The sequence below is a fragment of the Leuciscus leuciscus genome (assembly GCF_965113295.1).
Source record: "Leuciscus leuciscus genome assembly, chromosome: 23".
Lineage (NCBI taxonomy): Eukaryota > Metazoa > Chordata > Actinopteri > Cypriniformes > Leuciscidae > Leuciscus > Leuciscus leuciscus.
The window spans coordinates 19,841,271-20,129,628 of record NC_138747.1 but is presented as its reverse complement, the minus strand read 5'-3'; the positions used below and the strand labels follow the sequence as shown (position 1 = coordinate 20,129,628).

The following is a 288,358-nucleotide window of genomic DNA, read 5'->3' as shown; positions in this document are numbered from 1 at the left end:
GCAACCTGTTTTATTCCCTGACCGAGGGCATGCTCGGCACGGATGCACTGGCGCACAACTGGCTGCGGGGCCTACGCAAGTATGCGTTTCCCCCAGTGAGCCTTCTTGTACAGACCCTGTACAAGATCAGGGAGGACAAGGAGTAGGTCATTTTGGTTGCGCCACACTGGCCCACCCGGACCTGGTTCTCCGAACTTGTACTCATTGCGACAGCACCTCCCTGGCTAATTCCCCTGAGGAAGGGCCTTCTTTCTAAGGGGGACGGGGAACCCTATGGCACCCTCATCCCGATCTTTGGAACCTCCACGTGTGGCTCCTGGACGGGACGAGGCAGGTTTGAGGTACCATCACTTGAGGTAGTCAAGTGATGACTACCATCACTTCCGCTAGAGCATCGTCCACGAGACATGCCTATGCGTTAAAGTGGAACCTCTTCGTCAACTGGTGTTCTTCTCACCGAGAAGACCCCCGGAGATGCCCGATCAGTGTCATGCTTTCCTTCCTGCAAGATGGGTTGGAGCGAAGGCTGTCTCCCTCCACCCTGAATGTGTATGTTTCCACTATCGCCGCACATCACGATGCAGTTGAAAGTAAGTCTCTAGGAAAGCACGACCTGATCATCAGGTTCCTGAGAGGAGCGAGGAGACTGAATCCTCCTCTCCCTCCTCTTGTTCCCTCTTGGGACCTCTCAGTGGTGTTAACTACCCTGCAGAGTGCTCCCTTTTAGCCTCTGCAATCAGTGGAGCTTAACCCCCTGAGGTCTACGGTATCGCCGGCGATACCAGCTCGCTTTTTTTTTATTAGTGTAAAAGAAACTCATAAATACTCTGTTGACTTTGATTTTCCATAGGAGTTTCATACATCAATCGATTCTGTTAAATGTGTATTATTTTTGTGTATACTCACAATAAAAACAAAGTGTTGTGCTTTTTGCCAAATAAAGAAAAATAAACACGAAGCGAGTTCTGCCTTCTCTCTGCCAGTGTAGTCCATTCTGAAACGCGTCCGAAAATTAACAATAACTCAGCGAATACTCAGTCAAACAGACATACAGACACACAGGCATGAAGATTGAATTCTCTTCTTTTAAATGAAGTAATTTATATAAAAAAAACTATTATTCTCATCTTGTGAAATCTGTATTAAAAGAGAGCGATTCCAGTCGAGCTCATCTCATCTCATTACGTTATAATCGGCCCCGCCCACGGAGAGCGCGCGCTATTCAAACGCAAATGGCTGAGGCAATCCTGTGAATGCCCCCATCAGCTAGAGAAAACACACAAGTTTATTTAGATCATTGTTTACACCGTCTTGCAGCGCTGTGAGGAATAATACTAATGGAAAATGTCCCTCAGAAGTGCGGGTATATCGAGGAGCGAGCTGAGGAATACAAGTAAGTTTTTTCCTTCTCACGTGAATTTCTTCACGTGGGTTTCTGTTTATGAATGAATAAACGGCATGAATGCGCGCTGTTTACCACAGCTGGCAAAGACACGTGTGTGAATGAATGATGATGTTTTAGCAAACTGTATTGCTATACTGAGATAAGTAAACATCGACTGAATGTTGAAATAAAATGTAGGCTATTTGTATAAGCAACGTATTAAACTGCAAATTAACAATATGCCCTAATATTTCATGAAAACAACGTTACAGTCAGACGAAATATGAAAGACAACATTTTGTTGACCAGATTTGGGTACAGTTTTTACTGTAGAATATACTGCCACATCAAATAAGCTTTTGTTTAGCCATTTCTATATATAAAATACTATTTTTGTCAAAAATAAAGTCATCAACTAAGATGTTAGCTGTTCCAATGTTGGTTATATTCAAACTAATGAATACATAGATAAAATGTAGGGCCTATAATCTTTTTTTTTTACAAAGAAAGAGTACACTTGAAATATTGTTGAAATTGTAATTATTGTTGTAATTGTAACCGTTTTAATAAAATAGCAAAACATATTTACAAGATAGATGTAAGCAAAATCTTAAATGGTCAATATAAGTCTTCTTCTAAATATATCTTTTGTCCTTGCATTGTGGCTCAGTCAGTGTCACACCTGAGTGAATGGCTAATTATGCAGAGTGGGTGTATTCTAAGGTGTAAACCACTCCTCGTTCACGCCCCCTCGCATATTGGCTTTCCAAGCAAAACCTGTTTTACATCAATTTAAATCAATGTATGGTTTTATGTGAACGATAAAGCAAGACTATTTTCACATAATTTTGAAGAAAAAACTATAGGCGACGACATCCATAAGTCAAAAGTCTTATTGCCACATATTTAGTATGTGTTTTGTGGCCTTATTTCAAACATTTTAATTTTTAGTTTTTTCGATAACCACGCATAAACATTATTCTCTCAAAAATGAAAACATGTACATACATGTGGCTCACATATTATTGTAGTCCTGTTTGTGCTATATAGAGTGAATTTACACCTTTGCCATTAATATGTTTATAAGCAACTGAAAAAAGCACAAATGTCAGAGCATGTCAGAACACCCCCAGGGCCCAAAAAAACGCTCAGACTCCAGAGGGTTAAGTTCCTGTCAATGAAGACAGCGCTCCTGGTTGCACTGGCCTCCATTAAGAGGGTAGGGGACCTGCAGGCATTCTCCGTTGACGAAGCGTGCCTGGAATTCGGGCCAACTAATTCTCACGTGATCCTGAGACCCCGGCCTGGATATGTGCCCAAGGTTCCCACCACACCCTTTCGAGAACAGGTGGTGAACTTGCAAGCGCTGCCCTCGGAGGAGGCAGACCCAGCCTCGGCACTGCTCTGTCCAGTACGCTCCCTCCGTGCTTACGTAGTCAGAACACAGTGTTTCAGGACCTCAGACCAGCTCTTTGTCTGTTATGGTGGGAAGCTGAAGGGAAAGGCTCTCTCCAAGCAAAGGTAGTCTCACTGGATAGTGGATGCCATTGCTTTGGCATACCAGCAGCAAGGTCGATCGTGCCCCCTTGGTGTGATGGCCCGCTCCACCCGGAGTGTGGCCTCCTCTTGGGCTCTAGCGCATGGCGCCTCGCTAACAGACATCTGCAGAGATGCAGGCTGGGTGACACCCAACACATTCGCGAGATTCTGCAATCTCCGAGTGGAGCCAGTTTCTTCTCATGTACTCGCTTCAACCAGCCGGAACTAGATTCTGCTCAGGTGTCTTCGCTTGCTCGCCATTCCTCACCACGGACGGGATACATGCAATATTTTCCTCAAGTGAGCCTAATAAGCCCTGAGTTTCCTCCAGCGCTATTGACATCAACGCCAGAATTATGTCACTGGCAGCTTTCGCATTGGCCAGGTGCCTCCATGTGCATGGTTCCCCCTCTGGGCGACCCCCACATGTGTATTTCCACTGTAAGCCTCTCTTAGCATGTGTCTTTCCCTCGGCAAGCCACCTTGCCAACCCTGGGGTTGAAATATTCCACCTGCGGCTGGACACCCCTGTGATTCTCCATATGCAGCCCCCTCCGGGTCATATGTGTATTCTATGTCATATGTATTGAGCCTTCGGGCTGGCACTGATTGCATATTTCCACTGAGATATGCTTCCAAGTGTACCTTCGTATTCCTGTGATAAGTAGGAGTCCTTCGTCCGTGCCAGTCTCACGACAGGGAGCTCAGACTACCGCAGGGCACTGGAAGACAGCCGAGAGGTGGCGTGATTAGACTGGAACCCCCATTTCGTCGTCACTGACGCAACTCGTCAGTGACGACTACAGCTTTCCTGTAGCTCAGTGGTAAGAGCATTGCGTTAACAACGCAAGGTTGTGGGTTCGATCCCAGGGGATTGCACATACCTATGTATAAATGTATAGGATAATGCATTGTAAGTCGCTTTGGATAAAAACGTCTGCCAAATGCATAAATGTAAATGTAAATGTAAAACTCGTAGTGACCACGAAAGGGAACGTCTCGGTTACGTATGTAACCCTTGTTCCCTGAGTAGGGAACGGAGGTTACAGTCGTAAACGAGGCGTTCCCTTTCAAGGGAACCCGTGCTGCGTCCAGATTGACGCTATGTGAACGTCTTCACCAGGGCTATTCAACTAGCTTCATTCGAGGGCCTAATTATCAAATCGAAAAGTTGAGGTTTGGGGGTTTAGCTTATTTATTGAAACATTATTTATTGAAACATAACAGTTTAAACAAGCTAAAATAAACCTAAAAAAATATTGTATTTACTTAGAGATGTTGTACCCAACAGTATGCAGATATATAAGACCATAATTAATAAAACCTTGATAATTTACAGCTGTGTACAACTATTTTCCTTGGAACAAATAAATTAATTACACAAGCTCATAGCTATTGATAAGAAATAATAATTATTTTATTTATAATTGTTATGCTTAAATGAAAATATTCTGACAACGGCCATGAGACTTGAGACTTGACAACCACATGCTACTCACTCCCACTGTCTAAAAAATGCCTAAACACAGGTTAGAAACTATACCCACCTTCACAAAGAAACTGACATAATTTCATAACAAAAATGAATTTTAGCCTATATTCCTCTACCCACCTAATAAATCTAATGCAATATAAATGACTATAACAAAGTATTCAATATAAATATTCCACATTTCTGCTCAAACCATGGTAAATTACTACAGTACATTCATGTTAAATGTTTGTAAGGTAATTAGAGATTTAAAGTCTTCTAATTTCGTTCATGGCACAATGTTTATCCTGCTTTCCTCATCAGTCTTGTTGGGAATTTTTAGGCTATACTATAGTTAAATAATCATTTAAATCAATACAAGTTAAATCATCGAGTGATTTGTAACAGAGAGGTGTCTGTAGAATTGAAACGCTTCCCACTGGTTGTCGCAACGCTGTTTAATAATAGTGTCTGGGACTGCGAGTAAACACAACTCTGTACTGGGCCGTGCTGAAACAATTAGTTAAACAACAGAAAACAGCGTGATTTGTTCTCTATTTGTTGTTACTGACCGAGAAACTGCTTCAGATAATTCAGTGACAGAGCAGTCCGAACGAATCCGAATAGTTTCAGACCGTTATGCAAGCACCTTTAGAAAGAATCAAACCAAAAGAATGATTAATTCACAAATGATTGGTATAGCTGGTTCAGTTGACAGAAACACACATAATAACTGCTGAAATAGCAATTCGCAGTCGGAGCGCGTATCACACTAAATTAGCCACACTGCCAGGAAAAGAGGAGGAGGGAGGTTGGGGTGCCCTCGGGCCAAATGGAGATGATTGGCGGGCCGGATTTGGCCTGCGGGCCGCCAGTTGAATAGCTCTGGTCCATACCAACAATGCCATAGTGACCAGTGCCTGTCTTGTGTGAAATCAGGCGTGCACAACAAAAGCCCTATTCGGACGGGACTAGTTCAACATGGAGAGGTGGGGTAAAGTAATTATTACCAGAGCTTCTCAGTGATTTAGATTTTAGTCCTGTCCGAATGTGCCATCTCAGTAATCATTGTGGACAATGTCAGTAAAGATTACAGTGACTTTCACCTTCTGTAAAAAGGTCCGGAAAAATTACCTCAGGTAATACTAATCCTGTGCGAATAGACCCTCTGTAAATATGTGCGTAAATATTCCATCATTTCCTGTTTAAAAATGTTTTTTCAAGTATGGAGGCAGATTCAGTTGCATTCTAGACGCTGGGACAAGTCTGTGGCAAAACTCAAGTGTTTTACACATACCATTCAGATCAAAAAGAAGATCGAACGCACTTGTTAGAGGCACGAAACATCTTTTAGCATTAGGTACGTGCCTATTACCAACATAATCAAATCTGAAGTTAATTAATACATCGTTCGACCGGACATAACTGTTTTATAAATATAAATACATAGACACTGACTGGCCTAGCTTTATCTTGCTCACGGCTGTGAGGATCGAACCGATAAGAGCAGGAGATAGACGTACCTGCATTGTCGTCGAATCCCACACCACACCTTAAAAAGTGGTCCTCTGTAATGGAGAAAGCACACTTTTCTTTGTGTTCATACTTTCATGTAGGGAGGAAGACATCTCAATGCCGAGCCGCCGTCTGCTCCACATTGAGCTAAAGTACGGGGTGACAAGACTAGGCCGAAAGGAAGAACCCAATACTGGTATGCTTTGCCCCCAAAAGCAACCTGAGGAATTTCCTGAGTTGAGGAAAGATGGAATATGGCGGTATGTGTCCTAAAGATCTACAGTGACAAACCAGTCCTCGGAACTGATTGTGTCACGATTCACCTCAGCACACATTTCTAGAATTGGACGCAACCCTGCATCCTTCTTAGGAACGAGAAAATACCAGCTATAAACCCGATCTTTCTGTTGGGGTAAGGAACACCCCCTCCCCTGGAAAAGCCTTTACCACTTTTTCCACAACCAGAGCCTGCTCGGGGCCTACCACTGTGGACAAGTTCCCCCCTGTGCGCAGGACCCATTGAGATATATTTAGCAGTAGTTTCACGCTGCTAAAAATCTACTAAGGGAACCAGTCCAAGAGAGAGTCTTTAATGTTACTAGAGCGACCAATTCGGTACCCTGAAGTGGATAACCGTCAGAGAACAGCCGAATTGATTGCTCTCTGACCAATCAGTTGAGGGGGGCGAGCATCCAAGTGCCGCTACATTTCTGGGTGGACACTGAGATATGGGCTTGCCGGAGACCGCTGCGCCCCGAAGCACACGAGGTGGTGGGGTTGGCAGAACGGTCCCCTGAGGGCACTGAAGGGAAATGGGCATGTATAGTGAGGTGTTAACTACTTTCCCCGGGTGGGGATTGCCCTTAGAGGCCTGACGTCACTGGTGTCCAAGCCTTCTTGGAGATAATGACGGTCCTCAGATCAGTCTTACCTCGGAAAGACTTCGGCTGAGAGCGCCACCCCCGACCCCCAGTTTTTTTGTGGGGGCTCAGGAGCTGATGCTTTGCTTCTCTTGAGAGATGTTTGGCAGAACATCTGAAAGATATTTGGCAGAAGTTCTCACGCTGCCAAAAAATCTACTAAGGGAACCAGTCTCTCCCAGGGAAATAGGCAACATATAGTGAGGTGTTAACCACTTTCCCCCGGAGGCTAAGAGAACCAGTCTCTCGAGACTGGTCTCTGGTATTACTCAGAAACCTCTTACGTCAGAACCTCTTCGTCGAAGCCTTTTTTCGAGATAATGACGGTCCTCAGATCTGTCTTACCGCAAGACGACTTCAGCTGAGACTGCTAAAGGAACCAGCCTCTCGAGACTGGTATCTAGCCTAGCCCGAGAAGCCAATCCGGTGCCCTGAAACGGATGACCGGCAGGAAACAACCGAACTGACCCCTCTAATTGCATTGCAATATTTATCAGTTTTCACAAGTAGTTAACATTGAGAGCAGTGATAGTAAAAACGTGCTAAAAGTTTACAAGAGACTTCCACATGTAATACTAGCTATTTCAAATGCAAAGCTGTTAGCCAATCGCAGCAGTGGGAGTTTACACTGAAGTCTCTCAGCAGACACGCCCCTTCAAACAGAGCGTTCAGATCAGAGGGCTTAAATCAGGCTAGGAAAAATACCTTTAATTTCTAAATAATTACCTTTTTTTAAGTAAAAATCATACTATCATTATAAGTGCACCCCAGGAAACATTATGAAACAATAAAACAATGCAGTTCATGACCCCTTCAAGTTACCCTTCTCATGAGTACTTTGCTCAGTGTTTTATGTGCCTTGACAACATACATTGTGTTTTTTTTTTATTTGCTTTTAATTTTTTTAATTTTTTTTGAGTTGCTCACAGATCTTCTTTATTAACTTTTTTTTTTATGCCTTTTGGATTGGCATTTGTTGTGTCCTATCAATAACTGTTAGTGAACACTGAGGGCGCTAGAGTGCACCGTGAGGAGGGGTGGACGTGATGTGTAGGTTGAAGAAGTGAGAATAAAGTTGGAAGTAGTGCAATACATGTCTCTCGGCTTGTACTTAATACATCCTTTACAAAACACCACATTTTGGCGACGAGGATGGCTATTAATGTGCCTTTACCTACACAGTTCATGCCTTGCCCAGGCGAACCTGCTGTTCCCTTCCCTACATGGCTAAAAATGTTCGAGAACTATATGTTAGTAATCGATGCCAACGGGGAGAAGTGGCCCGAGGCAAGAAAGTGTGCTGTTCTTCTCCATGCACTTGGCACCGAGGGACAAAGATTGTTCTACGCACTACCAGATACAGGTACTACATATGCTATTGCAGTGGATGGACTTAGAAATCACTTCGTTCCTAAAGTAAATGTGATTGCGGAACGTCACAAATTTCGCCAGAGGGCACAGCGACCAGATGAGTCGATAAATCAGTCTCTAGCCTCATTGCGAGAATTGGCTGCACTGTGTGAGTTTGGTGATATGGAGGAGCAAATGCTTCGAGATCAACTGATAGAGCATGTTGCCAATACACGCGTACGAGACAGACTTTTGTTAGAAGCGGATCTGACGCTGGCTAAAGCTACTTCGCTGGCTCTGCAGATTGAGGCGGGGCTACGGAATGCGGGCGTTCTCTCCGACAGTGCTGCGAATGCCGCCTCAACGGCGACTACCACCGCGGCTGCGTCGGTGAGGGCCATACATAAACAGCAAAGGAAGGCCCGCCAAAAAGAACAAAAGACACCTCCTTCATCAATGGCGCCAGCGCATACAACTAGTCACCGCTCATGCTACCGTTGTGGATCTACCAGCCACCTAGCAAATAAACCTTCATTCCCTGCTGCTAAAGTGACGTGCAACTCATGTGGAAAAGTGGGACATTTTTCCAAAATGTGTCGATCCGGACAAAAGGAGGTGCGTGAAATCGTGATAAACGAACTGACTGTGCTTTATATGACTGATACTGTGCAAGATAAAATTCTATGTACTGTGCAAGTGAATGCAAATGGTCATTGTCATGACGTTGAGCTAATAGTAGACACAGGTTCATCAGTCTCTATTATTCCAGAGAGCACTTATCAGACCCTTTTTCCTACATGTGAACTTTCTGAGCCTACAGTGAACCTGTTTACATATTCAAGAGAGAAAATACCTGTTAAAGGGTGTATGAAGGCCACAGTTAATCATGATGGGCATTCTACTACAGGCTCATTCATAGTGGTAAAGTCAGGCACTGCTCTATTAGGGCTAGATCTAGTTGTGGCATTGCACATGTGTATTGAGGGCACAAAAGTTGTTACAGCTGACAGCTCGGATGGTCCTATTGCATTGAGGGCACCTAATGTACCAAGCACAGTACCACAGATTGCACCTGAGGCCCAGGTACATGAGATTGGCTGTGCAAAGGGATTTGTGCACAAAATTCAACCCAAACCAGAGGCTGTGCCAATACAACAAAAACTCAGAAGACTTCCCTTCTCGGTGAGGCAGGCCGTGAGTGATGAGCTCAAAGACCTACAGGAAAAGGGCGTCATATAATGCATTGATGCATCTCCATGGGTCTCTCCGATAGTGGTGACACAGAGAAAAGATGGGGGAAAACTGCGCGTGTGTGTTGACCTCAGGGAACCTAATAAAGCCATTGTCAGTGACTGTTACCTGTTCCCACACATGGACGAGCTATTCTCTGAACTGAGAGGAGCCACAGTCTTTTCTACCATTGACCTGGCTTCTGCTTACCACCAAATGTTACTGCATCCAGACAGCCGTGATTTGACTGCATTTATCACACATGATGGTCTTTTCCGTTTCTGCCGGGTCCCATTTGGCCTTGCTTCAGCTCCATCAGCCTTTCAGAAGATGATGACGACCATACTAGCAGGCATACCAGGAGTACAGGCATACCTGGATGATGTGATTTGCTACGGAACCACTCAACAGCAGCATGATGCCAACCTACAGAGGGTGCTGCATGCCTTGAACGAGGCAGGACTTAAGCTAAACATGCAGAAGTGCAAACTCAACCAGACTTCTTTGCAGTTCCTAGGCCACACCATATCCAAAGAAGGGCTTCACCCAGATCAAGATCAGATCAAAGCTGTGGCCAATGCACCTGCTCCACATGACGCATCCTCCCTGCGATCCTTCTTGGGTCTGGCATCATGGTACAGTACATTTATTCCTGATTTTTCTACTGTTGTTGAACCGCTACGTCAAACACTCAGGGAGTCTACAGAACGGCAGTTTAACTGGACTGCTGAGGCTGAGCATAGTTTTACGGACATTAACCCTCTGAGGTCGAGAAACGCGCCCCCGCGTTTTGCTGGATTTCTTTCACATAGCAGCAACATAAACTTAAATTACTCCGTCATTTATGGTTATACAGAAAAAATAAATATAAAAAAATAATCTGTGATATTTCTACTTTTGTATGTGTCCACTTACAATCAAATCAAAACATTGTGCTTTTGTAAAATAAAGAAAATAAACAGGGTGTGCGTTCTGCCTCTCCGTCGCGGTGAACTTTTTTTTCTTGAGCACGTCTATAAACTGAAACAAAACTCAACGAATACTTCTCACACATTTATGAGCCATTTACCTTTATAAACATTTAAGTGTGTACTTTTAAATGATCGGATTCAAACTGAAAACAAATATTCTCTGTTTAAGTAATTTGTATAAAACCAACAGGATGTCCAGTATCTCAAACGCTTGCTAATTACTTTTTAATTCGACGCGCCCACTCGCGCAAAAGAGATTCACATGCAAATCTCCACATGGGACGCGAACGCCCTCGTTACCTCAAACACAAAACACCAAAACACTTCACAAGTCTCTGCTTTTCGTCGAGTTTGGAAGACACGTCTGAGCTTACATTGGATTTACCCCCAGAAGAAGAAGAACGCGATTTGAAGACAAGAAAGATGTAAGGTAAGAAATTCTTACTTATTAGTTTATGGTATTGTTGCATAAACTTCACATTGCAGTTTAACTGTTGCTAGATACTGTATATGGTGAATAGTATACTATTTAGACCCGTGTTTCCTGATAAATACTGTTTGTGGATATCTGCTCAAACATAGATATGTATAACCATAATGTTTAATATTTTGGAGCGCGATGGCGTTTGAATGTATCATATTTTGGAGCGCGCTGTGGGTTTTAATGTATCATATTTTGGAGCGCGATTGCATTTGAAAGGAAAAATGCACCAAACATTAGGCTTTATGTTTTTACTATTATCTCATTTCATATCATCATAACGAATGGAAACATTTGAAGTAACATATGATAATCAATATATTTTTCTCTAGCGTAGTTGTTCTTGAAATCTTTTGGAAGATTTAATTTATTGTTATTATTATTTTATGCAGCACTGCGTAGCCTATGCCTACAAGGCACAACAAACCTGGTGTTCATTATATGTTGTTGGAAACGTGTGTGTGTGTGTGTATTCTGTGAATTTTAAAAATAAATTTTAACCAGAAAAATCTAAAATCTATTCCCAAAATCGTGCAGCCCTATAGTTTCTCTTGATATCATTATGTTCACAGTTTTTTCTTTTTTTTTTTCTTTCAGGGACCAGATGCAACTGAGTCCTGCTGACTTCAACATTCACATGAGTCTCTGTACATGAACATGGTAAAGTGAAAATCAAACACCTTGGAAATTAAAGGTATGTACAATGTTTTTAGGAATGGCACAAAGGTCTCTGTCTTTGGATCATTGTTTTCAATGTGCTCTTTTGTCATTTGTATTTTTGGATTGTGTTGTGCTGTAAATACATCCAAACAATCTAAAAGCCATTCTTTTTTAAATCTCCTCATTCTTTGTGCAAGGTTGCTCTGAATGACAGGGCCTGATCGCTCCTAATAGGGCAGTTAGGGTAGTGTCTTTGTCTTTCTCAGGTGTTAAAAGCTTACATATTCATGAGATGATCACGCCTCTTCGCATATGGCTTTGTCACACAAAACACGTCTTAGAAATTTTAAATCAATATATTGTCTTATCTGAATGAGCAGTCAGGGTGATTTTCACATAGTTTTGGAGCAAATATTCTAGGCTATGTCATACAATTTTCAAAAGTCTTGTGAAGAAATAATCAGTATGGGTTTCATGGCCTTATTTCAGTGAGAATTTTTTTTTGTATTTTCACAAATCACGCATAAATGTCATTATCTCAAAACTACAAACTTTTACATACATGCTGCTGATATATTATTGTAGCAGAGTTTGTGCTGAATACAGTGTAATCAGACTTTAGCCATGAAAATGTCACTAGTAACAGAAAAAAACACAAATGTCAGAGCATGTCAGAACACCTCCATGGCCCAGAAAACAGCTCAGACCTCAGAGGGTTAAGAGACTGATCGTTGGTAGCCCTGCCCTAGCACTATACGACCCTGAACTGCCTATATATGTTACTACAGACGCCTCTGATTATGGGCTAGGGGGTGTACTTAGCCAAATTCAGTCAGATAACACAGAGAGAGTCGTGGCGTTTGCATCCAGAACATTTTCTCCGGCTGAAAGGAAAAATTCCACTGTGGAACATGAAGCACTGGCATGCGTTTGGGCAGTAGAAAGGTGGAGAACATATCTATGGGGACATCATTTTGTGTTACGCAGAGATCATCAAGCACTTACTACCCTGCTCACATCCAGGGGTACTGGCCGTGCTGGACTGCGGATTGCGAGGTGGTCTGCAAGACTACTTTGTTTTACATATGATGTTGCTTACCGCCCTGGGAAACTGAATGTGACAGCCGACTACCTGTCCAGGCTTCCACTGCCTACCACAGGAGAAGCGGAGGTGGAACCGGACATAGTAGCAACCGTTTTCATGGAGTCTTTACATGCCATATCCTTGTCGGAGTTCACCGCCGCATGTGACACGTGTCCCGAATTGACTCAATTGCGACAGCAAATACAGAAAGGCTGGCCAAAATGCAGAAAGAATGTAACAAACGAGCTGGCTTCATACTTCAATGTATGAGACGAACTGGCTGTAGACAAAGCACTTGTCATGAGAGGTACTGACCGTTTGATCGTGCCTAAATCACTGAGATCCAAAGTGGTAGACCTGGCACATGAGGGGCACCAGGGAGTGGTGCGCACTAAACAGAGACTGTGAGAACTGTATTGGTGGCCACAAATGGACAAATATGTACAGAGTAAGATAGCTTCATGTGTGTCATGCCAATACAATGACAAAACAGTGAAGATTGCACCTGCACCACTTACATCCGTCGAACTGCCAGATGGACCGTGGGAAAAGGTGGCCATTGACATAACCGGTCCTTTCGAGCGTGCTACATGGGACTGTCATTATACCATCACTCTCACAGACTACTACAGCAAATGGCCAGAAGTAGCATTCGCCTCTACAGTCACAACAGAGGTGATTACCCATTTTATAGCTACAGTGTTCAGTCGTGAAGGAAATCCGACCTATCTGGTCTCTGACAATGGATGTCAATTTACTTCCCATGAATTTGCAACCTTTCTGAGAGAGAGAGAGATAAAGCATCTGTGCTCCAGCGTCTACTACCCAAGAGCCAATGGAGCGATTGAGAGATTTAATCGGGTATTAAAAGAGTGTCTCCAGACGGCAGAAAGAGCACACAAGCCGTGGAAACAAGCAGTGACAGTGTTCTTACAGATTTACCGTGCTACACCGCACGCTACTACAGGAGCTACTCCATTTGAGTTGTTGAGAAATAGGAAGATGCGCACAAAACTGAACATCATTCCTGTTTCACACAAAATTACATCACACAAGCAAGACAAAGAAACTGTGGGAAAAAAATCAACAAAACAGCAAGAAGTACACAGACAGAAAGCGAGGAGCAAAAGTGCCCACCTTCCAAGTGAACGATGCTGTGCGAGTCCGGAGACCGGAACATGTCTACAAGGGGTCATCCAAATACACAGAACCTCTGACAGTCGTAAAGAAGGTTGGACCAAGTACTTACCTACTCAGCGATGGTCGGAAATGGAATGCTTCAAAGCTGGCGCGTTTCTCAAAGGAGGCTCTAGCTTGCATCAGTGAGAACAATGAGACTACACTGGATGGTCTCACTGTGACCGAGAATGTGCATGTTGGGCAAGAACCAGGCCCTAGACGCACCCCCAGAGTCCGAAACCCACCTCAGTGGTTAAAAGACTTTGAGAGATGAATACCAACGTGTGAACTGTAAAAAAAAAAAAAAAAAAATGAAAATAAAAAACTCATACTGTTCTATTATGTGAGAAACTGTCATACTGTTTTGAGGTCTTAGTTCATAATAGCTAAGAAAAGAATAACCTAATTTCATGTTAAATTTAAATTTAGGTTTCCAGGTACTATCCTTAACCCCCTGAGGTCGGCTGTCGCGCCGGCGCGATAGGCTAGTTTTTTGCCTTATCAGTGCAACAGAGACGAAAAATACTCTGTTGATTTTGATCTTACATACTTGTGTTTTACATCACTCGATCCTGTTAAGTGTGTATTATTTTTGTGTATACTCACAATAAAAACAAAGTGTTGTGCTTTTTGCCAAATAAAGAAAAATAAACATGACTGTAACTCAGCGAATTCTCAGTCAAACAGGCATACAGACACACAGGCATGAAGCTTGAATTCTCTTCTTTTAAATGAAGTAATTTTTATATAAAAAAAATATTCTCAGTTTATGTAATATGTATGAAAAGAGAGAGATGTCAGTCGTTCTCATCTCAGCTCCTTAAGTTTTAATGTGACTCCGCCCACGAGCGCGCGCTATTCAAACGCAAATAATCTGAGGTGATCCAGGCAAACCCGTGAACGCCCACATCAGCTGGATGACACACACAGCGAGTTCACTTTCAGACTCATGTACTTTACGACGCTGTGAGGAATAATACTATCTTGATAATAATCCTGGAAAATTTACCTCAGAAGTGCTGGAAGTTTCATTTCGAGGAGCAAAGGGATCCGGCTGAGGAATAGGTCAGTTCTATATCTGCTTTGTTCTAATCGCAAGTGTCTGTACACGCTGAATGAATGAACGCATAGATGCGTGCTGTTATGTAGCTACAGCTGGCAAAAAGACTGTTTAAATATGAATCGTGTTTCTATGTATGAATGAATGAACGCACAGATGCGCGCTGTTATGTAGCTACAGCTGGCAAAAATACTGTTTAAAAATGAATCGCGTTTCTGTGTGTGAATGAATGAACAGCTTTTACCAAACTCTATTGCTATACTGAGATGACTAAAAATCGGATAGATTATAAAGTTTTTACTGTAAAATACTGCCACAACAAATAAGCTTATAATGTTGCCAATTTCTGCTCATATGAATTGAATTACGTATGATAAAATGTATACTTTAGTTTTTACAATGAAAGATTACACTGGAAATATTGTTACAATTTTAATTGTTGTTGTAATTGAATAGAATAGAATGAATAGAATGAGGCATTTATATAGCGCTTTCCTATGTACTACTGTACACCCAAAGCGCTTTACAATCATATCAGGGGATCTCTCCTCAACCACCACCAGTGTGCAGCATCCACTTGGATGATGTGACGGCAGCCACAGTACAACGGCGCCAGTGCGCTCACCACACACCAGCTATAGGTGGAGAGAGGAGAGAGAGTGATAGAGCCATTTCAATGTAAGGGGATTATTAGGAGGCCATGATTTGTAAGGGCCAACGGGTGGAATGTGGCCAGGACACCAGGGTTACACCCCTAATTACACAGGTAATTGTGTAACCTTTTTAATAAAATAGCACAAAAAAAAAAAATATATATATATATATATGTATATATATAATATAGTATATATATATATATATATATATATATATATATATATATATATAATATATATATATATATATATATATATATATATATATATATATATATATGTATATATATATATATATACATACAAGGATAGATGCAAACAAAATCTTAAAAGGTCAATATAAGCCTTCTCTTTAAATAATTTTATTATGCTTTATTAGTGACACATTTGGGTAGAGAATATATTCCAAATCTGAAAATACAGTATGAGAATTAACTGCACAATTACTAGAAATGTTTACCTTGGATATTATACAATTTGCAAGCACAATTTGTGGAAAAAACAACAACAACTGTGAACCAATTATATATATATATATTGTCCTTGCATTCTTTCTTGTGGCTCAGTCACACACCTGAATGAAAGGCTCATTACGTATGCAGCCTCATTATGCGGGGGCCCATTGTCTCCTCAGGTGTGAATCACGCCCACCCGCATATTGGCTTTCCAAACAAAAAGTGTCTTACAAAATTTAAATCAATGTATTGTTTTATGTGAATGATTAGGCAGGATGATTTTCACATCATTTTGAAGAAAAAACTCTAGGCGACAAAATGCATTATTCAGAAGTCTTATGGACACATATTTAGTATGTGTTTTGTGGCCTTATTTCAGAAACTTTCATTTTTAGTTTTTTCAATAACCATGCATAAACATTATTCTATCAAAAATACAAACATGTACATACATGTTGCTCACATATTATGGTAGCCCTGTTTTTGCTAAATAGAGTGTAATTACACCTTTGCCATTAATATGTTTATAAGCAACTGAAAAAAGCACAAATGTAAGAGCATGTCAGAACATCTCAAGGACCCCAAAAACACCTTAGACCCCAGAGGGTTAATGTAAGGGTTATTTTACAGCGGTTGCGGATACCATGTTTAAGTAACTAATTCCTTAAGAAAAGGGGAAATGTTGTGTCCTATTAATAACTGTTAGTGAACACTGAGGACGCTAGAGTGCACCGTGAGGAGGGGTGGACGTGATGTGTAGGTTGAAGAAGTGAGAATAAAGTTGGAAGTAGTGCAACACATGTCTCTCGGCTTGTACTTAATATATCCTTTACAAAACACCACAGCATTGTGAACTTTTGAGATCTGCCTGCTGGAACTATTCCTCTTCATTTTTGTGTTGACTCTTGAGAAACATTTTTTTTATACGTTCTGGATTTACTTTGTGGACTTTTGGGATTAAATTTTTTGGAACTGTTGTCAAACTTTTTGGAGTTGATCTTTTTCCTTTTGGACTTTGGACTTGAAATCAAATTAGTTAATCAAATTAAAGATCTGAAATCTTTTCCCCAGAACTGTCTTCTGGTTTATCTGCATTTGGGTTCAGCTTTTTGACTGTTCAAGTTTTCACTCTAGTCCTATCCCTGTGTTTCTGACAGAAACACTGAGCCAGACATGGACCCAGCAGATTCGTCCCATGCACAGGATCTCCGTGGGGCAGTTGCTCGTTACGAGGCTGCCTTAGTCCAACATGAGACCTTGATGACAAGACACGATAGCCTGCTGTCTGACATTCTCACATCTCTTCAAGAGATTTTTCTGCCAGCTGATCCTGCCATGACTCCAGCCCAGTACCTGGAGTCGGGTTACCTCCTAACCCAAGCCTCTTATCTGAACCCCGGCTCCCTCCATCTCAACGATTTGCAAGAGACCCTAGTGTCTGCAACTGCTTCCTGACACAGTGTGAAAGCCTAACCCTAACCCTTTTGAGTTACAACCATCATCCTTTCCTTCAGAAAGGGCTAAGATAGCCTATATTATCACCCTTCTCTCTGGAAGAGCCCTGTCTTGGCCCACAGTCCCATCTCTACCAGTTAGTCTCCTGTCCCGAGCTTTCGGGAAAAGGTTTGTCCTGTGCAGACAGGGAAGAGCTATGATGGGAGTTACCCAAATCTCTCCCCTAACCGACACTGGCCTGCTCCTTCCGTTTATACTCTCCTGGGGCAATGAAATACATTCTCTGCAGGTTTGAGTGGATTTTGGTGCGACTGGAAATTTTATGGATATTTCCTTAGACAAGAAGCTAAGCCTTCCCTCTGAGTCCCTTTTGGCTCCACTGGTTGTTACTGCTCTGGATGGGCGACCTCTGGCCCATGGAGAAATCATTCATTAAACACTCACACTACGTCTCTCCATTCTGCAATGTCAAGAGGAGATATCTATCCATCTCATCCAGTCTTCTGCTTTCCCTGTAATCCTGGGCTACCCCTGGCTTCTTTGGCACAACCCCCATATCGACTGGTCCACCAACTCTATCCTTGGGTGCATGCATCTTCTCGAGTTCCCCAGATGCTTCTCCACAGTCCCAAGAACCCCTTGACCTCTCTTGAGTGCCGCCCGTATATCATCCTAATGAGGAGGTCTTCAGCAAACGCAGAGCCACCGTGTTACCCCCTCATCGGCCCTATGATTGTGCCATCGATCTGCTTCCAGGCACTATGCCCCCAAGAGGCCGTATTTTTTCACTATCTCCTTCCGAGCGGGCAGCTCTTGACAACGGTGAGTATGTCTTCCGTGTACCACCCAGAGTCTAATGGATAAACTAAGAGACTGAACCAGGACCTAGAGACCACACTGAGGTGCATGGCAACAAACAACCTAACATCCTGAGCATCTTTTTAAATTTGGGCAGAGTATGCCTATAACCAGGGGTGCACATATTCAATAATATTGTAATCAGTAATTGAATAATCAAACGTAAAATAAGACTATAATCTTCTCTGTATAAATTAAATATAATTAATGTAATTAATAAAATGTATCTGTGTTAAAGCTATAAAAGTGATTTTCTCTTTCTCTTTTGTTGTTTAATTAACATTGGGTCAACAAACAGCTGCGGGTATATTAGGCTGCTATCATTTTAAGACAAGGGATCTTACGCATAGCGGAAGCTCTGTGTGTGCGCACAAAACAGCGTGAGAGTTCCAGTCTTGTTATTGCGACTTAAAAACACATACAAATGATAAACGTTCACTCCATGATGGGTAAACTTTGCAATTAATCCGCAAATCGCATGTGTTCCGAACCGAAACCGATCAACTAAGATCCCTATACGTGCATTGCATCGCACATCCTGTGATGTGACTATTTTGCAGATACGCACATCGCAATATCAATGCTAAAACGTTATATCGTACTGCCCTAATCATGATTGCTATATTAACAGAGATAGAGAAAATTCCTACTCCTTTAAGTAAACGTGTCCGTGTCCCCAAAAATGTTGGTACTCAAAAGCGCTTCCCTTCACGTTTTCTGGTGCGCATTGTTCATTTTTACCACGCATGTGCAACCCCTGCTTATAACACTCAGCGTTCCTCAGCAACCGGCATGTCTCCTTTTGAGTGCCAGTTCGGGTTTACTGTCAGGGTTATAGACTTATTTTTGGCCACTAGAGGTCGCCATTGTTGGTTTTCAGTCTCTGTCATTATGTCATATTGATGTCACCTGTGCCTTGTTTCCTGTTTGTGTATTTCAGACACCCTTCTCATGATTACTTTGCTCAGTGTTTCACGTGCCATGACCATGTCTAGGTCATTCTAGATCTTCTCTGTGAACTTTTTTTTTTGAATGCCTTTTGGATTGGCATTGTGGAATTTTGAGATCTGCCTGCTAGAACTTTTCCTCTTTATTTTTTCTGTTGACTTTCAAGAACATTTTTGTATACCTTTTTGGATTTTCTTTTTGGAACTGTTGTCAAACTTTTTGGAAGTTTTTGGAGTTGACTTTTTGGATTTTTCTTGTGAAAGTTTGGACTTGTCTTTCATCAAATTAAAGATCTGAAATCTTTTCCCCAGAACTGTCATCTGGTTTATCTGCATTTGGGTTCAGCTTTTTGACTGTTCAAGGTGGGCAAGGAAGTGGCGAAGGGATGGCAAGAGGAGCAGGTGAATGGACAGGTACAGAAGGCAGCGTAGGAATGGTGACAAACGGACGAAGACAAAAGCCCCAGCGGCGATGATGGATGATGCCCACTGACACTGATCCAGAGCACACAGCCTCCCTCCAGTCTAGTCCAGAGGTGTCTGGAAGGTCAACAGGATGGTGATAGTTTGCTCTGATACAGAACAATGACTTCAGGGTTTCATCATTGTAGGGGCAGGTAATGGTGATAAGGCAAAACCTCTCCACGAAATCAAGTAAATTGTGGCTAATCTGAGCCACAGCAGCAAACTTTGTTGCATATTCCATTTTAGGTCAGTTGTTCTGTCACGATGACTGACGACTGTATATAAAAATTTCAACAAGGTTTATTAAACACAAAGGGCAATAAGGTGTAACAACGTGCATGAGCCACAACACCTGACAATGAACTCAAAAGACAGCAGAACTTAAATACAAACTCAAACAAGATAATCAGTCAAACAAAGTTGATAACAAAGAACTAATAATGACTGTAACCATGGTAACTAAAGAGTGGTGGGAAATTCCAATAAAGGAACACATGTGACTAATGAAAACAAACTAAGTCCATGAAAACTAAAACCAATTGAACATAAGCGTGAGAGTTAAAGTGTTAGTATTTTTGGAAATTTATTTCCGTTACATTGTTGCATTTTTAATGGAAAGTTAAGTTATTTTGTGTCACATATTATTTTTTTAAAGAAAGTTTACTTGAATTACTTTTGCATTACATGATAAATTTTTTATAAAGAAAGTTAAGTTATTTTTATGTTCCATTGTTCATTTCTATGAAAAGGTTATTTACTGTTGGTTTTCTCACAGACATTACTTATCAAATTGACTATTTAATAAAGTGATTCACAATTCTTTATTTGAACATTATCGGATTATGTAACATGCATTACTTGCAATACTTTAGCCCCAACACTTTCATAGAGAAGTGAAGATATGTGTCTATGATTTAAACAAGATATATTCAATCTAAATTGTTGATTAGTACTCTCTCTTCCATTAAAGGAGCAGGCACATACCACTTCTTGTTGCACTGTAGATTCATGCAATTGAAAATTAAACTCCTTTCCATTTGCCTTCATAGTTTTTATTGTTCTTGTTTTCTCATTCTTTACAAGATATGCTTTAAAGAACATAAACTTAATTTCATAAACAACATTTTCACTGGCCTGTTTCTATCTCCTCTCCATCAGGACTTAAGCCCCAGCAGTAAGCTGTTACATCGCATCCTGTTTGCCACATTAATTTCCTGCGCTTAACAATATTTTTGCATAATTAACAGGAGTGAGCCAATCTGCTGCTCATTGATTCCTCTTCTTTCTCTCTTCCTCTCAGAAACACACACACTCAAAAGAGGGTGAAAGTCTGGCTTGCTTTATTAATGAGGACCATCTGTGCAGAGGCACAGTAAAGGAGCAAAAGAGAGAGGGAAAAGAAAGTGGAGAGGGAGAGAAGAGGAAAGGAGAGAGTGTTGAGAGGGAGGCGAAAGAGCTCGAAAGAGTTGCGGGTCTAAATTGAATATGATCAAGATCCTGGGTGAGTGTGAGGATTCAAAAGATTGCGCGAAAACAAGGAAAACTTTTTCCCATGAAAATTACTAATGTGCGCTAAAGAAGTAAATAGGGTTTTAATCATGCATACTAATAAGAATAAATATTTTCTGCACTTTTAGGTCAGTAATGAAATGAGAAATGAGCTTCAAGCTGGAGAACATGATCATTAGGTTTAATACAAATTTGTGCAGTTCAAACAGCTTAAGTGCTGTCACCCTCGGTTTTACCAACAAAGCTTAAGCCTAGCCCTAGACTAGGATGTGTTTTAGCATTTTTAACTGAAAGTAACTTGAATATACTTAAAATAAACTGCCATTGTTTTGTCAGTGCCAGTAATGTTTTTTCTTTCTTTTTTTTTTTTCTCTCAGGCATGTGTATAAAAGCTACTTAAATGTCCTAATTGAACTAAGGCCTAATCCTGGCTTAATCTAAGCCCTGTCTGTGGAACCGGGCCTATACTTTTTCCTAATTGAGTAAACAAGATTAACTTTTTACCCACATTTTTATGCTGATACAATCTTTTTTTTTTTATATATTTTTTATTCAAAAAAAGGTCCCTACTGTATCTTCTTATAGCATAGTGCTCAGATCATCAATTTCATTCAGATAGTTAGAAATGTCATGAAGCTTGATTTATATTTTTTATACATTCATATTTTAATGTAAATGAACTGCTAAATCTTTTAATCATTAAGGTAATGCATTATTGATTAAATATATTATAAAGTGTTACCCAATTATCTTTTCTTCTTTAATTTGTGTATTTATTAGTGCTGCTCTGCTTCTTTCTCTCTGAGGTTTTCAATTGGAAACAGTTAGCTGATAACAAATTCATTCGTCATTCACCTATACAATCAATGTTCAGCAGCTAGAGGAATTAATCATTGTTCATGAAACCAAGGAAAGTTAATTAGACAACCTACTGCAGGTTTGACCCAAACAAATCCATAGTGGTTTTATATAATCAACATGGAGACATCTGTTTGCTAATGCACGACTATGATTCTTTTGAACTGAACGGAGTTATGTTTACATAGTCCCTCTCTTACTAACGGCACATCCAGCAGTCTGAATAATCATTTCCTCTCTGCAAATATATTCAATAATGACTGGCCCCATTTAAAACTTTTTACACATTCTCTGATCTATTTTATTGTATAGAGCACCAAATAAAATACTCTTAAAAAATATATTACAATACTGTATGTGTAATGTTTCACAATCACTGTAAGAACTTACTTCTACTTGAAATTTTGTTACATTCTCTGATTTTTTTGAGTGTGTAATATATATATATATATATATATATACAATATAATATATATATATATATATATATATATATATATATATATATATACATACATACATATATATAGCGCAGCAAATTAATGCATTATGTCACTGGGCCATTGTAAAAGCATGTTTAGATGAGATATTTCAGCAAATCTGGTGTAAAAAAATAAAATTATAAATCCATCATAACAATCAAGCCCAAGTTAAAGTCCTACTAACTGTCACCACAGTAATTTACAAAAACCTGAAGATATAAGTGGGCCGGGGAATTCCAGTCTAATGGACGGTCTCGGAGGGACCACAACTCTAAGCATGGAGGTTTCTCGTTGGCTTAGCCTACTGGTTAATGAGCTCAGTTTAGAGATGCACGAAAAACATTATGAGCTTCCACAGGGAAATACCCCACAACCCGATATCAGTTTCAGGATTTTTAAAAAGAATAGCTCTTTTTACGTGACACATAATGTTTATATGTAATACAAAAATACCTCAGAAATGAACTGAAATGCGAACGAACTGAAAAACACACATGCAAAAAACATGCAAATAAAACATCCTTTGTACACCCATGAATGCTCTGTGAACACAAAACGCTGAAGATCACGACCCTTAAATCACAAAGCACAGAATGGGGTGAAAAACATGAAATGTCCTCCAGAGATGCTGTAATTGCCTGTTCCTCTTTTGCAATAATCCAATTACCTTTTATATCTGATTATATTTGGAAAGTATTATGTTATGTTTTTTGAAAAGGGCAAACTGGCCATGCTATCAAAGTCACAGGACACGTAATTATATCATACCACTGGGTCACCATTGTAGGCTGCGGGTGGCTCGGACAGGAGAGGAGGAAGATTTTGTGTCCCTGAAAGCCAAACCACAGGCCCCATCCACACATTTTAAGAGCTGTAATTAACCAAGGTCACCTCTGCAACGATGGAAGTTTATCAGCCTCTGCTAATACAAAGGTCGAAAACCAATTTTGTGATAATTATGCTTTCTTTCCCAAAACTGCTGGTCTACTGGTGTGAGTAAAGCAAATAATCTGCATAGTGATCTTTCGTTTCTTTTGTAGCGTCCCAGTACCCAAACACTGTGGGATTGGTGGGTGGGTTATGGAGATGCTCTTTTTTAAATTATTATAATTATTTAATACACATCTAGATATGGTATTTTACAAGAAAGGACACAACATACTGAGATCCAACAAGACGACAATCTAACTAATAGTCCAACTTTACATTAGGTGTATTTTAATTATGCACTATGTATAAAACTGAAAACACAAAAAAGTGCAATTGCTGTCTTAACCAATAGGTTATGATAAATAATGAAGATATGTAATATAATAAATAATCAATTATAACGATTATGAAGTTAAATAATGTAATTTTCCCTCACTCTGAGGCTGCAGGCGGAGCTATGGGCTCATCATATGGAGGAGGAATTGGCTCCCAGCAGGTTCACGGTGTAGCCAAGCCACTGAGAGGAGGCTGAGGTGGTAATGAGGGGCTGATGGGAGACAGTGACAACTGGGTGGCAGGATTGGTTGAGGACTGAAGAACAGACTGCAGGGACAAACAGATTCTCAGGATAAATAAATCATGAGAGGTGGTGGGAGAGGGAGGCTGGGCGGAGCCATTATAGACGGAACAAAAATCAAGCATTGCGTTAGTTCAGGCGGGCCACGTTAGCCAAGCTCGCATCAGCTGATATCCAGCTGTTCCTAACGTGTACCAATCCAGTGTCGACATCAATCACAGCGGCACATATAAACTCCCATTCCTTCATAATTTCCTTCATAACATCACTGCTCGCATTCAAACTCCCTCCTCCAACCCCAACTCCACCAACCGAACCTTTAATCCTTAAACCTTAAACCAGAAAGAAGCAGTCAAGCAACAGGGGTAACTGTAAGTGTTTTGTATCCTTTTCTCATTTGATTTAACCCCCTGAGGTCGGCTATCACGCCGGCGCGATAGGCTCGCTTTTTTTCTTATCAGTGCAAGAGAGACTCAAAATACTCTGTTGACTTTGATCTTACAAACAAGTTTCATACATCAATCGATCCTGTTAAGTGTGCATTTTTTTGTGTATACTCACAATAAAAACAAAGTGTTGTGCTTTTTGCCAAATAAAGAAAAACTCTGTCAGTGTAGTCCATTCTGAAACGCGTCCGAAAATGAACTGTAACTCAGCGAATACTCAGTCAAAAAGGCATACAGACATACAGGCATGAAGCTTGCATTCTCTTCTTTTAAATGAAGTAATTTTTATAAAAAACAAATATTCTCAGTTTATGTAATATGTATGAAAAGAGAGAGATGTCAGTCGTTCTCATCTCATCTCATTAAGTTTCATTGTGACCCCGCCCATGGAGAGCGCGTGCTATTCAAACGCAAATGGTCTGAGGCGATACAAACAGGGCTTGACATTAACACCCGCCAACCCGCCAAATGCGGGTGGATTTTGCTCGTGGCGGGTAACATAGTCACTCCAACTAGCCACTTTGGCGGGTTGAATAATTGTAGTGTTTTCAAAAGGCATCTGAAATAAGTGTGACACACTACAACTCCCATGAGTATTAGGGCTGTCAACGAATATTCTAAATTCGAATATATATTCAAATAGTTTTAAAAACAGAATTTCGAAGGTGAAAATGAATATTCGAATGTGGAAAAATGCCCGCGGTAGCAGAGGCGCGGCTGTCTGCTTTGCGAGTGGGCGCGCTGCCTGAGGGGTCAGACAGGGACAGGTAATTTTATTTAATGTTAAACAGAAACATTACTAAAGTGTAGGCTACTGTACTGACTGAATAGATATTGCATGAATAAGGTAGGTTAGATACAGCAGTTTCATGCACTACAGGCTTCCACTGGTTTGATTATTTACCGTTTCATGTCAAGGAAAAGTTCCATGTTTACCACAGCACAGCTCGCTCGGAGCGTTCAATGTCGGGTCTATATACTGTAAAACTTCAATTAATGTTAATAATATTTGTTTCAATCACTGAATGAAGCCTGCTATATAAGAGTCGCGACCTTAAATTGTTTGCACAAAACTCTTGATCAGCACTCAACATTTGCTTATTGTTGTTGTTCATTCAGAGAGCGTGACGCCTCATTCGCGCCGCAAGACCTCCAGACGCGCGTAAACGCGTCTTTACATTGACTTAACATTGAAATCACTCGCGCCAGACGCTCTATTCGCGTTTGGTGTGAACGCAGGATGAGGGTGAGAGAGAGAAAGAGTGCCTGGGAGTGAGCGAGCGAGCGAGAGTGAGGTCTGCGGTCTTGGCCATTAGTTGATTTACTTGTTTTTGTGTAGGTAATACGTTGTCAAATATGTTTAAACTTAAATAAACTACCTATACAAGTAGTTATGTCTCTTTTTTGTATTAATTTGTCCTGTTATTGACGTAATGCGCGTAATTGACAAAATGCGCAACCAGATGTTCGAATAGCTCGAATATAGGCTATGCCTGCGTCCCAATGTGCATACTATCCATCCTAAATAGTATGTGACATTAGTAATTGTCAATACTATTTAGGGCAGATAGGGTGGATAGTAAGCACATTGGGACGCAGGGTTTTATGGTTTTTTTTTTTTTTTTTTTTTGAGTGAATGTTCGAACGTCATTTTTGAGCAATTTTGACAGCCCTACTGAGTACTGCATGCACACAGTGTTGCCTTGCGCTTGCGCGCTAGTGACCGACAACACAGAAACGAAGAGACAGCTAGCTGCCCTGCTGGAGTTACGCCGTATGCCGGTGGAGCTATGTGGCGACATATAATACATAATACATGGTTTTATTATTTTTTTAAAAGGAGCTTTACACACAACCTTATCAGAGCTAATGATAATTACCTGTATTGTTATATATTTATGTAGTCTTGATTTGGGTGTGTACAGTGGTTCTCTTACGAGAGGTCTCTCGTACTTGCGTAAGAATATCTTACGCTAGGGGAAAACCTCTTTTCCTCGAGATATTGAAGCCAAAAATTATCCTTAATTTTGCAATAATGTAAAACGCATTGCAGCAGCATGCAGACATGGGCGAGACAGCTCGCGCGCCCATTGGCTGCTCTGCGGCAACTGCACCAGCCTATCGATAGAGGCTCCTCATGACGTCAGAACCAATGAGGGCGCTTCGCGCCCAATACGTCATGTCCGGCCGAAATCGGGTGGGGCCAGGGCTATAAATACGGCCCAGAGAGGCTGGTTTGGTCAGTTTTTTATCTCTTCAGCGGGCTCACGCATCGCTGGATCCTGAGAGGAAGCCGCGCCGTCTGATTACAAGCACCCAGCGGGATTACTCTGCATCTGAAGCTGCCGGTCGACAACTCGCCGCCTTCAGTCGCCGTTCCTGCTGACGCTTTCCGGCGTACATATCCTTTTCTCTGTTACTGTGTTTTGTGTATGTGTGTGTGTTCGCCGCCGCAACACACACTCTCATTGCACTAAAAGAGCCGGACGTCTTTTTCAAGACGCCCCTTTTCCCCCCAACCCGCAAAGCTCGCCGGTGCGCCCGCTTGCCTTGCCTGCTTGGAGGATGATACCTGCTCTCCCTCTGTTCGAGCCGCGCAAACCGCGCCGTTCACAGGGGATGTCAGGAGCGGACGGTCACGGGGCTAGCTTTCTCTCTCCCTCTGTTCGAGCGGCGCAAAATGCGCCGTTCACAGGGGAGGCTGGAAGCGGACGGTCGGGGTTAGTTTTTCTTTACGTACAAGAAAGCTACCCTGCCTCTGCGCCCCATTCACGCGTCAATCATGACGCTCTTATATGCTCGTGCATCTGAAAGCCTTTGTGTTCCCCCCTGTGGCTCAGTGGCGAAATTTTTGGTTTTTCACACGAGAGACCGGGGTTCGAATCTCAGTCTGACGGCAGATTAATTATGCCTCCAATGCTTCGCTCTGTCAGTTCCCTGAAAGGCGACTGCAGATGTGCATTTTGCAGCCAACGAGCGCCTTGTACAACCCGCTCGCCTGCACCCAAACACCGTTTCTATGGTTCCCGTGCGTCACTGGCGAAAGGAGAAAAGAGCGTTAAAATGTCCCGCCGCGGCTGGGCCGAATTCTATTTCTCATACATTTCTCATTCCCCTCTGAAGTTCAGGCGACTGGAAATGTCATACTGCAGTGAGCGAGCCTGTTGTAATGCACGCACGCCTGCAGACAAACGCCAGCATGTTGACGCTCTCTGTTTCTATGGCAACTTCTCGCTCGTTCAGTTCCAGTAAATGCGACTGTTCCCGTGTTTGATCCCGGGTCTACCGGCAAAAAAAAAAAAAAAAAAAATGTATGCCGTCAATGCTCGCTCTGTCAGTTCCCTGAAAAGGCGACTGCAGATGTGTATTTTTGCAGCCAACGAGCGCGTTGTACAACCCGCTCGCCTGCACCCAAGCACCGTTTCTATGGTTTCCGTGCCACTACCTCCATTCTCACACATTTCTCTGGAAATGTCAATATTGCAGTGGACGAGCCTACTGTAATACACGCACACCTGCAAACAAACGCCAGCATGTTGACGCTCTCTGTTTCTATGGCAACTTCTCGCTCGTTCAGTTCCAGTAAATGCGACTGTTCCAGTGTATTCTGCAGTAAACAAGTCGGCGACACAGCCCGCTTGCCTGCTCACAAACGCCGCTTTACGGCTACCCAGATAAATCCCATAGAGTGTATTTCCTGGTGTTCCAAGTCTGGTTTCCAGTCCTGATGCAGCTGACGAGTACCGCCCCGTGGCCGATACCGGTGAGGAGGGATCTCCTCTCGCAGGCGAACGGCTCGATCTGGCATCCTCGCCCGGAGCTTTGGTCCCTACATGTGTGGGCCATCAACGGGTACCTGTTAACCTCCCAGCGGGAGTGTTAAACACGATCACGCAGGCTAGAGCTCCATCTACGAGGCGGCTCTATTCCTCAAAATGGTCTGTGTTCACTAGCTGGTGTACAGCGAGTGGCACTTCACCCTCACGCTGTGGGGTGCCGGAGGTTCTCTCCTTTTTACAAGAGCTTCTGGATAAGGGCAGAACCCCATCCACGCTCAAAGTTTATGTGGCAGCCATAGCAGCGTTCGCTGAACCACCGCTTGGCCAGTCATTAGGAAGGAACGATCTGGTCATTCGCTTCCTTAGAGGAGCTAAGAGGCTGAACCCTCCCAGACCACCCTCAGTTCCCGTTTGGGACCTTTCCACGGTTCTGGAAGCCATGAAAGGTGCCCCATTCGAGCCAATACGATCAATAGACCTGAAACTCTTGTCTTTCAAAACAGTGTTTCTTCTGGCTCTCGCTTCAGTGAAGCGCATAGGGGATTTGCAAGCGCTCTCAGTGAGCGCGACGTGTATGGAGTTTGGGCCGAATGACTCGAGAGTCATACTCAAACCAAAGCACGGATATGTTCCTAAATCCCTCAACACACCGTTTAGGGCACAGGTTATCTCCCTGTCGGCCCTGCCGGTATCTGAAGAGGAAGGGGATGCAGGCTTCCTTTGCCCGGTCAGGGCGTTAAGAGCCTATGTGTCTCGCTCATCTGTTTTCAGACAGACGGAGCAGCTCTTTGTTTTGTTCAGCGGACGTTCTAAGGGACTAGCTGCATCAAAACAGAGTCTATCCAGATGGATAGTTGATGCTATAGCGCTAGCTTACACATCCAAGGGCCTGCAATGCCCGATAGATGTCAAAGCGCACTCCACAAGAGGCATGGCCTCGTCGTGGGCTTGGTCCAGTGGGATTGCCTTGCAAGATATCTGTATGGCGGCAGGCTGGGCCTCCCCGTCTACATTTATAAGGTTTTATAACCTCGAGGTTCCCGCTTTGCAAGCTAGGTTGCTCTCGGTTTAATTTTTCAGTATTGCCCGCCCGATGCTATCGGCTCGGGATGCTGAAACTGCTAGAGCGTCGATCACTGATCGCCTATATACTTCTGTGGGCAATACGTTAGTCCCCCATATTTACCAGTCCAGGCTGAGTTCGCCCTGGCTGTGTGGAACACTTGATATAATATGCTCTTCCCGGATTCTCTGTGAGTCCCTTGTGATTAAGCACTGTATGAGCCCCGGGCACCTGCCCTTGGGACGTTAGTGTTATGTCTCAAGCACGCACGGCGTTTTACATTGTGTTCCCCTAGCGTAAGATATTCTTACGCAAGTACGAGAGACCTCTCGTAAGAGAACGTACTCGGTTACTAACGTAACCTCGGTTCTCTCTAGAAGAGGGAACGAGTACTTGCGTATCTTGCCGTGCATGCGTCATGTTCTGATTCGCTTCAGCGATGAAAAAAACTGACCAAACCAGCCTCTCTGGGCCGTATTTATAGCCCTGGCCCCACCCGATTTCGGCCGGACATGACGTATTGGGCGCGAAGCGCCCTCATTGGTTCTGACGTCATGAGGAGCCTCTATCGATAGGCTGGTGCAGTTGCCGCAGAGCAGCCAATGGGCGCGCGAGCTGTCTCGCCCATGTCTGCATGCTGCTGCAATGCGTTTTACATTATTGCAAAATTAAGGATAATTTTTGGCTTCAATATCTCGAGGAAAAGAGGTTTTCCCCTAGCGTAAGATATTCTTACGCAAGTACTCGTTCCCTCTTCTAGAGAGAACCGAGGTTACGTTAGTAACCGAGTACGTTTTACATTTAAAAGGGTTGTAAATCTAGTTCAAGTCAATTTTAGCACGCCATAGTCAACTTTTATCAGGTAATTTCACAACAACAAAATGTGGCTAGTAAAAATGCTGTGTGGCTAGTAACTTTGGAAAACCACTAGCCACATTGGCTAGTGAGCAAAAAAGTTAATGTCAAGCCCTGGATACAAACCTGTGAAACGCCCACATCAGCTGGATAACACACACCGCGAGTTCACTTTCAGACTCATGTACTTTACGACGCTGTGAGGAATAATACTATCTTAATAATAATCCTGGAAAATTTACCTCAGAAGTGCTGGAAGTTTCATTTCGAGGAGCGACGGATCCAGCTGAGGAATAGGTCAGTACAATATTTGCTTTGTTCTAATCGCAAGTGTCTGTACACACAAAAAGACTGTTTAAATATGAATCGCGTTTCTGTATGTGAATGAATGAACGCACAGATGCGCGCTATTGTGTAGCTACAGCTGGCAAAAATACTATTTAAATATGAATCGCGTTTTTGTGTGTGAATGAATGAACAGCTTTTACCAAACTCTATTGCTATACAGAGATGTACGTATGATAAAATGTATACTTTAGTTTTTACAAAGAAAGATTACACTGGAAATATTGTTAACATTTTAATTGTTGTTGTAATTGATTTTTTATAAATTGCTTTTTAATAAAATAGCAAATATATATATATATATATATATATATATATATATATATATATATATATATATACACAAGGATAGATGTAAATAAAATCTTAAAAGGTCAATAAAAGCCTTCTCTTTAAATTATTTTTATTGTGCTTTATTAGTGACACATTTGGGTAGATAATATATTCCAAAACTTTCTGAAAATACAGTGAGAACAATTAACTGCACTATTACTAGAAATGTTTACCCTGGATATTATACAATTTACGAGCACAATTTGTAAAAAACAAACAAAACAACAACTGTGTTTCCAACTGTGAACCAATTTTATATATATATTTATATTTATTTATTTATTTTGTCCTTGCATTCTTTCTTGTGGCTCAGTGACACACCTGAATGAAAGGCTAATTATGGGTGTGAACTTCTCAGGTGTGAACCACTCAATATTCATGATGGTGTTGGATCGTTTACGCCCACCCGCATATTGCCTTTCCAAACAAAAAGTGTCTTACAAAATTTAAATCAATGTATTGTTTTATGTGAATGATTAGGCAGGATGATTTTCACATCATTTTGAAGAAAAAACTCTAGGCAACAAAATGCATTATTCAGAAGTCATATGGACACATATTTAGTATGTGTTTTGTGGCCTTATTTCAGAAACTTTCATTTTTAGTTTTTTCAATAACCATGCATAAACATTGTTCTATCAAAAATACAAACATGTACATACATGTTGCTCACATATTATGGTATCCCTGTTTGTGCCAATTAGAGTGTAATTACACCTTTGCCATTAATATGTTTATAAGCAACTGAAAAAAGCACAAATGTCAGGGCATGTCAGAACATCTCAAGGACCCCAAAAACACCTTAGACCCCAGAGGGTTAACCCCCTGGGGTCGGCTGTATCGCCGGTGATACCAGCTCGCTTTTTTTTTTATCAGTTCAAAAGAGATTAATTTTGCTCTGTTGACTTTGATATTACAAACAAGTTTCATACATCAATCGATTCTGTTAAATGTGTATTATTTTTGTGTATACTCACAATAAAAACAAAGTGTTGTGCTTTTCGCCAAATAAAGAAAAATAAACACGAAGCGAGTTCTGCCTTCTCTCTGTCAGTGTAGTCCATTCTGAAACGCGTCCGAAAATGAACAATAACTCAGCGAATACTCAGTCAAACAGGCATACAGACACACAGGCATGAAGCTTGAATTCTCTTCTTTTAAATGAAGTAATTTATATATAAAAAAAAAAATATTCTCTGTTTATGTCATCTTTATGAAAAGAGAGAGATGTCAGTCGTTCTCATCTCAGCTCATTACGTTTTAATCTACCCCGCCCACGGAGAGCGCGCGCTATTCAAACGCAAATGACTGAGACGATCCCATACAAACTGTGAACGCCCACATATCAGCTCGAGAAAACACATCAAGTTTATTCAGATCATTGTACTTGTTTACACTGTCGCAGCGCTACGCAGCGCTGTGAGGAATAATAATAATGGAAAATGTAGGCCTACCTCAGAAGTGCTGGTATTTCGAGGAGCAACGGATGAAATACTGTAGTAAGTTTTTTTTCATTCTCAAGTAAATCGCGTTTCTGTGTGAATGAATGAACGGCAGAGATGCGCTGTTTACCACAACTCGCAAAAAGGCGGTTTAAATTTGAAATGCGTTTCTGTGTGTGAATGAATTATCTGCTTTTAGCAAACTATTTTGCTATACTGAGTAAAAATCGACTGAAATATGTTGAAATAAAATGTATTTGTATAAGCAACGTATTAAACTGCAAATTAACATTTATATTCATTATAATAAAAACGAAAGACCTATGTTACAGACAAATGAAAGACAACATTTCGTTGATTAGTTTTGGATAGATTACACATTTTTACTGTAAAATATCTGCCACCTCAAATAAGCTTTTGTTTGCCAATTTTTGCTAATATGTTAAATATAGTATGTTTTGTCAATGTAGGCTATATTCGAAGTAATGAATCCTTAACTTTGAAATATGTATGATAAAATGTATACTTTAGTTTTTACAAAGAAAGATTACACTTCAATTGTTGTTGTAATTGTAACCTTTTTAATAAAAAAAATATATTTACAAGGTAGATGTAAACAAATTTTAAAAGGTAAATATAAGCCTTTTCTTTAAATAATTTTTATTGTGTTTTATTATTGACAAATTTGGGGAGAGGATACATATTCCAAAACTGAAAATACAGTATGAAAATTAACTGCACAATTACTAGACATGTTTTCCTTGGATATTATACAATTTGCAAGCAAAAAAAAAAAAAAAAAAAAAAAAAAAATTGAAATGCTTCCAACTGTGAACCAATTTGGTAGAATATATATATATATATATATATATATATATATATATATATATATATATATATATATATATATAGCTCTTGCATTCTTTCTTGTGGCTATAGGTGACACACCTGAATGAATGGCTCATTAAGTATGCGGGCCCCATTGTCTCCTCAGGTGTGAATCACTAAATATGCATGATGGTGTTGAATTGTTGACGCCCCTTGCGCATATTGCCTTTACAAACAAAAAGTGTTTTACAAGATTTAAATCAATGTATTGTGTTATGTGAATGATAAGGGGCAGGATGATTTTCACAAGAAAAAACTCTAGGCAACGACATCCATTAGTCAAAAGTCTTATTGTCACATATTTAGTATGTGTTTTGTGGCCTTATTTCAGAAACTTTAGTTTTTAGTTTTTTCAATAACCATGCATAAACATTATTCTCTCAAAAATACAAACATGTACATGCATGTTGCTCACATATTATGGTAGCCCTGTTTGTGCTAAATAGAGTGTAATTATACCTTTGCCATTAATATGTTTATAAGCAACTGAAAAAAGCACAAATGTCAGGGCATGTCAGAACATCTCAAGGACCCCAAAAACCCTTCACACCCCAGAGGGTTAACGATACCGGTCCGTGTATCTTTTGATCATTTGATTTCCTGTTTGGAATGGAATAACGAGAAATGAAAACCAGCTCGTTTATTAGTTTTTTACTTTATAAATGCACTTTAATAAATGAATGTCTGAAACCACCACTCACTGTTAACTACGCACAATATTTGAAGCAGAAATATGTTGCTTGTCACGTAATTCGTGCTGCTGCGACTTGCAAGTGACCCCAATAATGTGAGCCACAGTACATGACAGATTATTTTAGCATGTATTTCCCGTTGATAAATACAGTGCAAATAGATACGTCTCTTTGGATAAAAGGGATAGAAATAAAGGGAAGAAATAAAAATCAACAATAGGCTGAACTGTACCATGATAATTTGTCCGTAACATGTACCACTCTCGTCTTTTATTTACATCAAAAGGCAGGTAGGCGTGTGTGACATATGTACACATATGTGTGTGACATATGCCAGACTGTAGGCTATAAATAATTTTGAAAATTGAATAGAAATAAAGTTTATATTTATAAATGTAAGCATGTGTAGCCTACTCAGTTCAAATGAAAAGAAAGAGACAAAAAAGAGAGAAGCTAGAATCAGTGAACGTACATTAATACTGACAAAATTACCAGGTTTGGGATTAATAAAATCATGTCGGTTGAAGACCACGGCATACCTTTAAAATGTTATTAGTTTTATTATAAAACTAATAACATTTTATTACATACTGAATTGGTCGATGTTTCTCTGAGTTTTCTTTATTATGTTGGCTTAAGAAAGCCAGCCTTTTTGAACATTATTATTATTATTTATTATTATTATTATTATGAGAAATTGACTCCGCCTAGAACAGGGGTGTCAAACTCATTTTCACTGAGGGCCACTTCAGCATTATGGCTGCCCTCAAAGGGCCGGTTGTAACTGTAAGACTTTTAAAATGTTAATATATTGTCTCTTTATTTGATTATTACTTATTTAAGTTACAAATATTGTATATGCATTTGCAGGGGTGTTTCTAGGTTTTAAAAACATCAGGGGATGAGCCCGAAACATCAGGAGCTGGGTAATAATGATTTGATACAGATAATATTGTATTATTGTATATATGCAGGGGCAAACTGGCTCAAAATTCAGCCCTGGCACTGTACTAGCCACACCAGCACACATTACCACACAGTCATGCGTATTCAAATGTGAGGTAGTTAGGGGGGGTTCGGGGGCATGCTTCCCTGATCAAATTTGGATTTCTCTGACCTACATATGTGCATTTTAAGGTGTTTAAAGGCCACATTTTTTTGGGATAACAATAGCTTTAAAAGCATGTCAGTGGGCAGTAGCATAAATTATTTGTCAAGATAACAGATTCTTAAAAATGAGAATGAGGATAAATGTTGCAATGAATGATCCACACTACAAAATGGAAATGCAGAATGTTTCTGCTTATTGTTGACAATACACATATTCCAAACGGGAATGGCCTTAAATGAGAAATCTTTCAAGGATTATTTTGCATAGATGTTACATTTCAATCAAAAACCAGTGCAATCTTTTTAAAACTAATCAGTTTAAAGTTCATTTGTTCACTCCTAAAGACAGTCACTTGTCGCCACCTACTGGCTTAATGATGCAAGTGGTGCAAACACAGACAAGAGGGGTGATACAAATGGTGAAAAGGCTAATACTGGTAGGCCTACCTATTTTAAAATAATATACAATATCAATATATTATTCTTTAATCAGTTCTATGCAGCAGAATCAGATTTAACAGAATTTTTTTTTACCAATTGTCGAAATAAAGTAGGCCTATAGTACTACAAAGCTATTTTTGTCAGAGCAGGAGCAGATCAGGGAGAGGACCAGTGAACGAGAGGATCGTGATTCGTGTAATTTTACCAGTGTTGCCCAGCACGGCTATACACCATGTTACAGCAGAGTAGTAGGCCTACTATTGCAAAAAGAAACAAGTCCAGAGAAATTTCATGTCGGCACGTTTTTTAAGCGGACTTTGCCTTTCCAATGAGCGTGAGCAGAACTCGCAACACTCACACACACACACGGAGGTTGCTTGCGGAACATTGAGCAGAACGCGCTGTGGACACGGAGCGGAGAGCACAGCGCAGTGAGCGCACACACACAGCGGAACCGAGGGGAACGGAACGAAGTTATGCATCTTCGGAAGCGGACTCGCACGCAAAGTCAAACACGCTGAGCCAGAGTCAAACCATCGCCGAACACGGAGGGGCGCGGCGGCTTTTTAGTATATTTCGGCCAAAAAACGAAAATGTTATTTTCGGCCGAAAATTTTCGGCAGCCTAAATTTTATTGCATTCCTAATTTTAAGACACCCATATGCTCTCGCGGGCCACATCAAATAATGTGGCGGGCCGGATTTGGCCCGCGGGCCTTGAGTTTGACACATGTGGCCTAGAACTTTAATGCTTCACCAAACTCAGCTCAGACCTTAAGACTGGCCTGACTCGCTTATATCTTTTCTAACTGTTCAGACTTACTTTCCCAAAAAAATCCATTGACTTGCGTTATCTGAGCAATGAAGGCCGTAATACTTAATGCTGTCCACTAGGGGGCGACAGGATACTAAGTATTTTCTACTCTCTTTCCCTGTTTGCATCAGTTTAAATGACAAATAAATGCATGAATTTCATCCATAAATAGGCCATATCTGTGTATCCACTCTCTAGTTTATTTTAACATATTGTTATTCACACTGGTTTTTGCATTTAATGTTTGTCCATCTGAAACTTTTATTTGTCATGAGCTCTATATTTTAAGATGTAGCCTACTAGAAAAAATTAATAATTATTCAACAACACAAACTCTGTTTTTACTCAGAAAATTTGTTTTCCTTTCAAGTAGGCTATAGCCTACAAGTTATCCTGCTTTTTGCCATGGCTTGCCATACTGCCCAGAATAAACAATATTTTCTCCACACGAGATGTTTAAAAACCCTGCATGTAGTTTTTGTGAAGACGAGCGCATATCTTACAAAGGTTCTAGTTCTGTTTAGTTTAGTTTGTAATGCTTGTTATGTTCCTAAATTTATATACTGTAGGCCTAACACATTTAAACTTCTATCTATTTATCTATCTATCTATCTATCTATCTATCTATCTATCTATCTATCTATCTATCTATCTATCTATCTATCTATCTATCTATCTATCTATCTATCTATCTATCTATCTATCTATCTATCTATCTATCTGACTGACTGACTGACTGACTGAGCTTCCTTTGAGAAAAATAGCAGACCACCTTTTTTAAACTGTTATTTAAAACGGTGGTCTGCTATATTTCACAAAGGAAGCCCAGGTCGTTGGCGTTATATGAGAAGGACATTTTGAATATGAGCCTACTGTAAAATTAGCTGGCTTAAAAATGCGGATTGATCAGTGCAGAGTTATTCCAGACGCATCCCGGTGCTATTCGTATTGGAATTGGGTAATCACAGATTATGAACAGATGTTTTCAGAGGTGGACAAAGTACACAACTTCCTTACTTGAGTGAAAGTACAGATACTACTGGTCAAATATTACTCCGTTACAAGTAAAAGTTGTAGACCGATTTTTACTTAAGTAAAAGTACAGAAGTACTCGTTTTTAAAAGTACTTAAGTATCAAAAGTAAATGTCAATGCATTGTTTTATTATTGTTGCATGTAATACTTACAGTACCTTATGCCTCTGAATCTATGCCTGCCTTCCTACCCTCATATCAATATCAAATTTATTTCTAGAACACAGTTCCAGTAGTGGGATTGAATGTGAGATTGAATAAGTGCACTCAATAACGCCCACAATGGTTTCGGACACCCAAATGGCTGTTCCCTCAAATAGTGCCCTATTTAAAGTTTTTGGCCTTTTAGTATGAATATGTTAGCCTTACTGTTATCTATAAGCTAGTGTGCACCAAAACAATGACAAAATGCGCATTTAGAAGCCCAAACCCAACGTTGAAAATGAAAATCAGTTTCAAGTACAGTAAAATCAAGTAAAGTACAGATACTCAAAAAGTGTACACTGTTAGACTTTTCAAGGGTTTTTTACAGTAACTTACTGGCAACACTGTTGCCAGTAAGTTACTGTAATTAGGATTTACAGTACATTACCGTATTTCATTACATTACCATAATACAGTGCATTACTGTAAAAACGAAGCTAATCAGTACACTACTGTAATTATTTTTTTCTTTGTACTAAATTAGATTTCATAATTTTGATATATAATTCATTTTATTTTTATCTTACATAAATACTACTAACATACAAACCAATTAGACAAAGTTATTACAAAATACAATTTTTTTATTTAAAAAATCTCATATATATCACAAAATAAACAGTCTGCCAATGCTGGAAATATGTGTGAAACGTTTACACATTAATGGGTGAGTTTAGGGACAACGTTTTTGTGTTAATTTTAACATTTAACATTTAAATTCATTGTGTTAATGATTTTAACAAAGTAAATATGTCAGAAAGGTTAGCACAAAGATGTGTAAATGTGTTAAATTAACACATTATGTGCTGTCCTTCACTGCACACATTGTTAAAATCATACATAAAATCATAAACAAAACGTTAGCATTTGACTAAATGAATGTAGAGTCATTGGTTGTTTAGCTTATACAAGTATTATAATTAAATATCAACCATTACATTCATAAAACTGCAGAATATAAATACATTTCTAAGCAGTCAAAAAGGAAATATCCAACACAGGACAAAACACAGTTCTTTTCACAATACATGACACATAACCCCACCTTAAAAATAATTTCACTAATTTACAAAAATGTGTTGGATTCATGTACACTGGTGGCCAAAATAAGTATTTAAGTGTCTTAATGTTTTTGAAAGGAGTCTCTTTGATGCTCAAGAAACATTTCTCATTATAATCAATGTCTGACTGTCTACCCCTCAGTCTACTTCTACTTCTACGAGTAAAGATCATCATCAGAATAATCTTTAAAAAGTCAACACAATGTTTTTGTCCACCTTTGCGAATAAATGAACTTCTCCAAAGATTGGTTCCTGTTCAGAACTTGACTGACAACATCAGAATGTTCCCTGGTCTGCATGCGTGTCCACAAACACTAATGTACTCAGTCCTTCAGAGGAGATCCTGGTTCCAACACTATATATGAGAGAGAGAGAGAGAGAGAGAGAGAGAGAGAGAGAGAGAGAGAATATTAGTGTCAAAATATTTTTAACCTCCTTTTTTTACATTTTTATTATTATTTTTACAATAACTAAAGAATATATATTTGTAAACAGCTTTTTAGCATATGTAAATAGCATATTCAAACATTTCAACTGAACTAAATTAAATTATTCCAGATTAAATTTTAATACTTACAAATCCTAAATTCTGTCCAAAAATTCTGAGATCCATAGCTCTCTATGACTGTGACTGAAATCGATGTTTTAGCCCATTTCAGCTCGTCTGCAGTGAAGGAGTTCCTGTTTGAGACAAATACACAGTAAGACACATGCAAGAACTCACTGTGTGATGATCGTTCTCCTTCCTACAGTAGTTAACCCACCTGTGCACTGATATTAGGACCTTCCTGGTCAGGTGGGACTGCAATGGTAGAGAGTCTTCTGCCTAATAAAATATCAAAATAATGCAAAAAATATAAACTTAAGTTGTTTAGAATTCTAGATTTGGTATGGATGAATTAGTGAGAGTTTTACTGCAGTGCTAACCTGGATACATTTAATCTGGTGAGACTGAACAAAGACAATGGTCCATCTTCTGATTGGTTAATTTGCTGTGTAATAAATATAAAGTTAGACATGATACAAATATCACTTATTTGATATAAAGTTAGCCAATTTTATAGAGATTTTATAAGACATTGTATGCTACCTAGTCTGCACCAGTGGCTCCAAAGCACTTATCACATATTGCTAATCATTTCAGCAAACTTATTTCAAAATATATCACAAATGGCCTAACGTTAACTTACCTCCGGAATCTTGCTAGTCACTGGCGCGAATTGGCGCTTTGTTGCAGTTGCCTTTAGTTTAAACACATACAAAAATGGAAGTAAATATTAAATTCCATAAAAAAAAACTATAATAGCCTATGTTATAGTTTGCAAACTAATACTAAACCTAGAAAGGTGGCAGCTAGCCAAATAAAACGTACATACAATGTTATTTTCTCATCAGTAGGCCAACATTATCTACAACCAAAACAGAATTTCACATTAGTTAATTTATTGTTAATGTAAACTAACGTTAAGCGTTGCTCGTTGGCGTATTTTAACTCGACAACAAAGTCTGTCAAATGAAACGTTAGCGCAGTTTACCGTGGTAAAGTTCGTTACCGCCATGTAGGCTATAACAGGTTAAACTGGGCACATTCCTGTCAACACACACAGAATGTTTTTTACCTTGCTTGCTGGTCTCTCTCTCGGTGAAGTGAATTCCGTCTCTTCCCCGGGCCAGACTCGAACGGCGCGGTCCAACAAAAGACAGTCAGAACCCAGTGATATTACACTGGATGCTCCGGCACGACACGACACGACAAGACAAATGATGCGCCGTTATATTTCTGACGTACAGTACTCCGAGTCAAGCGCTCGCGCTATTTCTGACAAGGGACAAACAGGTTCGCATTTTGCATTAATGGTCCGGTCCGGTCGCTTCAATGTGTCCAATATAGACAGCCTCTGACTGTTATAGCGTTGTAGACACGCAGTGTAAGGCAAAAATTAGGAAATAAAAAGCACGATGGAATGGTGCCAGCCAGAGAGACCGTTACGTCAAATACAGTAGTATACAGCAAATTTTAAAAATACAGTAAGTCACTGTATGTGGTGTTAGACGTCACAGGAAATTCCCATGATGCAATGGGAATCACAGTTATTTACTGTAAAGAGAAATAGCAGTATAATACTGGGGGATTTAAAGTAAATAACTGTAGAAATTACAGAAAAGTCTAACAGTGTACTTAAGTAGGCTACAGTACTCAAGTAAATGTTCTTTGTTACTGTCCAACTCTGGATGTTTTACACAACAAGGATATATTCCCATTGGGTTGTTGGGTTTTCATGTTTAATGGGAACTTTAGACATAATGATTTTTATACTGTACAAACTGTGTTATCCCTATAATGTAACAGTTATGGGTAGGTCATCTACGGACATCTAATGTTACGGACATATTATCATGGTACAGTTCAGCCTATTATTGATTTTTATTTCCACTTCCCTTTTATCCAAAGAGATATTTGAACTATTTGCACTGTATTTATCAACGGGAAATACATCATGCTAAAATAATCTGTCATATACTGTGGCTCACATTATTGGGGTCGCTTGCAAGTCGCAGCAGCACGAATTACGTGACCAGCAACATATTTCTGCTTCAAATATTGTGCGTAGTTAACAGTGAGTGGTGGTTTCAGACATTATTTTATTAAAGTGCATTTGTCAGTGCCGCACTCATACTGACTCTTATTCTGCCTGACAGAAAGAAAAGCTCGTAGCTTACTGAAGGCGGAGCATTTTGACCAATCAGATGAAAGGGGCGTTTCAGCGCCGCCCACGTGTGCAAATGAAATATCTAACCCATAAACCGATTTGTAAACCACTAACGAAAAATGAAAAATCGAGCCAAAATCAAATTTTTCGTTCTTTAAACTAAACTAAAAAACGAATAAACGAGCTGGTTTTCATTTCTCGTTATTCCATTCCAAACAGGAAATCAAATGACCAAAAGATACACGGACCGATACCCATCCCTAGTGAGATCACAGCAGCATGAAACCAATAATTTTATGAAATTATAAAATCATTTAATTAAGACACTACAACATTTATTTTTATATTTAAATGTATTTAACAAATGGATTTGCATCATGCAAAATCAGGGGCGGACTTTACCATTAGGCAAAGGTCGGCAATTGCCTTGGGCCCCGAGCTACCTAGGGGCCCCCAAAATGCCCTATTAACTTAGTTTTTTTATATATATTTTTTTATATATATTTATAAAACTCCATTTGCGAAAAATGGTATCAAATCATTAGTGTCGCAGACAGGAGGGGGCCTCACTACATTGGACTATTCCATTATCTCACTTACTGCGCATCTGCGAAAGTGACAAGGCTGTGCCAAAAAACTGCCGGAGAAAAAGAAGTGATTGACAGACAGAGTGTACAGAGTGACAGACAGAGTGTACAGAGTAGTAGACAGTAAAAATGAAGCGAAGCTAGCTACCCAAGCGGTGCTGAAAAAAGGAGGAAGCGGGATGAAAGCAAAAGGTCCGTAAAGGTGCGCGGCGCGAAAGTTAAACAACACGCAGTAACAGGAGGACTGGGAAATACACAAACAGAGCAAGACGAGTCTAAACGCGAAAATTTTAAGTTTCGAAGTTACCCAAGCGGCTCAAATAAAAGAAAAAAAGTGAAAAGACGCTGATAAGTATTTGGGAACGCTGCCAAAGATGACAAACTTTTTTACGGCTACTGTTGGGGATAACTTACAGATCAGGAACAACAACGTCCAACGCACAGAAAAATCGTGAGGTAAAGAGGACACGGAGATCGACAGACAAAACTGAGCAGTTTACTTATGAATCATGATATTTAAAAAAATCTCAGCTCTCAGATTCTGTCAATTCTAATACGAAATTCAAACAATAAATACCGTTTTGCCGTTTTAATGTGACGTGACAGATTCCTATAGCGGCACGTGAACTGATCATCTCTAGCTAATAGTAAATAAACACGAATTAACAATGTTGAAAGATACAGTAGCCTATAACATACCGAAATGTATATTCCTCATTCATAATATCGATCAATAAGTGTTTTTCAACCGCGGAAAGAGGTAAAACAGCTGGAGAACAATCGTCACATAACATTTACCTCAGGAAAGCCATTTAATTGGCTAGAAAAAAAAAGAGCTATAGAGAGTATTTGGCTAAGTATGTGTAGGCCTACTATATTACTTATTTTAACCTTAAATTATACCAGCTGATAGGGCTTTTTTTTCTTGAGAAAAAGTAACGCCTATCTTGTGAAACGTTACCTAATATTTATCCAAATGAGTCAGAATTTAATCGAAATGGTGAAATTTGTCAAGCAAAAAAAAAACAAACAAAAAAAACCTTGCTTACCAGAAATTGTACCAACATTGTAACTTGTTTCTGTTTAGGAGTAAAGAAGTGTATGCAGGGTTTAAAGGGGACGTTTTTTTCTTCTCTCTAACCTTTTCTTCCCCGTATATTAGCTTTACCTGCCTATCCACCATTCAGTCGGTACATATTTTTTTTGTTCTCTTTTAAAGATTGGATGGGGAGGGGCCCATACCTACCTTCGCCTTGGGCCCCCGATTTGCTAAATCCGCCACTGTGCAAAATTATTACAAATTAGTGTTGATGCTACGGAATCCTTTTCAATTGATATATGTGTCATCATTTACAGTTGGGGCAATGATGCAAACATGAGTTCCATCAACGGCTCCAACAACTCCAGGGAAGCCCGAAATCCTCATAAAAGTGGCTTGCTTTTGCTGCACGGTTTGAAGATCAGTTGGAAAGTCAATGAACTGCCACATAGTAGTGGCCAAAAGTGTTGACCAGCCTAGAAAAATGATTTTCTATATAGGCCTATAGAAAAATAAATAAATAAAGTTTTATATATAATATATTAATATATTTGACCTTTAAAGTAACAAAATGTAGGTCTATTGTCACAATATTAACAAATTGTTTCTAACTACAGCTGCGTCCCATTTCAAAGGGCGCATCTGAAGCGCTCGGACCGGTCTAGCCTACGGAGGATTGTTCTTGTCGCCTGGCAACTGTGACAGCTGCCGATGACGAGCGCGAGAAATACTGGACTTTTTTATATTCAATTGGGTTTTATATTCAAACAGGGCTAAACCGAAAATACATGACCTGGCAGCGCCGGGGCTGAAACATCCTCACCATGTCCTCCAGTAAAATATAAAACATAAAAATGACAATAGCCAATTCTGACTCCATAGCTGTTTACTCAATTATATCAAATGAATTATCAGGATGGCAGCTGTCCTCTCGCACCGTTGCTTGGCGCCAGGAGCGGTGATCAGAAACACCTGGTTGCGCAATTAGGAAATCCTACGAAGGCTACATGGTGCGTCCTTCGAAGGACGCATTGGCTGCATCCTTTAAGTCTGCGTCCTTCGAAGGATGCTGCCTTCACATTGGGACACAGCTAATGCCAGATAGGTTGCTGCGATTTCTTTCTTCAAGGTAAATCAAACCCTCATTGGTTATGTTTGATGTATTTGTTTTTAATGTGATATTTTGTATAATCATGTGTATTAAAATATTTTGTGCAAACTGTAAGGGTTTGTGCCTACTGTAGATTGCAAAACAGTTGTTGTAAGCTGTTGCAAGGTACGACAACGCCAGATAGGTGGCAGCGATTTTCTTTCTTTGAGGTTGTAATGATGGTTTGTGCCTGGTTTGGGAAACGCTTGTTTTAAGATGTTGCCAGGTATGTGATATATGGTTTAAGTGTATGTTTGTTTTAATTTATGTGTTATTTGAGGAAAGTTTTTATTTTATTTTATTTTTTATGTTTTGTTTGTGAATGTTATAGCACAAATAATAAGGGTGTTTTTCTGGCTCTGTTCTAGGAGCTGGTCTTTGTCACTGTTTTGAATTATTATTTGAGTCAAATTATTGAACGTCTGCACTGATAAGTGTATGAACCCTTTTAACTTGCTATCAATTTGCTACCATCTAAGCCTATTCATGTGATTATTTTGGTGTTTTTCAAAAGTTGTCAGTAGTTGATACCCTATACCACCTGTCAAAAAATTATTGATTGACCGGTGCCCCGCCCCTTCCGGTGACAGGTGTCCCGCCCCTTTTGGCATAGGATCAAAGGGATCAAAGAAGATCAAAGGGCTTTTGACAGCTAGTTTTGACTTTTGATTGACAGGTTGACAGTTAGTATGACTTTTGATCATGTGGTTATTGACAGCTAGTTTCGGGTTTTGATGCCTTTTGATTGACAGGTTGTCCCTCCTAGCCCTTGATCATGTGGTTATTGACAGTTCGTTTCGGGTTTTGATGCCTTTTGATATTGACAAAGTGTTATAACAATATGTCATGGTATCTGACAGAAAGTCTGATTGTTTGAAGCCTATTTGAAGCCTTTTGAAGACGCTGTTATAATTATAATAATAATAATACGTCATGACAGCTAGTTTCGGGTTTTGATGCCTATTGAAACCTTTTGATATTGACAGTTAGTGTGTGTGCGTGTTTTGAAGTTGGTGTCACAGGATTCTCCTCCCTTCATATTCCTGAGCTTATCTGGGCTGTACTGTGAAACTGATAAGGGAAAAACTGTGGAAGTGTATCTTACACACAAATGTTGAAAAGCCATTCAGTTCTTTTAAAAGAATATAAATGAAATGTTTATAAAGATCTTACTAAAACCTCACTCAAAAAGTTTAAATAAAATGGAGTCATAAAAAATTGCAATCAGTTAAATGTTTATAGAGTAAAAAAAACAAAACAAAAAAACATACAGGTTATGAAACAATCAGTTAAATGTTTAGAGAGTTGAAGAAAAAACATACAGCTTATGAAACAACGCAATAAATGAAACGGGTTCACGAAAATAAAAAATAAAACATCATCTCACATGTTTAGATAACTAAAGCGCCTCTCCAGCACAGCCCCGGCCTGAGTGGTGCGCGCGCCCTCCGCATTCTGACATCCCCCTCCTTCTGCTCCTCCACATTCCAGAGCACAGTGATAGTGAGAAACAGAGATTTTATAAAATAATGTATATTTCACACAAATAATATAATATACAATAATATAAAATAGCATCTTACTGAAACCAATTCTTTCAGTTTTAGATAAACAAAAGAATAAAAAATCATCTTACATAAAACATTCTGTTCTTTAAAAGAATATAAATGATTATAAATAAATAATATAAAATAAAATGTGTGTGTGTGTGTGTGTGTGTGTGTGTGTGTGTGTGTGTGTGTGTGTGTGTGTGTGTGTGTGTGTGTGTGTGTGTGTCTGTGAGAGAGTCACACAAATTCAGCGCTCAGGATATCAGGTGCTGAATTTATTTCAAAGTATAATCTTAAAAGTTTAAATGATATCTTTTAAAAATAAAAGATTGTTTAAATGAAATATTTAAAGTTTGAATAAATACACATCTTCTATTTATCTTTTAGAAGATTACTGTAATGATTTTGTTTAACGGTTATTAAACAATGTCTGTTCAAAAACTGTACTTAGTCGCCTTAAATCTCATTTATATGAAAAGATTCAATCAGCATTTTTTGTCCATGCGGAGTTTACATTTTTATGGCTTTCCATAGCCATAATGATTTTTGTACTGTAACTGCATATTCTATCCCTTACACCTAAACACGCTGATCTTTCTGAATTTATTTCAAAGCATAATCATAAAAGTTTAAATATGATCTTTTAAAAATGAAAGGTTGTTTTAGTTTGAAGTTTAAAGTTCTTAACTTTCTTTCTTAAAAAAATATTTAAAGTTTGAATACATTCATATATTCTATTTATCTTTTAGAAGATTACTGAAATGATTTTGTTTAACGGTGACCCTAAAGTATAATTGTTATAATGTGAGACAATGTCTGTTCAAAAACTTTCGATGGTTGAAAAACTGCACTTAGTCGTCTTATATCTCATTTATATGAAAAGATTCAATCATAATTTTTTGTCCATGCGGAGTTTCAATTTTTATGGCTTTCCATAGCCATAATGATTTTTGTACCGTAACTGCATATTCTATCCCTTACACCTAAACACGACCATCACAGAAAACTACATTTGTACATTTTCAAAAATTTAATAAATAAATAATTTAATACAATTAAGCTAAATAAATATATAAATAAAAACACCTTACATTTCCAGAGGTGAAGTAGTTCGTTATGCAACAATCCAAAAAGCAAATAGTTTAGGTTGTCAAACAAAACAGCCCCAGATCCTTCAGAGATAAACTACAGTGTGAAATAAATCATTTAAAAGCATAACCTTAAAAGTTTCAATAAGATATTTTAAAATTAAAAGACTGTTTAAATCAAATCTTTAAAGTTTTATTAAAATCATATCTTCTTATAGAAGACTTATGTATGATGTAAATGATTTTGCTTAAATTTAACCTAAGGTATAATTGTTACTAAACAGCATCTGTTCAAAAACTTTAGATGGTTGAAAAACTGTGCTTAGGCATCTTAGATCTTAAATACAAAAATATTTCAAACAGTATTTTTGTCCATACAACATGTTGTTTTGTTTTAAGAAATCCGAGGACTCTACATTGCTCTTATTTAAATTAAGTTGTATCTTTTAGAAAATCACCACACATTTTTCAGAGATGCTGGTGGTCCGTGGCGCCACTGGCGTGGCATAGGTAAAGTTTGTCTTGAGCGAATATTTAATTTTACCCGTCTTAATTCAAATCATGACCTTACTTGTAGCTATGATCTTTTACACGTATACGATCATTTTTACTTGTATCTCCCGAACTATCCTTAATCAGTGTGGAAACACACAGGGTGAAACCCTTTACTGAGAATATACTATCGGTTCTCTTACGAGAGATCTCTCGTACTGCGTAAGATATCTTACGCTAGGGGAAAATCCTTTTTCCGCGAGATATTGAAGCCAAAAATTATCCTTAATTTTGTAATAATGCAAAACGCGTTGCGGCAGCATGCAGACATAGGCGAGGCAGCTCGCGCGCCTATTGGCTGCTCTGCGGCAACTGCACCAGCCTATCGAGCGAGGCCTGGCGTGACGCCAGACCCAATCAGGGCACTTCGCGCCCGCTGCGTCACGTCCCGCCGAAATGGGCGTGGTCTAGGCCTATAAATACCGCTCGCAGGCAGCTATTATCTGGTTTTTCATCATCGAAGCAACCAGAGCGTGTGCATGCACGGCAAGATACGCAGTACTCGTTCCCTCTTCTAGAGAGAACCGAGGTTACGTTAGTAACCGAGTACGTTCTCTTACGAGAGGTCTCTCGTACTGCGTAAGATATCTTACGCTAGGGGACCCAATGCAAAACGCCGTGCATGCTGAGATCTGACACCAAAGACCCAAGGGCGAAAGCCCGGGGTACACATAGTGCACAATCACTCAGGGAACTCACAGGGAGTCCGGGAAGAGGGAGGGGCGAAGCCGCACACTTCCACATATGGCAGCGTCGCTGAGACGCGAATTTCATCATACAGACAGGGCGGGGTACGGCCTGAACTGATGGGGGAATGTGGGTCTTACACAGTTTGCCCAGGCACATCTCGTGCTGCTACTTTTCACTGTCGAACATTGAGCTGTGCTCAGTAGACGCAGCATTCTGAGCTGATAGCATCAGGTCAGATAATACTGGTAAACTTAGACCAGTGTTTCTCAACCTCTCCTGCAGGGACCCCCTGACAGGCCATGTTTCTGTTTTAACCCTGAAATGGCACACCTGATTCAATTAATGAGTATTTATTAGAGTAGGAAGAGTAGGAATTAGTCAATTAATCAATTAGTCAACTACTCATTAAGCCTTTAATTAATTGAATCAGGTGTGCCATTTCAGGGTTAAAACAGAAACATGGCCTGTCAGGGGGTCCCTGCAGGAGAGGTTGAGAACCACTGACTTAGACCGACAGCAGCCTGGCCTGACCTCTAGGTTATAGAACCTTATAAATGTAGACGGGGAGGCCCAGCCTGCCGCCATACAAATATCTTGCAAGGCAATCCCACTTGACCAGGCCTACGAAGAGGCCATGCCTCTCGTGGAGTGCGCTCTGACACCCAACGGGCACTGCATGCCCTTGGAGGCGTATGCCAGCGCTATAGCATCAACTATCCATCTGGATAGGCTCTGTTTCGACGCGGCTAGTCCCTTAGAACGTCCGCTAAATGAAACAAAGAGCTGCTCCGTCTGTCTGAAAACTTAGGTTTGAGTATAACTTTTGAGTCATTAGGCCCAAACTCCATGCACGCCGCGCTCACAGAGAGCGCGTGTAGATCCCCTATGCGCTTCACTGAAGCGAGAGCCAGCAGAAACACAGTCTTGAAAGACAGGTGTTTCAAATCAATTGACTGTAAAGGCTCAAATGGCGCACCTTTCATGGCTTCCAGAACCGTAGAAAGGTCCCATACGGGGACTGAGGGAGGTCTGGGAGGATTCAGTCTCTTAGCCCCTCTAAGGAAGCGGATGACTAAATCGTTCCTTCCTATTGACTGACCAAGCGTTGTTCCTGAGAACGCTGCTATAGCCGCCACATAAACTTTGAGCGTGGAGGGGGCCCTGCCCTCATCCAACAGCTCTTGTAGGAAGGAAAGCACCTCCGTCACACCACAGTCTGTGGGTGACACACCACGGGCTGTGCACCAGCCCGAAAACACTGACCATTTCGAGGAGTAGAGCCGTCTCGTAGACGGAGCTCTAGCCTGCGTGATCGTGTTTAATACTCCTTTAGGGAGTCCAACATGTACCCGTTGATGGCCCAGACATGAAGGGACCATAGTTCCGGGTGAGGATGCCAGATCGAGCCGTGGGCCTGTGAGAGGAGGTCTCTCCTCACTGGTACTGGCCACGGGGCAGTACTTGCTAACTGCATCACGACTGGGTTCCCAGAACGGTGCCACCAGCAATACTGAGCATCCTTCTTCCCTGATCCGCTCTATCACCTGAGGCAGGAGAGAGACGGGGGGAAAAGCATAGAGCGGGCGGCGGGGCCACACATGGGCCAGCGCGTCCCTGCTCTTGGAGAAAAATTCCGGACAGAGAGCGTTTTCTTGAGACGCGAACAGGTCTACTTCCGCTCTGCCGAATTTCTTCCACAGCAGTTGGACTGTCTGTGGGTGTAGAGACCATTCGCCTGCCGGAACATTGTTCCTGGACAGTCTGTCTGGTCCTATATTCAGGAGCCCTGGCACGTGCGCTGCTCTGAGCGAGCGCAGGTTGCACTGAGCCCATACCAGGAGGCGTTCTGCCAGCCTGTACAGGTTCCTGGACCTGAGGCCGCCCTGGCGATTTATGTAGGACACCACAGACATGTTGTCCGAACGGACCAAGACGTGGCGTCCTTTTATTTGGGGACAAAAACGCGTCAGCGCGTTGTCTACTGCCAGCATTTCGAGGCAGTTTATGTGCAGGAGCTTTTCCCGTTCCGACCACTGGCCGAAGAACGGTCTGCCCTCGAGCAGCGCTCCCCATCCCGAGGTGGACGCGTCCGTGGACACCACTTTCACCCTCGAGGAAGTCCCCAGGCTTACACCTGATTGGTACCAGTCGTTCGCTCTCCAAGGTTTCAGAGCTGTGACGCACTTCTGATTGACCCTGATCCCTGATCGAGTAAAATGGTCGTGTGTTCTATGAGCACTGAACGAGATTGCGCTAGAATCAGCCAATAGTCCAAATAGTTCAGTACTCGCATGCCTCTCATTCTGAGGGGTGCGAGTGCCGCATCCATGCACTTCGTAAATGTACGGGGTGCCAGGGACAAACCGAACGGCAGGACTGTGTACTGATATGCCTGGCCCTCGAAGGCGAATCTCAAATATCGCCTGTGACGTGACGCTATCTGTATTTGAAAATACGCGTCTTTCAGATCTATTGACACAAACCAATCTCCTTGGCGAATCTGCACAAGGATTTGTCTGGTCGTGAGCATCCTGAACTGTCGCTTCACAAGCACTTTGTTCAGTTGCCTTAGATCTAGTATGGGTCTGAGACCCCTGTCTTTTTTCGGTACCAGGAAGTATCTGCTGTATAGCCCTCCTTCGCTCTGAACTTGAGAGAGAGGCTCTATGGCCCCTTTGCTCAATAGTTTCGCCACTTCGGCTCGAAGTAAATGTGCTACTTCTGTTTTTACCGTGGTCTCGACGCGCGCCGCATAGTGGTGAGGGCGTCGGCGAAACTGTAGCGAATAGCCTCTTTTTATAATGTTCAGCACCCACTTCGAAACCCCGGGCAGCTTTGCCCATGCGTCTGCATGGATAGCTAGGGGTTGAATACGAAGCGCGCTCCGCTCGCTCAGCGATGGAAAAGCTTCGCCGTGCTGCAACACAAGCGTCGCGCTCGTGACATTTGAGGCATGGGGCGCGCTGATAACAGCGGGCAGATTGCCCGCGCTCGACTCCTCTGCGGTGGTCAACCGCGAGGGGGAGGGCTGGGCGGTTCCCGTGGGAACTGTCATGTCTATGTGTGGATGTGGGCGCGGGACAGCGGGCACATTTATCACACCGAAAGCATCGTTCGCTTGCGTGAAGCGAGTGCACGTTGGTTTCGTTTTTACAGAAACCGTGAGACATGCATAACGTGGTGTTAGTGGGCACTGGGTAGTGGGCACATTCACCATGTTTGAAGCGCAACCGATCTGAGTCGGTTTTATGTGCGCGAGCCCTGTGTGACAGGCTGTGCTTGTGTGTAGAGATGGGCACTGGGCAGTGGGCATTCTTACTACACATGAGACACCATCGGCCGTGGCTGGGACACCAGAAAATACACTCTTTTGGGGATTTATCTGGGTAGCCGTGAAAACGGCATTTGTGTGCAGGCAAGCGGGTGACAGAACCGGCTTGTTGGCTGCAGAAAACACTGGAACAGTCACATTTTCTGGAACTGGACGAGCGAATAGCTTTGGTGTGAGTCCGGCCGCAGCGGGACTTGAACACCGTCGTTTTCCTAGACGTGCTAGGACGACTTCGGGGCCTCGGGCTTCACCGTAATCCTAGGTCGCGGGCCACGCACGGCGGGGCGGCGACCGGATGAGCGGGAGCGCGGTCTCGCGCTTCGGGCCTTGCGGCGCTGCGAAGTGGAGGCAGTGGACGGTGGCGGTGGCTGTGGCTGTGAGCTCTGAGCAGACGGTTTCGCACGGCCTGCTGCAGAGCTGGAGCGCTTCGGGAGGAAGTGCTTCTGCACCTCTGCGAATCTCTCCGCAAAATCTTTGACGGAGGATCCAAAGAGGCCTGTGGCGGAAATCGGGGCGTCGAGGAACGCGGTGCGCTCGGACTCGGCCATTTCCGAGAGCGTCAGCCAAAGATGTCTCTCGGTCACAGTGAGAGAGGCCATATTCCGTCCAATGGCCTGCGCTGCAGACTTAGTAGCACGGAGAGCGAGGTCCGTGGCACTTCCGGCACGCAGATCGCGTCAGGTCCTTCCTCATCCAGCTTACGGAGGAGATCGGCCTGGAAGATCTGAAGCGTAGCCATGGTGTGCAGCGCTGACGCAGCTTGCCCGGCGGAGAAAGCGCGGCGGAGCAGGCTTGACGTCGTGCGGCAAGCTTTAGAGGGTAGGGCCAACTTAGCGCGCCGTCCAGCGGAGGGCGGACATAAGTGGGCCGCTATCGCCTCTTCGACCGGCGGCAGCGAAAGGTATCCTTTGTTCTTGGCATCGTCAACTGCGGAGAATGCCAAAGAAACAGCAGGACGCACTCTAGCTGAATAGGGGGCGTTCCAGGACTTAGCGACTTCTTCGTGTAACTCAGGAAGAAAAGGCGCTGGTCTGGACGCAGGCGAAGCGCGCTCCCCAGGCAGGAAAACTCCATCCAGCCGGTTGTGAGCGGGCTGCTCGGGCGAAGACCACTCGAGGCCGAGGCTCGCCGCGGCCTGTGCGAGTACTCGCATGAGCTCCGTCTCGATGGACGCTCTCTTGCCTGACGATGTGCGGGCAGGGGGCGCGGGATCCTCAGAACCCGCCCAATCCTCACTGCCTGACGCCAGGATAGGGCTTCCTCTCCCAGCAGGGCTTCCTCATCAGCGATGTCGACGGAAGCGGCGGCAGACGGCGGCCGCTGTCCGTCAGGAAGAGAGGCTGACGAAGCCGGGGAAGCAAGCGGGCGAACCGGCGAGCTTTGGCGGCTGGGGGAAGGTTCCGGGACCCGCTGGGCACGGCGCTTTTTACGGCGTGACACCGCGGCGGGCGGGGGAGCAGTCTCAGCGAAGAAGGCCAGGCGAGTCCTCAGAGTCGCCATAGTCATCAGCTCGCAGTGAGGGCAGCCGCCGTCAGCGAGCGCGAGAACTGCATGTTCCTCACCCAGGCAGGAAACGCAAACCACGTGGCGGTCCCCGTCGCTGAGTGTGGCTCTGCACGAGCCGCAGGAAGGCATCTTGAAAAAGACGCTAGATCTTTTAGAAAGTGTGTCGCAGCGGCGACACACACACACAAACAGAGTACAGAGTAATGGAAAGGATATGAGCGCCGGAAAGCGCAGCAGGAAGGCAGGAAGGCGGCGTGGCCAGCGACTTCAGTGACTCGTCCCGCTGAAGGTGCTCTCTCTCAGATGGCGCGGCTTCTTCTCCAGCTCCAGCGATGCGTGTGCTTCGCTTGAAGGATGAAAAATCAGATAATAGCTGCCTGCGAGCGGTATTTATAGGCCTAGACCACGCCCATTTCGGCGGGACGTGACGCAGCGGGCGCGAAGTGCCCTGATTGGGTCTGGCGTCACGCCAGGCCTCGCTCGATAGGCTGCTGCAGTTGCCGCAGAGCAGCCAATAGGCGCGCGAGCTGCCTCGCCTATGTCTGCATGCTGCCGCAACGCGTTTTGCATTATTACAAAATTAAGGATAATTTTTGGCTTCAATATCTCGCGGAAAAAGGATTTTCCCCTAGCGTAAGATATCTTACGCAGTACGAGAGACCTCTCGTAAGAGAACCGATAGTATATTCTCAGTAAAGGGTTTCACCCTGTGTGTTTCCACACTGATTAAGGATAGTTCGGGAGATACAAGTAAAAATGATCGTATACGTGTAAAAGATCATAGTTACAAGTAAGGTCATGATTTGAATTAAGACGGGTAAAATTAAATATTCGCTCAAGACAAACTTTACCTATGCCACGCCAGTGGCGCCACGGACCACCAGCATCTCTGAAAAATGTGTGGTGATTTTCTAAAAGATACAACTTAATTTAAATAAGAGCAATGTAGAGTCCTCGGATTTCTTAAAACAAAACAACATGTTGTATGGACAAAAATACTGTTTGAAATATTTTTGTATTTAAGATCTAAGATGCCTAAGCACAGTTTTTCAACCATCTAAAGTTTTTGAACAGACGCTGTTTAGTAACAATTATACCTTAGGTTAAATTTAAGCAAAATCATTTACATCATACATAAGTCTTCTATAAGAAGATATGATTTTAATAAAACTTTAAAGATTTGATTTAAATAGTCTTTTAATTTTAAAATATCTTATTGAAACTTTTAAGGTTATGCTTTTAAATGATTTATTTCACACTGTAGTTTATCTCTGAAGGATCTGGGGCTGTTTTGTGTGACAACCTAAACTATTTGCTTTTTGGATTGTTGCATAACGAACTACTTCACCTCTCTGGAAATGTAAGGTGTTTTTATTTATATATTTATTTAGCTTAATTGTATTAAATTATTTATTTATTTAATTTTTGAAAATGTACAAATGTAGTTTTCTGTGATGGTCGTGTTTAGGTGTAAGGGATAGAATATGCAGTTACGGTACAAAAATCATTATGGCTATGGAAAGCCATAAAAATTGAAACTCCGCATGGACAAAAAATTATGATTGAATCTTTTCATATAAATGAGATATAAGACGACTAAGTGCAGTTTTTCAACCATCGAAAGTTTTTGAACAGACATTGTCTCACATTATAACAATTATACTTTAGGGTCACCATTAAACAAAATCATTTCAGTAATCTTCTAAAAGATAAATAGAATATATGAATGTATTCAAACTTTAAATATTTTTTTAAGAAAGAAAGTTAAGAACTTTAAACTTCAAACTAAAACAACCTTTCATTTTTAAAAGATCATATTTAAACTTTTACAATTATGCTTTGAAATAAATTCAGAAAGATCAGTGTGTTTAGGTGTAAGGGATAGAATATGCAGTTACAGTACAAAAATCATTATTTCTATTTAAATCATATATATGATACCATAGTCACATGTTTGCCGGGAGCCAGAGCGCCTGACATCAAAGCAAATTTAAAAGTGCTGGCTAATGCTAATCGTAAATTCTCTAAGATCATTATTCATGTCGGCACTAATGATGTTCGACTCCGCCAGTCGGAGATCACCAAAATTAATATTAAAGAGGTGTGTGAACTTGCAAGTACGATGTCAAGGACTGTAATTTGCTCTGGCCCCCTTCCTGTTCGCAGGAGTGATGAGATAGTTAGTAGATTATGTTCGCTTAACGGTTGGCTGTCGAAGTGGTGTCCGCTTAATAATATAGAATTCATAGACAATTGGAAAAGTTTTTGGGGCAAACCTGACCTGTTGAAAAGAGATGGTATTCATCCCTCCTGGGATGGTGCTGCTCTTCTCTCTAGTAATATGGCTCATAGTCTTAGAGCTCAAACATGACAATCTGGGGCTCAGGCCAGGAAGCAGACAGACTGGCTAAACCGACTGTCTACTAGCGGCCTCGCGTCACCCAGGTCAGATAAATCCCATCACATAGAACCTCTTTCACCTTGCTATCATCATATAGAGACTGTGTCTGTTCCCCGAATTTGGAAATCCAAAAAACGTTTAAACCCAACTAAGGTTAAAAATTTAATTGATGTTCAACAAATAAAAAACAGCTATAATACAGATGAGCAAATGCTAAAGCTTGGGTTGCTGAATATTCGATCGCTTACTTCAAAAGCACTCGTTGTTAACGATATGATTTCAGATAATAACCTAGATGTGCTGTGTTTGACAGAAACCTGGCTAAAACCAAATGATTACATTACTTTAAATGAATCAACCCCGCAAGATTACTGTTATAAACATGAGCCTCGTCTGAAACGCAAAGGGGGTGGTGTTGCTGTAATTTATAGTAATAGTTTCAAAACCACTAAGAAATCAAGTTTTAAATATAATTCTTTTGAAGCATTGGTGCTTAATGTAAAAATATATAGTGTAAACGATAAATCACGTTTGAGATTCGTGCTGGCTACTGTATACAGGCCACCAGGGCACCATACAGACTTTATCAAAGAATTTGCGGACTTTCTATCAGAATTAATATTGACTGCAGATAAAGTACTAATTGTTGGTGATTTGAATATACACATCGATAATGAAAAAGATGCATTGGGATTGGCATTTAAAGACATTGTAAATTCAATTGGAGTTAGACAACACGTGTCAGGACCTACTCATCGTCGTAATCATACTCTAGATCTAATTTTATCACACGGAATAGATGTGGATGCCGTTGAAATTCTGCAGCAGAGCGATGACATCTCAGATCATTACCTAGTCTCGTGTAATTTGCATTTAGCCAAGGCTGCAAAGCCGACTCCGTGTTACAAATATGTGAGACCTATCACTTCTGCTACTAAAGATTGCTTTATTAATAATCTTCCTAATCAGTTTCATCATCTCAGCATCTCAGATAGCTTAGAAGAACTAGATATTACAACAGAAACGTTTAACTCTCTCTTTTCCAGCACTTTAGACACAGTTGCTCCGTTGCGCTTAAAGAAGATTAAAGAAAATAGTCCAACGCCGTGGTACAACGAGCACACTCGGGCCCTTAAGAGAGCAGCCAGAAAAATGGAGCGCAACTGGAAGAAAACCAAACTAGAGGTATTTCGCATTTCATGGAAAGAGAGCTCAATTACTTACAGAGAGGCTTTAAAACCTGCTAGATCTGCTTATTTTTCAACCCTATTAGAAGAAAATAAACATAATCCTAGGTATTTATTTGAAACGGTGGCTAAACTAACGAAAAATAAAGCTTCAAGCACCGAAGTTTCCAAGCAACACAGCAGTAATGACTTTATGAACTTCTTCACTTATAAGATTGATAATATCAGGGACAAAATTATAACTATGCAACCGTCTACTACAGTATCACATCAGGCAGTGCATTGTAGTCTCCCTGAGGAAAAATTTGATTCATTCGTTGCTATAGGTGAGGAAGAATTTACTAAACTCATTAAATCATCTAAATCTACAACATGTATGTTAGACCCTATACCGACTAAGCTACTGAAAGAAATACTTCCAGAGGTCATAGATCCTCTTCTTAATATCATTAATTCGTCTTTGTCTCTAGGATACGTACCAAAAAACTTTAAGCTGGCTATGATTAAACCGCTTGTTAAAAAAATGCAACTTGATCCTTCAGAATTAGTCAATTACAGGCCGATCTCGAATCTACCTTTTCTGTCAAAGATATTAGAAAAGGCAGTATCCTCACAACTGTGTTCCTTTCTTGAAAGAAATGATATCTGCGAGGATTTCCAGTCAGGATTTAGACCGTACCATAGTACCGAAACAGCTCTCGTTAGAGTCACAAATGATTTGCTCTTATCATCCGATCGTGGTTGTATCTCTCTATTAGTGTTACTCGATCTTAGTGCTGCATTTGACACCATCGACCACAACGTTCTTTTAAATAGATTAGAACATTATGTTGGCATTACGGGAAATGCACTAGCATGGTTTAAATCATACTTATCTGACCGTTATCAGTTTGTAGCAGTAAATGATGAGATGTCTCATCGATCACAAGTTCAGTATGGCGTACCACAAGGCTCAGTACTAGGACCGCTGCTGTTCACTCTGTACATGCTACCCTTAGGAGATATCATTAGGAAACATGGCATTAGCTTTCACTGTTATGCCGATGATACTCAGCTCTATATTTCTTCAAAACCTAACGAAACTTATCAATTCACAAAATTAACGGAATGCATAGATGATATAAAAAATTGGATGACTTGTAATTTCCTACTTCTAAATTCTGAAAAAACAGAGTTTCTAATTATTGGACAAAAAACTTCCTCACGTAATAATCTAGAATACTGTCTAACACTTGATGGCTGCTCTGTTAAGTCTTCGTCGTCGGTTAGGAACCTGGGTGTGCTCTTTGATACCAATCTTTCATTTGAAAGTCACGTGTCTAGTGTCTGTAAAACTGCATTTTTCCATCTTAAAAATATATCTAAATTACGCCATATGCTCTCATTGACAAATGTGGAACAATTAGTTCATGCGTTCATGACCTCAAGGCTAGATTATTGTAATGCTCTACTGGGTGGTTGCCCTGCACGCTTAATAAACAAACTACAGCTGGTTCAAAACGCAGCAGCTCGAGTTCTTACCAGAACCAGGAAGTATGACCATATTAGCCCGGTTCTGTCAAAACTGCATTGGCTCCCTATTAAACATCGCATCAATTTTAAAATATTGCTGATTACTTACAAAGCACTGAATGGTTTAGCTCCGCAGTACTTGAGCGAGCTCTTAACGCATTATAGTTCGTCACGTCTATTACGATCTCAAAATTCCGGCCAGTTACTAATACCTAGAATATCAAAATCGACTGCTGGCGGTAGATCCTTTTCCTATTTAGCACCAAAACTCTGGAACAGTCTTCCTACCATTGTCCGGGAAGCAGACACACTCTGTCAGTTCAAAGCCAGATTAAAGACACATCTCTTTGACCTAGCTTTCACATAATACATTATAGACTTCTATAATTTAATGTTAGGCTGCATATAGTAGGTCAGCCGGAACCGGGAACACTTCCCAAAAATCCTGATGTACTCGTTACATCATGAGAAGAATGGCATCTACGCTAATTTTAGTGTCTGTGTTTATCCCGAGGTTTTTCCTGCAGCCTGCCGGATCCAGGCCGTATCCAGATCTGACGAAGGACCTTCGCCTGGACCGATGACAACGCAGTGCTGAAGTGCCAACTAGTCTCTCCCTATGGAGGATCCCACTACCACTCTACAGATAAGGCGTTGTCGGGAAAATTCGTCTCGCGGTCCTACCCCAAAGCAACAAATAAAATAAAATTCCTTATCAAAATTTATAAGGAAAGACAAGTATTTTGTTTAGGCTTGGCTTGTTGGGAATTCCAAACCTGCGTATATTCAAACGCACATAACTATAGAACCCATTCTAAATGCGCATGTGAACGCCATCAGCGTTTCTCACAGGTTCGTGTTTAAAGTCTGTGTAGAGGGAATGGTGTCGTCTTAGCGGCCCCTAATTTAATAACAAATGATCGTTGCGACGGAAGCAAATCAATTAAAACTAACTTTAGATGGAAATAACTTAACTCTGCTGTAAAGCCGAAACAATCTCTGTTACCTTAAATTATACGCTTATCTCTGTAAAGCTGCTTTGAGACAATCTACATTGTTAAAAGCGCTATATAAATGAAGATGACTTGACTTGACTTGACTAATACTTGAATTGAATTAAATGTTTTGGATACCAGCTTTAAATTATTGTTTTTATTATAATATTACTGACTCGAAGTTGGCACTGTGCATGTAAAATACCCCAAGTAGCAGGTTTTATTTATGGGAGAAAAAGGGTCTGTCTACTGGCGCCAGTAAGTTAAGCCTATTTTTGCATAACTCTGTCTGTTTTTTAGACAATAACGAGTGAAAATAGTTAGGTTAGATACATTTGAGTAGGCTTGTTTTGTTAAAAATCGATAGCTGTAATGCTTCGGTGCAGAAGGAAGCCCGTGAGCCACGGAGGTAAGTTTGCGTGCAGATTAGGCAAATTTCCACCTATTAGACAACGTTAGTCAGCTCATCATTTTTTGTTCTGCTTCACTTATAGCTCTTAAACCTTTAAAATGGAGTTTAGGAAGATGTATGTAACCACAATCATTAGATTTGAATAGCTCTTAAAGCCTTATCTCTTATCAAAAGGCTGAACGCGACCGCAGACTTTGATAAACACTGCTGGCAGCAGCGACGTCTGTGTCCGTTCCATTCTAATCAATGACAGCGTAACCTCGTATCTCCCTGCTCCCAAGTCATAAATCTTGTATCTCCGATTAAACATAATTTTAGGGAAATGTTGTGTTAATGTTGGTATACAACAGTATATGATAGCAATATAAGGTATAATACCAACTTTAACGATACAATGTTTAATAACTCAAAAAATATGCAGTTTTTTTAATTTCCTGAAAAATAATGGTTTTGGAGATACGAGGATTCCGCCCGACAGCGACGATAAGCTGTATGTTTTTTCTTCAACTCTCTAAACATTTAACTGATTGTTTCATAACCTGTATGTTTTTTTTTTTGTTTTTTTTTTTACTCTATAAACATTTAACTGATTGCAATTTTTTATGACTCCATTTTATTTAAACTTTTTGAGTGAGGTTTTAGTAAAATCTTTATAAACATTTCATTTATATTCTTTTAAAAGAACTGAATGGCTTTTCAACATTTGTGTGTAAGATACACTTCCACAGTTTTTCCCTTATCAGTTTCACAGTACAGCCCAGATAAGCTCAGGAATATGAAGGGAGGAGAATCCTGTGACACCAACTTCAAAACACACACACTAACTGTCAATATCAATCAAAACCCGAAATTAGCTGTCATGTCGTATTATTATTATTATAACAGCGTCTTCAAAAGGCTTCAATAGGCTTCAAACAATCAGACTTTCTGTCAGATACCATGACATATTGTTATAACACTTTCTGTCAATATCAAAAGGCATCAAAACCCGAAACGAACTGTCAATAACCACATGATCAAAAGTCATACTAACTGTCAACCTGTCAATCAAAAGTCAAAACTAGCTGTCAAAAGCCCTTTGATCTTCTTTGATCCCTTTGATCCTATGCCAAAACGGGCGGGACACCTGTCACCGGAAGGGGCGGGACACCGGAAGGGCGGGACCTGTCACCGGAAGGGGCGGGGCACCTGTCAATCAATAATTTTTTGACAGGTGGTATAGGGTATCAACTACTGTTGTCAATAAATTGAATTGAAAAGACAACTGGTTTGGAAAATCTTAATGTGCACCATTGATAGGCTTTACTGTATGGCCAAAAATGACGGAGTTGTTTAAGCTGTCATGAGGAAAAAATCGAGCAGAATACGCCGACACGTTCTTCGGGCTCAGAGGGTTAAAATTTAACTGGTTCTCTCTTGTTTTTGTATGTGCTCATAATTACTTAGCATGATTTTGCAAGCTTTATAAAGCTTGGAAGAGCCAGGACATATTTTAATATAACTCCGATTGTATTCGTCTGAAAGAAGAATGTCATATACACTAGGGAATGAACCGACTAGTCGATTAGTCGACCTTAATGCAATGCCGTGACGCTTTAAGCTTGACGTCGACTAGTCGCGTTGATCATGTGACACTATGATTGTTTGTCACCATCAAGTGTGTGGAAATACTTCACTAAAGATGAAGCTTGTAAAAATGTCACTTGGAAAGTAAGTCTGTCCTGAAGTACAACAAAAGTACAAGTGCAATGCACACTCATCTGAAAAGGCATCCGCTAATGTTAAGTGAGGAATGCAAATCATCTCGACAGCAGTAAATTTACCCTTCGCAGGGAGTTTGATTGACAGGCGATCTGACCAATCATAATCCGCAGAATCCGCCATTTCTGTCCGACAAAGCAGTCAGGAGAGTTAGTAGATTAACGTTGGATGATTTGAACTTGAATAACGGCGTGTACTGACGTCTTTCTGCAGTTAAAACAACATTCCTTCTTATGTAGCAGTATATTCATGTTTATTTGATGCTATAAATTAACTAGAAGGAAGAGATGATCGGTTCACGAACAGCTTTAAGAGGCTCTACAGCGATCTGTCACGACACATTAAAGAGCCACAAAACGGTATTTATTGTTTAAATTTCTTTATAAAATGACCAAATATGAAAGTTGAGACTTTGTTTACATATTAAAAGTAACCTGCTCTGTCCTGTCTTGTCAGCACGTTGTCAGTGTGTCCTCTCTGCTCCGCGATGTATATTTCACTGTGTCGGACATAGCAACAGTAACTAAAGGGGGAGGGTCTTTGCGAACGGCCAATTAGAAACTTCACTAAACATGCAAACCATGATCGAAAAGTAAAAACTGTGAATGAGCAGGACTGTGACAGTGAGTAGGCTTACAGCCCATCTTGCATAAATGGCATTGTTATGCCAACATAATGCATCACTAAAAAATGTTTGCACTAAAACGGGAGTTATTGTTGCATTACCGTTAAGTTGCAACATATTATGAACTGTCTGTCAGCATCTGTATCATTTTCTGCTAATAAATTGCAAATTGGGGCATGTTGCAAAGCAGTCCCATCTCTTGTGTTTTTATGAATGACGTGAGTGACTAGTCAACGTCGACTCGACTTTGATGTCATAACAGTCGACTTCAAAAAATCTGAAGTCGTTCAACCCCTAATATACACCTAGGATGACTTCAGGGTGAGTAAATCATGAGGTAATTTTCATTTTTGGGTGAACTATCCCTTTAAGAGCATTTCTGAGAAGTTTTATACATATGGGCCCAGGTTTCTGGCAAAACATAGCAAATCTAGCTTGTGATCTGTGATCATATCATTAACAATAAGTCCTTTAGTAGAAGGGGATCTAATATTCAGCAAGATAAGCTTTATAAATTGTTTATCTGCACTATATTTGTTTTTTATTTGTTTAACATTTATTAAATTACCCTTGAATAGGTTTGGGAGTTTTTAGTATTTACTAGTTTGAGGGACAGACACAGTCTTTATATTATGATATCAAGGAGTCTCTATGTGGTGAGATTTTTTTATTTTTGTGACATGTGGGGGCTAGATGGTCGGTTAAGCCTGTAACTGTCAGAGAAGTCAGTTAATATTTCATGTTTATTTAATTATTTTGTGAAAGACTTTTAATTTGAAACTGCTTTGTAAAGAGCTGTTTGAGTGGATACTTTTATTATGAAAAGCACAGAGTGACTCAGGAAGAAAGTTGTCTACACCGCATGGCAAGTTGAAGCTGTATTCCACATTTCTAAAGAGTATTTAAGTTTATTTACTCATCTGAAGTTACATAAGATATCACAAGATGCAAGATTAAGTTCTCCTTTGGTAATAAGCAGCCAATGAAGTAAGTTTGTCATTTATATTGTATGTGATTAATGTGGATTGTGTTGCTGTGTGGAAAATAGTGATATCTATACAAAGACTATAGTTTGCTGTTAAAGTGAATTTAACTCTGTTCGGAAAGTATACAAAGACAACATTTATTTATTTTATTTATTTATATCCTTTTATATTCTTTATTGTAACTTTATTTTTGTATGTTTAGTTCTCACGGCATCTTGAGTTGGGTGATTATCCTTATGGTGAACCAGTCAATAAATTGCCTGTCATCAGAGAATCCTTGTGCTCGTGAAATTACTGGGGGGAGCTACAGTGAGAATTCATCTGCTCTTCACAGGTAGGAGAAGGAACGTTTCCAAACAGCAGTCAAGTGAGCGTCAAGCTAACTCCAAGTTCCATCATTCTGGATTCTACAAGCATTGTATACACTGGTAACCAAGAAGCTAGTGACATGCACATGCACAGAGTTTAAATGCATTGTCAAGTTAAGGCAGACAAGAAGATAAGCACAACCAAGTTCAAGTTAAGGTGCTTTAAGTGGACTTATTCTTGCCATTTGCTAAAAAAGGACTCTTTAAGTGTTCAGTACAGTGTTTAACCCCCTGAGGTCGGCTATCGCGCTGGCGCGATTGGCACGTTTTTTTCCTTATCAGTGCAAATTTTTTTATTTTTTTTGTATACTCATAATAAAAACAAAGTGTTGTGCTTTTCGCCAAATAAAGAAAAATAAACATGATGCGAGTTCTGCCTCCTCTCTGTCAGTGAAGTCAATTCTGAAACGCGTCCGAAAATGAACTGTAACTCAGCGAATACTCAGTCAAACAGGCATACAGACACACAGGCATGAAGCTTGAATTCTCTTCTTTTAAATGGAGTAATTTTTATAAAAAACTAATATTCTCAGTTTATGTAATCTGTATGAAAAGAGAGAGATGTCAGTCGTTCTCTTCTCAGCTAATTATTTTTAATGTGACTCCGGCCACGGAGAGTGCGCACTATTCAAATGCAAATGACTGAGACGATCCCATACAAACTGTGAACGCCCCCATATCAGCTCGAGAAAACACATCAAGTTTATTCAGATCATTGTACTTGTTTACACTGTCGCAGCGCTACGCAGCGCTGTGAGGAATAATAATAATGGAAAATGTACCTCAGAAGTGCTGGTATTTCGAGGAGCAACGGATCCTGAGAATACTGTAGTAAGTTTTTTTCATTCTCAAGTGAATCGTGTTTCTGTGTGTGAATGAATGAATGGCAGAGATGCGCGCTCGCAAAAAGACTGTTTAAATTTTAATCGCGTTTCTGTGTGTGAATGAATGATCCGCTTTTAGCAAACTATACTGAGATGAGTAAAAATCGACTGAAATATGTTGAAATAAAATGTATTTGTATAAGCAACGTATTAAACTGCAAATTAACATTTATATTTCTTATATAAACGAAAGACCTATGTTACAGACATATGAAAGACAACATTTCGTTGACTAGTTTTGGATAGATTATACATTTTTACTGTAAAATATTTGTCACCTCAAATAAGCTTTGGTTTGCCAATTTTTGCTCATATGTTAAATATAGTATGTTTTGTCAAAAATAAAGTAATCAAATAATATGTTATTATGTGTTTGTTCCAATGTAGCCTAGGCTATATTCAAAGTAATGAATCCTTAACCCTCTGAGGTCGAGAAACGCGCTGACGCGTTTTGCTGGATTTTTTTCACATAGCAGCAACATAAACTTAAAAAAATCCATCATTTATGGTCATATAAATAAAATAAATACATGATTATAAACTATAGAGGGTCTTCTTTTTTTTGTGTACACTCACATTAACATCAAAACCTTGTTTTTATTTTTAAATAAATAAAATAAACAGGGTGCGCTTTCAGCTCACTCTGTCTCCGCAAAAATCTTTCTGAAACAAGTCTGGAAAATTAACTGCAACTCAGCGAATACTTATCACACAACCATGAAACATGCGTCTAAAGAAAGCTTTAAATTTCTACTTTTAAATAAAACAGTTCACATTCAAAACAAATATTCTCCTGCAATGTAATCTTTATGAAACTAAAGAGAAGTACAGTTTCTCCCGTCTCATCTAATTAGCTGTAATTAGTTCACGCCCTCTCGCAGAGCGCGCTATTCATAAGATAATGTGCTGAGGTGATCTATGCAAAATAAGGTAAACGCCCCCTGAAATGAGTTCACACCCACTCGCAGAGCGCGCTATTCATAAGATAATGTGCTGAGGTGATCTATGCAAAATAAGGTAAAAAGCCCCCTGAAATGCTTTAAAACCAGCAAGTTTCATTCATTCACTTTCCTGCGCCGTTGGAAGATGACACACAGCCCTTCAGCTAGTCCTGGATAGCGATGAAGAGTTCACTTTTTCCTCCGAAGAAGAACAGGACTCTGACAACGAACGTTTGTATTTTTGAAGAGCGACTTGATCCAGGCGTGGATAATATTTCGGATGAGTAAGTCTTTTTAAATTTACTTGCATTAGTTGACAAGCTATTTTGTATAAACGTAGGCTACATATTTTACTGGTTGGACCATTTCCATACTTGTCATTCAGAGTAATTATATTTAAATGGTCTAGGCTATGCTTTATAAAGTAGGAGGGAGGCTTCATGCAGTCTGTTTTCTTTCGTTTTTAATAGTTTTGTTTAAAATAACACATTTCGAGCTTTCCATATATTTCTCTGGTATTTTAGGCAAAGCTTATGAGTTTGGCTTCATTTATGAGGCCTCCAGTTCCTGCTATTTTTAATTCTTATGTATTAAATACAGGCAATTGGTTGATGAAACAACTATTAAAATTAAGATACAATTAATACAAAACGAAATTCACTTTAAAGAAAGGCTTTATACAAAAAATAAACTTAATGAAATAGTCAAAATCTTGTCTGCCCACTCCATTTGTCTCGCGATTGCGCATGATCTTACTCATGCTTTTCACTTTTCATATAATCAACATAAATAAAAAATAAATAAAAAAAATGATTTGATTTAAACCTAAATATGAACTAAATTGTTTTATTTAATGACTAGGCTACAACACGTAGGCCAATTAACCTACAGTACAGAGAAATTAGTTGACAAGCTATTTTAAATAAACGTAGGCTACAGATTTTACTGGTTGGACCATTTCCATACTTTCCATTCAGAGTAATTTATATTTAAATGGTCTAGGCTATGCTGTATAAAGTAGGAGAGAGGCTTCATGCATAAATAAACTTATTTGCACAAACGCGTTTCGGCGCGTGCCTTCAGAAGACTTTATACAGCATAGCCTAGACATGCTGTATATATGTACAACGTTTAGATTATAGGCCTGTATGAAAGTTAGAATTTTGAAATTAATTTAGAAAATATTATGTATGTTTAGATTATATTTTGACTAGTGTTCATGCTGCCTCATTATCATCAACGAAGAGTGCTTGCAAATATCTATTGCAAATGTGTGTATGTGCTGAAATGTGTAAATATGCCCAGCTGATGAATTGCAAATGTGTTAATGTTTGCGTTGTGCTATCTCCGGTAATGGTCCATTACATGCAATAAATGCCTACAGCACGTGTCTACAATTATTTGCATCAGTTATTCATATAGACTACTGATAGGCTACTATACTTTGAAATATTTATGTTATAATAGTTTTCAACTTTTTTTAAAACAGGAATGTAGCTGCATCTCCTTCATCTGCAACTCGGAGGGCGCGCAGCAACACAGTTGAACATCAGAAAGAGTAAGTACATATATTTACCCATGTTTGTTCAATTTTGTTTATATACTTATTAGGCTACAATATGAGCATGTATGAGTTTATTTATTTTTGGAGGTTGGTTGATAATGTTACATATTTTTTTCTTTGTGCTATCTTATCAGCATGCTAATGCCCATCAGTTGTGCATGTGCTGGAATAGTACTCTATATGATAATAATAGTTTTCAACTTTTTTTGAAAGGAATGATGTAGGTTGCTCACTCTCACCTCTCACTGCAACTTGCACTAAGAGGGCACGCAGCAACACAGACAGAAATCAGGAGGAGTAAGTACATATTTACCCACTATTTTACAGATGTTAGACCAATTTTGTTTATATACTTAGTGATGCTACAAATGTACATGTGCCTGTGTGGATTGCCAGACACAATTGCAAAACACAATTACCAGACACAATTGCAAAAATTGTGGTGTTATGTATGCACAATATTACAATTAGTGATTGGTAATGTTAGTATAAAAGAGCTTATTTTTGTTGTTTTACCAAAATGCTGACTGTCCATCAGTTATGCATGTGCTGGCATAGTACTTTGTTCAACCTTTGTTAATATTAATATTGTTATTTTTATAGGAATGTGGTAGCATCACTCTCAACCTCACCTGCAACTCGCACTGGGAGGGCACGCGACAGGTGTCGTTCAGTTTTGAGAACAACTGAAAAGTAAGTACACTTATTCCCTTTCTTTCAGATATTAGTATAATTCTGTTTACATATTCTGGTTTTACATAGTCCATACAAACATTATGTTTCTGTATGGCTTTGCATCTGGCCAATGTTACCTATAATGATTGAAATGCAGTTGTTATATTTTGTGTACTAAACATGCTCACAGATGTTTGTTTTACAGCTATAAAGGTGATGGTGATCATCAGACACCTGTTGCAAAGAGGGCCAAGACAAACATTCAGACAAGCAACAAGCAGTCTACTCTGTCATGGAAAACAGAGACTGACATTGATATGGTTCCACAGACTCTGAGATTCCTGCCTGCACGGGAACCTGGACCACAGCTGAGTTTAAAACATTGCAAATTTAAAACATTTAGTTCCTCCTCAGAGGAATTACAATAAAACAGTGAAAAACAAAACCTTTGAATCTCCTCTACTTTGTTCAGGCTGCCTCTCTTGATGGCCCATTAGTCATTGGGGGAGTGTCTATGTCACACCCCTGGTCTGAATCTCATTAATATTGATGAGCGATTACCCCTCCCACGCATAAACCTCTTCTGACAAAAAAAACTGTTTTACAATGTTTAAATCAATGTATTGTTTTAAGAGAACGATCAGGCAGGATGAATTTCACATCATTTTGAAGCCAGAACTAGAAACGACAACATACATTAGTCAAGAGTCTTGTGGGCACATATTTAGAATGTGTTTTGTGTTCTTATTTCAGCAACTTTCTTTTTTTTTTTTTTTTATAACCACCATAAACATTATTCTCTTAAAAATACAAAGATTTACAAGCATGTTGATCAGATATTATGCTAGCCCTGTTTGTGTTATATAGAGTGAATTTACACTTTTGCCATTAACATGTTTATAAATAACAACAACAACAAAAAAATGTCAGAGCATGTCAGAACACCTCCAGGGCCCAGAAAACCGCTCAGACCCCAGAGGGTTAACTTTGAAATATGTATGATATAAAATGTATACTTTAGTTTTTACAAAGAAAGATTGCACTTGAATTGTTGTTGTAATTGTAACCTTTTTAATAAAAAAAAGGTTACATATGTAACCTTCGTTCCCTGAGAGAGGGAACGGAGACGTCTCGTCGTGACCTACGATTTTGGGATCTCGCTCAGAGGACCGATCTACTTCGAGTGTAATTAAACGAGCCAATTTCACATTGGCATGCAATCATTGCATTCAGCTGCTCTGCCTCGTCAGCGCGGGTATAATTGAGCAGCTGGTGCATGATGCAATCAGTTTTTCGCTGAGGAGTTGAGCCGAGTTGGCGACCCAGGCCCCAGCGACGGTACAGCGCCCGTGGCGACGGGACGAGACGTCTCCGTTCCCTCTCTCAGGGAACGAGGGTTACATATGTAACCGAGACGTTCCCTTATCATTCGGTCACTCTCGACGTCTCGTCGTGACCGACGATTTTGGGATCCCTACCAAAGCGCCACGGGCGCTGCCCGCTTCCAGCGCCCTGGGCAAGCCTCTTAAACCCTCTTACCCTTCTTGGCGATGAGACAGGGCTTACCCAGAGAGTGTCCCTCACTACTGTTCCGAATAACCCCTTTATAGTGACAAATATTGGATAACGCTGGGAAAGTGTGCCCCCCCTTCTTTTACAAAGGAGGGAACACTGCGGAATCCACATCCTACTAGAGGTCTAGTGGAAGATACCGTATGGACTAACCTTTTGAGGGCTGTGCAATACGGAGTCCCTGAGTGGCTCTCACCATCGAAGGATAACAACACTGGCAGGGACGGCAGGGCGGACTCTGCCAGGGGAGACACGGGCTTCATTAAAAGATTGCCGTGGAACACACATATGGAACCTGCTGAAGGTCACACATATGGGCATCCAGGTCTAGAGCTGGTTCTCGAGGATACATCAGTCGTAGGCCTGGCACCGGACGCTCCGCAACGTCCGGACGCCATAGGGATGATCGGAGGACTCACAGGGTCTACTAAGAGGACTCTCTGGAGAATTCTAGCGCACTTGTGGGCTCAGCAAGCCGACACTAACCCGGGGCCCCCTCGTGTCTCTGACCATTTGAGGCGAGAACGCGGGAAGCGACCGGGTCCACACGAAGGCTATAAAACCTAGTGAACGTGTTGGGTGTCGCCAAGCCAGCAGCTCTACAGATGTCTGTCAGCGAGGCGTCCTGTGCCAGAGCCCAGGAGGATGCAACACTTCTGGTAGAGTGAGCTCGCAACCTGAGAGGACAGGGCACACCTTGTGCTTGATAAGCCAAGGTGATGGCATCCACTATCCAGTGGGCCATCCTCTGCTTGGAGACAGCCTTCCCCTTCTGCTGACCTCCGGAACAGACAAAGAGCTGGTCTGAGGTCCTGAAGCTTTGTGTCCGGTCTATGTACACTCTGAGTGCTCGGACGGGACAAAGCAAAGCTTGGGCTGGGTCTGCCTCCTCCGGGGGCAGCGCTTGCAGGTTCACCACCTGGTCCCTGAAAGGAGTGGTGGGAACCTTGGGCACGTATCCAGGCCGGGGTCTCAATACCATGTTGGTGTCACCCGGCCCGAACTCCAGGCACGATTCGTCGACCGAAAATGCTTGCAGGTCCCCTACCCTCTTGATGGAGGCCAATGACAGCAAAAGCAAAGTCTTCATAGTTAGAAGCTTTAAGTCAACTGACTGCAAAGTCTCAAATGGGATGAGCTGAAGTGCTCTTAGTACCAGCGTAAGGTCCCAAGAGGGTATGGAGGGAGGACGAGGAGGATTTAACCTTCTCGCCCCCCTAAGGAACCTGACGGCTCAAGGCAAGACGTACTGCTAGCAACTCTAGGCAGTTGACATGCCAATGCAGATGGGGTCCCGTCCAGACCCTGAGACTGCTGGCCTGTTGTACGTGGCACCCCAGCCGGTGGCAGAGGCATCTGTGAACACCACTGCATGTCGGGACACTTGTTTCAGGGGGACTCCTGCCCGCAGAAACAACGGGTCCGACCACGGGCTGAAGTGTTTGCGACACTCCGGGGTAACTTGGACCCGGTAGGTGCCGCGTTGCCACGCCCACCTCGGAACTCGGCCACTCGTACTAGAGCCAGTGCTGAAGCGGTCTCATATGGAGAAGACCGAGCGGTACTACTGAGCGGCCATATGCCCCAGGAGCCTCTGAAAATGTTTCAGTGGAACCGCGGTTCTGCCCTTGAAAGTGTTCAGGCAGGCCAGCACCGACTGGACACGCTCGTCTGTGAGACGTGCTGTCTGTTCGACCGAATTCAACTCCATACCAAGAAAAGAGATCCTCTGCACTGGCAAGAGTTTGCTCTTTTCCCAGTTGACCCGAAGACCCAGCTGGCTGAGGTGACTGAGCACCAGGTCCCTGTGTTCGCACAACTGAGCTCGGGACTGTGCTAGTATGAGCCAGTCGTCGAGGTAGTTGAGGATGCGAACGCCCTGCTCTCTCAGAGGAACAAGGGCCGCCTCCGTGACCTTGGTGAAGACACGAGGCGACAGGGACAGCCCGAAGGGTAGGACCTTGTACTGGTATGCATGACCCTCGAATGCGAAACGCAGCAATATTCTGTGTCGCGGGAGGATGGAGACATGGAAGTACGCGTCCTTCAGGTCTATCGCTGCAAACCAATCTTGGGGACGGATGCATTCGAAAATGCGTTTCTGCGTCAGCATTTTGAACAGTAGCTTGTGTAAAGCCCGATTCAAAACTCGCAGGTCCAAGATCAGCCGTAACCCACCACCTTTCTTGGGTACAATGAAGTAAGGGCTGTAGAACCCTGTCTTCATATCGGCTGGAGGAACCGGTTCTAACGCATCCTTCGCCAGTAGGACCACGATTTCCGCTCTCAGGACAGGGGCATTGTCTGAGGTTACTGATGTGAACCAAATACCCCTGAACCTGGGGGGACGCCGGGCGAATTGAATCGCATAGCCGAGCCTGATGGTTCGAATGAGCCAGCGAGACGGCCTGGGAGCGCTAGCCAGGCTCGCAGAGACTGTACAAGCGGGACCAAAGGAATCAAAGGCATACCCGGGGTGGGGCAGCGAAGTGGAACACAGGGACCCAGCCCGTGGGGCTCTCTTTCTGTCGAGGCGGCCGAAGGCGGGGTCTGAGCGTGTTGTGAGTCGCTTACCTGGTTCCGTGGTAGGGCAGATGGGACGTGAGGATGCTTGAATGTGTCCTGAACCTGTCCGATACTGCCCTCTGGCAGGTCCCTCAGGGCTTTGGCCTGATGGACTGTGCAGTAACGCCATGGCGTGTAAAGCAGAGGCAGCCTCTCCACAAGCTCTGTAAGCCTTGTCGGTTAACCCCGACGAATACTTACAGGCCCGGGATGGGAGACACGATTCCCCCCTTAGTGTGGAGTTAGGGGAAAGTTGCATGGCAACTGCCCGTTCCACAGGGGGGGGTACGCGCATAACCCTTGGCTGCCCCGCCATCGAGGGTAGTGAGGGGGGAGGGGACCCTAGGACCACTTCTGGCAGTAAAAGGTGCCGTCCATGACCTAGTGATCTCCTCATGCACCTCGGGAAAGAATGGCACCGGGGCAGGACGCTGAGAACCAGCGCGGGCTGCCCCGAGAAACCAATCATCCAACCGAGAGGGTTCGGGACACGGTGGAGGGTTCCACACGAGCCCGACACTCTCGGCGGCCCAAGATAGCATAGCCATTATCTCTGGGTCCGACTCGGGCAACACTGCCACACCCGAAGGGGGCAGCGCAGCCGAGTCATCATCCCCGGAGAGAGAGGGCTCGCCCTCCGATGCTGCGATCGACATCTGATCGTCAGGCGGGGCGCCGAAGGATACGACTGGTGCAGACCTCAAAGGTGGCCCAGCCCGTTCCTCCGGCCCAACTGGTTGCGGAACAGGGGAGTGAGGGGGTCCCGGGGGTGGTGGCCCCGCGGAACCGGACCTCACTGTCACCCTGAGATCTCCCAAGCAACGGCCCGAAGCAGCCCCCCGAGGAGGGTTAGATCTGGGCAGAGGCGAGGGGGCTCCCATACCTTTGAGGAGTGAGAGCCGCGATCGGAGCTCCGCGATGGTCATGTTCCCACAGTGAGAACATGACTCATCCAGGAAAGCTGACATTGCATGCCGAATGCCCAAACATACAATGCAGCGTCCGTGACCATCACCTGTCGTCAGGGAATGACCGCATCCAGAAACACATGGTGTGTTTGGCATTTTTGTACAAACGCACGCACACACCGTGAAGCTCTTTTAGAGAACTGCTCTCTCGTTTGTGCTGAAGCACGCAGGGGAAACGCCCACTCGCGTCACCAACGGGTAAGGGGAATCCTGCGGTGCGCTACCGTTACCAGCTGTTAGAACAGCTATTGTTTTTAAATCTTCGCTGGAACGGTGAGGGAAGTCGCTGCCGCACCATATCGCCAACACTTTCAAGAAGAGCAGGTAACTCGTTCTCTTACAGCTTGTTGTAGACCTTCTTTGTTGACCAAAGCTCAACTCCGAAGCGAAAGACTGATTGCATCATGCACCAGCTGCTCATTTATACCCGCGCTGACGAGGCAGAGCAGCTGAATGCAATGATTGCATGCCAATGTGAAATTGGCTCGTTTAATTACACTCGAAGTAGATTGGTCCTCTGAGCGAGATCCCCAAAATCGTCGAGAGTGACCGAACGATAAGGGAACTAAGAGATACAGAAAATGGCAGAAGGTGGTCAGTCTGCTAAGAGTGGCAAAGAAAATATAATAGATACTGTGCAATCACAGCAGCAGCTAGAATCCCAAGAATGTGTAGACACACAAGCATTAGTGGCTGTTGATGACACAACAGAGCAAGATCCACGAAGAAGTCAAAGAGCACGCAAATTTACTGAAAAAGGTAAAGAGTTACATGATGAAAGGCTGACTAAACTTAAAAATTGCTTTCAACGCTCTTATGAGAAATTGAAGACTCTTGCTAGAGATGCTAGACAAAGACTAATGGGGCGTCTCTCCAATGACATGTTGAACAGCCTCATAGATGCAATCAGTGGTTCTTCAAAGGATGTAAATGTTGCTTATGAAGAGTTGCGACAAAATGTGAGTCCAGACAGTGATACTCGCCGCAGAGTAGACACTTGTGGAGCAGTCACAAAAATGATAGTTGAATCTGCATGGAGTCGTCTAGGTGAGGGAGTTGAGAGTCAAGATCCTCTTAGACCAGAAGCATGCTGTATTGATACAGGTTCGGTGTTCTCATCCATAGCCTCCAAATCAAGTTATGGACATTCCAGTTCTTCTCAGTCTATGAACAATTCAAGTTTGAGGTCCAGAGGTTCAAGTTTTTCCTCTGCTAAGAAACTGCTGCAGAAATTGCTGCAACTGAAGCAACATTAGAAATATTACAGCAACAAGAGGATGAACTGGAAGAACTACAAAGACTTGAGGGTGAAGATAAAAGGAGAATAGCAGAACAAGAAGCTGAAGAATTGAAGCGGCGACTAGAAAGAGAAGAAGAAGAAGCTAGGCTTCGTGTTAAGATTGAAGCTGAAAATGCTGCTGGACGGATGGCATTAGAAGACAAGCGCAGAGAGCTTGAGCTCTTGGAGACACTAAAAAGGTTGAATGCTGCAAAAGCACGAATGCAAGTCTACGAGCAGAACGGAGACTCAAAGGAAGAAACAAGAGAGCTACTTCGTGACTGCACATCTGTAAAAAAGATGCATGTACCAAAGTTAAGCAGCTCCGTGTTACAGAGCATACCTCCACAGGAAAATCATATCAAGAAGCCAGCACTGCAGACCTTGTTAAGGTGTTAGCAAAATCTATCAGCTCAAGTCGTCTTCCTATACCTGAACCTGCAACATTCTATGGAGACTCTCTCAGATTTAGCGATTGGAAAATCTCATTTCAAACTCTGATTGACAGAAAAAAAACATACCAGTGAATGAGAAGCTTTACTACTTGCACAAATATGTGGAAGGACCAGCTAAGAAGGCCATTGAAAGTTACTTCCTGCTAGGCACAGAGTCGGCATATCAAGCAGCATGGGACGTACTAGAAGAAAGGTATGGAAACCCATTCGTCATAGCTAAAGCCTTTCGGGACAAGCTTAATTCATGGCCAAAGATTGGTTCCAAGGACAGTGTTGAGCTGAGATAATTTACTGACTTCCTCAGAGGCTGTGAAGCAGCTATGTCTCAGATTAAGGGTCTTGAAGTCCTCAGTGATTGTAATGAGAACCATAAAATCCTTTCCAAGCTTCCTGATTGGTTGGCCTCAATGTGGAATCGTCAGGTCATAGAAATTGAAGAAGAAACTAAGAAATTTCCTACCTTCAGTCGGTTTGTAAAGTTTCTAACACGAGAAGCTAAGATAGCTTGTAATCCAGTGACATCACTTCATGCACTGAAGTCTAATGAGATCGGAAAGGGAAAGGTATCAAGAAATAAAGACACTAGAGCAAAGGTGTTAACAGTACAGTCCAGAGAAAAAGCAGATGCTGCAAAATGTACCTTCTGTGAGAGATCAGGACATGGTATTCACAAATGTCGTAAGTTTATGGAGAAGAATGTTGCAGAGCGAGTCAAGTTTGTCCAAATGAATAAGTTATGCTTTGGATGTTTGAAGCCTGGTCATCACTCAAAGAACTGTGAAGACGGGAGTGTCTGTGAGAAGTGTCAGAAGAAGCACCCATCATGTTTACAAAGAGGACTCCACAGTCAGGTCAGTCAAAAGAGAAGTTAAAGGAAAGAAACCCAGAGTTGGTACAGAATAAAGATACTGCAAGTGAAGCAACATCTAATCGAGTAATACAGGATGCAAATAATACTCACACCTCAACAATTGTTCCAGTATGGGTATCAGCTACCAATGAACCAAATAATGAAGTTCTGGTATATGCACTTCTTGACACCCAGAGTGATACTACCATCATCCTGGAAGAGATAGCTCAAGCTCTTGACACAAAGAAGGAATCTGTGCAGCTGAAGCTCTCAACGATGGTATCCAAGAGTACAGTTGTTCCATGCCAGAAGATAATTGGTTTAAAGGTGAGAGAATTTTATTCAGATAAGATATCTTTGCCAGTAACCTATTCTAGAGAGTTCATTCCTGCAAACAGAACTCACATTCCTACACCCAAAACTGCAAGAGTGTGGCCTCATCTAATGCATATAGCTGAGAAAATTGCTCCTAAACAAGTTTGTGATATTGGCCTCCTGATTGGCTACAACTGCCCTCAAGCTCTTCTTTAATGCAATTATCTAATCAACCAATCACATGGCAGTTGCTTCAATGCATTTAGGGGTGTGGTCCTGGTCAAGACAATCTCATGAAATCCAAACTGAATGTCAGAATGGGAAAGAAAGGTGATTTAAGCAATATTGAGCGTGGCATGGTTGTTGGTGCCAGACGGGCCGGTCTGAGTATTTCACAATCTGCTCAGTTACTGGGATTTTCACGCACAACCATTTCTAGGGTTTACAAAGAATGATGTGAAAAGGGAAAAACATCCAGTATGTGGCAGTCCTGTGGGCGAAAATGCCTTGTTGATGCTAGAGGTCAGAGGAGAATGGGCCGACTGATTCAAGCTGATAGAAGAGCAACTTTGACTGAAATAACCACTCGTTACAACCGAGGTATGCAGCAAAGCATTTGTGAAGCCACAACACGCACAATCTTGAGGCGGATGGGCTACAACAGCAGAAGACCCCACCGGGTACCACTCATCTCCACTACAAATAGGAAAAAGAGGCTACAATTTGCACGAGCTCACCAAAATTGGACAGTTGAAGACTGGAAAAATGTTGCCTGGTCTGATGATTCTCGATTTCTGTTGAGACATTCAGATGGTAGAGTCAGAATTTGGCGTAAACAGAATGAGAACATGGATCCATCATGCCTTGTTACCAGTGTGCAGGCTGGTGGTGGTGGTGTAATGGTGTGGGGGATGTTTTCTTGGCACACTTTAGGCCCCTTAGTGCCAATTGAGCATCGTTTAAATGCCACGGCCTACCCGAGCATTGTTTCTGACCATGTCCATCCCTTTATGACCACCATGTACCCATCCTCTGATGGCTACTTCCAGCAGGATAATGCACCATGTCACAAAGCTCGAATCATTTCAAATTGGTTTCTTGAACATGACAATGAGTTCACTGTACTAAAATGGCCCCCACAGTCACCAGATCTCAACCCAATAGAGCATATTTGGGATGTGGTGGAACGGGAGCTTCGTGCCCTGGATGTGCATCCCACAAATCTCCATCAACTGCAAGATGCTATCCTATCAATATGGGCCAAAATTTCTAAAGAATGCTTTCAGCACCTTGTTGAATCAATGCCACGTAGAATTAAGGCAGTTCTGAAGGCGAAAGGGGGTCAAACACAGTATTAGTATGGTGTTCCTAATAATCCTTTAGGTGAGTGTATGTAGAACACAGATCAAGGAAGTAATCACTCCACCAAATGTCATCAAAGCTCTTGAGTCTGACTTCAATGAGAAAGCAGCAGAGGATAGTTGTGTTTCTCAAGAAGATCTACGTTTTCTGTCAAAAATGGAAACAGGCATCAGACACAAAGAAGATGGTCATTATGAAATGCCTTTGCCTTTCAAAGAAGACAGACCAAACTTGCCCAATAATAAAGGATGTGCTATTCATCGCCTCAAAAGCTTAGAAAAAAGGCTTAAAAGAGATGAGAAATACTATAGAGACTATGTAGACTTTATGAATGAGACAATTGTTCGAGGAGATGCTGAGAAGGTTCCAGCTGAAGAAACAGACAAGAACCCTGCTTGGTACATTCCCCATCATGGGGTTTATCATCCTCAAAAACCTGGAAAGATCCGTGCAGTCTTTGATTGCTCAGCAAAGTTCCAAGGTTCATCCCTCAATGACCATTTGATAACTGGTCCAGAGTTAACAAACACCCTTGTAGGTATTCTCTGTCGCTTCCGCAAGGGTCCAGTGGCAATCATGTGTGACATAGAGCGCATGTTTCACCAATTGCATGTAAAGGAAGAAGATCAAGACTACTTACGGTTCCTCTGGTGGGAGAAAGGAGATCTAGAATCCAAGCCACAGGTCTATAGGATGAAAGTACACCTTTTCGGTGCAGCCTCATCACCCGGGTGTGCCAATTACGGCCTCAGGCATATTGCTGCTAAAGGTTGTGGTTGCTTCAGTGAAACCTCCATTCGATTCATAGAAAGGAATTTCTATGTCGATGATGGGTTGACAAGTGTCTCAACTGTAGATGAAGCTATCAAACTGATAAAGGAAGCAAGAGAACTTTGTAGCACAGGAAAGCTTCGCTTGCATAAAATTGTGTTAAGCAGTGAAGAAGTAAAAGCATCAATTCCTCAGGAAGAATGTGCTGAAAGTGTTGTGGAACATGACTTGGCTTTGGGTGAGCTTCACATGGAAAGGGCACTTGGTGTGAAATGGTGCATCAGATCTGACAGCTTCCAGTTCAGAGTATTCGTTAAGGAACAACCACTCACTAGAAGAGGAATCTTGTCCACAGTGGCTTCTGTATATGACCCATTTGGCTTTGCAGCACCCTTCATTCTTGTTGGTAAGCAAATACTGCAGCGGATGTGTCAAGATAAGGTGGGCTGGGATGAACCACTTAACCCTCTGGGGTCTGAGCTGTTTTCTGGCCCTGGAGGTGTTCTGACATGCTCTGACATTTGTGCTTATTTCTGTTACTTGTGACATTTTCATGGCTTAAGTCTGATTACACTGCATTTAGCACAAACTCTGCTACAATAATATGTCAGCAGCATGTATGTAAAAGTTTGTAGTTTTGAGATAATGACATTTATGCGTGGTTTGTGAAAATACAAAAAAAACCCATGAATAATGAAACCCATACTGACTATTTCTTCACAAGACTTTTGAAAATTGTATCACGTAGCCTAGAATATTTGCTCCAAAACTATGTGAAAATCACCCTGACTGCTCATTCAGATAAGACAATATATTGATTTAAAATTTGTAAGACGTGTTTTGTGTAAGAAAGCTTTATGCGAGTAGGTGTGATCACGTCATTAATATGTATGGTTTTCACACCTGAGAAAGACAAAGACCCTCCCCTAATGCCCTATTAGGAGCGATCAGGCCCTATCATTCTGAGGAGATTTAAAAAAGAATGGCTTTTAGATTGTTTGGATTTATTTACAACACAACATAATCCAAAAATACACAACAAATGACAAAAAAAGCACATTATTGAAAACAATGATCCAAAGACAGACCTTTGTGCCATTCCTAAAAACATTGTACATACCTTTCATTTCCAAGGTGTTTGATTTTCACTTTACCATGTTCATGTACAGAGACTCATGTGGATGTTGAAGTCAGCAGGACTCAGTTGCATCTGGGCCCTGTAAAAAACAAAAAAACAAAAACAAACTGTGAACATACTGATATCAAGAGAAACTATAGGGCTGCACGATTTTAGGAATAGATTTTAGATTTTTCTGGTTAAAATTTATTTTTAAAATTCACAGAATACACACACACACACACACAAATGTTTCCAACAATATATAATGAGCAGGTTTGTTGTGCCTTGTAGGCATAGGCTACGCGCACTGCTGCATAAAATAATAATAACAATAACCTATAGCAGCCTATACATCTTCCAACAGATTTCAGTAACAACTACGCTTGAGAAAAATATATTGATTACAATATAAAAACATGAAGCCTATTGTTTGGTGCATTTTGCTTTTCAAACGCACAGCGCGCTCCAAAATATGAAACATTCAAACGCAGAGCGTGCTCCAAAATATGATACATTATGGTTACCATATTATACATATCTACTGTAACAATAACGACTCGGGGTAAATGTGAATTAGCTCAAGAATATAGGGAATTTTAGAAATATTAATAATTATGACTCATGGTCATAATTCATAAGTCGCATGTACATTTATTTTATCAATTATCGAGATTCCCTTGTTCTGTAACTGTCTGATCATTACAGTTAAGAAGGGGGTATCCCTTTTCAAACTCCAAGACAGTTTTATATTCTGGCCACGAATATCAAACTTACTGAGTTTCTGAATTAAGAACTACTAAATGTAGTTTATATCGAGCTTGTAGCTTAGATCTTTTAGTTTCAGGGACTTTTATAAGGTGGGTTTTCAAACACAGAGACAATTAAAAGTATAAATGGGTTTATTAATAAAATGGCACACACTAGAGATTATATAAACTACAAACATAAACGTACGTAAAAATGCAAACAAACAAACAAACAAACATTTAACCGAACAAAAACATAAACATAGCGTGATCAGAGTGAAAATGAAATGAAAGAAAGAAAGATATAGAGGGAAGATAGAGGGTAACTTAGTTCACAGACCTAAGACCTGGACACCTGAAATCAGCGTTTAGAGAGAGTTACGTTACGTGCAAGATTCTGTGCTCTTTCAGTGTGGTGCTGAAGAGGGGGCGCACGTGCGCTTGTCCGGCTGGTTTGCGTCTAGCTTCGTCTTCTGGGTCGTTTAGCAAGACGATGTAAAGGCTCACTTGAATTTAACGTTACCGAGAAAGTTCAGATTCGTCTCCCGGGATGGGAGAGGCTGGAAATCTTAGTTGCAAGGGACGCAGCTACGACTCGAACATGTGCTCGCTCGATGGAGAAGGCCAGGGCCTCCTCCAGATGTTCCTTTGGAGAAGCGCTGCGCCGAGGAAGAGGGTCAAGAGAAGTTGGATGAGAGCTGGAAGAGAGATAAGAGAACCAGGAAACTGAAGGTTTGGACTTTTATCAGTGTCCCATGTGCCGTCCCCTCCTTTGTGTAGGACGAATCAGCTGTCGAGAATTTTCGAGCGGGAAGATTCCTTTGTCCGGTTAGACACGCCCACTCGAATGAGTCATGATTGACTTTAACTTGAGAGGATTTTCTCCAGACATATGAACTTATAAAACAATGCACATCACTGAATTCTGCTATCGGAATTCAACTCCGTTAGCTGGAGAGGATTACAGAGATATCAAAAATAGAATATAGGCGTTGTAGCAATGCAGAGATACATTATTATGCATTTGTATAGGCATTTGCAGTTCTATTAATGTTACAAATAGGACATATGCTTTCCTATGGTTTACACACACCTCTTAACACACAAATATATATATTTAGTACATTTAAGAGTGACTTTATGGGTAAAAGTCCTTTTCTGTAGGGGGTTTCTGTTTCAAAGTCCAGAGTGTGTTTGTGTGTTTGGGACGTGACTGCTGGGAATGTCTGCTTTCCTGGGTCGTAAAGTTTTATGGTCTGAGGTAGGGTTACAAAACCACTATTGAGGAACCTTCTTTAAAAATACCTTTCAGAGCCAAACACTCGAAGATCATAACTATATGATCAAAACAACATTAATCACACATGCATACAGGAAGTTCAGATGCAACTCTGAGTTGCATACCTTAAAGGATGTTAAGTTACACAAAGGATGTTTGTGTGTGTGTGTGTGTGTGTGTGTGTGTGTATGTGTATCTGGAATGTCACGAGTCTATAAAAGTCACAGGGAGTCCATGCTGAAGTGGGGGTTTTAGAGGGGATTCTCCAAAACAGGGTTTCCTTATGTGACTCAAATGTCCCTCGGGGGAGCCACAAAGATGCAATTTTGACCGTTCAAGCAGACTTGGAGGCGCCATGATGTGTTTGGAGATCAGGATCTACTAATTTGGACAGCATGTGACCGCATGTCATAGTCATTGTCGTTACACTACGTTTGAGCAGATATCCACAAACACAGTAACGGTTCAACTGCAATGTGAAGTTTATGCAACAATAACATAAACTAATAATTAAGAATTTCTTACCATACATCTTTCTTGTCTTCAAATCGCGTTCTTCTTCTTCTGAGGTAAATCCAATGTAAGCTCACGGCGTGTCTTCCAAACTCGACGAAAAGCAGAGACTTAGGAAGTTTGGTGCTTTGTTTTTGAGGTAACGAGCACGTTCGTGTGAGGCTTGGGCGATTTGCATGTGAATCTCTTTTGCGCGTGTGGGCGTGGTCGAGTTAAAAATAATGAGCAAGCGCTTGAGAAACTGGACATCTTGTTGGTTTTATACAAATTACTTAAGCAGAGAATATTTGTTTTCAGTTTGAATCCAATCATTTAAAAGTACACATTTAAATGATTATAAAGATATATGGCTCATAAATGTGTGACAAGTATCCGCTGAGTTTTGTTTCAGTTTATAGACATGCTCAAGAAAAAAAAGTTCAGCGAGACAGAGAGGCAGAAAGCACACCCTGTTTATTTTCTTTATTTTACAAAAGCACAATGTTTTGATTTGATTGTAAGTGGACACATACAAAAGTAGACATCTCACAGATTCTTTTTTTATATTTCTTTTTTCTGTATGACCATAAATGACGGAGTAATTTAAGTTTATTGTGCTACTATGTGAAGAAAATCCAGCAAAATGCGGGGGCGCGTTTGCCGACCCCAGAGGGTTAACCCTCTGGAGTCTGAGCGTTTTTTTGGGCCCTGGGGGTGTTCTGACATGCTCTGACATTTGTGCTTTTTTCAGTTGCTTATAAACATATTAATGGCAAAGGTGTAAATTCACTCTATATAGCACAAACAGGACTACAATAATATGTGAGCCACATGTATGTACATGTTTTCATTTTTGAGAGAATAATGTTTATGCGTGGTTATCGAAAAAACTAAAAATTTAAGTTTTTGAAATAAGGCCACAAAACACATACTAAATATGTGGCAATAAGACTTTTGACTAATGTATGTCGTCGCCTATAGTTTTTTCTTCAAAATTATGTGAAAATAGTCTTGCTTTATCGTTCACATAAAACCATACATTGATTTAAATTGATGTAAAACAGGTTTTGCTTGGAAAGCCAATATGCGAGGGGGGCGTGAACGAGGAGTGGTTTACACCTTAGAATACAATGTCCCACCCACTCTGCATAATGATGAGCCATTCACTCAGGTGTGACACTGACTGAGCCACAATGCAAGGACAAAAGATATATTTAGAAGAAGACTTATATTGACCATTTAAGATATTGCTTACATCTATCTTGTAAATATGTTTTGCTATTTTATTAAAACGGTTACAATTACAACAATAATTACAATTTCAACAATATTTCAAGTGTACTCATTCTTTGTAAAAAAAAATGATTATAGGCCTACATTTTATCTAGGCTATGTATTCATTAGTTTGAATATAGCCAACATTGGAACAGCTAACATCTTAGTTGATGACTTTATTTTTGACAAAAATAGTATTTTATATATAGAAATTGCTAAACAAAAGCTTATTTGATGTGGCAGTATATTCTACAGTAAAAACTGTGAAGTTTTATTTTAACATACAGTGAAGTTATTGATCAGTGGTTCGACACTGGATAAAAAGGGCAAATGTGTTACTAAACCGACTTACCTCGAAAGGCCCATCCAGAAAATAGTTACCCTGATTGAAGCAGATTAAAAGCGTACCTTGTGTCTACCATTCCTTGGGTTAGTCCATAATATTTTTGATTAAAAGTTATGTCACTAAGTTACAAAAATCACAAGAAAGTGCTTCGGTGGGAGTGTAACTGTCAGAGAAGTCAGTTAATATTTCGTGTTTATTTAATTATTTTGTGAAAGACTTTTAATTTGAAACTGCTTTGTAAAGAGCTGTTTGAGTGGAGACTTTTATTATGAAAAGCACAGAGTGACTCAGGAAGAAAGTTGTCTACACCGCATGGCAAGTTGAAGCTGTATTCCACATTTCTAAAGAGTATTTGTAAAAAAGCACATGTTCAGTTTGTGTTCATTTATTATAAGGGCTGTGCAGCTATTATGTTGGTCATTGATTTGAATGTGAGGAGGCGTGGCTTAAGATGAGCGCGCGTGCGCGCGAGAGCAGATCATTGTTTCGGTTTGGATCCTGAGGGAAAGTTGAAGTCCTGCAATCTTACCTGAAAGGCAGTAAAATAAGATCGATTAAAATCTCTTTCTGCAGCGCCTTCACTTTGTGAACTGCAGGAAAGAATATTTGTGGTCTTCATTGGCAGCGGATGGTATAGAGCTCGGGCGTAGATGTTATGGAATGGTGCATTGTGGATAACGGCGGCCATTTTAGAGGCACCGCAAAAGCCTGTTAATAAGATATTAGCGTAGCCGGCCGGTATCCAGAAAAGAGTTATGGACCGTGACACAAAAAAGTTGGCTATACCATATACGGACAAACTTCATAATGAAGACAAACAACGCTACTTTAAAAAAAAAGTTGATTATAGGCGGAATCGATCCCTATGAACAAAGCCTGGAGTAATATGAAAACTTGGTCAAGCCTCAGTTTCCCTGGTATTTTCTCCTATCCAGGGCCGGATTAACAATTTCATGTGCCCTCGGCAACAACATTCTCACACACACACACACACACACACACACACACACACACACACACACACACACACACACACACACACACACACACACACATTTTAATTGTTTATTAATAAACAAGTGGGGTTTTTTTTTTGTCAGTCTGCTGCAAAGATGAGGTTGACGACTGGCGATCGTCGCTGTAGTGAACGCGCCAGAGAGAAATGCACATTGCATACGGATTAACGTACATTAGCAGAGAGCTGTCTGTTTTCTTTCGTTTTGAATTGTTTGTTTAAAAGTAGACATTTCTATATAGATATATTTATTAAAATACAAATTAATGCAAAACGAAATTAACTTTAAAGAAAGGCTTTGTGCTTTCTGTTTGAAGTCTCTGCTCCGATCAATTTAAAAACTTGTCACTGGAGGCTCACTTGCATTTCACAAATGAATGAGTGCAAGATCTGCAGATCTACAAAGTAAACGCGGAGAAAACAATCGTTTGCACCGTTAACCAAGCATCAGTGGTGACACACACACACTTGTCAGATTCTGTGAGCTACGAAGCTTGTCTATGCGGGTTTGTTACACTTCAGGAGTAATTTATCATACGTGCAATAATCCACTGTTTTCGTCCGGTAGCTGCTAGTATATTGACGACCAGCGGCGACCCAAGCCATCCGACGAAAATAGGGAAAACTAATATGATTTATGAGGCGTTTGCCCTGTCGATCATGAGACCGATTACAGCAGTTCACAATACAGCAATACTGAACCATTTTCCAAAAAATAACCAAAATTAATGACCAAATGATCAACGTTACCTACTGCCTACTATACAGTACATCTACTTCCGTACCGTGATTCCCACAATGCATTGCGGCGTGACGCAACGATCCCGAGCTCTATTAAACTTCGTGCTGAAGTTTCCATGGTGACGATTCTTGAATGTGCGATTAACCACATTTGAGAGTCATACATCGAGTGATACACATCCTAGGTCTACTTGCATTTATTGTCGCAGAGGATTCATCATTCATCGGAGGGTCTGAGACGACAGCTTCACCTCACTGATAGGTTGCATTTCGAAGAGACTCTTGTAATCATTGTTTCACTGCCGAATCACAGACCAGCTGTATCCTTGAAATTCAACTATGTTGAAATAATTCATTGTTTATTTGTTTATTATTTTGCGTAGGCCTATGCTCTTCATATGTACATTTTATTTACATTTATGCGATCCTTTGACTGTGCATATGTACACATTGTATTTGATTTATTATTCAACATTCTTAAAGTAAAATAGTGCAACATAGTAAGTCTACCTGCTCTTCATTACTCTCGTGGTCATTGGACATCAAGATGTGGTAATCGACCCTCTGAAACGGTTGGCATCGTATTAGTAATTAGTGCAATACAGTTCCTTTTCTACAGTATTTAAGTTTATTTACTCATCTGAAGTTACAGAAGATATCACAAGATGCAAGATTAAGTTCTCCTTTGGTAATAAGCAGCCAATGAAGTAAGTTTGTCATTTATATTGTATGTGATTAATGTGGATTGTGTTGCTGTGTGGAAAATAGTGATATCTATACAAAGACTATAGTTTGCTGTTAAAGTGAATTTAACTCTGTTCGGAAAGTTTACAAAGACAACATTTATTTATTTTATTTATTTATGTCCTTTTATATTCTTTATTGTAACTTTATTTTTGTATGTTTAGTTCTCACGGCATCTTGAGTTGGATGGTTATCCTTATGGTGAACCAGTCAATAAATCGCCTGTCATCAGAGAATCCTTGTGCTCGTGAAATTGAGGAGCTACAAAGCCTGCTTCCTGACCTGGGCCCCAGTTGGTCAAGTATTAACACCAAGACCATGTCCCAGATTACTAGACAGAAGAGTGTCACCACCCCAGGAAGTATGGAGACCATCTCTTTTCAACAGGTCAGGTCTGCCCAAAAACTTTTTTTGATGTGTAATACATTATTGTTACATTTAAAAGTAACATTCCCTAACAATGCTATAATTTATCAAATGTTTTTCTCATGTATATTTCAGACTTTTAAATAATTTCCTGAATCAGGGAAATATAATTCATTCATGAAAAAAAGGGAAAAGAACACATGGCATGTACAGATGGTGGACAACCAGAATGCCTATTACCGCCGCGCCAGCTGCTGCGGCGAAGGCGAAAATAAACCAGCCGCATTTCAAAGTCGTTCCCGAAATGACCGCCAGGTGGCGCAAAGGGACATTGTGCAAAACAGCAGCAAATGCCTTATTTTAAAATGTAAGTGGGTTAAATATAAAACCCTAAGCCTAATAGGCATATTTTTCATATATATAAATAGGCCTATTAGGCTACAACAGAATAGAACCAAAGATAGAATCAATTTTAGAACTGAAAAAATAGAATCAAAAGTTAAAAATAGAGACGATATTAGGAGCAATGACGCTGAATATTTTTACTATTCTATTGAGGAATTAGATAAATGAAGAGCTCTCGTGAGCGATACAATTGCATAGTAATTTATAGTGATTTCAAAAGCAGTCCTTAAAAAAAATAATAATACATGGAGTAGTGTGGCATAATTTTTGAGAGATTACGCGGAACGCGTTTTAGTTAAGATCCTGGTTGCAATGCCCTTAATGTATATAGGCTAGGCAGGGGCGTAGCAACCGGGGGGGACGGGGGGGACACGTCCCCCGCACTTTTAGAAACACGGGATTCTGTCCCCCGCATTTATTTTGACCCAGCGTCAATATTTCCGCCCGTGTTCTCTGATTTGTTACTTAGACTTGAGTGAACTAACATTCAGCCAATCACAGCGCGAATCATCTCTTGGGTGTGTCTGCATGAGCTTCAAATCTCTTGTTGCTCTTGCGAATTTTCGTTCGTTTAGTCCCTTTGCTGTTTGGCCGTCTGGAGTAAAATGCACCCCAGAAAAAAAGCAGAGGACGATTACATCCTTTTTACAAACACATTATGTTAACAATAATTTATTTGCACACAAAAAAAGCATCATGATCAGTTTTTTGGCTGTCTGATGATGACAATGAGATCGTGAGGTGCTTGAAAGCAGCTTTTGACGCGTTCGACCCGAGTTCGAATCCGCCTTTTGCCGAACTCGCTCTTCTCCATTTTCCCAACACATTTGAGATGTCAAATTTATAGCCTAACATAAAGGTCTCTAGCGTTATATTTTGCCAACAAACTAAAATTGAAACCGTGATATGGCTTTGTTGTTTGTTCCTTTCTAAAACAGAACAAGACTTTAACTAATTAGCCAGTCTGTTTGTGCTGCGTGATATAAAGAAAAGTGCGCACTTTGCTCACCGATCAGCTGGTGATCTGGCGTTAAAAAACACTCAAGGGTTTATTTCTTGCAAGTGAAGAAATTAGGACAAAAGTATTGTAATTTCCCTATACTATAGTGTAATATAAAATATACTTTTGAAATATTCATTTTCATTTATAAAGTATAGACATTTATAGGCTATGATTGTACGTCATATAATAATATAATAATGATTTGTATAATTATTCCTAATAACTGTTTGGCATTCTAAAACACCAGTGATAATGTAATGTAGACTGATAGTATAGGCTATCATAACTAAAAAGATGTTTGAGCCCTCTTTAGGTACAAGTCAATGCTTTTTCTTTGTTCAATGTGCATAGTTCATGGGTTGAATCCGGTTAAAGCTCTTAATTTTGAGCTCTCAAAGTGCAGCAGATTGATGCATTTAACCTTAAAATGCAAAAAAAAAATCTTCCGGGGGAGCATGCCCCCGAACCCCCCTAGAAGGACAGAGGTCCACCCAACATAGGGGGTATCATCACCATACAGCCTTTGTCCCCCCCACTTTTATAAAGGCTGCTACGCCCCTGAGGCTAGGCTACTGCTTTTAAAAAATGTCACAATACGTTCTGAGATTGTTTTGAATTAAACATTGAAGTTTAAAATGTAGTGTTTTGGCACACCAGGCCGAGTGGCGTTAAGCATTGTTCAAAAATCAGGTTTTATTCTGGCATGTTGAATTGGCGTTAGAATTTTTTTTTTTGATTTAGATTTCGTTAGATTTATTTTTCTCATAACAGCTAAAATAACTTAATATATGCCTTGTCTTAATATGACCTACTTAATATAGGCAATAGGCATATAATAGCCCATATAATAAATTAGCAAAACTTGGCCACTAAATATTTAATTTTCAATTCTTTTAATTATCACAATTAAAGTTTTAATTTTATTAAATTGAACAAGCGCAACAATCAGCATTTAATCAAATATTCTAAAAGATGTTTATTTCAACATAATATTTCGTTTTTTCGACATAATATGTGTGCGTGCAACAAGCAAGATGTGTAGGCCCTATTTGTAAATCCGGTGATGCGTGCATTGATTTTTATCAATAAACTAGTGTTTTCTGACAGTGTCGACTGCAAAGATGAAGTTGACGATCGCCATATTTGTAGTGAACGCACCTAGAGAGAAATGCACATGAAGACATAATCAGAGAGTAGCCTTTTTCTTTTCGTTTTGAATTATTTCGTTTGAAGACGTTTCAAGCTTTGTGTATTTGATGTATTTATCATGTCTGTGTGAGGCATACGCTGAGTTTCGTTAAGTTAGGAGGATGAGATGCGCTCCAGCTGACGTGCATTGCAAGTGACCGCGCGGGCGCCTCCATGATTAGTGTCTGTTATATTTGCTTCTCTTACTTATTCAATCCAGGCAATTGGTTAATGAAAAATTGATTAAAATTAAGATACAATTTATAGAAAACGAAATTCACTTTAAAGAAAGGTTTTCTACTAAACAAAACTTAATGAAGTGGTCAAAATCATGTCTGACCCACTCCATATCCATCTCTCGATATAATGCATCCTATCTTACTCGTGCTGTTCACTTTTCATATTCAACATAGATGGAAAAAAATTACATTATAATATTTTAACAAATATGATACTAAATGGCTACAACAGTATAGTAGGCCTATAGACTCTATTTGTACAAATGGCTGCACATTAATTTAATTAAATGAAACCTTGTAACGAATTCACACTGTAGGGTAGACTGTGTACAGTTGAGACACCTTAAATAACTTGTGTTCGCAGCAAGCACAAGTTGTGATTTTTGCTGTGCACTTGCATATTAGTGTCAGCTGGGAAGGAAATATAGAGACCAGACCTCTTGGAACTTTAATTGAATACATAGCGTTGGTAAAGCATACTGAAATTACATCCCTACAAATTTATTAGGCCCTACTGAAAATAAATGTATCGAATTTAAGCAAAGTAGCCTAAATGTTAAGACACTAAGCCCTTTGCTTTTTTACGTAGCCTATAAATGACTCTTAGCCGACTTTGTGTTAATTTAATTTGTAGAGGATTTTTTAACTCAAACATTAACACTGAAAGAAATTAAACTAAATTATTGTAAATTAATTCAAACATTGACTTGCTATTAGCTAACATATGCCAGTAAGCAGCATTTGGATTTTGCGTTATGTATGATATTTAAGAATGAAATACAGTAGTCTTTCAAACCTTGTTGTGGTCAGCATAGGTTTCTTTAATGAATGAAATATAAAAATACAAAACATTTCAATAGAAAAATATTGAAAACAATTCAATAGGCCTATTTTACATTTCTACATTCCAGTAGAACCCCCGTTGCGCTGTACCATCGCCGGCAAAACCTTCTGAAGGTGATCGATGTAGTTATTGCACGCTGTTTTTGTCAGGCGATCTCTCCAGAAAGTCACTATGGCCTGAAGAAGCTCGTCTTTGTTCCATGGCTTAGCCTCACGTCTGACGAACTCTTTTAGTGCGTGCCAAACCAGTTCGATCGGGTTGAGATCTGGTGATCTGCGGGCAAGGTACGCCATTTTACACGTTGGAATGTCACACAATAGGAAAGAAGACTTTGGAAATATGTACGTTAATATTAATGTTAATATTAACATTATCTCAGGAGCTGGCTTGAGTTGGCTTAAAGTGGGGGAGTGCGCATACTTTGCATTTGAATGTTGTGTGACGCCGGTTTTGCCGGCGATGGCCAGCAGCCATATCACCCTGTAGCCAAAGACTGGTTGCCCACTGAAGCTAAGCAGGGCTGAGCCTGGTTAGTACCTGGATGGGAGACCTCCTGAGAAAAACCAGGTTGCTGCTGGAAGAGGTGTTAGTGAGGCCAGCAGGGGGTGCTCACCCTGTGGTCTGTGTGGGTCCTAACGCCCCAGTGTAGTGACGGGGACACTATACTGTCAGAGAGCACCGTCTTTCGGATGAGACGTAAAACCGAGGTCCTGACTCTCTGTGGTCATTAAAAATCTCTTGGCATTTCTCGTAAAGAGTAGGGGTGTAACCCCGGTGTCCTGGCCACATTCCACCCATTGGCCCTTACCAATCATGGCCTCCTAATAATCCCCTTACATTGAATTGGCTCTATCACTCTCTCTCCTCTCTCCACCTATAGCTAGTGTGTGGTGAGCGCACTGGCGCCGTTGTACTGTGGCTGCCGTCGCATCATCCAAGTGGATGCTGCACACTGGTGGTGGTTGAGGAGAGATCCCCTGATATGATTGTAAAGCGCTTTGGGTGTACAGTAGTACATATGAAAGCGCTATATAAATGTCTCATTCATTCAAATGTCTCATTCATTCATTCTAAAACATTTCACTAATGACGCACACAAACACAACTGAGAAACATTTTTCATTTTATCTTATAATAAACATTGGCTAGTTTATGTTTATATATATATAAACTAGTCAATGTTTATGATAAGATAAAAATATTTCTCAGTTGTGTTTGTGTGCGTCACGCGTTAAATGTTTTAGAATGTCACATATCATTCAGATGCAAAATAAGCGCCCTCCCCCACTTTAAGCCAACTCAAGCCAGCTCCTGAGATGAGGCAGGCTAAACAGTAGTCGGGGTTCCGACTCACAACCGACCCTACTAACATTAATATTAACGTACATATTTCCAAAGTCTTCTTTCCTATTGTGTGACATTCAATGGCGTAAAATGTGTGTTCTAAGTGTGTGTGATTGCACGCATTGTGTTTATCGTGTAGTAAAGAGTGGGCATCCACAACAAACTGGGATGGTTCGAGAGGCAAACGTGGACTGCCTGTGAACGTAAGGCACTTTATAACTAATTCAGTTGCCCAGAGATTCCCCCGCATGGCTAGCTGTGACGGCAAGCGGATCAAGGACAGGGTGAACGAATTTCTACGCTCCCCGAGGAATACTATTGCTCACCGACGTCTACAATATTAGATATGGTAGTCATCTCCATTTTAAAGTTAGAATTCTTTAAAAAAAAAAAAAAAAAATGTTTTTTTATGTTTAAAAAAAAAATTGTACATATTTACATTTTGCTTGTGTCAAAATTAACAAATTATATTGTAGCTACTATTTTTGTAGCTAACGAAACTATGTGTCGAAAAAATAAAAAAGTGTTTTTACAAGACCTTGTGCTGTTATTTGTTTATTTATTTATTATTATTATTATTATGCAGATGTAAATTCAGCCATTCTGTTGGATAAAAATTGTCCCTAATGTAAAATGGAAATGAATGGTAATTTTATTTTATAAATATAAAATATTTAATATAGGCTATAGGAGTTCTAAAATATTGCTACACCATTTTTGTTTGAAATGTATTTTTACATATTTTGCTTTCGTTAATGTTAACCAATTCTGTTGTAGCATAATAGGCCTATATTTTTTCCCTAAAAGTTTGTTTTATTCTCTGCTTTGTTTGTTTATATTTTTACATATTCAATCAGTCTTATTTTTGTTCAAATAATGAAAAAAGTTTTTTTTTTTTTTTTTTTACAAGATCTTGCGCCATGTTTTTTTTTTTTTTTTTTTAAATAAACAGATAGGAAACTTACCTTTTAAAATGCCGCAGTTGCTGCTGTTTTGCCCTGTCACTTGCGCCACGGTATAACCTAGTCATTTCGCGAACGACTTTGAAATTCGACTGGTTTATTTTTTCTGCGGCAGTAATTGGCATTGTGGTTGATTATTTATTAAAGAATTCAATTGATAATCATAACAACATGTAAGCCTATTTAATTCTGAATATAACAAAGAATGCTAAACCGACTAACATCGGTTAGTAACTGCAAGTCCTGAAAATGTTTTAATTTTACGGTAAATTATTTTAATTTATTTCACTGTTATGTTTCAGTTAATAAATCTACAAACACATTAAAATAACACGAAGTAAATGACAAGTAACCTATTGACATAGCCTTTCTAAATTATAGAAAAACTGGGCACACAATGTTAACGTGTGTCTACGTTGTTTAAATTTAATGAATTTGAATTCGTTTAACCACAATATTTATCTTGAATTAATCTGTGACCTCAGCTCAGATTACTGCCGCGGCAGATTACGTCATAAAGAGAATAAACTGACACTTTTCAAAGTCTGTGATTACAGCGCCACTCAGCGGTAAAAGGCAGCAATTACACATCCCAATTTTGCCGCCGCGGGAACGGCGGCGGTAAAAGTCTTATTCTGGTTGTCCACCATCTGTAGTAGTCTGACCTCTGGATTCCTTGACATTTTCAACATTAGGAATTCTCCAGGATTTCTGAGTCTGGATGAAATTCTTTTGACATCATGTAGGAGGCCAAATAGTTTCTGCTGAGGCTGTTATATGGTCAGACAGATCAAGGCGGAGGGACTTTAACTAGTTTTGTTTCTCGTATTATTTGTGAGTGCAAGTCCATGCAGGGTAGACACGCAGCAGGATTACTGTGTTGGCCATGAAATTGCTGGGCTTGATTTGTTAGGAGTAATACATCTTAGTTGCCCCTTCTTTATCTTGTTAGGAGATACCTAGGGTGCAATCTACCAGCACTATCCTGAACCAGGCATGGGCATCTCACACTGAGAGTTTGATAGGACATCGACTGTTGGGCTTTTGATTGCTAAAAGGTCAGGCTGAGCTGTGTTATCGCACAAGAGGACAGTGGAGTGGCGGCACACAGAAACGCGACAGGAACACAGTCACCGTTCACAGCAAATTTACTGGAGATGATAGATATTGGTGGACTCCAGAATACCAATCAGTTCATCTTGCTAAAGAATTTCAAGAGGTACAGCACTCAATATGCTAATTAGCAAAGAGTGCTTTCATTTATTGTTTTTTCTAGCAGATTCCTCACTCTGTCAATGTTTCACATGAGTTGGTTAGAGGTTTGTAAAAGGGCTGCTGTATATAATGTGCATTCCTCATTTGGTCACTGTGTGTGCTTGAATACTTTGACTTTATCAAATCATTTAATCTTATAGGTGGAATACCTCTGGTTACAGCATAACTGCAGTATGCACCATATACGGTTTACATTTTTAATAGTATGTAAATAGTATTTGTTATGCAACAATAAATACTTTAAACTGTAGTTACACTGTTATTGCATGACCTCCTTACTGTATATTGGTATTTGTAGGAATTTTTATGTAAAGTATTTAATTTTTTTTCTTTTTTTTTTTACAATTGGAGTGATACAAACAAAATCAATGTACTGACAGCTTCAAAAACCTAAAGTCTTTTATGTACTTGCCAGATCCTTAGTGATGACCGTCACAGATGACCGAGTTCAATACTCACACCCAATCCAAGAGCTCTTGCTTATCATTTTGTGATGGAGAAAGAACTTTTAACTTGTGTGGATGGATTTAATTAATAATTACTGCACTACAGAAAAATTGTCTCTCTAGCGGTTAAAACTGCAAGTTGCTGGAGGAGGAACATTGATTTGGTAAATATGTGAGTTTGGCTCAACTCACCAGTGCAGATGAATATGATGGTTGTGGTATACTTGTGGCTACAGGATGACATTCTACCAGAGCAGATGTCACTCATATTGCCCGTAAAAAAACGTAACCGATGTTAGGCAAAGCTGACATTCTACCTAAAGATTGCTAAAAGCACATAGCACACACTGGAACTGTTATTAAAATTGGTTAACTGTGCTAAATAAATGTGATGCTGTTATCTCCCTTTATTTGTTTAACATTTATCTATTTTTTGGAGAGGCAAGCAATAGCATCACGGGAGATGGCATTAATCCTCTAGGGTCTGAGGTGTTTTCTGGGCCCTGGGTGTGTTTTGACATGCACTGACATTTGTGCTTATTTCTGTTTATAACATTTCCATTGCTGAAGTCTAATTACACTGTATACATCACAAACTCTGCTACAATAAAATGTAAACAGCATGTATGTAAACGTTTGTAGTTTTGAGAAAATTACGTTTATGTGTGGTTTGTGAAAAAATAAATAAAAAATAAGTCACTGAAATAAGGCCATAAAACCCATTCTGAATATTTGTTCACAATACTTTTGAAAACTGGATCGCGTAGGTTAGACATAAAATTATATATTGATTTAAAATTTGTAAGACACGTTTTGTGTCAGAAAGCTGTATGCGGAGAGGGCGTGAATCATCATGAATATTGATGTCTTTCACACTTGGGAAGACAAAAACCCTCCCCTAATGGCCCTATCAGCTGAATGGGACTAGACAAAGAATGTGAGCAGATTAAAAGAATGGCTTTTTGATTGTTTGGATTTTATTTACAACACAACATAATCCAAATATAAATATCAAAGGACAAAGGGTACATTATTGAGAACACTGATCTAAACAGAGAGACTTGAACATTTGTACACATTTGTGCCATTCTTCAAACAGCTCCTGTTAAACATACCTGACATTTCCAAGGTGTTTGCTTTTTCATTTTTCCATGTTCATGCTTGCTGATGTTGGTATAGCGCTCTCAAAAAAAAACCAAAAAAAAAACAACCTTGTGTTAAAGTTTGAGTCAGCAGGAGGTACTACTCAACCATTTGGTAGACCACACTTTCAGTCACTATATTTCATTGAAAAATGCATCAAGCTTAACTCAACCTGAATGAGCCATCTCTATCGTTTGGTGTAGTTGTGCAATGCAAAAAAAAATCCACTAGATGGCACTGTGTCTGTGAGCAGCATGCTTTTTAAGTGGTCCTTCAAACAGCACGTGACACAGCGAAAATTTACTCATCCTTTGATGACGCATATCGGCGGGACTTTTAAAGGTAATACTATTTTGTTGACATATTATCGTTTCAGAGGAGTTGTTAAACAGAATCATGTAACTTAATTAAACAAAAATAAGTCTTATAAGGGTCAAATAATTTTTTCAAAACATGCTCTACCAAACGGTTGAGTTGTCATTTTATGGTAGAGAAGCTAGCTAATGTTGGTAAAATTAGCTAATGTTGGTAAAATTAGCTAATGTTGGTAAAATTAGCTAATGTTGGTAAAATTAGCTATTTACAATGAACAAAAGGGTTAGTGTTGTTAAAATGATTAATTTAATATTATTCAATTACATATTTGATTAAAAATGTTTGATCAATATAATTTTTTCACCATTTCTGGGAGAGCGGGGCACAAAGTAACACTTTTTGACTTTCTCAGTTTGTGTAAATCTACTTATGGTTCAGAGTATTTATTTTTTCCCACATTAATTTCCCACATGTCTAGTACAATTATGTGGTTTTGTTTTATTAATAAAGTATATACTTTTTTCTTGATATACCCCGAATGAATGGAAGTGAAATGTGACAAACATGTCCCATAGGTGGGGTACATTGTAACATGTGAGGGGCACATTGTAACATGACCATAAAACAGCTTAAAATGTTATCTGATCTAATAAAAAAAAAATACAAGACAAACTAAAATATTTTCTAAATAAAATACAATTATTAAATTTTCATATAAAATAATGGCATTTTTTACGGAGCCCCCCTAGTCCGTGGGCTCAAGATACTATCTCATGTTCTCAAGATAGTAACTCGTGGCCTCAAGATACTAAGAGGCCACGAGTTACTATCTTGAGGCCATGAGATAGTATCTTGAGGCCACGAGTTACTATCTTGAGGCCACGAGTTACCATCTTGAGGCCACGAGTTACTATCATGAGGCCATGAGTTACTATCATGAGGCCACGAGTTAGTATCTTGAGGCCACGAGTTAGTATCTTGAGGCCACGAGTTAGTATCTTGAGGCCACGAGTTAGTATCTTTAGGCCACGAGTTAGTATCTTGAGGCCACGAGTTACTATCTTGAGGCCACGAGTTACTATCATGAGGCCACGAGATACTATCTTGAGGCCACGAGATAGTATCATGAGGCCACGAGTTACTATCTTGAGGCCACGAGTTACTATGTTGAGGCCACGAGTTACTATCATGAGGCCGCGAGATAGTATCATGAGGCCGCGAGTTACTATCTTGAGGCCACGAGTTACTATCTTGAGGCCACGAGTTACTATCTTGAGGCCACGAGTTACTATCATGAGGCCACGAGTTACTATCTTGAGGCCACGAGTTACTATCTTGAGGCCACGAGTTACTATTATGAGGCCACGAGTTACTATCATGAGGCCACGAGTTACTATCATGAGGCCACGAGATACTATCTTGAGGCCACGAGTTACTATCTTGAGGCCACGAGTTACTATCTTGAGGCCACGAGTTACTATCATGAGGCCACGAGATACTATCTTGAGGCCACGAGATACTATCTTGAGGCCACGAGATAGTATCATGAGGCCACGAGTTACTATCTTGAGGCCACGAGTTACTATGTTGAGGCCGCGAGTTACTATCATGAGGCCGCGAGATAGTATCATGAGGCCACGAGTTACTATCATGAGGCCACGAGTTACTATCTTGAGGCCACGAGTTACTATCATGAGGCCACGAGTTACTATCATGAGGCCACAAGTTACTATCATGAGGCCACGAGATAGTATCATGAGGCCACGAGTTACTATCTTGAGGCCACGAGTTACTATCATGAGGCCACGAGATAGTATCATGAGGCCACGAGTTACTATCTTGAGGCCACGAGTTACTATGTTGAGGCCACGAGTTACTATCATGAGGCCACGGGATACTATCTTGAGGCCACGAGATAGTATCATGAGGCCACGAGTTACTATCTTGAGGCCACGAGTTACTATGTTGAGGCCACGAGTTACTATCTTGAGGCCACGAGTTACTATCATGAGGCCACGAGATAGTATCATGAGGCCACGAGTTACTATCTTGAGGCCACGAGTTACTATCATGAGGCCACGAGTTACTATCATGAGGCCACGAGTTACTATCTTGAGGCCACGAGTTACTATCTTGAGGCCACTAGTTACTATCTTGAGGCCACGAAGTTACTATCATGAGGCCACGAGTTACTATCATGAGGCCACGAGTTACTATCATGAGGCCACGAGTTACTATCTTGAGGCCACGAGTTACTATCTTGAGGCCACGAGTTACTATCATGAGGCCACGAGTTACTATCATGAGGCCACAAGATACTATCTTGAGGCCACGAGATACTATCATGAGGCGACGAGTTACTATCTTGAGGCCACGAGTTACTATGTTGAGGCCGCGAGTTACTATCATGAGGCCGCGAGATAGTATCTTGAGGCCACGAGTTACTATCTTGAGGCCACGAGTTACTATCATGAGGCCACGAGTTACTATCATGAGGCCACGAGTTACTATCATGAGGCCACGAGATAGTATCATGAGGCCACGAGTTACTATCTTGAGGCCACGAGTTACTATCTTGAGGCCACGAGTTACTATCATGAGGCCACGAGATAGTATCATGAGGCCACGAGTTACTATCATGAGGCCACGAGTTACTATCTTGAGGCCACGAGTTACTATCTTGAGGCCACGAGATAGTTATAATTATTATTTTTTGACAAATTGGGACTATTGGGACTCCGTACTAATCAAATCTTGGGTGAAGTTTTGCACCAGCACGCACACACACACACACACACACACACACACACACACACACACACACACACACACACACTTGATGTGTTTGGAGCCATCAATAGCAGCCATCAGATTTTTTATTGGTCAAGGAATTGCACTTAATATGACTTGTTCTGAATGTTGTTCTTTTATTATGAGCAGACGTCTCAACCGTTTGGTTGAGGACTGTATCTAAAATACTGTAGGGTCTAATTTAAAAAAAAAAAAAAAATTGTTGTTATTGTTACCATAATTGAATAAAAAATGCAAAGAAATGATTTTTCCTTTGCTTTTTTCATGTTGCGTATCTCAAAGGGTTAATCAGTGGCATTTGGTTACTGTAAAAAAATAAAAAAAAAATAAAAAAATCATTGTGATTTGTCTGGTTAAAATTGTGATTTTAAATTTACAAACAAAAAATATAAAGAACACCAATTTTGTTGTGCCTATATGTAGGGCTGCATATAATAATAATAATAATAACAATAATAATAATCTTACTTTACAGAAAACGTTCATTTTGGGGGGGAAATGCAGATGGCCTATAACTATAAATAATTGGAAAGGATCACTTCAGTACACTACACTAGAGAAAAATATATGGATTATCATATGTTACTTCAAATGTTTTATACATTATGACGTTATGAAGTGACTTTAGAAATATGCACAGCGCAAGTGACTCAAACTCTGTGTTTACAGAGACCATTTACTGAAACGATCGAGCCGCTTCTCAAGTATTGCGTTTACATGAGGTAAACTTTAATCGCAGTATTGCTTAAATACCATTATAATCACATCATGAGGGTGCATGTAAATGCACTCACTATTAAACATTCTTGTTACTGTTTCATGTTTTAAACGTCTACATTTGAGCAGATATCCACAAACACATTATTTCACAGTAAACACTGGTCTGAACATTCTAATATTCATCATCTTTCAGTGTAAACACTCATACTACTTTTATATCGTACTGTTTATTATAGAGCATGAAAACATCCTTGTGTCGTCCATGTATATTTATTTTGCATTCACAGCAAAATCCCCAGAGCTAAATTAACTCTACTCAGAGTACATATGGTCCCACTATACAGAGAGTTAAAGGATAATTCCGGTATTTAACACCTTGAGTCTATTTTGTAGTTTGTTATGGATGAACTAGAGTGGTGGACACAGAAATTTTGACGATGGGTCCTGTCTCGACTTTTTGACTCTTTTAGAATCGCCTTTGACTGCTTCAGTCCTTAAAACAACCCTTAACGTTCGTTTTCAAAACTGTGCAACTCACCGAGTGGTTAGTGGTGTTCGTTGATGATTAAAAACAAATATATCGGCGCAATGTATGATTTCAATCCGTGTTATTTGCTATAGTGGAACTATTTTTTCAGATACCTCACAACCGCGTATAAGCTTCCGCTCGATATTTTAGTCTGAAGCGTTAGCACACTCCCGACCACTTGATGGCGACAACCACTTTGCCGTACAAGGACGCTGTACGGAACTCTGTGTCTAGTGCATAGAGCACAGTTGCTCTGCTCACGCTAGCCTTCTGAGAGACGAAGAACTGAGCAAAAAGACTACAACCAAATGTAAACAGCCCCCTTTTCCGTTTCCGGTAGCGCAGTAATATCAACGAGCAATGAGTCCTACAACAGAAATCAATGAGGCCAGCCGGGAGACGTAAGCTGTGTCCCAATGTGAAGGCTGCATCCTTCGAAGGACTGAAGACTTCAAGGATGCAGCCTATGCGTCCTCCGAAGGACGCACCATGTAGCCTTCATATGATTTCCTAACAGGTGTTTCTGATCACCGCTCCTCAATGGTGCGAGAGGACAGCTGCCATCCTGATCATTCATTTGATATAGCCTAATTGAGTAAACAGCTATGGAGCCAGAATTGGCTATTGTCATTTTTATGTTTTATATTTTACTGGAGGACATGGTGAGAATGTTTCAGCCCCGGCGCTGCCGGATCATGTATTTTCGGTTTAGCCCTGTTTGAATATAAAACCCAATTGAATATAAAAAAAGTCCAGTATTTCTCCCGCTCGTCATCGGCAGCTGTCACAGTTGCCAGGCGACAAGAACACTCCTCCGTAGGCTAGACCGGTCCGAGCGCTTCAGATGCGCCCTTTGATATGGGACACAGGCTACAGCTGTAGTTAGCAACAATTTGTTAATATAGTGACAACCTACATTTTGATACTTTAATTTTCGGAACTGCATATTTCATTAAATATTCACGTACAAATGTGAAGTAGCCTAACCTACTGAAGTACCTTTTTTCCCTCACATATGATTTTACATTAAACTACACAAAAGTATATAATGTAACAACCTTGAAAATATTCATAAGTAAAATGCAGGAGTAGCATAATATAAATACAAACTATAATAAAAACCCTGACAAGGAGTTTTTTCCCCTGCAGAATACATACCTCTAGTTTTACTCTTGATACTAAAAACTTATCTCAACTTTTTTTTTATCAAAACTTTTTTCAGAAATTACTCTTTTTGAAAGTCTAATTATTATTCTAATAATAGTCTACATCATTTTTTTTCTTATTTTATGTACTGTAAATGTTTGTTGATTTTGATGTTTAACGTATGTTGTTAATAGTTGGAAAAAGTAATTTAATGTAGCCCATGGAACAAATGATTTTCATTTACCAATTTTATTTGAAAAAAAAGGTATACAAGAGTTTGTTTCATGTAGAAATTATGACTGTTAAAAAAATAAACAATGTCCAGAACAATTCATTCTCTTTTATTTACACATTTAAAGTTACATAAAAAGAATGTACAGATTTTCTTTCCTTTTAAAAAATAGTGAAAAAAGTTAAAGAATATGTAGAAAAAATATATATTTTTCAATCATTTTCTCAAGAAGAGAAAACAGCCTGTCCATCCTCTCCCTGCTCTCTTCGCCTCTGCCTTGGTGCTGGTGCTGGCTCCTCCTCACCGTGGGCCCTGAGGACAAACCAGGGCCAAGTTTCAGCAGTGGGTTTCCCACTCACACCCTCACCTGTCCCAGGACACTTGCAATCCTAAGGGCAGAGCAAATTAACCATGGCTTGTTAACAACAACAGCACAATACATTGCAGACATACTTTGTATTTTTTTTTCTCCTGAATTGCTCTAAAAAAGCTTAACACAGGGGTGCAATCTTAAGTGCATTCTTAACACTGCAAAATATGACACATCAAGACATGCATACAAAATACTTCAGAAATCATATTTCTATATACTCAAATTTGGTTAAAACCACATAGCTTGCATGACAGCACTACAAAAACACATAAAAGTGAAACCCCATTGCCTTATCAACTGCTTTTCTTATTGTTGTGGGCTTACTTCTTTAGCATATTTCTTTTAGCCTAATACACAAGTGAGATAGACTAGTGCAAATATTACAAATAGGTCGTTAAACTAATATTAGCACACGTTTTGCCTCAAACTACCTGATAAATGAAGCCACGCAATGGTGACGAAGGAGTTAAGATGAAGTTTATAATAAACTTTAACTCGGTTTCGCTAGCCATTTAAATAAATGAAAACATAATACTTACATTTAAATGTGAATTTGCTGTCCACCACCGATCTCTAGTTTCGGCCGCCTTTAAAAATAAATAAATAAATGCTGTCGTCAACGGCGCGCAATGATTTATGGGGTAGAATAGGCCGCTAAGTGTTCATTTATGTATCCTTCCTTTCACGGGGAAACGAAGGACGCATTTGGCGTCGCTTTTGAATCAGGTTAGCCTTCGTCGCGTCGCGATGACGCAACCGGCCTTCAAATACGGACTTAGGAGGATGCAGAACTGAATTGGGACAGTCTTCATCGCGCCGCGGTGACGCAATCGGCCTTCAAATGCGACCTTCCAAGGATGCAGCCTTTGAATTGGGACGTCCTTCGTCGCGCCGCTGTGACGCAATCGGCCTTCAAATGCGGCCAATCGTCCTTCAAATACGGCCTTCGGAGGATGCAGCCTTCACATTGGGACACAGCTAATTTCTCTCCAGCATGTCCTAGGTTCCCAGGCCAGCCGGGAGACATAGTCTCTCCAGCGTGTCCTAGGTCTTCCCCAGGGGTCTCCTCCCAGTGGGACGCGCCCGGAACACCTTCCCGGGAAGGCGTCCAGGAGGCATCCGGAACAGATGCCCGAGCCACCTCAGCTGACCCCTCTCGATGTGGAGGAGCAGCGGCTCTACTCTGAGCTCCTCCCGAGTGACCGAGCTTCTCACCCTATCTCTAAGGGATCGCCCAGACACCCTGCGGAGAAAGCTCATTTCGGCCGCCTGTATCCGGGATCTTGTCCTTTCGGTCATGACCCAAAGCTCATGACCATAGGTGAGAGTAGGAACGTAGATTGACCGGTAAATCGAGAGCTTCGCCTTGCGGCTCAGCTCTTTCTTAACCACGACAGACCGGTACATCGGCCGCATTACTGCAGAAGCTGCACCGATCCGTCTGTCAATCTCCCGTTCCATCCTTCCCTCACTCGTGAACAAAACCCCAAGATACTTAAACTCCTCCACTTGAGGCAGGAACTCTCCACCAACCTGAAGTGGGCAAGCCACCCTTTTCCGACTGAGGACCATGGCCTCGGATTTGGAGGTGCTGATTCTCATCCCAGCCGCTTCACACTCGGCTGCAAACCGTCCCAGTGCATGCTGAAGGTCCTGGTCTGATGAGGCCAACACGACAACATCATCCGCAAAGAGCAGAGATGAAATCGCGTCGTCACCAAACCTGACACCCTCCGGCCCCTGGCTGCGCCTAGAAATTCTGTCCATAAAAATTATGAACAGAACCGGCGACAAAGGGCAGCCCTGCCGAAGTCCAACATGCACCGGGAACAAGTCTGACTTACTGCCGGCAATGCGAACCAAGCTCCTGCTTCGGTCGTACAGGGACCGGACAGCCCTTAGCAAAGGACCCCGGACCCCATACTCCCGGAGCACCCTCCACAGGTCGCCGCGAGGGACACAGTCGAATGCCTTCTCCAAATCCACAGAGTACATGTGAATTGGTTGGGCAAACTCCCATGAACCCAGTGTTCCACGGCCCGGACGAAAACCACACTGTTCCTCCTGAATCCGAGGTTCTACTATCGGCCGTATTCTCCTCTCCAGTACCCTGGCATAGACTTTCCCAGGGAGGCTGAGAAACAAGAAATCATGTTCATTTCAAATACTGATATCACTGACAACAGTAGTACGGCCAGGATATTGTCATTTAAAAAGTGAAGTTGCAGCCCTCAACTGATGTTGATGTTGTCATCTTGTGTTTTGGCCTGAAGCCCCACCCTCCACCTATCTACCAATCACGAAGTCAGTAGTGTTTCGGCATCGGGGTTGCCAGCTCTGCTCTAGTTACCACAGCTACGTAGCAGCCTACGTTTCTGCTGGATCCTGCAGCCTATCTGGCAACCTGGAGTCAGGGGGGAGGGGGAGGGGATACACCGCTCTACAGTAATTTGAAAGTGATTGCAGTACCAGTTTTGGCCACAATCTTACATACGGCTCCTTTAAGGGTTGTTTTAAGGACATGTTTGTGCATGTCAATAGACAGCCACTCTGAAGCGGTCAAAGGCAATTCTAAAAGAGTCAAAAAGTCGAGACAGGACCCATCGTCAAAATTTCTGTGTCCACCACTCTAGTTCATCCAAAACAAACTACAAAATAGACTCAAGGTGTTAAGTACCGGAATTATCCTTTAAAGTAACTCTGAATCAGTGTTAAAGTTAATGAGATAATTAAGTGATTAATTAAGTGATGATTGAGCATTAGTGACGAACACCTGCTGGTAACAAGCAGAATCACCGAAGGAAAGAGAAACAACAAGAACCACAATTGAAATCAACTGCAAATAAAAGATGATATTAAATCTCTCAAGATCTCAGCAGAGGAGGATTAAACAACTCCACAAACATCATTACCAGCTTCACTTACTAACCTGGCGTATATTCTAGAAAACAAGGTTATCTTATCATCAAATATACCCTGATATCTCGGTGGATCAAGGTATGCTGGTTCCAAAAACTTGTCCGGGAGTAAGTTCATCCAACTCAGAGTATACTCATGGTTAACACACCAGACATTCTCAACGGAGCGACGAATCGACAAGTCACCATGGAAGCGGACACTAAGAAAAAGCGTGCAATACTACTTCTTTCTTCTTCTTTTCTTCTTCTTTTGTTTAATGCTGATTTACATACTTAGTGCATATTTGGTGGTTGTGCATTTATGTTACGTCCCTAAAGTGCCTAAGAACACAACATAAAATAAATTAGTTAATTCCCGGATCGTTTAGCCCTGGTAACGTGATTAAGGCGCTGGTGCAAAAGAACACAAGAACAAAGGGAGTTCAAATTGAGAATGGAATATATTTATTCACAACAAAGTGCTCAAAAGAGAGAGACTAAAAATAAACACAAATACCATACACAGGGAGTAGGAACCTGAGCGGGGCTTAATCAAAAAAAGAAATAAAACAAAACCCGCATTCTAACTACATCCCCTTCCCTATAAACTACTAATACAACAAAAAAAAAAAGAAAAAAGATACAACCCTAACCCTAACAAAATAAAGTCTTCGGCATTCAACACACCCTACCTAGTCTATACTACTTAAGAAAACTCAAAACATACAATAGTGGCACTTGCTCCTTACCTAGTGTCTTAACAACAGAAATGGATGTAGATGTTTCGCAACATCTTCCCTAGATGTTGCGAAATGGAAGTCATGTGACACACTTTCCTGGTCACTACTCCCTGGAAGACAATATGAAAAAAAAAAACATAAAGATTCAAAGTTTCAACTCAATACAAAAACAACAAACCACCAGGAGAAAACACACTGTTAACTCAAAAATTTAAGCAATTAAATTCAAAAACAAAACAAGACACGCCAACAACCCAGCGTGCCAAAACAAAAGAATCAGCTCCCTCCTTCTCTCTCTCTTCCTTCCGGTCTGCGTCAGACTTTTATAGCAGGGACGCCCATTCAGGTGTAAACGTTGCAATGATGATTGCCTTAACAGCCAACAGCTGAGAGGTGATAGCGGAGAAAGTGAAAGTAAAACAACAACAATAGAACACCATATCCTCTGAGCACGTAACAGCAATTTTTCAATCTTTCCTTAATAAGAACTATATTGTTTGTTTGATGCTAATTATATAATAAAAAAGAAAGACTGATTAAACTAAATACGGTCTGTGCTTGCAAAGATAACATGGCTGTATAAGTTATTTTGGTTCCACATTGCTTGAAAGGTAAGACATAAATAATTTCATATCATATCATATCATACATGTCTTTTATTATAGAAATACATTATAGCATATAAATTGTCCCGTTGAAAAAAAAAAAAAGCTCTATATTATAATAAAATGAACATTACCTTGTTTTAATAGCTCTTTATATATAGATATAACTATAAATATAATATTGTGCACAATCTGTCACCTCCACTAGAGCATCATCATTAGGGCATGCATTCGCTGAACACCTCTGAAGTAAACTAACCCTGGAACTAACTCCGGAGCAGGTTCTGTTCAGAGTTGGTTGCTATGGCTACTTACATACCATGAAAGTTACTTCCGTTTTTGGAACTGAAACTTGAGGTTATCCACTTACTTACCCTTAAACATACCCGGGTATGTCACATAACCTGCTTTCTGGAATACCCCCCAGATTGACTTTCTTTTTCTTTTCTATTGACGTTCTTTTTGAGAATTAACAGAGGTTCAGATGTTGACGTTTTATTGAAAATGTTTGGTTACCATTATGGAAGTTTGCCTACCTGTCTATATTTCATATTTCAAAATGTTTCTGTCGATTTTACACATTTTAGTCTGGCAATTCAACTAGTACAATGTGAAGTTTATGCAACAATTACACGTTAATTAATGTAAGTAAATTCCTTACCTCTGTTGGATCCATCGAGTTCTTCTTCTGAAGTAAATCCTAAGCTTATTCCTCAGCGCGTCTTCCAAACTCGATGAAGGGAATGATGAAGCTTGATGCTTTGTTTACTGAGGTAATGGGGGCATGTCAACAGTACATGTGGACTATTTGCGTGTCAAAGGCTGCGCAGCGAGTGGGTGTGGTCACATTAGACTACATAAGCTGCTTTGATACAATCTGTATTGTGAAAAGCGCTATACAAATAAACTTGACTTGACTTGACATTAGAGATAATGAGCATGGCTTGAGAAACTGAACCTCACATTGGTTTCATAAGGATTACATAAACAGAGAATGTTTGTTTTTGAACTCCATTTAAAAGTAGACACTTCAAACATTCTAAAGACATATCTCTTATGTCTGTGTGGAAAGTATTCACTAAGTTACAGTTCATTTTCAGACACTTTTCAGACTTCACTGAGTGAGAGATCATGTTTTTATTTCTTTATTTTGCGAAAAGCTCATAATTTTGTTTTTATTGTGAGTATACACAAATAAAAATAGACACTTAACAGTTTCGAATGATGTGTAACACTTATCTGTATGGAAAAAATCGACGAGTTATTTGAGTCTCTTTCGCACTAATGAGAAAAAAAAGAGAGGTGGCAAACTACCTCATGTCTCAAAGCACATAACAATTTCACTAATAATGAACACAAACAACTTAAAGAGAACTGACCTGTACCACCTGACTGCTGCAGATTCATTTCGGCATTGATAGTGTCATGAACTGGTTTGAGTATAACATCACAGGTTTCAAATCTCTTTCAAATTACAGTGGTTATTGCCAGGGTGGGAATTATGTAATTTTAGGGGCAAGGCCATTTGGCCTCCACCTTTTCTTTTTTTGGGGGGGGGGGGGGGGCACCAAGGCCATATGACAGGGCACAAAGGCCATTGAGTACAATTCGATGGTTTTCCCATTCAGATTGATACCATAACATCCTAATTTGGAATAAGACATGGATTATGACTTTTTAAAATAAAAATTTTTTTTTTTTAATGAGAGAGATAGAGAGAGAGCGCCATTACATCCAGAAGGTATACACCCTCACACAACAATAGAAACAACATAAATGCCAATAAAAGCATTCAGAAACACCACAAATGCCAGTAAAAGCATTCAGAAACAACACAAATGCCAATAAAAGCATTCAAAATATTCATTCAGTCCTCTATATCATGTGAGAATGTGAGTTATTAATTATGATTATCAAAGTTTACATTCAATATAGGCTATAAATACATTTTGTGTAAACATGTTATAATTTGCCTATATATATACATACATACATACATATACATATATATACATATATATATATATATATATATATATATATATATATATATATATATATATATATATATAACATAAATTGTAAGAATATGACTAATAGTAAAGACTAGTACTAATAAATAAACATTAGGCTTATGCTAAAGTTATTAAATAGCAGTCCCAAACTAGTTTTTGTTAATACAATGTTGGTATGAGCCACTACAGTCATTTAAAAATATAAAAAATAACACAAAGAAAAAATAGTGGCATTCTGGGGTTAATATGGAAAGGACAGTTACCATGGTGAATACACAATATTAACAATAACTGTTAATGAAACATGGAAACTGCTCCTGGTGAATAGAATAGAATGAAAATCATACCTGCATTACTTTTATTTCGTGTAATTTACAACGTAACGGCGTTGCATGCTTGTAGTTTCTTTTGCACTTGATCAGTGAGGCGATACAGCGCGCGCGCCGTCGCATTTGCGCGTGCAATTGAAGAGTGTGCGCTACGAGTACAGGATAACGGCTGACAGGACAAGAAAGTCAGTTTTTCTGAGGTGAAAAACTTTATCTCAGCGTACACTTATGTCACTGCCTGGTAGTTCCTATTGTGCTGGGTTTTCTGAAGTAGTCATGATTCGCCTCTCATAACATAACATGCTCTAAACACGCACACAGAGTGGAAAAGGAGGCGCGGGGAGCAAGGATCACAGCGCAAATTTTTTTTATATCGATATATCGCCCAGCCCTACACTGCACCTGCGCGAATCCACGAACTAATTGAAGTTCAGAGACTACTTGGGTGGCTCGCTGTAATTCAAAGCAAGCCCACTATGCCGCACTGGCGCTTTATACATGGAACTTGGACAGGGCCAGGGCACACAGGCCACTGTGGCCGTACGATGGGGTTTTTTTCACGGGGCATGAAGGCCAAAGTGTAGGGCAACGGCGGCCATGGCCGCGTGGCCGCGGTATAATTCCCACCCTGAACTCAGCATAAGCTTGTTGTTTTGCTGGAGGAGAAACTGGTGGCTGGAGAAACGCAGTTATGACGTGTGATGTCTGTGCGAGCAGGATGCGCAGAGGTATGAAAACACATACGTTGACAGGCCGAATGCAATGATTGGACAAAGATTTTATGGTCTTACACCTTCCACAGACGATATATATATATATATATATATATATATATATATATATATATATATATATATATATATATATATATATATCAGTGGCGATTTCTTTAAGACTGCAAGGGAAGCTCGGCTTCCCCTATAATGTCAAAAAATGAATGGTCAAATATGTACTATTGTATTAACATTTTATTGACTAAAAATGCGTTAGAAAACGTTCATCTCAAAGACGAGTTCGTTCAGAATCAGTTACATATATAGCAGGTCGGCTGACTCGATTTCCTTCTCATACATTCCCGTAGCCTCACAGTACAGTGCATTTCCCTGTTGAAGCCCAGCTTCCATTGACTTCAATGGGGCTGCTTCGAACGGTTTTTTTCAGCGCTTCGAAACTAGACAGTCATTGGATAAATGCTGCGATTATGTCCCGCCCATGGAAGCTCAGCTTCTCTGGGGGTGAACGGGGAGTGGGCTGGCCTGGACTCCGGGCTTCCGCGTGATGATTGGAGGGTCTGTTGAAAGGCTGCGTCTCCTTTTGATTGACAGCGATTTCATACAATAAAAAGTCGCTGATGTTGAAGCTGTTCGGCTCAGTCCCATCGCGGATTTTTCATAGACAAACTGCTGCAACCTATTTCTTGGTATTTGCTTGTCAAAATTGCTAGCCAATTTTCATAATACATTTCACACTTATACATTTATACCTTTATTATATTATTACTTATTATATTTTTTATATTATTATTAGTAGTAATAATTCAAAAATAATTATTAAAATAATTTTTAAAATATCTTATTATTAGTAGCATTATTATTATACTTTATTATATTATTATTTATACCTTTATTATATTATTACATTCATTTTTCACAGAGCATTTTCTTGAAAAGGAACGTATAATTTACGTATAAATAAATTAATAATTTTTATGATGTAGGCCGAAAATGAGCTTCCCCTCTTTGAAAGACCAGCAGCCGCCACTGATATATATTTATTTATTTATTTATATTTTTGTGTCAACTAGACTCTCCCCTGTGAAGGCCTCATCGACACGATAGCCATCCACAACAAATCCGTCTCCATACCGGTGTGATTCGTTCATTGGCCAGTGGAGGACTGGTCCCCCGACTGGTTTTTTCTCCATTCTGCCTCCTGATGGAGTTTTGGTTCCTTGCCACTGTCGCCTTTTTCCACCTTTTTCCACCTTTTTTGCCATTAGCTTGGCTTGCTTAGCTGGGGACATTCAATTTAACATTTAATTTAATATTCAACAATAATATTGATCTGCCTGCATTGACACTATTAAACAAGAACTGAACTGAGCTGGACGATGACATCACGGTTTACTCCAGAGCGGCTATATATATATAATTTAACAAAATTAATAACTTTTTTAAAACAAAAATGAAACATCACTGAACTTACTTAAGCTGGGTATATCATAATAAAAAAAAATTATGAACCCAATATACAATTAACTTTGAAGGATTCACAACATTTTTGTTTTCGTTGATAGTGATACGTTTTAGATACTGTCAATGTTGAACTTGTACATTTGCATATCCATCCAAACATGGAAAAATGTATGCATTACAACACTTTAAGTACAAATACCTAAGAGCTCAATGCTAATGACCTCATGTTGCCATGTTTAATTCAGTGAGTGCTGACCATCTTGTAAATATTTTTTTCTTTTTCAATTCCAGTTTGCTGTAAAAATAAATAAATAAATAAAAGAATAAACTTTTTGCAGTCTGAAAAAACAAAGACAACAAATTTGTCATTAAATGGAAGGTCATGTCGAGATCATTGCAATGCTAGATACAATATTCCACAGAGTGCTCTCTAGTTTTTTACTAATGTAGATATTTCATGCATAAATATACTCTGTGCATAGTATATACTTAATGCAGTGCTAGGAAGTATGCTATTCCAAACCAATCCCACATTGGTTCACCCCAGTTTAACATTTGAACTCTTGCAAATGAAGCGGATAATTGAATTAAACCTTTATTATTTTAAATGAACTTCATCACCTGTGGTGCGAAATGTAAAATTGTTCCCTTTTCTAGTAGTTTACTATGTTTGTTTGAAAGATTATGAATGTAGGTCCCACACAAATGAAACAAATTGCATGTTATGAGGTTTTCTTGGCGATGAATGCCTTGTCATATTTTACAAAAACATCAGTGTCAAACCCTTTTACTTGATGTTAATGACATTTGTCTGACACAAAATGTTTTCCACATGGTGAATTATAAGCCATACATACATACCATATTTAGTAATGTATAAATACTTCCTATTCCATAATGTGATGCATTATGGATGATATGATATGTAATTTCCATGAGGCCCTAGAGTCACGGAAAGGGGTATTTTCTAGAATCTTCCATCATTTTCTGTTTCAGCTGTCTGGTAGGAAACAGATAATACCAAATTGGGGGGAAATTGTCCAAATCTGTGCACAATTACCCCCATCTCTCCTCAGCATCTCTCCTCAGTAAGACTCCCATCACACTTTGGTTTCCATCGCTGCATGAGACCAAGCTCAGCACTCAGTCCTGTCAGCCTCCATTTTCTGACCCTCTTACAAACATTACTGCAAACTACAGCCGTTCAGGTGCATTTACTGCCATCCCTTCTCAAACAGTAAAGCCTTTGGACACAAGGTGTCCGTGTGTGTCAGTGAGAGACAAACAGAGCAAGAGCAAGAGACATTTAGAAATGGAAAATGTGTTGTCAGTGCAAAGTGAAGTTTTCAGAGTCCTGGAGGGTTACAAGGCCAGCAGGGATTAAGTTATTGAATTACACTGCTAAATTGATGGATAATCTTTCTTCCCCTCCCCCTACCCCCTCCCCGCAAGTTGGAAACATAAAAATCAAAGGAAGATCTTTCATGTTGTCTGGTTGATTGATATATTACCATATCTTTGAGGATGTCTCTGGAGCTCATTTGGCCTGGTCTGAGATCCTTTGCTTTTATCAAAAAACAAGTTACACTGTTTGATCAACATTTTTTTTTATTTTTTTTTTTTATGATAGAATAAGATGTTTTTCATCAGATTAGACTTTCTCTAAATTTGGGTTTTGGGATACTGCAAAGTCCAAACCAAGTGAGCTGCCTACAGAGGGAGCATTTCAACAAGACATAAAAATCTGTTCTGAAATCATTTGAGAAGGCAATCCCAGAATCCACTACAAGAAAGCCGGTGACAATAATCTAAAATGACGTAAAAGACACATATATATTTAACGTTATATAATCTTAAACTTTCATTTCATTCAATACTGAAAAATAGTAAACAATGTTTCAGTGTATACAACATGCTAAGTTTGCAGCCTAGGTAAAATGTTATGAGAGGTTCCATTAGGATGCTACTTTACAAGGCGGGAAGTAGGGTTGGAAAGTTTTTTTTATTTATTTTTTTTAAGAAGTGACATGCTCACTAAGGCTGCATTTATTTGGTCAAAAATACAGTAAAACTAATATTGTGAAATTTTACAAGTTAAGTGAACTTTTTATTTTAATTTATTTAAAAAATTAATTTATTCTTGTGATGGCTAAGCTTAATTTTCAGCATAATTACTCTAGTCTTCAGTGTCACATGATCCTACATAAATAAGATCTACATGATCAAGAAACATTTCTTATTATTGTCATTGCTGAAACAGTTGTGCTGTTTTTGTAGAAACCGTGTTGCATTCCCCCCCCCCCAGAATTCAGTGAAGAATGGAAAGTTCAGAAGAACAGCTTTTTTTTTAAATAGAAAATTATGATAAATATTAGTAATTTAATGAATCCTTGCTTACTGAAAGTATTAATGTCTTTCAAAAAATATCCAAAACTTTTGAATACGCACTAAATAAAATAAAATAATAAATAAATAAATAAATAAATAAATAAAATCATGCATTCAATTCCACAGAGATTTATACAAACTCACATTTCACAATTTGTTAAGAAAAGAAAATTTTTTAAACAAAAAAAGCTTTATTTCAGTTTTTTCCTTTTTTTTTCCCTTGTAGTTGTCCTTTGCCAGAGCATTTGAACATTTTATAGAAACTCAAAATATGTTTTATCCACATGATTAACAAATAAAAATAATCTCATAGTAGCACTTGGAGAAAAAAACAAAAAACAAATTCAGGACTACATGTACCAGAATGCATCGTGATACAAGCAGGAAACAACAACAACAACAACAGCAACATCTGACTTGTCTAGACTCATTTAACTGCAGAACTGGTACCATCGTTGCTCTAATAATTCAAGGGTCTACATTATAATTTCATATCACATATGAATAATTTCTGTTGCTCTTTTGCAAAGTTAAAAATAACACAGGAATAAGTAAAATATAAAAGTTCCAACAGACATAAAAAAAAAAGAAAAGTTTTTCATTCTCTTAGACAATCCATGCCGACTTGCCTTGAAATCTTCATGACATATATTATTACAGTCACAAAACAATTCCAAAGCACAAATATTCCCACATCTTTATAGTTTCTCCTTTCTGTTCATTTCTTTTTTTTTTTTTTTCATGAAATTGTCACAAAACAGAAGTGCTATGTCATGTTATGTAGCATTTCTATTTGCAGTGCAAGGCCTCGGTCCGTCAGTCTTTACGCCAAAGCCTGTGATGTCATAATGATGTCACAGTTACCTGGCGCTCAGGGTCCTGAGGCCTCTTATTCAGCGGTCCTTCTCAGCACGGATAAAGGGAGCAAGTGCAAGTGTGGGAGATCTATGCGTGACGGAGCGGCACATAGAAAAGACCACATTCATAAATGACAGAGAGAGAGAGAGAGGCAGATACAAAGAGAACAAGAGAGCGACACAGGCTGGGACGAAAGTTAAGAAAGGAGACCTGACAACAAACACTTCTTTGACACAGACATCCCTCTTCCACTTGGCACTGTATACACTGCAAAAATTCATTCTCTTAATCTGTATTTTTGTGTTGTGTAAAACTGCGTAAGATATTAAGAGGATGTTTTCAGAGGATATTTTTTTTATTCTTTTTTTTTTTAAGTGTAAACCTCACAAAAGTTTGTTAGATTTATGCTTAATATTTAACAAACGAAAACAGAAAATTATTTGTTATGGAGCCCCTAAAGTGGCATTCTACGTGTGTACAAAAAACTTGTGCAAAACTTTCAAATTTACTTTTGTGTGTGTATGTGTGTTGCACATGTGAATGAAAAATGAATTGTGTTCATGAAAAACTTTCTTGTTCACAATTTTGCAAAAAAAAAAAAAAAATCCATTTGGAAATATGTACATAATTATGGAAAACTAAAAAACAAAAACAAATGTTCTCTTGACATAGTGGGTATGAACGAGAAATTTTTTAATTCTGTTGCGCTTGCAAACAAGAACATTTTCAGAGAAAAGTTTCTTGTGCATATGCAAAACTTTTCTCATGTGGAAGTCTTTTTTTTTCTGTCACTTTAGGGGCTGCATAATTTTCTAATGGGGTAAATAAATATTATTATAATATATTTTTACTGGAAAACAAGTCAAAAATACTCACTAAGAAAATTATTAATATTATTTTTGCAGTTTGAAACAGACAAACTCATTTCAGATTGAGCACCAGTGAAAAAAGGCCATATTTAGCTATTGTTTTTTTAATCTACGCAACATTCTTGGTTTTTTTTTGTATGACAAAAAAGATAATTATATAGAAAAATCTACACTGTCGTCTGTCACTCCCCTCCCATGAATCTAAAAGCCTGAAATGTTCCATGGTTGCATGTAATCTCTTCCCAAAGCCAGTATTTGCCCCACTCCCCCTATTAAAAAAAGTTTTAAGTAGTGTCTTTGGCAGATTCACAGATAGATGTGTCTCCTTCTCTCAATGAGTAATAGTTTTTTTCTAGTAATTTTTTAAGGGACTGTGACTGCTCTGTACATCTGTTCATATGCGAACATTGGCATACGTGCACCCACAAGCACAAACTCACTCGCACACTTTTACGATCTCACAATAGTGAAAACTGAGCTCAGATGACAGTAAATGCTCAGGTAGGTGGTTAACGCAGACACAGAGATTCAGATGACGGTCGCTTGAATCTTGACACGCGGATGATAGTGGGATGTCGGCCGAAAAGTACTGCACACTCAAAAATGCTGGCCGCGTCACATGTCTTTTGTCAGTCGAGCAAGAAAGCCTATGCAGGAACGCCCATATTTGGGCATTTGGGCGAGGCATATTGTCATTGTAAATTAGAGATGGTTTTTCGGATGTCCAGCCAGGTTGCAGGGTTGGTAAAAATCCATTTCAACAGTGCAAAGAGCAGGTGAGGAGCAATGTTTGTTGGCTAGACACCAGATCTCATGGGGCGGGGCATGTCATTGTGATGTATGAAGGGGTGGGGCAGGTTGGGCGTGGTCAGGCTCAGTGGATTATAATGCTATGAGGGACACAGAAGCAGAAGCAACGGAAGCATGAGCCACAGGCTGGGCGTTAATGCCCAACCACTGCTGGAGTCATCTGTCAGGAAAGGCTCTGGAGACTCGTACAGAGAGTCATCTGAGAGAGAAAGGAAGAGAAATAATGCATATTAATAATCATGTTGCACCTTTGCCGCTTTCTGTCTGCTCCACATTACTTACAAACAGTAGAAAACAAACTGACAACAGCAATGTGCATTTCAGGAATCTTTTGCACAGGAGTGATTATAGGGTATTCATTGATCATTGAAAATAATCATTGCAGGAACAGTTTCAGCCTCAGGGGTACTCGGTCCTCATTCAGATCATATGATTTGGTCTGGTGGCATGTTTATTATTTTATTTTAGACTAACCATTTTAGACTCACTGTATTAATAATTTGAAATATTATTTTATTATAGAATCTGCATTATACAGTATATATATAAAATAAAAAAAACGGTATATATAATTATATGGACAAAAGTATTGGGACACTTGACTATTACATCGACAGGGACTGTAATGATATCACATTCTAAATACATAGACATCAATATGGAGTTGGTCCCCCTTGGCAGCTATAACTGCGTCTACTCTTCTGGGAAGGCTTTCCACAAGTTTTTAGAGTGTTTCTGTCTGAATTTTTGCCCATTCATCCAGTAGAGCATTTGTTCGATGGGATTTAGGTCAGGCCAGTCAAGTTCTTCACACCAAACTCATCCAACCATGTCTTTATGGACCTTGTGACTCTTGTACCCTTTGACTAGTAACCAAAAGTCCAAATCATAGTCTCTGCTGCACCAATTCAACTGATATAAATACTAGTGTAGAACATTGCATAGAAACCGTGTCTATTCCTCGTTTAGTGAGATCAAATAATAAATCTAATGCAGGATCTAGGAAAAATCTAATTGTTATTAAAACAGAAAATGTTGCTATTAGTAAACAAAAACTATTTCTAAAGCTAGGTCTTCTAAACATTAGATCACTCACACCTAAGGCAGTTATTGTAAATGAAATAGTCACAGATAATAGCTTCGATATACTTTGCCTTACTGAAACCTGGCTTAAACCAAATGATTATTTCGGTATTAATGAGTCTACTCCTCCTGGATACTGTTATAAGCATGAGCCCCGTCTGATTGGTCGTGGCGGAGGTGTTGCAACCATTTATAAAGATATTCGAAATGTTACCCAGAAAACGGGTTATACGTTTATTTCATTTGAAGTACTTGTACTAAATGTTACGCTCTTAGATGTTAGAAAAACATCCCTATTATCTCTAGCCTTGGCTACCGTATATAGACCGCCAGGGCCTTACGCTGATTTCCTAAAAGAGTTTGCAGATTTTCTCTCAGACCTATTAGTCAATGTCGATAAAGCACTAATTGTTGGAGATTTTAACATACACGTAGATAATCCAAATGATGCGTTAGGAGCTGCGTTTACAGATTTATTAAATTCATTTGGGGTCAAGCAAAACGTCACCGGACGAACACATCGTCTTAATCATACACTCGATTTAATTATATCACATGGAACCGATCCAACCGATATAGATATCATTCCACAAAGTGATGAAGTCACTGATCACTACATGGTAACTTGCATATTACGTACTGCTGTAATATGTCATGCGGCGTCGCGTTATCAACCAGGCAGAACAATCCTCCCATCCACCATAGATAATTTCTCAAATTGCTTATCTAATCTGTCTCAGCTGCTGCCTGAACCCAAACAAACAGATGAACTAGAAGAACTAACTAGCACTATGAGCACCATTCTCTCTAGAACATTAGATGTGGTTGCACCTATTAAATTAAAAAAGGTCAGAGAGAAAAATAAAGCACCATGGTATAACAATACTACGCATGTTTTAAAGAGAGAAACGCGTATTTTAGAGCGTAAATGGAAACAAACTAATTTAGAGGTCTTTAGAATCGCGTGGAAAGACAGTATGTCACGTTATAAAAAGGCCCTAAAAGCGGCCAGGGCTGAGCACCTCCGCAAACTAATAGAAAACAACCAAAACAATCCAAGGTTTTTATTTAACACCGTGGCTAGACTAACAAATAAACAGACGTCACCCGAACAAAATATCCCGTTACAGTTCAGTAGTAATGATTTCATGAACTTCTTCACTGAGAAAATAGAAAGCATCAGAACCACAATTGTAAACGTTCAATCTTCAATCGCGCCTTATAATTCAGCTTCAATTATCACCCCGAAAGAACAATTACAGTGCTTTACAACTATAGAACAAAAAGAGTTAAATAAACTTATCACTTCATCTAAAACAACAACATGTTTATTAGATCCTATACCAACTAAACTACTGAAAGAAGTGTTACCTGTAGTGGAAGATCCTCTCCTCAATATTATTAACTCGTCTTTATCTTTAGGTCATGTTCCAAGAACATTTAAACTGGCAGTTATAAAACCTCTCATTAAGAAACCACAATTAGATCATAATAATCTAGCAAATTATAGACCCATTTCAAATCTTCCATTTATGTCTAAAATATTAGAAAAAGTGGTGTCCGCTCAACTGGGCTCTTTCTTGCAACAAAATGAGATCTATGAAAAGTTTCAGTCTGGATTCAGACCGCATCATAGCACTGAAACTGCGCTCGTTAAAATCACAAATGATTTACTTTTAGCTTCTGACCAAGGCTGTATCTCAATACTAGTTTTACTTGATCTTAGTGCTGCGTTCGATACTATAGATCATACATTACTCTTAGATCGACTACAAAATTATACTGGTGTTCAAGGACAAGCACTAAGCTGGTTCAAATCATACCTATCTGACCGCTACCATTTTGTCTATTTAAATGGAGAAAAATCGATCATAACTCCAGTAAACTATGGAGTGCCGCAGGGATCTGTATTAGGCCCTCTGTTATTTTCAATATATATGATGCCACTTGGAAATATTATAAGGAAACATGGAATTAGTTTCCATTGTTATGCTGATGACACTCAAATATATATTTCATCACGGCCGGATGAAAACGCAAAATTTTCCAAATTGACAGAGTGTGTTAAAGATATAAAAGATTGGATGACCCCTAATTTTCTTTTATTAAATCCAGACAAGACAGAGGTAATACTTATCGGTTCAAAAAACCGCCCACAAAACCTCGCACAATACAACTTTAACATCATAGGATGTCCTGTTACTTTATCCTCTACAGTAAAAGACCTGGGTGTTATACTCGATTGCAACCTGTCTTTTGAAAATCATATTTCATATGTTACAAAAACAGCATTTTTCCACCTTAGAAACATTGCTAAGCTACGTAATATGCTATCAGTTTCTGATGCAGAAAAGTTAGTTCATGCATTCATGACCTCGAGACTGGATTACTGTAATGCTTTACTAGCTGGTTGTCCTGCATCCTCAATAAACAAGCTACAGTTAGTCCAAAATGCCGCCGCTAGAGTTCTTACTAGATCAAGAAAATATGATCATATAACACCGATTTTATCATCACTGCATTGGTTACCTATAAAGTTCCGTATTAATTACAAGGTATTGCTACTGACCTATAAAGCCCTAAACGGCTTAGCTCCAGTCTATTTAACGGATCTTTTATCACCCTATAATCCATCGCGCTCTTTAAGATCACTAAATTCAAGGCTTTTGGTCATACCTAGGATATCCAGAACCACCAAAGGAGGGAGAGCATTCTCACATTTGGCTCCAAAACTCTGGAATAGTCTTCCTGATACTGTTCGTTGCTCAGACTCGCTCTCCCAGTTTAAAACTAGATTAAAGTCGCATCTCTTCAGCCAGGCATTCATATAATCCTACAGTTCAAACTACAATCCGGCCTCTAGCTCATAAATGCCAGAGGAGAACTGGCCCCCGACTGAGCCTGGGTTCTCCCAAGGTTTTTTTTTCTCCATTAGGTCACCTGATGGAGTTTTAGGACACCATTAGGTCACTTGATGAAGTTTTTCGGTTCCTCGCCACTGTTGCCTTTGGCTTGCTCAGTTGGGGATATTTTGGGGATATTTAATTTAATTTTATCAATCAATAAATTCCTCTTGAAACAAACTTTGTTGTATTATTTTAATTTAATACTGTGAAGCTGCTTTGATACAATCTGTATTGTGAAAAGCGCTATACAAATAAACTTGACTTGACTTGACTTGACTTGACTTGTTTTGAGCACTAGGGCACAGTCCTGCTGGAATAAAAAAGGGCCTTCTACAAACTGTTCCCACAAATTTGGAACCATAGCATTGTCCAAAATGTCTTGGTATGGTGAAGCATTAAGATTTCCCTTCACTGGAAGTAAGGGGATTAGTAATGGCCTCCTGAAAAACAGCCATAAACCATTATCCATTCTCCACCAAATTTTACAGATGGCACAATACATTCAGGCAGGTAACGTTCTCCTGGTATCCGGCAAATCCAGAATCAAGGAGAAGTGTGATTCGTCACTCCACAGAACATGTTTCCACTGCTACAGAGTCCAGTGACAGTGTGCTTTACACCACTCCATCCGACACTTGGCATTGGCATTGTACTTGATGATATACGACTTGCAAGGAGCTGCTCGGCCATGAAAACACATCCTGACTCAGTTTTTGCTGATATTAATGCCAGTGGCAGTTTGGATCTCTTCAGATTTGGAATCACCATGCCTCTCAGCACTCGGTGACCCCACTCTGTGACTATGCGGTCTTCCGCTTTGTGGTGAATTTGCTGCTGTTCCTTAACGCTTCCACTTTCCGCTTCCACAAAACATCATGAAATTTTAACATCCCCAAACTTTTGAACAGTAGTGTATATACAGTGGGGAGAACAAGTATTTGATACACTGCCGATTTTGCAGGTTTTCCTACTTAAAAAGCATGTAGAGGTCTGTAATTTTTATCATAGGTACACTTCAAAAATCCAGAAAATCACATTGTATGATTTTTAAATAATTAATTAGCATTTTATTGCATGACATAAGTATTTGATCACCTACCAACCAGTAAGAATTCCGGCTCTCACAGACCTGTTAGTTTTTCTTTAAGAAGCCCTCCTGTTCGCCACTCATTACCTGTATTAACTGCACCTGTTTGAACTTGTTACCTGTATAAACACACACTCAATCAAACAGACTCCAACCTCTCCACAATGGCCAAGACCAGAGAGCTGTGTAAGGACATCAGGGATAAAATTGTAGACCTGCACAAGGCTGGGATGGGCTACAGGATAATAGGCAAGCAGCTTGGTGAGAAGGCAACAACTGTTGGCGCAATTATTAGAAAATGGAAGAAGTTCAAGATGACGATCAATCTCCCTCGGTCTTGGGCACCAAGCAAGATCTCACCTCGTGGGGCATCAATGGTCATGAGGAAGGTGAGGGATCAGCCCAGAACGGCAGGACCTGGCCAATGACCTGAAGAGAGCTGGGACCACAGTCTCAAAGAAAACCATTAGTAACACACTACGCCGTCATGGATTAAAATCCTGCAGCGCACGCAAGGTCCCCCTGCTCAAGCCAGCGCATGTCCAGGCCCGTCTGAAGTTTGCCAATGACCATCTGGATGATCCAGAGGAGGAATGGGAGAAGGTCATGTGGTCTGATGAGACAAAAATAGAGTTTTTTGGTCTAAACTCCACTTGCCGTGTTTGGAGGAAGAAGAAGGATGAGTACAACCCCAAGAACACCATCCCAACCGTGAAGCATGGAGGTGGAAACATCATTCTTTGGGGATGGTTTTCTGCAAAGGGGACAGGACGACTGCATCATATTGAGGGGAGGATGGATGGGGCCATGTATCGCGAGATCTTGACTTTGCGAGATCTCCTTCCCTCAGTAAGAGCATTGAAGATAGGTCGTGGCTGGGTCTTCCATCATGACAACGATCCGAAACACACAGCCAGGGCAACTAAGGAGTGGCTCCGTAAGAAGCATCTCAAGGTCCTGGAGTGGCCTAGCCAGTCTCCAGACTTGAACCCAATAGAAAATCTTTGGAGGGAGCTGAAAGTCCGTATTGCCCAGCGACAGCCCCGAAACCTGAAGGATCTGGAGAAGGTCTGTATGGAGGAGTGGGCCATAATCCCTGCTGCAGTGTGTGCAAACCTGGTCAAGAACTACAGGACACTTATAATCTCTGTAATTGCAAACAAAGGTTTCTGTACCAAATATTAAGTTCTGCTTTTCTGATGTATCAAATACTTTACAAATTAATTACTTACAAATCATACAATGTGATTTTCTGGATTTTTGTTTTAGATTCCGTCACTCACAGTTGAAGAGTACCTATGATAAAAATTACAGACTTCAACATGCTTTGTAAGTGGGAAAACCTGCAAAATCGTCAGTGTGTCAAATACTTGTTCTCCCCACTGTATTTAAAATAGTGTGTGTACATATACACAATTTTTTACACTATTTATATTTTTTATATTTAAAATATATTTAATATTTTGTACATATTTATATAGCCTCTATGTTGCATTTTTCTATTTGAACACACGTTATAATTATAGTTATTTGCTAATTATATTATTTTTCATATTTCATTGTTAGAAAGAGAACCGTCACAAGACTTCTTTCTTCATCACATACTATTTTATATATATACTATTTCCAATCAGATTTGGTTATAATCAGTCATATGTAAAACATAAAATGTTTACTCTCTCACTGCTGCCACCTCTAGCCCCTCGAGCATCCTTTTTCCCAGGTCCAACAATTCCAGTCTCTTGATCTCTAAAGACATTATAATGGGGTCTGGGGTTTAAATTAACCCTTGTGTCTACCAACAAGACTAGGATTCCACCCAGTCAGAGAGAAGGAAAATAAACAATGACAAGGAGGGGTCACACCGGATGATAAAACTTTTCACTGACAGGCATCTGCTGTTCTTTTTGTTACTCTCCATCCTGTATGCACTTTCATGAAAACATACCAAAGTCCAAAACCTACTGAAACAATATGCAGCCCTTTGCAACAACTTTCTACACCTCTAAAGTCCAATAGTGGACAAAGGATGAGAACTGTGAATTTGAATTCAAACAATCAATTGAAGTTACATTCAATCAGAGATTAAATTGCTAATTGTGATTCAATTTAAGTGAAAGGCAATGCACATTATCTCTGAGAAGCTGGATGGAGTCATGAGTGCTCTTGTAAACAGATACATGATAGAATGAGAGGTGGATCGTTGTTTCAATTTGCATGCGATTGTCTGAACTGCTCTCTGGAACACTTCTGTTTGCTAACAATTACATCACGCTAATGGGCTGTAATGCCTAAATTATGACTGCAAATAGGGATGGTAATTGTAAGGAATTTAACAATTCTAATTGCTATTCTGATTCCATTTCCTTATTGATTTAATAAATATGGGACCTCAAACTACACATTCTTAGATTGTACATTACAAGTTTTTTAGGACTCTGTAATTCATGTTGTTTTTTTATAGTTTTGATTAAAAAACAAACAAACAAAAAAATACAGTTTAATTTAATTATTCAAAAAATGTCATGTGGTTTAACCAAATAAAAGTTCATTAAAGTTTCTACACCCAATAGGTCTACACCCTATATGATTGAACATCTCAATCAATGTTTTCAATGTTTTTTTTATTATTTTTTTATGTTTTTTTAAATGTTATGTTTAAGGCAAAAATTATATTTTCGAAATCGTCTCAGTTACGTACAGTATATGTTACCCTCGATCCCTGAAGGAGGGAACAGAGACGTTACGTCGGAAGTGAACCGACGAATTGGGGATCGCTTTGTGAGACCAATCTACTTCGAGTGTAACTAAATGAGCCAATGGACGTTGGCATGCGAGATTTGCATCTGATGAACCGCCCCACAGCGCGGGTATATATATGGAAGCGGATGCATCCATATTTGGTTTCCGCTTAGGAGCCAAGCCGGTGACCCAGTCGCCCAGCGGTGGTACAGCAACTGTGACGACGGGACGTAAAGTCTCAGAGGGTTACATGCATGACCGAGATGTTCCCTTTCAGTCGGTCATGTTCGACGTTACATCGGAAGTGAACCGATAAATTGGGTTTATCTACCAACATTGTTGCCCTTCCAGCACCCTGCATCAGCAGAGAAAGTCAATCACTGCTGTTCTGCATGACCCACTCAGTGAGACTATTGGATAACACTGGGAAAGCGTGCCCCTTCCTGCAGGGAGGTACCATGTGGAAGTTACCCGTTTGGACTGGCCAAGTAGGGCAGTATAACATGTGGAAGGTCTCTGGGGTGGCTCCAGCCTTGTAAGGGGGGGACACACTGGCAGAGAGGAAAGACACGGGCTTACCGAGATTACACAGGTACCTTTCCCCTTCTGCTGACCTTCGTAACAGGCAAAGAGCTGGTCTGAGGTCCTGAAACTCTGCGTTCGGTCCACGTACAGGAGCAAAGCGCGAACGGGATAGAGCAAAGCTAGGGCTGGGTCTACCTCCTCCAAGGGCAGCGCTTGCAGGTTCACCACCTGGTCCCTGAAAGGAGCCGTACCGTGGAAGAATACACATATGGGATCACCACAGGGATCACTACATATGGACACCCAGCCTAGCACAGGTTCCACCAACGTACACAAGTGTTAGGCCTGGCATCAGATGCTCCACCATGTCTGACTGCTGAGGGTGGTGGAGGAATCTGGAATCTTCACCAATCTGGAACTAATCTGGAGCAAATAAGCGCACACATCCGGTCCACCGGAGGGGAATGGCACAGCGAGCCGACACTGATCGGGTTTCTAGTGCTACTGGTCACTTGGGACGAGTATACGGGATAATACCAGCTCTACACGAAGGTTATAAAATCTAGCGAACATGTTGGGTTTTGCCCAGCCCGCAGCTATACATATATCTGCCAGCAAGGCGCCTTGTGCTAATGCCTAGGAAGCAACACTTCTAGTAGAGTGCACCCTCAATCAGAGCGGGCAAGGCACGCCTTGGGTTTGATACGCCAAATCAATAGCATCCACTATCCATTGGGCAAACCTCTTCTTGGAGACAGCCTTTCCCCTTCTGCTGGCCTTCGTAACAGGCAGAGAGCTGGTCTGAGGTCCTGAAACGCTGCGTTCGGTCCACGTACAGGAGCAAAGCGCGGACGGGATAGAGCAAAGCTAGGGCTGGGTCTGCCTCCTCCAAGGGCAGCGCTTGCAGGTTCACCACCTGGTCCCTGAAAGGAGTGGTGGAGACCTTGGGGACATATATGTAATTCCAGGCACGATTCATTGACCAAAAATGTTTGCAGGTCCCCTACCCTCCTAATGGAAGCCAATGCAACTAGGATAACTGTCTTCATGGACAGAATCTGTAACTCCACTGACTGCAGAGGTTCAAAGGAAGATATCTGCAAATGCTGGTAAGCACCAGAGACAAGTCCCAAGAGGGTATAGAGTGAGGGCGAGGAGGATTTAACCTTCTTGCCCCCCTCAGGAACCTGATGATCAGGTCGTGATATTCTATAGATTTACCTGCATCGTGATGTGCGTCAATAGCGGCAACATACACTTTGAGGGTGGAGGGAGACAGCCTTCACTCCAACCCATCTTGCAGGAAGGCAAACATACGTAACTCTGATCGGGCATTTCCGGGGTCTTCATGGTGGGAAGAACACCACTCAACGAACAGTTTCCACTTCAATGCAATGCACCTCATAGAGGGGGCTCTAGCCGAACTGATGGGGTCTCCCAATGCTTGGGGCAGTCCACCTAATTCCTCCACGTCCCGTCCAGAGACCAGACGTGGAGATTCCAGAGGTCTGGACTCGGGTGCCATAGGGTGAGAAAGCAGGTCCTTCCTCAGAGGAATGCACCAGGGAAGGGCTGTCATTCTGGGAACCAGGTCCGATATACGCAATGGTCGCAGTGCTCAGCCGAAGTAGCCCTTTTCTGGTGGCCACCAGAAGAGGAACTAGATCAGGGGATAGGCGAAGGGACTCCACCTCGTCTGAGGTACTCGAGCAGGGTTTCTGCAGGCTTTATGAAGGTAAATTTAAGACCTTTTTAAGACCAGTTAAAGAAAATTTAAGGAATTAAATTGAAGGGAACATAACATGTCAATATGTTCTCTAAATGTAAATGTCTAGGAAGCACTCAATGAGTTGTATTAGCAACACTTCAAAGTTTGAAAATACAATTTCCAACAGGTCGCTATTACTTTATAATTAATTTTACAAAAAACATAGCTTAAAATGTTAATAGCTCTGCTCCCAATCACTAGAATATGGAAATAACTTTTACTGTACCTTCTGATGACACTGCAAATAAGTGATATTCTTTTTCAGAAGTTTTAAAGTCTTGTTTTCCAGTGCAAATATCTAAAATATTTTTAAATCAATATCCATTATCCATTTTGAGAAGCAAAACGACATAAGATAAGAAATCTCGTGAAATCTTGTGAGTCATATTATGATTAACCTGTTAAGCTGCAGCCCCACTTTTGAAAAATCCCCAGAAATGACATACCCAAACTGAAACCGATACCGGCCTATTTGAATATTTTTTTTAAATACAAATAAGAAATGTTGGGAAAAAATTATAAACATGAAACTAAACCGCCAGTAGATGGCGGCAATAGGCCGTCTTAATGAGTGAGTAATTCATTCAAACGATTCGCTCAAATGGCTGATTCGTTCAGTAATGAACGCGTTGACTGTGAGATGCACTTTGGTTCTCCTGTGATCTTTGTTTGGAACTATTTTCGATGCTGAAATATAACAAAAACAGTCAATATTGCAAGAATTTGCATCTAAAATGTAAGTAACTTAATTTACTTAACTACATTGAACTGTCGTATGAAATCAGTATGTATGAAAACTGTCGGTGTTTAATTGTAATGGTATTCAAGAAGACAGTACTCTTGGTCCTGTGAGGTTAATTAACTGTATTATATGTTATAAATACATAAACTCGACATTTAGATTTTTTACCGCAGTATGTTAACTGACTTTCTTTGTGTGTGATGTGCTCATTTGTTTCCATTTATTCTTCTGCACGAGCCTCGACAGTGCAACATTGTTACCGTCACCTCAAATGGAATAAAATCAGAGTAATTCTCGCAGTTTGGTGATTCACTAGTTTGTTTGTTTTCGTTATTTACGTTTTAATTAGGCTACTTGTCTAGTCGGGCAAGTAAAATTCTCTATCACTTGCCACTTCAATATATCCACTTGTCCCGGATAATGTCGAGCCCTGAAAAGTGGACAAATACTGTGACATTCCGATACAGTAAATTCTATTTTATAAATGGATTTATAAAAATCCATTTATAAAAGAGTGAGCACTCACACTCACTGGCACCACAAGCAGGGATATAGGGCAGCCCACTGTGTGCACTCACTCTTTAAAGAGCTGTGAAAACAGCTGTTTTTTGCAAGCTCTTTAAGAGACCGCGACCACCGCTGAAGCGCCGTCACGCCAACTTCCGTACACGTTTTCCGCATCCCGTAAATCATAGGGCCCTAATTTAATGCCATGATATTGAATGCTTATTGGATATTGGACTTGCTGCTCCAATTTAAGCCATTTTTAAGGCCTTAAATTGTACATGGTCAAATTAAGGCCCGCGGAAACCCTGTCGAGTCTCAACCGCAACACAGAGATGGTCATCTGTGTGCACTCACACTCACTGGCACCACAAGCAGGGATATAGTGCAGCCCACTGTGTGCACTCACTCTTTAAAGAGCTGTGAAAACAGCTGTTTTTTGCAAGCTCTTTAAGAGACCCGCTGAAGCGCCGTCACGCCAACACAGACTGAAGAGGCTTCTTCCCCAAAGAACAGAAAGCTCGTAGAACACTCTCTCATCGAAGATTGCAGAGCAGGAACAATAGAACCACTCGGCTCCGAAGCGAAAAGAAAATATGCATAAACAATGACTATTAACTACAACTTTTGCCTCAACAAACTCCTAATTTACTGCTTATTAATAGTTAGGAAGGTGGTTTTTGTAGCTTTTAAGTTTAGTTATTGGGTAGGATTAAGAGATGTAGAATAAGGTCATGCAGAACAAGGCATTAATGTGCTTTATAAGTACTAATAAACAGCCAATATCCTAGTAATATGCATGCTAATAAGCAACAAGTTTATAGCGAGAATTCTTTTTCTAAATAATAATAAAAGATTATGACAGATACTTTGTAAGATTTTCAAGAATTTAATTCTTTGAATTTTTTCTTTATTATGATATCAGGACATGTCGTGCCATGGACCTAAAAAATATGTTGTCTACTCAAAAGTTCTAAACAAAACTAAATCTAAAAAAGTGTACAGTATGTGTAAATGCTATAGAGCATTCAAAATGTCCACCTCTTGCTGCACAAGATTTTTATTTCTGACTATTTTTCAGTGCCAAGTCCTGACAATGAGCAGGTCTATGTGTGATAAATGCAAATGTTGTACATTAAAGTCTAGCTTAATGAGTATATTTTCTGGACAATTCTGACATGAGGGAAAGTGATTTAAGCAGTGTTACCCATATGGCATGTCTGCCTGGGGTGAGGGGTTAAATAAACCAAGACATCTGTGTTTAACTGCAGGCTATTCTGGTGTTTGTGGCTTGTGTGTGGGAACCCCTGCAGGTCTCTTAATGTCTGAACCTGCCTGCCTTGATTAGTTGAAGGTCAACATTTTTTGATTGTTATCTGCCCTTTGTGAGATGAATAGCTTCCTACAGCAAGTGCCCCCGAGGGGCAACACTATCACTACACCGTTTACGGTACATGAATGATCAGCCCCATAAAAAAAAGCTGTCTTAGACATCAGTGGAGGTCCAGAGTGAAGAGAACAAAGTTCCTGAAAATAAATTAAGCAAAGCTAAGCGTTTCACCCATCACTGGAGTTAATACATATGTTCACAGAATTCCCAGGGTTGACCTGCTTAAATCAAACTGGACACGAGGATTGGGATGTGAGATCCTGGTACCTATTTGCAAGTATCACCATAGATAACATAAATAGACAGAGAGCAGACTCTGGAACACACTCACTTGTAGGCTTGACGTACACCTTCAGTTTCAAACACGGCTTCCCACCAAGGTTGGGGTGTGGTGAAGCTGTGAAGAGACAGAGAAAGTGAAAATTACAGTAAATATTCCTCACATAAATCTATGTGACTTGACATGATTTAGTTAGAATGGCTTAAAAGAACATCTATCATGTAATTTTACTGTTGACCTAAATCACAAAGTGACCAACTAACCCAAACCGCCAAGTTCAACCAATAAAGCACAACACTGTTCATTGTGGAAGTACATTTCCTGATTCATGTTTTAGGGATTTAAAAATAAATAAATAAAGAGATCTAAAATTAATCTGTGTTATGAAGTCTAAAAAAGTAGTGAAAATCAGACCAAAAAAAAAGTGTAAATGTCTACATAACTTATTTTAAGAATTTAAAATACTAAAAATACTATTTAAAAACTACTTATCACACCCTGCAAATGACGTAATGACTTCCAAGACTTCTAGTCCTTTATTATAACAATTAAAGTTATGGGGTAAGATGCCCCCGCCCCACCCCCACCCCCACCCCCACCTTAATTTTTTCTCTTGAACATAGATGACACAAAATCTCATCTCAAAACTTTTAATATGATTATGCTATTTTTAATTTTTTCATTTTATCTGAATATCAAAATTTGTGAGATTTATTTAGTCAAAACAGTTTTGATGTTAATTGTTCTGATTAACTGAACAGTGTGAAGAGACACTTTATGTTCTTGCATTTTTCCATGAATGAGTGTTTATTTTAACATATTTACTGCTGGCTATGACTCATTTCAGGGGTGGCCAAAATTAACTTAAAATCAGTCAGAGCTAAATGTATCTTCAAGTTTATAAGTATAGCCTCATATTACGAGAAGGCAACTTTCTACAACCTTTATGTGTTCACAGTGAGATTTGGTGAATATGTTAATAAATATATATAAATCCGAGAATCGATTGCTTACTGTTGCTTTCGATAATTTTTTCTATACTTTTTATAATATATATATATATATATATATATATATATATATATATATATATATATATATATATATATATATATATATATATATAAAAAGAATTGATTCTATCATTCCAGAACCAAGAATAGGAGCCCATTCAAAAAAGGTTGGAACCGAACAGCCCTTTTTAATACATATTGTAATTCATGGGCTTATTATTAAAATAATAATAATAATAATAATAATGAATCTCTTTTACTGGGATTGTCTGTCATCTGTTTATAAACTAAATTGTCAAAACACAATTTTGTATCGTGGTTTCCACAATTTTAATTTTTTTTTAAATAAGCAGGACAACTGTTTTCAACATTGATAATAAGAAATGTTTCTTAGGCACCAAATCAGCATATTAGAATGATTTCTAAAGGATCATGTGACACTGGGGTAATGGATACTGAGAATTCAGCTTTGCAATCACAAACAAAAATAAATTAGATTTAAAAATGTATTTAAATAGAAAATAGTTATTTTTTAATTGTAAACATATTTTACAATATTACTGTTTTTACTTTATTTGATTAAATAAATGCAGCCTTGGTGAGCAGAAGACTTACAAATATATGAAGAGTTCAGATGCAAAAGCCTTAAATATACGAGCCTGATAAAAATTATCCTTCTAGAAGAAAATTTCAGATGGCACTTAGAGGCTTTTGCATCTGAACTCTTCATGTATATATATACAGCTTAATTCCAATGTTTGTATATATATACATGAAGAGTTCAGATGCAAAAGCCTCTAAGTGCCATCTGAAATTTTCTTCTAGAAGGATCATTTTTATCAAGCTCGTATATTTAAGTTCAGTAATTTCACTTAAATGACAATTAATAGGTAATTTTCATTGGCAAAATTTCAGATGGCACTTAGAGGCTTTTGCATCTGAACTCTTCATATATAGTAGGGGTGTGCAGCAGAGACCAATATCTGTATTTAAATGTAATTAAGTTCCCTTTTTTCATTGAACAAATATACCTTATATAACTCAACATAATTTTTTATTACAAAATTTATTTATATTTTTTTCTTTAAAAAAATCTTACTTTTTCATTTTCCATACGAACTTTGAGTTATGTCAGGACAATCATTCACAACCTCAAATAAGAGGACTCTATATAAAATAGCTGATTAGAAAACATTGAAGTTGGAAGAAAATATGGTTGAAAATTGCTAAAACTACTTTTACAATGCATACAAATGCAAATCTGAACAAGTTATAAATAATAAATAAATGCTTGCTGGCTCTGGGAGCATATACATTAAAATAGATCTGGGGCCCTATTTTAACGATCTAAAACGCAAGTGTCAAGCGCAAAGCGCAAGTAACTTTGTCTTGGGCGCTGTTGCTATTTCCCGGCGGGATAAATGACTCTTGCGCCCGGCGCAAATCTAAAAGGGGTTGGTCTGAAGTAGCTTCATTATTCATAGGTGTGGTTTGGGCGTAATGTGAAATAAACCAATCAGGGCGTCATCTCACATTCCCTTTAAGAGCAGGCGCGCTTGTTCTAAAGCGGATTCCTATTATAACGGCGGATTTGCCAGGCGTGCGCCGGCAGCTGTTCACAGCCGAGGAGAGCAACGTTCTCGTCAGGGCCGTAAAACACAGAGAAGTGACATTGGGGATGGAGAAACCCACCCAAATTAACTATCTATCTGTCTGTCTGTCTGTCTGTCTGTCTGTCTGTCTGTCTATCTATCTATCTATCTATCTATCTATCTATCTATCTATCTATCTATCTATCTATCTATCTATCTATCTATCGTAATAATGTATGATTTGCAAAAATGAAAACTGCTGCTTAGATGAGAGAATCAAAGTGTATGCGCGTTGTGCACACGCTACATTGATTATGGCATGGGCGTAGGTTTAGGGGGGGACGCTAGGTACTAGTCCCAATCAATATTTTGAGATGACAAATTTGTCCCCACCAATATTTAGCAAGCTCCTTTGAACTGCTATTTGGATCTTTGCGCTGCTATTTGGATCGATTCCAACGGCCAAAACAACGACAGTACAAGAAACGCCGTAATTTGATTGGCGGCGGTGTATCTGACAGGCTACACGCGCGGGCCGGGACTACTTTTGTGCTTGCACTGGCAGCGAGCGGGTGGTATGTGTGTGTGTGTGTGTGTGTGTGTGTGTGCGCGCGCACGCGCGTCGACGACGCCGACGGTAAGTTACCAGGGCTGTCTCTCTGCCACATACAAAGGCCAGAGTAAAACATTTTAATATTCCGTTTTTTGCCACTTTTTGTACTTTGTAGATAGATCAGCTATGCCACCCAAGAAGAAGAAAGGGGACATACGAAGCTTTTTCATAAAGCAGAGTGTAAGTAGGCAAAATAAATAGCCACACAAATAAACTAGCAGTAGTAGTGACTGACCAGGCTTTCAAATGCAGATTCTACTGTGGAAAATAGTATTGATTGGTGATAGTATGTGTTACCATGTTGTTACAGTTAAACCTAGCAGCAGCAATCTTTCAACTAAGGTTAAGAGTATTGATTAGGCTGTGCAGCACTGATAGACTCATAGAAGTCATGCTATCATGATAGAATGCTACGTTAGCAAGTCACTGAATGTTAATTAGCTGACCTTAACTTAGAATCTTGCAGTCAACATAAACAGTGGATCTGAGACATTTTTCGTTTCTACATTCTATTTATGTAATGTATTTGTGAGTGAGTGTAGCCTAAGAATTTAATATTTAAGAATAGAATATATCAATAGAATTTGATATAGAATAGTAGATACAATTTTAGTATTAATGGAATACTGTAATCATGGATAATAATAATAATAATAATAGATAATAATAATGGATTTGTTGTGTTGAATGCATACTATGATACGTGTGTATTTTATTCATTTGTTCATTATTTAATTACATATAGAAAACTCATTCCAGGGGGAGGGGGATGTCCCCACCAAAGCTGAGGCCAAACCTACGCCCTTGGATTATGGCCAAGCATGCGCCCTTAAAATAGCACAGTGAACAACGCGCAACACGCCACTGACTTTAGACTAGGTTTTTTCTGGTCAGTGGCGCAATTGATTTATGGAACAGCAAAATAGCAAAAGGGATTGTTTGCGCCGGAACACGCCTCCTTTTTTGCGCTGAACCGCCCAGGGAGCGCAAGTTCATTCCCTAGTTTAGCGACGTGCTTCTGTGGAGGGAAAAGCGCGCTTTGCGCGGGTGCAAAATAGGAATGATACATACGCATGTATTTGACATACGGTGTACAAAGTCAATTGCGCTGGGTGCAAGATAGGGCCCATCAAGTCATAGAAAAGGTATAAAATGTAATATTTTAGTAGATATTATTCTTGACAAAACTCTGATTACTAAGAGCTGCAGAGAAGAGTCAACACGGTTATTAGATTTGTGATCACTGTGCTCCTTTCAAACATAGTGTTTAGACTTAGTCATTTTTAAAACATTTAAATAGACATTAAATAGTGGAAAATATGCATGATATAGTATTTTAGTTGATGTTAATCTTGAAAAGACTTGAGTCTTGAGAGATGCACAGAGACCTTGCTGTGCTCATTTCTTTCATAGAGTTTACACTCATTCACTTCACACACTTATTGCATAGTGATTTTAGAGGTTTATGTATAATATCATGCTATCTCTTGGCTCACCTGTTATCCAGCAAACATTAATAGTGACTGTGTCTGCCAAATATTTTTCCTACTATTCAGTAGAATTCATTATTAGTTTTGAAGCCATTATCCATGCCTTTCCAAATAAGGTATTCGGTTTCAGGCACATCCCTAATATATAGGTTAGGCTGGTTAGCATGACCCTTAGCCTCCGCTGGTAGAATGTTTACTATTAACTTATGAAATTTTACTGTTGTGCTCTGTAGCATTGCAAGGTAGAAAAAGTTAAGACAAAGACCATGTGGTCCTCTGACAGTAAACACATGTGAGATTCAGTGTCCTTGGTAAGGCCATGTCTACTGACACCATGGAAACCAGGACCTCTTGTACTCTCTGAACCAGACGAAACATTTGCCTGGAGAGCAATGAACAAATTTCCATTACTCTGCCATGTGAGTCTCTCCCTCTCTTACCCTCACACATACTACACATGGCTAAGAAAAAGCACTTAGAGTCTGTTCTCCATTTAAAAGTCTAACTTCATTCTGGCACTCGTTTCCCCTCATCTCCTTCAAAAGCACACAAATGGATTTTTGGCTAATTTTTTTTAAAGATTGCAAATGGAAAACAAATCATGATTTTGCCATGACACAGTTTTCAGCTTGCTCTTCAGATACATAAAAATTCCTTTAGCAATTACCACAAATCACTCAGCGGCTCAGCTAATGGAGAGCTGATGTGTTCTGCACAAAAAGCTTCTTTTGGGTGAATTCTGCTCTAACAGGTGTTCTTAAGTGTGTGGACATAACATTGGCACATGGTGTTCTCATGCAGTCAAAAGATACAATATCAAAATCTGAGGTTACATTTTACTTTAGTGAACAACATAAATCACTGTTATTCAGACAATTCTTTTATACAGCATTTTTAATACACTTAAAAGACTGTAAAAAAAAGTTGCATTGTACTACCATGCATTGTATTACCATGTTTTTCCATACAATGTTAGTACTAAGGTATTCTTTGAAATATCTTGAAGTACCATGTAAATACAATGGCAAATGAATATGGTGATACAATATCATTCAATTTTAAGAGAAAGACTAAAATCTACTATCTAAAATGTTGAAAAATATATAAAATTGTGTGTTTGTGATTGTTAAAAAACATCTCAAAGCTGAAGTGTGTTTTCTGTGCAACTATCATCATCGACTGAAATTGAACTATTAATTAAAAAAACATCTCCAACTCTCCTACCCCATCTTTTATTGGTCAGGAAAACAACTAGTCCTGCTCCAAACTCACACCATTGTTTGAACCACTGTTACTATGTTGGGCTGGTCAGAATTCAACTAGTTAAATTGGACACTAAACTAAAGTGTTACCAAGAAAGGATTTGAATATAAAAAATAAAAAAATCACATTTCACCATTAAAATGTAAATGTAAAATGTTTGGTGAAAGGACATTCTTAGACTAAACAAACATAAAAAAAGAACTTGTGCTATGATTATGGACACGTTAAGAAAAGTTCTAACAAAAGGGAGATTTTTGAGAGTTTTTTTGTATGAACGGGGGGCTATCAGAGATCTGGCGTATTATGTGTTGTGTGTGTGTGTGTGTGTGTGTGTGTGTGTGCTGGGAGTCTCTGAAATTCCCATTTGCCGTATTCAAGCACACAGGCCTGTGAGAATGTCACAGTTGCCATTCACTCAGTCACCCTCTCTGGTGGGTCGAGGCGGGGTTGACCCAAAGGTGATGGACATCCTCTATTGTTGTGGGATATGAAACTAAGCCTTAGTTAACCCCCCCAAGTAACCCTGTGGCAGACCCCTTTGCCTCATAACCCCAGGGGCCATGACAGCAACAATATTGATAGTAGCCAAACACTTCTCTGGAGGAGGAGATGGCCTCATCTGATGAATAGCCAGACTAAGTACTTCTCAGCCCAGGCCACTGTCTTCAACAAAAGGTGCATAATAGCGGGTCTTGCACCAAGCGACAGGGCGGACTGCATTAAAAATAGCCCAGGACAGGCATAAGAAACACCCAGCCTCGAGTGCAAACTTTGAACCCTGGGTTCTTTCTTTCTTTCCTTTCTTTTTTCTTTGATTGACCCTCTTCTGTGTCTCTGTTTTCCCCTCGCAACTGGGGTGAAAATGTCCCATGGTTGGAAGGAAGGTCTAGGACGCCCTGCTGATTTGGTGACAATTCTGTGACGCCCACCACATCAAATTCCTGGACAGCCATGATATTTAAAGCGATTCTCATTTGAGACACTCTGTGCCTGCTTTTGGTCAGACTAGCATCCATGAGACTAGATCTCCACATTTACAAATCACGCTAACTTTGAAAGAATAATTCACACAAGAACGTCTCAGGTTACGACTGTAACCCTGGTTCCCTGAAGAAGGAATGAGACGTTGCATCGAGAGTCTGTGAGAATGCTCTGCGTGATTGCGTTGTAAAGCACATGTGAAATCAGTCCAATGGCGTAAAGTAACGTCATAGGCGGGTGACGTCATTGACCAGGAAACTATAAAGCATGCCCGGAAGACAAAACAGCGCTAGCTTCTGATAGGCTGAAGCAAGTCGATCACAGGCATGCAGGACTTACAGTAGTAAACTGAGACATTCCCTTTCAAGGGAACTCAAGCTGCATTTAGACGCTGTGGGAACCTTATACCCACGGCGCCGTACTAGCATGAGCCTGTCTTTGTGAAATTGTTGCACTCACTAGGACGAGAGCACCAAAGCACCTGGAGTGGAACCCAGATCCAGAAACAGACAAATAAACAGGGCAGCTTTGTGGACGTAGGCATCTAATGCCCTGACTGGGCACCGTAGATTAAGTTTTTCCTGATCTGATGTTTGAAAATGTGGATGACAGAAGGCCTGCAGTACAATAGGTGCCGCAATGTTAGTGGTGACCTTTGGAACATAGCCCGGTCTAGGGTGAATAAAGGCTTTCACCATACCCGGAGCAAATTCCAGGCACGTAGGAGCTACCGACAGGGCCTTTAGGTCTTCAAATCTTTTAAGAGATGAGAGATAAGATCGCCGCGTGACCTTGATCATGTGAAGTGGGTTTCCCCTCAGGAAGGTTTTGAGCCACCACTGAAGGGGCCTCATATACAGCAGGTCAAAAAGTATCACGTTGGACGCATCTGCCATGAGACCCAACAGCCTCTGGAAATGTTTGACAGTGACTGGCCTAGCTTTAACACATTTACGCCTAAGAGAATCGAATCGATACAAGCAGGAGAAAGACGTGCCTGCATTGTCAGTGAATCCCAGGGCTAGAATCAACCAATCATCGATATAATTCAGTACGCGAATGCCCTGGAACCGCAGTGGCACCAGAGCTGCATCCACGCATTTTGTGAAGGTACGGGGTGATAAAGCTAGACTGAATGGGAGAACCCAATATTAGTACACTTCGCCCCCGAAAGCGAACCTCAGGAACTGGATACATGGAAGTAAGCGTCCTTGAGATCTATCATGAAAAACCAGTCATCAGACTTGATTTGTGACACGATTTGCTTTAGCGTGAGCATCTTGAACTTGAGCTTCTTTACAGATCAATTTAGAAGGTGCAGATCTAAAATCGGACGCAACCCCCCCATCCTTTTTTGGAACAATAAAGTACCAGCTGTAAAACCCGGATTCCCTGCTGGGAGGAGGAACATGTTTTATGGCCCTCTTGTCCAGCAGAGCCTTTACCTCTTGTTTCCAACGCTGCCAAAAATCCTACTAAGGGTACCAGACTGGTGAGACTGGCCTCTGATGTTACTTGAACAGCCAATTCGGTGCCCTGAAACGGTGAACCGGCAGGGACCAACTGAACTGCCTGCTCTGAAACCCTCTTCAGAGGGAGTGAGCATCCTAGCATCCTATGTCCAAGCATACACTGGGATGTGCGCTCGCTGGAGATCGCTGCGCCCCGAAACACATGAGGTGGCGGGGTTGGCAGAACACCCCCTAAGGGCACAGAGGGCAAATGGGCAACGTATAATGAGGTGTTCACCACTTCCCCCCGGAAGGGACTACCCTCAGAAGCCTGACACCGGTGGCGTCAGGACTTCTTCGCTAAAGCCTTAGAGATAATAATGGTCCTCAGAACCGTTTTACTCTTTGAAGACTTCAGCTGCCAGCGCAGCCCTGGCCCCCAGTCTTTCTGCGGGGGAGCACGGGAAGCGATGCTCTGCTTCTGTTGCACTCTCTGTGAGGAGCTTGTAGATGGCCGAGACTGCTCCCGCCCAGCAGCCTCAGAGCCTCAGACAACATCAGGAATACATTTTTGGAATGCTGTCGCCTGTTTCTTTGCCTACTGAAATCTCTCGACGACTAAGGGTGACAGCGTCGCCGAAAGGGCCAGGAGGGGAAAGCGGGGCGTCCAGCAGAAAACTATTGTCTTTCTCTATTTCTGACAGATTTAACCATAGGTGTCTCTCCACGGCCGACTGACTTGGCCGTCTCCTTGGTGGCCCGGAGAGATTTTACAATGTTTCAATATATATTCACAAAATATATATCACAAAAGTTGTGATAGGAGCAGTTGGCCACCTCTATAAAAAATGTATGGATCTCTATGGGGCCTCTGCTGGATATATATGGTCATAAACTTTTTTTCTACAACTGTAATTCCTACAGGTTTTTCTCAAACCAGCAGATGACATAATTTTGCCCCTAGCACATAGATCGATATCCAGAAATAATATTTTTTTAATTTTTAGTCTAGTTTAATAATGTTGCAGTAAAACGTATAGCTGAGAAGTAAATAAAAAAATCTGATATATCATTTGTATTATTAAAAATGTATATTTTTTATACAATCGCTCTGTAAAAGTTTGGGGTCAAAATGACTCCAAAGACCCTAAGGGTTAATAGTACATTTTGTTGTCCCATTTGGAGTTTTATGGAGCTTATAATATGACAAAATGATTTGAATTTGAATTGTGTAAATTTGAATTATTTACAAGTGCAATCTAACAAAATTGAATTTTATGTGGTATTTTAAATAGTTCTGAATTTGATTTCTTTAAACGAATATTGAACATTTGATATTTAACGAATTGAAATGAATTGAATATTTTTCATTTTCTCATCAAACAACTAGACTAACGAATGGCTCGACACAACAGAAGAGCCTAGACAGGGCTTTCTCTCTGTGTAGACCAGCAGTCTGAATTTGCTGTAACCTATAGGCTACTGTAGCCTATTTTCCGGACTGTAAGTCACGTTTTATCATGAAACACGCTGTGATTTATTCCAAAGTGACTCAGACATACAGTATATAATGCATTTAACGTTAAATAATCTAAATGTTGACTTTCAAAAGTAGGCGCGCCAGGAAGACTATTCGCTGTGTTTTGGTTAATTTTAGGTGTGCGCCAGAAATATCTTAAAGGAGACCGAGACGCATCATGTTGTTTTATTTATTTTTCAATGGCATGATATTTTGTAGTCATTTTGAATGTACACAAATACAAATATACATTTTACTGTTTCGAATGATGTCATATTATCTGTATGACTATAAATAACAGTAGGCTATTAAGTTATTTCCAGCAGTGGAACAAATCCAAGTGATGGCGCAGGCGCATCGCGCTCTCACACAACATAGTATCAGTTTGGCGTTGCTTCATATCGCAGACTGTTCATTATTAAAATAAAACACAGTCAACCAAACATATAAAAAGTTATTGTGCCTAATTTAATTGGTCTGTTGTACGATATAAAGGGCAAGCTGTGCCGCACAGTCCTACTTGTTATTCCAAATATTTCCCTTGCTGTGAAGACGCTGATATTGGGACTCGACTAAAGTATGAAGCCTTCTTTATATTAATAGTTAGCATCCACATGTTACATAGCAAATATGAAAACTTTTGACTGAATGAGAGATGCGCCACCGTTTCGATTTAAATAAATTTGTTTAGGCTTGGCATTTAAAATAGGCTAAATGTTGTTTGTAATAAAGGGCACAATATAGGCTATTTTTATAGGCTATGTAGCCTGTATATTATTTTACATAATCTTCATATAATTATACATGGCTACTTATTTTTCATTCTTGTTGTTTTCTGCATTCATTTAAGGATTTGTCATACAGTAAGGGAAAGTAAAATAGGCTACACATAGCCTACATGTTAATAGTGTTTATCATGTAAATGTTATATTGTATTTACAGGTCTTTTACACTATTGATGAATAGGCTAATATTAAAATGCGTTTTTTTTTTTATGACGATTTGATGCGCGCGCGTTTCTCTCTCAACATGATCCGGTGTGACTTGCACTCAGGTGCATGCAACTTATTTTCTGGCAAATACGGTCAGTTAAAAATTTTGCTGTATTATTACAAAATGCATAGAGTGGAGACCATTTGGGCAAAAAATCAAACAAACAAACATATTGTGTTCATTACCCCCACCCACATTTGGGCTTAATCACTGTTATTATTAGGGGGTCCTTGGAAATGTATTTAGGTGTAGACAAAATCAGTTATGTTTATTTCATAAATATGAACATACCTCGCATCTCCCGGACACTAGCCATTAGTCTACTTCTTTGGCCTATTTTGTTTAGCTGGCCAATTCTCAAAATCTGTGTGGAAAAGCTGCGGAGCGCGGAGAGAACGCACAATGGCTTTGCTTTGGAAGTTTTTATTTATTTTTTATTATTATTTATTTTGGAAGTTTAGTTGCCAGAGAAAATAACACACAGTTTTGTTTGACATCAATTGATACTCAATATTAATGAAATAAATAAATGTAATGTCAGAGAATGCACAAAGTGCATCCTTTTGAAATGTAATTATAATACATTTTAATTAAAATAAAACACACAAGGCCTACATCATAAAACTCAGAAGATTATGTATTTTAATATATTATATTATAATACAAATAAAAAGGCTTCATACTTCAGTCGAGTCCCAATATACACGTATCAGCGTCTTCACAGCAAGGGAAATGTTTGGAATAACAACTGCTGGTCAACACAGAGAGAAAGCCCTGTCTAGGCTCTTCTGTTGCGTCGAGCCATTCGTTAGTCTAGTTGTTTGATGAGAAAATGAAATGTAGCCTAGTTGCAAATCACGCATTAAGTTTTGTAAGCTCCGTCCTCCGTGCAACTGCAGCAGTGGACTATTATTACTATAATATTAGAAATCTAATACTCAAGCTGTTTTCTCATTTTTCTACTCTTAATATTAAATAAAAAAAACGACTGAACGAAAGATACACGGATTCTCTTGAACCACCACCGCGTTTGCGGCAGAAAACTACTGCAGTGCAGCCAAAATGCTATGTTCGACTTTTCTAAGATCCTTTACTCTTCCCTGTGGATGACCTGTGACCTACTTTCTGTAAGATCTGAATTTTCCGCGGTTTGAATTTTAGAAAACTGAATTTGAAGTTCTGAATTTTTTCTTCATCTTGAAAACTTGAATCTGTATTTTTTAAAACGGAATATTTGCAGTCTAAGAATTCAGAACAAAAAAATAGCTGTTTGAAAATACATGTCTAAAAAATTCAGCCATGAAAACATTTAAATTCGTTAAATTTCAAATGTTCAATATTCGTTTAAAGAAATCAAATTCAGAACTATTTAAAATACCACATAAAATTCAATTTTGTTAGATTACACTTGTAAATAATTAAAATTTACACAATTCAAATTCAAATCATTTTGTCATATTATAAGCTCCATAGAGTTTGACAGTGTCCTCCTATTACCATCATTGTATGCAAAAGAGCAGAATGAATATTCTTCTAATTGTCTGTTGTTGATTGTGTTCTAACGAAGAAAGAAAGTCAAAAAGGTCTGGACCTTGTGGCAATTCCTAACTATTTTATGTTTCTGCAAATTGTTGGTAAATTTAAATTAATTTGATTTTTAAAATCATGCCTCCAAATCGGCAAAACATATAATAGTAAAATTTTCTCATGATATCGCGTTGGGTTTCGAACAACATTTTCATCTTTAGGTGAGCTATCCCTTTAAGACGTGTTTTATTTGTCCTGATAAAATTTAGCATTATCAGCAAACTTTTTGTTACATAAAAAGGTAAAAGGTATCACTACTCCTTGTGCCCTAGATGTTTCTGGCCTCTAAATTTTTGGCTTTTAGATACAACAGATGGCCATGAACTATTAGAAATGACTCTTCAATGTGTATTAGGACAAATGTGCTTTTCAAAAGAGCAATTTGTGTGACTATGCTTTTAGGATTAGGTGTCCTGTGACACAATGGGTGGTTATAGTCATGAGCAGAGCTACAAGTTCTGTCCAACGGACTTCTGAACTGCCGATCTCTGAGGGCACAGGGACAGTTCTAAGGCAATCCGGGACATGGTAAGCAGGGTGAGCGGTAAAAATCATGCCATTCTACTTAAAGCTGCATTCTTTTATCACAGGAAACTTTTCTCTCAAACTCCCTTCTATCTTCTAAAAGTCAGAATAAACACAGACACATGCAGACAAAAAAAGCATAAGTGAGGAGAAAAAAGAAGAGAAATTGCCTCATTAATGCATTTGTCGTGCTGCCCTGAGCCTTTTCCTTTTGCCTGTGCCCAGCGGGAGCCCTTTTTATCAGGCCAAAGGACACCTTTCAGAAGACCATTAGTGAAACAGGGACAGATGCACCCCAGCAAATTCCCCCCTGTCATGAAAGTGATAGCGAAAGAAGAGGATAAAGCAGAACCCCACTTGATTCGTCCGGCCAGGCGAAGGCCTGACCTTGAGGCGGTGGGCGGGCTGCCTCCGTAGGACGAAGTGTCAGGCCTGTCATCCGGGCACCATTCCGAGCCAAAAACTCCCCCTCCAGGTTAATGGCTTTTAGCTGTTGTTATCTGAAAAATGGTAATGGATGGCACCCCAGAAGCTGGAGATGCAATTACTCCCATCAGGATCCTTCTGTTAAATATGATTTGACCAATCAGCATAATTTGGACAGTTACGCATGATGGCCTTGGTAACTGGTTTTGCACCGATCTCACCCAGAGTGGCAAAGTGCACAGCTAATAGTGCACATGCCATTCAACAAATTGACATTTTCATCAGACGGAGACATCAGGATACTGCCAAACTCTGCTCCCAGGGGAGTTCAGGAGTAGAACAGGACTTTCTGCCCTGACGACTCTGATTAATCTCCTGGACATTCAAATTGCTATAATAAATGTCTCCAATAAATGTTGGCATTGGAAAAGAGTGGTCTACCTGGCATGATGCACCAAAATTAAATGCCTAGATAAGGATGAAACAGCTTACTTTGGAATACAAATGTGAAGTTTAGCATACAATAAAAGTAAATGTGACCAGGGACCATCAAGATTTTAAATAATACAATTAGTAAAAAATAGGTGGCATTAAGTTACATAATAATACTGCATTTCTTAAATAATAATACAATATTTATGGTTCTTTTTTGTCATTTTTGGAACTTAACAGCCCTTGGTCCCCATTCACTTTCATTGTATAGAAAAGAACGACAGCACAATGTCTGCTAAATTTCTCTTTTATGTTCCATGAGAGAAAGTCTTACAGGTTTGGAATGGGACAAGAAGGTGATGGCAGAGTTTTCATTTTTGGGTAAACTATCCTTAAAGCTCCTGCTGATGTGAAGACCCATTCCTTCCGCCTTCATCAAACCTGATAAAATCTTCCTTCAGAAACAAACACCAGGGAAATAACAACACAAAAACGAGAGGGAAGAACAAACAAATAATGTTATTCTTGTGATATCAAATCAGGGAGATTTCAGGAGAATTGTCTCTCTCTGTTTACTCTGGGAAAACCCACTACTGTGGATGAGTCACTGTTTACTAGCCATTTACAAACAACATTCTGCTTCAAATACAACATTGTGCATAACAAATTGGTTCCATGTCAATTCAAGATGTGTAACCTGTAATTTTAAGTTTCTGTTACACTTTGCATTTGGTTCCATAAACCATATCTTTATAACATAAACCAAACACTTAGTTTATTTGTTCTTTCTGCCATATGTCTCTAGAGACCACATAACAGGTTTCAGCAGACTGAATCATGTGGCACATGCTATTGATCAGATGTTGTTAAGTCTACGCGTCCTTATTAAGTCTTCCTTTACCCTCTACACCCCAGTTCCTGTAACCCAAGAACCATCAGTTCAGTGAATGATTGCACCCTGGGGCCATACTGACACCTGGTCAAAGAAAACATAGATGAGGGATTTGAAGTTGAAGTCTGAGAGTTAGAAAGGAGAAGGTTACTCACAGATGTAGTAGTATTCGTGGCCTGGGCGAAACTCAAAGCCCAGAGAGAAGGGTGTGAAGAGCTGGAACTTCTCTGAGAACTTAAGAGGCCCGTTTGGACTCATTGGGCGGTTGCATTCCCAGCGCTTGAAGCCTTTCATGTGGTGGTTGCAGGTGGTGTAGCCGTCATAGTTGACCATAAAAAGGATGTAACGTTCCATGCGCTCCTGAGGAAGATGGTCCTCGTAGTGCGGACAGTAGATGTCCAGGTAGTCGTTGATGGCCACCTCCACTGTGTATTCACCATGCAAGAATCTGCAAAAAAACACAAACAACTTACTTGAGATTCAAAAAATTGTAAAAGATCTCACAATGACAGGCCGAAGATTGAGAATGTAACATATTTTAACACAAAACTCTTTTATCAGACAAAAAAATAAATTGCTAGTAGCTCCTGTCACTCATACTGAAGATATTCCCTGTGTTGTATGTGACAGGATGGGATTGGTCAAGGGGGATTTGGTGCTAAAGGCCGAACTGACTGGAATGACCAAGTGGAAGTGGATGAGCAGAGATTGACAGGGGTTCAGAGAGAGAAAGCCACTTCATTAAGAGTTTTCACACGGTCTGGCTTCAACCCAGCTCTTCTGAAATGAGTTTGCTGGCTGGGGCAATTTAGACACAAATTGAGCACCTGCAGGAAGGTACGACTCAAGATACAGAAACAGCAGTCACTTGGCTAGAAACTGGGACTTCATATGCAGACAAACTACAATGTGGATATACTGTGGACCTAAAAGGCATTTGGACGTTAAAGGGATAGTTCACCCAAAAATCTAAATTCTGTCATTGTTTACTCATCCTCACATCAAATTACTCAGCCTTTCTTCTGTGGACACAGAAAAAAACATGGTTTTGCTTGAAAAGTGAGGCGTTGTTTTATTTACAGATATTGACAATAAAAATTTTCTACAAGTAAGGTATTTAATCTCCCCCCCCCCCCCCCCCCCCCTTACCTAAATATACATCAGGTTTTCATCTTACAAGAAAACAAACACAGCAAAACAAACTCTCTCTGTGTGTGTGTGTGTGTGTGTGTGTGTGTGTGTGTGTGTGTGAGTTCTTCAGATCCTCTTGTTCTGTCCACAGTGTGAAGATTACATGAATAAGATCTAACGACTCCAGCCGAGAGACTCTAATGGTTTGTCACCAGTGCGGTTGACACACCTGCTCCATCCTCCATTCTCCACACCATCAAAGCAGTCCCCTTCACTATAGACACTACAGAACATAAGCCAGCAAACTCAAATTAAGTGTTCACACTTCGAGAAGCCATACCAAGGCGCTTCATCCAATTTAACAGAATATCAAAGTGAAACAAAGATGAGATGAAATCAGAAGAAATGCACTGGGTTAACAAAAGCCTACACAAAAAAGGTCTGTGCCAAAATCTAGTGAGCTGCCTCTCTGTCTGCATCCCTACTGAAAAGCTCATGACAGATTTGAAACATTCTAAATAGGCAGCAACTTATGATTTATAATTTTTTTTTATTTTTTTATTACAGTTAATTTAAGAAAAATGATGCTATATATATATACATACAAGGAATAACCATCAAGTAAAAATAATAATAAACTCTCCTTACATTTTGAATACATATGAGTGTACACATCTTAATCATTATTTTCAAAAATGTTTTTACATTTATTTTGTAAGATAAAAAGTATTTTTTAACAAATATCATGAATTATTAAAGTTTTTAGGAAGTCGCTCCACATGACATTTCACAAGCTGATATAACATTGCCTTGCCATAAAAAGGTCAAATTATTTGATATTTCTGTATGTTAGTTGCACCACATTATACATTACAAATGTTTTCCAAATACTAGTATCAGTGAATCAGTTTTGTTAAAATATTTTTTTTTTCTGATAAACAATAAAATATTATGCTACATGCTTCTTTCTACTTACTTCTTGGTTTCTTTCAAAGAATTTCATTATTTTGATGGGGCTTTTTTTCATCATCATTCTGGATCAGAACAGTTGTAAAATGCAAAAAAAAAAAAATCATCCAAATTAATTTGTTGCTTTTTGAATTTGGCCAAAATAAGGAGGATTAAACTGCTTATCTTTTAGAAAAGTCTCTGCATTTGGAACGTCTATGAACCGGAGACAGGTTTGGAATGGAACTAAAGACCTTATAAAACCTCCTCCCCCAAAAAAGCAAATCACATGATACACAAAGAAAATTAAAAAAGCTTCACTTTGTCGACAGTGAGTGTAGTCTATATAAATCAGAACATCACCATGGTCTTTTTTTAGGGGAGAGAGGGCAGGGACAGGGCCAGGGGGTGAGGGGGCAGTAGGCAGGGGGTTTGGAGTGAGATTTGGCATAAGATGACAGCTAATCTAGGTCTGGAATTACTGTCAAAGGGCCAAGCCAGGCCAAACACCAGCTGTAGCAGCACATGAAGCTCCTCCAGACATCTCCTTGCCTTATCATAGTGGCCCAGAGAACAACCTCATTCACATCACACACTGCATGACTTTCCTATCCCTTTCTCCATTTCTTTCTGTCACTTTTTTTTTTTTTTGTCCATCAGCAATACTTTAAACCCCAGAGCTTATATAAACGGCAACATGGACTACATCACTGATGGTGTCCTAGTTCGCCTCGTCAACAAAAAGCTCAATGAAACATAAAAAATAATACTAATAATACTAATAATAAATAAATAAACATGTTCTTCTTATAGCGCCTCAGCACCTCGATATTTCTCTTCCTAGAAAGGAAAATACTTCATTCTCTGCAGAGATGCGCAAACTCCATCTTATTTTCTTCTTGAGTGTTTTTGTGTCAGTTTGCCTCTAATCACAGCTTTCCAGTAAACGGTATCGAGAGCTCAGCAAAGAGTAATGGAAGCAGAACTTCGCCATAGGACCCTCCTGATGTTTACGGAGCCCTAAATTTAATCATCCTCCAAAAAAAACAACAACAAAAAAAACATGTGTTAGCTGCCCTTTAATACAAAGTGCAATATCATTACTACACATTTCGTGGGTCAGGCATATCTCTTTCAGATTTATATGGTGCATTATGCCTTAACAAATCGATATCAATGCCCCTTCCTCCCTTTCACTCCCAGATGTCATTAAATCTGGAGTCGTCGGCCAAATGATCCAACACACCGAGGCAACACGTCATTCCCTTTGATTCAAAAGTATCTTGTTATAAAAAATGACCTTACAGCCAGTGGCTTGTGGGTACAGGGTGGCGGAGGGAGGAGATGACAGATGGAAATATCAATAAGTGAGCCCAGAATGTTTAGAGAGAGCTAATGCATGCAGTTAGGTGAGCTCGCTTCATCCATCATACTGTATTCACCGGTCTATCTCCTCAGGTCCTCTGAGCACAGTCCTGATCAGACCTCCCTGAACTCCTCCGCTGCTACATCAACAGCTGATCTCATATCATCTCTAAATGAGCTGTATAGCCTCCCTTTCTCAGTGTGATATTTTCATCATTTGTCAACAATACAGATAGAACCCCAAAAAGGTTCTATAGTCTGATGCCAAAAAATAACCTTTTTTTGGTTTTAGAAAGAACACTTTCTTTCTTTTTCTTGACATATTCTCATTTTAAGATTGAATGGAAAACAAAATGGGACCTTTGCTAAAGTTTTCTTCTCAGAACTTTCTCCTAAGAAAAATATCCTCAACATCACACGTCTCTTCAGAAGATATCTCAATAATGTGGGCTGAAATTTGTCAAGATAACCTGTGTAATCAAAAGTCTGAATGTATGAACTCATGGAAACCAAATGATCTGAGCATTGCTATCTACTTATTAGGGGTTCAAGCACGAAGTAATTGTAATTGTTTGTAACTATTGTAATTGTCCAAACCATAAGTGCTAGAGACTTGAAACTTGGCCAGGTGGTAGTACAAAAATCGAGGAGAGGTTGACAGAGTATTACCCAGATTAGCCAATAGGTGGCACTACAGCAACCAAAAGCGCAAAACTGCTCATACTGTAACTCCTAGACCGTATGTCGTAGACTCAAGAGTCTTATATCATTGGAATCCAGACCTCATGAAGAACAAAACGTATATCTAAGATTTCATTTCTGGTATGCAAAATTTTCCGCCATTTTGAATTTTGTCAAAAAACTACTTTTGCAAACCAGTCCTAGGTTTTTCGCCCGATCAGAACCAAACCAGTGCAGAAATGTTCTCTGGACTCTGAATATCAAATTATCAAAAGAAAAGTTGAAATTTCGATTCACGGTTGCTAAGGGGCACCAGAACGTGCGTTGTGGGAGGAGCCTATATTACTAAAATGGCTATAACTCGGGATGTAAATGAGATATCTTCACCAAACTCGATAAACATATGTATGAGTTCAATTTGAGGTCACAGTAAAAATCGCGACGATTGAACACTAAGTGGCGCTATAACATGAAAAACACATATAAAGGGCCATGACCACTTGACCGTTAGTCCGATTGCCTTGAAAATTGGTATGCAGTGTCTTTGTCAAAGGTGCCATGTATGTCTATAAGGACATTGTCGTATCTCGAAAAACATGGCCGCCATCGGCCAATGAAGTTTGAGCACTTATTAGACAAGGTTATCGGAGGCCGATCGGAACGAAACTCGATGGGCATGTTTGACTCATGGCCCTAGAGGTCTGTAATAATTCTGAAAGAAATTGGCCACTAGTTGGCACTAACGAGTTTTACGGCTCTGTAATCACGTGGTGTTACACATATCAACACAATATGCATATCATTTGATAGATCTCCTCATACTGAACAACTTTGCCTCAAGAATCACTGCTGTCAATGATTAAATATTTCATAATGAATGAAAAGTGTTCAAAAGCGTTCATTAAATATGTTCAATGAAAAGTGTTCAAAAGCGTTCATTAAATATTCGCGAATATATTAAAAACCTATTTTTGTAAACTAGTCCTAGGTTTTTCGCCCGATCTGAATCAAACCAGTCTAGGACAATTCTCTGGACTCTCTAGAGCAGTGGTTTTCAAACCCTGGGTCCCACCCGAGGGTCGCGAGACTTAAAAAATGGGTCGCCAGGATGATTTAAGGAAAATATAATTAAATTAAAAAACAAAATTTGTTTTCATAAAATCATAGTCTATAGGCCTATATAAAAGAAACACGCGAAATATGGCTATTTAAACAACTGAGTTTGGTTCATTTCTGTTTCAAAGGAAACCGAGACGGCACGCGATGTTCCCGGACGCGCGCGCATCGACATAGGCTCGGTCCTGCACCTCCGTGGTATCGCGGTTGCGGCACAGGCGATGAAACGTCAGAAACAACAACAGGTGACTAAGCTATCGTTATACGATCCCGCTCTTATTCATGCAAATGCTTTTAAACCATTCATGCGCGACAAGACAAAAGAGAACGCGCTGTCAGTATGTCCTCCTGACACACACACACACGACCCACAGATAGACGCGCGCCAGTATCAAGTTCTCTTTCGCGCTAGAACGAACAACACACATGTATGCCAAAATGTCTGTTTTGTCGAGTATCCTCACAAGAACAGTCTTAAATGAGTTAAATAAAATCTTAAATGAAAGTAAAGAGTAGTGAGAGAATGGGATGCGTGAGATCGTCAGCTGTGGCTGGTCCTAAAGTGGCAGCAGCTAATTCTCTGAGAAAATTACTAACTGCTCTTGACTAAAGAATGCGTGTAGCTTTAATACGGATTTCTCTATATTTAGTTTATAATTTATGCAGTGCGGAATGTTTTGATCCAATTTCTGTATATTTCATATCTGTTAGACAGGAAAGGCACAGGTAAATATGACATTTATAATGGGTTTATGTAAGGTTTGTTTTAAGTTCACTTAAATTAAAAGTTTTTATATTTTAGCCTAATAAATATAAAAAATTTGGGGGGATAATCATTTTCATTTTTTCTTAGAAGCCTATAATAAATAATAGTTTAGCATCCAAATAAATCGCGAATATGGAAAAAAAAAAATTATTCGAATGAGAGAGTTAGGTGAGCCCAACGAAATTATTTCGTTTTGGCTTGTTTATAGATATTTTTTTCATTCTTGTTCTGTTCTGAATATCATTAAATTTGAAGGATTTGTTGTGGAATATTTTTAGTGAATTTTTTAAGCATACATCAAACGATAGTAGGCTATATTAATTGGTTAAAATTCTTACAATGGTTAATGGTTAACCGGTTAATTAGCATCCCTGTAGCTTTAGCTAGATCAAAAGAGTGCAGAATCAACTTTGCGTTGCGATCGCGTCACGGATAAGCCACTGCACGTGCATCATCAAAAGCGGTTGTTAAGAAAAGGCTTAAGAATAGGCCTATATAGGCCTATGGGTCGCGTAAAAAAAAAAAAAAAAAAAAAGGGTCGCTCTTGAAAAAGTTTGAAAACCACTGCTCTAGAGATCAAGAATTATCAACAAAAATTTAACTTTGCCATTTGGGTTGCTATAACAGCGTCATTTAGAAAATGGGTGTGGCAAAAAACACTGAAAAGCCTATAAATCCTAAACGCAAAAATAAAAATTACCTGTATTGGCTGTAAATGGTCTTTTCCATCTATTATGTCAGTGGTTACTTGCTTGCTAAATAAAACGTAACATCTTTTTACGTGCGTGTCCTTAAAGGCTTAAACGCTTGAACCCAGAAAAATGCTGCTTGCAGCTTTAATACAATAGCTACAATTGTCTCAATAGATTCTGCAATGCAATGCAATGTTCCTCGGGTTCTCCTGAATAAAACACAGGAACAGATCTGAACATATAATGTAACATCTACATTTTTAAACTCTAATGAACCAAGGGGCCAGCTCAACACAATACAGCAAATAATAGAAGTAGGGTTCTTTGCAGAAATTAAGGTGAAGCAAAAAACTAACAAATCATATTTATTTTAAGGCTGATACTCTTTTCTTCATGAATTTTGTTTCAGATTTAATTTAATTCTAAAGTATGCAATCAGCGAGGCTGTAAGATATTACATCTTAGAAAGTACAAAACCTGTACTAAGTTTCTTGCTCTTCCTATTTGGAGAAAATGTATGTGTGCAGAAATCCAACTCTGGATTTTGGGGCTCTTTGGGCTTTAGTTCATTCTTCAGCCTCTATCATTTCAACAGGACATCAATTAATCAGACCAAACTACTCTCTTTTGGCGTGTTTAGAAGGAGGGTGACTCTCTGGGTGAACTTTCCTGGCGGTTGCGGTTAAAGAAGGGGTTTGAAGTGCTGTGTTTTTTACGTCAGTGTCTGGCCGGCAGAGAGCCTCAGATCCAGATTTCAGAACTTCCTTAAGTAAATGTTTGCCTGTAGAAGAGCCTGTTTTCCAGGCCCATAGTAGGAAGCATCTTTAATGGAAGAGGTTCAAACCAAGAAAGCAGATCAGATAAGACAGAATTCATGATTTATCATGATATTTAGACCCTCCTGGTTGGTACAAACAATGTTGCGAATTTCAGAAATGGGTTAATGAAGTGGAAAAGTGGTTTTGAGTATTTCATAAATAAAACATCTATGGATTATATTTCTACAACCACCGAAGGTTGGGGTCGGGCGGGGGTCTACCTCTGTACAACTGGATGAAGACAGTCCAGCTGTCTGCAAGGAGAGAGAAATGAGACAACTCTGTTCGTCTTTAGAAAGCCATAGACTCTGAGCAAGTCATTCATTATATTTTGCACCACAACTTGCCACAGAGCAGATGCTAAAATTTGCCAAGTTCTGTCAGGTCAAACAAAAATGATGAGTTTGTGAAGGTCTTCTGGAGTTTGGCCCTCATTTGGAAGTTCTTGTTGGTTTTGTCTGTCCTGAACCTTTAGTTGAGTTGCAGCCAAAGCAAATATGTCTGTTTATTTAGCAATTAACCAATGACCAGGCCATAATAGTTTAGGGCAAATAAAGCCAGCTAATAACCTGGCACAAGCCTCACACACTTCGAGGTTATTCTTCTTCATATGCATCACTACCTCCAGCATGCAGCAGGGCTATATGCTGGGCCCACATGAGTTTTGCCCATGAGTGTGTGTTTGTGTGCATGTGCGCGAGAATGGCCCTTTGTGCCGACGGCTCTGGGTCTGGAACCCATTTCCACATGCTCAGCTTGGGCTTGGTCTGTGGACTACCTCTCCCCATGTGGAACATGTTTATTGTTCTTTGTGTCAGGCAGACGCCGAGACCTCCGTGGCCCCCTCTTCCCTCCACATCTCCCTGCAATCTCTCCTGTTATTCCAACTCTGCTTGAGCAATTTTTCTATCACAGCATTTATGCAAACGTTATCCCAGCTGACCTTCAGCCAGGGCTAAAAAACGTTGTCATGGGAGGGGGGTGGTTGAGAAAAATGAAACAAACAAAAAAGAAAAAGAATAGGAAAAAAAGCCTCAGAGGACAAAACACATGTGCATGATTTGAGATAAAAAGTAATAGTTGTTTTGTGCTCCTTTTTAAACCCTTCTTTAACACAAAGTTATACGTTCAGATGTGTCGGTCTATGTGTGTATAATTATCCAGGTGCTGTGTGTTTTCTCGAAAGGTCCATGTCCACATCAACCTCCTCTTCACATGGCGTCCTCATTTACTCTGGGCCATCATTAGATAAAAGTGCCCCGTCCTTGCGGGGACACTTGGTTAATTACATTTTTATGCCTCAGCCATTTGTAAGACCTTTTAGTCACTGAAAGACAGTGGGAGAAAATAGAAGGGACCAGTGCAGTCCGGCAAATGAAAGATCTGCAAACAAATCTGTGTTCTATCATCAAAGAAGAACAAAAGCCAAAGCAGCTGCGCTGGGATGCTCTCTGTCATTGTACTGTAGCTCTAATGGGCTGCTAATGGAGAATGTTTACACACACAGCGGCTTCACAACCTCAGTTCAGCTACTCTGCAAGTTGACATCCTTGTATGTAAGAACTGCTTATCCATAAAAAAATTTTTTTTTTAAAATAAAAAGTTTGCTGTTTGCCTTTAATCAACCAGAAGAGTATAGAAGTAACAGGAAAAGGATCAGGAAATGGCTTGAGATGGATTCAGACCCAGGTCACCTGTGCACGTGTTGTAGCATGAACACTGCCATGCCTACATATTTTTAGCCTTTTAAGTTCAAACCGGAGTCAGACAAAGATGGAGAGACTCAAGAAGAAGTGACAACCTGTAGACAACATTTCTGAATCTTCTAGTCATTGATTAGCATATTCTGTCATGATAATCTATAAATCGCATTCCCGGGGACAGGGTTTATGTAAATTTTAGGGTTTGTGATGTCACTAACCTGGGAGGAATGTCGTGTAGTCCCTACCAGCCATTTGTTGTAGTTCTTAAAAAGCAATTTCTTTAAAAGAAAATATCTCCCTTTGCTTAGACTTTTAGATCACATTTTATATAAATGAGAATCATAAAAATTCAAAGACAACTACCATTAGTGGAAATTAGGGTTGCATTGATATTAAAAATGCTGTCTGATACTTATTTTTAATTATAACTGATAAATATTACAATTCTGTACTTTTCTAAATAAATTAAATATAAAACAGTAAACCCACATGTAAATATAGGCATCACAACATTAAAATGTAATGTAATAAAATATATATTAATTCAGAGATTTGCAAAATATTAACAGTTTAGTAAAATTATTATTATTATTATTATTTTTATTTGAGCGTTAAATGGAAACAAGAAAATTGCATGCACAATTAAGCATCTAAAATTGGACGATACCAATAAATAAATACAGCTGCAAGCAGCACTTATCGGGACCAAGTGCAAAGAAGTCAATAAGACATGCCAACATGGCTGGGAGTGTCAGACCAACTGCAACAATGAGAAATTAAAGACATTTAAATACGATTTTAGGCAAAATGGCTGAAAAATCATATATACAGTAACTAAAAATATGATTTAATGGTTTTATCAAGACACAAACCGAGTTTTGTAACGATACACCAATGCATTCGTAAAGTGTTGCATTTAATATCATGATATTATATTGTAATTAATGGCAATGCCCTTGTTTTGTTATATTATAGCGCCACCAAGTGGCGCAGTTCCACCACTTTTTTTGTGTGTTCTCAAAGTGAGCCCATACATGTGTGTGTCAAATTTGGTGAAAATATCTAATTTTGTTTTGGAGTTATAGACATTTATATATATGAGAGCATAAAAAAATGACCCATGGGCGACTTTGATTGGATTTTTTCGCCACTTACTATCAAAATATTGACATTTGGGCATTAGCTTTTAGCCAACGACCTATGTTTCCCAACTTCCTACGGTGGTTTCGTCTCGATTCGGTCTAACGGTTTTGAAGATATTGGCAAATGTTTTTTAAGCGCTAATTTACATCATCGCGCTAACCATAAGGAAAAACCTAGAATGTTTGGTATCGTTAGGCTCGGCAAGGATTCAGGAACCTAAGGAGATGACTTCCGTGAAAATAAGTCAACCAAATCCATAAGCTTAACTTTTACAAGTTATAAGCATGTAAATAATTTTTCTGGTCTGAAACTTCTCAGACTCTTTCAGAGCATCGTGCCGATGATCCATACCAAGTTTTGTAACGATTCGTTCATGCGTTCATAAAATACAGAATTATAGAACAACATTCAAAATGGCCGATGCCCAAAATGGCCGATATGGAAAAATTGGATATCAGTCGACTCGGCATGGCGCTCTGAATCTAGCAAGACAACTTTTATGATTTTTGGACAAACCGTTCAGAAGTTATAACCAAAAATAGCCATTTTTTGTATCTCCGGACCAGTAGGTGGCGCTGCACTGAAACGCAGCATGTAGCCTCAAGTCATGCTTGTGATTACATGTACTAAGTTTGGTCTGAATACGAAAAAGCATTGCGGCCTTATGTCTGTTTTTGCAAGCGATACATAAAATTCGTTTGTGCGATATTCAAGAACGGTTTGACAAATCAATTTGAATTCCAAAATTTCTTGGCGGCATGGTCTGAAGATGATCTGGTTCCATTTTCGTGAAAATCGGAGCAACCATCTAGGACAAAGTTCGAAAAAGTAGGTTTAAAAAAAAAAAAATCAAAAAGGCAATTTTATCGTCTTGAGCCAAGGAATCAGTGAGGAAAATAATTTTGTTTCTATCCCTTATGGTTCAAAAGTTATTAGCATAAACATGAGTGAAACTTTGGACGGTTGGTGGCACTAGACAGATTGAGTTAGACACTCCACATTTGCTATGGTGACTGTTCAGACTGTCCTCTATCAGTGTGCCAAATTTCATAACTTTCCCACAAGCAGTTCTATGGGCTGCATAGACTTCCATACGGACGAAGAAGAAGAAGAAACGGAAGAAGAAGAATAAGAACACCAACGATTTCAATAGGTGCCTACGCACTATCAGTGCTTGGCCCCTAATAACAATAAATATTCTAATTCTGGCCAATAACTAATATACAGTATTGTCAAAAATATATTGCTTTATCAAAAAATGTTTTATATATATATATATGTTTACAGAAAATGTACAATACAACATATTTATTATGCATTTTACATCATAACTTTTCTGTTATACATTTTTCAAAACCTAAAACTTTACAGGTTTATATCATATTTTAAATCCTAGGTTGTCAAAGTGGTCTCAGATACTTGTACGCCACTGTATTTATATATATTCTTTCCCTTTCAAATGAACTTTTCTCAAACTTTATGATAAATACTGTTATTAGGAGTTGAGGATGTCTGGCAGTTATTTTAAATTTGCACGTTTGGATCTCATCGTCACTACAAGCTCTGACGGCGAGTGTAATGAGGCTTCTGGGATTTAATGGCTCAGCTAAGAAACTTCCTCATACCTGCAGATTCCTGTTGAGAAGACACTCTGCATCCCGTCTTTATCCCTCACCGCCCCCCAAAACACACACTGCCTAAAACAATGCACACTGGTCGTTCCACTTTCGACAACACACAACCCTTAAAACACCACAAACCACCCACGAGACTCACAGACTTCCTACAACACACACACTCTCACCCAAAATACATATTCTTCTGAGTGAAGAAACTATTTATTTCCTCCCAAATCCAACAAAAAACAACAATCTATCTGCAGGGTTGTGGAAGCAGGAAAAAAGCACACATTTGTAGGCCTGTGTGTGTGAGAGAGAAACAGCAGTAGTTTGTGGGTGGTAATGGCAGACGAGAGAGATTAAAAGGGATTTTTCTGGCACACACACCTTGAAAACAAGGTTTACCTAAAGCAAAAACACACATACACCTTCATCACACAATACACACACAAAAAAAAATGGTGTAGGATTTACTTTGAAATTATTTTCACTCGGAAATTGCTACATTTCACAAATAATTAGAAAAAAGCAAGTGTCACATTTAACATGGCATTTTGAAGTAGAGCAATTAAAAAAAAAAAAAAAAAAAAAAAAAAAAACATACAGTGTACCTGCACACGTCTAACTTTCTAAGTTTATTATAATTACCAGCACAATCCCTAAGAGATAATATTTATTTATATTAAAGGTTACACACACAGATACTGTACAAACTGTATACTGTGTACAACACATACATATTATAAACTATATTTATATAAGACAAAATATTAGCTTAAATTCAAGCCGCTTGTTTTCATTCTGACACCTTCATCAATAATTTCATTTCATTTTACAAATAAAAAAGGTGAAACATGGAAAACATACAGATATGTTAAGTGCAGGCACATTTTACCTCAGCCATATGTAATAACTTTCAGGTTAAATACAATGTGTACGTCATGGCGCAGTACCAGATTACTGATTAAAGGGAATTAAATACATTCTCTTTGCATGTTACGTCCTCTAGAGGGCTGCTGGGATCTGCGCTGTCTGATTGTGAGTGCTTTTCTCCATAGTGTGATAACATGCTGTTTTCTCATCATGGGGTGAGTAAACACCTGTCTTAGAAAATACACCATCGCAAACAAACAAACAAGAGCGCAGTGAGATACTCAGTCGCTCGTGCGTTCTGACGCATGTACACATGCACTAAACACACATGCATATGCAGGAAACCCTGTATATGTCACACACACACACACACACACACACACACACACACACACACACACACACACACACACACACACACACACACACACACACACACACACACACACACACACACACACACACACACACACACACACACACACACACCACACACACGTTACCCATCACAGAAAACTTCCTGCATTTTTAATTTTTTTTAAAAACATCAACACACACACTATAATACCCTCTTCCTAATTGTCACTCCCATAACAAACACACGCACACGCACACGCACACGCACACGCACACGCACACACACACATAAAAAAAAAAATATGGAAGGTTTCTACCTCTCGGCATTAAAAAGGACTGGGTTTGTCAGAGGGCATCAAACAGAAAATGATGGTAATGCCATGTACTCTAAAGCTAAGTGTATCACCCGTCCCACTCTCCCTGACCTGCCCTCTTTGTCTTTTTTAACACCATTAGCAAAGTGCAGTGTAATAACGTTATAAGCCCGCCCCGGCCCGCAGGAGAAGGATTGGGTGACGGACTCTCATCCACTTGCCGCTCTCATCTTGCCCGGCTTCTTTTAAAAGGGATTGATGCATTTTTTTTCTTTCTTGCCATTTACACTCAGTCAAACATCTTGCACGGAATCCTTTCACCTAAAAGTAATAACCACTGTTCTCCATGCTTTTCTTGAGGAAAGAAAGTTTTTAAAAAGATCCTCAACATGATGTGCTAACCCAAAAATGTACTTTTGTCTAACTAGTTTAGTTAAAAAAAAAAGAGTCATTAATCTGCAGCTTCTTTGGTCAGAACGTATGCTTTTAGCTAACAAATGAAAATTAGACAAAACAGCAGGAAACAAACCAAACAATGTGTTTTTGTATGTGTGTTCACATGAGAAAGATCATACCAAAACATCTTATAAAAAAACATAGGGTATTTGTATTTATTCTATGAAAGCCATAAGCAATTAGCAGTTTTGCTAACTTCTGCCATTTTGTAAACTTAAACCCAAAACCCTAAAAAGAGACATCTGGTTCCAAAAAATATCTTTCTCTATTCAACTTGATCTGTGTATTTTGACAAAATATTATAGGGTGATTAATATTTCTATTAATATTTGTTAGTTTTCTTGTAAGGTGTTTCAATACTGGTGGCCTACTTGAAAAAAAAATTAAAAAAAATAGGAAAGGGCAAGTGGGATTCAGGTAAAGTGGGCCACCTTAAACCTTTGGTAATTATAATCAAATTAATTAAATACATTGAGATTCACTGGTTATTTTATATGTATAATTTACTTTTTTTATAAAACAGAAATGAGTATGCAGAATTTTTTTAACAATATGGGTACATTTGAAATGTTCCTCTTATTCAGTTTTTTTTTATTTTTTTAGTTCATTTTCATCATTATTCCGATTTCTGAATATTCTGATATTTAGATTTCATCATATTTAATGATAACAACATGTTCTATCAGTTGTTTTGAATTTTACTGTTTTTTAAATGTTTTTGGGTTTGCTCAATACAGCATGTTGTTCAATGTGTTTGTTTTGTCTTAAAAATGTGCTTTAATTATACATTATGAAGATTGTTAATTGAATTGATTGATTAATTTAGCTTGACATAAATAGAAAAACATTGCATTATATGTCATTTTTCTGTAAATACTGTCCAAATGCAACCCTGAACAGGCAGAGGTGAAGGAACAGTGCTGAAATGGTCTTTCGTTACATTTGAATTCTCCGCTGTAAATCGATCTCATGCATACTATGGCGCAGTGATTGGATTGAATGAGCTCTTTGTCATGAATAAATGCAGAGAAGCCTCAGAACCGGATGACGTAGAATCGTGCTCTCCAGCCCTGGCAGCCAATCACACACTCCTGATGCATGCTTCTACCTCAGATTACGTGACGTTGCTTCAACCCGGAAAAACGAAATTGCTCTGAAAAACGCTAAAAATAACCAATTTCCACTTATTGGTCAAATGTATGAGTGCTTTTCGTGTTTTCTTAATTCCCCATGTTGCTTTTTTATTGTACTATTCGATTGTATTATTATGGTGGTCATCAGAATTATTTTAAGGTAAAAACAGATTTTGATAGTATATAGTAGATTAGTATATAGACATATCACCTAATGTAAGTTATAAGTTGCTAAATATACGTACAGGCAACAATACACCATACCATAATCACTGTATTTTATTACCACAGCTGCCAGTTTTTTTTTTTTTTTTTTTTTTTTTTTGCAGTATATTTAACAGGATAGTTTATCAGTGTTTTTTCCTTTTCCAACTCTAATTTGAATCAGCACATTGGAAGGCTAATGGACAAGCAAACCCTGGCATGCGGGCACAGTGAGCTGGGAGGTGAAGTGAAATCCATCCAAACATTCAGGCAACATTCTTTCATATCAATTACAGAGGGATAATTTCTTAGATAACCACCAGAACTTGCAGAGTCATCAAGACCTGTGTGTTTTTATCCCCACTTTAACCTACACCAGGTAATGTGGGCCACACCCCTAAAAAACCCAACGGTCGAGCATGTTTGGGAGTGCGCACGATGGGTCGGCTCAGGTGGAGGTCTGCCAGCTCCACCCGCAACCTGAGCCTTGTAATGACAAGGGCCGAGACAAAGCAGGCAGTGTAGTCACCATCCAGCTCCCAGGCAAGTCTCCCAGATGTGAGATAAAAGATACAAGCACGGAGACAAAGTTATCTGCAGCCTGCATCAGCCAGTGGGGAAACGGGAAACCTGAGCCTATTGAGGCGACTGGATCAGTGTGTCTGAAACGCCCACAGGAGTAGAAGACGGTGGTAGTGCGGTGCAGCCCCCTGGGTGGAGAGGGCCAAAACACAAGTAACCCAAGCCCAGACTACCGCCCATTTCCCAGGATCCCCATCCTCCTCACCCCCAACCGCCATCCCAACAGAGTCTGCTTAGGTTTTCTTTTCCAAACACTATTCTACAGTGATGAGATGACAGACTTGGCTAGGAGATACGTCTGTTGTCACCAGACTCGTCCACTTCTTCTTGCCCTTTCATGTAGTAGTCATGCATTAGCTGTGTTTTTCTTTGTGAAAGGTGACAGAGTGAGAATGGATCCCCGTGGAGTCCCCTCGGTTTCTGTTTGCGGTCAGATCACAGGGCACAACCTTTTTCTGAAAAGTAATGAACTAAGATCAGAGGTTTATGATGTCAAGCAAAAATGGCGAGCCGGAAAATGCATGGAAAGGATATGTAAACTATGTAAAAAAAAAAAAAATCATCCTTATGCTTCTATCTGAGCCCGAGAAAATATGGCCCTCTCTTTAAAGGGCTATTTTATATTTCTTACAGAGCACTGAGGCGGCCAGCGCTGATGAAAAGGGCGAGTGCTTAGCCGACAAAGGGTAATGCATTTTTCATGACCTTGTACATGACATGTCTACATTTACATTTATGTTCTTAGCAGATGCTTATGAAACTGGCTTACAATAAATTGCACAAATCATGTTAATGGCTATTCCTGGCATAGGATGAGAATGCCTGCTGCATGCTAGGCTATGCCTTACAGCAAAAATGAAACATAATACAACGTAATAATTTAAAATTACCATGATTACAAATAATATCAGATTCCTGCTAAAATAGTACATGTCCAGTGTATTTTACACATGGGTCAATACATATAACTCTCCACAAAAAAATAAAAAAATAAAAAATGGTGCCAAGTTCTTAGAAATGTGCTCTTTGTATTCATATTGTTTTTTTTTGTTTTTTTTTTTACGTGTAATCCTTTTTTTAAGAAAGACTGAAATTCAAGAAAGACTAAAAATGTCAAAATTTTAACCAAGTAAAAAGTATTTCAATATTTACCAAATTATACCTTGAATATGTGTACATCAAAGCTTTTAAATTAATTTTTCATGGTAAATTTATTACAAATATTATGAATTAACAATTTATAAATGTCACATCACATGAACTAACCTTGCCTTTTCATAAAAATGTAAAATTATATTTTAAGAAACTGTATTAACCTTGACACAAAGTCATGAAGGTATACTTTCTTTGATACTGTATCACTTCCTGTTTTTTTTCCCTCCATGTTTCTGCATGTTGGTTGTCCATTTTGTGGAAAAAATATTTGTAATTAGGCTTTTTTCTTCATTTTGATAATATGCTCTTCAAAAAAAAAAAAAAAAAAAACGTAAATTTTAAAAATCATGCTCATCATAGAGGATGTATATTAGAAATACATTTTAATGTATTTTTGAATACTTAAATAGACAGGACAAAAAAGATTTGAGTCATCTCATTGACCCTAATGCTACAGATGAGTCAATGATGAGTAAATTCAACACACTAGGGCTGGGTATTGACACAAATTTTATGATTTGATTTGATTTTGATTCACAAGCTTGCAATTAGATTCAATGCTGATTAATTGGGGTGTGTATCAGGTACAGTACACGGAAAATATTCTCAAGGAAAAAATATCTCTCAACTATTGCTGTAAACTATACAAAGAACCCCAGTTGGTACATATTAAATTACTATAATAATTTAAATTACTATAATACATATTACTATAATATTAAAAGCTCAAATTAACTGATTTGGAAATGGCTACTTATATTTAAATTACACAAATTACACTTAAAAAAAAAAAAATATAGGTGACTGTCATAAAAACGTGATGATAAAACATACATTAAATACTGAGGAACAGGTTAACCAAAGATACAATTAATATGCAATATAGAGCATATATCAAGCAAATTGCTCCTTTCTAGAGTTTTTGTTTTTTTCTAGCTGACTTATGAGTTTAGAATTTATAATTAATTTTTAAGAAGTCTTTCCACGGTTGAAACACAGATTGAGCAATTACATGAGACATTATACAGATTTCATTAAGTAGGTAAGTACTATATCTTTCAACATGCCTTCCGTTATTCATTCGTGTCTATTTCGTGCTGGAACTAGTAAAGAGGTAGAAATGATCAGTTCACATGCGATCAGTGGTGCCGGTTCTCTTGTACTGAGGCTCTACAGTGATCATTCACGGCACATTAAAGAGTGCCAAAGTTGTATTTATTGTTTGACATTTCATAATAGAATTGACAGAATTTGAAAGAAGAAACATTGTTTCATTCATTTGATTAATAAATCAATATTTTTAACCCAGCTCTACAACAGACTGCATGAAATGAGCAGGATTTAAACATTACAGTATTCAATTTGAGATCTGTTGCAAACGTATATTAAAGATGTGTGTCTCCAGGATTTGTTGGAATGTAGCAGTGGAATAAGTTTTCCATTTATCCAGAGATGTTCCTCACTGTTCCACCAGTGAAGACAAAGTATGGTGGTTTTGGACCGGATCATGCAGAATCCCTTCATGTGGAGGGAAAGAGGGATTAGAAACCTAAAGTGGCTGGGCTGGTGTAGACAGATTTATGAAGGATTGAAAGTATAGTAGGCCAAGCAACTAGCAATAGTATCAACCAGGAAGAGTGTCTTTATATCTACCAGATATTGGCAGACAGCATAGACACATGAGGAGAGATGTAGCAGAAGAGAACCTCCTTTAAAAAGGAACAAAAACAAATCCCAGCAGCAGTATTTTAGACTGATTCTGGAGTAGTGTTACAATGCAACAGGATGCAACACAGTGCACTGGGTGCTTCCAATATAGCTGGAAGATTGATTGTAATGGGGGTGATCTAGTTATATGGTGAGGATATTATTCCACCACCTGGTCACTGAAATTGGTGGTTGCTGGTTCGAGACCAGCAGGATTAAGGAGATGGTGTGGAGCTAATTTTTCCAGCCTAGAACCACCAAGAGGGATAAAAAAAGTCCTAAGGCCCTTCCTGTCAACAGGACACTACTACCTGGCAACTTTCTGACGTACCTTGTTTGCCTTCGTAATAGTGCTCTGTAAAGGCTTTGAAATCAAAGGTGTGCCTGGATCTAAGCAAAACTCTGGCCATTTTGAGCAGGCGGCACAGTAAAGTGACACTGTCAGAGAAGGAGGGGGTAAATGGAATATGTTCCCAATTCTGAGTCTACACTAAGAATGGTCTTTTTTGTCAATTTTTCCTTTCGAGTATCGATAGCTCAGTACAACAAGCACTCAAATTATTTTAAATTAAAAACAATACTGAAATATACTGTGAAAATATGACAAGGAAAAATAACTGCAGGTTATTAAAAATAATGAATATAAAAAATAAATAAGAAATCTATGTTTTTGTAAAAGAAACATCTACTGTATAAGAATTATTTCAAATAACCAAAGTCATATTGTCATTTCAGCTGCGTGAGCTGAAGCCAAAGAGTGAATGATGACCGGTAAACTGAAATGCTTTTCTAGTGGGTTAATTAATTCAACCAAACACATCCTATGGGATTAGTCAGATATATACAACATAAATGTAATATTACAACTTCCATCTGCACAAAAGTGCACAAATACACAAGTGAATTTGAGTGTGCCGGTTTAGAATACCCAACTCCCGTCAGATGCGCTCTTCCCATAACAACAAAAATAAGGGCAATTAAAGCACCACCCAAAATGTTATCTAAAATCAAACTTTTTCACCCTTTAGAACTCTTCAGGGCTCGATGTGCAGCAGCTGTCAGCTGTTATTGGTTAAGCTGAGTGAGAGAGAGTTGGATGTCATGGAAATAAAGACAGCCAGATCAGCTTCAGTGTAACAGACTACAGCTCAGTGCCACATGCTACATGAAACCCAACCACAAAGTCGCACAATGTCTAGATCTAGTCCAACCTTTCTGAACTCTTCCTGAACCCTTCTAGGCGGAGCACCAGCCTGGTACAACAATGCACTTTATGGCTTGAACATGATACTACATGATACTGATTCTGACACACCTTTGGTACGCTGACAGCAAGTGTCTGCGGGAACAAAATTGTGTTTCACTGATTAAAAATGAGTGTGGATCCGTTTAGAAAAAAGAAAAAAAAGAACAGACCAGATAAGATAAGAGTTGACAGAGCAAGTCTAAAGCTACAGCTAAACACAAGCTTGAAGTATTTTGCTAGGGACAAATCTCTCTCTCAGAAGCCTGCGCTAGCCGTCCAAGCTGGGGGGGACAGAATCCATCAGCGAGCCAGACGGCAACTAGGCTGATGGATCGATGGGGGCCATGACCTCCAGCTCTGCACCCTGTGAAGCTGGTTGAGAGAGTGACAGTCAAGATTTACCCATCGATTCGGGATGACAGAAGTAAGGAGCACACGGACGAATGAAAGGAAGGAAGCGATACATTTAGCTCCCTTTGTTAGTCAAGCCTCCTATGTGAATTTCAGCTTCTGTGTTAATCATAGCAAGGTGATCCCAGTGGCTTTCCAGAGGTCTGGGGTCAGGAGCGTAATTTCCCTGCTGTGTGGTTTTTAGGGAGCAGTTATAATTCCCAGAGTTCCACCATCTTCCCTCGGCATCAACAACAGACAACAAATTAACGACAATGGCTGAGGTCCTTCCGCTTGACAGCAAGACTTGAATGAACCCATTTACCCAACCTAGGGTGTGCTTGAGCTAGTCTATATCCCAAAGGGAGGTGCTAATCGCAGTCAGAGAGAAGTGTCTTTCCCCTCAAGACAATCATCAGTGGGTCACCCCATACTGCAGTATTTAACATCGATGGCATTCAGCGTGAATAGCGCTCCGTCAAAAAATGGTAGTTCTTTTTGCAAGCAGCTCAGTGATATCTCAGGCTGGCCCTTGTTTGGCTGGAACCCCATAATTATAAAAGGTTGGGACTGGCTGTCCGCAACAGAGGGCTGCAGCGGGACTGAAATGTGTGCTAATTGAGCCAACAGCATCCAAACCCTCCATCTGTCCATTTTCTCATCTCTAAGGAAACGTCATTCTGAGCTCACTGCAAGCTGCTCTTGGCCACGAAAATACTCACAAATAATGCAGAGGCACAACAGTCCATCAAACACAAAGAAACTCAATACTGTGCTTGTTGAGCATGTCTGACAACTAACTACACATTTTTAAATGGAATCTACTAAACATCATCTTGGAGCACAATTTTTTGAGAGAATTTTAATTTCTTAAGGCGACTCTGCTTATTTTGGGTCAATGACAAACAAGAGTGTCCATGGTGAATAAAAGACCAAATCTTTTCATGTTGGTTTCATATGGTTTTAAATAAAACTTTTATACCATTTTCAACAAAAAAATTAATCGAATGACTAAAAGTGTGTAAAAGATTCAGAATTATAATGAAGACATTAAAATGAGCTGATAACAGAAAATGTGTATTTTATTCATTTCATATTCAAGCTATTCAAACATATAATTTTAATTGATTAATTATAAACCATATAGATGTTTTTGGCATATGAAATGTCAGTAGTGTGAAACAGCTATGATCCCTTACGTCAAAACTCTGAGCAGTGAACTGGAAAGGGAAATCCCAGAAAGCTGGGCGACATATTTTTTTCTGTCCAGGTTCACACCTATTTCCTGAATCCTGCAGAAACCGTGTCTTTGACTCTCGGTGGTCATTAAGCCAACTGTAGGGCTAATTGAGCATGGTGTTGTGTGTCATCAGTGCATGGAGAGAGCCTGCTGCACACTGTGTGCTTTCCAAGAATATGTCTCAATCTGCCCATTACAACGAGACAATTTTAGAACTACAACAAATACCAGTGCAACGAGAAAATGGATCAGTAGTTCCAGCACAAATTAGCAAGAACTATATTTTGATTAGCACTTTTAAACAGGTTTGATTTTTTTAAAATAAATGTTATGAGTCAGGTCAGAAGTAGTCTCGCGTAGCCAGACCTTCAGACTGAAGGCAGAAGGTCTGGACTCTATCACACCTTTTCTTGGCCAAGGACCGCCCAAGTTTGACCGCCCGTTTGACTGACATGTAACGCAGTCAATCACAGTTCATGTGTTTCCGCATCATGTTTAGGGGCGTGAAAATATAATGTCGATGTCCCTACAATAACAGACCGGCGTGCATCTAATAAATTATTCATTAAATTACATAATGCAAGTTTACTGCCACAATGGAGCTGCAAACTTCACATACTTTTGAAAATCCAGTGTCTAGTTGATCCTGGTAAGCGCTCAATGCCACAGTTATAAACACAACGGCTTTCGTTTTCCACGAGTTGTTTTGACGTCACGGCATTTGTTTCCTAATTTTGTTTTGGAGGTCTCCTACAACAGGTTTACATGCATCAATGGCCACAAACTGTTTCATTTTCTCATAATAAACATTGCACATCACCACATTTTTTAATGATTCTCAAACGACTCCATGGATGAATCAATCTCTCTAAATCCCTCCTTTCCGTGAACTACTCTGCTTTGATTGGCCAGAAAGCTCAGTCTGTTGTGATTTGTCTACTGCATCCAGTGTGTGTGTCAGAAAAAAAAAAAGCCCATTGCCATAACTGAACTTCAGCTCCATCCGGAGGCAGCTCAGCATTTGTACACACCATAAAATAAAGACAGTAACAAACGATGACGTCGATTTTACCATATCAATCTGACCGCGAGTCCGATGATGAAACATTGGAACAACTAGTCATTGAACCCGAACCTCCATCGCAAGGACAACTTGAGCAGGACGTTTCTCAGTGATACACTACTCAGTTTGAGGTACATTATGAGATGTTGCAACTGTAATTACTCACCATCAGCATTAACAAGTGTATGTCCATCAACAAACCGATGTGTATTTTTCTAATTTATTGCGGTAAACATGTGGGAACTGTATCAGTGACGGTGCATACATTAGCCAAGCTCTAGCGTGAATGACTGATGTAACATAAACGTTGGTAAAACAAATCTTGCTCCATCCTTTATCTTTACTCAAAGTAGTGAGAACGACAGATCTGCATTAATAGACACAGTTTTAGGTAATAGTGGTCCACAACTGATTAGCAGAAGTATTTCAGTAAGACCGTGATAACATGAGTTAGCCAGTTAGCAGGAGACCTACACAATATAAAACACAAAACTAAGTATTTTGAACACCGGTAGAAAATATATACATCAATAATTAGTCATACTTACAGCTTGTGATTCTGAGGAGCAAGTTGGTCCAAATAAACTAGGTACTGACCCATCTTCCTAGAGCAAGCGTTTTGCGAATCCCGCAGTGAAATCCGAGATTTGAGAAGCAGTCATCGGTAAAATAAAGGGCAAAACACAGCAAAATTTAGGGATTATACTGCTGTGGTATTGTGGTAAAGATGAATTTTAAACACTGATTCTTCACAGCCTCATCCTTTGGAAGTGAAAATTACTTTCACAATGGAGAGCACAGCGTCTTGATGACATGATATCCATACAAACGAGCTACAGCAAGATGTTCTGTCCATGCAGAACGTAGGCGGGCATGATACAAATGTAGTAAGTCATGACGTGTGAACTTAACGAAAATAGTTTCGAACTCCAAACGACTCGATTGAGCGGTTCAGAGTCAACTCTTTCTTTTGAGATAAACTAATTTTATTTATGATGCACTTTCAGCTTTACAACTTTTCAGACTGTTTACATTCACATACAGCTACATTACACACTGCATGAAAGGTCATTTTCAAAAATCCATAATAGGGGCACTTTAAAGCAATAAGTAAAGGGGGGGGGGGGGGGGGGGAATAGTTTTGGGGTGAGCTATCCCTTTAAGAAGGCAACAGGACCTCATTGGGCATTGTAGGAGATTAAAAAGTGCCATTACTAACTAGCCAGACAACTGTATGAAGTACAGTCAGAACTGTTGTGTCAGAACTGACATGAAGTGTCAGAACTGTTAAACTGCTAATAGAGGCTCAACACATAAGTTTGCTCTGTGTCAGGCAGGCACACACACAAACACCAGAGAGGCTGTTCTGCTGGGTATGCAGCAAATAAATATGCCCTCACACAGGACGACAGTCATTTCTGAAACAAGGACACCTTTTTCCGTCTTTCGTCTCTGCATGAATTGCGACCCCTCTGAAAGATCTGGAAATAGGTATCTGCCCAGGGGAAACAGCAGAACCCTAATATTATCTCCCACATTATTCCTCCAAGTCAGACAATGAGGGAGGACACTGAAGCAAGGAGAAAGCGGATAAAAACATCACAGGCGGATACTATAGCATTGAGAAAATCAGTTTGAGGTTAAGGGAGGTCCGATCCCGATGCTACACCGCTCAAGGACAAACACCTGCTGTCACAGGGCCCTTTAATCCCCTGGGGTCAGTGAAGCATTCGAAAATGAACTGTAACTCAGCGAATACTCAGTCACACAGGCACGAGAGATATGTCTTTATAAAGCTTGAATTCTCTTCTTTTAAATGAAGTAATTTATATAAAAAACAAATATTCTCTGTTTATGTAATCTGTATGAAAAGAGAGAGATGTCAGTCGTTCTCAGTTCAGCTCATTATAGCTCATTATCTGCTAATGTGAACACGTCCACGGAGAGCGCGCACTATTCAAACGCAAATGATCTGAGGTGATCCATGAAAACTTATGAACGCCCACATCAGCTCGACAAAACAAATCAGATTAGTGTACTTTACGTTGTCTTGCTTCGACTGAGGACTATTTAAGTTCTGGATCTATTGCAAAAATGGCAAAAGACCTGTGAAAGAATTGCCTCTATTATAAAAATGAGGCTCTGATGATTGGCTATTGAGGCAATAATGACAATGACCTTTGACCTTCATTCCTAAAGTTGTGTGTTTGGTGTTGATAATGAATCTGGGAGATCAGCTTTGAGAAAGTGAATAAAACAAACCACTCCAGTAGATGGAGGTCAAGGACAAACCCACATGTGGTTGATAGTTTGCTTTGTGAACAAATCACTTAGTTGACATGATTCTTGTCAAACAGACTGAATTGGTTGAAATCACTTGAAATTAGTATATATTTGTGTCAAGGACCAAAAATGTTTATGCTCACCACAGTTCAAACATTTGGGGTCAGTAGATTTTCTCTTATTGATCAAAAATACAGTAAAAAAAAAAAAAAAAAAAAAAATAATAATGTTAAATATTACAATATAAATAACTGTTTTCTATTTGAAAATATTTTTCAAATGTAAAATATTCCTTGAGACAGTTAAGCTGAATTTTCAGCAGCCATTATTCCAGAATTTATTGCCAAATAATCCTTCAGAAATCATCCTAAAATGTCAATTTGCTGCTCAATAAATATTTTGTATTATTTTCAATGTAAAAAAAAACAAAAAACAAACAAACCTTGTGCTGCTTAATATTTTTGTGGACACCATGATTGTAATATGTATAAATGTCTTTACTGTTAGTTTTGATCAACGTAATCTTTGCTGATTATTAATATTATTAATAGTGTATGCGTCAGGGAGAACAATTGTGTTTTTTTGTTATCTTGTTATCTTATTATAAATAATAACACTAAATTATTGTGCAAAATTAACTCCCCTATTGATAACATAAAAGAACAATGAAATATTTGGAATTTCTCATTGAATCGAACTGTTTCGAAGGGAAAATACTTGTTCATAGCAGTTGTTCTGTTTGTTTCTCTAAAGTCAAACAACGACTCAAGCATCATCTCATTACATCCATCCTTCTCCTGCCTCACCATCCACTCTCTCCAATTTTCTGCTGGTTACATGCCCCTCTCTCTTTTTCTTTGTCCATCTCTTGAGGATACATCTCCCCCCCTTTTTTTTTTTGCACTGCCCTCCTCTATTTGCATCCTCTCTCTCTCTCTCTCTCTCTCTCTCTCTCTCTCTCTCTCTCTCTCTCTCTCTCTCTCTCTCTCTCTCTCTCTCTCTCTCTCTCTCTCTCTCTCTCTCTCTAATATCCTGAGGGAAAGAGCAGAATTCTTTGATCTGGTCTTGCTTTTTTCAGAGGTTGAGGAGTCCTGAAATGGGAAGTGCTCTCCAATTAGCTCGGGTTAAATATTTCAGAGGCTACACAGCTATTTTTTTTTCTTCTTCCCCCATATGGAGAGGCTCTTATTAGATGCTACATACAGTAGGAAACCTGTACTTGGACTGGAACACAAACCTCCTCGCATTTCTGCTTCAGGCTCCATGAAAAATATGCTGTATTTTTGGGTGGGAGGGGGGTTTGTGATCATGCTTTGAAACAGGAAAAGCCCCAAGGTTAAGGAAACCAGTTTTGATTCGATAGTGTGACCATTTCATGTGAGTTCTGTCCTGAATGTATAGTTTACAATGCTGCATATTAATATGTTATGATTGTTAATTGAGTTTTGTAGCAAAACCCATAAAAAGGCAAATAGAACTATAAAAACATGACATGGAAATCCTGATTTATTCAAAGAGACAACAGCCTGGCTGGTTACATTATTTTCGTGTCCAAGTAGATTACCCAGCGAGTGTTTTGATGAAAAACTTTGAGACATGAAACAAAAACATTTCTAAGAAGGAAAGAATTTGATGCTCAGCTCATGAACCACAGCTGGGGCAAAACATCTTTGACCTTCCTGTCAGTAATGGACAAAAAACCTGATGAGATGAAGGTTAAAGGTCAGAGGGGTTAGAGCAAGCTAGTCTCTTAGTCTCTTAAAACACCCAGTGTTCAACTCTCGCCACCCATCTGACTAGGATTTAAAATGAAAAAATCAAATATTTAAGATCTGTCCTGCCACTTTTATCCCTCTATATAATAACCCTAAACTAAAAGAAACTTGCAGCCAGCCTTACATAAGAAATTCTACATTTTGTAAATGACTACAAGCCCATAAGCAGAATGCATAAAACTCCATCTGTGGTTTTCTGCATTGACAATAAACGCTCTTGCCACTCAGGTCCCAGATGAGATGTGCGTTAATACCGCGCTATTCGCACATTCTCTCCGCTCACCTCCCGTATTACGTGCAGAACCGTGACGTACAGTATTACATGCAAAACCATCACAGCCTTCCAGCGCAAAACTACCACGCATTGAAATACAATATGCATAAAGCCAAATAAAAGAGTGATTTTCTTCTTAGGTGCCTCTACACTTCCTAATGAAATCCCGGGGAATTACGGCTAGGCAGAACAACTGAATTATTACATTTTCACAAACTGTTGCTCACTTATTCATTTTTTCCTAATAATTCTATTTGAAGTGTGTTAATGAGGTTGGTGAGCCTTGGCTCTTCTTTCCAGATGGAATTGAAAGGGAAAGGGAAAATAATGCAATACCAAAATAAGCAATAAATGGAGAAGGGAGAATATCACTACAGGGAGTTTGGCCTGTGTTTACATTAAAGGGAATCTTTTTCATGTATTTGTACGTCATCTCATTGCATTCCAGAACATCAGACCGCAATTCATAATATAATTCAAATGCACACTGTATTCTCAGCACTACTACAAGGGGCATTGGTATAACATAAAAATGCATGTTAAGTCAGAGTTTGCATTAGACTTCCACATTGTCCGTCATTTTGACGGACAGGGTCGTAAAAATTCAGTTATAATCTATTATTACCCTTAATTTGAATGATAATAAGCCATTTCATAGGCTCTGTTTTTGTTCACATTTTCATTTTTATTCACAAACTTACAGGACAAAAATATAGGCTAGATGATTCATTTATCTATTTATGAATAGAAAGTTGAACAGAGACTGTGCGTCACTCAGGTTTCATCTTGAATGTTTGTCCAATAAATCGCAATAAGCTTTGTGTTTTGTTACTTTTGATATGAAACAAAGTCACAGCTTTCCAATTCTGTCTATTTTATCACAAAATTCAAACAATAAATACCGAGAGATCATTGTAGCGCATCAGTTCAAGCAGATCAGAGCGAAAGTTAAAGCGATCATCCCTTCCATTAAACCAGTATTTCCACTTGCCATTGTGCAGCGTTTACTACAATAAACTTTACTACAGAGTAGATTTCTGAGCTGGTGTGAGTGAGTGGAGGCAGGGCTAATTTGCATATTAATGTGTAGAACAGGGGTGCCCAATCCTATTCCTGCCGATCGACTGTCCTGCACAGTTCATCTCCAACCCTAATCAAACACACCTGAAGCAACCAAGTAACGTCTTCAGGATCACTTGAAAATTACAGGCAGGTGTGTTTGATTAGGATTGGAGATGAACTGTGCAGGACAGTCGATCGGCAGGAGCAGGATTGGGCACCCCTGGTCTAGAGTGTAGAGTTACATTCAAGCTATGTTAAGGCATGATTTTTTGATTTTTTTTTCACAGGAAGAAATCTTTAAATATGTCATTTTGGTGATCAAAGAGGGGTTTTAAAGGATTAAATTATTGACCGCAGGAGGACTTTATGCAATTGTAAACACACAGTTAACAATGTTGCTGGTTTTATCGTATCAGTTTGAGCCCTGAAGTCGGATTCTGAAAATGCGGATGATCGATCAAGCACGACATGAGCAGAACATTTCACAGTGGTAATTAATAATAATAATTTGTTACATTTATATAGCGCTTTTTCTGAGACCTCAAAGCGCTTTACATAGAAGGGGGGAATCTCCTCAACCACCACCACTTGGATGATGCGACGGCGGCCATATTGCGCCAGAACGCTCACCACACACCAGCTTACTGGTGGAGAGGAGAAAGTGATGAAGCCAATCAGTATATGGGGATGATTAGGAGGCCATGATCGACAGGGGCCAAGGGGCAAATTTGGCCAGGATGCCGGGGTTACACCCCTACTCTTTTTCGAAGGACATCCTGGGATTTTTAATGACCACAGAGAGTCAGGACCTCGGTTTAACGTCTCATCCGAAGGAAGTAGTCTTTGTATATAGCCGCCGTTCAGGAAGCTGTCCTCTGTAAAATGCGCCGAGCACAAGTAAACTTTTGGGTTGTACTGCTCAAGAACAGATAAATAAATAAATCTTAACCTCTGATTAAAAAAAAAAAAAAACTTTTGGGGATGCCAAGGTCAAGTCAAGTCACCTTCCTTTATATAGCGCTTTTAACAATATAGATTGTATCAAAACAGCTTTACAGTGATAATAGGAAATTAAAGTAACAGAGATTGTTTTGGCTTTGCAGCAGCTCTAGAATAAAGTTATTGTCCAGCTAAAATTAGTTTTGATTGATTCACTTCCGTTGCAAAGATCATTATTAACTTAGGGTCCGCTAACACAACACCGTTTTAACGGAAAACCCTTAACACGCTCCGGCCTGCTAATTTGCACAACAGTGCCTGGTGGCTCGAGAACACAAACCTTGAAATAGGTTCCAAGGTGTAAGCGTTGAATAAAAAAAATAAAAATAAAAAAAAAACTTTATCATATCCACGTAAACTTCAAAAACACGAATCTGTGAAAACGCTGATGGCGTGCAAATGCATATTATGTGTTCATTCTATAGATATAGACTGATGCCAGTCACAAACTTATCATAAAGTCATTTTCAGCAAAAAGGTCCAAGAATGAGAGTCCTACTAGTCCTTTAGTAATAAACAGATGAAGTAAAGTGATTTATCAGTATGAGAGAGAGGAATAGAAATTTCGAAAGGGAGTGAAGCAGGGGGCGACCACAGAGTGCAGCAATGCTGACCAATTGAGCAGGTTTGATCCTGTTCAAGTGCTGCTCTTGGTTAATGGTTGTATTGATTGGTCTCTGCGCTGGTCTAATGAGTTGCTGTTTCTGAAGGAGCCGTTGGCCTGAATTGAGTAGTCGCTCCACTTATCTGATGTAAAGTTCCACCCAGACCTTTTATTCACACCAGAACTCTCTCAGACCTTGACCAACACACCTACACACACTCATTAGGGACTTTAAGAAAGAAATTGACCCTTTTTACATTTCCGGGTTCTCAGAAGAGGAAGGCCATCATAGTCGGGTAAACTTGGGAGATTTTTGTATTTGCATTTGCCCTGAAACCAAAAGAAAAAGAAACAGTGATAGCGTTTCCATGACTTTCCAAAAGAGGTCAAAATATATTATACCGTTTTGTGTATTCATTTAAAAAAATATATATATAAAAAACTTTAAAATTCACAATGTTAATAACTATGGAAATGTGTCATCATCACAGTCTGTGAAAATGGTCCATAAGCATCAATATACATGGCACACAAACATTTAAGGTAAAATTGTTTGCTTTGCTTCAATTAATTAGTGCATTCATTATTATTAATTTAAATTCAATAATTTTTTATCAATATTTTTAAGTCTTCAATAAATTATATGGCTTAAGCCCTATTCGCACTATATTAGTATTATCTGGGGACCTCGTGTGATTTAGAAATTACACACCCACATCTGAATTTCGTGTGGCGCATTCGCACAGGATAAGCGAAGCCTGTGATTTTACTCGAATTTACTGACTTGTCTCCCGGATATGATGTCAATAGGCTATTGCTTGGAAGTGTCTTGTTATTATAGGTCTAGCTGTATGATATATCATAAACAGAAGAATGTTCCTTACCGCATGCTGCTATACATGTCATTCTTTTTGTTTTGCTCTTCTGATGGTTTTCAGCTTTCTCTTTCTGCAAATTGTATATTTGTATGGTGTATAGTGATATGGCCCAGCACCCAAAATACTATCAAAACACTCCAACTGTGTTTCCAACTTCGCAAAAGATGGATAAAAAAGCGCACAGGAAACAAAAACCTTGAAAAAATTATAAATGACCGTGCCAAATCACAGAGATGCTGTTTCGCACGGAACCAATATTATCACAGGACCTCGGTGTTCGGTCATTTGCGGGGGAATTCTCTGGGAGATAACAGACAACCTCCACAATTATTACAAATGACTAGAGGTCACCAGGTAATACTTATCCCATGCGAATAGGGCTTTAGTATATTTAGTAGCACAATTATACATGGAAAAATTGTGGTTAAATAATCAATTTTTAATAATCAATTATTGCATTACTTATTATTAATTTTAATCCAATTATTATTTTATCAATACTTTTCCATCTTGAATAATAAACAATTAGTATATTTAAGCATAATAAGCATAAATGGCACACAAATATTGAGTTAAATACTCAGTTTTTAATAAGTATTAATTATTGAATAAATTATACATTATATACTGTATATATTTATAATCAATATTTCTGTTGCTTTGTCCACCATCTTGGATTTTTTTAACACTGAGCTTTTCGCATTGTATTTTGGGATTGGCTTCTCTTTGAAAATACTTGCAATGCTGTGTGTATTTATTTTATTTTATTAATAATTCATAATAATAATTAATTAATTAAAATTATTAAAATTATTTTACCCAAAGTTTGAGTTTGCTTTTTATATTAATGCTTATGCTGCTTATAAAGGTCCCTTATAAGATTGTGTATGAGTGTGTATCGAGCTCACTAACTTTTGGAACAGAACGTGCATGTTTACCAACATATAAAACACACACAAAAAAAACACTATGACATCAAAATGGACAATCCTTATTTTTGTGGAATATTGCAGTATTTATTACAAATGATTTATCTTTTTTTTAATTCATGTTAATCTTTAATCAAAATAATTTAGCCTCCCAACAACATCTCTTCTCTTCTCTGATGACCATAACAAACCAATCCAATTCCTAATGGACAAAATCAAGCCCCAACCAACATTTTTTCTTCTTCAAGAAACCGTTTCACTTGGATATACGTCACAATAGGGAAGAAAAGACTATTGCAACTTCCGTTTCATGTCATTAATCACATGGCTATTTAAAAGTGTTGTCCTGTACAGAACGTTATTTATTGTAGCTCAGTGCACAGACTAAAAGGTTCTAAAAGGTTCACACTGACAGTGCAAAGCAACCGAATAATTTATGTTGAATGAGAGTTGACTATTTAAGGTGACATGATGAAACTTTTTTTTAAGTAAATCTGCAGTAACACAATGCGAAAATCTCCAAATCGAGGGTAAATCTAGACAGCGTTTCTCTGACAACCACCCATTCCTTCGAGTATGAACGCTTACTACCAACTGTACAGCGACTTGACAACCTCCAGTGATTTAATTGCTGTCAGTGTGAACGGCCTTTAATTAGCTCTTCCAAAAAACTGAATTTTGTAATGCAAATTCCTGCCAAAAAGCCATGCACAACTATTCTCGGCACCCTCAAAACCCTCGGCATGTGCAATCAGAAAATCTTAAAAGTGAAAATGAGAATCTTTCAGAATGATATGAAACATGGCACCGGCGAAGTGCCCGTCTCACAAATAAACAGCTCCGTGGCTCTGGAGCAGGGCAGCATTCTGCTTAAAATTTTCCCAAATCTACTACGTTCCAGCTCTGGCTGTTTACTGGTTGTGAGAATGAATACTTTTTAACAAAATGCCACATCAGCAAACAGTCAGCTCTTCTGGACGAGTCATGGAGGGCTGGAGCGGGCAGAGATCAGAAGATCCCACTTCCCACTTGAGCCATTACAACTGGAGAGAAATATACACAAGCACACTGTACGTACAGTTTAATATACGTCAGTTTAAAATCTAATTAGAAAAGGAGGCAGCTAATGCAGCAAATCCTCAAACGACCCTCTTAAATTATGCGGTAGACCAAGTGTTCTGCTACTAATAATCACTGATGTCTTTTAAGCCAAATACACATTTAAACACTCAAGAATCTCTCTTTAAGTAATAAGTAGGAGACTGGGGAGTGTTGTTACAAGGGGTCCATCAGTTTAATCAATTATAAATGAGCTACAGGGTTAAACAACTTTTATACATGACCACCACCCATGTGAGGTGACAGCAGGTTTTATAAGAAGCCTTGTATAAATATAGTATATAAAGGTAAATGATCAATAAGAGTCTAAACACACACACACACAAAATAATCTAGATTAAAATACATGCCCCGAGGTCTTATAAATGTACTCTTTGTATTCTTGCGAGTTTCATTTTTTTAAAACAGACCCTTGTCAAAGAAAAGGTTAATGTAATGTCACTAAAAATGCCATGAGGTGTAGCCATCAAGCAAAAAGTAAAATATTTTTGTATACCTTGAAAATAATGTTCATATCGTATTATTGAAAACAATTCTTCAAGATAAAATGTTTTTTGTACTTAAATTATCAATTATTTACTTAAAAAAAGTTTCTGAAGAGTCGCATCACACGCCATTTTACAACCAGATCAGAACCAGAAACAACATTGCTTCTTTATAAATAAATAAATAAAATAAAATAAAGTCAGATTATTTTAAATAATAATTTTAAAAGATTTATTTTGTTGGTTGGACATTCATGAAAATGTATCATACAAATGTATGAATATATTATCATAGTTTCAGGCATGCAACTTAAAAACACTGAGTTATACACTGAAAAAAAAAAAAAATGGTGTAGGATTTACTTTGGTTTACTATTTCACTCCAAAATTGCTAAGAGATTTCACAAATAATTACAGTTAGTCAGTAATAACACATTGAATTAAATGTGATGTGATATTTCCAAGTAGAAAGTCTGAAATAGCATCTTTAAAACATATTCCAATAATCTTTGTTTCATTCAAAATTGTGTACAGTGTAGATGAAATAAAATGCGTTTACAACACTCCGGTTTCCACCAACTCAGGTTTGTTTTCACAGACTTGAGTCTTCTATAAAGAGATAAATGTGAGTTAGTTGCTTCAGTCTAAACCAAGTGACCTGAGGTGCTTGAGTCGCCCTGTCAATCCTCATTTCATTCTGACAGGCTATCGTACGCCTAGCCAGCACTGACAGCTGGCCGATAAAATGAAATGTACATCAGGAGATGGTGCGAGCGACTCGGGGGTCAATCTTCTCTGAGGCACAGCGGATGGAGAAGCGCTGGGGCTAATTTCTTCATTGGCTCTGAGAGGCTTTACATGCGTTCAGGAGGTGAAAAGTAATGTGGGTGTGAGAATGTAAGTGAAGGGGTCCATTACGTCCCGGTTTCTCCATCAGCACGAGCTCGTTTCCACACACACGCCGCCGAGCGTTCGCCTAATAGCATCTCCTGTGGAATTAGCATGGATCAATGAGCCCCTCGTGTCCGGTTTCACTCTGAAGATGCTCTCTTGTGGCAGATGGTCAGCAGTTTATCACTTCAATTAGCTTTCGTGCACAGAAGCACTTGGTCGAGTCAGGTTTTGGCCTTACCATGTCCAGCCTTACAACAAGACCTGCTAAATTGTTTCTCTCCCACCTTCAGCACAGAGCCTCATCTTGAAATGCATTTCCACCACCCACCAGATGAATTAAAGCATTAGGCTTTCACTACTGCTTCAAATCAGGAGATTAAAAATGGCCAGGAATTTGAAATATCGCCAGCAGGACGGACTTTAATAGTTCTGGATGATGGATTGTTTCCGTTAACGGCTGAGGGATCCCTGTTTCACATAAACAGATTATTTAATTAAGGCCTTTAATTGGTAATGGATTGTATTGATCAAGGCCTTTGTTTTTTGGCCAGAGTGCCAACAACTTTCCTGCTTTTCTCATTGGCTGGAGCTGTCAGGACGACACCGTGAGGAGCTTTTTACCTGCATCAGATGATTGGTTCAGCCTTCACATCTCATTTGACTAATGTGACACACCAGCCTGTCAGGCACTATGCGCTCTCACTCTTCTGGAGATCTGCCAAGCATTTCTTCCACATTTGCAATTCAAGACGGTCACGAAATTAAATTCGTCCTGTTCCTCGGCGTGAAGAGGGATGTGGGAGTATTCAGTGCCATCATCACTTTGCAAGGGTTTTTCCAGATTTCATTTCGCTTGTCTGTCAGTGAAAGGCCATGAAATTTTTGTATGTGGGTATTTCTGTAGTTAATGCTTCAACAAAGATGGAGTAACTTTGTTAAAACTTTAGATAGGTAAAATATGAACTTTTCTGAAGATACTAGGCTGTTATGGGTGGTTTCACAGGCGTAGATATGCGTTTACACTGCTTTCTAAGTATATATATACTGTACACACACACAGTAAAAAACTAGGAAAACTAGGAAATGTTAACCACTAGTAGTCAATATCATTGTACAAAACCAACTGGATTAAACTGGAATATGAGCTAAGCGCATTATTGATAAATCATCAAAGCTGGTTGCATCCTTTCTTTCTCCTCACTTCTCTATTCTATGAGTGATCATGTATTCCTGGGTAGGATCTCCTCTAGTGTCTGAGTGCCAGTGGGTAAATGTGGATCAAACATAGACATCTATCGAGGTCTCTACCTGCGGCACCTGCCAACTGCCACTGTCACAGGCCACCGAGAACACCCGCTACACCTCGTCAAGAAATTTAAAAATAAATCCATTCATTTCCACATCAAAGTCGGCACTGTCGTCTGTCCTCACTAGCAGAGCCTGGCAGGTTGAACTTGCCTCTTGGCAAGGTACTCTGGGTTCATTTTTTTCAGAAGGCTTTTACTCAAGGACAGGTAAACTCTGCTCTTGTTTTTTGAAATATTATTTTGGACTGAGGTTTTTAGACATATAATGGGACAACTTTGAAAATAAAGTTTCCTGACCAGATTATATCTTTGGTGTTGCAGTTTAATTAGTAGTGTTTGCTAAGGCAATTATCACTAACAATATTATATATAATTATGGTTAGGTATCTGAATAAACCCTAAATATTAAGCTTTGGGCCTCAACTCATTCCACACTAGTTATGCTTTAGACAATAAAAAAAAAAAAAAAAAAAACACCATTACAAACCTTTTGACAACAGAAAAAAACAACAACAAAAAAGCATTTAGGACAACAAAAATCACTATCTGAATTGTGCAAAATTCAAGATTTTTAATCGATCTGGCCCCATCCTGGAAGAAGTAAAATTGAAATTTGAATCAGAATGCCAGGAAGAGGAATTTATTGAATTAAAATGGTCATTTGAATATATTTTACACAGGTTATGCATTTTGGAAAATAAAGTGTTTTTCTCTGTTCTTTATTTATTAAAAAATAAAGTTAATTAATTCGTTAATTGTTAAAAAAAAAACGTGTCACAATCTCAACTGTCACTTATGCACTATGTTTCCCATCATCCTCCCTGGCTCCCACCCGACTTGAACCCCATAGAAAATCTCTGGTGGGATCTGAAGGTGGCGGTTACAGCAAATAAACTCAAGAACATTACTGAACTGGAGGCCATTGCTCACGAGGAATGAGCTAAGATTCCTCTGAAATGCTGCCAGCGCCTCCTTGGCCCCCAGCATTATAGGTACCGCAATGGAGGACTCCCATTCTGCTGGCACCGCCCTGGTCCCCAGCCCTCCACCTGTCACTCTCCCGACTCCAAGGTGCCCTCCCTCCCTCAAATTGCAAATCTACATCATGTGCTACCTAATTTCAAATTCTGAATGGAGCACAAACCTAACACCAAAACGTTGTCAACCACCAGCAACGTTGTAGCATCACGGTGGCAACTTTTGCACATGCAAGTACCATCTGCATTTTTCCAAAAATGTTGCAATTTCACTGGTTGTACATTACTCATTGTTAACATTGGTACTGACAGCTCTCTGCACTGAAATTCCAAATCTGGACAGCAGTGATCATGTATTAAATCCCAAGGCCTCTAGAGTTGTTGATCCCTGAGGCACTACACTGCCATGATCCATCAATACCAAACTCACTGACGGCCTGCACCCATAGCACTCAATAGGCTAAAGGTTAGCATGTAGCTAACATACACAAACACAAATCTGTCATGCAGCAGACAAAACATTTATCTGGACTGCTAAAAACTTCTAAAACTGTAGTAAGGCTAATGTTAACAACTGGGATAGGCGAGACCTGTCAACTTCCAGAGGTTGAGAGTGTGTATGTATAAGTGTGTTCCACAAAGTATTAAAACATGAGCTCCCCCGCCATGTGGCAGCAGGGACTGTGGTTAGCCATGTGCAGAGAGGCGCTGATGGCAGAATGGGGTGGTGCAGCCGTGACTGACGCGCCCTCTGCATGTGACGGACTGTCAGCAGAAAGGTGGTGTGCCGGGTCGATCCGCGTCAGGACGGACCCCTCCAGTTGAGACTGACTGATGTGGCGGGGGGTGATGAAGCATTGGTGGCTGCCAGCTTTGGTGGGTCTCCAAGAGTTGCACACCTATCAAGGCAGGTAGGGGGTGGCCACATCCGACAGTCCTGAGGTTCAACTGCCTATCAAGGCGAAGCAGGTGTACATGTCACAGTGGCTGACTTAGATTGGCCAACGATCCTGTGGAACGTTCCGTGATCCGTGGACGGGCTGAAGGGAATGTGCGTATGTCGGAAGGGAAGGAAGTCTGTCAGAACGCAGCGTGGCTCACTCACCCTCTCTCCAGCTGTCACCTCAAATCTGGATCTGTCATACCTGTTTACACACTTGACACCTTATTACAGGGCAACAGTCGAAACCCATGAGTCCAGCTCCGCTGATTTAAAATCGCTCATTCCTCGTTCATCTCTGAGTTATCGACTAAACATTCAGACTGATTCTCTACTACATTTACTCGATCGTATGGTTGCAGAATCAAAAAAGAGGCACACATGTCGTATTACCAAATGAAGAAGGTTTAAAAAGGTTCAGTTGTAATGTACCTGGGACCTCAATTCCCAGCATGTATCACTTACAGTCAAATATGACTAAAGGTGCTTGGAAAAAAAGAGTCATCTTTCTGAGAAACACATGCTGCCATTGTAAATACAGACCTTGTGTCATAATGCTTGATATTGACACAAAGATGAACGTTACATAAATAATGAATCACACAAAAATACTCGTCATGCCTTATGCAAAGACTTTTCACACTCGTCAAACAATTGCTCTGTTCCAACACCTAGCATGCTGCCTTGCTCTACTGCTGCCATCTTCTAAAGGTCCATATACAGACACTGAAAAAAAGGATTTACTTAAAAAATAAAAATAAAAATTGCAACACATTGAATTAAACATGACATACTGAAGTAGAAAGACCAAATTAGCTTTACTTATAAAATGTACTCCATTAATCTGTTTTTTATTATTTTATTTTTTTATATAGTTTTATACTCAAGACTAAGTATACTCTATTGGCCGTGAGCACGGATGGACACATCTAGCGGTCCCTTCAATTACTTTGATGTACTGTTGTCCACAATAGGGGTGGGCAATATGAACAGTCAGTAATAAAATAAGAACAAAGAAACTAATTACAAGCAATAGGGCAAATAAATACAGCAGAACAATGATACAAATAAGCAGTACTTTAAGTTTTTCAGGTAGGCCTTTCCATCAGAAATAAGAAATACTACAGAAATTGAATAATCAAAATGTACAAACACTACATATTATTCACTGTATGCATTAAATATACAATTATTTTTATTAAAACTACAAAAGTTATTCAGTCAAGTGCAGTGAGTGATCTTTTGTTTTCTTTTGTTGTTTGATAACATTAATAAGGTTGACTAACAGGAATTAGGCTGATGTCACTAAGACCAATATATTGATGCATATCTGATTTTTACGTACATAACATAAGACTGTTTATATCAATCAAAAATCATTTTTGAAATATTTGTTGCATATATTCGGCCATTTAAAAACAATAAGCCATGAAAAAGAACTCAATTCAGTTCTCAAATTATGTGTGACCGACGGCTGTGTGTGCCCGCTTCGGGGTGTGAGCATTTAAATTCTCTTTCATGTCTTGCACATTTTTACATATCATGTATGATCGCTAAGGAAAGTTTAAACTGTCTAGTTTTAAGAAATGCAGGGAAAAAAATAATTTTTTTTCACTAATGAAAGAAATATAGTTATTTTCTCAACTCATCTGCCATTTTTTTAACAGAGCTCATCACAATGCATTCTGGGATTTCCTTCTCCACAGAGGATACATGCGACGCTGCCAAAACAAGTTATTTCGGAAGGTAGCATTAACGATGGGCTTTTAGAACAGTCTTCGTGTTGAGTGCACATCTACTGTATGACGTTGTCTAAGTAGACAGCAATGCACTGTAATGGAACTAATGTGCATAACAGCAACGTCATTATCATTCAATTTAAATATTTATGAGCAGATGTGGTGTATAACATCAAGCTTTACACTTCTGATTTAGTTTTTAATCTAATATGCTACTAAAGCCTTCAGGTGAGTGTGTCGAGACATTCAGAGATAGAGAGCGTTGATCACTCTGGAGTGTTTGTGGACTAAACGTGCAAGCCCATGACAGGAAGCACCTTGTGGGCAGATTTGACTGACAGTACAGGTCACCCAACGTCTGGATCAATCAGAGTTGCTGAGAAGAGAGGGAGGAGTGGGGCCCAGGGGAGAAAGTGGGGTGCTTTTCTCCCCAATCTTAGGGTCTGTCTGTCGGACAGCCGGCCCTGGACGAGCCCGCTGCCTGCTGCCTGCTGCTTGTCAGCTTGTGGGCAACACATGGTCGAGTCAGCGCCCATTAATGCCAGTCAGCTCGCATTAGCACCTCTCTCTCTCTGCCTTAGACGGCTGCAAATATGGGACAGAGCGAAGATTTTAAGCCACATGCTAGGCCTAAAATTAACGTTTTGCCAAACCTATGGTGGGTGAATTGGGAAAATTAACTATAATAATTTTCTACTAAAATTATATTTTTATTAAAATATGCAGTCTTGTCCTTTTGAGAACAGGATTATTTTAGTTGTTATTCCTCCTGAATATTAATGACAAACTGTAAGGTTATTGTGGAACTTTCAGCATCATTTTCAGCTAGTCTCAGTCTCTCAGTAAAACTGCACCTGTCACAAAAACGTAAAGACGACCCGTCGTGATTTAGCTCTTAGTTTATTCATTTTGGTGGTTAAATGTTAAGAATATTTCACATGTGTGTCACCACAAGGAGTTTTGGAGAAAACAACTTCAGGCAGCTTAGAAAACTTACACTGAACTAAAAGTTAGAAGACGTGCAAGTTGTGTAATGTTTTCTTTGGTAGATGGTTTGTTTGTCATCAATCTAAATTGCTTACCTTGGTCAGCAAAGGTTAGACTATCCTACTTACAATTTAGGCCACATATGTTGTAGTTCACTGTAAAGTTATCATCTGATGATGAGAACGTAAATATTTGCAGCTTGCAGCTGGCACTTGGTAACAGTGTTATTTTAGTATCATTTAGTATCATTGATATACTTTTATAGATTTTACTTTTATATTTTCTGTTTTTATTTTCATTTTAGGTAAAGTTCATTTGTGAAGTAAAGTTGTGTGTTTTGTCATTTTTATTTGGTTAAAACTTATTTAAGTTTTAGTTCTAATTTAGTTTTAGTTATTTTAGTAATTCAACTTTTTAACATTATCAAGTCAATATTATTATTATTATTATTATTTTACACTTGGGTTTTAATATCTGCCTAAATATAACCATTTAGTGCATTAGAAAAAATGTGCATTAAAAATGAATTATACATTAAAAGTCAAAAGTTGATGGATGGATGGATGGATGACAGACGGACGGGCGGATTTTAGATAGATAGATTTTCTCTGTGTAAGGACAGTAAAACACAATTTAAGTTAAGTTAAATTCACCTTCATTTATATAGCGCTTTTAACAATGCTGCAAAGCTGCTTTACAGAGATAACAGGAAATTAATGGAACAGAGATTGTTTTGGCTTTACAGCAGCTCTAGTTTATCTAGTCCAAGTTATTGTCCAGCTAAAGTAAGTTTTTTGATTGATTCACTTCAGTTGTAAACATCATTAGTTATTAATTTAGGGGCCAACGATTCATTTACATAACACCGTTTTAACTGAAAACAGAAAACATTGAATGCGTTTTGGCCGTTTATTTGCATAACCGTTTATTTGTGTTTGGTGGCTCGAGAACGCAAACTTTAAAATAGGATCCAAGGTGCAAGTTTAGATTTTTTTTTCTTTTTTAAACGTTATCATCTCCGTGTAAACTACAAAAACATGAATCTGTGAAAACGTTGACGGCGTGCACATGCATATTACGTGTTTAGTCTATACAGGTATGCACGTTTGAATAGATATGTGCGCAGTCACGTTATCAAAAGAGACATAGGGCCCTGGCCCTATCTTGTACCCAGCACAATTAACTTTGTACACCGACGCATGTATCATTCCTATTTTTCACCCGCGCACAGTGGACTTTTCCCTCCACAGACGCACGTCGGTAAATTAGGAAATTAACTTGCGCTCCCGGGGGCGGTCCAGCGCAAAGAGGAGGAGTGTTCCGGCGCAAACGTTCCCTGGTGCTATTTTGAAGGTTTAGAAAACAATTCCGCCACTGACCAGGAAAAACCTAGTCTAAAGTCAGTGGTGCGTTGCGCATGTTATTCATATGCTATTTTAAGGGCGCATGCTTGGCCATAATCAATGTAGCGTGTGCACAAAGCGCATGCACTTTGCTTATCTCATCTACACACAGACGCAGCAGTTCTCATTTTTAGAAAGCCATACATTATTACAAGGAAAAATATTAACACACGAGGGAAATCATTGTTGTGTCCGTGAAGATGTGAAAAAATAGGCATAAATCTAGCTTACACATTTACCCACATTTTTATACGCCTGTTTAACCGAAGCTAATTGGGTGGGTTTCTCCCATCCCCATACAATGTCACTTCTCTGTCTTTTACGGTCCTGATGAGAACGTCGGTCTCCTCGGCTGTGAACCGCTCCTGGCGTGCACCTGGCAAATACGCCGTTATAATAGCAAGCCGCCATGGAACAAGCGCGCCTGCTCTTAAAAGGAATGTGAGATGTCGCTCTGATTGGTTTATTTCACGTTACGCCCAAACCACACCTATGAATAATGAAGCTACTTCAGACCAACCCATTTTAGATTTGCGTCAGGCGCAAGAGTAATTTATCCCGCCGGTATAATAGCAACAGCGCCCAAGACCCGCCCACAAAGTTACTTGCGTTTCATGCTTGATACTTGCGTTTCAGATCATTAAAATAGGGCCCATATATTTAACAATCCTTGAGATACTGTCCGTCTTAATCTAAAGAGGCTCTGTGTTTAAAAGCCAATCACGTGAATGCTGTAAATCAAAAGTTGGTTGTGATAACCAATATGAAAATTATGAACAATTTGAACAAAAATAAAATAAACCAGTATGAAAAAAATTTAAATAAACCAGTAAATGAAACACACTGGGCCTCATCTGCTTTTCAGTCGGGCTGAGAGACGAATAATAAAACAACAGTGTAATGTGAGTGCCAAAATCCTCTGAGCGTTGTCCTTACCCTGACACGTTTTGGACAAGATTGGTGACAGGGTTGGTGGGGGGTGGGGGGTGGGGGGTGGTGCTCTCCTCCATTTCATTAAAAAGGCTTATGAAAATATGTTCTAATCTTCCAAGAACACAGGTTCAGAGCCCCGTTTTTGTCTTTAAGCAGGTCTTGGGTGGATAGCTTTTTGTCAAGTTTCTAAAGAGCCCCGAAGCCCTTGTGTGCGGTAATGGACGCTGTTCCACAGGTAAAGAGTTTCCATTAAGCATCAAATATAATTTAATAAAATCATACCAAGGCCTTTCACGCAAAGCCTGTTTTGCTCGTCTCTGATGCCTCAGAGCCCTGCCTGCAGATTCACACCGCTCACCCGTGGCCAATTAGTGGAACATCAGGTGTCCATGGAGGCCCGGTCCCATCCAGGTTCACTTTCCTCTGGAGTCGCATGTGAGGTCTCAACATGGAACAGGCTGCCTGTTCAAACATCTCAGTTTTTCAGAGTTTCACTCCCACAATGCACCACATGACCATCACCCTGTACGCTGGAGATGTTACCCAGGGGTCTCATAAAGAGAGATGTTTGAGAAAGAAAAGATCCCTGTTGGAAACAAAATTCTGCCACCTCTCTGAAAGTCAGTTACAATAACACAAATAGACACATTACAATAATTAGAGCTGTCTCATCTCTACAGTCTCTGGAGGCAATGCAAGTGTGTATTTGCTGTAGGTGTTTTGTTGTGTGTTTACGCATGTGCGTACGTCTATAGGGCGTGGGTGTATTTAAATGAATCTACAAAGCCAAATCAAATCAATCTGCACGGTTCATGAGATATATACAAAAATAACATGCACTCAAATTAAAGTCAATATCAAATGGCCGTAATGGAGGGTAATTTCAGTTGGAGACAGAATGCACAGAGCCCAGAATAATGAACCAAACGTAAACAGCTAAAATTACCTGAGCAACAATTTGGCCACCCAGCCTCAAACCGCTGCTCTCTGATGACTCGTGCAGATTCACTCCCATGGAAAATAAATAATAAATTTTCACATTATTGTAATATATTTACATGGAGTAAACATTAAGAAATGGCACTGACTACAACGTTAATTACAGCTGGTCATGATGTAATGAAAAGATGTGCACTCGGGCCAAAAAGTCTGCTGTCCTCTACTCCTTCAACAAAAGAAAATTGGCCTATCAAACAGATTCTTAGTTATTTCTTGTCTATTTATTTCTTGCATTGTATAATATAAACTAACCATCCCAAATTTTAGACACAAAATGTATACGTTTTCTAATGAATAAAACCTTGAGGGGGAAATTCACTTAACAGTATTTCGACACAAAACCCTGCATTCACCAATCACCCGCATTCTAGCTAAAGTAGGCATTATATGCACTGAAATTGCATACAGTGCTTGTATGCATATTGTCCCATGTTGTTTTGGGCCCCATTGGGCCCGATCATACATTCAAACGAGGTGTGTTCAGGTGCATTGTTGGCGCATTGCTATTTTAAGGCAACTGAAATAGACTGTGCCATTGACCAACTGAAAAATGGTCTAAAGTCAATGGCAATTTTTTGTTATTTAAAGAACGTGTTAGTAATGTGCGCCTATAGGCGAGTCCACAACGTGCATGCACTCTGCTTATTACACACACAGGGACACGCAGCAGCACACAAACTAGCCAAACATTAAAAACAAAAGGATTACAATGTAAAAGATTAATATTGCATACATAAAGATCTGGTGGAATCTGGCTCGTCTCGTAGATGGTCTGCTCGAGCGCTTTAACCTTGCGCACAAGCAGATCCGTTTCCTCTCTGGAGAAGCGTTCAGTCTTTCCGTTCGCAAATTCCGCCATAAAAATAGCGAATCTGCCATGGCGCGAGTGCAACTGGCTTTTAAAGGGAATGGGAAATTACACTCTGATTGTTTTTTTGCACGTTACGCCCAAAACACACCTATTACACATTAATAGAATAGGGACAACCCTTTTAGACCGGGCGCATCAACCATTTTTCCCGTCGTTAAACTAGCAAAAGTGGATTCGGACACGACCTAAGTGCACTTGCGCTGTGCGCTTTAGACCATGCGCTTAGATTGTTAAAATAGGGCCCATAGACTTTCAGTGAATAGACAGAGTTATAATTTTTGTGTGAACTATATCTTTAAGAAATTTAAATCATCCTTGAACCCCTCCCTATGCCAGGCCTGGGTGCATCTGGTTCTGAAAGCTCAAACTGCATTTGATTATCAGGCTGAGAGTTTGCAGGCCTCTTTCACACAACAGAACGGCACCCTTCATGTAATCTGTGCTGTGTCCCTGTGCCACCTGTATCTGCACACACATCATCCTTCCTTTGCTGGAATTTATTCCAACAGGACACACATGGGATGTGGGACACTGGCACTCAGACAGCAATATGCTGCCCTGTTCTCCATCCACCCAGTCTGTTGATATATTAGTCACAATACTGTTGATAAACCATTCTCTATTTTGTTCTGTTAGATTCTGGTCTGCTCGACTATAACATAATCGATTCTATTTAGTTATATTCAAGACTGATCTATTATATTACACTGGTTATATTTTCTTCTAGTTGTATCTATTCTATTCAATTTATTCTGGACTGAACTTTTTTGTTCTATTCAGTTCTACACAGTATTCTATTGTGTTTTACTGCAAAATTAACTATGTTCTATTCAGTTCAGTTCTTAGCAGTTTCCTTATATTAAATTCAGTTCTAATCTAGAACTGTTCTACTCTAGAATAATATTATCTATTCCATTCCAGATTGATCTATTATATTATACTTACTCCTAGCATATCTGTTCCATTCTATTCAGTTCTGTTCTAGACCGATCTGTTATATTCCATTTGGTTTTAGACAGATACATTCTATTTTATTCTTATATTTTAGAAGTATCCTTTCTATATTCTGCTATATTCTGATCTATTTTATGCAGTTCAGCTGTATTCCTGTTTATTCAACTCAGTTAATCTCTATTCTGTTTAGTTCAGTTCTAGACTGTTATACCATCCTATTCTATCATTTTGCACAATTACCTATTTTACTCAGTTTAGTTAATTTTATTTCTATTCACTTCAGTTCCCTTTCAGTTGGTCACGTTCGACATAGTCGACTGATTTGGATCACGCTAGGGAGCCTGTCATCTTTGAGTATTGTAAAAACGAGCCAATAGACATTGGCATGCGTGAATCACATCACACGCCCGTCCCTGTCTCTAACCCGCTGCCTCACTCTGTGTACGTCTCTGATACCTTGGGCCCCCTTGTGTTGGTCCGTTGTAGCACTGACCGGTTCTTGTATCATCAGACTCGGCTAGACGATTCAGTACGTCCGGCACCCGCCCATGTGCAGTGCTGTTTGTTACACATCTGTATTCCGAATTGTGTTAACACGTTTCTCAACTGGAATGTGTCCGGCTTCCGAATTGGTTTGCACGTTTCTCAACTGGAATGTGTCCGGTCGGTGCTTAGAGGTGAGAAAGGGTCCCACTGAATAAACTTCAGAGGCTCCTGGGGCATATGTGAAACGCAGCCGCATATAAACAGTTTCCTCCATATGTTGACCGCTTCAGCACTGACTTCATGACCAAGTCCCTAGGTGGCCGTGGCAGAGCAGCACGCTCTGTGTGTTAACAACACCTGGTATGCTGCAAAACTCTCAGCAGTGTTCAGACCTTTTGTTTCTCCGGGCTAATCGCTCCTAGAACAGAAGTGTCTACAAAACACTAGCTCAGGGGCCACGTATAACGGGCATGCAGTAAGGAGGGCTCGGGCATACCTCACACTGCATTGGCATTCAATTGCCTCGAGTTGTTAGCAGTTTCCTTGCTTGATGCCGCTGCTCAGCAAGATGCATTGCCCAGTACAGCGAGCGTTGCCCATTCGCCTCCCTCGCATGTCACAACTCGCCCGCCACCTCCTCCTATGGAGTCAGAAGCTTCTGTGGTCGCTTCTTCCACTTTAAATTATGGCCTGTTGCCGAAGAGAGTGGAGACTCCATCCCCAGATGTTCCAGCTGTCCGGGATATCTTCGGGGCCACACAGTTACATCTGTTGCCGCTCTGATCTTGTCCCCTTGCCAGTTGTTTACTCCCTTAAACACGGAGAAACCGGCTTACAGCTGACGCCGGGGCCAACGCAAAATGCATTAATTCCCCAGTGAGCCCTCTTGCTGTGTTAAGTCAGTTAAGAAGGAGCAGGTTCTTTTAGTTGCCCCGTAATGGCCCAACTAGGACCTCGTTCCCTAGACAGCCTTACTGACTCTGAGACTTCTCAGGGATGGGGCACTGTTGGCACCCGCACCGAACCGGAGATATCCAGGTTCCGTTGTGGTGGTTCAGCTATCTACCTCTGAAAGAACGTAGATACTATTATTTCTGAGAGAGTTCCCTCTAAAGAATGAGGCTTGCTTACGATCTGAAGTAGAACCTGTTCATTGTTGGTGTTCTTCTCACGAGAGGACCCCCGAGAGTGTTCGATCACTTCTGTGATTCCTTCCTGCAGAAGATGGGTCGGAGCGTGGCTGTTCCGCTCGATCCTCAAAATGATGTTGCCCTTAAAGCACATCAGGATGCGGTTGAGATATAGGAAGTACGACTTGATCGTCAGGTTCCTGAGCGGTCCAAGGAGATTAAATCTTCCTTGTGCCCCCTCTATACCTTCTTGGGACCTATCTCCAGTGCTACTGCACTCTGAGACCTCCCCTGAGCACTACAGGTAGTTGAGTTAAAAATCTGTTTTTAAAGGGATAGTTCACTTTGAAATTAATTTTTGGTATGTTTTAGCTTACCTCAAGGGCATCCAAGATGTAGGTGTCTTTTTTTCCGCAGTAGTTTCAATTTTGATATTTTTAGGTCAAACCGTTCTTGTCTGTCAGTCATATAATGCAGGTCTATGGTCACTTGTCTCAAATAGCATGCACAGAGTCCAAATTAAAACAATTCCCCGTCATCCAAATTAAACAATTCCCCATCGTAAGTACACGTTGATGGCCTAAGACACGAAACGAGCGGTTTGTGTGAGAAAACGAACAGTATTTATATCGTTTTTACCACTTATACGCAGCCATGTCCAAGTGATCTGATCTGACGTGTACGCAGACTGTTGCATAGATATATACACACTAGATATCGCCTTGTCTACCGCAGTTCATTGGAACGAATGTCTTTAAGGCGACATCTAGTGTATATATCTATGCACCAGTCTGCGTACACGTCAGATCAGATCACTTGGACATGGCTGCGTATAAGTGGTAAAAACGATATAAATACTGTTCGTTTTCTCACACAAACCGCTCGTTTCGTGTCTTAGGCCATCAACGTGTACTTACGATGGGGAATTGTTTAATTTGGATGACGGGGAATTGTTTTAATTTGGACTCTGTGCATGCTATTTGAGACAAGTGACCATAGACCTGCATTATATGACTGACAGACAAGAACGGTTTGACCTAAAAATATCAAAATTGAAACTACTGCGGAAAAAAAGACACCTACATCTTGGATGCCCTTGAGGTAAGCTAAAACATACCAAAAATTAATTTCAAAGTGAACTATCCCTTTAAAGAAACAGTTTTCCTGCTTGCTTTCTCTATCAAGAAAGTAGGGGACCTGCACACATTTTCGGTCAACGAATCGTGCCTGGGTTCGGGCCGGCTAACTCTCACTAATGTGAGACCCCAGCCTGGATATGTGCCCGAGGTTCCTACCTCTCCCTTAAAACGGGACCAGGTGGTGAGCCTGCAAGCGCTGTCCCAGGGGACGCAGACCCAGCCCAGACTTTTCTCTTTTCCTCCCGCCTTGCGGTTATTCAGGACAGAATGCAAAGTCACAGGACCTCTCCAGCTCTCTTCTGTTTCGGAAACCAGCAGAAGGGAAGGCGGTTTCCATGCAGAGGTTGGCCCACTAAAAGATTAGTGTTCCCATCATCTTGGTGAAATTCCCAAGGTGCACCGTGCCCATCTGTGTAGTGAGCTCCTCCAAAAAGAGTGGACGTTGACTCCTGGGCGTTGACACGAGTGCCTCGCTGACAGATTAAGAGCTGTGGGCTGGGCGACACCAGCACATTCGCTAAGAAATTAAGTCGACAAGCCGATTGCTTCCATGGACTCCCTTCTCACGCTTCACCTTAGCCCGGTTTGTAGTGTCGGCTTGCTGCTCCATTCTCTTCCTTGGACTGGATAAGTGCGCCTTTTTGCTCCAGTTGAGTTCCCTCTTCGAACCCTCTTGAGTTCCTCCTCACCCCGTCGGTGTTGGACGTGGCGGAGCGTCTGATGCTAAACCACTTGTATGCTTGTGTAACTTGTGTTAGGTAGGGTCCATATGTTGTGATCCCTACGGCGATCCCATATGTGTATCCTTCCAAGGTTTTTACTCCCTGCGGCGAGCCTGTGTCTTCCCTTGGCAGAGCCTGCTCTGCCGTCACTGACCAGTTGTGTCTCCCCCCTCTTATAGGCTGACTTCCTGGCCTAAGCCCTGTCCTATTCGCTCAAATTGCAGGAAGGTTAGGAGGCTTTTGTCTAGGCACTGGAAGGTGGCAGCACTAGTGGCATCTTAGTAAGGATCCCAATCAGTCGACACGTCGACTACGTCGAACGTGACCGACTGAAAGGGAATGTCTCGGAACGGAGACGTAATCCCCCAGCCATTATTGCTGTACCACCGCTGACCAGGGCCCGCTCGGCTCCTCAGTGAAAAACAACTGGTGTGTGCATCCACTTCCGTATTTATACCCGCGCTGCGGGGCGAGGCGGGGCGTGTGATACAATTCATGCACGCCAATGTCCATTGGCTCATTTTTTACAATACTCGAAGGCTCCCTAGCGTGATCCCAATCAGTCGACACGTTGACTAATTAAATAAATTAGTCCCTTCAGGGAACGAGGGTTACTTACGTAACCGAGACGTTCTGTTCTATTCAGTTCTATTCTTGACTAATATACTTTATTCCATTATAGACTGATCTATTCTAGTCTATTTGTTCAGATTATTTGTATAATTTAATTTTTCAATTTATTTTTATATTCTATTCCATTCTAGACTAACATAATATATTTTATTTAATTATTCTAGTCTATTCTATTAAGTTCTGATCCTTTCTCTCACTGGTCAATTTTGAGCTATTTGTCTTCAATAACATGTCTTCTTTCAGACTTGTGGTGAAAAAAAGTCCAAAATACACATTTAGGTCTTTATTTTACTACACTTTGTCTATTTGCGTCTGTAGATTTCTACTAAATTCAACAAAGGTTGGCATTCTAAATCAACATGCTGCTCCGCGATCGCTGTCTGCACCCTGTCATCACATATACCGTTTGAAAGCTCTCTCTCTCCTGTATAATGTTGTCGGATCCAAATATGGTAATTTCCTTTTTTATCAGCAACCAATCGTGAAAGTACAATGGGGCATTTAACTCTAAAAGCGAAATCTCATTGGCTCAATTCAAAATCTCAATTTCTGACAACGTGATTCCGTTTGTGTTGTTGACTGTTTTTTACTGGGGCTCTGTTCAGCTGAAGGCCATAAATGCTGTGTTATAAGTTTTGATATGTTTTAGGTGGTTTGTATTATTGTTGCTAATGATTTGATAAGATATTGTGTCTGTAAATAGTTGTTTCCACTAAAGAAGTATGAATTTTTACAATGCAAATCTTTAAAGGCCGTTTTCTCAAAATGTTTCTCTCATACTCTGAGCCAAAAATCTCCACTTCAGCAGCACTTACATACACCAAACTTTCCAGTTGTATTCCTATCTATATTCTTAAGGTTTTTACAGAGGGGTTTGTTCATATATCATTCATATTCTGATTTATACAACATTTTATACCTAAAAACGGGGCGGAAATTTATTTTTTATGGCTGTTGACAGTTTTTTCTGATTAATGGAGTGATAAAAAGAGATATCCAAAATCCCCTCTGTAAAAACCTTTGACTCTAATATGTCAACAAAATGAAACAAGAATTTTGAATCTGGCTTTATCCAATGTTCAGATTTCTCTTCTGGAAATATATGCAAATTAGTGCATATTTATTGAGATAATACCTCATTTGCATTTTTAAACATAAATATTCTAAAAACTTGTAATACAAAAGATATTTGTCTTAATGCCAGTAATCAACTGGGGAAGTTTCATGCTGATATCTATTTGTTTTTGTTTTTTTGTTTTTTTTCACCAGGGGTGTCTCCCCTTAAACTCTTATAAACTCTTTTTTGTTTATTCTGTTCTGTTACAAAGTGATCTATTCTAATTCTATTCTATTTGTTTTGTTTTTCTAGTTTTTGATGCACTGATTTGATTTGATTCTATTATATAATGTGTTATGTTATGTAAATAATGTACCAGCTTCTCATCACTGACAAAAATTATGTATTAGAGAGATAAATTCTGAATCTGAATGTATGTTCCCATCACCGTCACACATTTTTCGCCCTGAATAATTGGTAAGGCTTTCTGTGGTTGTGAACATTAAACTATTCAAATCCCCATTCACAGAAAGCTCACGTCTGCATGTGTGGTTGAATTGCATCTATAATTGTATCGTACAAAGGATGCTTATAGCGTTTATTCACTCTTTATCTTGTGAAGAACTTTATGATGAATTACACTAACAGAGCTCTGTACACCATGGTCTATCTCATCTACAGGACACAGTTAGAATTCCACACAGGAAGTTCTCCTGCAGTTGGAGAGAATCAGTGGATCCCTGAGACAAAATTAGGCCACTATGTATGCCTGATCCTCGTTCTCCTCTGTACAAGAGGACGAAGAAGAAAACATGGAGAAGAAAAAAAAGCCTGGAGCCCAGGGCAATCATGGAAAAGTAAAAAAACATACAGACGTCCCATACATACACACACTTCATGAGGATGACAGGCTCCTTTGCTCGGTTCTGTTTGTGAGTTCTCTCTCGCCACGTTTCTCCATGAGCAGCAGATGAAAGAGCAGGATGCTCCAGTGTGAGCCTCCCACGGGCCCCTGAAAACGTCAATACACTCTTCTGCAACACATCTAAAGCAAGACACACACACACGCACGCTTACACACACAAACAACGGGGAGAGATCTCCAGCAACCACATACCACAAACATGAGACATTTTCATAAGCTTTATCAATAAACAACTGATCCTGACAAGTATGCAATTCCAAGGGGGAGAACATTCTAGTACAGTTTCTTGGTTAATTCGCTGCAGATTTTTTTTTTTTTTTTTGTATATGTGAGTATGTGTGCCAAAAGAATCAAAACAGCCATCTGTTAATATGGGATGACTGTAACAACACAAATCCAGGGAAATAAGGGTTAACAGTCAAAATAAATGCTTCTGTTCATATTTACTTCCCTACTATTTTTAGAGTTGCATTGAATTCAGGATATTAAAAAAAGGGGTACCAAACCTTTAAAGCGATACAATTTTATCATTGGGTATCAAATCTGGATTGCAATATGAAGTCTCTGACAAATAGGGTGTAACTAATAATAAAATAATAATAATAATAATAATAAAAATAGATTTCTATTATCATTATATAAATGTCAATCATTCAAATTATCTAAATATCATCATATAAAAGTTAATAAAAGTTAATAAAAGTTAATAAAAGTTAATAAAATAAAATAAAATAAAATAAAATAAAATAAAATAAAATAAAATAAAATAAAATAAAATAAAATAAAATAAAATGTGGATTTTCTCTGTTCTGGAATATTTTCTATTTATTTAAGGCAAGCCTCAAGGACTAGGGCCAAAACATACATATAATTTTTTCTTTTTTCTTTTTGTTATTATTTGTAGCCTTAAGTGTCAATAGTGAGGTATCAGAGGCTGGTATTATAGCAAAGGCAAAGTGTTGGTATTGTTCCAACCCCACTGTCTATTGGCTCTAGATTTGATGATTGAGTCTCAGTCTGTGTTGATGTTTAGACTCTGAAGCTCAGGGTTGGTAATGTAGAGCAAGTCAGATCTAGTGATCTGGTTCTACTGGGGTAATGAGCTTGGCTAATGAGACGACACTGTCTGCTTAGCCCTCTCTGAAGAGAACTCCCATCTGCCCACTGGAGACTCAAGCTCCCACAGCCCTTGTATCTGGCGTTTCCTCAAGTGGATGGTGACACATTGCCTCCTGCCATCTGCCCTGTGTGCCACAATCTCCCTTCTCCTCACCTTCACACCAATGTGTGTATGTATGTGTGCATGATTTCTTCATGTGTACAGTATGTTATTAAAGCCGTGCCACAAGACAAAAGCTTGTCATCCTCCTCACGTTTAAAAACTACATTCAGAGCAAAACCCTGCAAATTATATCTACAGTACAGTTTAACCAGGGGCTATATTTGATGGTATAGCTCTGTGCAGTGAGTATTTAAATTATTTAGCTGTCATTGATTTGAATTGCATTGTGGAAACTGCATTGTGCAACACTGATCCCAGACTGCTTCAATTACACAATCATTTTCAAGGTAATTTTTACAAGGTAATTTAAATGTACTCTTTGCTATTATTATTTTTATTATTAACATTAATAATAAATATCTATTTCATTCAGAAGTTTTCTATATATATATATATATATATATATATATGCAGGGATGGGCAGTTTTTCAGATACATGTATTTAAAATACGTATTTGAAATACAAAATACTATTTTGTATTTTGTATTTTAAAGCCTTTGGAAAAAAGCAAATGTAATTTGTATTTAAATACATTTAAGATGAGTATTTTTGTATTTTCAAAATACATAAAATACTTTTTGCCAGTCAACCTCTTTATCAGGGTATTGATTTTGTGCATCAACTAGTTCAGACATTCACTAGCTCAGCATTAGATCAGTGATTTTTTTTTTTTTTTGGAATAAGGTGAGAATGTCATGATCAATTCTACTTGTTGATTAAAGTTAAAATAGTGCATTATTCACTTCAGTTAACGTGAAAGAATAAAAGAGCAGAGACAAGTGGGAAAATAGTGTAAGCCAATCAGTCTTGACCGGTTGTTTATTTTGATCAACTAGCTTGTCAAATGTGTTTAAAGCATTACTGCATGTTAGGGCTGGGTGATATGACACTACGGGCCCTATCTTGCACCCAGCACAATTGACTTTGTACACCGATGCATGTATCATTCCTATTTTGTACCCGCGCTCAGTAGCCTGGCTAACGTCAGACCAAGTCTCATTTGAGACTTGGTCTGGGAACCACATGTTCATTTTCTCGTATTTGAGGCGTGGTTTACGAATGCCCAGAGCCGTTTATTGGGCGCTATGAATAGGCTTGTTTGAGATGCGCCTTGCCTCGCCTGAAATGTATGCGAGAGTAGGCGGCTGCAGTGAGAGGAGTGAAAAAAGTGCAGGCAAGCCGGACAGATCTCTCTTCTCGTAGTGGATCTGACCATTGCGAGATCAAAGATGGATATCGCGGGATTCACGCTCGTGCAGTGTTGCTAACTGGATGTAATTCAAGTTATGTTGCTTTTATATGAAAATAAATAAAATGAACAAGACACCCAAAGTACTTGTTATTTAATTCCATTCCAAATACATGTTTATCAATATTTTTTTTCTTTAATACAGACATATGTGTTTTTATTTATTTTCTTTTTTTATAAAAATTAAATTGCATAACCCAAAGAGATCGCACTGTCAGATAGTTTGGGAATATTCACACATAACATATACACATAAAACCTGATATTAGAGTTTTAAAATCAAACATTTTAAAAGAGAACAATACATCACAGTTGTTTAAACCAATGAGCATTAAGCTGTGTCGTCAGCAAGTCGTTTCCCATCGTGCTTTTGATCAGCGCAGTCGGTGGAGAGCAACTGCACTCGACTGCAAAATCCGACACGTGCGCCTTGCGCTCGCGAGAGATTTTTGACATACGTCAGCATGACATCAGAGCCAGGCGGTCCGCACTCGGACACATTTCTAACCGGCATGCATCTCGCGCTGATCACCGGTGATCGGTTCTGCGCAGATTTTGCTCATCTCAAACAAGCCTAATGTCTATCAAATGCGCCTGTACGTAGCTCATAGCCAATCGTTTCAATTATACCAGATGACATATGTAGAGTGACAGAAATTCGACGAGGAAAAAGACGATGGGTCAAAGATTTATTTGTACACGATGGCGTTTAGCGAATATTACCGTTTGTGCAAGATAAACATGAGGGTAGAGGTAACGTCGAGTCTGATGCCATGTTGGATCCATAGATATAAACAAACCGATTCGGTGTCATCATCGTCTTGCTGCTCCCTCCCCGTTCTGTGATTGGTTCCCTTTTTCAGGGGAAAATCTGGTCCATGGTGTCCAGGCTGCCTTGCAGCGTGAATAAAATCGCGCTGCAAGCAAGGCAGCATCGGGAAACCCAGGCTACGCGCTCAGTGGACTTCAGGGGAAATCATTTTGAATGAATCTAAATTAATTCTAATAAAAAATTTTAGATACACTTTCTAATTTGAATAAACTTAAAGAAACAAATACACTTTACATAAAATTACTTAAAAAGCATTGGACTACCTGCAAAAAAAACAAACAAAAAAAAACAAAAGAGTTTGAAATTCAGTTTATGCTGTGGAATCAAAACTGATATGGAGAATTGTGAAACCATGATATTGTTACTGTGAAGTAAAATTGAGATTTTGGTCATATCGCCCATCCATATTCTTTGCTAATTAGCAGAAAAGGTTCCCACAGTTTTACATACAGTACGAATTTTTTAATAGTGTTCACCACAAGTAATAGACTACATTGTAACCAGAAATAAGTATATAAATGGCTGCTATTTTGCATAAGTTTATTTGTAATTGCCAGAAAGAAAGAAAGAAAGAAAGAAAGAAAGAAAGAAAGAAAGAAAGAAAGAAAGAAAGAAAGAAAGAAAGAAAGAAAGAAAGAAAGAAAGAAAGAGAGAAAGAAAGAGAGAAAGAGAGAAAGAGAGAAAGAGAGGGCAGAGATGAGGTTAGGAATGATAAGTCAGTAGGTCTATGTAGTTTCTTCATTCACTGTGACCTATCCCTGCACTGGATGGCAAATTTCACAAGTATTTTGTGTATTTTCAAAATACAAAATACTGTATTTGTATTTAAATACATTTTTTCACACAGTATTTTGTATTTGTATTTAAATACATTTCCATGTATTTATGCCCATCTCTGTATATATATATATATATATATATATATATATATATATATAATTTGCAATACAAGAAAACTTCTGAATGAAATAGATATTTATTATTAATGATAATAATAAAAATAATAATAGCAAAGAGTACATTTAAATTACCTTGTAAAACTTATATATATATATATATATATATATATATATACACACACACACACACACACACACACACACACACACACACATTTTATATTATATTATATTATTTGGGGTTTCTGTTGTACTTCTAAAAAGATGGAATGAATTTGACTGTTTTTTGACTGAAGTTAACTTTTTTTGTAATTTCTTGAATTGGTCAAGAATTTACAGATAAATCAAATAAATATACAGTTTGCATTCATGTTGTTTTCAAAAACAAATTTTTTAAGTTTAAAATAAATGAACCTTAAAATTTCATATGGTGTAACCATGAAGTAAAAATACACATCTTGAATACATGTAGCCCCCCTAAAAAAAGTTAAGATGTTTTTATTATTATTATTATTAATTCATGAATATCATTAAGGATTTTGTGAGTCACACAACATAACATTTTACAACCTGAAGTAACTTTGCCTTGTCAAAAAAAGATGAAACTATCTGATATATTAAGTGCTGTATTGACCTTTACACACCGTGATGAGGGGTTTCCCTGATAGATAGATATATATATATATATACTGTATATATATATATATATATATATATACATATATATATATATATATATATATATATATATATATATATATATTTCCTATTTTTGCAGATTGGTTGCACACAAAAAAAGTTCCAAGGGGAGACCCACACACTCCCGTTCGCAGGTTGTGGGCGCGGCTAGACTCAAGGCTGCATGTGTAATTAAGTTTATCTAGAAGATTCTATCCACAGCATCCAGGTTCTCGCTCAAGGCCACTGTGACATTCAGGTCTTTCATTGTAAAAACAAGTGGATCTTATCTGATTATGAGGGACTTGCGACGGCAAGCGAGAGAATATATAAAATATATTACTTGCTGCTGAAAGAGGCTTTTCTTCACATGAATCAAGTCTTAGTGTTGCATTGGAGACCATATGAAGAAAGGGCCACCAGGCTGACCCTAGCAGCTTGCGTGATTTACAAGCTTCCAGTGGACAAGAGGTCCTTCAGGGGTCCTGAAAGGGCCAGGACCTGCCTTTTGTGTGCCTGACAATTAATTATCCCACTGCTAATAATGCACTCTTACCTGCTGGGAAAGTGCCCAGGGCAGGCAGCAGGGCCTGAAAGAGGTCAGCAACATTTCAGACACCAAACAGGAGTCATGACAACTGCCCCAAACTGCAAAAATTACAAAATGAGAACCCCTGCAACTGCAAGCTAAGTTAGAATCTAGTCCGAAACCATCTACAGTATGAAACAGACTTGTATTACAGCAACAGAAACTTGCATATATGTTGATCCTTAGAACACCGTTTCTTTTATCTTTCGATGTAATGTATGATTAGTTTGTCCAATTTTATACACAGGACCCAAACCTGAGAAAATACCGCTTAGCGCCAAGACTAGGGGAAAAAAAGTTCAACTAGTGTGGCTGGCTAACTCTAGTGTGAAGCTGTAGGTTAAATTTAAACCCTTCGTGTTTTTTTGTACCCAGACACTCTCACCAAAGCTTCAGGTTTCATGAAGCACACATTCTGCACAGAGCATACCGCAATTGCTGGAAATTACATGCCTGTTTGATTTGGATGATTTGGAAGCTCTGAGGGGATTGGTGGAGTTGGTGGGTAAGGGTGAGGAGGTGCTGTTGAGGGGGGAACTGGAGCCATAAACCACAGCCAGATTTTCCCAATTACAAGTCTCCATCAAAGACGTTGTTGTGTGCCAGCACAGCCCAAGCTAAATGGATGATTTACACTTTTCCCTGTCACTTTACATCGGTTCACAATTAGGCCTTGTCTGGGCCCATGTTTTTTGAGTTCTACAAATGCACACATCAATTCAAAACCATTTTTATTTATTTTTCTCAACATATACAAAAAACAGACCCTTGAGAGCTGCTAAAAAAAAAAAATATATATATATATTAAAAAAAGAAGTAAAATAACCTTAAACGGAAGTTTTATTATGGACTGACAACAAGTATTTTTTTTTAACAAATGCTAATAAGTGTTGGAGCTCTTTAGTTGCTTTGGATGGAAATAAGAGGAGCCATGGCCAGAGTAACTATATGATGTTTTCTGACCTGTAGTGTAGTGCAGAGAAACAAAACATGTTTCGAACAAAAGAGATTCACTGCATCTTTGCCAATTTCTTCAATTTGCCTATTGTAAATCCAAAAGAAGAACCAATAAACATTCAACTTCAGCACTAAGAGCCTCCAGCTCCAAGAAGACCAGCACAACTTGGACTCATGCAACTTGGACTCATTACTCAGCTACAGGAAATATTAACTGGTGTTTCTTCAGCTATGGGCACTTTTTATGTCTTAGAGGTTAATTTATTTTCTAAACTTTTTTTAAATTTTTTTATGGAGCCCGGGAAGTCACCTGTAGGAGAAAAAAAAGCAAGACCTTCAAATCCAGTAATTTGTAGAGGTGTGAATCGTCGTCACTGGTCTCACGATTCAATTCGATTAGGATTATCATGTCAATGATTCGATTCGATTCCAAATCACGATGCGTTGCATCCTCACTTATCAATACTATTCCACATGCTCCACCATTTTACGCTATGTGACGAATGACATCAGAGAAACCTCAGTAGGCTATAATTGATTATGGTCTATTAATGTATTGATGCAGAATCATCCACGTCTGCATCGCGATGGTGTGAAATAGACAACGATTTATTAAGAATTATGTGTGTCATAATCTTGTCCAACTATTTATTTGTGATATTCTAATACTCTCACTTTTTATAGAGAGGGGTTTGTGTACTTACAATACGAAATACATTTTTACGGCAGCACTTTTACTAGCCTATTGGCAAACATCAATACAAAATACATCAAACATTTCCATGACAACCTTCAGTCGGCCAAGTAGCACAGCCTTGAAAATGCAACCCCATGGAATTGGCCGAGCACAGATGGAAAAACACGGGATATTCTCCACTTTAACCAATCAAAAAGACAATTGAGATTAAGGAAACTCTCTAATTGGTGGATCTCACATCAGGTCCCGGTGGGTCATAATACACACAATTTTACCATTATGTTTAACATTACAACCTGACACAAAAGCATTCTGTTTTTTTCCCAATGATAAATTGTATTTTAAGTAATTAACTGCAAAATCATCAGGTATATCAGCGAGAGAGCAACTCGCGACAACATGGAAATAATGGGCCCTATTTTAACGATAAGCGCATGGTCTAAAGTGCACGGTGCAAGTGCACTTACGGCGAGTCCAAATCCACTTTTGCTAGTTTAACGACGGGAAAAATGGTCTGCGCGCCCGGCGCATGGTCTACAAGGGTTCTATTCTCTTAATGAGTAATGGGTGTGTTTTGGGCTTTACGTGCAATAAACCAATCAGAGTCTCATCTCTCATTCCCTTTAAAAGCCAGTTGCACTCGTGCCATGGCGGAATTTGCAAGCGGAAAGACTGAACGCGTCTCCAGAGAGGAAACAAATCTGCTCGTGCGCGAAGTTAAAGCGCGCAAGCAGACCATCTACGGGACAAGCCGGATTACACCATATCTTTATGTACACAATATTAATCTTTTACATTGTAATCCTTTTGTTTTTAATATCTGGCATTAGGGCTGCACAATATATCGAAATGATCGAAATATCGCAAAAGTATATATCGCAATATGCATATCCCAACGGCTTGCAATAACTGGGGTCATGAACAAAAGACAAAGAGAAAATCACTCACTGCTCTTGGCTGAATAACTTTTGTAGTTTTAATAAGAATCGGTATATATTTAATTCATACAGTGAAAACTAAGCAGTTTTTTTTTATTTTTTTTATTTTTTTTTTTTTTTTTTTACATTTGATTATTCAGTTTCTGTTGTTAAATAACCCTAATGTAGATGTAACCTGAAACCCTAAACCCCGTGGTTTACACTGATGTTAAAATAACACTTCTTATGCTACAGTAAAACAATACTGTTCACTTTCAGAAGTTGTGGGGATATTTTCTTGTCACAAAAAGAATGTGAAACGTATGTATTAATTTTAAATATATTTTAAAGATAATTTAAGTTTATTTTACACACTTTAAGCATTATCATATCGCATATCGCATTATTTAATGAGTTATCACATATTGCATTTTTCTTCAATATCATGCAGCCCTATTTGGCATGTTTGTGTGCTTCTGCGCGTCCCTGTGTGTAATAACCAGAGTGTACGCGCGTTGTGGACCAGCCTATAGGCGCATATTACTAACGTGCTCTTTAAATAAAATAAAAAATTAAAAAAGATTGGCGCACAAATGGGCGCAAATGCATTTGGTATTTAAACAGCGTGGCGTATGGTGTGAAAAGGATAACTGCATCAGGCTGAAACTAGCAAAAAACAATTGCGTCGCGCCTGGCGCTGCATTGCACCAACTGTATGATAGGGCCCAAATCATGTTTTTCTCTTTGGTTGGTAATATATTTTCTGTCCGTGTTTCTCTTCGTGAGACACAAATAACTTCTGTGTAATTAATTCATAAAGAAAAATAATATTTCAAGAGAAAAATATAATACTCTTGAAAAATGAACACCATTTTTTTACTACATTACCATAAATCAACAGCAAAAACAGTCATTGTATCTGATAGGTGAGCCATATCATACATACATACATATATACATGTATATATATTTTGTGTCATTTCCAGGCAGCAATTCTGTAATTTCATATAAGTATTCAAAAAGTCTGAAATTATTGTGTTATTGCATGCATTTCAGATACATAAAAAGATACTAGCTGTGAAATTAGTAGGGGTGACCCCGAATAGTCGAAGATTCGATGCTTCGATAGGAGGAGCCTGATTCGACTACCGATCTCACGGTCGAATCTTCGCAGGGGTGTTATGAAACGAGGATCATGCCACTTTGGCTATATGAGGGCGCTCAATGTCTGATTTCACATAGAACTAGCTTTTATGTAAATACGTTAATATTCAGCCTATTATGATAATGCTGTAGGCCTATATAAAAATGTGCAAAGAAAGAAGCTTTTAATAAATATTTTTTAACGTGCGTGAATAAATCCAAACACCCCGTGACAGATTTAAGTTTCACTTTCAATCCGTGACCGACAGAGGAGCGTCTTCGCGGCAAGGATTTAAATCTTTAACAATGTCTGGGATAAGAAAATCTAAAGTGTGGATGTACACCATCAGAAAGGATATTCTCCAAGGCTGGATTTAGCATCAGGAAAACCATGATCGCACTTCTGCCGGCCACCGTTAACATGTTTCACGCATAGACTGGGTTTCACGTTAGAATGTATTTTATCCGCGCGCACAATTTGAAAAGACTCCAACGGACAGACAGAGTGAAAGACGTTCAGGATTTGTTCTCTCGATCAGGTATAGGGTACAAGTGATTTCAAAACTTTTCAGCCGGTTCTAATTTTATTTTTGGATGCTGTGAACATTATTAGCTAAAAAGACTGCCTCTCCAGTTTAGCATTTATTGCTGTTTCTGCAGTTAAAAAGACAAAGTTGAAAATTCTGGCTACTATCGTTATTTTAATAATTTCTTTATTTTTATTTTATTTATTAATCTGTCAGGGTTATCTAATCTAACTATTTGTGGCTTGTGTTTTGAATATATGTTCCCCTGCACTTTAGGCATTTTGCACACATTTGCTCCTCATCCTGTGACTTGAATCTGATTTATTTCGTTTTGTATTTTTATTTATTAGAAAGGTATATTCTGTTCTAATTTAATTTAGTAAATTAATTGTTTATTTTTTCGGTGCATCGATGTTGTGCTGTAGGCTGGCCTGCTCGCACAGGTAATTTAGCCGATTTAATTTGATTTGCATGTGAAATGCAAATCTGCAGTGTGGCCTTTCTGGAGTTATTTATGTTATTTCTTAGTTTTATTGATCAAAAATGTTTTTATACATTTTCTTCTATATCTTTGTGTGATTTTCTGTACATCGCGGCTTTGAAACGTTAAAAAATTCCAAAAATGTCATTTCCACCACTGTGTGGAGCCCATTGTTTAATAAATGTCTAAGTCTGAATAGAATAGCATCACAAGGGGATTTATAATCTCAAAATTCAAAAGGTGCTGTGATCCGTATTTATTACATTTTTGGAAGTTTTCCCAAGAAGAGTAAATGGCAAATGTTTGGATGGCATCACATAGGGGAGAGCCGGGACAGTTGAAACACTTTTCAGATAAATTTCGTTTTCTAAGATAAGGTTACAGATAGATTTTTTATTTTTTTGTGATTAACAACTCACATATGTGTTCTCTTAGTATCATGTGTTATTCGGTACAAATATAGAAGGATTTAAGTAAAATATGACTTTCAACGGGAGTAGTGCTTTGTTTCAATCGTCCCGCCTGTGCGGGACGGTTGAAACACAGGGGTGGGACGGATGAAACATAACCGTTTAAACGGCAACTATTCATCTAATGCTTATTTTTGTGAACAACACCTGACAAGTAACTTATGTACATATTGTTTCAAACATATTTTGTAATTTATTTTCATTTAAAGGTTCATATTAACCATTTTTGTTCTGTCGCCCAGTAAACAATAGGCGATAAGCCTATGCGCATTTTGTAATCTTTCTAGGCTATTTTGATGAAGACAGTCAAATCAGTTTACAATTAATTTTCTTATATTTCTTCCTTGAGTCATATTGAGTGTTTGCTAGTTGAATAACCTGTTATTATGAAGAAAACGAGGTCAACCAGACGACGATAAATGAAATTTATTGAAGATTGAAGATTGGACAATTGATGATTATTACAGAGATAGCATGTGTTGCGTAATTGAAAATTAATTTGCATTAAAAGAAACACAAGTCTAGAAACAGTATATGAATCTATGAACAGTATAGGCTATGACCAGGTTTAACGGGCAGGACGCGCGGGCGGGACGGTTTAAACACTGTTTCAACCGTCCCGACAGCGCCTCCTGTCATTTAAACCTCTTTTGCTCTTAAACTAAAAAACTCTGATATTGCACACTTAAGGGTGTGTTGCAGTACTAATACACCTGCTGTATTATCATTACAATGGCACATGAAACAATAAATCCAACTTGTCAGTCAAAAAAAAGTACCGCACGAAAGAATTCACTTACAGCACTCTAAAACAGCTTTGCGGCTTTACCTCCAAAACGGCACGACGTAAAGAAGAAATGTTTTCGCAGGTATGGTAGGCATTGGTGCTGTACGTGCTGACGAAATTTGACGTACATGACGTGACTGGTTTTCAAGAAAATCTCAGTGTTTCATCATCCGTCCCGCGTTTCAATCGTCCCGCCTCTCCCCTATCTCTTTTCAGGCAGATTGACGATTTCAAAAGCAGACAAGATTTTAATTAGACAAAAAAAAAAAAAAAAAAAAAACGGAACTGCCTAACAAAACAGTCAAAGGAACACAACAGGGGTCTGCCATCTTTATTTTAGACTGATGCCACTCCTCCATAAGCAACCTGAGGTGTGATAAAAATAACTGTTCTTATTTCACTTAGCAAGTAGCAAAGCCTGAAGTGAACATGAGCCCCTTCCAGCCCTCTGTCCCTAATAATGCCTGACACAGCCACACAAACAGTCTCTCATTAAGTAGTGCAGTGTTTCTGCACAGTCAAATTAGTGGCCCTTCACCTCTGCTGTCAGTCTTTGTTTAATGATATTTTGTGGTCATGTTACACACAGACAGTGGGAGATATGCAACTGAGAGAGTTCTCATTAAGGAAGCAAGCAACTCAATTAGTGCTGTCAGAGAGCAAGGCCCAGTATTCGCAACTCAGGAGAACCAGTGACCCCAACTTGACTCTGAGCCAATCCGAGCCCCCACAAGGCTTCTGCCCCCCAAAAATTTGTCTAAGCTATGTCATTGCTAACTTATCACAGCCATGCATCTGTGCCTTAGCGGCCACCTCCATTACCAAGATTCCCAGACATCTGCCAAGGGGGAGAAGGGCACCGCTTGAGCCCCACAAGCTGTTTAACCCGCCCTTCAGCCGTAACCAATTGATTGCACGAAGCAGGCCCGGACGTCGCCTCATCTTCCACGTGTGGGCGGGGTAGTGAAAAGAGGAGGGCAAATGCTTTTGAGGATCCCAGCATGTAGCCAGGACAGCCCTGTCTCAAACCCCCGCCCGCTCTCACTTTGGCTATGTCGTTGCAGTCTGCTTCTGGACCGCTTTCTTTTTCGTTCCCCCACCAGTCACACCCCTCTTTCCCAATCCATTTGTTTCCGTAAATAAATGAAGGGCCAACAAGCGGGACAACCCGGTTCACATTCTCTCCTATTTTTCATGTACGCTTGTGAATGTGAGGCAGGTCTGAATGGGGCAGAAGCCTATAAAAAAGAGTTTCACAGAATGCCATGCATTTAGTCTAGAGGTCTGACTCCTTAGAGAGGTGCTCTCCCATTGAGTTCTTCAAAATACGGCTCACATACAGACTGCATCTGTCAATTGTGAAGCGGGGAAAATCGATCCAAGCAACAGAAAGGAGCAGGTTAAGAAAATGTCACTTGGTTCTCATTAAGGGGCAGACGCAAACATATCTTTTTGGAAATGCCTCTTTCTCTCTTTTTTTTCTGGGAAAGAATTTGTGGAGCTCGGCCGTAAAACAGCTTGAGAAATTCATCTCCCATTATTGGTTATGACATTTAATTACTTAAAAAGGTTCCACATGGGCCCTCTTCACTCCAATATGCTGAATGTGTTGGGCCATCAATGCATGTTCACCACAAGAACGTTTCACCAACCGTCACACAAAGGCCAAGGTTTCACCTAAACAGTAAAAAAATAAGAGTCTCAAGAGTTTTAATTATGGAAAATAAAGTCCCAGTCACAACTGGGAGACCGGAAGCTGAAAATATGATAAATAAATAAAAAATATGAGATTTAAAATTCACACCTTATTTATTTATTTTTAACCCTGAGCCAGAAACAGGTTTTCAAACAAAACTGTCTTCAGATGTTTCAAATAATTTGTTTAGTACAGTTGGAAAGTGGAGAAGTCTGAGCTGCTGATGGCCATCATTTTTTTTTTTTTAAGTCTAAAACCCCCAAAATACTGCAATACTGCAACAGGGGGGGGAGGGGGGGGGGGGGGGGGGGGGCAGTAAAACTAAACAAAAGCTTTCTTAAAATCACAGAAAGAATGGGTTGGAAAGCTTGCAGAACATGCTGAAGAGAGACAGGAACAGACCAGGAGACATGTGCCTTGCCAACGTCTGATCAAACGAGACACTCAGTAAAGACTTGTCTATCAGTTCAGCTCAGCAGGTAATAAAAGTCACAGGTCAATGCCATTGATTTGTAGCCTTTCAAACGCTGAAATTCAATGCCTATAACACCTCTCAAGTGAATGACATACAAGAGTGTATTTACCAGACAGCCAAACACAGACGACAAGGCTCTTGTTTTAGACTATTCACAGTAGTAAAAAGACACCTAATGACATACCAGTTGAGCTAAAAGTAGTGTGACCAGACAAAGCTTTAAAAATAAAAAAAAACCTTCTCAATGCAGTGAGTTTATGCTTTAGAAGCTATAATTATTAAAATGATGCATTTTATTATTTGCATTTTAAATTCATAGATAATAACAATCGACATTTCAATGATATATTGAACTAGAAATACCCCTAGTATTAATTTCAGAAATCCAGCTCAGCTAAAAGCCTCTACATGGACACATTGTAATTTTCCAATAATCCCTGAAGAAAATCTTAGCCACAAATCAAAAATATTTAAGATGAAGATGGTATCTGATTTATTCATTTATTTTTTACAAATACAGTTTGGATTTCAGTATTGTAGCTCTTAAAATCCCTGGATAACAGCCTGATCTGAAAATAGGCCTCAATCGTTTTGCCAGTGGACTGGATGATTTTCCACTGTCTCAATAAACTCCATCAACGCTTATATTTGCTCTATCGGTCACTCATTTGGAATGCATGAATATTATATCCTGAAAGGTACACCGTAGAGCAAACGCTCTTAATGTTCTAAAGAGCACGCTCTCTTTGCTATGAGCAGCTAGAATAGTGATCTGTATTGTTCACTCTAAGGCAAAACTCTTTAAAAGATAAACAAACTATGATGTGCCATGCGAGAGATTAATTTGTACTCCACGTGATCCCTCCTATATTGACCCCCATTGTTCAAACTAAACTTTTCCCATGTTATAGGTTCGCCATTGAGGACTGCAGGGCGCTAGCATGACGCAACATGGTCAGGTTAACCTGTTCCCAGCCCTGTCTGTTTTGAGTGTTTATGGGAGAACTTCACAGTGGGGAGCCATTATAAAAGGAAAAGAAAACTAAAAGAGCGGAAAAAAGTTGCATATTTGTGGCAAAGTTCCATGGGTAATTCAATCTCATCTGGGTTTTAAAAGCAGAAACATGAGGAATGGAGAAAAATGCCTTTACCGATTCACAGTGCTGAACACATGCCGTGAACTTTATTGCATTTCAGGCTCTGGGATGGAACTGTTTAACAGCATTGGGGCTCTGGAAATAACATGGTTATGTTTTATTTTTCTATCTGTAGGTCATCCTGGTTCTTATAACCAGGAAGAACAAAGGATGGCTGTGGCCACTGCACAAGGAAACATTAACCTTCCAAGGAAAGGATTTTTAATACTCAGGTTCTGCTGAGTAAACAGTATTTCCAAGACCACTTTTCTATTTACTTCAGCGAGGAGCTTGGCCTCAAAACCATAGAAAATTCAAATAAAGAGTCCATGTTCAGTGTGAGAGCCATTGTGTAACACCATCTCCCCTCTTTTCTTTTTTATGTATTTTTTTCACCATATTGTGAATGTGTGTAATGGTCAGGTTACTTTTGAAGTGTCCTAAGGTACAGTGCTATGAGGGGGGCAGAGGGAGGGAAGATTTGTTCTGCTTGGGTGCATGTCTGCAGTATTCACACAACCCCTGAGGTGGCCGCCTGTCAGTCCTGGATATGGAAGGACAATCAAAGAGGCTGGACAACAATAAACTCTCTCTGAGATACTTTGTGAAAAGGACAAGGATTTCCCCCAAGTAGCATTTGCATACTATAGCAGACACCTGGAGTCGGGAGAAATGTGACCAAAAGTCTAAATTTTCTAAACAACATTTTTTTTTATCTCTTTTTATTTGAAATTTAAAATGACATTTCTCTTTTCTTATCTCATTTAGCCCTAAGACAGGACTAAAACTAGTAAATGTTTATATAATGATGTAACATATTTGTTTTTTAGTATAATGCACTATATATACAATTATTCTATAATACAATATTTTTCATAATACAGTATGTAGTAAAATATATAATAGTATGGTATATAGTATGTTATACTGGAACATTCAAATTTAACAGATTAACAGTAAATTATTTTCTCTACCCTTTTATCTGTGCTCTCTAAAAGTGGGTCAGTTAGCTGAATTGTGTAATAAAAAAATAATTATAATAATTATAAGGAGCATAATGGGTGCTAAATACAACAGACGAAGCCCCGATAAAAAGAAAAACAAATGTGGATTTCTTCTATTCTTTTACTTTGTTCTTTTCCCTTTCTTCTCTTCCATACAGAAGGAAAATTAACTTATTTCCATTAAATATAATTCAGATAGTGAATGGCGCTGTACCAGTGAACCACTGAAGTGATTTTCAAAAAAAGGTTTTTGGTAAGCCAATGAAAAAGCTGCAAACTCTAAGCATGGCCAATCAGAGAAGGATTTGTGCATCCTTGTATCTGGGTGTCTGCGCTGCTGCTCTTGGCCGTTCTGGGGTTTTGCTCACACTGGGCCAGTACGTGCCCTTATCGCTAGCCTGCCACGGCAGGGATTACATGCTACAGACTGCTGGAAGCATGGCCCTATAGCCATTTTAATCCAATCACTCATTAAAATTTCATGCAAATCCCACAGACAAACAGTGTCATGGCCAGTGATTGGGACGATTAACCCACCTATGGAGATAGTGGCTGAAGGATGCCCTGAAGAGGGGATGAAAGGCTATCTGTGTTTCACCGTCCTTTAAGACATTCACAAACACACACAATCACGTTCACAGGAACCCTTGTGCTTCAGGTGATCAGCACTTCACTACGTCCTCACTATCCACACATACTCAGTGTAACGCTGATTCACATGGACACACTCTCTGTTCCAAAACCTAGTAAGCCTCTTCTGCAGGCAGCATTTATGGGTATCTAAGGCTGTTCCAAAAGGTAGATACCTGATTTTGGCAAAAATAATTGCATACATCCCCTTAGTGAAGACAAATCCCAGAATGCACTGAAAGGAGCTCAGTGGGGAAAAAAAAGAAAATGTTAATAATATAATTGATTAACTACAGGAAAGTATTGTTAAATAATTTAATATGATTTAAACTATCTAAATAAAACTATTTAATTGTTTTGGGGTTGGAAAGATTTGTTTAACGTTTTTGATTGTCTCTTGTGCTCAACAAGGAGACATTTTTGAAGCAGTAATGCAGCAAAAACAATAATACTGCAACATATTCAAATTTAAACAGCATTAAACAGCACAAGTATCTATCAGAGCATCTGACTGGGCAAGCCGCTTTAAACTATATGCAGCAACTAAATCCTATACGCCTTATTTTGAAGCCCTTAATATAAAGCATCTCATGTTCAGGCCAAATTGGATTATGCATTTCCCAGCAGCAGCTCAATCTGTGCCCTCCACTAGTTTTCAGATGTGCTCATAATTTCCAACAACTGTATATCGATACAAACGGTATTGCCACATTCTATATCGTTGATAAAAAAAAAATATATATTTTGATGCATCGTACAAACTCGATATACCGCCCAGCCCTACCTCAAACAGTCTACATTCCCTGGTAAAACCTGATCCCACAACACACACACACATAGTATTTATTATTGTATTATTGTAACCCCTTACAATAAGTTTAAACCATGCACAAATCCTTGAAATTAAAGTGCTGTCTGAGGTGTTCTCCGCTTTGGAGCTTTCAACAGTCTTTTTCAATGAGTAGATTTACCACAAAACCAGCACAAAGGGGCCCACATCAGCTGATGAATCTGGTTAAACAATTAACTAAGCTCCGACTGAGCTCTAAACAGAGGTGAGGGAACGTGAGATTCCTACTACCTCTCTCCAACAGCTGGGCGCCTCTTAAAAACAGCTATGAATGGCCTTCAGGAAACTGCTGCTGTGTATGTGTGTGTTTGAGCAGAGGAAACCATGGTATCAGCAAAGGCATCTGGTGATGGCTGCTGGTTCCAGATGAGTGGGCACTCAGCTTAAACTTTGACCCCTGAGAGGACAGAGGGGCAGCTGGTAGAGAGGGTCCTCGCGCCCCCATCCCTGGACAGTAGGGTAGGGAGACAGCTATGTCTCCTAAACAGGGATGTGCCCCTTTAACCTCACTGGCCCCAAATCCCTTCCATAAATAAATAAATGAATAAATAAATACATTCGAATTGATTTAAATAAATGTATATATAATGTATAAATGATGAATAAAAACGAAATTATAAACATTTTGATATTTAGCTAAAAATGTAGACACATTTTATATTATACATATAAACATGCATACTGTTAACATTTAAAACAAAATAAAACTAAATTAAAATAAATTAAATTAAATTAGACAAAATCATGACAAAATGTGACTTAAATGTATCCATGATCAGATGGTGGACCCACTGTAAACCCTAACGCTCAAAATAATTAATTGGTTTGAGTAGGACAAACTTAAATTAAACTAACTAGTTCAGTCAAATTTACTTTTATGAGTATTTAGCACTTTCTTTTTCTTTCAAGTTCACAGAACTGATATATTTTAAGTAAACTGAACTGTTTCATTGTTTTGAGTTTTATGAAATGATGTATTTTAATTTAAACAAACTTAAGTTTAACTGAAACGGCTGGGATGTCTATTTCCCAGCATGCTTTGCCGATGGCACTTGAATGGGAGAGTAAATGCTAAAATTAAGTGTAATATAATGGGGTTTTTTTGTGCAAGATTAATGTTAAGTGGGAGATTGAGTATTGATTAATGTTTTGTTATGCTAATTTAGAAGATTTCTGTTAATGTTGGTTTTAGGATATTTACCATCATGGTGACAAGTGGTGCATGCGGCTTGATTTGAGAGCAAATAAAATCTTTATAATGTTGCCCTCATGCAGCAAGTGCTGTATAACATACTATTGTTAGCATGATAACATAGTAGTATGATAGCAAACTAGCTTGTTAAAACTATAAGTTAATACTAATAAAAGTGTTCACATTGAGATTACATGAAGGTTTCAAGTTAAATGTATGAAATACTGTAATCTGATTTTAATTGTTCTTAACTTGAAATGTTTAAGTTCAAACTTAAAATCTGCAAGTTCTGCTTACTTAAACTTTGAATTTCAAAACTCAAAAAAATATAGGCAATCCTTAACAGTTCTGCTAACTTATTCGGGTTTACAGTGTACCTAGACACGACCACAACGCATCCCTGAAGTGTCAGCAGAGGTTGTGTCAGCTAGACTCTCATCGAAAGCCTCATCAACACGACAGCCATCAGCACTGATCCTCAACAAACCCGTCTCCATACCGGCGTGGCTCTGATCTTCAACCAGATGGAACTGGATAATATTCTGATTGTTCCAAACCAATCTGACTTCTGACCTATAATGCTGCCTGAATCATAATCATACACTGTTTGTTCATTGGCCAGAGGAGAACTGGCCCCATGACTGAGCCTGGGTTCTCCCAAGGTTTTTTTCTCCATTCTGCCCTGATGGAGTTTTGGTTCCTTGTCACTGTCGCCTTTTTCCTCCTTTGCCATTGGCTTGGCTTGCTTTTATTTTTATTTATTGCTTTTATTACTTGAATTTAATATTCAACAAAAATATTGATCTGCCTGCATTGACACTAAATTAACTGAGCTGGACGATGACATCACGGTTTACTCCAGAGCAGCTATATATATATATATATATATATATATATATATATATATATATAAATTAACTAAATTAATAACTTTTTTTTAAACACAAATTAAACTGAAGTTGAACTTTATTTAAGCTGGACTGTGACACTATTTTCTTCTGGAAAAAAACTTGTTTGTATTATTTTCCTGTTATCTCTGTAAAGCTGTTTTGAAACAATCTGTATTGTAAAAAGCGCTATATAAATAAATGTGACTTGACTTGACAAAACAAAGAAAAGAAAGAAAAAACGCACAAAAAAGTATTGAAGCAGTTTAATGCCTTTGAGGATACATACAAACTCCCTGTACAATGAAAGAAATACATAATCCCTAATTTGTATCCAAGTGACTCTAATATAACACATGTTGGTTTGGAAAGTGGCCCTTTTAGGCCACTGTGACACTGTCCATCAAAAAATATATATTCTCCTACAGCCACGAACCAGTACAGACAGCAGACGTAGTAGAAAACAGCCGCAAAGCTCTCTTAAAGCTTAGAGCGGACCTGTCTGCAGAGAAAAGTTTAACAAGCTACACTCCTCCGTCAAAAAGGCAAACTGAGAACTTTGGCTTGAAGAAATCTAATCCTATGGCAGGAGAGTAACCTGTTCAGAGGAGGTGAGGGAAGCATGCGGACCACCTCAGAGGGGCCTTCAGTCTACTTTTCTGCGCTGAACCCATGAAAAAGGTTCCAAAGCTCCAGACAGATGATTTGAGATGACTTTAGTTGTCCGTTCTTTAGCAGAACAGAACAGCAGACCACTGACTTTCTGAGCACTCCATCACAGGGACATGTTTTGACTAATCAACCAATCAAAATCAAAGCCCTGTATTAATTAGGGTGGTTTCAGACCATTTCAAATGTTCAAAAGCAGTGTGAAATGCAATGGTCAAGGTCCATTTAAATGTGGTCGTCATACAGTACACAATAATTTAAGCACTGCTGCTATTCATTATAATGTAAGAAAAAGCCTATAGACAAACTAAAACACATTAACTGACTAGTTGGTTGTTTGACAACTAGTCACCTAGTCAACTATCCCTACCATTCCCATTATAACACCCGTTTATCTGCTACAAATAACCTATGCTGCTCATGAAAAAGACTGAAAGAATAAAACAAAGTGATGTCCTTCACAAAGAAACCGTAACTGTACTCATTTTTTGTTCATTAAATCGTTTGAGACACTCTTGTATTTTGTTCATTATGGGTAGCTACACAGAAACAATACAATGTCTTTGCACATTCTCACATTACATAAACAAGAGCAGCGACTACATTCTTGTCCAAATTGTGTTTGTAAATGTGACCGTGACTCTAAACAGCTTTGCGATGTCAACAGTGATAAGGCATCACTTGAAGTAAAACAGCTCCGCTCTCGATTTATGAGGAGCGAAGTGAAAATCATATTCCCGGACAGACTAAACTGAATCAATTTTAATTGAATCATGGAATATCGCTGTCAAGAGCCTCTTACTAAACTTATATTATCAGGAGAACCTTCTTGCTTTCCAGCCGGGGAAGGCAATTATTTAACAAGAACGACACAGCGAATGCTAAATGAGAAGTGCTGGTGGAGCTAGAAAATTCCAGCGCTGACCCCCGGAATGATTTCTTCTCTCATGACACGAGGCCATTAGAGATTGTTTTACGCTGGGCGCTTTAACAGAAATTCATCATTAGGCCAATAAAGAGCCATTAGATTGGAAAAGATCGTATGCTGTCAAATCTGCTAGAAAATATCTCTTAGAGATCATTTGGGCCTTTTTTTTCTCGTTCTTGAGCGATACCGAGCAAAACTGTACATGACAAGAGCAAAGCTGCACAAATAAGGGAGCAACGCGAGAGCGAGGAAAGCCATTCATCTTCATTTAGTGCACAGGAGAGAATTTTTAGGCCAAAAATTACTCTTAAATCATGAGGTCACTGTTATGTGTATAGCCGAAAATCATGACCATGAAGCTTTCAGGACCCGCCGTGTTCTCACGCTTCTAATTTATATATACAATATACGAACACACTTACAAATGCAGAGCCGTGGACAGTTAAACGGATAATAAAGGCTTTTCATTGGAAAGACAGGAGCATCATCTCTGCACGATGAAATCATGATTTGTCTGAAAGCACAGTTCATAAATAAACAGCATATTTCAGACCCAATCCCTCCGTAAACACACACACACACACACACACACATATTCACTCATCTGCATGACTGCACACGCTCAAACATTCATATTCAGCTCAGAGACTCGGCTTATCCACTAACCTGCAAACCCCGGGTCCATGTTATAGACCTCATGAGTGATCTTCAAAAGGACGAGCAGCGTGGAAACGTGGGGTTTCCGCTCCAGGTTAACTACACCGCCTAAAGATCTGTGGTGTGCTTCAAAAAGCACACTGTCTCTGCTTCTATTGAAACGGTTGACATTCAACAGTTCTGTGCATTCTCTCAGTCCATCTAGGTCTTAAAAAGTATCCCACAATTGTCATGAAAATCATTGCTGAGCAGGACAGGAACCTCTCCTGCATTACACATAATGTGGGTTCTGATAAAAGGACTGAAGTCTGGAGCGGCGCATCCTGTGGGAATTCACCAGCTCTTTGCTGAGAAGATCTCACAGTCAAAGGCTCTGGCTTTAGGGTGGGTTTCAGGTATATGTATATATGTGTGTGTATATTTTTTTTTATTTTTTATTATAATATATAGTATCTCACAAAAGCAAATACACCCCTTACATTTCAGCAAACATTTTAGTATATCTTCTCAAGGGACAATACTATAGAAATTAAACTTGGATATATTTTAGAGTGGTCCATGTGCTGCTTGTATAGCAGTACATATTTACTGTCCTCTGAAAATAACTCAACATACAGCCATTATTGTCAAAATAGCTGGCAACAAAAGTGAGTACACCCTAAGTGATAATAGCTTGATGTTGTTTAACCATGCAAAGCCACATGTCCTATTCATCATGTTCATGTTTTTGTCTGCTTGACAGGACCATACATATTTGTGTATCTTGTATTAAAGCAGTTAAAATTTGTGCTTCGAGTACAATTCTCTCATACTGGCCACTGGATGTTCAACATGGCACCTCATGGCAAAGAACTCTCTAAGGATTTGAGAATTTGAATTGGTGCTCTCCAAAAAGATGGCCTAGGCTATAAGAAGTTTGGTAACACCCTGAAACTGAGTTACAGGCCAGGGTCATACAGAGGTTTTCCAAGACAGGTTCCACTCAGAACAGGCCTCGCAAGGGTCAATCAAAGAAGTTGAGTCCTTGTGCTGTGCGTCAGGTGCAGAAGCTGGCTTAAAAAAACAGACACATGAGTGCTGCCAGCATTGCTTTAGAGGTTGCAGAAGCGGAAGGTCAGCTTTTCAGTGCTCAGACCATACACTGCACACTGCAACAAGTTGGTTTGCATGGCCGTCGTCCCAGAAGGAAGCCTCTTCTGAAGCTGGCTCACAAGAAAGCCCGCAAACACCTTGCTGAAAGCAACCTGTCCAAAAGCATGAATTACTGGAACCATGTACTGTGGTCTGATGAGACTTAGATAAACTTGTTTGGCTCAGATGGCGTCCAGCATGTGTGGCGACGCCCTGGTGAGGAGTACCAAGAAAATTGTGTCTTGCCTACAGTCAAGCATGGTGGTGGTAGCATCATGGTCTGGGGCTGCATGAGTGCTGCTGGTCCTGGGGAGCTGCGCTTCATTGAGTGAAACATGGATTCCAACATGTACTGTGACATTCTGAAGCAGAACATGATGCCCTCCCTTCAGAAACTGGGCCAAACAGCATGATAACGACCCAAAACACACCGCCAAGATGACAACTGCCTTGCTGAGGAAGCTGAAGGTGAAGGTGATGGAGTGGCCAAGTATGTCTCCAGACCTGAACCCTATTGAGCACCTGTGGAGCATCCTCAAGCGGAAGGTGGAGAAGCGCCATGTGTCTAACATCCAGCAACTCCATGATGTCATTATGGAGGAGTGGAAGAGGATCCCAGCAACAACCTGTGCAGCTCTGGTGAATTCTATGCCTAGGAGGATTAAGGCAGTGCTAGATAACAATGGTGCTCACACAAAATATTGACACTTTGGACACAGTTCTGACATACATGTATTCACTTAGGGTATACTCACTTTTGTTGCCAGCTATTTTGACAATAATGGCTGTATGTTGAGTTATTTTCAGAGGACAGTAAATATATACTGCTATACAAGCAGCACATTGACTACTCTAAAATATATCCAAGTTTCATTTGTATAGTATTGTCCCTTGAGAAGATATACTAAAATGTTTGCTGAAATGTGAGGGGTGTACTCACTTTTGTGAGATACTGTGTGTGTGTGTGTGTGTGTGTGTGTGTGTGTGTGTGTGTGTGTGTGTGTGTGTGTGTGTGTGTGTGTGTGTGTGTGTGTGTGTGTGTGTGTGTGTGTGTGTGTGTGTATATATATATATATATATATATATATATATACACACACAGTATATACACCTTCATTTAAAATCAACTGAACTTAACTGATACCAAATATTTTTAAGGTCATCATTAACATTAAATCAAAATGACCCCTTTATAGTTGCATTTTATTTCCTCCAAAATATCAAAGTTTTAATTGACTGATTTTCAGCTGATTATGTCAATCACTCTTATTAACCCTCCCCTCAAACTACCAGTCAAATAGAGACCTAATGGACAAAATGTCATTATCGTTGCATATTCTATTTCACTCAGAAATAAATCAGGTAGCAAAGTGTGTTGCAAACGTTTGAACATTTGGATCTGATGATGAGATGGGCTATTTTTTATTAGTAATGAAAGAATGAACTTGTCAGACATTCAAACAACACAAGAATAGGACCACATTTAAGTAGAATGTCTTACCTTTTTCCAGAACAGCAGAAATTCAGGATGAGGCAAACCAGAAAGAGAGAGAGAGCGAGAAAAAAGAAAAAAGAACTGGAATTAGAAACAATAAACATAAATTCAGTTTTGAGTTAAATGCTTTTTTTACCTCACTTGAAATTTTTTATCAAAATAAATATTTCATTTACTAAAGCAAAGAATAATAGTTTGCTCCAAACATTCAGATATTATGAAAAACAACCAAACGGGTAAGAGTGTATGTAAGGTCACATAATGTGCATGTTTCTAATGACATGCCAATCATGGGACAAGGGTTGTTGGGAAGTATGTTTTTTTAAGGAGAAAGAAAGCGAACTGGATCAAATTTCACTTTCCATTGCAACTGTAATATATACAAACATGTAAATGTTGTTGTGAGAACGTTTTTTTTTTTTTTTTTTTTTCTGTTTGCAAATGCAAATGTCTTCATGTCTGGGAATGTTCCGGGTTCAAACGTTACACACAATCAACAATGTTCACTGATTAATGATGATTACCACCGAAAACAATTATGACTCATCCCTAGTTATTAAAAATAACAATTTGAAAAGAGCAAGGAGCTGGAAGCAACTGGCACTAGAATCCGTACAAAAGTAACCAACTTTACTAATGATACTTTACACAGAGAAAGCTAGAAAGACAAAAGACAAAACTTAGTAGTTTTCCAGAATCTTTTTATCATTATTTCTTAGAAAAAAATATTTGAACAAAACTGCTTTACTGTGTATTAATTACGTTTTCCCACCAATTCAATGTCATGTGGTGTGACCAACATGCGGAAAAAAAACATCCATTTCCAAAAGGAATTGGAAAACACCACTGCTTTGAGTAATTGTCAGCTCTATTTATGGTGTTCTTAATTTTGTAAGTTGTACCTTGACAAAGACCGCTTATTTGCCGAAATGTCAGAAAAAAAGAAGAAAAAAAAAAACTTAAATGAGTGTGCAGTTATACTCTGTCTTTGCGAATATGTACACTAAAAAATATATACTTGATGGTTAAACCACTTGACATTTTAGAGCCATTGTTCATCTTTTGTAAACTGATTTGGATAAAAGTGTCTGCAAAATGCCTGAATGTAAATGCAAATCAAATTGCAACCTTTAAATTGTACTTTTTGTACATGTGTTAAAAATTAGATATTTAAAAGACATTCCCTTTTATCACTGACACGTGTCATTGACCCTTATAACTGCACATGCAAACGTACTTACTGTACTTCAACTAACAGCTGTTGTAAGAGTTGTAATTATTTCCTGAGGTCATCTGCATTACGCCACAGATGCTGTCGATACAGCTTAACTCGAATTGAACCCAGGACATTCCCTTGCTGGAGGATGCTAGACCACCTACTCCATTTCTAGGTTTCTCTTTCTCTAAAAAACAACACGCTCGCTGTTCTTCTAATGAGGTTTGGACACACAGTGTATCTATCCTGAATGGGAAAGAAAAGGCCACAGGGAGGGAAGACCTGAATATTCAGTCACACACTTCTTAGGACACATACGACAGAGCCTTTTGCTCACTGCTAACCAATAAAACACTAATTGGTCACAGAACCCGTCTCCATCTAGACAAAGAAGCAGGATCCCCCCCAATCCCCAGATTGAATGAGTTTAGTTCTCATAGAGTCTCCATTCTTCCTCGCAGGAAGCCCCGTAACTTCAAGAGCAGCTCGGCAGGGGTGCGAAGCTTCACAAGAATCAGGAGGTTTGTTTTAGAGACGTGATGGGGGTATATAGGTCTTGGGTTAACCATGACATGGAGCTCCACTTATCCAAGTGTTTTCTGCTTTTGTCAAGAACAAGTGCAGGTGCTCTCTCTGTAAAACATTTGATCCTAAAAGGAGTTATTGAGGGGAGAACAGCACAGCAATATCAGATCCTTCATCTTCGGGAATTCTTCTTTTCCCGTTCCTTAAAAATTCTTTAGAGTAATCCAACTGAGCACATCAAAGCATTTAAGACTCCTTTTTGGATCTGGCTGGATGTGTGATATATTATACTGAGATTATTTTAAGAGAAGGATAGTGCACAGATGAAATGATGAAATGGCCTTCAACATTTTTTATTTTATTTTTTGCATAGTGAGTGACACAGAACCCTACGCATATTGGGTTCATTTTTCAAACGAATTGCTTGGAATCTGGGAAACGGCACATTTACTGGCTTCCCATCAGAGATTTTATACATTCAATTACTTGTACATACTCTTGCATTTTGCTATAAATTATAGTCATTTTAATAACAACACATCAGCCAATGTGTACAACATAATGACAATAACTACTTCCATTAAACATTGGAACGGCAAATCAAGGAGGATATTAAACACAGATGTGGATACGGGCCTGAAAAAGTCAACAAATGAAACTACAGAACTCCCCCTTCCCATCTACGTTGAGTCTAAAGCAAAAGAAATGACCAGTTACACATGCAATTTAGATAAGATATTATTACAAAGAATCACGGAAAGTTTGTGTAGTTTCAAATAACATAATGTTGCTCTGAAACATAGGGATGAAAAATTACTTTGAAAACAGGCCCCTATAAAATACCAATCCAGGCTGCAGTCACAGCTGTCTCGTATCTTTTATCTTTCATGCGTGCAAAATTTCACCCATCTATTTTCTCTCTCGGCCTGTCTTGCCCTCCATTATGTGCGTTTAAGCATCAGGGCCATCATACACCATGTGACCCTGGTGTTTTCCTGTGAGGGCAGCAGCAAAAGAGAACAAAAGACTCTGAGCTTCCTGCCCGCTCATTTTTCCACAGTCAGAGAGACTGTCGGCCAAATGCCCGTGTCATGAATCTACTGTAGCGTGGGCGCCGAGCCCAGTTTAGCACTGTGGAAACAGGGAATGGGCCCCTCTTTCTGGATAAAGCCTGGATAATCCAGGAGTACCAGGAATCTGCTTCTTGCCACATACTTTTGGAGGAACCCTAGATTGTACACTATAAGCTTGTTTAATGGCTCAAAGGGATTGTTTATTTAAAATGTAGCATTCTAGAATCATTTACTCACTCTCATTTCATTCCAAAATTGTATGACTTCCTTTCACCCAAGGAAAACAAAAGGAGATGTTTTGAATAATGTGCTAGTTGCTCTTTTCCATGCAGTTACAATAAATGTGGACTAGACCTTACATGATTGTGGATGATGAGCTTTCATAAAAAAAAAAAAAAAAAAAGCATAAAAGTGGTCTATTATATTCCAAATGTTCTGAAGTCATACAATAGCTTGGCGTGATGACCAGACCAAAATTTTCTTTATATGATCTTCCCCCTTTTGTGAGCTGTTAACTGATGTGAATGGAGCGAGCTGGTGAGAATTGAATTACTCCAGAATTAAATTCAAACAAATCATTCAGACTAGTTTTGTGAATTGAATCAACTGATTCATTAAAAATATTCAAATCATATGAACAGTTTGTATAAGAATCGTGAACATGTGTGAACAAATTGCTCTACTATGTTCCTCACACTCTCTCGTGTATGGCTTCAGACAGTAACTTGGAAAATATTGCATGCTTTGTATCAGTCTTAAAAAAAACAAAAAACTTTCATGATGTTTTTTCATTCTTTCTGAAGCTCCAGTCACCATTAACTGTAACTGCAATAAAAAATTTTTTTTTTAAATACCACAACATTATTTATTAAATATTTATTACATTATTAAATTCTTCCTAGGTGTTACACTACAAAAAAGGTCATATAGGTTTGAAAAAATAAGAGTTAGTAAATGATTAAGGCTATGTCTACATTAATCTGGATACATTTGAAAATGGCTTTTTTACCAGTCCACACTAGTGTTTTCAAACGTTTTCCAAAAGTTTCTCATCCGCACTGAAACGTCTGAAAACGCCAAATTCACCTTACTGTGCATGCGTAAACCCTCACAAAAGCTCACTGAGATGATACTGACGGAAAAATAAATAATAAAGCTATCGCGCAATTCTTCTGGCAGGATAATTTTATTTAGCAAAATATCTTACCATTCACTGATGCGTCCAGGGCGCACTCAGTCACCATATGTTTGGTCTAAAACACAACTACTCTCATGTATTGCTGCAGGACAGCAAATGTGAGTAAATTTTCTGTCATATTTGCAGGACTGTGATGTGAAGAGTGTGCAAAGTAACATATTTAGCTACTGTGTTAGCAGTTAATAGCACATAATAGGCCCAATACCTGTATAAACATGAATATCTATAGGTTCAATATGTGTCACGACTAAACTTCATCTTTTTTAAATACCTCCGTTTTGACAGTCCACACTACAACGCGAAAACGGCGTTTTCAGATTTATCCACATTGGAGAGCGTTTTCAAAAAGGTTCGTTTTCATTAATAAAAACGCATTCTCAGTATGGACGGAAGGCCAAAACGGAGAAACAAGGCCTAAATGAAAGTATTGTCATATTTCAGTGAACTAACCCTTCATTACCTGCGAACCGAAAAACAGGCATCGGTGCTGTGAGATCCTCCAGACTTCAGCTCTTAAGAGACTAATTTGCTGTGAAATACTGAGTCTTTCTATAGTAGGTGAACAATAGCTGAAGGATGAGAGATCTAACCCCTCTCATCCCCCTCTTGCGTCCCTCGCTCCCTTTTTGCAAAAACACATCTCAAAGGCTAATCAGATTTGGGGAAAAAATGAGAAGGTTTCCAAAGGACAAGCCCCATAATCCTGAACCCCACCCGTCACCCTCTCCCTCCCCTTGTCTGTGAAAAAAACTAAAAAAAACAGCAAGAGTTGTGTTGCACTCCTTCCAACCTCTAATGACCTCACCATTGCTGGCTTTGTCAGGTTACCACAGGCAACGTTGGCCTTACTCATGAGTAGCAGTTGGCTGCGTGGAGAGGCGACCCTCCTTTTGACAGGAACATGCCCCCAATCCCCCACCAGAAACCCTGTAAATACCACCCTACCAGGCTGAGGCAATCATTCAGGGTCCCTACCAGTACAATGCTGAACTATGAGAAAAAAAAAAAAATATATATATATATATAGCCTATATATATATATATATTTTATTTTTATTTTTTTTTTAGCTAAAAATCATGTAAAAATGTGTTGTTTTTTTTATTTTTATTTTATTTTTATGTGGAGCCAGTTGGTTCTCTAAAATAGAGTTTTAATAGTGCCTAATGGTTCTGTGAATCTACTCTTACTTCATTAACAGGATCCAGCAAGTGAACTCACTGTGGATTTCTACAGTAATCACATAAAGCATGGACTATCTTCTGCCTGATGCTGTGAGTCCACAGTATCATTGTGATAACAGCATCACTGAAACAGCTAAGTACAGACAACACACTACCCAAGTCATGTCGTTCCAAACTTGTATTCTTTTCTTTCTCCTGCAGAACACACAAAAAAGAATATTTTACAGAAAGAAAAAAAACAGAGGTTTAGAACAAAATGTATTAGTTTTTTTTTACAAAATGTATTACTATCCCTGATAGGTAAACTGTTATGTTAAATACTTTCTCCTATCTCAGCTTTATATGCAGAATCAAAAATAAGTAAGCCATTTGTAGGCTGACTCACTGAAAACACTGATTTTTTGTAATTTTTTTGTAATTTTTTTACATTGCTCTATTTCTTTGAGAATCCTGTTAGCCCCAGTTTGGAGTGGAGCTAACAGTTGACCCTAACAATGGAAATCAGTTCAATTTTAAAAACACTCATCAATTTCACTATTCCGGTTCGGTGGTGTAGTGACAGAGAAATTACACACTTCAGCTTTAAAACAGACCAAAAAAAAAAAAAAGCCCAGGAAGAAATTAAAAGGAAAACAAGAGAGAGGCCAGTCATTCTTGGAAATCTCTGCAAGCTTTTGTTGCAATCCAGTCATTTAACAATGGTGAAAAAGTATCAATCATGAGAAGTATTAATCAACAGGGGGTGCCTGCACTATGTGAATAAGAAATGAAACAAAGAATCTGTGTCAGCAGTTTCATCTTTGCGACCTGAGGTGAATTTTACTAGTTTTCCACTGTCTTTCCGCGAACATTTCATAACTTACTTCATTTGTTCGCATGATTAATGACTAATCCATTGAAAGTGCATTAAAAACTATGTGGATTTCTGTGACACTCATAGTGAGAGAATAAATTATATCTAGGCATCTGACATGGCCTCAAATGGAAATCTGGAAAATCAAAATACAAACAAGTCTAAAAATGCCTCTGCACGATAAAACACTAATTTAAAAAAATAGCAAACATATGAATAAGAGCGCCTGTGTCGCCTTAAATGGATTGTCCACACCCAAAAATATACATTTTGTCATTACATACTCATCCCCATGACGCTCCAAACCCATATGATTTTACTAGTCTTGAAATGTGATTGTCCCTCAAAAAAAGCTATTGTATGACTTCAGAAGACTTAAATAACAGTAGATGAGTTTGTAACAAAATAGGAGTGAGTAGATGATTAACATTTTGGGGTGAACTATCCCTTTACCGTCTCATCCCTAAACTCAGTATTTCGAAACATTAATTTAACAACCACTGTCTGTTCTCGATCCAAATGGAATGAGACTTCCAGACGAATAGGGAGAGAGAACCCATCCTGACTTCATCATCCCGTTTGTCAATACTCGCAAATAAAGTCTTTTTCAAGCCTATTGACTGCAGATTGCCGATGCGGGGTGCGTTGTGTGATTGCAGCTTGCTAATGCGGGGAAAGAGTTGCTGTGTAACTGCAGATTGCCGACGAGGGGAGCACTGCGTTCTGTGACCGTGCCTCCACTGAGACAAACAAAGCAGGTGAGTGAGAGGCGGAAAAAGATGTTGCAGAGGGGAATTCAGCATCCCACTTCATCAGAGAGTTCTTATCCTCGTTAAAGGATTATTGATTGGAGAAGCTCATTAAAGCCACTTTTCTGACACATCTCTGAGAATCAGCGGCAGTAACATGGCTTAATAATTTGTTACTCGCTGGCCTTTCTCCTCTGTGCTGCTCCAATGAGATTTAAGCCAGATTCAAGCCAGAGATCAGTCAAAAGGCAGGCGGGATCCCTCAATGGTATTCACACTTATCACAAAATGGCACAAATTGTTGCAAAAACTAGTTTGTCACACAGCAGATTAAAGGATTAGTTCATCCAAAAATGAAAATTCTGTCATTATTTACTCACCCTTGTGTCATTTCAAACCCATTTGTCCTTCTTTCTGCCCTTATTGGGGCATCCATGAGAGATGTAGCAATATCTGTTGTGTAAATGAATCGTTCTTTTGTGGCACCTTTTTTTAATGAATCTGAATTTGTTCACAAATCGGACTGATCCTGTTCTCATGTTCAACTCACAGATTTTAATCCGATCCTTGTGGAAAGCTCTTGTATGACTCCAGAAGACAAGCATATAGGCCACTTTCATAATACTTAGATGGAAACCTAATCACACAGCAAGTATAATTCTTCTAAATTTGTTTGCAGTATAATAATTCAAAATATCTCCTTTAGCTTTCTATGAAAGTAAGAAGGTCATACATATTTGAAATGACATGAGGGTAAGTAAATAATTCAAATTTTCTTATGTGGGTAAATTATTAGTTTAAGACCTTTAAGATGTAATTTGAAGACAAAATAACTACTGTTTATTTTTACCTTTGAGAAACTTTTTTTTGTGGCATTGATGTGGCATCAATATTGACTTCATTGCATTGTCATACTTTAAGAATAATCCTTTAAGGTCCCTTATTTTATTTTGCCTCTGCAAATTTTTACTGAAAAGAACATCCACATCATTTCACTGCACAAGAACTTTCAACATGTTGTCCTGATGCCTGCTTTGAAAGTGCTTCAAGAGGAAACACAAAAGTACTTTTGACAACCTTAGAAAAAGTATAAATATAAGGTGTCTGAATGCAATCTTAACCTGTGAGTTTATTAATGGAACAACAAGCAGCCTTTTAAAAAAACAAAATGGAGTTGGAAAGTGTGGTTATAACAAGGCCACTGACAGCTAGTCATCCATATCTGCAAGCGCCCATAAACTGCGCTCAGCCTTCGCTTGAGTCTGAAGGGGCCCCTTTTATTAGAGCACTTTAGCAGGCCTGGAAAATCTGCCCAGGGTTAAAGAACACCATTTTTCTTGCCATTTTCTTCCTGAGGGAAAAAAATCAGCAGCCAAAGTTAATCTAAAGAGACACCCACAGGAACAGCACAGAATCCAAGAACAACCCTTCAGTTTTGTCTCTAGAGCGACTGCAGCCTGAACTGAGGAGAAACAGCCGTGTGAAGAGACGGCTATGATGACCCTTGAAAAGGTCTAGAGGCGACGGAGAGTCTGTAACTTTAGAGTGCTTGTGCCCATGCTTTAGTCCAGCACTGCTGTGGGTTTAACTTTATTGTGGGAGTATAGAATAATGTTACAGTAAAGCAGAAGAACCTGACTGTAATTTGAAATTCCTTTAAAGGCTGATAAACACAAACATAAATGTCTTATTGGTTATAGTTATGCCAGTGTTTCTCTACTGCATAAAAAAAAAAAAAAAAATCATATTTTACTCAAGTTTTTTTTTGTTTGCAGTAGGTATTAAATGTAATGAGATTGTACAGTATATTGTGTATACATTTGTATTGATCAGCATTTTCACATTGTGATACATTTTTAACCTTTTCCATTTTTTTTTTTTACAATTTTCAATTATATACATTTTTGCTAATGTAGTCCACCCTAATCATAGTGCTCATTATTTTGCTTTAATGAGAAATAAACGTTATAACTCACTGTTTCCGAAAGCAAACGATATCAAAACCCCTTCATTTCCTCTCTTTTTTCACACAATGATAAAATATTATTATTTCACCTCAGATCAATATTATGTCCATTTAATTTATTTACTTTGCAGGTATCCATGTAATAAGCAGCCATGTAATATTGCAGGTAGCCAGGTAGTCATGTTATAAGCAGCATAACTTACAATCAGACAGTCATTATCACAAAATTAACCCCTTCAAGTGTGACATGTCCTAATTCACCATGTTGGGGTTCATTTCATAATGACCAGCCGATTGTATATTATGTTTAAGACCTTTTGAGCTTTCTATGGAAACTATATGTTTCGGTTAACATCTAAACATGGATTAACTGTGTCAGGTTCGGGCCCTTGAGCTTACTTCTATCAAACCTATCTACTTACGCACTTTTGTACGACATGTAAATACACTCTGCGGGTAATGCATAAAAGCATCGGCCAAAACGCTGACCCTGTCGAGCTGAAGGATAATTTTTTTTTAGGCGTGTGGCCGTGTTTCTCTTGTCCAGATTAAATCCTCAGGCTCCAGATTCGAGAGCCACACAGAAACGGTCCGGAGCTGGCTAATCCGCCGTGGGCTGTCAGCCCCTCACATCCACCCATGAGTTGACGGAGACAGTTTGAGCTTGGTAACAGACACGAGTTCATTAATCACCCACCGATTCTCCCACCGTCACATCTGACAAACCGAGCAAGCGTGTTTGCAAGAGAGCCTGACGTCCAACTCATGCAACTTAACGCAGCAGGTTAGGGAAAGGAAAGCAATAATAAAAGAGAAGAGGGGGGCTGGAGTGGGGGGTCTCACTTTGGCGGTGCGTGTGCTTGAATCCGTGTGCTTGAATTTATCAGAAATGAAACATGTGCTTGGATATTAATAAGGAGCTCATCAAGGACACTGGAAGGGAGCTCATCGCTTAATAAGTGAGATTATGAAATCAGAATCTTCCATTCTTCCTGGAGCTTCACTCCCACCAACCTACATTTCACCAATGTGATGTCACAATCACTACATCTGATGTGAGGTCACACAGTCCTTTGAGAAATAGCCTATCCTTCCCATTTTCCCCTCCAGCAGAGAGAAAGGTGTTAATGTCATTAGTGAATTCACTTTAGGGGATTACATCTGAACTAGAGGAAAGTAATCCCCCATAGAGCTGCACACAACATCATATTTCAGCTTTTCTATAGGATTAGCACTATGCAGCGCTCTTCCCTGTGTAGTCAGATGTGGCAAACACCTTTGAAGGGGAACTGACTCATGGGATTTTTGAAGGGTGGATAGAGCTCCCAAGAGCATGAATCATTTGTGCGCTAACAAAAATCAGAAAATACATTTATAAGGTCTGAGATGCTGTTATATTTGCCAGTCTCTTCCAGTCCAGTATGTCCCACAGGATTGATTTTAAGGGGCCCAATTATGTCCCCTTTTACAAGATGCAATATAAGTCTTAGGTTTCCCCAGAATGTGTCTGTAAAGTTTGAGCTTAAAATACCCCACAAATCATTTGTTATACCATGCCCAAAATGCCCCTTTTTGGGTGGAAGCAAAACAAAGCTGTTTTTGTGTGTCTTCAAATGCAAATGAGCTGCTGCTCCCCGCCCAGCTTTCCAGAAGAGGGCTATGCCTTTACAGCTCGTGCCTTGGATACTTTGGCAACAACTTAACAGGAGAAACAGTATGGAGCCGTTTCCACAAAAAAAGTGTTGCTTTCCATTATTTTCTATGTAAAATAGAAGTGTGCTAGATGGACCTTGCATCTTTTTTCTCCTATTCGGGGCCATTCACACATGAGATGCGAGATGTAGACAGTGTAAAGCGCAAGGTGTCGAGAAGCGATTTTTTTAAGTTAAACTTCTTTTAACATGAGCGCTGCGTTATTAAAATGCCGCTAATGCTAGACACTTTAAATGTGCGAGATGCGAGCGCAATGGTCCATTGAAACGTCAAACGTCCACCTAGCGCGTTTACATTGGAAAAACAATGGAAAAGTAGTGCAATGGAATGAAAAAGTGTGTTCCTTGTGAATGGGCCCTTAGATTGTTTATCACGTTGCTAAGACGTACTTGTGTTTCCACTCGCTGCTCTAGCGAGGAGACAAACATGGCGGACTGTGTGCAACTCACTCAGAGGAGGATCTAATGGCTCGTTTCCACTGAGCTGTATGGTACAGTCCAGTACAGTACGATTTGGGATGGTAAACCCTGATCCGGCTTGTGTTTCCACCACCAACAGTACCCTTACTTGATAGGCGTGGTGTAGCCTATGCCTGAAAGAAACGATTGACGCCATTTTCGCGTGAAAAAGAAAGCGACATAGTAATGGATGACATACAGCAGATCTTGTTCTTGATTCTCGGCATGTTTGTCACAAGGGCCGCATTTACACTGTCAGTGAAATGTGACCCAATTCCGATTTTTTGCGTTCTATGACAGTGTAAACAGGAAAAAAACGCATTTGGATATTTTGAAATCGGTTTCAGGCCTCGTTCATATGTGGAAATAAATCAGATATAAATCAGATATGTGCCAATGTGACTGTCATGTAAACAGGCAGATCGGATTTTCTGAGGCATTAGGCTACGTCTCCGCGGTTTAATGACGACAGAAACCCCGACGCGCATCTGCAAAGGGACGGAATGGCACGACGAAACGTAGTGTCGTTGTAGGAGAGGAATTTGGACACACGTAGACAAAACATATCAACGGTTGGCTTGCTCATCCTAAAAAATGTTTTGCGTGCATATGATACGCAGTTTTCACGTGCATATGAGACACAGTTTTCGCGTGCATATGATATGCACTTTATGGCGTGTAATACGTATGCACTCCACACCCCTAATCCTACCCAAGGGGTTTACAGTGCGTATCATATACACACAGAATTTTTTTTGCCGTATAAATGGCACGAGAAATAAAATAAGTGGTAGATGCGCACTTTCATGAGATCGTGTTTATGTTCCAACCAGTTCTGAGGTCTCTCTCGCACACAATAACTGAAGCATATGCGCAGACTGCAATGATGGCCCTTTTCGTCCTCCACCGCCTCAAAATCATGTTGATGTTTGGTGAACTTCGCATATATCGCAAAATTAGCATCAAGCGTATTTCGCATTCGTCCATCTGTGCAAGAACCCCCTTTAAGCATGAGCGACGTTTCAGGTATGTCAAGTGTAAACACATGAATCGGATATGGGTCACAATTGAAAGAATGTGTAAATGGACTGTCAAAAAAATCGGATATAGGCAACAAATCAGAATATAGTATATATACAGTATATTAAAAAATGGTGCTACTTATTTTGTCATTCCCCTTGTAGCACGCACAAGTGACGATACTCTGTCCACCAATCAACTTTCTGCAGTGAGTCTAGCTCCACCCTTCAGTACCGTACCACTGTGCTAGGTACCCCAATGGAAGGGTACCTAAAAAGTGGTACGGTTGGGCATTTTGGTAACATTCACAACTTTTGACAGTGGAAATGGAAATAATTGCGTACCGTACTATACTGTACCGTACCGTACCGCTCAGTGGAAATGAGTCATAAGCTAACAGGCCAGATTCCTTCACCAGTCGTGGGTGGGGCCTTTTAAATTGTGACATTACAATGTATAGAAAACGGCAACAAGATTAAACAGAGATCAAATTGAGACTTTTGTATTAGGGTAAAACAAAAGTGTAAATATAATGAATAATTCATTCATAAATTACATTACGTTTTTGGGGAGTCAAATCACGACATATTACAACCTGACCTAACCCTGCTATGTCATTATAAGGTAAAATTGCCTGATATTTATTATCTGATATGTTATAAGAAATTTACTAACCTTGACACACAGTCTTTTTTTCCTGCATGTTTCAGCATGATGGTTGGACCACATAACTTCGATTTGGCAGACAAAATTTGTTCAAATATTAATAAGCTTTGAATAATTAATAAGCTGTCTCACATGTGTCACCTCAAGATCTCAACATCTCAAACTGTGCTCACAATTCCAAAGCAAAAATATCTGCAATCAGAAATGTCAAAATTATGAACTCAAACATTACTCATCCATTTCTTCCAAGACCCAATTATATACAGTATGTACTATGTTATTCACATTCATTTGACAGCTTTATACTTAAAGGAAAAGTTCACTTAATTTTTTTATTCTGTCATCATTTACTCACCCTCATGTTGTTCCAAAACTGTATGAATCTCTTTCTTCTGCTGAACACAAAGGAATATATTTTGAAGAATGACGGTAACCAGACAGTTGGACCCCATTGACTTCCATAGTAGGAAATAAATGGGGTCCATCAACTGTTTGGTTACTGACATTCTTCAAAATATATTCTTTTGTGTTCAGTAGAAGAAAGAAATTCATACAGGTTTGAAACAACTTAGTGGGTAAATGACAGAATTTTCATTTTTCAGTGAACTGAATTTTTCATAAAATTCCTTTAACAATTGTGTCATTTTAGGTTTTAATTGAAGAATTTTAAGAGAAACATTAGAGATAAAATTGATAATTAAATGAAACTAAACTGAGAATAATATTAATTCACCTCAGCTATGAAAGAGCAACCTCTGGTCTCTCTTGTATGTCCAGGAATAATGGTCTACTCTAATTTGTTGACCTAATCTGTTTTTGTGTGTGTGCGCAGCTCTCAATACTTCCTTCGAAAATGATGATATTGACAATGATGACAGACTGATGTTGTTTTGTTTGATCGACTAAAACAGTGGTTCCCAATCCTGGTCCTGGGGACCCACAGCTCTGCACATTTTGTATGTCTCCCTCATTTAACACACCTGATTCAGATCATCAGCTCGTTAGGAAAGAGCTCTGAACTGAACTGGGTGTGTCAGATAAAGGAGACATATAAAATGTGCAGAGCTGTGGGTCCCCAGGACCAGGATTGGGAACCACTGGACTAAAACAAGCTTACCAGGTTTAAAAAAAAAAAAAAAAAAGACGAAATTGACTTGACCACTGCGGTCTTGTTATAGCCACAATCAAAGCACAGCCTGAACTGTCAGTCATTTTCCAATGACTGTTACTCTGTCACTGCCAGAGCCTTGAGCCAAACTTACACAGGAAGTCAGAAAACACGCTTAATCTGCGTTATTCTAACTGTAACAGCATCATGTGGATATACAGGGAAAGATGTTCAAGTTTGCTTGTAAGAAGCACATTTACAAATTAACAAGAACAGGCGATTCCAAAATAAGAATAATTATGTGCCTCTCATGTCCTCAGCGGCTTGTGTTGCTTTCTGGGTGCAGGGGGACAAGTCATTAATGTCATCTGAGGTGAGAGAACACAAAACACCAAGCACTCCGTCCACACAAATTAGTCCTGACATAAAAATGAATTACAGCTCCATACACACAAAAAAAATAATAAAACAGCCTTCTGAAGAGCATGTGAGAAAACAAACAGCGCTCTGTGAAAATACAAATGACTACATTTAACACTGCTAATCAAGCGGTCATCAAAACCATTACTTAAACACGCTGTTTAATGAAGGAGGAAAAGGAGAAGGAAGGTTGATTATGATGATGCTAATTAACAAAGCATGTTCCCAGAAAAGAAAAAAATTACTGAATTTGTCTGAAGAATGAGTTTCATGTTTGAACAGCAGTTGGTCGCATATTCAACATGGTAGTTTGGAACACATTTGTCTGGCTAGATGTGAGGTAGTGGTGGCTGCAGTACTAAAGCGCACGAAAAAGGAGATATATTCAAGGAGACTTTTAATATAATAATCCAAACAATAAACAGAAGTATCAACAAGGAGAAACATACCACAAACTCACTGACATAAAACAAAGCTAGACAAAGAACAGACAGAAAAGGGCTTAAATATGTGAGGGAAAACAGAGGAGCGGATGAGATCATTAATGACACACCTGAACTGAACTAAAACAATCAATTAGAAACCATAGAATCAAACAGGGAGATGATGAGGAGAACTGAACCAATTAAATGAGTAGAAGAATAACAAGGAAATTCAAACATGAACAGAACAGAGAAACAGATAAAAAAAAAAAACTCAAAACGTGACACGATTATGATTATGAAAAATATTAAAACACTTCAGGACAAGAACATGGCATTGATATCAACCATTTGGAGTGACATCAGGGAATGTATACAGTAATTACATAAATGGAAGAAATCATAATTCTTAATATGACAGCTGTATTATCGCCTTATAGTTAAGAGAGCCAATCATGTTTTGATTGAGTCACTGCAAAGATCGATATGGAAGCTATAGGAATGGAAGTGCCACAAGAGACTATTTGTTTACATGCAAGTGCATGGAAAATACCATATAGTGAAGCACAGAAATACCATTTCTGGGCTTAAACTGAAACTGAAAATTACTTATTTTTTATTTATTTTTTATTTCATTAATTTGACCTAAACAGTTAAATAAAGGGTCATTTAATAATCAATTAATTAATCAAATTTATATAATAAACAACACTCAAATTAAACCTGCATGTGAGGCAGTTTTATATCAACTGTTTAATAACAGAATTATGTTTCTACTTCAATTTGTTTGTGAAATATAACCATTTAAACTATGGCTGTAACTTTGCTTTCAAGACAGATTTATTCAAACATTCAAAATGAAGACATTACTAAAAGGTTAAGTAAAAATTTATATGTAATACAGTGCATATGTTTAGCACAATGCTGCTTTCTAGTTATTTTACTAGCTAACTAATGGCTTTCCTGAGGTACTGTAAATGTAACGTTACAGGACATATTGTTTACAAGCTGACATTATGCATTTCAGTCAGTCATCCTATTTTCAACATACCTTCTGCTGTTCATTCACGTTTATTTAGTGTTTAACTAGTAGTAAAGAAAGAGTAAGAGATGATCAGTTCATGCTGCCACTTGAACTGATGCAGCTATAGAGAGTGATTTGTCACGCTGTATTAAAGAGCGCCAAAACAACATTTATTCTTTAAATTTCGTGATAAAATCAACAAAAGTTGAGATGTTTCATATTAAAAGTAACAAAGCATAAAGCTTATTGTGATTATTGGATGGCAGGCATGCTAAAAAGGTTCATTGAAGTTTTGTTCACGCATCAACAGAAAACATCATATACACAAAGATCAATCTTGAGATTAAGAATCCATATCAGTATCAATTAAAATCGAGAAATCAACCTAGCCCTGGTCCACACAGCTGACATTGTTAGTGAATTGTTAGTGCATTGTACAGCACTAGTAAACAGTAAAACAATAAGTGGTAAATCAGTAATTCACACCATTTATTGTCTGCTCATTACACAAATAGGCAGGGCTCAGTTTCCCATCATTCATTGCAGGGAAACTGAGCCCTGCTTGCTTGTGTAAATGAGCAGATATGTTCTTGTAAAGGCTTAAGGAAGGGTGTAAAATCTTTGAGGAAAACTTAAATCAAATAGACAAATAGATCCAATTTCCACTGGGTCAACTCGCTTGGAAATTTCTGGCCTTACCACTGCCGTGTATGTCCAGTTAGCTGGTGGGCAGGGAAAAGCATGACTGACTGCTTATATCCACAATTACCGAGACAGACTGTGCTTGGACGAGTGTGCCAAGGCATAAACGCCTCTGAACTTTCCAACCAAAGCACCAGAAAGCAAATTCACACCATCCACAAGTCCACTCCCACTCAGGACCACAGCCAGGGAGAGAGCAAGAGAAATTAAACCAAATTTATCAAATAGGAATCCATTTGTTCTCTTTCACAGCAGCCTTCCAATCACAGCTGTGAGTCATTGTGCGCAACACTGCAAAAGAGAAATGGCTTTTTTTTTCTTTGAGCATTTTCTTGGCTCTAATAGCAAGACTCTGTAATTGCAGTAAGTTAGGATCATTTCTCTGTAACAACACTCAGTCACTGTGTTTAGAGCAGGACATGGGCAGCGCCGGGTACATTTAAATGGCTGTAATTAATAATTCTCCAGAGAGTGAGCAAATTCACTTCTAATCACCAAGTTTCTTTGCCAGCCGCTGCCCAGCATCCCTCCAAAAATGAGCTTTACCAAAGCGCCAGCTTCAGACTCACTCTCCATTTTGTAACTCAACTCCAACTCCAAAATGGTATTGAGAGAGGCCCATTCGAACTATCTGAAACTCCTTTTAGTAAGTCAGCTCACCCTGTGATCATTCACATAGAACCAGATGATAGATACCATAACTGCACCAATTATTCTGTCAAAAAGCATGTTTGTACATTGACAGCCATTCAAAGTAGCCTTGTACTCTGACTTTTTTTGCAAGCAAGCAACACAAAGTATTGTATTATAGTAGATGTTTTATCAGACCCCAACTACTTTAAAGTGCTCTTAAGCTTTTTATTTTAAATGGACTTTTAAATACTGCTGCTGCGTGTGTGTGTGTGTGTGTGTGTGTGTGTGTGTGTGTGTGTGTGTGTGTGTGTGTGTGTGTGTGTGTGTAGGGTCAAACACAATACAGGTCTCTGCTTGTTGGTCAACAAGACGAGTCCTAATTGTCCATGTTACAAACAAACCAAGACCAGTATTGTGTTTTTTGACCCACACACATACATATAAATTGTGGTTAGACCTGAAAGCTGTGTTTAAAAATCAGAGAGAAGGGGTTGACAGTCTAAGCACATGTTAAAGTCAGTGGAGGGCTGTAGTACTGCTGTTCTTTGATCCAGCATCTCTGCAAAAAAAAAAAAAAAAAACATTAGAAAAATTCATAAATGATTCAGCAGTTTTTTTTTTCTTTTTTTTTTTTCTGAAGCCTAACTGCTGTTTTAGTGCATCTACCACAATTTTAAGGCTCTTCAATCCATCTATGAATATGTATATATCTAAATCTAGACAGAAAGACATAAACATCTGGACAGTCATTGATACTGGATCCCTAAACTAATTGTATCAAAAAAGCTTTTAAAATGGTAAATGCTTCTAAAATGGAGAAACAATTCATCATCCATTCATATCAATTTGAATCAATGTGTGGACACATGTATACTTTGAAAAAAGAGGACTGCCAATCACGCACAAGTCAAACCCAGAGAACAAGGTTTCCATCTGCGCCATAAGCTAGACAACCTCGTCCTTTTGCTTCCATTTTGTTTCAGGAAGGAAGCCCTAGTGAGGCGTAAAATTAAACCAAAGGTAAAAACTTCCTCCAAATGATCTCTTACTGTAGCTGGTAGAGGCCTGGCAATTGCTAAAATGATTTAGTTATTTTGCCAAAGGCACCATTCCCTTAGCTATAAATGCACACACAAAGAGAGAGAGAGAGAGCCAAAGAGTAACCCGGTCCTCTGAAGGTGTATCTACAATGCTAAACAGGAAGCTTGCTAAGACCCCAGCATTCGTTAGCTTTGCCTTTGTGGCCTACCTCCCCCCCCCCCCCCCCCACCCCAAACACAAACACACACACACACACACACACACATCAGTAATACTCCAGCACCATATGCAGAAAGAAAGCTGGCAATGGAAGCATGAATAATTTATAGAGGCCTGTCTTTAAGAATTAAAGCTTGTGAGCTGAAAGCCCCAAATTGTACCACCTTAAACAGAGACGAGACAGAGGGCGAGGGGTAAAAGGCGGTCCACGAGGAGAGTCGTCTTTTTGGGGGGTGGGGGGTGCATCACTCTCTAGAGGGTCTTGAGCACCAGGGCTGTCTGGAGTATGACAGCATGCAGACTGAATGCGAGTCAAACAGGACCTCCAAAACTAGGATGACTTCCATTTTTAGTGTGTCCTCATCCAAACCTTTCACTGCCTCTCGTTTTTGTATCTGGCAGCTTCAGGGGAGCGCATTTGTCTGGCTTCTCTGTGGACTCTGTTCATCATATAATTTCTCCAAGACCGTTTCATTTGGGAGCTACGAACAGCCCATAAAAACAAACGAAACTACTGACCTAAATCACAGCAGTATCCTGAATGCTGAGGTCCCTAGATTATATCAGAGCCTCCCTCTTTTTAAAAAGGAGGCATAGGTGATAGAGGCAAGAAAAGCAGCATAATGCAGAACATTCATCGAACTTCAATGTGGAATTTTGACAGTTTATGAAATCTGAAATAAATATTTTTTAGTCGCCATAAATGAAAATTCATTTTTAATTATTAATATATATTATTATATAGAAAATGAATCACTTTTTAATATCGTTGCATGAGGTTGATCTTATTGTGAACAACTCTTCCAGACATAGGCTACGTTTTTATTTTTCATTCAAAAGGTAAAATTATCTGATATTTTAAGAGACTTACTGACCTTGACACTGTGATATAATTTCCTGTTTTGTTTTTGTTTCTAAATGTTAGTCACACGATTTTTTCTAATATTAATAATCAATTAAGCAGTTTTGTATAATCTATGTATATTAATATTTTTGTAAAGAACAACAACATACATTAAAGTGATCTGAAAGCCAGCCTGACACCAGTTTCCACATTCAAAATGTACACAAAGTCATCAACTGACTGGACAGCAAGGCAGCTGCCATCGGTTTCGAACAAATCTTTTTTGCTAAAAAATAAATAAATGCATTCTGGGTAAACAAAGCTTTTTGGGAATCTGGCCCATTAATAAAAGCAAAGGCAAACCACTTACACAGCCTGCAAAGACTTTACATGTGTCTGTGTGTTTGTGTGGGCATGCATGATATATGTGGCGTCCCCAAATTTGAGTGATCAAGCAGCTGGTGTATAGACAGAGAGAGAACAAAGAGTAAAACTCTGTGTGTGTGTGTGTGTGTGTGTGTCTGTGTGCGCGCATGCGTGTGTGTATTTCCAGCCGTGTCTGTGCTAAGTATTGTGTTAGTGTAAGTGAGTGTATAATGTGTTTCGGCCTCGGAGCAGATCTGCTCGTCGGTAATGTGTGTATGAGAGAGAGAGAGAAAGGTGAACGCTCAGATAGGGTGCCTGATTATGTATGCATTGAATAAAAACTATTTCCCTGGCCAGCAGGCCTTCCAACTCCGCCCAAATACTAGGGCTCCCTCCCAACGAGAGGAAGGAGGAGACGAGAGGAGACATTTGAAATGGCCCTCAGGATACGCATCATCCTGAGCTGTGAATGACAGAGGAGGCCACTCCGACCGCTTCCCCGATCGCTATCCCTAAAAAAAACACTTTTCCGCACAGTAAGACATTCCGGCCTGCCCTCGGGGGCGTACGGAGACATACAGGTCTGAAAGCACTTCAGCAGAGGGCAGGACATCTCAGCTGTATATCAGGCTTACGTTAATGTTTCTTAGAAAGAGACATTTCTTGTAGCAGACAGTGTGAAGGAGAAAAACAAGGGGAGAGGATGAAGAGAAATTGATTAAAATATCTCCGCTTTTGACAGCTATCAAACTGACACAAATCCACAAGAGCAAATTCATTCCAGTTCATCAGCTCCGATATGCCACTTTTTTGAAGATCAGGTCTATAAACGCTAAACACGCTGATCTAATGCATTACGATCCCACCAGGTCTACTGACTGTTTTGTCAAGTCCACTTCAGTCGTGAAGAGCACACCTCATTGTATCTTACTCTGTGCTGTAAAATACATATGAATAGCACAATTATACAATAAATGAGAAGAAAACACTGATTAAATGATGTGATTAGATAAGGTAAATCAAAAGTGCACACATATATTATGCAAATTATAATCAATAATCATAATTATAGATTGGGAGGGGGCATAAATATTTTTTTGTAATTGAAGAATCATAAAATAAACTTGTTTTATTCATTAGAAGTCTGCAGATGGGGAATTTTGTTAATTATATATAAAATGTTTACAACAATTTAATCAAAAACACAGATATAACAATTTTAATATACTTTAAAATACAAATTTTCCTGTGATGGTAAAGCTGAATTTTCAGCAGCCATTACTCCAGTCTTCAGTGTCACATGACCCTTTAAATTATTAAGTGTTGCTGCATAACATTTTTGTGGGAACTGCAATATTTTTTTTCAGGATTCTTTGATGAATAGAAAATTCAAAAGAACAGCATTTATCTGAATTAGAAATCTTTTGATCAAGTTGCATCCTTGCTGAATGAAAGTATACATTTCTTTAAAGTAGGCATGAAACAGAAGTTGTGATAGTCTTTTCTTCCATGTTGTGATGTATGTCCAAATGAAACGGTTAGATTGTTGTTAGATTGTGGTTAGATTGCTTTTGCTGCAATCTCATGTGAGTGTCAGTTTATCCCAGTAATACACGTTAACAGAGAAGAGAAGGTTTAACCAAATGATAACTTTAATCAAAATTATTTTGATAAAAAAATTATGAGGGCACATGATTTTTTTTTTATAGTGATGTCCACATAATTCATTTATAATAAATGCTGAAATATTATTCTTAAAAATAAGAATCAACAATTTTTGGTTTCATAGTGACTGATCCTAAACAAATAGTGGTGTATTTACCTGATTGTGGGGCAGTCGTCAATTCAAGCACTGAGACTACAATCAAAAGAAAGATAAACCCGAAATCAGGGTTAAAATCTCGCCATCTCCCCGAGTTTCTCTCATTTCACACTGTGTGGCTAACTTACTTTGTTCTGGAGCCAATCTCATATGATACACTTTCACTCGCCTGTAGAGGGCAAGGGTGGCCCTGTCGAGCCTAAACCCTCTGTAGACAAGAACTGTATCATGTGAATTACTTTGTGGTTTGGGCTAAAAAAAAAAAGGTTACAGGACACGCTGTAGATGTTCACATTTCTCTTCTGAAACAGTAAGCACATCCTCTGGGTGGACTCAGGATAAGCACTAAAAAAGAACTACAGACTTTACAGTGTACGCTGTACGGAGAATCAAGTGTAATCCCGTAATCCTGACCTGTGCAGATACATCAATATTTATCCCACAGGAAGATATCTGAATGCTGAACCCCCTAGGAGGGAAGACTCTATATAAGGGAAAACTTGATCTCTTATACAGTCTATCTCATCTCAGACTGAGCGTTTCTCACAGACACAGGAAAGGATACAGTCGCCTCTGTAAGGAAAACATCAGAGGTGTCAGAGTGTTACTAGCCGATTAGTAACTCACCAGTCCGACATTTATGATACCCCAAGTCTGAAGTAGAAGATCAACCTTATATGATTAACTATAATTACCTCGACTACCCCTGCTAGAAGGACCAGCATTATTGGTCATCAGCATGGTGTTCTAGCCAGTCTTTTTGACCATCTTATGCTGCAACATCCAGGTTCACAAAAAAGGTCATGCTGGTCCACAAATTAACATTCACCAAACCAGCATGCACCAGTCCAGACCATTTATATGACATGATGCTCATTTTCTGTCTGAATCTATTAATTTATTTGAAAGTACATAAAAAATGCAAGTCATGACTTAAATACACTTCTTCTGAGCATGTTTTTCTGAATGTAAATAAATTGATATACACTTAAAATGTGAATATAATGAAGAAAAAATGTATCAATACTAGAAAAAAAATTGGCTGCCAAAGTCAAGTGAAAGTGAAGTGACGTGTAGCCAAGTATGGTGTCCCGTACTCGGAATTTGTGCTCTGCATTTCACCCATCCAAGTGCACACACACAGCAGCGAGTTTTTGAACACACACACCGTGAACAAACACCTGGAGCAGTGGGCAGCCATTTTATTAGCTGCGGCGCCCAGGGAGCGATTGGGGGTTAGGTGCCTTGCTCAAGGACACCTCAGTTGTGGGAAGAGAGCGCCGTTCATTCTCTCCCCACATCTACATTTCCTGCCGGTACTGAGACTCGAACCCACAACTTTCAGGTTAGAACCATTAGGCCACAACTACCCATCATGTGGCGCGACCAACATGCAAAAACATTTAGGCACAAAACATAAAAAAGGTCATATGTCATATAGAGAAATTATATATAAAAGAGAAAACTCCTGAAGACCCTCATGACTGTGTGTAAATTAGTTCCTTAAAATTTGTTACAACCACCCAAAAAACAATCATATTTAGTAATTAATAATTCATGTTATTCTAGTAAGGATAGGCAATTTTGGAGAGGGTAGCAATAGCATGCTAGCTTTAAAAGTATAACGGCTCCCCGTAGAACGTGACGGCTTGCCATCTCTTAATTATGGTAATAATGAGATGGCATGAACTGCATAAGCTCATTGTCTTGGTTCAGGAGTAACTGTAAAGGTGGCTACTGATTGTTTGCGTATATTTATTGGTTACTAATCATTTTTTAAATTAAATATAAATTATTAAAAATAGTATAGATGTTTTTCAAACAAAAATGCATTCATAAGAACTTGCCATATTTGTTTTAAACTAGATTTTTAAAAGTTTTCTTTATTTTTTTAACACTCGTATTTGTCATTGACCCCTAAATGCTGGTCTAAACTGGTCTTTTAAGCAGAAACAATAAAAGCCTGAGTTCATCCAAGCGGATAAAAATTACAGTTTATTGCAAAAAGACATCACCTTAAACAGCATCGGGCTCAAGTGATGCTCAATTTCCTGAAGAATGAGCTCATGTGCTATGTCAAATTGCTTGAGCATTTATGTAAGGCACATTTATGACTAATAAATGTATGATGGATGGACATTTCAACAGAGATGAAAACAAAACTCATGCGCCATCACTCAATTTGCATCCGCAGGCATCACCGCGTAACCAGAGACTTCCGCGAGTGAGCACTTCAGGCCAAATTGAAGGCGATTTATGCACAATTCAATTTAGTTGAGTGACGCAACTTCGCAGATGGACACAAATCACTGATTTATAGCCATGCTCTAAGAGGTGAGGTTTAGCTTTGAGCACAAAAAAAAACAAAAAACCAGAGGAAATGGAAGAGGGCAAAAGAAGGGGCTTCAGCTGTCTGCAGCAAACCTGCTCCCCGTTCCGCCCCAATCCCGTCTCCAAGGCAGCCATGGGGAAATCGCCATGGCAACTCCCACCTGGGAGCACTTGTTAACATGAAAGTTGGAGCGGAGAGGAGAAGGAGAGGCTTCTGTTTAAATGGAACGGCTGCAGGCTCTGTGTCTCAACAGGTTGGAGGGAAGAGACAAATGCCAAACAGGAAAGGACTGGAGTGTCCATCCACCACCCAAGTGCTTTGCTTATGCGGCTTCCACTCTCAAAGGAAATCGGCCCAGAGGACGAGGCGCACAGGAAGCCTGCGGGGGTAGCACTGATTTTGCATCCATCATCACAAAACAAGAGCTGTCCAAGTCAAAGCCTGAATATAAATGCCCTAGATCTCTGTTGAAAATCATCTAAGTCACATAATTTAAGAAAAGCCTGATGGTTCGGAGCAAAACTGAGTGGTTTAAGTGATGACGAAGATGAGAGAGATTTTCAATTTCGGTCGGTAACGTGGAGGTCATTATTTTTCTTTGATGATACCATAATAGAGTTGGCCGGGATATATATTCAGAGCATTCTGGAATAGAACCACATTAGTGCTAAGATACCTTTCCATCTCCCAAATCTTACTCATTTGTCCAGACCACAGTCCGGGAGGGACGGCGGACCCCACGTCTCAGAGGGCGATTCATCCATCTCATCACTCGATATCAATTTCAGGGAATGAAAGTTAAGTAACAGGACTAGGAGTGAAGCTCTCTGATGTGGGCCCCTGATTGGTATTTCCAAGACAAAGCTGTCGAGAGGAGCCCGAGGAGCTAACGGAGAGCGGGGCATAAGGGGTTATTCGAAAGGTGACATATCTTTCAACTATCGCAATTTACCCTGGAAAAGATTGAATGAAGACATAGTTAACATTTATGTTCTGTTATTCTACATACTTAATTTGTTAACACTATCAATCTGGTACCAAAAGTGAAGGAAAGAATTATAAGAATCTCCGATTCCATCCGAGCCGCAGGCTCTGGGACAGGAAGAATAGGTTTTATGTGCAGACTAAGGTCGAGAACTTCACAAAGTCAATTTAATTCACTCTTCTTGCCTTTAAACCAGTGGTGACTTTGAAGTGCTGCTGACAGAATAACATGTCTGGGGCTGTTTTAAATTTTGAACACAGCTCCTCTTTCAGCCAGAACCGTCGGGCCTGCTGCTCGGACCCCTGTTTCCGATTCTCCTCCAGCCTTGAGTGTTAATTCTGTGAGCATGATAATCAATAATCATGTGCAGGAGAATGTGGACAGGCCGGGGCTGGATGAGGCTGAGGCTGGATGACAGGTTACTGTTATTTTAAAAGCACAGGGTATTTTTTTTACACAACTACACATCAAAGGTGATGTAATGTATTCGAAATCCATTACTGGCATTGGCGCAAAGAAAAAAAGGAAGGAGAATACGAATGGGTCAATGACAAAGTGTCCACGATAAAGAAAAGGAAAACTATATATATATATATATATATATATATAATCATGCTAGTTTCTCATGGTTTGAAAAAGTTATATTTTTATTTTGTAACCAAGTACAAATTAATACTAGATGTTCCTTACACCAAGGTTTTAAATATTCTGTAAGGTAATACAAAACTATATTACCTAACTAAATAAATATTGATTTATGTATAAATAAAAATTATGTCAAACCTTTTTTTAAGATCTAAGGAACAGCTATTATTACTTTTTACTTAAAGTATATATATTATATATTTATTTGTATATTTGTATATACACACACACAGAGATTCACTGGGGGGACCTTGGTTGGGGACATATTTTATATTTTTAAACCATAGATGCAGAAAATCCCACTATATTTATGTATGAAAGTTGCATAGCATTTGGAGGCTATTGCGTGAATAAAAGATGGAAATCCTCTACATTTTAAACTGGAACTCCCTCCTTGAAATTCACACAATGGACTCAGTACCCCACCTCCCTCCAACCCTGTATATACCTACAATTTGGACATTAATAAAAGAAAAACAATGTTAGAGCCATGAGATTAAATGAGGAATCAAAAAAATTATAATCTTTGTGAAGTGAAGCTTTGTGAAATGCAATGTATTTACAATGAATGCTCATGTGGATAATAATCATTCATCAAAACAAATCTTCCTCTTCAGCATTGCACTGCTCCGCGGCAGAAAGTATTTAAATAATGCATCCTTTTAAATTTAAATAGAACGGATTTCAGCCAGTCTAATAGTAAAGATACATGCTCTACCATCGAATGAGCTTTCTTCAACATTAAACTCAGTGCTTCCAAACATCTAAACCTGTGCAGTGCCAAATCACTGCTCTGAAAGTTTACAATATACATGCACTCCTAAACTTTAATTATGGAGCCAGTGGTGCAGTAACACGTAATAAAATGCACTTGATAGCTTTCCAAGGGTATTCCCGTATGCACCTGCTCTGAGCGACAGTCACTGGAAATATGCTGTTCTACCTCCCGCTAACAATGACAGAAATGACAAACACGCAATGTACTGTATGTGCCATAAGCCCTATTCGCACGGGATAAGTATTACCTGGTGACCTCTAGTCATTTGTAATAATTGCGGAGGCTGTCTGTGATCTTAATCCCGTGCGAATCGGCCATGTCTGTAATTTGTAAAGTAAAAATTCCCCCGCAAATGACCTACCAAATTTCGCCGAACACCGAGGTCCTGTGATAATATTAGTCCCATGCGAATCGGCATCTCTGTGATTTGGCGTGGTCAAATATAATTTTTTTCAAGGTTTTTGTTTCCTGTGCGCCTTTTTATCCATCTTTTGCAAAGAATGGAGGCTGCGTTGGAGTATTTTGATAGTATTTTGGGTGCTGGGTCATACCGCTATGCACCATACAACTATACAATTTGCAGAAAGAGAAAGCTGAAAACCATCAGAATATCGAAAACAAAAAGAATGATTAGATGGAGATGGAGATGGATGTATAGCAGCATGTGGTAAGGAACATTCTTCTGTTTATGATATATCATACAGCTAGACCTATAACGACAAGGCATTTCCAAGTAATAGCCTATTGATATCATATCCGGGAGATAAGTCAGTAAATTCGAGTAAAATCACAGTGCTTATCCCGTGCGAATGTGCCACACGAAATTCAGATGTGAGGGAATAATTTCTAAATCGCACGAGGTCCCCAGATAATTCTAATCCAGTGCGAATAGGGCTTTAGTCAATTACCATAGTTTGATCCTGTCCTGGAACATTTGACACTTGTAAATTTGAAGTAGAAAGACTGAAATATAGTATTTTCTTGTAAAACATACTCCAATAATCATAGTTTATGTCAGTGTATGAATATTTGCACATTTTCTAATCAAAATTAAAACGTTAAAACTTTACATTAAAATGAGAAATTGTTTATTAGCACAATGATTTTCTAATTTATTTGCTACCATATTTAACTTAAATCTGGCAATGATCAATCTATTCCACAAACAAAATAAAAGCTAGGCCGCTAAAGTAGCTAATCTGTATTAAAATTCTGCTATAAAGGAGTACTTGCATTCATTGCCATTAATAAATAAAAAAAAGAGAGTGATTCAGCTCTGCTAATATACAGTAACTACATGCCATTAAAGTGAGCCGTTAACAGAGCAAAAGAGATATATCTACAGCATGTGTAAATTGAACATGGACATTCATTTCCTGCTAAACGAAGAGTTAGCTCAGCTAGCAGCTTGTGATGTGCTCGCTTCTATATCTTTAAACATTTCTTTGAAGCTGAATTTATTAAACAGCCTAATATTGCTCCAACACAAAACGGCAAAAGTAAAAGTGTCCATTGTAATTTTATTTATTGAAAAATCATGTTTATTGAAGTGTCTTATGGCAATTAAATCCTGAGCTCAAACAGCCGAGTCATACAATGTGTGGGAGCCCCTTTAATTAAAGGCAGGGAAAATTAGTCTCAAATGTGTAGCATGTTCAATTGCTTCTGCTCGCTTAGTTCAATGAGCAATGGACCGAGATCAGGTGGGTTTATTTGCTCTCTGGACCGAATCTGTGTCCAAGGCTCTGTAGAAAATACATGCAAATATTGAGGCAGTTTTTCCAACATTAAAATATGTTAGCCACAGGGGTGCTTACTTTGGAAGCCATTTTTGTTGTAAAACCACAGAGGGACAGTTTTAACTAACAAGGCCAAATCCTTTCACAATTACTTTATTAAGTAATAAATGTATGCGGTATACGCATGGGCCGACTATGTTTCCCCATTTGCTCTGTGCACATTTATCACTGTCCATTCACAATAGTGTGAAATTGATCCAAAATTGAAAAACAATGTTAAGTAGGGCTGATGCAGATTCAAATAGTTTGCTAATCAATTGTATTATTTAGTCAACTTAAGTAAACAAATAAGTAAATGTATGTAATTATCAATAATATATGCCTTTTCTCTATTTTGCCTATAGACCACCCATAAAACTTGGAATCACTTGTCATCACATCTGGTTATTCTGGTATAATGAAATAAAAAAATAAAAAAATTTAAGTTGTATATAAAATTTAAAAAATACTGGAGTATGTTTTACAAGAAAATACCATTTTATTTTTGTCACTTCAAAATTTCATGTTTAATTCAAAACGTTACATGCTGTTTCTATATAATTATTTGTAAAAATTTACCAGCAATTCCTGAGTGAAAATTGTTTCAAACTAAATCCTACACCATATTTTTTTTAGTGAAGCTATATTTTGATTGGCTTCATGAAACTTTGTGGCAATCCAGACGAGCAAGTAGAACTGTTTGTTTGCTTTCTGAGCTCACTTGAAGTCTAAACCATTATTTTAGTGATTTTTAAAGACAGGTCTATTATTATTCACACTCCTAAATATTCCATTAAAAAAACAACTGTAATTGGTCATTCTCTTTCTGTCTAAATAGGGGTTCTTGGCCAGAATAAGCTGCGTTGTGAACCAGACTTAATGCCATTTAGTCAAATGTCTGTCTAGACAGGACTAAAAAAGGGCAGAACACCATCTTCAAGCACAGTTATAAGCTCTCTTCAGGATTTTTCTTCTGGACATGACTGGAGATCCAAACACACAATCACAGAGAGGTATCCAACATCGTCTGCACTTTCGTGATTAATTCCAAGTTCAGAACCGCAATTTTCCCAACATAAAACACACTTCTTGGGAAGAATGGTCTGTGAGTGTGCTTCCAAACTTTCATGAGTTTGTAACATTAACATTAAATCTGAGAGCAAACTGAACCTCTGCCCCAAATCGCAAAAAAAGAGCATTATAACCTTTGAGCCAAGCAAATATCTTGCTCTCTCCACTCCATCTCCTCCTCCTCCTCCTCCTCCTCCTCCTGGTCGGCTCATCCCTCAATCCATCCTGCCTTCTCCTCCCACAATGCTGACAAGCAGACCCATTGGATTTATTTATTTATTTGTGTCCCCTACTCACCAAACCTCCTCCCAAAACCTTTCCAACGCCTTTCATTTCCACTCCAAACGCTGAAGCCAGTGAACCATTTCCATAATCTCCATTAAACACTTCAAATGGGCCCTTTAAGAGCGCTCTCATTTGCATAATCCCATTAACTCTCCTGTTATTGCTCTGCCTTTACCATCGTCCTCTGCCCCGCTCGTACGGCAGCCCCAAAAAAATGGAGAAAAGAAAGGAAAAACTAGGAGGATTTTAGGCCAAGGTAAAAAGAAATCAAAGGAGATGGACCCTAGCAGAGGAAATCATTTCATAAACAGGATTGTGGTAGTATTAAGTGGTGATTATGAGTTTACTATGTACAAGGTTATGCTGTCCAATAGGCCAGTCAAGGTGGACTTTCTAGTTAATGACTAATAACAAACAAACATCTTGGTTGAAACTTATTAATGGCTTGATGCTAAAAACATGGCAACTAACATTATTTGTGATGAAACTCAATGGGAATCAAACAGTTTTTTTGGTTCAGGCACCCAGCCTAAATTTGAACATGAAAAATATGCACAAAATGTATATTAAAAAAATCTCTACAAATTGTTATTGTTAATTGGAATAGCTCAACTTAGCTCCACATAGCTTAACTCCAATCAAGACCCAAGAACAACTTTTCTTGTTCAAGAAGTAATTTCACTCAGACATACTTCACAATAGGGAAGAAAAGAGATCTTTACTTCAATTGAATACCGACTTTAATGTGTGTTAAATAGCACTAAAACCATTTAAATACTTCTTGAGCCCTGTTGAGAGGTTAAATTTATTTTTAGTTATATAGTGTTTGTAATGAAAAAACTCAAGGTAAGCTTCTTTGGTATGGCATGATATGTTTGAACACTGTAAAAAAAAAAGTTGCCGCCTTACATTTTTAAGTACAAACAACTTGGAAATAATTTCAACTTAAATTACATTAACATTCAAAAAATTATTGAATCTTGTATAACTTATAAAAAGGATTGAAATTGCTTAACTCATGTTGATAAGTAAAAGCAATGTAAAAATATGTTGTCAGAACTTACTGATCATATTTTTACAGTGAAAAAAAACTTACCATTTTTTAATTTGATTCGATAAAACTTCAATATCATAAAAATTATTCAAATATCAGACTGCACATGAAAATATACAGTAAATTACTCTAAATAATGGCGACTTGGAAAAAAACATTACACATTTCCTTACAAATGCAAACACATCCAGTCCCACATGCAGCTGTGATTTTCCTGATGAAATACACACAGTAGGCTGTGGTATAGTATCACATTAGAAAATATGTTCCCTGCCAGGATATGGGCTATCAGAGATGGGTACCGCAGTTATGGTCAGTAAGAGGCCAAAGTGGCAGATTTGGAGAAAGACTAATGTCAATCAATAAGAAATTTGTTTGTTTTTGTAATGAAGACTCTCCTAAAGTTCTACTGTGAGCAACAGAGAAAACCCCAACAGAAGGGAAACGTGGTCAGGGGCTAATGGCACCTGTGTAATGCATGTTGAAGAATTCTGCACTAGCCTTGGGTTACAGTGGTGGGAATTCACACCGGCAAAGTCTTGAATGATTTCTGGCCAAGGGTAAAAGTACAGAGTGACGGAATGCTCTGAGGTGTAATATCATGTTTCAGATTCCCAACACCCTCCTCAACCTCGAAAAAAGCTAGAAGGATGTGGGGCCCCGTTTGAATGATACATTGTACATACATGTGTTTACTGTAAGCAACACTTATCAATCACTGGCGTGTGGTTCCGTATCTGACAGTATAATGGTTTTAATGTACTGGGAGGCCGGAGGCTGTGTCGAACCGGCTCTTTTTGATCAGGGAAGCATGTCTTTAAAAGAGCCATTACATAAATGCACCGCATAATTCATTCCATTTCTTTCTACTCGGATCCAAATAGCTCGAACTCGTGTGTAACTAGGTCTCATTCCCTGCGGGTAGGGAAAGATATGAACAACAGTTATTCTTTGGTTTTAAATGATTTATGAAAAGGCTACATGCAGCGATCTGAAGTCATCCATAATGAACAGTCAATGGGTACAAAAATGCTTCCATTTCATGAGTATATATATTACTCAACAGAAATTAAACAATGTATATCAAATCACAGGCTGGCAAAAGACAATAAAGAAAGCGTTGTTTGTTTTTCATTAGAGATTACTCTTTTCTGGAGTGTGGTAATAACATAACGTGGAGTTTGCAGAAAGGTCAACATATTCCCATTTATGACATTTTGTCTAAATAACCAATAATTAATACATTCATTTTGTGTCTTCAGGTCCAAACTGTAAAAAGTTCACAACATATTACTCAATTAGTCTGAACAGAGAGTTGTATAATTTTCTATCCCTGTCCATCAAAAAAAGTAATTCCTGATTTTAGATGATGAAGAGGCAATAGAATAGGACATTCTATGAGATAAACGTACAGAAGCAAAATTCCTGTCAAAACTGCCAGTCAAACAGATTTGCACTTTGAGCTTCACCACAGTAAGATCATTATATCATCCAAGCCAATTAACTGTACAATATTTTGAAATGACTGGGGTCAGTATAACTGTACCTTAAACAGCCGATTAATTAAAGTGGGCATTCCACTGTGTCAGTTCCAAAATGTATATAAGAATCAGCCTTTTGTTCCCATTTTCAGACTTTTTCTGTAATTTTCTGTGCTGCTTTTGGTGGAAAAAAATTACGTAAAATGTGTTAAACATTGTTGAGGGTACTGAACTTGCACTGGCCACATCATCAAATTAGCCAAAATATTTAATAAATTAACATCCAAGGGGCAGGACACACGTAGACAGGCATTCACTTTATATACTCAAGAGTGTTTTCTAACTCTTACAAGTGTCTCAAGTTTTCTGTCAGATATCAGACAAGTAAAAGCCCAAGTTTAACAGTTGTGCCATAACTCAGTGTGGCGATGTGATTGTGACCGGAATGATAGCCTGAGGCTATTCTACAGTGAAAGTGTCGCCCACTGTACAGGGCTCTTGATCTTAGAAGAGAGTGGGTGTTGGGTATAAGGCCCCCTGAAGGGCAGGGATTAAGGGCAGTATTAACAAAGCCTGGTGCACTGTGCCACTGCGAACCAAGCCGGCACTGCAGAGGCCAGCATTCAACTTAGTACAAACACCGGCAAAGCCAAGAATGAAGTTTCAGAGTGTCTAAAGAGGCAATATATCGTAATACAAAACTAGTCGTTTGTAAAAGAGCAATAATCCCTCTGCTATTTTCCCCTGAGTGCCCCGGGATTTAATAAAGTTTGTCTAATGGATAAAATATGTCTCTTTTCGTTTCCGACACAGTAAACATATAAAAAAAGCAGCTTGTAGTACAGCAATACCTCAGTACTGAACTGACCGGTAAATACGCATTAGCCTTTTTTAGGTGCTGTGATGTCTTAGAGTCTCTTGTGCAAATGTGCTTTATTCAAGTGTCATTTAAATAACAATCGAAAGTCTAGTCTTCATCTGTCAGCTTAGATACAGGCTAGTTTGAGCCACTGGCTTTTGAAGTTATCCGAGTAGTACTCAATGCATTTTATTGATGCCACCCCCTTCTCCAGCACACAAAGACCATCTACACCCTGTGGTCTGTTGAAGCTGATCAGTCATGCAGACTAGTTCAACCAACAAGGCTTGATTTCCTCCAAAAAGGCCTTGAACAAAGCGCCTTTAGCCCTCCTATCATCTCTTTGGTTCTAAGAGTTGTCTCAACTTTAATTATAGCTCTAAAGGGTGTAGTGCAGGGGACACGGGGGCCCTCATCCCGACCGGACCTGCAGATGCACCTTCTATGGGAACATCGGTTAATTGCGACCACCGAACTCTGACGGAGGATGGGGCAAAGGTGGGGGCTGCTGTTCCTAGACCTCTGAAATCCCTTTTGTAAAAGCTAATGTGGCAGAAAAGACCCTTGCAGCGGAGTCTCTCTCTGCCGATTTAATCCCTGTGTGTGGAGTGAGCTCCTCAATAAAGGGCTCAGTGGCCCGGTGCTTCCGAGGATTTCCTAATTGCCCATTCTGCAGACAGATTAAAACAACCTCACCAGCACCTACTAGCACTTAGAAAGGGAGACTGTAAGGGATCAAACCAGGATGAGCCTGCCGCTCCTCCAAAGGCATCAAACGTGTCCACTTACTGGGCAAAAACATTCTGGTCTTGAAGCTGAAGTTTTAAGATGTCACCGAGAGCTTACCAAAAGATCGACCCCTGAACTCCTCTCGGTTTTAAAAGACCTTTCACCTTTCCAATCCTCCTGGATGTTTAGATCACTCGCCGCACTGTGAGTCACCGTTCGACTCCTGGTCTCCCTCCAGGCAGGCAGTTCAGTGCACAGAAATTTCCCCCACATCCAGGCGAGGCCCCAAACGCTCTTTCTTTTTATACCATCAAATGCAGGCCCATCGAGATCACATCTTGAAAAGTCCTTAGCGTAAGGCGTGGTTATGAACCATGCTAATGACCCATGAAATTCCCTCTTTCCTCGACCTGAGAAGCAGCAGCATAAGGCAGTGGCTTTTCAAAAGAACTAAGTGCGCTGCTGTCTAGTGAGCAAACGGTTACTTTGACCACCGGCTACAGGTTTCGAGAAAAAAAGAGAGAGTCTGTTACCGTTACATGAGGTAAAAAGACATTTTCCCAGAGTGCTTGGTAATGGAGTGTATTAAGCTATGTTTTTTACAGCATACGGGAATGGCAAATGTCATACTCTCAGTGTGTCCAAGTGGGAGGCTCTCTAATGGAGAGGAACCGGTTAATCCTGCTGACCGTGATGTGTTGACATGCAGAGCCGCTGAACAGCCAGACATGTGGAACAGACGCAGGACAAAGAGATGATCTAATGATGCAGTAAGGAAGCAGAAACAGAGCCATCAACACACATTGCTCTTCCAAAATCTAGTTAGCATTTTAAGGCCTCCCATGCTGCCTCCAAAAACGAGAGCATTGTTCTTCACCAGAATGCAGTGACATTTTTATAGATAGACTGCAGTTATATAGTTATATATAATCATTCAGTACCAAAGAGAAAAAAAATTGTATCAAATTTTCTTGAGTACAAAATGAATGATTCCTTATTAGATGGATCATATGACAGGCTTTGCCATCACAGGAATAAATTATATTTGAAAAGATATTCAAATAGAAAACAATTATTTTATTTGTAATATTATTTCACAATATTACTGTTCTATTGTACTTTTGATCAAATAAATGCATAAGAGATTTGCTTTCAAAAATATAACAAAATAGTCACCAAACCTTTGAATCTAACACTCAAAGGTCATCTTTAAAAGCACAGATCTTTTTTTTGTTTTCTTTTTTTTTGTTTTCTTTTTTGTGTGTGTGTGTGTGTGTGTGTGTGTGTGTGTGACAAAATAGTATAGAATTGTGATAATCTGCTATTTACTGATTATCGGCCTTAAAATAAAATGTTTTGGCTAGAATTTTATTATCGGCGCATCCCTATTTATCTATTTTATTTGAACATTTGTGTGTGCTGCATATACTTATTCTTTTTAGAATATATTTATTCTTCCTTTACCTATTTTTCCATGAAGAGCATTCCAAAACAAACAAGTTAGAGGTTGATTTTGTTAGGATGCTGCCTTACAAATCATTTGCCTATGTAGGCCATATGAAACAAGGCAGCTCACTAGGTTTAGGAATAGAGCTATCAGTGTTGACAATATTTTTTCCAAACACACACACGCGCACACACATACACACACCCACCATGATGAAACAGCACATCTGTGCGACCTAAAAATAAGACATTATGAACTGACAGCAATATAGACAGATTATGTGTCTCACTGATGTGTTTGGTTTAGATTTTTTCTTCACCGGAGGGTTAATGGTGATGGAATAAGAGGTTAATGACACTGAATCTCCTGTGATTGTAGCCATTGTCACTGAACTCCAAACATCTGGAAGAAAAGGGATAGAAATGGATCGTTCATTTGACCTTGTGACTGCCCTCAGCGTTGGAGAGAATTCTCCATCATAATTAACTATCTGGGTCAAACTACAGATGATGAAAGGTTACGTTCAGAAGTTTTGTACATTTCCATGCAAGTTTAAAGAAGAACTGAATAAACCAACTCCAACTGTTCCTCTGTATTGCTAAAATACACACAATACAAAATTTTGGTACCTGACAAAAATCTGCTGCTGTTCAAATGTGAAGGCAAAGTGAATGCTTAAGAGTGTAAAAACGCATCAATGCATGATTTGAAAATATAAAAAAAGGGGGGGAAACACTTTAAAATTAAGAAAGTCTTTGTCAGTATTCATATCTTTGTGCAGGGACGGATTTATGGATTTACATATTATGACATAGGCAAAATACATTTTTGCCTTTCCAACCCCAAATCCAAACCCTGCCCGCAGTCGGTCGGAAACCTTGTATGACCAAAACTGCTACTTCTCAAGAAATGGAAAAATTTACTTTTATTTTAAAAATAAATAAACACTGTGTTGTCAAAGTTGATATTGCGTCATTATGATAATTTACTTGCATGAGTCATTATATTATTAAAATTTTACAACAATCAAGCTCAAACAAAGTTACAAAGTTTTTGACCAGCGAATGTCAGGTTTTCTTTTTATTTATTTTTTGTTATTAGAATGGCCGCATCTGAGGCAACTTACATCCGCATCAACTTACAGGTTATGAAGTTTATTGTAGCTATAGCTATGTGGGCGCTCCGTTTTTTCTGTCATTTGGTCAAAATCTCATGTTATAAAAAGATAAAGTGCTACACACAGGCTATTTAAGAGTATTGGCTATGACTCGACAACAAATGCTAGACTAAGACACTCTTCACCGCTTAAAAAAAATACATGAAACTTTAGCCTTTATATACAGTGTTTCTTGAGTAAAGAAAGAAAAAGCTGTACTTATACAAACAAACGGTTCTTTTTTTCCCTTTGAAGTGCTACACACATTTTTGGATCGTTTCTGCTTGTTTGCAATGCATTCAATTTTGAGGAGGGTGGAGTTTGAGGGGCCAATGGAGTTACAAGGTTTAGTCACAAGCTCTTTTCATTTGTTAAATATTTGCAAAACCCACAGACAGCATAAGAGGTGACCAATGGTAGCTAATGGTTTATAAAGAAAAATAAAATGTTGAAATATGGAGAGTTTTCTGCCCGTATTGTATTACTTTATAAAGTAACTGTCTTGCAGAAATGTTAGCATTAGAGTGGAATGATAATAATAATAATAATAATAATAATAACAACATCAATTAAAAAAAATATATATATATATATTATTTCTCTTCATTGTAATTGGTTGGAAAAGACACAAAGAGAATCGAGGAATGGCCTACCATTAAAACGATTGCTTTGATGAATTCCAGCTTGCCCTGTTAAGTGCCCTTTACCTGTCAGACACATGATTTAGAGATGCCGTCTGTGAGATCTGGATCAGGGATGTTTTAGTAAAAAAAAAAAAGAAAAAAAAAAGTGAATAGTCCCCATGTGGCATTGGGAAAAACATCAAATGAATATATCGTTACACAGTGCTTTGGTTAAACTCTTTAGAAAAGAGTAGATGAATAGGCATAGTGTACTTTTTGGTGTTAAAAAACTTTTCCCATCACCATAGTATCAAATGCTACATAAGCATGTACAACACAGTCATGCAGTTGTGGTCAGAATTATTGGCACCCCTGGTAAATATGATCAAAGATGGCTGTAAAAATAAATCAGCATTGTTTATCCTTTTGATCTCTCATTAAATTTTTTTGCACAAAAACAAACCTTTCATTGAAGTAAAATAATTGAAAGTCGGGGGAAATCATATTATGAAATAAATGTTTTTTTTTTTCTCCAAAACATGTTGGCCACAATTATTGTCACCCCTAGAATTGTTTAGAGGTAAAATATCTCTGAAGTATATTCCCATTAATATAAAAAAATGTTTAGCACACCAGGGTGACTAGGAACATGAAATTGTCTAGCTATGACTTCTTGTTTCACAGGAATATAAATATGAGAAAACACAAAGGCCAAATTTCCTTAATCATCCATCACAATGGGTAAAACCAAAGAATATAGTTCTGATGTACATCAAAAGATTGTTGAGCTTCACAAAATAGAAAGTGGCTGTAAGAAAATAGCTAAAGCATTGAAAAATCCCATTTCCATCATCAGGGCAATAATTAAGAAGTTCCAATCAAAGATGTTACAAATCTGCCTGGAAGAGGACGTGTCTATATTGTCTTAATGCACGGCGAGGAGGAAAGTTTCAGTGGCCAAAGACTCTTCAAGGATCACAGATGGAGAATTGCAGAGATAAATTGAGTCTTGGGGTCAGAAAGCCTAAAAAAAATTTAAATAAATAAAACAACCCCTACATCACCACATGTTATTTGGGAGGGTTTCAAGAAAAATTCTCCTCACTCATCCAAAAATTCAGCATATTCAGTTGTCAGACTGGATCTTTAAAAGGGACTGGATTCTATGGTCAGATTAAACAAAAAAATAAAGAGATGAGTTTGGTGCAAACAGGGATAAAAAGTACCCCATGCCCACAGTAAAATATACTGCTGGATCTTTAATGTTGTGGGCCTATTTGTTTTGCTGAATGTCCTGGAAATCTTGTTCAGATACATGGTATCATGGATTGTAGCAAATACCAACATATAAAAAAATCTAAACCTGACAGCCTCTGCTAGAAATCTTATAATGGGCCAAAACAACAATCCATAACAAACATCAAAATCAACACAAAAATGTGTCACTTATCACAAAATGAAGCTTCTGCCATTACCATCACAGTCTCCTGACCTGAACTCTATAGAAAATGAGTGGGGTGAACTGAAGAGAAGAAGCACCAACAAGGATCTGGAGTGATTCTGTAAAGAGGAATGGTCTCTAATCTCTTGTCAGGTGTTCTCCAAACTCATCAAGCATTATAGGAGAAAACTCAGAGCTGTTATCTTGGTAAAAGGAGGTTGCAAAAAAGTATTAAATAAAAGGGTGCCAATGATTATGGCCAACGTGTTTTGGAGAAGAAGAAATAAAACATTTATTTCATAATGCAATTTGCCCCCACTTTCAATTATTTTACTTCAATGAAAGGTTAGATTTTGCAAATTTTTTGAATGAAAGATCAAAAGGATAAACAATGCAGATTTATTTTATAGCCATCTTTGATCATATTTACCAGGGGTGCCAATTATTCTGACCACAACTGTAACTACATCAGATTTGTAACAATGGTTGACCAGGAAAAAGAAAAGAAAAGAAAAAGACTTCTTTTTTTAAACGAACCACTGCAATATTTAACCAAAACCAATATTTAAGACTTCAAACATGACAATAAAATTATTTTCATAATAATTAATTTCCAACACTAATCTTTCTTTATCAGTAGACATGCAGTTTCTTTCCTCCCCCATGAGACGTGGCTGAGGAGCCGTGGAATTCTGGAGGAACCTCAAAGCCCTCTGGAGGAGTTTGGCTTTTCAAGACAAAATCCTTGGATTAAAAATACATCCTTCTTGGGATTTTCTCTCTGTTTGGCCTTGAACAGACCAAAGTCCTGCGGGTTGTCATCAACCCTTGTCACACAGAACATGAAGCATGTGATAATAATCATAACCAGAATATCATGTGAACAGAGATCAGGGATGAGAATCTGTCTCATTCATTAAAATCCGTCCAAACACACAAACGGTAAACAGTAATATCCAGTTAATTTAAAAACTCATATAATGTTAATCAGGGTATGTTCAAGCTAAAATATGACAGATTTGTGCAACTAGCCTCACCAAACAGGATTTATTTATAGAAAATAACAACTGTTTTCAAACAAGTCACCCATGTCTCTCATTGGTCAAAATAACAGACAGCCTCACCCCCGAACTCACGCCATTGGGTGAGCCACTGTTGCTATGTCAGGCTGGTCAGAGTTCACAAACAGAATTTGTTTTGATATTACCTCAGAGACAGTGTGTTTACACTTTTCAGGGGCATCAACTTATTAATGTCTTACTTGTAGTTAGCATATTACATTGGAATGTTAAAAAGTATTTGATCATCAAAAAAACAAACACTAAGCGTGTGGCCAAATGTTTGTCGACAACAATGTGTGGTGTGTCAAACATACCTTTGTTTTGGACTACAACTGGAAGCTGGAATGGTGCAGTGAAGTAAGTCTATAATCCTGTTAGCGTAGCACCTGAGTTGAAATGGCTAATCCTGTTTAAACTCACAACACTGCCCAGGTAATCTTCCTGTGTCCTGATCAGCAGCTGGCTCGTTCACAGCGCAAAAGGTGAGACATCAATCCGTGATCACACCTGTGCCGGGATTAGCCATTTCATGGCAGAATAACGTACAGTATATGCCGTGGAAATGTGCAAGATAAGTACTTCTCTAGCTTCTGTCAATGGGTTTTTATGCAACGCTTCTTTTCAGCGCAAATCTGGACTGAACACACTGACCTGCTGAAGCTGAATCAACCAATGCAATTTATTTCCAATGGTGTAGGAAAAAATATATGTATATATAACTGAAATGCAATTGTCCCTTGCACTGCAGCCTCGGCCCCATGTTCCTGTATGCTTAAACCACAACGCACTTTAGAAATTTCAATATTTAGCAATATTATAACAATTTTCCGTAGAGAACATATTTTTTTCTTACCAAATTAATTCAAGAGTTACATTAAAACTCTAAGTATGTATTTCCAAGAGTTACATTATAACACATGGGCCAAAGGTACCATAGCATCACTGCAGGCGTGTGAGAATTAATTTTTTTGCCTTGCCTGTCACAGTAACCTACATTTAGAGGCAGCCGAGGCATTTTTGAGGCTGTTTCGGGCATATGCAGTGCCGCCCGCACACAGCTCAATCATCCTACCCATCATGCACCATAAAAAGGCTGAACCGCGTGCTCTCTCTTTCCGTGTATTTTACTGTCTCTTTGCCTTTCACAAAACAAGCAGAGAAAACTAACTGATCTTCACTGTAACAAACATACGGGTGTAACAAACATCAGGAAAGTTCTCTCTTTGGGAAGGAAAGTGTATTTTTACACTTAGAGTCATGTATAGTATATGGCAGATGTCGAGTGGGTCATTTCCTAAATTTGGATCTGTAGACGTTTCAAGTCAAATATTATAATATTTTTTTGCACACTACTTTTTTTTTAAGCTGTGCATTGCGCAACTAAATAAAAATTACTCACAATCATATTTTTACTACAACTTAAATAGTACACAAACCCGACAAGAATCTACTATTAAACAAAGGTCAATTTTAACCGAAAAAGCCAAGACTTTTTATCGTTAATGCCTGTATAGAAATTAACTTTCAAAAATAAACTTACTCTGAATAAATATATTCACAGGAGTAAAAAGCTTGACAACTAGCCCCATTCTCCACAATAACTTGTAAACATCAGGTTGGCAAATAAGCTCACACAGTTATGTTATGTTATAGTTTTGTCATTATTAATCGATTTCAAACACAGTCTCTCTCGCAGAACCCTGTCATCAGAAGACATCAAAAATTCAATTTGGGGGGGATAGGGGGGTTCAGTCGGAGGCGTGATTGTCTTTGTGCTGGGGGCGAAAAAAGAGGCACAGAAACCGACCTTCTTGTCCACGCCTGCTCCTGACTAAGACTATGAGAAAACAACAATTTGGCACAACAAAATGTTCAAATATGCCAAAAACAGTGTTATTTTAAAAATAAAATTTAAATAAAATTAAAAACATTAAATAACACCACACAAACGCATTGCAAAAATACAACATTATACATGTATAATATAATTAATGTATGAATGTCTTAATTATTAATATAGTTACCCCAACAAAAGGATTAAACCTGAATTCAGCAATATCATAATATCTTCCTAAATCTACATAGTCAACAACGCATACAGTCATTGAGCATCAGCAGTCTCCTACATTTGACATTAAACAATATGCCGTGTTACTCTCTGTCTACTAATATTATCAATGTTAATTTCATGAAATAAAAGATTTAGACCTACAGAAACTATTATGTACCATGTTTTAATCGTTTTTTTTTTTTTTCACAAGTCTATCCCGAACTAATTTGTTTTAAAAACAAAATGTTTATTTGCTGAATAAATATTGGATTTTAACTGTATGTAATGTTTATGTTAATTTATAGCAAACACGTTATTGCACAAATTAAAGTTATTTTTAGAAAAACTGCTTAATTCAGCTTTTCTAAGTAAATGCTGAGCAGGATCTGTCAGTGGTAAGCATAGCTACAGATGCCGGCTGAGTTCATCAAACCGCATGGTTTGCAGTGCATGGAGAGCATGAGGTGATACAGATATACATTTAAAAACTGTCCCACTAACCCTGGCAGTGGGCATGCAGCAGATATTTAGGGTAAGGGTCGGCAATTTCCCTTCATGGATTGGTCCCAAACCCAAGTCCCTGCTCTGCCAACACATTCTCTGCATAAGAGGGCTTTTCTCTGGTTCTGCAAGAATGACAGGTTTGACGTATCTGCAGTTCAAGAGAGAAAACTCCCAGATGACTAAGGAGGCAATGTTCCACTTCTCACATGCTTTCCTATTCTTTTCCTTTAGAAATGTCGAGTTATTTGAAGGTCAAGGCCTACTGAGATGTGTGGGCAGCTCCTCCCTCTCACTTGAAGACAGAACCATGTGTTCAGTGGCTTTTCACCCCATTGGTGAAAAGAAGACATTTGCAAAGTGAAAACAGGTGAATCAACTAAACACATCAGCACTAATTCGGCTTTAGGGAGATGGAGTCACATGCAAAACAGACTAAATAAAATGGTTTTTAGATCAAATAAAAGTCACCTAGAGGCTCCAGCATCAGGAATCAGATTCTCCTAAACTTAATTTAATTTCTCAAATTTTACACAGCAGAGACATTCCGAGTTTTGCCAAAATCCAGGTGGTATGATATTCTTATTTAATGATATGTATCATTTAGAAAAAAATTTCAAGTATATTCAGTTTTCCCAACTGAGAAATATATTTGTGAGCCACTTTGTAAGTGGGCACTTTCATGTCAAATTATCTTGTTCGTGATTTTAATGTACATAAAATATTAAATTATATGAAACATATTTAATGGATAAAAATAACTAACGCATAATATCTCTCTCCATAAACATGAATATTTATAAAAAATATTTTATATTGTGACGGTGAGTATTTTAAATATTCATAGTGTGAATTATAATTGAGGATTCTGCATAATTTCAAATTCACATGCGTTCCACACAAAATAAAAGAATATTTTATAAATACCTTTATGTTACATTTCATTTCAGCATATGCGTTTCCTTTTTTATAGCGATGAGCATTTTTTTCTGTCGTTTTGGCAATTATTACAGCAATAAAACTTAATTACTTAGTGCGGAAGAGTAAAAAGTTTAACATTATAAAAATAAAAATACATTTAAATAATAATCAGGAAAAGGCACAGATTAGTGCAGAAGACGGCACTGCTCGATTCAGACTGAATACGTCTGACACCTTATGATAAACTTATGAAGCAAAACCCATGTAACAATGTTTTTGAGGATCGTTTGACAAATGATTGTATCTTTATTTTTCTCAGGAAGTGCACTGTACTTTGAGCATGTTAATACTGAATAATCATGTCAAAATAAAAATAATTCGGCACTGGCAAATTTTTTTTAGAGAATATATTATTTTCCCATAATTCTCTTTCTGCTACCATATAATGCGTATAGTGCATGTCTTTAGTTATCCAATAGTTATCCAGATGAATAACATCAGGTATTTTAAGTATTATAACATATAAGAGTCCCCCAAAAAAAAAAAAAAAAAAAAAATGGCTATGTACAAGCAATTTCACAAATTAGGTTTGAGACATACAATCACCCTCCCTTTCCTAGCAGAGAGCGGAGTGTATTTCCGAATAAAAATCACTCGAGGAGAGAAATGAGGAGTTTGTGGATAGACATAATGAGCCGACTGTATGTGGGTCAACAGAACTAAACTACAGTTCCAGCCGAATTTAGACAGTGAATAAATTAAACAAAGTGATGCCTGGTGCCTTAAATTAGTTTTTCAAGAAATGTGATTTTATATATAAAAACACACATGAAATCAGCGTAATTAATATTAAGGAAAATGAATTAAGAAAAATTAACTTAAAAGCTCATTCGGCCCACAATACAAGAAAGAGAAAGTGGTTTTGGTGATCTCACTTCGCTTAAAAACAATCCCATCTGAGGGAGGGCTTTTTGGCACTCTGCGTCTCATAAATACTGTACACTAAATGAGAAAGGCCTTGGTCCTGAGAGAGAGGAGCGTCCTGAGCTAACTTGACCGAGAACCCAATAGCACCTGGATAAAAGCACGACAAGAAGATATTTAACAAACACCTAGTCCTGAGATTTGCTATTTAAACCAAAGCCAGCATGCAATGCTGCTTTGAAATCTTCAGTTTTCTCTTCCGTTGAGGGAAAGATCCACCCATGAACGAGCACCTACCTCAAACCAAGTTTGAGTTCCCTGGATGCACGTGACTGCCAATGTGCTACGTGAATGTGGGTCAGGCATTAAAATTTATGAGTAATACAGAAGGCAGGGTGACGCTGTGATTGGGGCTGTTGCTGGGTATAAAAACAGACAAAAATAAACTGCCACACAAAGAGGTGAGGACGCAGGGGTGATAAGGTGCCCTGTAAGGTCCTGAGAATGAATTCTGGTTTGTGTCCACCGCAGAGAACAAGCGTGAAAATTGACTGTCATAGTGCCTGCACAGAAAGCATTTTGGCTGCTGCTTTCTATAAAAGAGTTTTGACGTTCTAAACAGAGTGATTTCAAACGTTTTGAAAGCAGACAAAGAAAATATATGAATATGAATATACCTTACACAACAAAACAATTAAAGATAAATAAATCACTGTAAAAAAATAACAAAATTAAAAAGCACGATGTTTGACATATAAAACTTATACACTATACAACAATAACACTAACGGGTATTTTTTTAACAAAACATATCTGGCGTAAACATAAACTAACTTAAAATATTTCGCTTTAAAATACAAACAAACATGCGTTTATAAACCCCAACCTTGATTTTTGTCTATATTGTCTGTTTGTACACTGAAGTTTTTTGAGTTGTTTGCAAAGAATGTCACATCTGTGCAAATGTTCAGGTATGAGCAGTCATCTTGTTGCAGGGTGGGGGGCAGGACAGTGCAGATAATGGCGGAGAGGTTTATGTTACTCCTGCAATACAAATTTAGAGAAGCACGACCGTTTCCACCATTCAGTGACTGGCACAGTGGGATGTTTTATTCCAATCTAAGGTAATATAACTTTGATTAATGCTGAAAATGAAATACGCCGATGAGTCGTCATTCTATTCAACGAAACTTTGAACCTAGATTACTGATTACAAAATTTCTATTTCATAGTTTTTTTATGTAGAAACCATGCGGCAACTTTAATCTTTAATTACATGTTGGAGCCTTTTGATGCGTTAGACCATTTGCATCATTCACTGCCGACAAGGGCTCAATTCCCTTTTTGGTTCATGTATTTAGAGAACAAAGGTCTCATGAAACATTCTGTCATTGATAATCATTAGCAGATGAATCTGAAGTCCAGCGGTAAACATCAATAACAGAATGGAAGCATTATAGCTATAATAACCGCTGACCTACAGACCCCAGTAACTGAATTTCTTCCTACAGTTCTCCAACAGAAGTAGCCCGTAATCTCATAGAAACAAAGCACCAGTGAGGCTGCGTGACTCCATGCACCCATCTTAAAAGATGCACTGTTGTTTTAGCAAGTGGACACAGCTGACTGCCATTCCCACTGTAATCTGATTTCCAAACTAACGAATTCACTGTGCCCAGAGCGCTGTCAGTTTAAGTGCTTTCCCTCACTGTAGTTACTGCGTATTAATGGACGAGGGTCGTTGGGAAAAAAACAATGATTATATTTATACACTTTAATGGATAAGTTAATTTGATTAAATCACCGAACAAAACAGCGATCTCATGCTAAAGTTGCAATAAGTCACGGGATGGACGACAATTTGGTGGTTGGAATGGGTTTTCTCTCAAAGTGTTTTCCTACAAAGAGGCTAAATTGTTCCCCCAACCCTCGGGACGGCAGGTCACAGTCTTAGCAGAAGAAACACTCGGTCATGCATTGTGAAATTTGAGGTATTTCTGTCTAGATGAAAGCAGACTGTAAATTGCCACCCTCCAGCTGCCCAGAAATGAATTATAAACACATACGGAAAGAATGCACAAACAAAGAAGTGGAAGCTGACTGAACTCTAAGTGCTGCTTAAAACAGAAAAATCAATTAATGTCAGGCACAATAAACTGGGCACTGGGTATTTATATGACTTGCCATAGAGAGACAAATTAGATAAAAAAAAAAAAATCAGCACACTTGTTTGCTAAATAACTGTGTTATGAACTGTGTTGTTTAAGCGAACAACACAAAATCTTGAACAAATTCAAGAACGCATGTGTGAATAACAGATGCTTTACCGTAACGATAATTTGTCACTACAATAAATGCAAGTACATTTAGCACATTCATTTTTTCAACACTCTATGCTAGATAAATATGAAAATGATAACTAAATTATAACGGTCAATAATATACTAATAGTTTCAAAATAATGCCCTAGGTGATAAACCACAAAATGTAGTTATTTGTAATACAATGAAAAAAAATTATAATAATCTGGTTAGTTCTCATAGTATGACTGAATTAACCCCATACTCCATTTTTTGTCTTCGTCTTGCACCATAATCCAGATGCAAGTGTGAGGGTTCACAAAATGGCGGACAAATCCGTAAACTGGGGCAGAATGTGGTGCAATGCCACCTACAGGAGCTGAAGTTTGACACGAGCATCCAAGGTCAAGCTTGAAGTCATTAATTTCAAGTATACCAATCACAATAGAGGTTAATGACCCTAAGAGAATAAAATCCATGTGGATTCAGACAGTCATATCTGTGTCTTGCCCTCATACAGAAGTCCTCTGACACTAGGCATCCCTCATAACCTTGAGGAACCAATTACACTATGCCAAAGAGTGAGAAAGTAAAATAAAACCATACAAAGAAATGCTTCCCAACCATGGGTTCTTATTATAGTGAATTGATATTTAATAGTGAAAATTATAGTGAAAAAAAATCGGATTTCATAACAGGATTTTTATGAGTCGCTTAAAAAATTCAGAAAAATCTTTATGTGTTATGAAGAAACAATTCATTGCATATTTTACTGACATGGGGAAAACATGTATCCAATAAAATATTTCCTTTCATTAATTAATTTAAATAAAAAATTATTATTTCAATAATAATAATAATAATAATAATAATAGCAATAAAAATAAATAACTAAAAGTGCCAAACTACAAAAATAAAACATTTTTGCAACGCTTAGCAAATAATCAATAATAGGACATGCCATGTAGTTCTCAGCAGTTCACAAATTAAACTAAAGTCTTCTTTCTAAGTCTCTACAGATAAGAGCGCCAGCTAAATAGCTTAAAAACTAAACTTTATACACACAAGCATTTACTAACTATTTAGTTGCTCCACTCAAAAATGTAATCACAAAGATTACTCTCGGACCTGAACAGCTCCATTCTGAAACGGTTCCAATGTGCTGCATGATGGGGTACCTATGTGAAAACTCACATTTCACCCTAAATGCTCTTTATAAGTCACCAGTCTCCTCGTGGACCTCACCGTAAAGCCACAAGGGTTAAATCGACACCTCAGGGCTGAACTCATAGAGAGCAGAAATGTATTTCAGTGTATTTATTTATGCTCTGATTGGGGTCATTTAGCACAAGTCATTTCAGTCTCACACTTCTAATTGAGCCACACAACAGACTCAAACAGTCGAGACCTGACTCAAACCACACCAGACGGCACAGCTCGCTTTTATGGTGACGTGCTAGAAAACCACAGCTCAGAATGAGCCCGCAAACTCGAATTTCAGTTTTCCAAGTTTGCAAACAACCAATGCAAATCAATGGAGCTACAATGCATATCTGCTCTGCGTTTCTGACCATCCAAACCTGGAAGAACTGATACATCTCATTGATTTACTGGCTGACCGGTAAAAATCAATAGTACGGGTTAAAAACTCTGCAGCCTAATAATAGAGATGCCTTTTGCCTGAGCTCTCTCTCTCTCTCTCACACACACACACACAGACAGAGAGGGAAGACCCATCTCAGTTTAGCTGAACAAACATTTCACTGCTCTGACATAGCACAGCAGACACAAGCACACACAACTTACAGGTGGAAAAATATAGAGAAAAAATTATCCAGATCTGCTGTAATCAGAGATTTTGAATTATTTGAATATATGGATGCATGGAATATGGGACAGAAAACTTAAATTATATATATACTTTTTCCTTTTAGATTTGAGAATGAATTTGTGTTTGTTTGTTTGGTTTTTTTTTTGGGGGGGGGGGGGGGGGGGGGGGTCTAATATATAAATAATAACAATAATAATTTACTATTGTAACTTATTCTATATAACATATAAACCATTGACTTGTAATGCAAAAATCAAGCCCATTAACTTTTTTAAAGGCTTAAACTATGTGCAGTCTCTTTCTTAAAAAATAAATAAATAAATAAATACATTATACACTCAACTCTGCATTCTTTCCTTTAAGATGAACTGGAAAAAATTAAGATATGCAAATAAAATTCTCTTCTCTTTTTCCTTGTTAACTTCCCTCCATGCTATTGTTTTTCATTTAAAAAAAAGAGTTCAATACAAACGTTCTTACAAAAGACAAAAACTACAAATCTAGAACTCAAAAAAGAACTTTAGAAATTCTTCACAGAACTAATGAGAACAAACATCTGTGAACTTTTCAGTAATGCCTTATAATTGGTTAAAACTGTGGCATGTAATGTATAAGTTTGACTGTGTGGTTACACAAAGCCCCGTCCTCTGCCAGAAACAGCCTTTGAGAGCGGTCTGATGAGGGGTGCTGGGGTGTTCCAAGAGGGGGGGCTTCATCTTAGACTATTTAAACCATATGGTGATATGAAATGAACAGTACTGATCCCCCCTCAGAAACATCCATGAAGAAAGAATAGTAAACAAAATAAGTCTCTTCAAAAGCTGACAGGAAATCAGACTATGCATGTATTAACATATTTTGGGTGATTATCAACCCCGCACCCCAACGGCACACAATGTAACTGTACACAGCCCTCAGTAACTCATAACAGACACCAAGTGTCAAACAGTAAGCGTGCAATAAATGAGGCCATAAAGTTACAATATGCTCATAGAGAGGCTGATTTTGTGAGAAGCCCTATAAGTACTTTTAAACAGAACACACAAGTTGTTAAAACAGTGCCCAAGTGAGGCCTTTTTGTGTGCGTTTTAAAATCTTGATGGTTTTGTGAGTGAAATCGCACATTAAAAAAAACTCAAATGGAAGACCCTGAGTGTCCCTTGATGTTTAGGACTGATTTAAATGACTTCACCTAACTTGTATCAGAACTGATCAAAGAAAAACATATTTAAAAAATAAAACAATATATGGTGATTCTTCAATTGGAGGCTTTTTCGACAACTTCCAAATTGTTTAATCGATATTAAAATATACATCACACATCCTACAATAAAGATCGGAGTATATGGCCTGAGCAACCTTCGAGTGGATTTCAGGACAGTAAAATAATCTGTGACGGTAATGATTTTTTTTTTTTTTTGGTTTTGGTTTTGGTTTTGGAGAAAAGTTGAAAAGCACAAATTAATTTATAAAAAGATACCGCCTTTATATTTACATAACCAATTTGAAACTTTTGGGGAAAAATAATAATAATAATGTTTTCCAAAATGTAAAAAATTATGGTAATGACCGCAGTATTGTGGCACTGAATCTTTGACATATAAAATACAATTATAAATTGAAATAATAATGATAATAAAATCATAATAAAAATATGTGCAAGTAAAAAAAGATTTTTTTATATCTAGATAGAAGATGAGCCCAACATAATGTTTTAAATGTTGCATTGGCAACTATTTATATATTTTAAATTAGGGAAAAGTGAACAGACAAAATAAAAAGTTGGACACTATAACACTGGAATAAGGGTTGTTTATATAAAGCCTTTTTTTAGAGGGTCAGAAAAGTTTCCCTAATTGAAGAGTCGCCCATATGTTTCCCATACACACACACACACACACACACATACATACATATATTATATATACATACATATATATATATATATATATATATATATATATATATATATATATATATATATAGGGAAAAGTTCCAAACAACTCTGGCCTGACTGTAGTTTTGAAGAACTCGAGTAAAACCTGCTAGCCATGACTCTGCAATAGCAGTTGAAACTTGACTCACACTCCTTTCAGTAGTGATGCACTGAGGTGTTTCTTACCTGGGATTCGTGCTGTTCCAGTACACAGCATACCGGTCTGAAATGATCTTACTGTCATCCGCACACACGGTGACCCAAAACAGGAAGACGACCATGAAAAGTGTCAACTCCATCTGATATGCAACAGAGTTCTTGTCCATAATGTCAATTAACAGGGAGAAAATACAAGCTCAGTTAATAATAGATGCGTTTAAAGGGAACGATCATATGTGTGAGAGTCTTATTCAAAAGCATCACATTCTGTGAAGGAATAAAAGTAAAGTCAAAGCTCAGTGAAAGAACTTATCACGGAGGATCCATCCAGCATCTCGACCTCCATAGCTTGAGATGTTTCCATCTCAGAAGCACTGCTTGTTAAACTACAATACCGCTTGCTTTCCACATCCATTCTTCCTTCCAGTGGCTTTAAAATAACTTTTTTCAGACTCGTAAAAAGTGGCCAGGTAGTTACCATCCATTCAGGCGAACGTGCGCGCTCTAAAAATCCTGCTGATACTCCACACATGCGCGTGGTCCGTGAGTCTCCTCTCTTAAGCCACCTGACCGAGTCGGTCTTCTTTATCACCAGTCAATGAGAGTAAAAAGTAGCCAACACTTCAGTGTCGAACTGCCATGTGAAAGTTATCACGGTTGCGGGCTCGTGGCGCGCTCACAGACGCGATGCTGAACCCACACGCGCCGCATCACGCGCAAAGTTGACGGTGTGCCGCTTTAAATGTCGCTTCTGCGCGCGAACAACTTGCTGCTCCTTACAGACAGTGGCTCTCGCGAGTGTGAAATGACATTTTATCTGTTTCCTACCAAAAGACGATCGGTCCTGCCTCCACAGCGCGCTGTCTCTCTCAGCACATGTCTCAGTCTCTTCGCTGTCTCCTCGACTGCGGGGCGGAGCTGCTTGAAGAGGGACCGCCCGGACCTACACACTGAAACTTTGGAGATATTGCCCGTTAAGAAGGCCATTATATGAAATTAAACTTAATTACAGCTCGCATTAGATAAATAATGATAAGTGCAAGATTGTGTGGGTTGTGTGACATGTTTAAATTTTGTTGTTTGTAAGATGAGCACTATAAATGACATTTTTTTTGTAAATTTGCGGTAAAAACTAAATGCCAGCTGTGCTTACCAGATCTTTACCGTACAAATTCAGGGACAATATTACACGCATTACGGTGCGGTTTTTACCTCACTTTTACATGTTACTGTTCCTAATGGTCATTCAATTATAACAATACATTTTTAGTTATAAATGTAAAAAAAAGAATTGCATAGTTTGCAAATTAATTGTAAAATGCACTGATAAATACAGTACCAGTCAAGTGTCTGGAAACATTACGATTTTTTAATGTTTCTGAAAGAAGTCTCTTCTGCTCACCAAAGCGGTATTTATTTGATTAAACATACAGTAAAACAGTAATATTGTGAAATAGTATTGCAATTTAAAATAACTATTTTAATGTTTTAAAAGTAATATATTTCTATGATGGTAAAGCTTAATTTTCAGCATCAACTCCACTCATCAGCTTCAGAAATCATTCTAACATGCATTCATTATTATTATCAATGTTGAAAACAGTTGTGCTGCTTTTTTTTTTTTTTTTTTTTTTTTTTTTTCAAACCAAGATACACTGCCATTCAAAGGTTTGGTGTAAGTAAAATAATACTTTTATTCAGCAAGGACACATTAAATTGATCAAAAGAGATAGTAAAGACATTTATATTGTTACAAAAGATTTATATTTCAAATAAATGCTGTTATTTTGAACTTTCTATTCATCAAAGAATCTGGATACAAATGTATCTCCACAAAAAATATTAAGCATGCAAAAATGTTTTTCAACATTCATAAAAAAAAAAAGAACCATTATTAATCATTAGCACCAATAATAATTTATAATAATTGAGCAGAAAATCAGCATTTTACTGTTTCTGAAGGATCATGTGACATTGAAGACTGGAGTAATAATGCTGCAAATTCAGCTTTGACATCACAGAAATAAATTACATTTTAAATTATATTAAACAGAAAACTGCTATTTTAAAGTGTAATACTATTTCACAATATTACTGTTTGTACTGTATGTTTGTGAGCTTAAGGGATTTATTTCAAAATGATTTAAAAATATTAATGTTTCCAAACTTTTGACCAGTACTTTATATACTGGGACAGATATACTGAGTTAATTATTAATTCTAAAAAAAATTGTTTTCGTTTTTTTGGAAAATGTATATTGCCTTTGAAGTAATTTACAGTTAACAGTTTGGCATTATTTACATTCATTTTCATTTACATTCATTTTCTGTGTAAAATTGAAATTTACAGTGTAATTTCCACTCAGGAAAATTACTTTATTATTACCTAAATTATTTAATATCATAATGGCATGTTAGAATTTATAAATTTAATTCTCATATTTTAATCTTTGACTTCTTTAAAGTTTCTTGATTTCTTGCTTCTGTCTAGAAATGGAACACATATTTGAAAAGTACCCTGAAATGAGCTGTAGTTCTTTATGGCACAAATGTAGAACATATTCTTGGAACAACATTCCCGTCAAATAAATATAGTCCTTAACCTATCCCTAAACCTAATAACTATACCACAAATTGTAAGGAAATTGATAACAGCTCAAGCCTAAAACTAAACCAAAACCTAAAAACTAGATTTTATGTCCAGGACAAAAACAGATGATGATCCTATATGATCATTAGTTTGTTACCCATGTTAAATCATCAAATGAGAGAAGTAATGATGCTGCAAATTCAGCTTGGACATCACAGAAATAAATTACATTTTAAATTATATTAAAACAGAAAACCGATTTTAAAGTGCAATAATATTTTACAATATTACTGTTTGTTCTGTATTTACAGTGCTTGTTGGTGCTTGTTGCTGTCTTTAGTGTAAAACAGAGAGAGAGAGAGAGAGAGAGAGAGAGAGAGAGAGAGAGAGAGACGCTCCACAATGTGTGATTCAGCACTGATTAATATTTAAAAAGTAGAGTAGGCTGGGGGCTCAACAGACACACAGGAAAGAAAAATACAAATGAAAGTTTAATTCTGCTTTTAAAGATGGTACAGAGATTAATGGTGCTCATGTATTAAAGATTCAGGGTGTGTTCTGCATATATGTATGGAGCATGGAGTGCTTAATGACTTGTGGAGGGGATTGTGAAATCATTATACCCAGGATACAGATGTTATAGGAGGAGACACAGCACACACAGATGCCAAAAAATTTTTTTTTTTTTAAATAGCCTACTAGCAGGGAAAAAAGCCATGCTTGGCTATTATAAAATAAAATATTATTCAAATTCCCTGATAAACAGCATGTGTCTGTCTATGTGACTGACTGGCTTTCTGAATAAGAAGAGAAGCAGGCTATCTTTTTTTTTTTTTTTTACAAAACATATTACAATGGAAATAAATATCCAGCCTAGTTCACTTTGTTTACACTTTCACAAGAAATATGATTCACACTAGTTTTACTGGTTTTTCGCTGCAGGTCTTGGCCTAAGATTAAGTGTTTGCCAGCAGAGGGCAGCGTGACTCACTGGAGTTTGACCCTATGACTGGATCTGCTCACTTGGCTTTGTTTTATTCTGACATTCTCTTATCTGCCTCCTTCACTGCTGCATTAGATCCATCAGCGATCATATTCAAACTCTGAAAGCCCTAATAGATGCTCTGAGAGGAAATGTTACCGCTGCTGCTAATAAACTGTTCACAAACAAATTACACTACCTCGTGGAAATCTTTTGACAAGCCCGGACAATGTTTGAAAAATATATCTGTCAGCGTAATAGGTCACTTTCTTAAAAGCAATCAGTTGGAAATGTATATTGGCCTGAAGAGAGATGTGGCTAACAGAGACAAGAGGCCACATCTGTTTTTTCTTTCCTGAAAGATCTGCCGCACACGCCAGCAACCACCATGTGTGTAAAACTATACTTGAGGGAACAAGCATACCTTTCCAATAAAGCTTCAAACGGAGCTGTACTTTTGCCGGACGGCAGCAAAAGCTTTACTTGAGCACTTTGTAAGCTGAGAGAGAGAAAACACAAATATATAAACACTTTCTCACACACACCACAGGAGTTTTGCTTCAGGTGATGTGTTACTCACTTAGTCTTGCTGTTATTTTTAAGTTTGTAATTACAAATATGGGTCATTAATGTTATGCAGTGCCTTTTTAACCTTTTTGTTTTGTATTTATTTGGAAATATTTGTATTAAGACAAGCTCAGGCATTTTATTATTTAGATCTTTCCAATAAATTATTTTCAGGGTGAAAACATTTTTTATAATAAAAGATCATTATTAATAACTATAATCACATGAAAATGCAGTGCGTAGTAGAAATGATCCACCTGGTTTTGTATGTGAAGATCAGTGAAATAATCTGCTATAGTATTCCTAACTGCAGGCAATGCATTTTAACAACCCCTCAACACACTTTCAACACTCTCAACTCAAAAAAATACAACATCTTGCACTAGTTTTTAACATTTCAAAGGTCCATGTACCACAGAAATGTTGGGGCCCTTACTCCTTGTAAGAGTAAATGTCTCCGACACAGGACATGGCTGAATTTGAAATGTCTCTGCAGCTGTACTCATGCCTCCTCTGATGCAGTTTGTGAAGGTCATCAAGTCCCATATGAAGCCCTGCTGTAAACTTTAAATGCCTGCTGGCACAAAAGTGCTGGAAAGCCTGCAGATCCATTCCATGACCAGCCAGTATGCTGAATTTAATATCCCAGGGTTTATCTCACTTTAGCCCTTTAAAAGCTGAGACCTTCACAAAGATGCTTTTAAAAACACGTGAAGTCATTGAGACTAATTGGCGAATTAAACACACATGAAAGTGCGCTCCATGAGTTAAAGGCAGCGGTTTGAAGAGATTGTGGATCGACAGATGTGCTATCAAATTACTGAACCATACTCAAACGCACCCACATTTAAAGACTCGGATGATGCAGACAAATATCATAATATATGGGACTCTCTCCAGTGGATTAGGAGCAATTCATAACAGCGGAGGCCATTTTTACTCTCTGAAATATTTTTGGCGAAGTAAACATGAAGTGCACCCTGTGACTTCTTCACCAAGAAAAAAAACAAACATTAGAAATCAGCATCTGCTTGACTTCTATTTAGCTTAATAAAAAGATTCACTGCATCTTATTACATTTCATCAATTATTTGATCATGGGTGAAACGTGTAGGCTACCAGAATCTGTGAACCTGATTTACAGTACCTACGCCCTCCAGTGAGTCTGAGCATCTTTGCTGATGTTGTGCGACCCCTTTTGAGTTCTGCTGGTACTGCATGAGCACATCAGGCCAAGGATGTTTATAATAGCTGGTGAAAGTTACAGGTGTGTGTTGGAGCAGGGATGGAACTAAACGCAGCTGGGCTGTGGCCCTCCAGGAATTGAGTTTTGCACCCCTGCACTATAATCTAAAGGAAATTTGTGATTTATAGCATGTCACTTATAAAACCTGCCTCCCTCCTGCAGTTGCCACCAAGGGAATATATGAGGTCTGAATTATTTCTTTCAAATTGGCATTTTTCTGAAAAGTGTTGTCTTATGTCTTATTGTCTTACCTTTTATATGCATCAAGGTATATCTGAATCCAATGTTACAAATATCCTAGCATAATAAAAGACCATATCTTATTTACTATACAAAAGCAGAGTATATATATATATATATATATATATATATATATATATATATAATGTAATGTGCAAAAGTCTTAGGCAAGTTAGCATTTTCACCCCAATACAATGTATTTCAGCCAGTTATTTATATTTTTGCTGTAGTGCGTCAGTAGGAAATATCAGTTTATATTTCCAAACATTCCTTTTGCCATTAGTTATAATAATCCAATGAAATGTTTGAGGCACTTGTGTAAAAAAAATGCTGTAAAGTGCGTGCTTTCAAAAATAGTGTCATAAATAGATTTTATTTTTCAATTAACTTCTATTAACTAAATTAAATCGATATTTGGTGTGACCACCATTTGCATTTAAAACAGCTTTTGTCCAGGTACACGTGCACATCGTTTTTCAGGTAGCTTTGCAGCTAGGTTTCTTCAAGCATCTTGGAAACGTTGCCACAGTTCTTCTGGATTCAGTCTGTCTCAATTTTTTTCAGTTTCTTTATGTAATCCCAGATGACCGTGTGGAGCATATTGGCTGTTGTCAGACTCCTTGTGCATATAAAAATCTCACTGGATTACTACAATTAAAGGAGAAGTTCACTTTTAAAAAAACTTTTGCTGATAATTTACTCACCCCCATGTCATCCAAGATGTCCATGTCTTTCTTTCTTCAGTCGAAAAGAAATTAAGGTTTTTGATGAAAACATTCCAGGATTTTTTCACATATTATGGATTCCATTGGGACCCAAACGGTTCAAGGTCCAAATGACAGTTTCATTGCCGCTTCAAAGGGCTTTAAACGATACCAGACGATGAATAAGGGTCTTATCTAGCGAAACGATCGGTCATTTCAAAAATAAAATAAAAAGTTGACGTTTTATAAGCACAAATGTTCGGCTTGCTCTGTTCTGTGATGCGCGTTCGTGACGTCACGTAATACGCAATTACGTTGAAAAGGTCACGCTTGAAAAATTGAAGAAAATGTTCTTTTTGGCTTTTTAATATTAAAACACTCAGGATGCGCACACGAAATGGGCATTTTAAACGATAAACTGACACAAATACATTTGAAAATGTTTATATGGTCCTCCTTCCGCACATTTGTAAACACATCAAACTTGACCTTTTCAACGTAATTGCGTATTACGTGACGTCACGAACGCGCATCACAGAACAGAGCAAGGCGAACATTTGTGCTTATAAAACGTCAACTTTTTATTTTATTTTTGAAATGACCGATCGTTTCGCTAGATAAGACCCTTATTCATCGTCTGGTATCGTTTAAAGCCCTTTGAAGCGGCAATGAAACTGTCATTTGGACCTTGAACCGTTTGGGTCCCAATGGAATCCATAATATGTGGAAAAATCCTGGAATGTTTTCATCAAAAACCTTAATTTCTTTTCGACTGAAGAAAGAAAGACATGGACATCTTGGATGACATGGGGGTGAGTAAATTATCAGCAAAAGTTTTTTCAAAAGTGAACTTCTCCTTTAATGGCAAAAGGAATGTTTGCAAATGTAAACTGATATTTCCTACCGACACAGCAAAATATATAAATAACTGGCTTAAAACCATTTTTGGGGGTTGAAAATATTAACAAGCCTAAGACTTTTGCACAGTACAGATGGTGGACAACCAGAATGAGACTTTTACCGCCGCCGTTCCCGCGGCGGCAAAATTGGGATGTGTATTTGCTGCCTTTTACCGCTGAGTGGCGCTGTAATCACAGACTTTGAAAAGTGTCAGTTTATTCTCTTTATGACGTAATCTGCCGCGGCAGTAATCTGAGCTGAGGTCACAGATAAATTCAAGATAAATCTTGTGGTTAAACGAATTCAAATTCATTACATTTAAAAAAGTAGACACACGTTAACATTGTGTGCCCAGTTTTTCTATAATTTAGAAAGGCTATGTCAATAGGTTACTTGTCATTTACTTCGTGTTATTTTAATGTGTTTGTAGATTTATTAACTGAAACATAACAGTGAAATAAATTAAAATAATTTACCGTAAAATTAAAACATTTTCAGGACTTGCAGTTAGGCTACTAACCGATGTTAGTCGGTTTAAGCATTCTTTGTTATATTCAGAATTAAATAGGCTTACTTGTTGTTATGATTATCAATTGAATTCTTTAATAAATAATCAACCACAATGCCTATTACTGCCGCAGAAAAAATAAACCAGTCGAATTTCAAAGTCGTTCGCGAAATGACTAGGCTATACCGTGGCGCAAGTGACAGGGCAAAACAGCAGCAACTGCGGCATTTTAAAAGGTACGTTTCCTATCTGTTTATAATATATATATATATATATATATATATATATATTTCATTATTTGAACAAAAATGAGACTGATTGAATATGTAAAAATATAAATCTGATAAATTATTTTTGTGTGTGTGTGTGAATCATTCACGAGATTGAGATGACTGACAGTGATACCCGGCCATAGCAACGGAAGACATTTTTCAAAACAGATCGAACAAATCAGAAAAATACTTTCAATACAGTATTTCTTTCAATTAAAAAATAAACAATGAAAATGTAAAAGAAAATTAATTAAGTTTGAAAACCCATCGCACATTTCAAGGTATGAATAAAGTGTCGGGACAGTTTATTTATTTAAACAGGGTTGCATCGATAGTTTATTCCCTTTGTGATGCAAAATAAGAAACACAGAATCTTATTCTTGCAACATTTTAAATTTGAAATTGCAGCTAAATTAAAAAATTAAAACGGTACAAAACGAAAAAAGTTCAAAGCAACATAAATTAAGAACCGGCGTTTTTCTTTGCCTCTCTCGCGCTGGATATTTTTTTAGTAAGTTTGGTCTCCCTCACTGCGCGCGGCGGGTCTTTCTCGAAATTAAGCATTTCAGCGTAAAAAAACACCATACAGCTGATAATACTGTATATGTGGCTGTGTGTCATCCACAAAAATCACGAAGAAAAGACTGTAACAAATAGCTTTTGTTCCTTCAAAGATACAACATGCCTTGCTGAATTCACCTTACAATAAAAACGAGGTGGGTTGCGAATTAAAGAGCTGCTAAATTGAAATTGTTTGTGGAAAACCTTTAAATACAATCAATAAAACTACAATATAAAATTTAATAAGATATAGGGCCTACTGTACATAGGCTATGGACTTTTGGAGATTTTGAGATTAATCCTTAGAATTTTGCCTTTGCCTGCTCATCAGGCTCAGGCTGGCTCCGACACTCTCCATATGAAAGACGGAACATTAACACCTCTGTCCTGCACCCCCACGATAAAGCAACTATTGCCTTCTCCAAACCCCCCACAGGCTAGCTGAGTTTGCAAAACAAAACAAAGAGTTTGCCACTCGTCGTGGTGTGCCAAAACACTTAATTATAAACTTCAATATTTCATTCAAAACAATCTCAAAACGCTTTGTGACATTTTGAAAAGCCGTGGATGCATTACTGCCACTGGAACCATGAACGCAATAGAATACTGGTTCTGATTTTATTGTTTGTCGTTTAAACGTCATATATATATATAGGCTATATATATATATATATTTTTTTTTTTTTTTTTTAACAGAACTGCTTTTGAAATTACGATTGGAATTATTATAGGTTACAGAAGTAAAGTCATTGTATAATATTTGTTCCTTGGTGTAAAATGGAAAGGCATGGTGATTTTATTTTGTAAATAGGCTATAAGCAAAAAACTATGTTTTAGAACTATAGACAAATCTCTCTGCATCAACAATAGACTATACAATGCATTAATAGGCTAATATAAAAATATTAGTAGTCTAAGTTAGTTCGGGTTTCGAACCCGTGTCATCTAAATGGTCGTAATGTAAGTTCAACCACTCGGCCACGATTCACTCGTTGCAATATGGCCTAACGTTCCAGTGTGTGTTCGCTCACACGAGCGAGAAGCGCTCTTCATTCAAAAGAATGTAAACATACACTAATCCAGGGGTACCCAAATACATTCCTAAAGATCTACCTTCCTGCAAAGTTCGGCTTCAACCCTGATCAAACACAACTGAAGAAGCTAAAGATGGGTTAAAGATGCAGTAAGCGATTTCTGAAAAACACTGTTAAAAGTGGATCGGACCAAGAACCACAACAAACCTGTAGCCAATACTGCTGTAGGGGGTGTATGCACTCATGTTGGGCGACGAGAGAGAGAGAGTGAGCAAGAGGGAGATTTGAAGAATGACTGTTGATAAAGAGATGGCTGAGGGATAGGGGTGTAATCATGGGCGTAGGTTTAGGGGGGGACGCTAGGTACTAGTCCCAATCAATATTTTGAGATGACAAATTTGTCCCCACCAATATTTAGCAAGCTCCTTTTTGGATCTTTGCGCTGCTATTTGGATCGATTCCAACGGCCAAAACAACGACAGTACAAGAAACGCCGTAATTTGATTGGCGGCGGTGTATCTGACAGTCACAGGCTACACGCGCGGGCCGGGACTACTTTTGTGCTTGCACTGGCAGCGAGCGAGCGGGTGGTGTGTGTGTGTGTGTGTGTGTGTGTGCGCGCGCGCCGACGACGCCGACGGTAAAGCCTTGTTTATACTCGACGCAGCCGCAAGAGCGCGAGTCACCGCAGACCGCGCGCGCACCTCTCCAGACGGACGAGGCATTTATACTTGACGCGCGCGCCGTTGTGTTATTCTTTGAAACGACAGGGGGCGACTCGGAGTAATTTACCTCTAAACCACCGGGAAACAGCAGTGAAGAAGTAGTTTGCGTGGATCAAAACCTTTCATCAAAATTCTACAATTATTTTTGAATGATACCTGTTGCTGTCTTAAGACAACTTTGATAAACTTTTAAGATCCACTTAAAATGTTGACTAATGTAGTCATGTGGCATTAACTAACATAAAAACATGCGTTACCTTTTTACTCTTTGGCAATGTTAATAAAAATATAAGTTTTTATTTTTTGTTAATATAGCATTTACAGTAACTGAGTTTGTAATACAAAACTACAAGCTGAAGCCTTATTGAAGAGTGTTTAAACTTTAATTTTATCAGCAGGGCAAACTTCTGCTACTGTAAATGTAAGCAGTTACTTTAGACAAGTGCAAACTGGGTGCTTAATAGAAATGTGTTTCTATTCACAAAATGAGAGGCTTTTATTGGTCGCCATCAATGTAAATGTTTCTATGTGTATAGAGACAAAAGAATGAGGTTAATCACTGTCTGTTACCATCAGTGTACTGCCTCACTTTTATTTATGAAGACATTTATAAATGCAAACACAAAATAAAATCTTTAGTTTTTGTTTTTATTTCACAGCAAACTATAAATACAAATCTCTTTTGTAAATGAATTAAAAAAAATTATCTATTGTGTATTATTTAAAATTCTAAGTACTTTGTAATGTGTGTAATGGCAAACAAAGTCTATGCATCGTTGTCCCTCAGTGCATCAAAAAGGACCTGATTCAGCTTGAACTTTACATCAAGCTTCTTCCTTGGGTCCACTTTTGCAAGCATGTCAGCTAAAACTTGGCTTTGACAAATTTGTCTCGAAGATTTTTCCAAACTTTTCGACAAAATACGTCTTCCTTCCCCAACGTCTTCACAATTTCCCTCCAGGAATTCTGTGCCATCTGACTGTCTCTATGGTCCCGCATGGAAGGATCATAAACATGCTGGTACAGACGTACCAGCTCGGACAAAGTCGCCTCGAAATCGGTCATCTTCGGATGCGGCGCCGCGCGCGATGTTACAAAAAGTGCCGTGCACACCGCCAGGCGAAATTGGGTCTTGCGAACCCAACGCGCGAGACCGCCCACTCCGCAATGACGTCATTTTTGCCGCGCGCGCCTCGCGATCTTGCGGCTGCGTCGAGTATAAACAAGGCTTAAAGCCGCTTGTCCACCAGCGTCCGATCAATTTTTGTTCCGACGCGACGCCTGTGACGTTTTCGCTGCTTTTCGCGCCGGGAAAAATGTAAAAAAAAATATGAAACCATAGCAACGGCCATACACAAATTCTCGCCGCCGAGTTTCCATTGGCTGCTGCCCCGCGTTTTGACGCTCTCATTTGCATAAAGTATCCACCGAGATACTTTTTTGCAGCGCCGCTGTTGACCAAATCGACGCGACGCGACCCATCATGCTTTGCGGGGGCGTTTTTGCTGCCTGACGTAGTTCCATAGGAAATGAATGGGCTTTGGCGTCGCGTCAGAAATCGAGACGCTGGTGGACAAGCGGCTTAACGGTACGTTCACACGGGGCGTGAGCGTCAACGCTTCCCATTGACTTTGAATGGGTGACGTCAAGCGTTGCCGAAAAGAATTGTGGATCCGTCGGCGGCGCTTCACTGGCGTTGCTCGCGGCAGAAGTTGAGAATTTTTCAACTTCTGCCGCGAGCAACGCCAGTGAAGCGCCGCAGACGGAAGCGTCAGCCAATAGGATCGCTCTATGCAAATACAGTAGCCAGGCGGCAGCCAATCACGTTCATCCTGTTCAAGAGCAGCAAACTGAGGATACATTTTAAATTTCATTGGCTGACGCTGCTATGACCATGGCGTCAGTGCCAAACTTCAGCCACGCCTTCCGTCAAGCGTTGACGCTGACGCCCCGTGTGAACGTACCGTAAGTTACCAGGGCTGTCTCTCTGCCACATACAAAGGCCAGAGTAAAACATTTTAATATTCCGTTTTTTGCCACTTTTTGTACTTTGTAGATAGATCAGCTATGCCACCCAAGAAGAAGAAAGGGGACATACGAAGCTTTTTCATAAAGCAGAGTGTAAGTAGGCAAAATAACTAGCCACACAAATAAACTAGCAGTAGTAGTGACTGACCAGGCTTTCAAATGCAGATTCTACTGTGGAAAATAGTATTGATTGGTGATAGTATGTGTTACCATGTTGTTACAGTTAAACCTAGCAGCAGCAATCTTTCAACTAAGGTTAAGAGTATTGATTAGGCTGTGCAGCACTGATAGACTCATAGAAGTCACGCTATCATGATAGAATGCTACGTTAGCAAGTCACTGAATGTTAATTAGCTGACCTTAACTTAGAATCTTGCAGTCAACATAAACAGTGGATCTGAGACATTTTTCGTTTCTACATTCTATTTATGTAATGTATTTGTGAGTGAGTGTAGCCTAAGAATTTAATATTTAAGAATAGAATATATCAATAGAATTTGATATAGAATAGTAGATACAATTTTAGTATTAATGGAATACTGTAATCATGGATAATAATAATAGATAATAATAATGGATTTGTTGTGTTGAATGCATACTATGATACGTGTGTATTTTATTCATTTGTTCATTATTTAATTACATATAGAAAACTCATTCCAGGGGGAGGGGGAGGGGGATGTCCCCACCAAAGCTGAGGCCAAACCTACGCCCTTGGGTGTAATACAAAAATGCAACAAAATGTATCGTGGAAAGTGACAATCTGTATTGTGTTCACCCAAAATGAGAATTACTCTGTGAGAAAAAAATTCACGTTTACAGAGTTTTAGTGTCAGTACTACATTAAACTACTATATATAATGTAGAATATAATGTATAATAATGCAATGGAATATTTGTGTGTCCTGATAATGCCAAATGTCTTATGTTACCAGTAAAAAGTGTCCTACATTATTTTAAATATATCTAGTCAGTGACAGAGTGCACACATATTCGTCTAAAATAATTCTGTATTTTCAGCTTCAGAATCATTAATATTTTTATTCTGGTGTCACCATTGTCCTGTGCATTGGGTCACCAGCACAAAGTCCAGGCCTATTCATTTCTACCCCCAATGTAATACCAAATTTAGCATTTTAATCGACAGTACATTTTTTGTTAACCTTTTGCCATATGTCTTGGAGTATCGCAACAATATTGTATCGTGAGTTCAGTGATATGTATCGAATCGTGACATGAGGGTATCGTTACACCGCTACTGAGAGACATTACACTCTAAAAACTCCTGGGTTATTTCTTCAACCCATTTTCTGGGTTATTTGTGTTGGGTTAAAATTATGGGTTATTTTTTCAGAGAGTAACCATTTTCTGGGTTATAGGGCTAATATTTTGACCCAATTTATGGGTTGTTTGGGTTTCTGGGTTATTTTTCAAAGAGTAACCCATGTTCTGGGTTATAGGGTTCTCTCGCAGTTGTTCTGGAATTTTCTCACAACAGTCGTTTGAAATAACCGTCGCTTCGCGCTCGATCCGTTTTGGCCTGTGCTTCATCGGTGCAACTTCATCTATATTCAAGGTAAGAGAGTATTTTCAGTGTTGATGTAATGTTAACTTTTCTGTGTCCATGTCCCTGTTGCTAGTTTAGCACCATTTGCTAAAAAAATTAAAAAAATACGTTGCTACGTTGAGACTAGCGTTAGACGTGGTAATTCTGTGGTTGGCATGTAGCCGCGGCTATCACGACAACATCTAGGTCTAGGACAACTCGAGGTAACGTTATCGCACACCGGACGCGATTTTGAACACGGTCCTGAGCCGTTGCTGGGTGCCGCGGACAGATCGCCGGTGTGTGTGTGTGTGTGTGTGTGTGTCCGTTACACTCATAGAGAATAATGTGTTCGAATTTTAAAGACGAGGCGCTGCGCTTCGCGTCCGGTGTGCGAGCCCCTTGAGAGAGTGCACGTCCCGGTGAGCGATACCTCGAGTTGTCCTAGACGCGACGCGGCGCTTCTCGTCCGGTGTGCGAGCCCCATAGCCGCGGCTACAGAGCGACGAGGCAACACAATAGTTGAGTTATGTTTACCAGCTGTGCCGTGCTTATCATATTATACAGTGCTCTACTGGCTGAAGTAGTGAGAGTTAAAGAAGCGGGTCAAGTCTTCAAATTGTTGCTAACCTCTATATTGCTATGTTTTCTCCAGGTCATTTTGAATGGACAGTTTTGTCGCTGATAAGCTAACTGAGTGGCAGCTGTCTGAGCTGACAGAGAATTTTAGAGGTGGGCATTTTACTCTTATTGCCCTTATATCATCTCTCTATACCTACATTTTTATTTATTTTTTATAAGACTTAAATGTGTCAGTGCAAGATTTTGTGAAAGTCACAACTTCTTCGACAGTGGGGTATGTACAACCCTAAAATATTATTGTGCCTTGTCTTTAAGCTGTTATGCATAAGAATGGGCTGTCATTACACTTTTTAATGAAAGAAAATATGTCATTCACACAAAATGGGTAATTAACTAGATTACCACATTAGTTAACTAGCAATTTGGGCCATGTAAAAAATAAATAAATAAAAAAGAAGCCACTGCATTACCTTAAAAGTGATTATTTGTTAGCTTGATAATGAAAGAGTGTCTGGTGAGTGGTTCACAATTGTCTCGACTTATTAACAATACTCATGTTGTCTTGTTTTCTGTCTTTCAGATAGATGAGGAGGCATTTCTTCTCTTTGATGAGGACACTATCAAAAATCTTGTGCCCAAAGTTGGCCCCAGGCTTAAATTCCCGAGGCTCTTCTGAGAATTGTTGTTTATTTTTCTATTTTTTATTTCTAATATTGTTATTACAGTGTGACCTAAAATAAATATGAAAATAAACATGTCCAAGTGTGTGTTTTTTCTTATAGATTTTTATTTAATGCAATAAAAATGTAAAAGTGCTTGAAGTGTGTAATATAATGTAAAACAAAGTTTTATTTTCTGAAATAAGGCATACTGGGATAGTGACCCAAGTTAGGTTATTTTTGACCCAACTCCTGGGTTAAAAAATGATCAACTAATTTTTGGGTTATTTCTACCCAGATGTTGGGTTTTTTAAACCCAACATTTGGGTCAGGTATTTAACCCATAATTTGGGTCAAAAAGCATAACCCAATTTTCTGAGTTGAAATAACCCATAAATTAGTTGGTCCCTTTTTAACCCAGGAGTTGGGTCAAAAATAACCCATTATGGGTTATTTTTGACCCATGAGTTTTTAGAGTGTACAAAAGAGTAAAGATCAGAGAAATTTCACTGGAAAAAGAAGGGTTATGACCAGGCAAGAGCTTTAGGACCTGCATTAATGTTAGAAAAGCTTTCCAGCGCCAGAGAGACCTTTGTGGGAAGGCCTGAAGTCGGACGTCGAGGTTGTGTTGTTTCTGCTCCATACATGAGTAACATTGGTTTAGACTAGAGTGTGTGCTGCTGACGACTAACAACGAACTCATGCTTGTATGTGTAACTGTAGGCAATGAAGGGAGGGGTGTGTGCAACCAAATACAGAAACGCACTACAAATACTCACAATGCAACCTAATACAGAAACGCACTGCAAATAATCACAAACCACAATGGAAATGTTTCAAGGGGACCCCAACAAGTGATGGGACATGCTTATTGTTCAATGTCTACTCATCAGTGGTGTTTTTGATGACCTGAAAGATGAGTTTTTTTTGTTTATTTTAGCATCCTGATCGTATGTGCATTGTGAGTATTTGCAGGCATTTCTGCATTTGGTTGCATTGTGAGTATTTGCAGCATGTGATTCTGTTTTTAGTTGCATTATTTGCAGCACGTGTTCTCAAACTGAGACAGTTTTTGTTTTTTCTATTTACATGTGTTTTCTTCAGTTGCAGCGTGTGGAGCTCTCTCGGCCACCGTAGAACTCTGAAGGTAGGTAGATCTCCAGGAAGAGGTTTGGGCACCCCTGAGCTAGACAATGTTTGACCATTGTACTTGCAATTTCATGCATGGCACGGCATTCTATAAACACAACATTAAAGTTCAAATAATTTCTACATTTCAAAAAACGCGTCTCTAAACCTTGCTATGTGAATAGCCCCTTTATGCGTTCTAGCGATCTTGTATTCTCGTTATAAGTCACCATCACCTGCCGAAAGAACGCAAGTACCGAGGTTGTGTGGAAATACCTGGATGTGTTCTTGATATTGAGGATGCATGCATCAAATACAGACGTGAAATAAATGAACTGCTAGAAATCCTATAAGTAATTTCGGTGGATGACATACATAAGCCTTTTTTGAACTGGAAGAGGTACACAATTTATTTATTTTTAAAACCATAGTTTTTAGTACACAATGAAACTGTCAAGATGATTTATTTTTATTTTTATTAATGTAAGACATAACCATTGAAACTAAATTTTCACACCTTAAGCGTTCAGGTCTGTTTTGACCCGAACTGTGGCTTTACACATGAAATTACACTGTTTTTTAGTTTTTTGTTGTTGTTATGTTTTGTGTTTAAATCAAATAGTTAGATTTTTTTAAAATAGCATCTTTCCTACACTCACAAATTTTTACCTTCCCATTTCATTATGTATATGTATAAACATGCAGGCATATACACACACACAACAATTCTGAAATGAAAATAAAATGACAAACTAATTAATATCTTAATATTATCACGGAACAGAAGAATGGAAACACAGGTAAATTCCAGAGTTTATTGAGTGATATATAAAAGCAGGTGAGTAACTGAATTGCAGATCAATATGGTGATACTGGCAGGAAAGTGACAGTTCTTATCCGTTGTAGGCGGTGATGATGAATGAGAGGAAAACCGTAAGACGACATGATCACAGAAGATGGATGAAGACTGAAGAACTGACAGTTCGGGAAAGGATCACACAGGTAAGTATTTTTCACAGAAAACTGAAGAAGACTGGACAGTTCGAGACAGGATTGCACAGGTAAGTTTCCATAGGTGGATAGTCAGGTAAGTTTTCAGTGTTGAACGACGAGACCAGACCAAACCAATGGTGGACTTACTGGTGAGCTTAAATAGAAAGGTGCTGATGAGGGTAATCACAGACAGGTATGGTGATTGTGGAGTGTGAGCAGGTATGAGCCAGGAGGGATTCTGGGAAACGTAGAGTGCTGAGGTGACTGGACTGGTGATTGAGGATTGTGACAGTAATGGACAATGGACGACAATGGACTGTGCTCAGGGACTTGGGATTGTCAAACCATTAACAGATCACACAAAGTTAACAAAAAATCAATAATCTCCCTTGACGATCATATGCTTAAATAGATTTTTTGTCTTTTAATGGTTCATTTAACCCCGCATGAAAAAATGGTAATCAAGTCTTGGTCAGAATAATGGGTCTGAGAGGCAAGTTCCAAAATGTTTGCAGTGAGAACCTTCAAGAGGACGGTTATCCTGAGTGGGGAGGATTAAATGGAAGTGAGCTGTAGTTTAATTCTGAACTTGCTGGTTCACAGTGACTGGAGCAGACACTGGACTGAGTCTCTGGGGAGGAACGAACTCAGGAATTTCACTCACTGGAACGAACTCAGCAATTTCTCTCACTGGAACAGACTGAGGAAGATGACTCACTGGAACAGACTGGGGGGTTTCTCTCACTGGAACAGACTGGGGAGTTTCTCTCACTGGAAATGACTGGGGGAAAATGCCACACTGGACCAGACTTGGGAAGATGCCTCACTGGAACAGACTGGGGAGTTTCTCTCACTGGAACAGACAGGGGAAGTTGACTCACTGGAACAGACAGGGGAAGTTGACTCACTGGAACAGACAGGGGAAGTTGACTCACTGGAACAGACTGTGGAGTTTCTCTCATTGGAACAGAATGGGGAAGATGACTCACTGGAACAGACTGGGGAAGATGACTGACTGGAACAGACTGGGGAGTTTCTCTCACTGGAACAGCCTGGAGAAGATGCCTCACTGGAACAGACAGGGGAAGATGACCCACTGGAACAGACAGGGGAAGATGACTGACTGGAACAGACTGGGGAGTTTCTCTCACTGGAACAGCCTGGAGAAGATGCCTCACTGGAACAGACAGGGGAAGATGACCCACTGGAACAGACAGGGGAAGATGACTCACTGGAACAGACTGGGGAAGATGACCCACTGGAACAGACAGGGGAGTTTCTCTCACTGGAACAGCCTGGAGAAGATGCCTCACTGGAACAGACTGGGGAAGATGACCCACTGGAACAGACAGGGGAAGATGACTCACTGGAACAGACAGGGGAAGATGACTCACTGGAACAGACTGGGGAAGGTGACTCACTGGAACAGACTGGGGAAGATGACTCACTGGAACAGACTGGGGGAGTTTCTCTCACTGGAACAGCCTGGAGAAGATGCCTCACTGGAACAGACAGGGGAAGATGACTCACTGGAACAGACTGGGGGAGTTACTCTCACTGGAACAGCCTGGAGAAGATGCCTCACTGGAACAGACTGGACATGAGGACCAAAGACGGGAAATCTTCTTAAGAGCTGTCTTGACGGCCATGATAGCTGGGTCTGCTAGCTTTCCCATCAGGTCTGCACTGTTTGCCCGACGTTGAAATTTGCCATTGCATAGTCGTGAGAAAGGAAGCTGGAAGGACAAACCTCTTAGCAACAGTGCATAATCAAGATAGCGCTCTAGGGAAACGGTGGTAGCTGATTTCAGCATCTGTTGATAAAGATGATCCTCTAATCCGCCCCATAAATTGTCATCAAGGTTCCATCATTCCATGATACCAGGTTGGAAAGATTAAGAAATTCCTCAAAATAATCTTCAATTGGACGACCATCTTGTGAAATGGAGAGGAGTAGATTCTCTGGGTAAAAAGAGGTGTCTTTGGTTGATATTATTGGTTAAGGTCTGGTCTTCTATCATTCAACAGAAGAATGCAAACACCGGTAAATTCCAAAAAGAGTTTACTGAGTGACATAAGGTTCTTCAGCTTGTGAGTAACTGGATTGCAGATCAATATGGTGATACTGGCAGGAAAGTGACAGTTCTTATCTGTTGCAGCCAGTGATGATGAATGAGAGGAAAACCAGAAGACAAGATGCTCACAGAAGATGGATGAGGACTGCAGAGTTGACAATTCAGGAAAGGATCGCACAGGTCAAGTCAAGTCACCTTTATTTATATAGAGTATATTTTTACAATACAGATTGTTTCAAAGCAGCTCTACAGTTGTAACAGGAAAATAATGCAACAAGGTTAATTTTGGCTGTACAGTATCTAGAAGTAAATAGCAAAATATTCCAGCTTGAGTAAGTTCAGTTATAGTTAATTTTTGTTGAAAAAATTAACTTAGCCTATGTAGCCGCTCTGGAGAATAAAGTGATGTCATCGTCCAGCTCAGTTCAGTTCTCAAATAATGGTGTCAATGCAGGCAGATAAGTCATATTTTTGAATATTAAGTGTACCCAACTAATGCTGGGTACACACCAAAAGATAATCGGGCTGATTTTGGGCCGATTTCTCCCCTTCCGACAATCCTAGCTATGTCCCGATTATCTTGATGGTTTAACAGATTATTTGATCAGATTTTCCCTTGGTGTGAGGTGTGTTAAGAGTGTCCGAACCTGCTCGGAAGAACGTCGGAGCCGCTCCGATCGCGAATCGTAAATATTTATGCTGGGTACACACCAAAAGATTTTTTACATCTTATAAGATTTTCAAAATGTGACAGACCACAAACATGAGGACAAAAAATCCTAGATTTAAGCGTTTTGCTCCTATAGTGTGTGGTGTGCCATGATGTGACAAAGACAGCACACCACACACAAACAGATTTTCAACCAGAGTCTCGACTATGAACACAGGAAATCTCGCAAAATATCGTGAGACTTCAGAATAAGCATGACGGACGATATGCAGGAAGAAATTGCGATAGTGTTTGGAATGATTTTCACAGAAAATTCACGTGAAAAAACCATTGTACCTACCATTATATATAAACTTTTATACAGAAATATATTCATTCTTTATTGTCTTTATTTATTCTTTATTGGATTTATTGTCTCTTTAGAAAAAGTTATTTAATCCCTCTAGTCTATAGAACCTCACTGAACCCTTAACACTCAGCTTTTTTCTTTTTTTTATCTTTTTTTTTAATCTTTTTTTTTTATTGATTTTAAGAATTATACAATTACAGTCAGGGAGGTACAAAGAGTAAAGCCGATAAACAAACATAAAAAGACATATACATAAACAGTGACAAACTTAAAAGTTAAACAAAAATTTGAAAATGTTTACAGATTGAAACGCACTTTGCAGCTTTCTTATTTTTCAAACCCAATATTGTGTTTAGGTATTGTAAAATTTCTGCTCTTAAAATGAAAAACAAAGGCTTGTTTCCTCGAAATTTACACTTATGAATACTAAATCTTAACATTAAGCTTCCTGCAAGTGTGTGTGTGTGTGTGTGTGTGTGTGTGTGTGTGTGTGTGTGTGTGTGTGTGTGTGTGTGTGTGTGTGTGGGTGTGTGTGTGTGTGAGAATGACCGTGTCTTCCATCATCTCGCTTTCTGATTGGATATTGTTTCGTTTCACGTGATAATCTCCAGAGCGTGCGCGTGTTTGTCCTCGGAGTTCCCCCCACACATCAGGATTTCTGATCGTAAATATTAAACATGTTTAATATTTACGATTCGCGATCGGAGCGGCTCCGACGTTCTTCCGAGCAGGTTCGGACACTCTTAACACACCTCACACCAAGGGAAAATCTGATAAAATAATCTGTTAAACCATCAAGATAATCGGGACATAGCTAGGATTGTCGGAAGGGGAGATATCGGCCCAAAATGAGCCCGATTATCTTTTGGTGTGTACCCAGCAAGCCAAAGCTGACAAAGACAGGTAAGTTTCTTTCACAGACTAATGGACACTTCAAGACAGGATTGCACAAATAAGTTTCCATAGGTGGGTAGTCAGGTAATGACGAGGCCAGACCAGTGGTGAACTGATTGGTGAACTTAAATAGAAAGGTGCTGATGAAGGTAATCACAAACAGGTGTTGTGATTGTGGAGTGTGAGCAGGTGTGAAACTTTGCTGCCAACTATTGTAATATTGACGTTGTTTTTTTAGAAATATATACAGTATATATATATATATATATAT

General features: G+C 39.0%; 1 protein-coding gene and 7 long non-coding RNA genes across 9 annotated transcripts; 5 read left to right on the top strand and 3 right to left on the bottom strand.

Annotated features, from left to right (window-relative positions):
• Positions 1 to 38,965: 38,965 nt before the first annotated feature.
• Positions 38,966 to 40,096, bottom strand: LOC309488229. Its single transcript, XR_014202066.1, has 5 exons — positions 39,914 to 40,096; positions 39,732 to 39,782; positions 39,469 to 39,533; positions 39,306 to 39,367; positions 38,966 to 39,222 (listed from the first exon to the last, which is right to left on the bottom strand). It is a non-coding gene; the product is annotated as an uncharacterized lncRNA (long non-coding RNA).
• A 10,051-nt stretch (positions 40,097 to 50,147) lies between these two features.
• Positions 50,148 to 53,398, top strand: LOC309488583. The gene is made up of 3 exons (XR_014202204.1): positions 50,148 to 52,320; positions 52,494 to 52,870; positions 53,035 to 53,398. It is a non-coding gene; the product is annotated as an uncharacterized lncRNA (long non-coding RNA).
• Positions 53,399 to 63,895: 10,497 nt separating this feature from the next.
• On the top strand, positions 63,896 to 67,823 carry LOC309488555. 2 transcript variants are annotated; one of them, XR_014202178.1, is made up of 3 exons: positions 63,896 to 66,375; positions 66,595 to 67,074; positions 67,262 to 67,823. It is a non-coding gene; the product is annotated as an uncharacterized lncRNA (long non-coding RNA). The 2 variants fall into 2 exon arrangements; XR_014202179.1 differs by lacking the exon at positions 63,896 to 66,375 and having other exon boundaries at positions 66,478 to 67,074.
• Positions 67,824 to 82,462: 14,639 nt separating this feature from the next.
• Positions 82,463 to 85,189, top strand: LOC309488551. Its single transcript, XR_014202172.1, has 3 exons — positions 82,463 to 82,799; positions 84,827 to 84,914; positions 85,116 to 85,189. It is a non-coding gene; the product is annotated as an uncharacterized lncRNA (long non-coding RNA).
• A 26,856-nt stretch (positions 85,190 to 112,045) lies between these two features.
• Positions 112,046 to 267,724, bottom strand: efna2b (ephrin-A2b). Its single transcript, XM_082156797.1, has 4 exons — positions 266,862 to 267,724; positions 141,958 to 142,250; positions 127,077 to 127,142; positions 112,046 to 114,197 (listed from the first exon to the last, which is right to left on the bottom strand). The coding sequence occupies exons 1-4, from the start codon at positions 266,999 to 267,001 to the stop codon at positions 114,079 to 114,081; spliced, it is 618 nt and encodes a 205-aa protein (XP_082012923.1). The 5' UTR covers positions 267,002 to 267,724; the 3' UTR covers positions 112,046 to 114,078.
• LOC309488574 lies at positions 171,931 to 173,618 on the bottom strand. The gene is made up of 2 exons (XR_014202197.1): positions 172,692 to 173,618; positions 171,931 to 172,219 (listed from the first exon to the last, which is right to left on the bottom strand). It is a non-coding gene; the product is annotated as an uncharacterized lncRNA (long non-coding RNA).
• LOC309488579 lies at positions 255,721 to 260,078 on the top strand. The gene is made up of 2 exons (XR_014202202.1): positions 255,721 to 256,569; positions 258,998 to 260,078. It is a non-coding gene; the product is annotated as an uncharacterized lncRNA (long non-coding RNA).
• A 12,738-nt stretch (positions 267,725 to 280,462) lies between the features above and the next one.
• LOC309487452 lies at positions 280,463 to 282,076 on the top strand. Its single transcript, XR_014201856.1, has 3 exons — positions 280,463 to 280,767; positions 281,393 to 281,469; positions 281,900 to 282,076. It is a non-coding gene; the product is annotated as an uncharacterized lncRNA (long non-coding RNA).
• Positions 282,077 to 288,358: the final 6,282 nt, after the last annotated feature.

Bases quoted from the DNA above. Each gene is read 5' to 3' on its own strand.
- efna2b (XM_082156797.1), bottom strand. From the start codon at position 267,001: ATGGACAAGAACTCTGTTGCATATCAGATGGAGTTGACACTTTTCATG. The intron at 142,251-266,861 runs GTAAGAAACACC...GTTTTTTTGCAG, and splicing joins TGGAACAGCACGAATCCCAG to ATTCTTGCATGGTGAATACA. The intron at 114,198-127,076 runs GTGAGTGTGTTC...TTTCTCTCTCAG, and splicing joins GGTGTACGTCAAGCCTACAA to ATGACTCTCTGTACGAGTCT.